This window comes from Ornithorhynchus anatinus, chromosome 20, assembly GCF_004115215.2.
Source record: "Ornithorhynchus anatinus isolate Pmale09 chromosome 20, mOrnAna1.pri.v4, whole genome shotgun sequence".
NCBI lineage: Eukaryota > Metazoa > Chordata > Mammalia > Monotremata > Ornithorhynchidae > Ornithorhynchus > Ornithorhynchus anatinus.
This window is the reverse complement of record NC_041747.1, coordinates 8,483,330-8,699,525: the sequence shown is the minus strand read 5'-3', so window position 1 is coordinate 8,699,525 and position 216,196 is coordinate 8,483,330. Positions and strand designations below refer to the sequence as shown.

The 216,196-nt window shown below is 41.6% G+C and overlaps 3 protein-coding genes across 5 annotated transcripts; all 3 read left to right on the top strand.

Moving 5' to 3' along the window:
• Positions 1-68,713: 68,713 nt before the first annotated feature.
• Positions 68,714-177,894, top strand: FNDC3A (fibronectin type III domain containing 3A). The gene is given in 28 exon segments (XM_016227645.3): positions 68,714-68,871; positions 89,936-90,072; positions 124,338-124,413; positions 142,558-142,634; positions 143,324-143,561; positions 146,515-146,784; positions 147,457-147,515; positions 148,780-148,937; positions 151,435-151,494; positions 152,059-152,197; positions 155,613-155,666; positions 157,882-157,897; positions 157,900-157,939; positions 157,941-158,003; positions 158,319-158,493; positions 159,197-159,283; positions 160,109-160,247; positions 161,583-161,651; positions 162,537-162,655; positions 163,682-163,787; positions 163,881-164,056; positions 165,126-165,239; positions 166,093-166,242; positions 166,334-166,617; positions 168,949-169,161; positions 169,430-169,596; positions 170,512-170,639; positions 175,422-177,894. Coding segments are annotated over 27 exon segments (3,591 nt in total). The 5' UTR covers positions 68,714-68,871; positions 89,936-89,973; the 3' UTR covers positions 175,737-177,894.
• A 2,030-nt stretch (positions 177,895-179,924) lies between these two features.
• MLNR (motilin receptor) lies at positions 179,925-182,694 on the top strand. Its single transcript, XM_001513929.4, has 3 exons — positions 179,925-180,793; positions 181,637-181,993; positions 182,655-182,694. The coding sequence occupies exons 1-3, from the start codon at positions 179,971-179,973 to the stop codon at positions 182,660-182,662; spliced, it is 1,188 nt and encodes a 395-aa protein (XP_001513979.3). The 5' UTR covers positions 179,925-179,970; the 3' UTR covers positions 182,663-182,694.
• Positions 182,695-187,484: 4,790 nt separating this feature from the next.
• On the top strand, positions 187,485-204,237 carry CDADC1 (cytidine and dCMP deaminase domain containing 1). Of its 3 annotated transcripts, none has more exons than XM_001513890.5 (10): positions 187,495-187,671; positions 189,103-189,197; positions 191,027-191,101; positions 193,066-193,243; positions 194,491-195,069; positions 197,903-197,952; positions 199,680-199,849; positions 201,741-201,930; positions 202,642-202,702; positions 203,887-204,237. In XM_001513890.5, exons 1-10 carry the CDS (start codon positions 187,590-187,592, stop codon positions 203,958-203,960), a joined length of 1,554 nt encoding a protein of 517 aa, XP_001513940.2. In that variant the 5' UTR covers positions 187,495-187,589; the 3' UTR covers positions 203,961-204,237. The 3 variants fall into 3 exon arrangements, with proteins under 3 accessions (XP_039770902.1, XP_001513940.2, XP_028904275.1); XM_029048442.2 differs by lacking the exon at positions 187,495-187,671 and adding an exon at positions 188,064-188,230; XM_039914968.1 differs by lacking the exons at positions 197,903-197,952; positions 199,680-199,849; positions 201,741-201,930; positions 202,642-202,702; positions 203,887-204,237 and adding an exon at positions 195,989-196,302 and having other exon boundaries at positions 187,485-187,671.
• The last annotated feature ends 11,959 nt before the right edge of the window (positions 204,238-216,196 follow it).

Here is a 216,196-nt window from a genome sequence, read left to right as displayed (position 1 = left end):
TAGTGCATACCATAAATAATTGTTATCATGATTACATTTCACATTCTCTTCCCTAAAACTGCATCCCTGCTTGCCAGCCTTACTAGGTGAAGTGAGGGGCTGAGTGCTTTATTCTTCAGGACAAAGATCAAAATGGAAGCTTCAATTACAAACCAACAGCTTTCTCCAAATTACAAGCTACACAAATGGGGAGATCTGATTATCCCACAGGAAGGAGCTTCAATGAAGCCAACTTGCTCCTGAGCACCGCGTGCTGGACTTTAATTCTACGTGGGTCTTGCCATGGCAGAATGGTTAGTTCCTCCTTAGAGCCGGTTCTTACATCAAGCAAATCCCTAGAGTCCAATCCCTCACTGGCTCCCCAGCTCCTCCTTTCCTGATTCTTTCCCAGTGGGAGGAAAGAAAGGTGACAATTGCTTCTTCTTTCACCCACAGTACACTGGGGCTGATCAATTTCAGCTCTCAGCTGCCACTCTTCCTAATCCCCCCCCCCATCGCTCATTCAAAGAGAACACCTAGGAAAAACAGGACTGGTCAGAAATATTTTCTTGGGCTCTTGCACCTTTAAACTGGATGCCAAAGGGAATTAAATGCTATCTGCGGCTGTCTACCAGGCCCTTAGACAAAGTGTTTGTCCTGATTCCCCTCAAGGAAAAGATGACTCATATTGCCACCTGGCTTGTCTCCTTAGTAACAGGTCTCCTAGGTTTCCTCTGCTGCATTTATCTGTTCCTAAGCGTGGTGAACTTTGGAAAAAAGGGGGGGTGGGGAGGAGTTTCATAGAATACACCAGGCAGCTGTCCTCTGGAAATCACCTAGAACACTGATTACCCACCAGCCTGGGCTCTATTTACTTACCTTTGTCACTGCCAAAGCCCCTGCACTGAAGTGGCAGTGGGCTGGAAGAGTGGGATTAAGCCTGGAAAATTACCAGCATCCTCTTTGGGGGGTTTGGTAGCCCTCGATCTGATTGATTGAGGACTAATCTCTGGATTGGATTCCTCTCTGAATGCTTCTCACTTTATTAACCTTGGTTTCAATGAATGATGAAGGGCATGGCAACCTGCCAAACAAGAACTGAGATAACGGGGTACCAAGAGAGCTTTCAGGCAGCGTATCATCACGGAAGCAGGGCCCCAGGACTTGGTCAGTGCACTGTGTCCTGCCTTTCACAATACAGGTACGGTTCCTCTTTCTGAGGAATTTGGATAAAATAGGGTGCAAGGGTTCTGTGAAATGGAGTTAATTAGCAGAGGGAAGAAAAGAGTAGCAGTCACTAGCATACCTTGCATATCTGCCATAGTTACACCAAGTTAAACGAGCTCTTTGTTCTGTTCACATCTCTGCCAATCTGGGTAACTGAACCCTGCAAAGACAGCAGTTTTACTTGATTTACTGGGGACCATTAAGCCAAATGTCATTGGGATGGGACTGTCCTCACTCCTCACAGACACATTTTCCTCCAGCCCTGTCTTCTGAAATCCAAAGGCCCCAGACGTTCCAATTTGACTCTGAGCATGAGATCTCGGCATGTAAAGAGATGGTATCTGTTGTTCCTCCTCCTCCTCTCCATCTTGGAGCTTATCCCCAATAATTAAGACATGTCTGTTTGACTAAAATGTAGGGAGGCTCTGGAGTTATTGATTTATGGCTCTCCTTTTCTCGTGATCTCTTAAATTTAGGAAAAATCACTCTTTCCTCATCAATTTGATGGCACTAGCTACATTACTTACTTTGCATCTAAATTGTGATCCAAATGCTTAATTATCTTAAAGATGGCATTATTCTAGGAAAACAACACTTGGGCAGTTTAAGTCATTTAGACCCTCAATTCCACCCCAACCAATCTGAGTTGGTTTAACACTCTTTGGTGTTAGAATCTAATGCTCCACAAAAATGCCAATAGCTCTCATTATAGACAAACACAATCTAATGTAACTGTCCAGGAATTGTTCACACTCGCTAATAAGTATCTCTCTCAGAGAACAAATGAACCCCAGTGGTTGACTTTAGAGTTACTGGCTAACTTCAATCCCAGCCTTTCCAGCCTTCTCTTCAATATGATGACTACTGCTTGGATTTTCTTAATCAATGCCTCAGTTTTGTTCCTCTTTACTAGATGTTATTTTAATTCTTGATGACTGCCTTGACCCACTGCTTGGGAGGCCAGCACCAATTTTTTACCTGGCATAACTATATCCACAGCAATGTAGCAGTTTGGGGTGCTTGCGTTTCTCTGCGGGAATGGGTTGGGTGTGGATTACTAATGGAAAACCAGTATGCACAGTTTCTCCCTATATCATAGAGGTGACATTCTTACAAAGCCCCATATTATGGAAAACTCACGCTGAAGTGCTCACCTGCACAGGCACACACACTCTTTTTCTCAACACCCTGGTGTGGAGTACCCAAACAAGCTCCTATCTGTAGTTATCTAACCCTTCTAACCAAAACATTCAGTGAAAATGGCAGAAGTGAGTAAACTAAATAGCAGTCCTCAATCCCCAGTCCTTTTTAACTGAACTAAAACAACAACAAAGCAGGGCATTGATTTCTATCTCCAAAGTAGGAGCTTTCAAACTGAGTGGCTTGGCTCAGGTCACACTAACATCATTGCATATGAGATTTTACTTTACGACCGAAGACAAATCACACCATTAGTAATCACAAGGAAGTACAAACTACAGCTGGGCTTTTGAAAATATAACTCTAAGAAATATTAGATTTATTGAGTGCTTCCCATGTGCCAGAGTGCTGTATTAAGTGCTGCGGTAGATACAAGAAAATCAAATCATATACGACCTGTCCCACAACCCATGAGTTGGGGATGGCAAGTTTCTAACCTCTATTTTACAGATGAGGAAACTGAGGCTCAGACTAGTTAAATGATTTACACAAGGTCACAAAGCATGCCGATTGCAGAGGCGAGATTAATATCTATATCTCCTTTCTCCCAGCTCCATGTTCTTCCTACTAGACCATGCTTTCTTACCGAAAGTCTGAAAAAGTTTTTAGCTTTCTAAGTTGATTTGGGACTCTAAAGTGCCACTGAAAATGCAGATTAGGTAAGTAGGCCTTGTACAGACGATAAGGGCAGTTAACAGATGATTATCTTCAGGGGAGGATCAGATTTGAACAAATATTACAGTACCCATGCAGGTCTCTACTCTGCTGGCTGAGTTATTCAGGATACAAATACACAAAGACGACTCCTTTTCTCTCACTTCCTTCCCCAAACCAAGCTGAAGATTCGAATTTGTGCATTTGTTCATGACATACGGGGTCTAGAAGTTGAAATCAATTTCCAAAGATTAAACTACTGACAGTGAGATGCTATCCATCGGAAATGACTGATGCATGCTGACATTCCCTTCCATGTTGCATGTGGATAAAGACAGTTCTTTGCTGTGCTAAAGCATTTATTCTCTGTGGAGCCTGTGTATGTTTTCAACCAAATTAGGCTCCCCTGAGAAATTTATCAAAATCCTTACGTTTCTTTGAAACTCGATCGCAACGAAGTAGTGGCTGGAGAAACCCCTCTCCCAGTTGCTGATCACCTACCTGGTCTGCCTTCTGGACTAGTCTCTTAATAATCTCTTTCTCTGTTGCATTGCTTGAGACTGCTGACGATTTAAAATTGGTTATTTTGTCCTCCTGGCTTGCATGTGTCTCCTTTCAATTGCCCTCAAAGCAGTAGCTTGTGGGTACTATCATCATCTGCTCTCCTCACTTGTTCTGCCCAGTGAAGTAGAGTTGCCCTGAGCACAGTTTCAATATTGATGAGCTGATTACTTCCTAAGGCCTTATTTTCAGTAATCTTAGCCTGCCGTTTGGCGCTCTGCCTGGTCATGGGACGCGCTGGTGAAACCTTTCAAGAAGTTGGACGAAACTTCCAAAGTAAATCCAGGCCTTGCAGGTACAAATCAATTAATCAATCTTATTTATTGAGCACTTACTCTGTTCAGAGCCATGAGGAAGACTGGGTCTCACCATCAATGGATAGTCCTTCAACTTGGAATGGAGTTTGATGCCCTGGTGCAGAGTAAGTGCTTAACAAATACCATTTAAAAAAAAAAAAGTCAAGGTCCAAGTGTCCTCACAGTGATGTTGGGCCATGCCAGGCTCCCAAGGGCTAAGCCAGAGAACATGCCAGGACTGTGTCAGTCACTAGAGAGCACGGGCAGTGGAGGGAAGAGCAGAAAATGGGGGACACTCAGGTTAGGAGCTGAGAATGATGGAGAGCTTAACTGTGGTATTTGTTAAGTGTTTACTATGTGCAAGGCACTATACTAAGCACTGGGGTGGATACAAGCACCACCTGCCACGGCAGTTGGCCCTGGGCTCTGACAGTTCACCCCCTGGAGGTCCCAGGTTAGGAGATCAAGATCTGTTCTCCTCTTGTGCTGTCCTCTCCCAAACACTTAGTACAGTGCTCTGCTCAGAGAAAGCACACACTAAATGCCAACGATGATGATGCCCCACGGTCACATTCTCTACCTGTCTAAATAGCCCAAAGTCCTGCTGGCTTTTTAAATTCTGTTTTGACTTTTCTAGCCATACATTGTTGAAGAGTGCTTTGCCTCGCCAGAAGACTTTGATGACAGCATCAAGTTGTGTATTGTCAATGAAAATCTTTGGTGGTTTGTTTTTCTGGTTTTTACAATGGTACAAAATGTTCTGTATTCCACCTTTTCAGTCCATACCACTGGGCTAAATCTGCAATGCAATTAATAATGATTTGCATGTCTTTTTTACGTGTGCCTCAAGTGGACAATCATCAGCAGAGAGCAGTTTTTGAATGACTGCCTTGAAGACTTTTGATGATGACTGGAGCCCATCGAATGGGAAGGGTTCCTTGATGGACTGGAAGTGTATTCTAACTCCAGATTTCTCATCTGAATCCTCAGTTAGTCAATCATATTTATTGAGCACTTACCGTGTGCACAGCACTATACTAAGTGCTCGGGAGAGTACAATATAACGATAAAAAGCCACATTCCCTGCCGACAACGAGCTTGGCCACGCTGAATAGGACTGTACTGATCTCCCAGTCTTCACTCTGACAATGGGTGGCAGGGGGTTGGGGGGAGGGTTAAACAGAACTCCTTAAGCAATCGTATTTCCCGAGTGGTTACTGTGTACAGGGCACTGTACTAAGCCCTTGGGAAAGTACACACAACAATATAACAGACACATTCCCTGCCCACAACGAAATCTCTGACTTGACCAACCTGGGTTCTGATTCCAGCTCTACTACTTATCTGGTGTGTGAGCCTGAGCAAATCATTTAACTTCTCAGGGCCTTAGCTACCTCATCTTCAAATGGAGATTAAGATAGAGGCTCATGTGGGACATGGACTGTGTCTAACCTGATTTGCTTGAATCTACCCCAGATCTTAGTCCAATGTCTGGCACATAGTAAGCACTTAAAAACAACCCCCTCCTAACCCTCTCAAACTGCCCCCCCGCAAAAAAAAAAACTGTGCCACTGGAAAGTATCCTAAGGATTTTGATAAGTTTCTCAGAAGAGTCTATGTGTTTAGCAACTGTCAGGGCTCTGGCTTGTTGACGGGGTCCAATTTTTTCTGAGGTCTATGAAAACTGTTTAGACATTTTGGTTATTGTTCTCTACACTTTTCCTGTATCGGTGATGCTGCAAAAATCATGATGGGCAGGGTTTCATTCTGATCTGAATCCATATTATAGTACAAGCACATTCTTAGTGGTTTGTCCAGTAGGATTTCAGAAAGACACTAGAACATAATGGAAATAATAAAGCAATCCTGGGCACCCCCATAAGTCCTGTCAGCAATTCAAAAATGGAACTGATCCCAGGAATCAGCGACTAAGAAGGCACGACTCCTCATCGAAATAATCTACTGCTTCCAAGAAAAAAAATTCAGTTCATTTCAGAGTGATGCTCAAGTACTCCAATTGAAATGGTTTAGAGTTTTGCAGAAGTGTTTTGATTATCTCTCAGTATTAGAAGAACATAGTGATATATACAAGATATACATACATATATCACATGTATATATATATATATATACACACATATATACATACATATACACATACATATATATATATATACACACATATATGAAAATGAAACATCAAATTATTCACATTCCTTATTTCTCTCAAGCCCAGTGCCTGATTTCATTTGAGTATGCTGGCTACTTCTGGGGGCTTATTACAATCTGGGACCCAAATGCAGGTTCTAATTTCCTGCTGTTATATACTGTTTACAGTATATGCAGCATATTCTAGTGTAAAAGACGAAGGGGCCCCAGGAGCTTGCCTTCCAACAGCCAAAAAAACAACTCACACAGGAATAAAAACCCATCCGGCCTATCAAGAGCAAGTTACCAGAGTACAACCATCAGGGGAACATTAAATAAGGACCGGATCATCGGACCACCAGCAGCTCATTCACTTTGGGCCTCTAGTATGGATGTACAAGTGTATAATCAATTGATCGATCAATGGTATTTACTGGGGACTTACCGTGCACAGAGCACTGTACAAAGTGCTTGGGAAAGGACAATACGACAGAGGTAAGAGACCTCTAGAGCGTAAGTTCCCTGTGAGCAGGAAATGTGTTACCAATTTCCAAGGGCTTAGTACACTGCTCTGCATACAGTACATGCCCAATAAATATGATTGATTCATTCATTAAAAAAGTATCACCAGTGATCTTCTTAACAGCTTTTTAAAAAAATAAAGTTAAGAAAGGATCTGAAAAAGGAACTGTATTCCAATTATCCTATCAGAAACCTCAGTCTCCCTCTCCTCCTCCCACTGCAGAACTACCTAGATCCCCAATAAGAATGGGAGTAAATTTATCCAGGAGTTTTTCGCATTGACAAGAGCAATACAATCCCTAGGTCCCCAGAAAATTCGACTGCATAGATGCAGCTGGAATTTAGTCATACTGTTATAAATACCTGCCAATTTCCTGTATGCACGAAGCAAAGTCCTATTAGAAGCCAGAAAACAGCTCACACAATACTTTCCTCTGCCTTTAGCAGTTCTTCGCCTCTCCCAGACGTAACCCTTCTCTGCATTTTTTTTTCTGGGTCCAAGGGAAAGAGCATACTTCCATTTGGTTAGTACAAAGACTGATACAATTAGATGTGTCTTTTGGGGTGAGTTTGCAAAGGTTTTAAGGTAATACTGAGGCACTTTGAAGAAAGTAAGGCCTAGATTTTTCCCTGATCATTAAAAGAGCCCAAGGTAGGTTATAAATAAAGCATATGCAGGACTCACAGGAAACCATTAAAACAGTCTTTTGAAAGTCTCATATATTTCCAGCTGGAAGAAAAGTTTAAAATATTCTTTAAACATGGACCAAGAAAGGACTTATGTGCTTCCCCTGACCCCCATTCCTTTCAAAGTATATGACAGATCCAACCGATTTCTTAATAGAAAGATCAAGGGTCAAATTACCTCAATGAAAACTACCCCACAAAAGAATTTCTTTCTCCTTTGATGGGCTGAACAATCTTTCTAGTCAGGACCCTGAGTAAATAAAACCTTTCTTAGTTTTCAGCTTTCGAATTCACAAGCAGTAATTACCAAAAAGAAAACCCTGGCATCCTGTGGAAAAGACCAATCCCCTCCAAATCAAATTTTTGGTCAAGCTGTGAAATGTAAAACAGCACAAGGTTAAATCACATTTTAGTTAAACTAAATCTCCTTGGTTAGACTGTGATTGGCTAAATAAACAACACAATATCAGATCTCAGGACTGTCAACTTCATGATCTGGAGCCTCTTTGTCTGGTTCATAGATGAACTATACCCCAGTTTTTTCCTTAACCAGGCCTGCTTCCTTCTGCAGGGGCATTATTCAGTATCACAATAGTTCTTATCAGTTCAGAGGGGATCACGGTAGAGGATTAGGTTTGGGTCCAAGAGTATGGAAGGAGGGGAGCTGAATTCAACAGCAGATCACAGAATTGAGGTTTTAAATTTCCAATGGCTTTGTTTTCTCCATGTTCACCCTCCTGTGCATTAAATATGACACCCATGAGCAACCATGTGTCCATTCAAATTTTCATCAGTACATTTAAATGTGAGTACATGATTGAGAGACATTGTTTTGGAATTGATGGAGCCAGGCTATCCTCCTATGCTTCTCTCATGTTCAAGACTAGTAGGCAGCAGGTTAAATGTTAACCTTAAAGGAGAGTCAAAAAAACCAAGGAATTCCTCAGTTCATTCTCAGATCAAAACTTCTCAAGGAGTTACTTGAATAAAAGCTAGAGAATTGAGTGTAATATAGCTTTAACTATTCGAGAAAAGAAACTCATTAAACTCAATGACCCTTAATAGACAGATAGAAGCAGAGCTCACTAAATCTGGCATATCAGAGCTCCTGAGAGACAGCACAATGTAGACATTAGGGAAATCAACCAAATTCAAATCAATGACGTTATTTGCTTGGGGCAAAATCCAAGCCAAAAGATAAATGTCTCCACCTGTCCTTATACATCATGATCTGGGTTGCTTATTTGCTATTGTTTTAATGAGATGTTCTTCCCCTTGATTCTATTTATTGCCATTGTTCTTGTCTGTCTCCCCCACTTAGACTGTAAGCCTGTCAGTGGGCAGGGACTGTCTCTGTTACCGATTTGTACATTCCAAGCGCTTAGTACAGTGCTCTGCACATAGTAAGCGCTCAATAAATACTATTGAATGAAATACTATTGAATGAATGGTTTGCACCCCAGGTAATAATATTCCTTCCATATAACTAGGGTTTACTCCAGAATTCAGCTCTATATTTTGGTAGTTTTCAGTACAGTTTCCTTTATTTTTCCTTTATTTCTAGTGGTTCAGAATGACTATCAAATTCCTGTTTTCAAGGAAACTGAGGCACAGAGAAGTTAAGTGACTTACTCAAGGTCACACAGCAGATTCAGTGGCCATGCTGGGGTTAGAATCTAGGTCCTCTGACTCCCAGGCCTGTGCTCTTTCCACTTGGCCTTGGTGCTTTCCCAACAACTGTCCCCACTATTCCTGAGTAGGATCAGCCAGATCTCCTGATTTCACCCCAGAACTCTAGCTAAAGCTTCCCAAAGCTCCTGAGTCCAGGTTTAACAGGGTTTCAAATACACTAGACCCTCACTAAGCTACCACTGTCTTGAAGTTTCTAACTGGAGACAAAGCAGAAGCTGATCTTCAGGGGGGTGACGGAGGAAAAAAAAACCATGGAGTAAATCCTGGTTCCGAATAAACACAGAATATGAACTTTGCCACCAGGACCCGAGAAAGTGGGGAGGGACAAGTTCACCATGAGATTCACCTTAATTCTCTGAAATAGCGGGTTTCTTTAGAAAGTGCTGTGATTATAGGGACAAAGTTTGGAATAAAAAGAAGTGAGTATTAAAGAGATACAAGATTCATTTAGAAGATTATGAGGCACAAAAATGAAAGGGCTCACTATGCAGGGTTGTCATGGTAACGGGGTTCTCTTATCAAACAGGGGATGAAGCAATGAAAGGAAACTTGGAAAAGGACAACAGGCAGGAAAGACTGCTCTAAATCAAGATCTTTTCACCAATATAGGGGTGGGAGATGGAAGAAGAAAGACATGGACAGGGATAGAAAAGACCAGAGAAAGAGGAACAGAAGGGATGGGAGGAAAAGAGATCACAAAGGTTATGGTCTCCTGAATCACCACAATCAGAAAATTGACTACCAGTGAGTACTTGAAGTTCTATTCCTAAAGCAGCTGGAAAATGTCCAATCACATGGTGTATTCTGTTTTGAGCCACTGTTTTCTAGTGGAACTAGTTTCCTGGGAGACTAATGTTGTATAGGGGAATTAATGTTGTGGAAAACTAGTGTTTTAAATTGCAAGAGTGTGAGGCATTATATTGTGAATGTAAAAGGTTACTCATTTAGGGATGTCACATAAAAGAGAAACCATAATTAAAGAACCCTCAAAAGGTGAGGTTTGTCTTGTCAACTTTCCCATAATTCTGCTCAGTCTCTGATCACCTTAACCCAAAATGACTTGATTTGTAGATAAAGTAAACAAATTTATTTCCACACTGAGAAACTGTGGGGCCTTTTTGGTCCAACTCTCCTCTCTAGTGCAGCGAAGGCAAATGAAGCCGATAGACAAAGTCACTGAATACGGAAGACATCAGAGCTCTTGGGAGATGTGTGTTTTCTACAAATTGGAGAATTTTGAAGACAAACTGCATGATGGAATAATCAACTGAATCCAGAGGTCTTGTGAGGTGGTAATTAATCATCAAAAAAATTTTTATTGGTGTATGATTACTCTGGACAAGAAGCTACAAAGCTACAAAAGTTGTACCTGGGCAAAAGATACAAAAGAGAAGCAGCGTGGCCCAGTGGCTAGAGTATGGGCCTGGGAGTCGGAAGGACCTGGGTTCTAATCCCAGGATTGTCTTTATCTGTTGCTGAATTGTATATTCCAAGCACTTAGTAGAGTGCTCTGCACATAGTAAGTGCTCAATAAATACTATTGAATGAATGAATCCCAGCTCCACCACTTGTCTGCTGTGTGACCCTGGGCAAGTCATTTAACTTCTCTGGGCCTCAGTTACCTCATCTGTAGAAAGGGGACTGTGAACCCGATATGGGACATGGACTGTACCCAAATTAACTGTATTTTATCTACCCCAGCATTTAGTACAGTGCCTGGCACATAGTAAGTACTCGACAAATACCATTTAAAAAATTACAGCTTAAAAAGGAAAGGATTGACATGTGAATTTGGTTATAAAGCAGAAATTCCATTCTGCGAATTTCAAAGTCACTTGTTGGAGCCTGCTGATCTAAAATATTCCTACTTTAGCTGTTGAGATAAAGCCACAGCAAGGCCAAGAGATGGTCACAATAGGCAATTAAATATGTTCTGTTTCATCCTCAAAATTCAGCCCCTCAAGCTGTGCCAAGACCACAGTACGCACTTAATGCCGCTTATTCTCCATTATCAGTAGTAGGACTAGGGATAATCTGGATAATTGAAATCCACAGAGAGCCCTCACAGTTCATTTTCATATGTCCTTGTCCTATCTGAGGCATAATAGCAAAACACTACAGAATGCACTGCCCACCTTTAAACAGTTAGTTACCTGGTAACTGCAGCCTAAAGGCTGCAATCCTAACAGAGTATCCTAATAATTCCCTGGAGAACAGCCACCACAGCAAAGAGGTAGTTGGCCCAACTGGCCTAGTTCTCAATGGTGACCCTCCCTACACAGTCCTTCCTCAGGGCAGACAGGCACTGCATTCCCAGTGCATCTGTCTTGGTTTTTGAATATCTGTTGTTAACACGTCTTCCTTAACAACTGTAGGGACTGAAAATCCTGGTGGCTGGCATAAAGAAAACCGACTTGGATAAAGACTTACTGGATAACCATTGTTGGGTAGGGATTGTCTCTCTGTTGCCGAACTGTACTTTCTAAGTGCTCAGTGCAGTGCTCTGCATACAGTAAGAGCTCAATAAATACGCTTGAATGAATGAATAAATAATCGTGACTGGCACATCAAGAATTGTAGAGATTTAAAGTGGTTCTGGAATTGATTCCTTTTGGGAAAATTCTTATTCAGTGTGCTTCCAATATAGTGAGGAGACTAGAAGCCAACTTCACACCTCAGAAAAGGTGTTTTTATTTTGCTCAAGATGCTAGATTTTGATGGGCAAAGAAGTAGACATTAAGAAAGAAGCAAGGAAAATTTACCCTTATGTTGTACTTTCATGAAAATTGCCCTGCAGAATCTTCTCTCCTTTTCCTAGTGTTACAAATGAATTAATTTTCAATACATAATTATTTTTGGCTGTGATCCACTTTTGCCCTCAGATTGGTGCCTCCAACTGCCTATACCTCTTTCATTAATGTTAAAGCTCAGCAACAAATATTGCCTCACACCATCAGCTGTGTCTATTGAGTCCCTGCTCTAGGCAGAGACCTCTACTAGGTGCTTGAGTAAACACATAAAAGCAAAAGATACAATCTTTTCCATGAGAGTTTATGATCTAATGGGGAAGACTAGGATACATAAATTGACAAAAACATAACAGAAAACATGAATCTAGGTCTAAATTAATCTGTAATCTAAATCTTAATTTAGATAACATGTAGGACAATTACTGATCTCTCAAAGGAGCTTTTTAAAACTTCTCACAGTGAAAGAGGAAGCTGAATGAACCAGGTTGTAGCAATGTATGGGCTATATTCAAACACTGCTCCAGGGCATAATTTTCAGTGAATTTAATAAGAATTCCTAGATCAAAGGCAGAGCCTGACCCTAAGGGTGTAAGTCTTATCTTAGATTTACTAGATAAATCTGAGAGAAAACAGTAAAAAGCAAGGAGAATCACTCTATTATATCACTGGAATCCTTTGGTCCTCAAAGAGGGGTTTGTCCATCCCACTCCTCCTTCCATATAAATGGATTTTCAAAAGTTCTTGTCCAAAAGGGGACAACTCTCTCTACTTTCTCCACCAGCTAGTCCTTCCACCCGGGCCCTCTTGGGCCTAAAGGCCAGCACAATCAACAAAAGCCATTTCACCCCAGGAGGGAGACTGACTGGTTCAAAGCTGCCTGGTCCTCTAATGTGAGGTTACCAGAGGGAAGGGCAGGGTTAGGTAACAAGCCCCAACAATCAGAAATAGGATGAGGATTTATAACCATCTTTGGAGGGTTTTAAATTCATAAAGATTTGCCCAGCAATCTGAAACAGACATAATTCTGTTTTCCCATATTTTCCTACATGCACACACCAAGAATGAATCCAACATAAAGTGACTCCTTTAACCCAGTTCTGTTAAACTTCAAAAAGATAAAATGGATGAGGCCCTTTTATCATTGAATTTCTTTGTTGGTGGCATTGTTGCCACTATTTTTCTCAGTTATTTCCCTCAAAGGTATTATTGTTACCTTAATTTAGAGAAAACTGAAGTATAAGGGGTCTAATGACTTTCCTACACCCTCCCTCAAAACCATAATAAGGACTGCTACATACATTAACACATATTTAGCATGGCCTTCAAATACCCAGCTGTGTAGAGCACATTATTCTGTGGAGAATATCTAAATTCTTTCCAGTCATCTTGATTTTTTCTGTTTTAATTCAAATTTCAAAGGAAACAGCATTTTACTCTTGCAATTCTTCTGTGAATGAATGGACGGTCCCTTGGGTTATAGTGAACACGGGTCAAAACTTGGCTTTACCTGTGAGAACTGGACTTGTAACCTCCGTTTTAAAATTATCCCAAAGAGCTCTTTCTTATGTAGATGAATAAGTGGAAGAGCATCATTACTGATTTGAATTATATGCTCCCATGGTAAGTATTCTAGTTCCTGACATCATGTACTGAGTATCATATTATGGGTCAGGATACATTGTAAAGTGAGCACTTACCTGATTAGATAATGTTTTCACATGCTGCCTTTTCCTTAGGTGTAACAATCAACAGGAGTTTGTCCACTGGGTTTTTATTCCTCATGTCGGACTAGTATATTCCTCTCGCTGATATTCTTCTTCCTAGGAAGTCAGATATATTGTACGTTTTTTGTTCCTATTTTCAGTCTTTCATAATACTATTCGAGTAAAATGTTAATCTGGATCAATTAACAGTATTATGTTCAGGGCACTGTGCTAAGCACTTGGGGGTGTACAATATAACAGAACTGGTAGACATTTCCTGCCCACGATGAGCTGATTTAGATTCTACAGGGAGTTCCACTCTCCGGATAAATTCAACCACATACCTTTCCCCCAGCATTCCTATAAAATCCCTTCTCTGGTGGACGGCTAAGGGTATGAACCTGTGAGCTCGCTGAGGGCAGGAATGTGCCTGTTATATTGCACTCTCTCAAGGGCTTAGTACAGTGCTTTGCACACAGTAAAGCGCTCAATAAATACCATTGAATATGTAGCAATAATAGTGTCAGTAACAAAAAAGTCATTATTTTGTGGTACTCATTTAACTTTCGCTCTGGGTCAATCACTCTGCTAAACACTGGGTAGACACTGTGCAATCAGACCAGACAGTTCCGGCCCCAAGTGGGGCTCAGGGTCTAAGTGGGAGGGAGAACAGAAATGTAATCCCCATTTTACAGATGAAGAAATTAAGTCACCAAGAAACGAAGTGATTTGCCCAGGGTCACAAAGCAGCCAGATTACTGAATGGGGATTAGAAACCAGGTCTCCTGCCACCCAGTCCCGTGCTCTTCCCGCTAGGTAGGTCAGCTCCTCAAGTGTTTGGTGGCCCTGAACTAAAAAGTTGCTTTTGCCACAATTGTGTTCCAGCGCACTGCTTGAGATCAGACCGAATCCTATTCTTGTCGGTAATATTTACCCGTCCTGACAGTTGCTTTTTCACCAGGCAAAGCTCCCCTTCGAAATGCGTTTTTTCTCCTGTGTAAATGGGCGATCCTTTTGGTTGTCGCCTCCAGTTTTGACTGGCCTGTGGCTGTTTAAAGCCTTATCTAGAGTAAAAGCTCCTTCACACAATAGCTTCTCGGGTGGTGCCCGGGCACTAATCCCAGATCATCTGACCCAGCCCTCCGGGGAATCGGCTCAGTTTTCGCAAGCCCTGCTATTACTCAGCTCTCCCGACGTCTGGCTCTCTCTCTCTTTTCCTCTCATGCCTTACTGTGGGGTACAACAGTCCTCAAATGTGTCCACATTCCTTTGAAAGCCATAGCAGCGTGGCTCAGTGGAAAGAACCCGGTCTTGGGAGTCAGCGGTCATGGGTTCGAATCCCGACTCTGCCACGTGTCAGCTGTGTGACTGTGGGCAAGTCACTTCACTTCTCTGTGCCTCAGTTACCTCATCTGTAAAATGGGGATTAACTGTGAGCCTCACGTGGGACAACCTGATTACCCTGTATCTACCCCAGCCCTTAGAACAGTGCTCTGCACATAGTAAGCGCTTAACAAATACCGACATTATTATTATTATAGCGTCACCTTCCTCCAATTTAACACTGGTGGTAAACTCCCGCGCCTCCTCCGCAATTTAACCCGCCAGAAAATGGAAGCTCTTGCTTTATTGACTAGCATCGAGATCTTCAACACCTACGGTTACTAAATGCAGGTCGGACCTCCGCTTCAATTTCCTCCGGTTCTCTGGCACCGCCCCAAATTACAGCCTCGAAGGGGGTCGAGTGGCCCTCATCTTTCCATTCTTATTCCCTTTCCGCTCTGCAGCTCCGTTTCACCACGGAGATACTTACAGAAGGCATTTTCTTCGGCCTGGGCGTCATGGGTTTCAATCCCCTGGGGTCTCTCGGCTTCACCCAGAGCTTCCAGTCGGCATTTCCGCCCGCCCTGAACTGGCCCCAGGGCTTTATTAACACCTCCACTTGTAAAAGAGAGAAAAGACTAATGTTACTCCCGAGACCACTCCCGCAGGGGATGTGCCCTCCACCACAGGAAGAAACTGGCCTTCTATTTAGGGATCATCTTCATTTCCCATTCTACTAACACAGTCCTAAGTAAGGGAGTGTCACCAAGCATTCACTTCACTGCATCAGGCCTGAGCATTTCCCCTAAGACGCATCATTTTTTAAAACATGGTATTTGGTGACCTCTTACTATCTGCCAGGCACTGTACTAAACGTTGGGGTAGATGCAAGTTAATCAGGTTGGACAGACCGGCTGAAAAGCAGCTGGTCAGAGAAGCAGCATGGTCTAGTGGACTGAACACAGGCCCGGGAGTCAGACGGTCATGGGTTCTAATCGGAACTGCTGTCTGCTGTGTGACCTTGGGCAAGTCACTTCACTTCTCTGTGCCTCAGTTCCCTCATCTGTAAAATGGGGATTGAGACTGTGAGCCCCATGTGGGACAGGGACTGTGTCCAACCCGATTTGCTTGTATCCACCCAGGGCTTTAGTGCAGTGCCTGGCACATAGCGCTTAACAGATATTATAACTTATAAATTATTATTAAAACCAGACTGTCCAATTTAAAACCAGAGGATTGGTTGTTCTACCTCTTTCCACTTTACTTGTATCTCCCTCAGGTTGCAACCTAATGTTTTCTTGAGACTAGCATTGGCCTTACTGCACCACTTCAAAGCTTAGAATTCCAGGGGGTTTCTGAGGGAGTGAGGTTCAAGGAATGTGTGGGCAGTGCACTGAAGAAACCCGTTTAGGAATGTAGCCATGAAAGAAAGGCCATATTAGATAAAATAAGTGATTCAGCTGATCATTATGGTGTCTCAGGCAGAAGAAGGAAAAGATGCTTAGATGAAAAGAGGACATCCAGCCTGCTTCTTAGGCATCTACTTCTATCAATCCAATTTATTGAATGCTTTACTGTGTGCAGAGAACTCCACTAAGCACTTGAGAGAGTACAATATGATAGAATTGCTACATATGTTCCCTGCCCACATTGGGTTTACAGTCTAGAGGGGTAGAAATACTACTACTGGCATTACTACTAATAATAATTGAGGTATTTGTTGACCACCAACTACTGTACTAGGCATTAAGGCAGACACAAGATAACAAGCTTGGATATAGCCCCTGTCACACATGGAGTTCACAATCTAAGTAGCAGGGAGAGGAGGTATTGAATCGCCATTTTACAGATGAGGAAACTGAGAAACAGAGAAGGTAAGTGACTTGTCCCAGGTCACACAGCAGGCAAATAGCAGAGCTTAGAACCCAAGTCCTCTGATCCTAAGCCTATGGTCTTTACACTAGGCTCTAATGCTTCTCAAGGATCTTCATGGAGCACTTGGCCACGAATCTACCAAAACCCTTCTTGAGCCTCACAGATTTTCTCTCGAACACTCCTTTTTCTTCATCTATCTCACGATAGCCCTCTTGCCCATGAATTTATGCAAACCACTCTTGAACCCATTTAATATTTTCAACCTGCATGATTTTTTGTGTTAACAAATTCCAAGTGCTTACCACTCTGGGAAAAGGTGTTTCTCTTCCTTTGTTTGAAAATATATCACCTTAAGCTTCATCGGTGTCTTCTCCCATTATCAATCACCAATTTTATGTCCACCTTGCCCACCGCCTTCACATCTCCACCTGTCTATGAAGAAGAGGACAGACTGGTTCTGTTTCTAACTTTTCCCTGCTCAGCCAAAACAGAAAGAAGCAGCACGGCCTACTGGAAAGAGCACAAGCCTGGGAGTCAGAAGCCCTGAGTTCTAATCAATGATTATTACTGCACAGTCAATAAATCAAGAGACTTTGTGAAACATGTACTCTATGCAGAGTATTGTACTAAGCAGTTGGAAGAGCACAGAGTTAGAAAATGTGATCTCAGACATCAAGGAGCTTAAAACCTAGCAGGGAACAGTCACTAAAGTGAATTACAGGTAGGAGAAACAACATAAATAAAGTTAGAGAAGTAGGGTATTAAGGGACCCCACCCCAGCAAGAAGCCGTCACTGATTACCATCCACTGCCCATCCAACCCAATTGAGAAGCAGCATTGGCCTAGTGGAAAAAGCCTGGATCTGGGAATCAAAGTTGTCAACTGTGTGACTTTGGGCAAGTCACTTTGCTTCTCTGGGCCTACCTTGCTCTAAAATGGAGATTCACACTGGGAGCCCCATATGGGACAGGGACTGTGCCCAACCTGATTAACTTGTATCTACCCCAGCACTTAGTAGGGTGCCGGGCACAAAGTAAGCGCTTAACAAATACCTTTTGAAAAATGCCCTGGATCACATCAACCCACCCCTTGCTTTCACATTATATTTTAACTCACCTTCACTATTTATGCATATATGTGAATTCAATTGTATATTCAATTTGAAAATAATTTATATCTCTCTCTGGCATTAGATTGTAATCCTTTACAGGGTAGGTTCATGCTAAATGCTTGGTACAGTGCTTTGCCCTCAGAATAAACTCAATAATTATTGTAAAGAATGATTGATAGGAATTAATTAAGACTCAGAAAGGATTTGAGAAGGCAAATCAGAGGAAGTTACACCCTGATGCTTTAATTTAATTATCTTCAGACCATTAAAATAGCACATATTGTATAATGCTTCATCATCATTTACAGAAATCACAGATTTACTTGCTTGAAATATGTTTATTGGATTCTGTCATATGCAACTATGCATTTTAATGGTACCATCTGAATATTATTTTGGATTTGATGCTGATTGCTAAGGGGAAATGTTTAGTTGGGTTAAACATATGCATCCTTATTTAGCTTTATTAGTTTACGGCTGTTTTGGTAAAATTATCATCCTGGCTGAACTAAAATGAGCAAGCGAAGTCAAGGGAACAGCTGTTAATCAGAGGCATGTCGCTTGCCCTTTGGGAGAGAATTCTGAAGAACACAATTTAAAGAATCTTGTGAGAACATATTACTGCTACTGCTGGGATGAAGTGCACCAGAGGAGTAGAGAGAAAACTTCCTTCTTAAAAGTGAAATAACAAAAATGTGAAAGAAGATGCAGCAAACATTGGGCAGAAGTCCCAGGATAGCTTTTTTTCAAGATGTCAGCAAGAAGTCACAAGGCTCGGAATTTGCATGCTACTAGGGCTCTGAGAGCAGGCCATGGGGGATGGACACCAGCTGCCTCTTCCTTCCTGCCCTTCCCCTTCCAAGGTGGAGGAAATGTCTTCTGTCCTTTTGGGGGAAGGCAATGTGGCTTATTGGCTAATGTGACTGGAAGCAAGGATACTCCCAGCTGCACCATTAGAGAGCTTACTGTTTAACCTTGAGTAAATCATTTTATCTCTCTGGGCCTAGTTTCCTCTTCTGTAAAATGGGGATATGACAGATTCTGAGCCCTGGGTGGGACAGGGACTGTACCCAATCCCTCAATCAATGGTATTTATTGAGCACTTACTGTTTGCAGAACACTATACTAAGAGCTTACCAGAGTATAATATAGTCAATACACGTGATCCCTGCTTTCAAGGAGCTTACAATCTAGCAGGGAAGACAGGCATTAAAATAAACTACTGACCCTTCCAAGAACTGTTTAGCTAAACTATTTTTGCAGCTGAAATGTGATTATTTTGTCTGCAGAGAATGTGGTTCTGATGTTGGATGAAATGGTTCTTGGTGTACATGTAGCATCAGTCAATCAATAATATTTGTTGAGTATTTAATATGGGCAGAGCACTGAATTAAGCACTTGGGAAAATACAAGACACAATAATAATGATACTTGTTAAGAACTTACTATGTGCTGAGCCCTTTACTAGGCAGTGGGATAGATGGTAGATACAATATAATCAGGGTGGATACAATTCCTATCCCATGAGGGGCTCTTAGTCTAAGGAGATGGGAGAATGGGTATTTAATCCTCATTTTACAGATGAGGCAAGTGATGCACAGATAATTTAAGTGACTCACCCTAAGTCACACAATAGGCTGGTGGCAGAGCCAGTATTAGAACCCAGGTCCTAAATAAGATTGAATGCAGGTCCTCTGACTCCCAGGCTTGGGATCTTTTCCAGGAGGCCACACTGCTTCCCCTTCTTGGGCCCACTAAAAAACTTCTTCCTTTGAATTAGGAGTTACTGCTTTTAAAACTAGATTGCTATTCAGAGTGGTGATCAATAGAAAACTTATTCCGATGAAGATTTTTGAGATGGAGTAATGGGTACTTCAGCAGGTGGCAATTTCCACTCAGAACTGGGAATGATTCATTTTTTTTGTTAACTTGTGTTATGTGGACTTCAGTAAAATGAGTTGGCATTTCTAAGAATATCGAACAGACGAGAACAAAAGTTTTTTTTTCCTCTCTTTCTTTCTCCTTCCCATTTAAAACTCTTAGATCACTAGCTGAGTGTTGTGCATGAGAGCTTAAAATATATCCTTCCACTGATGGTCTACTGAAGCACAGCTGGCTTTGGCTTTGTTTTCTCCTGCTGTTTAATTCTTCTTCTAATTTGTCTAAGATTTACCTTATAAAAAGAAGGCAGTGGGTAGGTAGTCCTTATCATTCCAAGGGTGAGCTATTAAAGATCCAAAATATATGTGGTGTTTCTCCTTCCCTTTGAAGTTCACCTCTCGATCCCTTGGATTGGGGTCAAGTAGAAGGAAAACAACAGCTGAGTGTAATCACATCCACACTTTTTTCTCTTCTCTGTACTGGCTTGGCATACACATGGGACAGGAGGCAGAAATAAAACAGATAGAAAAGTTTTTGTTTTTTAATCCATTCAATTTTAGTTATTTGAACTGAATAAATGAAACTATAATGGATTTTCTGCAAGATGCCCCATTAATGAAATTGGAGTGGAGGAAGATTCATTGGTGATAATACTCCCCAAGAAATTTGAGTTCAAAGCTTCTTCAAAACAACCATGATAATGTTGGCATTTGTTAAACCCTGGGGTAGATATAATGCCCAGTCCCTGTCTCACATGGGACTCACAATCTAAAGGAGAGGGAAAAAAGCATTTAATCCCCCTTTTACAGATGAGGACTCTAAGGCTCAGGTGAGTTAAATGACTTATCTAAGGTCACCCAGTAGGCAAATGCCACAGTAGGGATTAGAACCCAGATCCCCTGACTCCCAGGCCCCTGTTCTTTCCACGAGGTCACACTGCTTGTCCTTAATACTAAGAACATAACCTGGGAAAGTACTAAAAAGAAGAAACTTGAAATGCCAAGTTGTAAATTCCTTTTCTAGGCCCTCAACATTTACCCTTTAATAATCAATCAATGGGATTTCTTGAGTTTCTTGTGTGTAGAACATGGTACTAAGCACTTGGGAGAGTACAGAGTTAGTAAGGCATCTTCCCTGGCCACAGTGAGCTTACAGTCTAGAGGATCAACTAAAACTGTTCAAAATGTAAAACAGAGCAATGAATTCCCCAGCCAGGCCTCAGATCTGGTCCCATAAGGCAGCAAAGCACTGCTTCTGGAACACAGGTAGGGAGTAGTTGGGCATCAGTTCCCTGATCACATGATCACAAAACACAGTCTGCAGAACATTATGGAGGCCGCAACCTCAGTCAGAGATAAGTGGAACCAGGGCTTTCTGAAAGCCCATCAGACTATGTCTCTTCTACTCAACAACCAGAATTTAACACCACTGGGAAGTTTGAGGTCTGAGCTATGAGAACCACAACTTTTATTATCTTGTGAGGCATTAATTAATCTGTATGTGCATGGGTGGAGGTTGTATAACTGTGTTTGTTTAGAGGGACAAGGTGAGGATGATACTGGATGAAAGAAAGCAATATAATTATTGCCATAAAATGTTCAGGGATACTAGTTTGCACAAGTAAACCCTAAGCAGAATGGCCTAGGGGAGAGAACAGGGGTCCGGGAGTCCAAAGCCTTGGGTTCGAATCCAGCTCCATCACTTACCTGCTGTGAGAAGTCACTCAACTTCTTTGTGCCTCAGTTCTCTCACCTGCTAAATAGGGATTCGATACCCATTTTCTCCTCTACTTACACTGTGAGCCCCCAATTGGACCTGATTATCCTTTCTCTAGCCCAGTACTTAACTTAGTAAGCGCTTAACAAATACCATAACTATTACTATTGTTTATATCAATATACTCAGCTAAAGCTCAACCCAAAAATCGAAGGGAAGTAACTCAGCATTAGGCATTGGACAGCATATATGAAAAGATGTTTTCCCTATGTATCTCTACAAAAGAATAGCATTTGTAAAGCTGTTTTGTCTTCAAACAAAAGGATTTCCTTGGGGCTGCTACAAAATCCAAATGCTTCATTTGTTACCAAACAATCTTTTAGCACGGAACTAAAAATGTCACAATGTTAATGCAAACATCTTGCAAGCCAAATAAGAGGACCTGTGCCAGATACATCAGTGTTAGGCGGAAATTGTGTTAGATTTGTCTGCCTATAGGAACCCTTCTATTAGATCATCATTCGGTTGGGTCTTAGCATCTGCTGATGCAGACTAAAGACCATGAGTAATAATCAAGAGCTTTTATAGAATACATTTTTCTTCCGTGGTTAGCAGTGCATGACTCACTCGAACTCTCCAGATACAGAACTGCATGAATGACTCAAAATTCCACAGAGAACAGAGATACAATCAGTTCTCTCTTCTTTCTATGCCAGTATTCTCATTTAAATAATCACTGATGATGCTAGCTGACTTCAAAGGGGATAATCCTGGCCCATTTTCACCCCTCTGTTAAAACACTGCTGTTAATTGATATCAATATTTGACTGTCACAAACATTCCAAGATGGTAAATTAAACCTAAAAAAACCCAAAGGAATAATCATAAACTGCCTTCTCTAGGAAGAAGCAGAAGGTCTCTAGAAATCCTGAGATGGTATCAGAGGTCTAGGGTCCCATTGGTCTGGACCAAGGGGACCAGAACTTTGGTTCAGTTCATTTCCCATTGTATCTTTGGTCGAGCTGCTCGAATGTACAGGAAGTCTCAGGCTTACAACCCAATTGGTTCCTGACAACTGTGGCTCAAGTTGAAATGGTGTAAGTCAGAACTCATTTTCTTTTAAGAACCATGTTATAAACAGGGGATTGGTTCCTGAATCAAGGTCGGATACCCTATTTTTACCAACATGAGAGTGTAAGGTTCCTAAGGGCAAGAAACATGTCATTTACCTCAAATGTTCTCTCTCAAGTGCTTACTTGAGGAGCAGTGTCGTCTAGTAGCTAGAACATGGGCCTGAGAGTCAAAGGTTATGGGTTCTAATCCCAGCTCCATCACTCGTCTGCTGGGTGACCTTGGGCAAATCACTTAACTTCTCTGTGCCTCAGTTCCCTCATCTCTACAGTGAGAATTCAGACTGTGAGTCCATGTGGGACAGGGACTGTGCCCAATCCAATTATTTACCCCGAAGCTTAGAACAGTACCTGGCACAAGGTAAGTGCTTGTTAAGCTTAACAAAAATGATTATTAGTATTACTACAGTGCTCTGCACACACTAGGTGCTGAATAAATACTGATCTCAATAAATGAATTGTCTATAGCCCCTGCACCCTTTGGAAAAGCTTGCATTTACTTGGATAAATCCACATAGGTCTATTAAACTGCTTCTCATTTGGGCTGGACTCAAACGGATTCATTCCTGCAGTAATGAGATCTGCCCACAGAGAGTAAACACTGCCAGCTCTGCCCTCCTTTTATTTCTAGAACAAAACCGCTGATCACTCCCTATACCGGTAAACATTTCAGTGGAGGAGTCAGCTGAAGGCATCAATGTTATCTGCTGAGCTAGTGCGTCAAGCACTTCAGAATTTTGAGATTCAGCCGGCCATTTACCTAGTACCAAGTAAAAGTCTTGACCTTTGAGAATGCTGGATGGATTACATAAACTGGAGACTAACACTAGAAACAACTTAATTGTTCGATACCTACATTGACAGTTTAGAGTTAGCATTATTTCTTAAGACTAGAGGTGAAAAATTGGGGTTGGAGGCCACTACCTTTAATGGCCAACTAGCTCCAAAGGACAGATTCTTACGGATGCTGTGAGTAGCATTTAGCAAAGATAGTTATGTGGGTATACATATCACTTTAATTTTTCAGAAGGGCTTTCACATCACCTCACATTGCCCTCTGATTTTAAGAGAAGTAGTGGTTATCATCCTCATTTTACAATGAGGCAGATGAGGCATAGAGAAGTGAAGTGACTTGCCTAATGTCACACAGCAGCAGACAAGTAGAGGAACTGGGATTAGAACCCAGGTCTTCGGATTCCCTGCCCCGTGAGTAGGACAGTGCACTGCATATAGTAAGTCCTCAGTAAATACCATTGATTGATTCCAGCAGCAAATGTTTTCTTTTAGGTGAAAACAAGACTTTCAACAATTGTGCCATAAAAACAGTAATTGCAAATTCCATGAAAACCTCCATCGGCTCATCCAGTATGACACTCCAGGTTATAGAACACTGTCTGTCCCCTAGTTCTGATTTGAAGGGACTCATTTATTTTCTGTTTGATTAAAACAAAATTTTTGTAATGAGAAGGCCACTACAGTAAAAGCAGCAACATGTTGATTGAATATATTGAATAAGGCCCAATGGTTTTGATGTACAATTATTTTTAAGTTCTAAAAAAAAAATTAAAATCTTTCTGCAAAGATACATGTAATGCAAGTGTGTTCAAGCAAACCCTGGAACTGGATATAGTTTGGGATACCTCATCTTCTACTAACTTTTTTAAATGGTATTTGTTAAGCGCTTACTACATGTCAAGCACTGTTCTAAGCAGTGGAGGAGATACAAGTTTATCATCTTGGACTCAGTCCCTGCCCCACATGGGGCTCACAGTCCAAGTTTGAGGGAGGGATATTGAATCCCCATTTTACAGGTGAGGTAACCTTGGCACAGAGAATTTAAGTGAGTTGCCCAAGGTCACACCACAAGCAATTGGCAGACCCGGGATCAAATCCCAGGTCCTCTGATTTGCGGGCCTGTGCCCTAACCACTTGGCCACATTACTTCTCCAACTTGTTTCACCTTCTTGAAACATCTCTTCATTGTACACAGTGACTGCCAGTGTGACATGAATTGCTGGTCTACCTGCTGATTAAATGGCAAATATAATTTCCTTCCAACTTATGTAATTGTTTTGCGTAATGGAAACAATAGAGGTCTAAGCTCTGACTCAGGACTCTGTAAACTGTGGCCAGGAAGTGGCTATGATGAGCATACTGAGGTTTTCAGTGTCTTGATGGCCTTCGAAAATACTCCTATATCTTATTATGATGGCTAAAAGACCAAGTGTGTATATATTTGAGTTTCAGGCTTTTTCACACGCATGTTTGGAGAATTAAGTACTTTGCCATTTTCAGGTGCCATAGAGGACAAATTGAATCATGACAACAATTAGAAAAAACATATATAACAGATTAATCCTAATTCTCCCTTTCAAACCCTTATTTGGGCAGCCAAAGACAGCTTCTCTCCTCTGTGCAATAGCACCTTCCAGCATTACATGGGTCATTAAGCCCTCTCAAGGGTGTATCTAGACTGTAGGCTCCTTGTGGGCAGGAAATATGCCTACCAACTCTCTTGTACTGTACTCTACCAAGTACTTAGTACAGTGCTCTGCACACAGTAAACACTCCATAGATAACATTGATTGATTATCTAGAACAGGAAAGGGGAACTGGTTTTCCAAATTCAACTCACCTAACTCAGTTCACACCAATCTTTTCAACTAACTCTTAGCACTTATGTTTAGCTCTGAACATGATATATGTGTTTTTTTTTTGTTGTTGTTGCACGCATGCATGGGAATCATCTGGAAAGCAGATAAATTAAATTATCTCCTCACACCCAGCCCCGAGGCAAAAACTTCACACCAAAGAGAGTTGTAATAAGTTTTAGAAAATTGTACCTAGAGAGGGACAACTATAATATGATAATTAACTCATTTTATGATTACAGTGAACTAAAGGAATGATTTTTAAAAAACCCAACTTAAAGTAATTTCTGGACTCACTGTGACATCTAGAAAAGTTAAGTGCCTCATTAATGAACAGTAAAATCTGTCATAAAATGATGATCTTCTCTTACAGGTTCCTGTGAGCAGAGGTGCACCGTGGTGGGGGGCCTAAGTATGGCAGATTCTATACTTGTCATTCCTTTGAGTGGAAAAGGGTTTCTCCTTTCCTCCTGCTGTGTGCATGCGGTTGTGTCCTTGAAGCAGCGAGTGCACCACTAGTAATACCCTCTCTTCAAAAACTCGTCTACCCAACTGGGCAGTGACATTGGCGGGCAGTATAGAACCCCTTCCTTTGTTGCCGAGTAAACCATATGGATGGAGGTACAGGAGGAGTCAGGTACTGGGGCTCCACCCTAGGAACAAAATGACTCCATCCAGCCATTCTAGCAGGTCAGTTTTGAAAATACCCAGAAGGAGCTATAATCATCACAGGATGGCTCCAATCAGGTGAAAGAGAGAGACAAAATAAGCAATTCAGAGAATTAGCAACCGTAATGCTTGCTCGAGTTAGTCAAATTATTAGACCAGCCCTTGTCAGAAGTAACTAAATGTTGTTTCCTTCTCATGGCTCTTCAGGGGCTCATTAGAATATGAGTTAATAGTTTCAGTTCCATTTTAGGGGGCACTGTACTGTGATTATCATCTGCGCATGGTAGACCTGCCTAGGGAGGAATTTCACGATGTGACCTACATATCTGTGACACAGAGCTGGGAGTGCACGGATACTAATCTGCGATTTGAAGCAAATAACCAAACTTCAGATTTGTGCAGATTCAAAACTAATTTATTCACTCTGCCTGAATCACCCTGGAGACCAGACTAACAGTCAAATATCTTCATGACCTATAAATAATAGGGCAACTTGCTCAGACATCAAACTTAGTTACAGAGTTTGAAGGGGATCAATACGATGGCTATTGTTATATAAAAAAGGAACAGGCTAGGAATGGAACCTTAGGGAACTAAACCTGAGATGAGAAGAGAGTTTCAATGCATCATTCTTCACAAAGAATTATTTGACAACAATTTGATAAATAATCTCGTAGCAATGCTAAAGCTGAGCCAATTTAATTTTGAGCTCATTGTTTCTCTAAAATATTAGGAACAAATACAGAGTGAGTTTTTTTGGTGAAAGAAATGCTCCAAGTACGTTTCAGGGATGGTAAAACATCATCAGAAGCCTCACTGCATTGCTTTACCAGGGACTGTTCTCTTACTTTGGAAAACAGAACAGTTTCATTCTGAGGCGAGCAAATGTGATTTTCATTCTTATCCATCTGCCTAGAAATAATCAACTCTATTCCTTTGTACATGTTCCAGAGAACCCAATAACAAGTCCTCAGAACTACACAAGGGAATATCCCCTCTCTCTATTTTATCCTACATTTCTATGCCCACTATTCCCTCCCCTCCCCTCAGAACTCTGAGATGTGTGCCTTACATTGCTAAGAGTAGACAGCTACTGCCCCATTTCCACATCTAGGCCCACATTTTCCTCTAGGTGCTTAGCAGCAGAAGCCCAGTAAAATCCATCCAGGAGGGAGTGAAAGCACAATCTCACTGGGGAGAATCTTTGCCTTCAAGTATCAAACAAGCTAACAAAGGAGACAGAAAATAAAATAAGTTACAGAGAAGCAGAAAAAAGGAAAAAAAAAGATTTGCACATGACTTAGTTCTTAAGTGATGGGGTAGGTAAGATAAGTACCAAAAGGCTACAAGTGGTTGTGCATTCTTAATTCCTTCAGCACAATGGAGCAGAGGTTCCACAAGGCACCGTCTTGTGGGAGAAATGGGTTGGCGTTCTGGGGAAAGGACAAAACAAGGGTGGGGGACTGTTTGGATGGGAGTGAACTGAAGGGGTAGTAATGGACTTGGTCACTTCACTGTCACCGCACCATGTTTGCAGTCTGCCAAATGCCGTGTTGGCCCTTTTCATGTCGCTTCCTATCACTTTATCTTTTCAGGTATAATGTCTCGGTAGTATCATTGGGTGACCGCATTAACGTCTTTGTTGATGAAAATCTAGGGTTATAGATAGAGTTTCCAGTGTGTACATAAGTTCTGTTTTCAGCAGACTTATTATGAGTCCACAGAGCCAGAGCCAGGAAAGCAGTCTCAAACCAAGTGGAACAGATGGACCACCCGAGCACGCATCAATCGGGAGAAGAGAACGTTGTGGTCTGGAGGATAGAGCACGGGCTTGGGAGTTAGAAAGACCTGAGTTCTAATCTTGCCTCTGCCATTTGTCTGCAGGGTGACCTTGAACAAGGTCTCTGTGCCTCAGTTACCTCATCTGTAAAATGTAGATGAAGAATGTATGCCTCGTGTAGGATATGGACTGTCTCCAACCTGATTATCCTGTGCCTACCAGAGTGTTTAGTACAGTGCCTGGAACAAAGTAAGCACTTAATAAATACCATAAACAAGTAAGACTTGCTCACCCTGTGCAAATATTGAGATGCCAAGAGGCAGATTTAGGTTAAAAAGTCTCAGAACCAATCAATCAATGGTCTTTATTGCGTCTTCACTGTGTGAAAAGCACAGTACTAAGCACTTGCAAGAGTACCATAAAACAGAGTTGGTAGACACATTTCCTGCCCATAAGGAGTTTACAGCCTAGAGGGGCATGTACATAATGCACATGTGCCTTAAGGGACAAACCCATTAAAAAACAAGTGCAAACAATACCGGAGGTGGTTTTGGTCAGGACAAAATCTCACACATGGATAGTGCCCTAAAGTCCCTAATGTCAAGTTCCAAGTCAAGCACTATACTAAAAACTGGGAAATACAGGACAATCAGGTCGAACAGAGTCCCTCTCCCAGTGAGATTCAGAGTTTAAGTAAGAGGGAGAACAGGCAACAAATTCCCATTTTACAGATGAGGAAACTGAAGCACAGAGTAGTTAAGTGACTTGCCCGAAGTCATCCAGCCAGCAAGTGGCAAGGCCAAGATTAGGACCCAGGTCCTCAAATTCCCAGACCCATTTCCTTTCCACTACATTTTGGCTCTTCTCCCCTGTACAAAGAGTACCTTATATACCCATTGGGAAGAACTATATTTGGCAATTGGAGCAGAGAAGACATATTTAAGGTACCTAAGGTGGGAAAATACGTCTCAGCCAAATTTGATTTTTACACCCTGGATTTTGTCATTCATCTTTCTTGTTCCTTTATTACAAGCACCTGAACCAACAAAAGTGTCCTTTGAAAGAATGAATTTTTGTCTAAGAATATCTCCTGCTGATCCTAATTTTGGCTGATGTCAGCTTGTGTCTGGCAGTTAATCATTTTTATTCTTTACCTGTGATTTTCATGAATTCATTGATTAAGACTTCTGACTGACTACACATACAATAACAACAAAAACCTAACAGTCCAATTACTATTTTTTAATTTACTTGAAATTATCCATTTAAACCTGTGGTAGCAACATTTTTCCCTGCCAGCAGTGATACTTTATTTCCACACAGTGATGATCTTGTTAATTTAGTAAACTTTTTAAATAAACTTTTTTTTCAATCACTAGTTGAAAGATGTTTTCAGGTGTACTTTCATCCCTCTTGCACTGCACTCTAACAAGATGGCTTTCAGGGCTACCTAAAAATGAACTGCTATGGCATGCCCCATTAAAGGGCTTGGTCAACCGTGAAAGATATAGGAACCCATTTAGGTGTCTGCCTTTTCTTCTTAAAATGGAATCTTTTCATGAGTATGGACAGTATTTGAAACAGATTGATCAGGACTTGAATCCTGGGAGAACTTATTACTAATCATATTTATTGAGCTCTTACTGTGTGCAGAGCACTGTACTAAGCACTTGGGAGAATACAACATAACATCAGACACATTCCCTGCCCACAATGAGCTCACAGGTATTTACCAATAACGTCAATATACAATATCATTTCAAAAGACAGCGCAGGATAAGCCCCCACAGGAGAAACCATTATCTGGATCATCCAGGTACACAGTGGAAGATCCAGGAGCTGGACATCCAGAGGACCGGAAGAAGCAGCGTGGCCTAGTGGAAACAGCACGGGCCTGGGTGTCAGAGGACTTGGGTTCTGTAATATTCTGATGTGCTTTGAATTACTTAAGTAAAGGTTTAAACAAGAGTTTAGTGAATCTTATCATTACAGCATACAAAATGTAAAGGAATTTCATATTACTTTTTCCTAGGTCCTGGAACGGATCCTAATTTTTACCATTTAAGTCTAAGGAAAGACACACCTTACAATACACCCATTCACGATGTGGGCCTGGGAGTCAGAAGGACCTGGGTTCTAATCCCAGCTCCACCACTTGACTGCTGAGTGACCTTGGGCAAGTCACTTCACTTCTCTGGGCCTCAGTTACCTCATTTGTAAAATGGGGATGAAGAATGTGAGCCCCATGTGGGAGAGAGACTGTGTCCAGCCCAATTTTATTGTATCTACCCCGGCAGTTAGTATACTGCTGGGCACATAGTAAGTGCTTAACAAATACCACATTATTGCTACTTCACTATGCTTCAGTAGCCCCATCTGTAAAACAGGGATCATGACTGTGAGCCCCGTTGGGACATGGACCATGTCCAAGCTGATCAGTTTGTTTCTACCTCAGTGCTTAGTACAGTGCCTGGCAAATAGCTCTTAAGAAATACCATTTTTTTAAAAAACCTTTAAAAATCAAACATTTTCCAGGAACAAAAGTCCGCCGTAACATAGGGAACCATGTACTCTATTTGACTGTGAATGAGAGATCTGGCTAGACAAGAGGGTGAGAAACTCAGAGTCCTTCCCCAAACCCAAAGAGGCTGCACATCAAGGAGAGAGGACTAATTCTGTAGAAGAGCATGAGTCCACTGAGATCACTGTGACTTTAAAGGGGTTTAAGGAGGAAGACTGTCAGGAGGACAGGGCTCATGGATGGATCGGCCAATCAGCACCCAGGTGCTGCAGTTGCAGTGAGGTACTCTGTGACCTCCCACAGATGGTGCTGAGCTCTGGGCAGCTTGGACTTTCAAACAGCCTGGTGAAATACGCCGGAACAGGAGGCTTCAGTAGGGTTCATAGAATCTGTTCCAGCACTGTTATACTATTTGCAATTTGTTTGTTGGTTTCTCTGCAATTGTTCAGCCTAAGAAGGGGCGTTGTGTTGGGCAGGACCCAAAGAGAGAAGATCTAAATTTGTCCACTAATGGATTGTCACCAGCTAGAGGCTCCAAACTGTAATTAAAACTTCACAAAACATGTCACAGTTTATTCACACTGCAGAGCTCAGGCCTTCATCTCTAGCAAAAAGTGGCTTTCGAGAGAGGGTGCCAGCTTGAGTCTCCAGCTGGTGTACAACCCAGGAATAACAATTCTGCCATTGCCTCGTATTTATGTTGTGCTTTCTCCAAGGAGTTCTAAGTGGTTATTTAATATCGACGGCATCTTTCCGAGGCCCAGGGGGAGCATTTTACAGGCAGAGAAACTGAGGAGGAGTGAATAATGCAACCCACTTGAAGGCTGCTCTAGAAATAAGCCCAGACAGTGGGACCTCTTCACTCTAAGCTTCTTGTATTACACACCTGCCACCACTTAGAGCCAAAGTGCTTAGTGCAGGAGAAGTTTGAACCCCATAGTACTTCATGCAGGTTCTGAATATCAGTCAGAACAGTGATCCCCCCCAGTTGACCGGTAGATCTGAGGGCAACTGTAGCCTGACGGACTGCCCCAAGGAAAGGTGGGGACCAACTGAATCCTTGAGGAATTTGGCTGGCAAATTCCAGAAGGCTTTCGCTTGAGTCTGAGTGTTGAGATCTCACTGTTTGAGGGTTCGCTCGCTGTCTTCCGATCTGACATTCTCATCCTCGCAAAGAGTCCAGGACCATCCAGCAAGACCCACCCTTCAAGAAGCTGTTCCCGGGGCTTACCGACAGGCCCTACCAGGACACGAGTTTGAAAAGCGATGAGTAGTTGAAGAGTTACCGCTAGCCTTTCAGATGCTATGACCATCAAGATAAATGGCGATTAAATCTTTGAAAAAGTAAGACACGGGTCTGCTCTGCTCACAGTTAAGCACTCACTAAAGACCATTGATTGACTGACTGATCAATCACTCTTCCAGAATCAGTCACTGAGAAGAGCCAACCAGCAGCAATTACACCCATCAGCTTTTATAATGGGAGGTGCACCAGCTCTCTGAAGGAAGGGATTAGGGAAGTTGAACATCACTGATTTCTCGATCTTTCCCAGGTCTTTTCAGATTTGGAGCTGTAATGGGAGCTGCATGGGAAGTGTGGTGGACCACACTTTGTTCCTTGAAGATAGTCTCTCCCTTCCTCCAAAAGGCCATCCTAGACTACGTCCATTTCCCCCCTTATCCGCCCTCCCCTCTGCATCTACTATGCACTGGACTGTAAACCCCTTAAGCACTCTGATATATGCCCAGCCCCACAGTACTTCTGTAAATATTCTTATACTCTATTTTTCCTCTACCTCTAATCTATTTAAATATCCCTCTCCCGCAGCGTGGCTCAGTGGAAAGAGCACGGGCTTGGGAGTCAGAGGTCCTGGATTCTAATCCCGGCTCCATCACTTGTCAGCTGTGTGACTTTGGGCAAGTCACTTAACATCTCTGTGCCTCAGTTACCTCATCTGTAAAATGGGGATTAAGACTGTGAGCCCCATGTGGAACAACCTGATTACCTTGTATCCCCCCCCAGTGCTTAGTACAGTGCTTGGCACATAGTAAGTGCTTATTAAATGCCATTATCATTATTATTATTATTAAGCTCCTGCTGGGAGCTCTACCAACTCTGTGGTATTTTATTTTCCCAAGCCCACAGTAAAAGCTCAATAAATATGATTGACTGATTGCTCTGCACACAGTAAGTGCTTAATAAATACTACTGACTGAAACTGGAGCCTGAGTGTTTTGAATCAATAACTGTTGAATTTTAGGCACTAAGACTGCAACCCTGGTTTGCCGATTTATCCAGTAAACCACTTGGCAAGGGTGTCTCTGGATTTCTGAAGAGAAAGAGCAGCCCAGAAAGACCCTTAAAAGTGATGTCACCCTTATTCTCTGAATCACCGTGCTCATCTCAGTCGACTTTGTATTACCCCACTCTTCTTCCCAGCCCATGAGAAAAAACTTCTTTTTGTTCTTGTTTTTCTAAGCTGAGTTTAATGCCAAATGTTTTCTAACCAAAGATACTTTCCAGACAACACAAACAGTGCTGTTAAACTTGAATGTTTGCATGTGATTTATTTTGCAGCAGAGCAAATTGCATAACTTGTTTATACCATCCTCTGTCAGCAACCGAATAAACCATTTTACCAAAAAATATTTCATCCCACAATGACTCTGTGCTACAGTACTAAAATCAGACCGACAGATGCCACATTGCACCATCTGTGTTTTAATTTATGAAAATGCTAAACATGTCAATTGTTTAAGAAAAAGGGCTATCAGGCTTCTTGGAAAACAATGTATTCATGACTGGGGCTAAAATGGAGTTCTGCTAAGCACGGGATTACTGCAACAACTTTCTTAATTACATTTGTTCCAGAAATGGCCATAATGTACTGCAGTTTGGGGAGCAATTTTTTTTTAAAGTCATATTTGTTTAGAACAATGAGGACATATTAAATCATGGGAATGTTAGACTGCTCATCTTATTAAATCTAAAGCCAAAATTCAGAACAGTTAATTACAGAGACTTTCTGCAATTAGACCCTGTAGGAAACTTAGCCCTGACTAAAATGTTTCCATATTCTCTTCCTTAGTTTTAAGATGATTTCAAAACAAATGAGTCGCTGCGAAGCCCTGCTGGGAAAAATAGGTCTTTTTTAAGTGAAAAAAGAAATACGGAACCATCCAAGTTGATCAAAGGGATGGAGAAGATGGAGAGGTAAAAAGATTAGGATTCGTTCATCTAGAAAAGACAAGGTTGTAGAGTAGGCATGATTGAAGTTTACAGAACTGTGCTATAGCCTACTCTCCAAAGCACTCAGTACAGTGATCTGCACACAATAAACACTAAAAAAATACGTTTGAATGAATGAAGGGTGTGGATGGGTCACCAGGATAAGGGGGACTTCATTGAAACTCACAGGTGATAAGGTTACGACAAAAACACAGAAACACTCCCTCACATAGGAGGAGAGAAGCTTATAGGAACTAATGGAGATCTAGTTTGAAGGGGAAACTGAATATTAGAGAATACTTAGTCCAGCCAATGGAGTCATCCCTCTATTAAATGACGATGTTGTCAAAGGAGAAACTGCATCCATGAGTCTCACTGACTGAGAGAGAATCTCTTGGGCATATTTGCACACCTTCTGCCTCTCCTTACCTCACAGGGATGTTGTGGAAGCAAAAATGAGTTGTTTTGTAAAGGTGCTTTGAAAAATAAAAGTGCACAGAGGAATTCAAGAGATTTGAGTCTGGAGGAAAGATGGCTAATGGCTTCCCCCTCCCCTCCTAATCTTGGCACTGCTATCATGCTTACCCCTGCTACCATGACCACTCCTGCACTGTACTCTCCCTCTAGACGGTAACCTCGTTGTGGGCAGGGAATGTGTCTGTTATACAGTACTCTCCTAAGCGTTTAGTACAGTGCTCTGCATAGGGTAAGGGCTCAATAAATATGACTGACTGAACTGTACTTCCCAGAGGTTTCTGGGCCAGCCAGAATTACACTGGGCAGCCACTGCTAACTGCCTCCTTCCCGCCCTTGCTTGTTACTGCTGCTCTCAACAGATGGATGATTGTTTCTAGATCACTCAAGAATTGCTGGATGTAGATCACTGTGCCCTAGTGACACACACTCAAGTACCAAACAATCAATCAGGCCAACATACTGAGCACTACCTGTGTGCAGCTATGTAAAATATGTAAGTGCTGCAGGGTTGAGGGTGGGGTGAGTGAAGGTAGAAATCCAAGTGCAAGGGAGACGCAGAAGGGAGAGGGAGTGTGGGATACGAGGGCTTAGTTGGGGAAGGGCTCTTGGAGGAGATGTGCTTTTAAAAAGACTTTGAAGGTGGAGAGTGTGGTAGTCTGTCGGATATGAAAGGGAAGAGTGTTCCAGGCCAGAGGCACAACGAGGGCAAGGGGGTGGCGGCGAGGTAGAGGAGATTGAGGTACAGTGAATAGATTGGTGTTATGGAAGCCAAGAGAATGTGCTGGGTTGTTTTAGGAAATCAGCGAGGTAAGATTAAGGTGACTGAGGGCTTTAAAGCCCATGGTAAGGAGTTTCTGTTTGATGCGGTGGTGAATCATCATCTAAACTCCATTTCTGGTTTCCATCCACTTCCCTTCAGCACCACTTAAATACCTAAGTACCCTCAACTTCCCACAGCCACATATCCTATTACTTAAACATCATGTACACACCCCACCCATATTCTTATTCCTGCATATGTAATTTATTTTAATGTCTGACTCTCCTGCTAGATTGTAAATCCCGGGGGGCATAAGTCTATTGCACTTTCCCAAGCCTTGATATACTGCTCTGCACACAGTAGTTGCTCAATAAATACTTCTGCTTGGTAGTCCACCTTTGACTACCCTCTCTGGCTAAAAAGCTCTGGGGGGGGTCCCCAGTGTCTCCATAGAGTGTGGTCCCCCATGGAACTCTTATCCTTATCCATCTAACCAGAGGGCTCACTCTATCTGGCCCTGGTAGAAGGGCCTACTCTGGAGTCCGGTACCCCATTCTGTGGATCAATCAATCAGTGGTATTTATTGAACACTTACTGTGTGCAGAGCCCTTTACTAAGTGCTTGAGAGAGTACAATATAACAGAGTTGGTAGACGTGTTCTCTCCCCCAAAGGAACTTTAGAGTCCAGAGGGGGAGACAGACATTAAAATAAATTATGGATCATGTACCTAAGTGCTATGGTGCTGAGGGTGGGGTGAATAAAGGGTATGGATCCAAATGCAAGGGTGAAGCAGAAAGGGGAAGGAGAGTGGAAATGAGGGCTTAGTCAGGGAAGGCCTGCTGGAGGAGATGAGATTTTAACAAGACTTTAACTAAGGAGGGATGTGAGGAGGTTCTTAAAAAGGTGATCAAAGAGATGGAAAATGTAACATCTGAGGATAGGGTACAGAAACTGGAATCATTTAGCCTGGAGAAGAGAAAGCTGAGGGAACCTTTCTCTCTCGGGGTATTGTACAAAGGGTAGTGATCAGTTGTTCTTCATGTTTTTTGAAGAAATGGGCTTGGGCCAGGGATAATTACTAATATTGGATTAGATTACCAAGGAATCTTGTGGAATTTCCTTCTCTGGAGGCCTTAAATAAGCAGCGTGGCGCAGTGGAAAGAGCACGGGCTTTGGAGTCAGGGCTCATGAGTTCGAATCCCAGCTCTGCCACTTGTCAGCTGTGTGACTGTGGGCAAGTCACTTCACTTCTCTGGGCCTCAGTTCCCTCATCTGTAAAATGGGGATTAAGACTGTGAGCCCCACGTGGGACAACCTGATTCCCCTGTGTTTACCCCAGCGCTTAGAACAGTGCTCTGCACATAGTAAGCGCTTAACAAATACCAACATTATTAGGTCTGGTCTCATCTGCCTGGAGAATGTAAATGCATTGTGCCTGCAGTCAGAGATAAACTAGGTGATCTCCTAAGGCCACATTCAGGCATAAATGAATGTGATTCTGTAAATCTGTGTTTAATGAGCCTCATCCACAGACATTTTTTACAGCAAGAAGGCAAACTGTTAAATATCTACATACTCTGAAGTATGGAGCCATCCTTTTTCAGAAATGCAGAGCTGAAAATGACAGCCAACACTGACTTGAGTGGCATTTATTATAACCCATATGGCTCAAGTCTTTTAGTATGTAAATTTGGTGAAATGTTAACTGACCTGATTTCTTTAGCATTGGTGCTATCAAACACTATCATCTCTCTATAGCAGAACCTTAAACATTACTGTTCTTCCTGGTCTCTAGCTGCAATCCAGGAAAAGTATGGAAGCAGCATGGCTCAGTGGAAAGAGCATGGGCTTTGGAGTCAGAGGTCATGAGTTCAAATCCTGGCTCGGCCATTTGTCAGCTGTGTGACTTTGGGCAAGTCACTTAACTTCTCGGTGCCTCAATTACCTCATCTGTAAAATGGGGATTAAGACTGTGAGCCCCATGTGGGACAACCTGATTCCCTTGTGTCCAACCCAGCACTTAGAACAGTGCTCGGCACATAGTAAGCGCTTAACAAATACCAACATTATTATTATTATTATTTTATTATTTGCAGAGGGTACAATTGATTTTGATGAGATCAGGTGATAAAGAGCTCTGAAGAATTTAAAAAACACAGTGGTCCTTCTCCTTATCCAAACAACTTATGAAATCATTGTTGTGTACTTTCAAAGATGCTGCTGCTGACTCCTGCTGACATTACCTCAGGATACTGCATCGTCTATGAAAGCTATGTGCTTTGATAATTAGCTCAGCCTGTCTTCTTTCTAGGCTGTAGTCACCGCCTGCAGCCCAATAAAGCCCATGTTATTGATTTATGATAACTAGCATCGTCAGAGCTGAAAGCAGCTTCCAAACCAACTTTCTGCCCTCTTAGCACACTGCCATTTACCCAAAATGCCACAGAGATTTCTAGATTCCATGCCATCCCCATGAATGCTGGCAGAGTCCCACAGAAGAAAAGCCTTTACTAAAATCATTCAATAGATGCTATTTATTGAGCACTTATTATGTTCAGAAATGGAAGAAAATCAAATGTGACACAATTCTTTATGACACTGAGACAATATTTTACTGGAGATAGTTGTGCAATTCAGCAGTCTGTTTTTCTGACTCCTTCCCATCACCTACATCTCACCCTCTCGATTACAATGGTGCAGAGAGAAGAGGAGGAAGACACCTTAGCCGAGAAAGTCTGCGAGAAGCTGATAACAGGGTTGAACCTGGCAGAGGGGGTCTCACAGGGTCTAGGAAAGTGAGAAGGGAGCTCAGAGAGGCTTAGGGGGTCAGAAACTGAGAAGGAGGTTCCAAAGGCCAAGAAAGAAGCTTTTCCAGGGACCAAGAAGGCAGGGATGAGAAGTGCTGACTTCATCACCACTCGTATTTGTTGATCTTCAACTGTGTACACACAATAAAAGTAGAAGCCTTTCCTCTGCTCCTCCCGGCCTCCCTTCCCCTCCTCTCAGCACTGTGCTCATTTGTATATATTTTTATTACCCTATTTATTTTGTTAATGAGGTATACATTCCCTTGATTCTATTTATTGCAATTAAGTTGTCTTGTTTTTGTCCATCTGTCTCCCCCGATTAGACTGTAAGCCCGTCAAAGGGCAGGGATTGTCTCTATCTGTTGACGAATTGTCCATTCCAAGCGCTTAGTACAGAGCTCTGCATATAGTAAGCGCTCAATAAATACTATTGAATGAATGAATGAATTAATATTGACCCTTAAGAAGTTTATAATCTAGTGGGGGCTTGCAATCTATCTTTGAGATAATAAAATGGGGGCAGTTTCATTTGTAAAATTGAAGAAAAACAGCTGTGAAGAAAAGAGGCTTGTCTGGCCCATTGGTAGAGTTTAGAATTTGAGATAAGAAGTTGGGAGTTTCCCACCTTGAGCTCTTAAATTGGGCTACCTCTCTCCCTATCACAACCAGGCAACCTCCACCCTTCCTAAAATCCTATCCACTTTGTAACAGAAAAATGTGCATTTTTGAGATGAGTTTTCCTCTCTTCCATATCTTCTTCTGGGGCGATCCTTTTGAATTTAATGTGTTTCTGACTTTCATCCTGCCTCCCTCTTATCTTTCCTTTTCTCACAGTTGAAGATTTGAAATACCCTTCCACACAGGCAGACTAAACCATGTTCACTTATGTGAGAAAAGAAGAAAGGTGTATTTTAGAGGAATGGTCAGAGAGACAAAGAGAAGCAAAGACAGAATGGAAGACAGGCACTTCTCTCTCTCTCTCTCTCTCTCTCTCTCTCTCTCTCACACACACACACACACACACACAGTCTCTCTCTCTCTCTCTCTCTCTCTAATTCACTTACCAGCATAGGTTCCCTGGCATAGAGAAAGTAAGTGAAACAGCAGTGAATGCCGAGGTCTCTGCCATACCCAATGCCACAGGCTGACTGGGATTTCTGGCTCAGATATCATAGAAGCCAGCGGAAGTGGAAAATCTGGCAGTAGCAGCAGACAAGGAGGCCAGCCCATAAAAGAATCAAGTGAAGCAGCAGCAGAAGATAAGGAAAAAAATAGATGGGTACAGCTGTGACCACTGGCTGTCCAGATTTCCTACTTTCACCATTTCCTCCAGGAGCTAAGAGGGGAATTTTAAAGAGCTGAGGTGCCAATAGGACTGCATTTGGGGACAATTTCTCTTAATCTCCTGTCCCTGCTGCTCTAGTCTATTCTGCATCAAGTAAATCAATAATAGTAAATCTGGAAACAACTCCCAAAAGAATAAGTCTGTTTCTCCCTCCTACTTGAACTGTGAGCACCACGTGGGATAGGGAATTGTGTTTGACCTGACGATCTTCCAATTGCCTCAAGGCTTAGAACCTTGGTTAGTGCATATTAAGTGCTAAACACATGCCACAGTTATTATATATTATATGGCTGTTTGGCCCTGTGACTGATCCCAAAAAAGAGCATATTAGTGAACCTGAAGAGACTCAGTAGACTCTGTCCCATGCTGTTATCACTGTGAGAACAGCTGCTTGCCCGACCCTCAAGAGGTCTTCAAAGAAGACATTCACAAAGGAAAGACGGAACACCGTGGTGAAGGGAGCCCTAACTAGATAGACCTATTCCTAAATTCTTTTTTCTCTCTCTCTCTCCTCCTCTTTATTGAGTGGGTCTGATTTCTAACCTCCAATTAATTGCTGAAGCTAGAAAAGACATTAATTAAAAACAAATCCTCTGTTTCAAAGTGTGACTAGATTACGGTTACTGAAAGTCCTCATCCCCTTCGGCTAGGGAAAAGAAATAAGAGTTATATGGCTAAAGTGGCTGTTACGTGTTCAGCACTAATTAAATTCACCAAAGGTTCAGAATTTAGTACCTACTTAAATAATGAGTTTTTGTCACCAAACACCTTTTTAAAAGTCATTTAAAGACAACTCTTTGCTTCTAAAAGATTTTACAATAAATAAATTCCATCATTCATCAAGATGACATCCTTAAAAGTATAAATTCCAAAAACCACTTTTGCTGTCATTCAAAAAGCCTATAAATCTCCCCAAATTAGTTTAGAGAAATAAACTCCAAATATGTCAGCTCAGCCCCACACGATTTAGGATTCAAGTCAGCTACACCTGACAGCTACAAAATGTGATTTATAACCACTAATATAATGGGAAAAGGTTGTACCCCAAAGTTGTAGTAGAGGGAAAAAAAATCAAGCTCCCACACATAGTCCTTCATTTCATCACTAACCTTTCAGTTCTATTTCTCAAGGGAGCCTTGAGGAAAATGCAAGGATTTTCCAGAGTTATTTTACTAATTCATAATTCTCTTGGATCATAAAACAGTACACTCAAAAACCAATGCTGTGCCAGGACTCTATTACCAGGTAAAGAAAAAAATCCAAGTTATGCTACAACCTCTAACAAGTAAACCCCATACATAACATAAAATTTTCACTGGAAACACATTTAAAACTGCCACTGTATTCTCCCACATGGACGGTACACTATCCACTAACACACAGATAGGCCCAGGGTAAAAACAGAATACACAAAGCCAGCATGTTCTTTGGGATTTTTTTCTGTTGCATCTGTACTGATGCAATCCTCATCTGTTAAGGATATATTCAAATAATGGGGAAGATCTGGAAAGGGGAGGAAACTGGAAAAATCATTCAAGAGGAATGATAAAAGAGCAACTCAGGTGCCAAATTTTCATGTTTAGCGCAGGACAAAAATGTTGGTATTGTAAAGGGGGGAGACTTCAGAGACCTGTTAGGCCTGAAGGCCATTTTATGGGGTGCTTTCAACCCTGAATGGAAACTCTCAGGTCTTGTCGACACAGGATCAACACGTATGGAAATCCAGATAAAAAAGCTTTGGTGGTCACAGCCCCCACCATCCCCTTGGCATGGGCAATACTGTTTAATAGGTTGAGTCTTGAGTACCAGGTTCTAATCCCACCATTGTGGCCATGCCTATAGAGGCAAACAATGTACAATCAGTTCTCCTAAAATAGGTATTTTCACTGTGCTTTTTGGAATGAATGCTGTTGGAGAATAAGGTTATATTCTTCCAGTCAATACATAAATGGTATTTATTGAGCACTTACTTTGTGCAGAGCATTGTCCTAAATGCCCACAAAAACCTTACAGACCAACAACATGAGTCTGTCTGGATAGAATGTGAACATTATAGAACATCAAGATATAACATCATGGCACTGTGCATAATGTGTGGACCTGGACACACTATGCAAATTCAGCATGCATTTTCCTTAACATGTTATCAGTGAACTGATTGCACGGCAAGACATTGCAAAGCTAGATGCCAGGAAGACTCCTGACAGCACGCGTATTTTGGGGACAGAAACTCCTGCATTTTCCAAACAGCCAGAAGGTGGCAAAGTTTGGAAACATACATGCCTATCTTAACTGCCCCAAATTAAGCATTTTCGGCAATCTTAATGAAATGGGGGTTTTTTGCAACACAAAAATGTCCTCTTAAAAGAAAATGCTTTGCCTTTTGCCTTTCAAAACAGTGCTAAGCAAAACATTTTTATGTGTCAACCGAACACTTTATTTTGCAAAATCCTTGCCTCTGCAGGAGGGAATTATGTGAAAAGCCCTTGTTCCTTAACAACATCCTTTGTAGTGTAGGTTAGTGTCAAGACCTTCATTCTACAGTAAGACCACTGAGGTGTAAATAGGTTAACCAAGGATTAGAAAATGCCTAGAAATTGGAAAAAGCTATAGAAGTGCTGAATGTACAGGGATGACAAAGAGAACTACGATGATGGAGGTTCTAGTCAGAATTGACAGATGATTTTTGGTCCTGAGATTTCAGGGCAGAGAATGTGCACAGAAGAATGGGTTATGGGGCTAGTGGCTTGCACAGTACTCCTCACACTCTCTTACAGCTACCACTCATTTTCTCCCTGAGGCATGGAGTACAATGAGTAGGTGGATGGGTAGAGGGGTACCAGTACAATGGGCCACGGAATACGGATAACTGGCAGAGAAAGCTGGTGTTTTATTTCCAAAGGTTTTCACGGCCAGTGACAGGGACCATATTGTTTTCTTGAGTTGTGTACAATTTTGCTGGTCCTTTGTTTTGAAGAACCTAACACTTCGTTTCCCAGAGTTCAAGTATAGCACTTGTGTCAGCTGTCTTCCTCTGCACTGAGCAGGAAACTGGGAAAAGTTGCCTTTCAGCTGTGGTTTCCAAAGATTTTCACTGTGACGACACCTCTGGAATTAAAAGATCACACATGTGGCTACAACCCACTTCACCCTGCCAATAATAAAGAAAAAGGGGGCAGTATTTCCATACAGTGAAAGGCGGGGCAGAGTAGGGCATGGGGATGCTTTTCTTTTGCTTCATCCATTTCACTAACGGGGTGAATTTTTCAAGTTTATTTATTTTACTTTGGCTAGAAGTTTGGTATCAATTTTTTAAATTTCAAAGCTTGGGATTTATTTTAGTTTTCATTGTGATGATTCACATACCAAAACATCTGCACGGCAAATGTTTCTTCAGGGACACTAGTCCTTTCAGGCATTGTCATAGGACATAGATGGATAAGTGAGTTTTCCACAGCATAATTATCTGCTGGTACATCCTGCAGGGTGAAGGCAGTCTTGCTTCAATTAAGTAGCAGACTCCAGTGTCAATCTAGCACTGAGCAATGTCTCCCTAACTAGACTGTGAGTTCCTCGTGGACAGAGAACTTGTCACTTGTTATTGTTGTCACTTGTCACTTGAACTTATTTTGTACTTCCCAAGTGCCTAGTATAGTGTTCTGCCCCAAGCAGGTACTCAATAACTACAACTATTCCTTCTCCACCTCCTCTTCCTACTGCTACTTGGAAAGTTTGGTGAGGGCTCTATATTGATCAAGAAGAATGGTGACACACACAAGAAATAAAAAAGAACCAACTTCAGAAGCCAACTACCCAAGGAAACTCCAGACTCTTAACAGAGGGGGTTGAAAGGAAATCCTCAAGAATTCAAAAACAAATGCTGCATTTTAAAATGACCAAACTTTTCACACATCATTTTAAAACACAGGCACATTCTGTTTCTGAGAGCACTGACAATTTAGTCCATAAATACAATAAATTGACCTAAGTCTGCTTGGAAGAATTAGGATGGATTGGTAAATTCAGTCCATCCGGGTAGAGAAAATGTTAAGAAAAACGTAATCACATGTTAAAAAAATCAAGTTTGGGAGTAGTGGGTGTTTCACAATATTAAAAAAAAAATTGGGGAACACAAATTCAGTTAAATGAAACGCTACAAAATTCCCCCGCACATGTTAATGATCCTGAAGTTTCTGGGCTGAGGCTCATCTGTTACTCTTGATGGGTGACTCCATCACCTAAAGTTAGAGCTGGTAAAGTGGGAAGAGAGGTGAATAAGAAAAGGTTACGAGAGGGACAATGTAGATGTGGGGAGTGTTTTGGGGCACTTGTGTGGTACAGATATGACCAGGAAAAGAATATAGCCCAGTTGGCAGGGTGGTCACATCTGTAGCCGTAACATACACTGAAATTTTATTTTTGTCAAAACATGGGGTGGAAGACTGTGCTACCTGTTTTAGATTGGTAGAGTCCAATTGTCCAAAGCCTCTCCATGCACATCCAGATTTTGCTCCTCTGGATGGCAGCAGCACACAGTACCCACCTACTTGGACAGGACAGCACTGATGCAAGTAGAGCACTTGCCTGAAGCCTATGGCATGGGTAGGGTCCTGTGTAAGGACCCCATATAGGAGGAGTACAGAGGGCCTGGACCCCCTTTCTGAAGTGGTAAGAACCACAGAATTTGGAGGGCACCTGTAAACTCCTTTTTATATGATATTTTTAAAGTGCTTACTATGAGTCAGGCACTGTTCTAAACACTGGAGTAGATACAAGCTAATCAGGTTGGACACAGTCCATGTCCCACATGGGGCTCACAGATTTATTCCCCATTTTATAGATGAGGTAACTGAGGCACAGAGAAGTTAAGTCACTTGCCCAAGGTTGCACAGCAGACAGTGTCCTTATGACTCCCAGGCCCATGCTCTCTCCACTTGGCCATACTGCTTATCACTTATCTCCTTGTGGGTAGGGATTGCATCTACCAATTCTATTGCATTAATAATAATAATAATAATAATAATAATAATGTTGGTGTTTGTTAAGCACTATGTGCAGAGCACTGTTCTCAGCACTGGGGTAGATACAGGGTAATCAGGTTGTCCCACGTGAGGCTCACAGTTAATCCCCATTTTACAGATGAGGAAACTGAGGCACAGAGAAGTTAAGTGATTTGCCCACAGTCACACCGCTGACAAGTAGCAGAGCCGGGATTCAAACCCATGACCTCGGATTCCCAAGCCCGGGCTCTTTCCACTGAGCCATGCTGCTTCTCATTGTACTCTCCCAAGCACGTAGTACAGTGCTCTGCACACTGTAAGCACTCTGTAAATACGAATGATTGATTGATTCACAAGTGGGACACTGGAGGAACTTTGAGAGCCACTTTTAATGGGCTGAGTTAAAACTCCATGATTTATGGCAGAGAGAAGGGGAAGTGAGGGTTTCAGTGAGTTTCCTCAGTGCCAAGGGATGCACAAGGAGAGAGGATGCTGATGGAAGTTGCTGACACGATCACCAAACGCGACTCTCAGCACCAGAGCCCAGAACTTCAACCTAGTCACCAACTGAATTTCCTCTTGTTCCATTTAATAACAACAGATTAGGCTGCTAATAAACATCCCGAGGACTTGTTTGCAATTTCCAGCTTTTTAAAAATGCATTCAGTGGGTGAAAGTTAAACTGCAGAAGCAGCTTTCCCAGAGGACTGAGTTGGGACATGTCTGTTTAAATGGTTTTGTAGGTTCCTCGTTCCTTTTTTAATTCCCAGAGGGTTGGGGTTAAAAGGGCTGTCTCAGGAAGAGATTAGTTGTAGTTACTCAATAAAATAATATTTATTAAATACTTTATGCGCCCAGCCCTCTGCCAGGGCCCAAATTTGAGGTTTACATCGTGGTTGCTAAGCGATGTATTGTAGAACCAGATTCGATCAGTTCCTAAGCGACTCTTTTTCCTAGTTTCCCACACCTCCAGAGCAGTTTGGGGGTTATTATCTGGTCCCCAGTTGGTTTTTTGTTTCTTTTTTCCTGTAATCAATTAAGTCCAGTGACCCAGGATCAAGCAAGATGTGGGTAGAAAGTGGGACAAAACACTTTTCTCTTCATTTTGCTTGTGTCCTTCCCAAGGCTTAGCCCAGGAAAGGAGAGCATTAGAGGAAGCGTAGTCCATTTCACCACATGAAGTCCACACATTTTCATTTTATTGTTCTTTTCTCTCCATTTACTCTCTACAACCTGCACTTCCATTATTAAACTCCTTCTAATTGCCAATACGTTATACATTAGCAGTGAGTGTCCCTCAACCATAGTGAATGAACTGAATCCAGACAAGACAGCAGTAAATACAATCATTTATCCTTGAAGATTTTAAACCCATCTTTCCCTGAAATAGCTTTTCATAATCGGCAACGGAGAACACTCATCAAAAAGCAGGATGGTCTAGTGGACAGAACACAAGTCTGGGAGTCAAGAATCAGAGGGACTGGGTTGTAGTCCCGGCTACAGCACTTTTCTGCTGTGTGGCCCAGGGCAAGTCACTTCACTTCTCTGTGCCTCAGTTATCTCATCTGTAAAAGGGAGATGAAAACCGTGAGCCCCATGTGGGACATGGACTGTGTCGAACTTGATTAATTTATATCTACTTCAGCACTTAGTACAGTGGCTGGCACATAGCCAGCACTTAGAGACCATAAAAAAAATCAACCCAGTGCCACATTAGAATTGACAGGAAGAGATCCTTTAACAATACCCATAATGCTTCTGTGTTTACTGTTGCTGCACCACTGCCCAACATTTACATGCAAAAAGGGCTGAAAAATTGAAGCAGAAAATCTCTTGAATACAACATAATCAAATATGAAACCGCCTGGTGTGCCTGGAAACTTCACAGGACACACTCAATTCACCAACATGCAATCAGTTCAGGACCTGAACTGAGCTTTTATCAGACTGGAGAAAGAAAACTACCTGCCCTGACACATTTGCTTTCCTTCCTGAAAGGTCTGGCAAACTGTTGACAACAGCTGGCATTCGAAAGTTTGTACTAATCACAATATAATAATCCTATTCTGCCTTTCAATTGGCTACCTTGTTGCCAAGGTGGCTGTAACAAATTGGATGACATGAATAAATTTACAGCAAATTACATAAATAAAACAATATCATAACAGAAGCAGCAGTTTTGGTGAATTGTCTTTATTTACGTTTGCTGTCCATTCATTAAAAGAAATTGGTACTCAACCAGATAAAAACCTGCAGGTTTTCATACTTTTGAGATGGCATGCTCTTCGTTAGCAGTACAGACTCTGAATGTGGCATGTATGCTTTTCAATGGAGCTACTAGCTTTTAAAATATTTTTTTTAAAAGCACTTCCATTTGAAAACAGCATGAAAGGGTATATTTATTCATAGAAGTCTGAGGAGCTCTATTTAGCAAGGATTTAGGAGATTTTTACTGATGTCATACTCGGCAAATCATTTTCCTGTTTACTCAATGTTAAAGGTGAATAGTGCTCATAAATACTCTTGCTGCAGAGAGAACTGAGAGCGAGGCCTTGGATAAACCAGATGAAAAAACTGCTCTGAAAAATAAAGGGCCTTTTTTGGCTTAACTGTCCAGAATAGCAGCCCATTTTACTTAAAGTCACCCGATAACATCTTCATTTCACTTGGCCTATGGACACAAACTCAACTCTGATCCTTCTTTTCTCTTTCCCATATAAAGTTCTTTGAGATGAAATACTGGATCTGCAGATATCTATTAAACTTTACAATTCCTAACCCACCCAGTTCCCTCTTCCCTACCCCCGAGTCTCAACGGACACATCTATCCATAGAGGCAGTTATCAATTTACTGCTTACTCCCTGCTTCTCAAATCCATTTTTTTCACGAAACCTTACATCACTTGTCCACACTGAAGACTAAGTTTGGCCACCTGATTGACTTTCGGGTCTCAAAAAGTCATAGGTGTTATACATGATTTGAAAGAAACATACTCACCTACATGGGCAACTCTAAAATGGCATCTTAAGATTTTTGGAAAGAGAACATTTTCACTTAAGTAATTAAACTAAACAAGGCTAATAATTTCACCATTTTTTTTTTAATTAAGGCTTGAAAATTGGAGTAGAATAGTTACTCCATGAGCAGCATGGCCTAGTGGATAGAGAAGGGACCCAGGAGTCAGAAGGACCTAGGGTCTAGTCCTGGCTCTGAGATTTTTCTGCTTGTCTACCCCAGTGCTTAGAACACTGCCTGACATATAGTAGGTGCTTAAAAACACCATAAATAAATATCATTTACCAATCAATTGATCCATCAATAAATCATATTTACTGAGGACTTACTCTTTGCAGAGCATTGAATTAAGGGCTTAGGAGAGTACAGTAGATTTAGCAGAATTGATCTCTGCCCTCAAGGAGCTTAAAATCTGGCAGTGGAGACAGATACTAAAATGAATTACAGCTAGGGGAAGCAAGCCAGTATATAGAAGCAGCGTGGCGCAGTGGAAAGAGCATGGGCTTTGGAGTCAGGGCTCATGAGTTCAAATCCCAGCTCTGCCACTTGTCAGCTGTGTGACTGTGGGCAAGTCACTTAACTTCTCTGTGCCTCAGTTCCCTCATCTGTAAAATGGGGATTAAGTGTGAGCCCCACGTGGGACAACCTGATTCCCCTGTGTTTACCCCAGCGCTTAGAACAGTGCTTGGCACATAGTAAGCGCTTAACAAATACCAACATTATTATTATTAAAGACATGAATATGAATCATTTTAATAAAATGAGCAGCAAAGTCTCAGTTGTGAGCCCACTGTGGGCAGGAAAAGTGCCTAAGGTTGTATTGTACTCTCCCAGGTGCTTAGTACAGTGCTTTGCACACAGTAAGTGCTCAATAAATACAACTGAATGGCTGTAACTGGAAGGGCGAGTGAAGAGATCTGGGATCCTTTTCTGCACCTGACCTGCTATGTGACAAATGGCTTAACCTCTCTCTGTGCCTCAGTTTTCTCATTTGTAAAATGAGGATAAAATATCTGGTTTCCCTACCTTTTACGTTATGAGTCCTATGTAAGATAGATGGTGCCTGATCTGATTATTTTGTATCCACCTCAGGGCTTACCATGGTGCTTTGACATCTAAATAAATACAATGTATTTGCTTAATAAATACAACATATTTATTTAATAAATAAATACAACATATCTATTTAATAAATAAATACAACATATCTATTTAATAAATAAATACAACTAGCTTCAGTTTATCTGAGGATGTTAACCCCCTCCAAATACTATTATGAATTCATATCTCAAATGCTGATGTCTGGCATTATTTAGTTTGGTAGGATATCTGATGAGAAAAAATATTTATGCAGTTAGAAGGGCACTTTTGCTTTTGAGCAAAAATGCACTTAAAAGATTTTTAAAGACAAAAGACATATCCTTCATGATACAAGTCTTTGCTCTTTTCATGAAATCTAAAATCAACATCAATCTAGGAAGAATTTAGTCTTTCTAATCCAGCATAAAATAGATGAAACATCTGAATAAATAGCAACATTCCATTGATTTTCTTATTTGCAAAGACGCTTCTCTTTTGAAACTCCTTTTTAAGAGACATCTTTACTTCAGAACAATACCACCTCATCTCAAATATTCCCAGTCTATACTTCTTATTTAAAATAACAGAGGTTGTGTTAACAGCCTGTTTGCCACTGAGACAGAAATTATACCCTTTGAACATTATCTAACTCAAATCTGTGAGCCTTTGTAGGCTCTCTATTCTGTTGAAACTTGCTTTTTCTTGAATCACAATAGTTGTGACAGATGTTCATAGTCTTTCTGGACTCCCTCACATCATTTTGAAATTAAGTTTGTTCCCCTTAAACTGACAATTACAATCTTGCCAGGAGCTCTTATTCCAGTACACAAGCAATTAAGTTAGGGGCCGGATGGCTCTGGGTATGAGGTTCAGTAGATTAAAGAGCAACGGAGAAAGATCAGGATAGCTCCTGAGGGTCAGACTGGACACACAAATCAACTCTTTCCCAAATGATGAGATGATTCAATTACTTCCGGCAGGAATTTGCTCAAGATGACTGCTAATTACCAACCTGAGGAACAGTAATCCACTTCCTATAAACTAACAGCCAAACATCTATTTCATGAAGGGATCCAGAGACCTTTGTCTCCCTCCTCCCTCTTTAGGGGCTCCTTCTCACATAAAAGGACAAATCGATAAAGTACCAAGATGCAGTAATGGGAAGGGAATCGACAGTCTGGGAGATATGGAATCCAACATACACACCTGTCAGTGCCAGCTTGTGGGTTAGCTGGACTCCTTTCCAGTTGCTTCTGGCATCAGAGGTCTACTGTCTTTACTGGCTCTTGGTATAAACAAGGCCACAGACGGAAGCCATTGTAAGAGAACCTATCATTAGAGCTGAAAGAAATATGAGGTCTGGGTCCATGTCTCTTTCCAAGTCTTGGACTTGCCTGAAACTCTGTGGGAGGGGAAAGGATCTTTTCTAACACTGCTTACTTGAGAATACTAATGAGGAAAGGCTCTTTTGGCTTTACCTTTGAGTTTTCGCCAGTCTCCATACTTAAAGGGCACCTTCATCTTTAAAGGGCTTCAAAACATTAAATATTTTCTATAGTCCCTTCCCAAGGGTCAAGCTATATTAAAAAGAAGCAGATTCAAGGCCTCAGCATAAAGTCCACAGACTTGCATTCATTCTAGTGGAGCTCCCAGCAGGCAGTAAAAACAATGTGCTTTCAGGCAGTCAGAATCATCACATCACTAGTGTCTTTGATGTTGGAAACATCACCAATTGTGTAGACCGGAAGCTCTTTGTGGGCAGGGAACGGTTTTACCAACTCTGTTATATTTGATTCTCCCAAGTGCTTAGTCCTGACTCTGCACATGGTAGTCACTCAATAAATATGATTTATTGTTTGCCCAAACATATGCACTATTCAGCCTCTTTAGGTAAATGAGACCAGCCCCTTTAAAGTTACACTTGTCGGAGGGGTTACAAGCAGTGGTCTTCAATTGTTTTCAATTCTAAAACCCATTTATAAAAGAAGAAAACATAGGCAGGAAGCCCAGTTTCCTCATCTGTAAAATAGGGATTAAATACCCATTTTCCCTCCCTCTTTAATTTTGAGCCCCATGTGAGACAGGGATGGTGTCCAACCTGACAACCTTAGCACATAGTATAGTGCTTGGCATTTAGGAAGTACTTAGTACAGTGCTTGGCACACAGTATGTCCTTAATACCACATTTCTTCTTCTTCTTATATAATTCCCTCCTAGACTTCCTAAAGAGATGGGTATCTGCCCTAGTTCTAAGGGCATCCAATACCTCTTAAATTGTGAAGTGGTGAGGGGCAAGGACTGCATCTTACTTGACACTACCTTTATTGAATTATATCAAGTGCTTACTTAGTACAATGCTTTGTACACAGTAAGTGCTCAGTAAATGTCAATCATCATCATCATCAATAGTATTAGTGAGTGCTATTAAATGTTTAGGAGAGTACAATACAACATAGTTGGTAGACGCATTCTCTGCCCAAAGATTGATCTACTCCAGCATTCGGCATAGTATTTGCATATTAACAGGCACTTTATAAATACTGTATTTATTATCCAGTTCCCTTACTTCTTCAGTAACTCATTCCAGCATTTAACAACACTCACTGTCAGGAAAGACTTCCTTATAAAACCTAAATCCTTCATTTTGCAGTCTTAACCTATTTCTCCTTCTGTTTTGATTTGGTTTCGTTCACTGGTTTCGATCTTAGTCGTGCATGTTTGGGTTTTTCCTTCATTCTTGTTTGTCAGTTGCTGGAGACAGGGATTGTTCAGCAGCCTTGGTTAATCTTTGTATTTAGTCCCTGTAAGAAGAGTCATAAACTTTCAGGGGGAAAAGCGAGGTCACAAAAAAGCAAAATGGAAATAGTAAATAAATTCCAAATCATGTAATTTGTTTTTCCATTAGGATTAATGTACTAGGCACTAGACATAAATGTGGCTCTTTTAGCTATGCTCTGATGTAGCCATTAGGATGCAACCATGACATTTTCCATAAAGGCAAAAAACAACTGCAACGAAAAATACAGCTTAAAAATTAAATCCAAGCCAAAAGCCAAAACAGACATCTGAAAAGATAAGAAGTTTGGAGAGAGCCAGACCAATCTGCAACCATTTTGGGTTGCTGAAACAGACAAAGAAAACAGGGCTTTGGCTCAATCTTCATTACAGTTTGGGGAAGAAATTCACAAAGTCTCAAAAAACTCCTTGAAGTATGACTAGAAACAACTCAACAGAAGCAGATAAACAAAGCCTGCTATTCAAAATCTCTCTTGCAAAGCTGTTCATGCAGTAAGCAGTCAACTATGAAGAAAGCACTAGCTACTCCACAGCTTTATGGACTACTGCCCAACCCATGCTTTTTGAACTTCCTAAACTCATTGTTAATTGTATCTCACTTCTGACTCTCCTGTCTCACATGCTCCCAGCTCATAGCTCAAGGTGTTCCCCCTTACTGAAAATCCCTTCCTCAACTAATCATGATAATAATGACATTTGTTAATTATTAACAAATTGTTATAATTACAATTTATTAAGATTACATTATAAAATTTTAATTGTATATGTGATCATTATGTAATAATTAAAATGATAAAACTATAATTGCTAGTCATTTCCTAGCTATTTGTTAAGCGCTTACTACATTCCAGGGACTGTACTAAGCACTGGGATGCGCAGTACAGTGCTCTGCACACAGTAAGTGCTCAATAAATACAATTGAATGAATGAATGGGAGGGATACAAGCAAATCCGGTTGGATGCAGTCCCTGTCCCAGATGGGGCTCACAGTCTCAATCCCCATTTTACAGATGAGGTAACCGAGACCCAGAGAAATGAAGTGACTCGCCCAAGGTCACACAACAGACAAGTGGCAGAGCCGGCAGTAGAACCCATGACCTTCTGACTCCCAGGCCTGTGTTCTAGCCACTCCACCAAGCTGCTTCCACAAAGTGCCAGTCCACCACTCTTACCATCTGTGAAGTCCTTCTAAGAATTCCACCTCCTCTGGGAAGCCTTTCTTGATTAATTAACAACACAGCAAAAGCATCAGAGTAACACCCATTCTTAAGCACTTGTTTACTTTAAACCTACCATCAACATTTATGTACACACATATATTTTTAATTATCAAATATCATGTCTATAAGCATTTGTAGATTCAATTATTTGTTCGACTTTCTCCTTGAAGCGTCGGTGCTGCTTCTTGTTTTCTAATTGTTCTTCCTCCACCTTTCACTATGAGTAAATAATTTCTACCAGTCTTCCCCATTAGGTTATAAATTCCATGAGGGTAGGGAAAATGCATCTCGATACTTCTGAACTTTCTGAAGTGTTTAGTTGAGTGCCTAGTTTTCAGAAGGTACTCAGTAAGAGCCATGGATTGACTCCCCAAAAAGAAATAATAATTTTACAGCAATTTTGCAAGCACCTCTTTAAACAACAAAAACTTGACTTCTGACTTGGGGGCTTGCTAGATGGTGCTGGACCAATTCTTGTAGGGAGAATTTCTTCTACACTACACTTCAGTCCTCTTTGACTGTTCTTTCTCAAATGGTCTGAAACTTTTTTATAGTATTTTATTTGTAAACACTTACTATGTGGCGGGCACTGTAATAAGCGCTCGGGTAGATACAAGCTAATCAGATTGCACACAATCCAAGTCCCACATGGGGCTCTCAATCTTCACCCCCATTTTACAAATGGGGTTACTGAGGCGCAGAGAAGTTAAGCGACTTGCTCGAGGTCCAAGAAGACAAGTGGTGCAGCCAGGATTAGAACCCAGATCTTCTGACTCCAAAGCCCTTGCTCTTTCCACTAGGTCATGCTGCTTCCTTCATGTTCTTTTCATTTTCTTCTCAAAATAGTGACTGCCTAATGCACCCTCCTAGCAGTCTGATTTTCTAGGACAACCATCTACTGCTTCTTATTTTCAAATAGCTTTTTGAACTCTTAGTCATTGCCCAGGTGACTTTACAGACTTTATATATTTCCGATTTAACTTTCTGCTATTAATGGAGAGATTATTTTCTGAGCTTAAGTAATATGCATTATGCTCCCTTCCTTTCTTTACTTCCAACACATCTTATCTTGATGCTTGTGGTTAGCACTGGGGGAAATGGGACAAAATGATTTGACTTAGTACAGTACTATTGCAGGGTGAGCCCTCAATAAATGTTTTAGAATAACTTACTAGGCCCTTTCCACCTTAACAGTAGGCAAACCATTTAATAGGATCAAAAAAGCTAGTGGTACAGCCAGGGTTCCAAAAATAAAGATTTCCTATTTCTACTACTACTTTTTTTATCATTTCTTTCTTTCATATTTTCCTTCTATCTCATTCTCCTGAGTTTGAATTTTTACCTTTAAAAAGTATTTCAAAAATAGACTTGGAGAACAATAGACCTGAAAAGGACCTGGTGAGGTCTTCTGGTCCAAACTGCTTTAAACATATCTGCCTCTCTTCTCTAGACCCTGTTCTACTTTTATTTTAAAATGTGCTCACCAAAACTGTCTTTAGCTTTTTGGTAACAGTTTGACTCGGGGTGACAATTTTTTTTTTATGTGGAGCATGGGTGTGAGCTTGGGTCAGAGCATCTCAATGTCAATGCTATGGGGGCAAACCTTATGGTCCAACCAAGGCAAACTATTACCCCTTTTCATGTCACTGATTAATTAGTATCTGTTCATACATTCAATCGAATTTATCCAATGCTTACTGTGTGCAAAGCACTCTACTAAGTGCTTGGGAGAGTACAGTATAATAACAAACACATTCCCGGCCCACAGCGAGCTTAGTCTATTAAAGATTAACTGAGTTCAGAGCACTGTACTAGCTGCCTGCGAGAAAAGACCCCATGTCTGTCTTCAAAGAGCTTGCACTCTAATGGGGGAGACAGGTTGGGTACAGATTCTATAGCTCAGTGGGAACTGGAGATAGGACATAGGTCCAAGTCATTTCCAGTGAGCCACTGGACACTAGCTGTGTCAGCTGCAGAATAACAGCTGAAAGGAAGCTCACTAAGCTTGCATCCTCTAGAATGTGAGCTCCTTGTGGGCAGGGAATGTGTCTACCAACTCTGTTCCACTGTACTCTCCTAAGAGCTTGGTAACATGCTCTGCACAGAATAAATGCTCACTAAATGCCATTCATCAGCCCAGACTGCATATTTTGGTCATCTGTGGAACTGTAAAGGAGAAACTTCCTATTATTATTATTACTGTAATAACAATATATAATAATTGTGATATTTGTTAAGTGTTTACTATGTTCCAGGCACTGTTCTAAGCACTGGGGTAGATACATGGTCATTGGGTTGGGCAAAATCCCTGTCCCGCATAGGGCTCACAGTCTTCATCCCCATTTTACAGATGAGGTAACTGAGGCCTAAAGAAGTGAAGTCACTTGCATGGGTCACACAGCAGACAAGTGGCAGAGCTGCGATTAGAACCTATGTCCTTCTGACTCCCAGGCCCATGCTCTAGCCACTGGGCCATGCTGCTTCTCTTAAGGTTCAAACATACCAGCATCACAAGGCTCTCTCAACAAAAGGATTCCCCGCATAGTGCCTTCTGAAGAAGGAGGAACCAGGACAGCTTACGTCACTGGAAGGGGAATTCTGGAAAAGAGTTCCCCATCCTTTCATCAAAAGGAAGAATCAGTACTGTTTACATCACCAGAGAACTTTCCGGTTCCCACAATCACCGTCATCAAAAGAAAGGAGGAACTCGCTCATCATGTGGAACTCTTTGATAATAATAATAATAATAATTATGGTATCTGTTAAGTGCTTCCTCTGTGCAGAGCACTGTTCTAAGCACTGGGGTAGATACAGGGTAATCAGATTGTCCCACGTGGGGCTCACATTTTTTTAATCCCCATTTTGACAGATGAGGTAACTGAGGCCCAGAGAAGTTAAGTGACTTGCCCAAGGTCACACAGCAGACAAGTGGTGGAGCTGGGATTAGAACCCACGACCTCTGACTCCCAAGCCCGTGCTCTTTCCACTGAGTCACGCTGCTTCTCGATTTGATGAATTGGGAACCACGGGGAAGAGCTTGCTAAGCAATTGAGAGTTTGGATTTACCCAGCTACAAATGGCATAAATCTTTGCTGCGATGATATTAATAGTTGTGCTTGTGAAACACTTAACTATGGACCAAACACTCTACTAAGCTCTGGGGCTACACACACACAAGTAAATAATTAATCTGGTAAAACACAGTCACTGTCCCACCATGGGCTCACATTCTAAGTAGAAAGGAGGACAGATACTGACTCCCCCCTTTACAGATGAGGACACTGAGGCAGAGAAGTAAAGTGATATGCCCAAGGTCACACAGAAGGCAAGTGGCAGATCTGGGAACCCAGATGTGCTGATTCCTAGGCCTGGGTTCTCTCCACTAGGCAACGTGCATCTACCAGAGAATACTGGGATGGTGTACCCTGACATGCAGGGCCAGGGAGGTGCTTTAGTAAGAGGATCTGTTGTGAGCCACAGTCTTGGGGTGGGGTCCCTTGGGTAATGGTTACCTAGAGGGCATGTCCTGTTACCAGAGCATGTCACTGGTAACACAAGCATAGATAAACGGATATCAACCAATCGATGATATTTGTTGAGCCTTTACTGTGTGCAGACCACTATACTAGTGCTTGGGAGGGTACAATCCCACAGAGTTGGTAGGTACGTTCCCTGCTCATAAAGCACCTACAGTCTAGAGATGTCTGAATATACATATCTATGTATTACATATATATTTATATATTACTATATATATATGGTCATAGAGCACTTACAGTCTAGAGATCTCTGCATATATCTACTTTATATCTATTTTATACATACACACACATGCCATAAGGAATCATTTGAATGTAAGCTGGGGTGTACCATGTCATTTTCAGGTTAATATTTCCTGAGGCCCCTCTGGCTTTTAAAATAAATGTCAACTACAAAGCCCAGATTTTTTTTTCCATAGTTTCCTTTTGCTGTATTTGTGTTATTTACCCTTTTCTTTATGAGCACTACCTTGCCCTTGCCCCTGCTGATTTTCATCCTGTGCTTTGTAGGACCATTTTTTTCCATATTACTAAGTCATTTTGGATTCTATTCCTCTCTTGCAAAAGGTTAGCAAACTTGCCCAATTGAGAATCATCTGCAGATTTGATCCAGATGAACTTGCTCTGAAGACGAGAGAGACAGATGTAGCCTCAGTAGAGATGAACAAAGGAGAGAAGAGATGGAAACTTACAAAGAGGAAAGTACAGGAGGAGAAGAAAATATAAAGGACAGACAGAAGGAAGAGGAAAAATGCAACACTTAAACTAGGCAGAATCTGGGCATTTGTGCTAGTGTCTAATGTAAGCGAAGTTTTTTTAATGGTATTTGTTAAGCACTTATAATGTGTCATGCAGTGTTCTAAGCACTACGGTAGATACAAATGGGGATTAAGACTGTGAGCCCCATGTGGAACAGAGACTGTGTCCAACCTGATTATCTTGTATCTACCCCAGCGCTTAGAACAGTGCTGGCAAACAGTAAGTGCTTAATGAATACCACAGTTACTATTATTACAAGTTAATTAGGTCGGACACAGTCGCTGTCCCGCACAGGGATCACTGTCTAAGTAGGAGGGAGAACAGGTATTTAATCCCCATTTTACAATTGGGGGAACAGAGGCACTGAGAAGTTAAGTAACTTGCCCAATGTTGCACAGCAAACAATTGGCAGAGTTGGGATTAGAACCCAGGTTATCTGACTCCCAGGGCTGTGCTCTTTCCTCTAGGTCATGCATGCTGCTTCTCCAAATTGTGAGGGATGAGTCCCGTATGGGACAGGGACTGTCATATATTATTATCATTATTATTATTCTATCTAGTAGAAGCAGTAGCATTTGAGTGCCCACTCGATGTGGTGCACAGTACTAAGGACTTGTGAAGTACAGAATAGTGAAGTGGTCTGTTCCCTGCTTACGAGAAGAGAGTTCTGATGCAGATCTCCATGGTGATCTGTAACTGCTGAATTACTTTTCCAGCAGATATCTTGGTAGTTGAGCCCCTCTCGCTCTACCATCAGCAAGCAACCAATCAATCAGTGCTATTTACTGAGCCCTCACTGTGTGCAGAGCCCTTTGGAAAGTATGATACAACAGAGTTGGTAGACCCATTCCCTGCCCACAAACAGCGTACAGTCTAGAGACAGAGACAGACATTAATTTAAGAAAAATCAATTATGGATATGTGGGTGGGGTAAATATCAATTAAGTGTTTAAAGGGGGACACATCTAAGTGCATAGAAAGAAGATGGGGAAATAAGGGCTTAGTCAAGGAAGGCTTCTTGGAGGAGATGTGATTTTGAGGGTGGAGAGAGGGTGGTCCGTTGTAAATGAAGGGGGAGGGGGTTCCAGGCCAGAAAGACATCTACAGCTAAAGAAAGCCTTGCCCACTTTCTCTATTCTGGAGATTCTACAGAGCTAAACATGATTCCTGAGCTCCAACCAAAGTGCTAAAAATTATTCAGAGTCCTACAGATAAATAAAAAGTGGTTACTCCAACTGCGTAAGCTATTACGACCTTGATGAAAGGGCATTGCTACTGTCACCTAAGTAGCTACCTATCCTGTCAAAAATCACATGCTATTCTCAGCAACTGATGTAACTACGTTGATGAGAATGTTTTGTTTGTACTGTGTAGCACCCTATGTCACAAATCGCTACCATGACAGTGTCCCTGTACTTTGTACCTTTCACTTTAACACAGATACTCTCTATCCATGACTTCCTTCTGTTCCCTGGGATACTGAACATATACAAACACTGACTTTCTTTCTTCCCAGATCAACAGAAACGCTTCTAGCCTAGTACTTCAAATCATAAGTGCCATCCCAATATGATCTAGATATCCCAATTATATTCTAATATCAACTGAAACTTTCTGTTTCCCCTGTTCATGTCACATGCTTTTTGCATTTGTATTAAAACATCTCCCAGGGTTATGGGTTGTTCCTTTTATTTTCTTCCTCATTTCCTTGTTTCCCACTCTACAGTTTCCCATCTACTCTAGAATTCAGGCTTCTCCCATATGTGTGGAAATTTCAAATTTTCCTTTGGATTTAGTAATAGCCCCTCCCCTCAAAATAGGTTAAATCCCCCCTCATTACACTGCTCAACACAGTCCAAAGGGCCCAACTGAAATATGGCCCAGAATTCTAAGACTCTAAGTTCCTTGGGGGCAGGGATCATGTTTATCAACTCTATTGTATGTATTCTCATAGGTACTTAAGCACAGCAGATTGCACACAGTAAGTGCTCAGTAAATACCACTGATTGTTTGGCCAGTTCATTCACCATTAACTAAACCATAACATGGACAGAAGAAACATAAACTGGGACTTCCTCAGCTATTATTTCACTGGGGCGGCCAAGAGGAAGTGGAGAGAAGCAATCAATCAATGGTAGTTATTGAATGCTTACTTTGTGCAGAGTGCTGTACTAGGCAGCTGGGAAAGTACAATATAATGGAGTTGGTAGATACAATCTCTACCCCGAAGGAATTTGCAGTCTACAGGGAGACAGACACTAAATTAAGTTACAGATAGAGAAAATAGTAGAGTCTAAGGATATGTACACAACTTCTGAGGGGCTGGGGGCGGAGGGGGGAGAGAATCAAAATGCTTGGGGTACACAGCCAAGTATATAGTCAACGCAGAGAGGAAAGGAGATAGGAGAAATGAGAGCTTAGTCAGAGAAAGCCTCTGGGAGAAGATGTGATTTTAACAGGGTTTAGATTTTAGAGTGGTGAACAGTCAGATAAGAATGGGGAGAGAGTTCCAAGCCCGAGGGAGGATATGGGCAAGGGGTCGGAGGCTGGGTAGATGAGATTGAGGAGTGGCAGAGTAAGCAGGTGGGTGCTTCTTTTAGCCCTTACCTTTCTTTTGCTCCTCTATCCCTCTTTCTCCCTACTTTTCTCCTCTTTTTACTCTTCTTGCCAAGGACCCTGACCCTTTGACCCAACTTGCCAAAGGTAGATCATGTCTCTGTTCATTTGAATAAAATCCCAATATTCTTAGCATGGAGGAAATATAAAACATTTAAATAAGCCTAGGAAATGCCAATTTTGTAATACTAAGTAGACTTCAATTGTTGCCTTCTAATGAAAGATTTGCACTTATGAGATTCCACTTTATCCTAGGTGGGTCCATCGCCCACTGCTTTCTTGAATTTTCATGGGAGTTACTGGAGCATAGGAAAAAGAGAAGAGATCTTCCTGTTATTAATGGCATTCAACGTTTTTCATATTTGTAAATGAAAAGGGAACATAAGGGAGGAATAAAATCAATAAAACACTTCCTTAATCTAGAAAATCAGAAACCTGAAACAATTAATGATTGATTCTCGAATAAAATACTGTGGGGATGAATGAAAAGTGAATTTCCTCATCCATAAAATAGGGATAATAGTATTGGTCTCTCCCCAAAGGGTTGTTATAAGGAACAACTAATAAAAATAATTCTAAAGTAATTTGCAAAAATGAAGTTACAAAAAGAGAATATGCAGACTGTTGGGAGTAAGGCATCATGCAACAGTGCTAGGATTGAAGACATTTTTGTAGGGTTTTAAAGATTCTTTTTGCTCTAAGACCTAGATTGATTGGGAAGTAGCCTTTTCCCTACTCAGCCTGATTTCCCTGTGGCTGTAGAAACAGGATTAGAACCCAGATCCTTTGACATTTCACTGGGCCATGCTCCTTCCCTCTACAGGGAGTGCTTAGGAAGTGCTTAATAAATATCGCCGATTGATTAATTACCTTTTGGTTCTCTTTCTCTCTTCTGACCCCACCCGTAGTTTCACTTTAACTTCACCCCACTTTTCACCCTTCATCTTCACCTAGATCCCACAACTTTCATTTAGATCTTACTTTGTGGCCCAAAACCCAAAAAAGGCCAAATGGAAATCCCCCAGTAACAGTAGTAGAAGTCAGAGCTGGCTGTATTTGAGAACTGCTGGGTTAGAAGATTCTGATTAACTAAATAAATAAATTCCTGGGGAAAAAAAAAATCAAGTGAGCCATCACTAAGAACATCAACATTCATTAACCTTCCAGGCTAACAGAGGAGCAGGATTTCAGATAAGGATGTTGAGTACCTCCCAAACCCAATCATCTATGAATTTAATCAGCTTAAGCAGCAAAGTCTTCCATAAATCACAATTTGAGAAGGGAGAGCAGTTTTCCCTGTATTCCATTTCAAATTAATCACCAATTCAATGAGGTATTTTATAATTTTTCCTGATCAATGAGCACTTATGCTTTAAAATGTGGGATAAATAAAAAACGAAGTGTCAATACATACACTTTGGAACAACAGCACACTACTGCTTCACTGGGTGCAAGTCCCTCTCAGTTGTATGAGATTTTCTTCTGCTTTACTGTACACTGGACACATTTGGTTTCATTGCTGCCATTTAATCAGGGCCTCAGTGGTATTATTATTATGATTGCTGTTGTATTTAAGTGCTCACTATGTGTTAACCATGGTTCTAACCACTAGGGTCGATCCAAGTTAATCAGGTCAGACGCAGTCCCTGTCCCACAGTCCAAGTAGGAGGGAGAGCAGGCACTGTATCTCCATTTCACAGATGAGGAAACTGAGGCCCAGAGAAGTTAAATGACTTTTACAGGGTCACACAGCAGGCAAGTTGCTCTTCCCTTTAGATTTTACTGCTCTAGAGAGGTAATAAAAAATGATACAGGATCTCCCTTTCCCTGGCTTTGGCTGGACTGTATTCCCTAATATAGCTTTTCCGACAAGCTGCTGGACCTACAAGGAAAAGAATTATCTGAGAGATTCCATGAGATTCTCTTTAAGTCCTGCTCCCAACTCCTTCACACACGTTGCTTAGCAGAATCCCCATTTTTTAATTAGTGATGTTGTCCTTCATGCTCTCTCTACCTGATCTTCCTCCCTCTAACCCTTTACTTTTCTACTGTGGTTTATTCTACCTCTACTTCTCTGACCATGCCATCTCCCTGCGAGCCTAGGGTTGTCCTTTCTCTTAAGAATCTATACAATTTAATCAAATCATTGGCCCTCAGAGTCAAATATCCCACTTCTGACAGATTATCTTGGATTCCTTCTCTGTACCTTCTCCAATCTATTATGTCCTTCCTAAGAAATAGTGGCCATAATCTATTAACAGAATTTCAAGGGCGGTTTCACCTTGGTTTTATATAATGGCAGAGCCACGGTTTTTGCTTGGTTTTCTAGTCTGCTCTTTGGCTGCTGCTGCACACTGACATGATGATTTGAAAGAGCAGACAACAGTTACTCTGAGAAATTTTACTGAGTCATGACTGATAGGACAGAGCCCATCATTTTCTAGTTGCAACGTGAACGGGTTTTTTTTTTTCCCCTCAGCACATACTTTGCACTTGCTCACGTTGAAGCTCATCAGCCATTTTGCAGTAGGAGCCTTCAGTTTTTTGAACTCTTGCTGCTGTCTGGTTGCAACTGTCCAGTATTTCAACACCCTAAACAGTTTAAAGTCATTTACAAATCTGATGACTTAATGACATGATCCCTCTTTTGGATTAGTTTTTTAAAGTCTGTCAAGATTTCAAATAAAAACCAAGCCTTGCAGGGGGCCTTACTATTTATTCTTCTACTCCTAGATTAGTGACCTCTATTTCCTATTTTTTCCCCTATCTTTTTATCAATGATAGAACATTTCCTCCAATTCCCTTACAAACCCAGCAAAGTTACTACCCTACTATATGTCCTTGGGCAAGTGACTCTGCAATAGAGAGGAAAATAATACTTCCATCTCCCTATATTAGAGAGATATTCTTGGAATAAAGTGGCATAAGTCATTTGAAAATGCTTTGGAAAAAGGATGTGGAACCATGTCACAGGCCTTTTGAAATTGTCAGTATGTACCACCCACAGGTTCCCCTCTATACATATGCCTGTTGACTTCTTTTGAAGAATCCAGCAGATAAGTGAGGCATAATTTCCCCTAACAGAAAACATGTTCTCTTTTACCCAATGTGATGTGTTTTTCTAAGTCAGCAAGAGCAAGGGTCTGGGAGTCAGAGGATGTGAGTTCTAATCCCAGCTCTGCCACTTGTCTGCTATGTGATCTTGGGCAAGTCACTTTACTTCTTTGAGCCTCAGTTGCCTCATCGGTAAAATAGGGATGATGACTGTGAGCCCAATGTGGAAAAAGGACTGTGTCCAACCTGGTTACCATGAATCTACCCCAGTGCTTAGTGCAGTGCCTGACAAGTGCTTAGTATGGTGCTCTGCACGTGGTAAGTGCTCAATAAATACGATTGAAAGAATGAAATAGTAAGCACTTAGCAAATACCATTTAAAAAAATAAAGAGACCTGACTGTCTTGTACCTACCTACCCCATCGTTTAGTTCAGTGCCTGGAACACAGTAAGTACTTAACAAATACTATTAAAAAACACTCCTCAAAACCAAAAAAAATATGGTTTAGGAAGAAACTAACCTCTGCCAGGGCCAATCAGAATGAGCTTTATGAGCTGTCAATAAACCTGAAGAAAAAGCAAGGTAATGTACTAGCCTGGATCAGGGAAACCTACCACTATCCAAAGATATTCATCAGCATTAGGAAAGTGAATGCTATGAGGAAATTTTGCTACCAATGACATCCTGAAAGACAGGATGGCCTGGTGGAAAGAGCAGGGACCTGGACAATAAGAGAACCAAGTTCTAGTCCTGGCTCTGCCACTGGCCTCTAGACTGTAAGTTCCTTATGGGCAGAGAATGTCTACCAACTCTCCCAGCATTTAGTACACTCCTTGCACACAGTAAGCGCTCAATAAATGACTGATTGGCCTTCTGTGTGACCTTGGGCAAGTCACTTAACCACCCTGTGCCACAGTGTCCCACCTGTAAAATATGGATGAAGTCACCAGCTCCTCCTTTTAGATTCTGAGCCCTGGGTGGGGCAGAAACTGTCTGATCTGATTATCATGTATTTATTTCAGTGCTTAGCACACAGTAAGCAATTACCAAGTGCCATTATTGCTATAATAATTGTTGGCAAAGTATAAAATCAAATCAAGAGTCTGGGATGTTTTTATGATAGACTATGAGAATGGGGTGAGGTTGGGCATCATACTTCAGCTCCAACTTTAAGCCTACAGAGTTACAGAGCTGCCCTACCTTCTCTACAGTTCTGAGTCATGCGCCTATGTCAAGAATATCACTACTGACTTCATGTTTGTTATCTACCTTCTGGGACCTATTCTGATGACCAATTTCAATGAACAGCTGGGAACTGGGCAGGGGTTTCATCTTATTCCATGCCCTGCACAGCGCCCAGTGAACTGCCTTTGCTTATGAATAATCAATCAATGGTATTGATTGAGCACTTACTGCATGCAGAACACTGTACTAAGCTGTTGGGAAAATCCAATACAACAGAGTTGGTAGATATGTCCTCTACCCACAATGAACAAGTCTAGAGGGGATTGCTGTTATTACGCCTAATAATAATGACAATGCTAGACAAAATCTAATAGATCATTCATTACTATTCAAGTCCATCATCCGACACTTCAGATTTTTAAATTTTCTATTTTTTCTAGACTCTGCCGGTCCTTCCTTAAGAGCAACAGCTGTTTTGGTAAGGTCATCTTTCATTACTATCAACACAATCAAGTCTCTTTTCTTTCTATTTTGTCTCTGAGTTTTGGTTTGCCTTCTTTATCCACCCTGGAGATAACGGTACTTCATGTTTTGGCTTCAGGGAAATGAGAGTCCAGAGAAAACAGGGCCAAGTACTTTGATTATCTGCAATTCATTTTCAACTTTTGCAATTCTGAAAATTCTGTTCTATTTTTCCTGGCTCACCTCTGGCTAAGGCATCGCTATGAAATTCAGACTCCTACTCTTTGAGAGAGATTCAGGTGGCTTTGGCATAGTTTATTTCAACGTCTAAGCCATCTGCCATATCATTATCCTCACAGATGACTATCTTCTTGTCTTCTGTCCTTAAAATTGATTCACATGTCATCTGACTGTGCTGGATAATGATCCTGATGTGTTCTACTCCCACAGCTGCTATCATTGACTTCTAGAGCTATACAAAACATCAAAGAGAAGTTGACAGCCCGAAAGGCAGATTTGTGAACCTTATTTATCCAAGCCAGAGAACATTCAGATAATCTGTCAGCTATATGTTCTTTAAATTGTGTCATATCATAAAATAATTCTCATTAAGGAATACTTGGGCCAGTAGCTGGGGGGAAGGGGAGGGGGCGGGGGGGGGTCTCTCCCACCCCTAGGGTAAATGCTGTGTCTCTTTACAGCATTACTTTATTTGACAATTTCTGACTTTATTTGGAACATGAAGTTGTGACAAAAAGGGGAATTCCAAAAAAGATTTTTAAAAAAGTTAACAGTGTTAACAGTGTTCTGCATTCTGTGGGCTGTTTACAAACACTTGCGAAGTGCCTGACTATATCCTTTGAAAACCTTGATTATTAACTCTGTCCTCGTGCTTTGGACCAACATAATGTCTCTTTTTCCTTATATCAGAACTTAATTCATCTTTTTCAGAAAGTACAACAATGCAACATTTAGGATGGAATCATTATTTAACTTTAAATGAAGCAACTTTCATACAAAGAGATCAAAGTTCTTTAAAAATATCTTTTCACAAAGCACAATAGCCCTTTACAATAGGTGGATGGTAAGTAGAGCCAGTTCTGCTACAGACACGTGCTTATATTACGTGATTGATATACAACCAGAGGGAAGAATTACAAAATGTTCTTCCCACAACACAAACGCATGACTTCTGTTTTGGTATGACACAATCCAAAAGATGGTGTAAGTCCATTCAGGACAGGAAGAAACAGATGCGTACATGCGCAAGTTTTCGGACAAGTCATGACACTGTTTTGCTACCCAGGCTTCCTGTTACAATTTCCTAGTGCTTAATACGGTAAAATATCAATGAGTGAAAAGCACTTCAAACGCACTGCACCTAATATAAGAATTTGGTTAGAAAAATATCAGTCATGGAGGTATCTTTGTTAATTCTGATTAATTCAAGCAGGTCTTAATATGCATCTGTTAACTCTGCTATATTGCACTCTACCAAGCACAGTGTTCTCCAAATAGTTCGGTAAATACCACTGACTGATTGAGGTTCTACAATAATGCAATCCCCACAATTAGAGAGATCTCTGTGGCACAGCTCCTATTTAATAGGCTAGAACTCTGTGAGCTGTCTGTTCCCCCAAAACTGTTTTTTTCCGGTGTGGAAAAGGAAGTTATGAACAACAGGAGAAATATGGGGAGCAGGGAGATGGTAAATTTGGCATCCCACTTTTACTCCTATCCGTCCAACTCACCTTCACTACTCAGCTAACTCAACGGTTCCAAGGGACTTCACAAAGACAAACCCAGTGTTGGCCAATTTCACACTGCTGCCCCTCATTGGTGGAAATGATTAAGAGAGTAAGGAAAGTGAGTTAGGGAAGTTTGCAAAGGCTTTGTAAGACATGCTCAAGATGCATTGGAAAGCCTAGATTTTGTGGAGCCTGTTCAGATGGAATGCATGATAAATACAAACTTGTTGAGAGTTGAAGAAGTCAAACATAATAGGCTTATTATCACTGTCCCTTTGTTTTATCTTCCCTTATGTGTCTGTCACCAATGGGTCCCCATTTTACTGTGAGGTCCTTGGGGGCCAGGACCTTATCTAGATCTCACCTGCGTACTCTTTGGACTTAATACAGTGCTTTGCATGCAGGAGGCACTAAATAAATACTATTTCTCCTATTGAAAGCTCAGTAAATGAAACTGAGGAACACAGATGCAAAATAACTCATGTCACAAAGTAAGTCAGTGTCAGAGACCACCAAAGCTTTGCCTAATTTTAACAGAGCTGCATCTATCTCTTAAGCACTTTGAAACTCAACCCAGCCCACAGAACTTAAGTAAATATTATTATACTCCACTATTTCACTTATTCCAAATCTATTTTAATATCCATCTCCCCTTGCTGATTGTAAGCTCATTATGGGCAGGAATCACATTTACCATCTTTGTTGTGTTTGCACTTTCCCTAAGAGATCAGCACAATGTTGTGCACAAAGTAAGTGTTCAATAAGTATCATTAATTGCTATTCCCCAAAATGGCAGCATTGAATCAATCAGGCTGCAGGGGCATACTGTTGGGAATGGAGATTATCACCCTACCTTGAACATAGGATTAGATTGATTATTTTTCTGCCCCAGACACTAATCTTACTATCGTTACCTTTATTAGGTAACGATAGTAGTAATGGTAAAGAGTATGTGTTGAATGCTTACTGTACACAACACTACTAAGTGCTGGGATTTATATCACCATCAAAGGTATTTATTGCGTGCTTACTATGTGCAGAGCACTCTACTAAGCTCTTGGGAAAGTAAAGTATAATAGAGTTGGTAGACATGTAAATTGTATATCCATCTACACTGTGAACTTGTTTTGGTAGGGAACATGACTACCTATTCTGTTATAATGTACTCTCCCAAGTGCTTAGTACAGTGCTCAGCACACAGTAACTGTTCAATAAATATTACTGACTGGGAAACAATACACAGGTGGAAAGCAGTGTGGCTTAGTGGAAAGAGCATGGGTTTGGGAGTCAGAGGTGGTGGGTTCTTATCCTAGCTCTGTCACTTAGCTGTGTGACCTTGGGCAAGTCACTTAGCTTCTCTGTGCTCAGTTACCTTATCTGTAAACTGGGGATTAAGACTGTGAGAATCACATGGGACAATCTGGTTATCTTGTATGTACTCCAGCATTTAGAATAGTGCTTGGCACACAGTAAGAGCTTAACAAATAGCATCGTTATTATTCACTAAACACAGTTCCTGTCACATTGGGGGGGGGGAGCTAAAATCTAATAAAATGTTCAAAATTATGAAATTGTCGATTATTGTAATTTTAAAATATTTTTAGGACTTACTTTGAAATTCAGTATATCGCTGAGGTAGGGTTTAGTCCTCTGTCTTTCCGTGACTCGGGGCAGGGGTTCAAGGACTCAGACAAAGTTTTAATATTGTTTCAGAAACTCCTGCTCAATCTGCTTCTTCTGGACCAGGTTTTCACCCCACCATTAGCTGGTGGGGCAAGGAGGAGATGCTACCCCCCAACAAGTCCCTGAGTAAGGGAGTCTCGGATTTCACGCCTCCAGCCTTAGCTTCTGCAGGTACCATCTTGCCTTTGATTTTTCAAAATGCCATTCCCCAAACATATTTCCTGTTCTAGGTCAGTGCCTCGAGAAGAGGGGGTTGATAAACCCACTGGAGCCCAGGTTCCTCTTGGAGTGGTGGAGCAGCTAAAGATTTCACACCTCCAGTCTTAGCTCCTGCAGACACCATCTTGCCTCTGATTTTTCAAAATGCCATTCCCTAAACATATTTTCTGTTCTAGGTCGGTGTCTGGGTGGGGAGGGGTTTAAACCCACCAGAGCCCAGGTCCCTCTGGAGTGGTGGAGAAGCTAAGGAAGGGGGCTTTAAGACAATTCACACACCCCAACCTCCCCTTCACCAAAACACCAAACACCCCCCATCGGGGTGGGAAGGGTCTTAGTGTGGCCAAGTGCCCCACGCCATCCCTTGGGTCTGCTTCTTCTGTCACTTGGGAATCTTCGGGAGGCCACCTGCCATTTTTCCTTGGGTCGCGTTTGTTCTTTTCTGAGGCAGAAGGTAAAAGACAGAAACCCAAAACGAAGGGGGAGTTCAACTCAGGTAGGGATGATGGCAAATGCTTTTGAGGGCGGCGTAGGACCAGCCATTTGCAGGCCTGTGAGGGAGGGAGCCGCTTAGGCGCAGGTGGGAGGGCTGGTCGACCGGCGGGCCGGCGGCCCTGTCTCCGCGCAGGCGCACTGCGGCCCCGCCGCTGCCGGCCCCTCCTCCCTTCACGATTTCTAGTAAACATGGCGGTAGCGGGCGGCCCTCCAGTGAAACAGAAAGAGGGAGCGACCCGGCGACGGGGCGACGAGCGAGGCTGAGGCGGCGGCGGCGGCGTCACTGAGGGGAAGCGGCGGCGGAAACCCAGCAGGGCCTCCCGTCGCCATCAGAGGAGGGTGGGGGGGAAGAGGGGCTGAGGAGGAGACGAAGACGGAGCCAGGGCCGGTGGAGCCGCCGCCGCCTTCCTCTCCCCGAGGCGACGCGGGGTGGAAGGTGAGAGCGGCTGCGGGGCCCAGAGCGGGAACCCCCGGAGGCGGAGGCGCCCCGGTCGGTCCTGTCTGCCATCCGGACGGAGCGACAGGGGCTCGGCCCCGGGGGGAGGCCGGAGGCAGCGGTCAGGGAGTCCTCGCTCCCCGCCCGCCGCCCACACGCCGGCCCCGGGGCGGGGAAGGCAAGGGGCGAGGGCCGTTAACGTATTTTCTGCCGACACCCGGGGATCCAGGCCCCTTCTCCATCGCCCCCACCTCCTCTCCTCCATCTCTGCTCCTCCATCTCTCTTTCATTTCTTCTCCATCTCTCCTCCTTTTTCTTCTCCATCACTCCTCCCCTTTTCTTCCACCTTTTCCTTCTCCCCTTGCACCTCTTTTCCCCTTGCACCTCTTTTCCCCTTGCACCTCTTTTCCCCTTGCACCTCTTTTCTTTTCCCCTCCCACCAGTCCCTTCTCCCCCTCCCACCTGTCCCCTCTCCCCCTCCCACCTGTCCCCTCTCCCCCTCCCACCTGTCCCTTCCCCCATCTCTTGCCCCTTCCCCTTCCACCTTTCCTTCGCCCCCTTCCACCTTCTCCTCCCCCCCCTTCCACCTTCTCCTCCTCACTCACCTTTTCCCCTTCCCTGGCCGCCCCTCCCCGTCTCCCTACCCACCCAGACATTGTTTTCCAGCTCTGGAGGGAGGAGGGGAAGGAAGGGAGGACGGGGCAGTATTTGGTTCTGTTGGAAACTTGGCAGCAGGTCGAGCTCAAAGCCCTGCCGAAAGAAACTTCTAATTGCATCGTGGGGCCCGAAAAACGCATCCATCCATCCCTCCCTGTCTGCTCATCCCCATCAATCTCCGCCGGGCTCACTTGCCACCTGTTGGGACCAGAGGTCAGTTTCAGGGCGCCAACCCGCACCGTTGGACTGGGGACACTTATTTTAAAAGGTGGAGGAGGGTGAGTGAATGGCAAGTTGACAAACGATTTGGTCATAAAGATGAGAACCATGCCGTGGTGGTCCTTTGAAATACTAAGATAATGATCAAGATGTATGGATTGTCTTTCGGGTGTCTGCGTGTAAAGAGCATAATCCTTCTGGGTTCATCTACTCATTATGAGTTATGCCACCTTAATGGAAGAATTATATTTGGTTTAAAATATTTCCCCCAAGTATTATCTCAGTATAAAAATAGGTTGAATGGCACTTTTAAATATGAACGAGGTAAGTATTTTACTTGTCAACCCATTTCAGTTTTAACCATATTTTTATCTTTTATCCTTAATTTTGTCTGTTTCTTTGCAGCACTGTGTTATGACTTTCCATCCAACCACAGCAATTAAGTAATTAACTGATTAAAATATAGAACTCTGCTGGGCTTTTAAGATCAAGGTTTTACTGGTCAGTTATAAATATGAGTACAACATTTTACTACGTAAAGCATATATAACTCAGAACCCTGCTGTGGCTACTTTTTATAGAAACTGTAATTGGCCTTAGAAGCTAGGCTATTGTTTGGGGTAAATGTGTATTTTGAGACTTTTTCTGCAATGTATATCCAATTTCCATGAAATATTAATGGAAGCTTCATACCTACCTTTGGAGAACCTGGTAAATGAATGTGTTCTAATGGCACCAAAGTTATCCGAGTAATTAGCCAATTTACATTCTGGCAAATATATCAGTTCTTTTGTCCCCAACTCTGGCTGGTCTTGCTGAACAGTATTAGGTTGAGCTAGTTTAGTCAATTAGTGGTATTTACTGAGCACTTACTGTGTGCAGAGCACTGTACTAAGTGCTTGGGACAGTCCAACACAGCAATGTAACGGGCACATTTCCTGCCCACAATGAGCAAACAGCCTAGGGGGGAGACAGGTAGGTCAGGCAGGTGTTTTTTGAAGAAGTTGCCATCTTGCATGCCTGTTCATTCAGTCGTGTTTAATGAGCACTTACTGTGTGCAGAGAACTGTACTAAGTGCTTGGAAAGTACAATTTAGCAATAAAGAGAGGCAATACCTGCCCACACCAGGCTTACAGTCTAGAAGGGGGGGAGAAAGACATCAAAACAAGAAAACAGACTTCGATATAAATAAACAGAATTATAGATATATACACATCAAAGCAAGTAAACTGACACAGCTCCTGCCCAGTGGTGCTGACAGTCCTGGGCTTCTCTCCTACCATGTTCTCAGCTTGCTTCAGGATTACCTGATGCCCAAATAAGTACCGTGACGAGTAAAGAGAGACCACAGCAGTTGAAAAAAGGTAAAATTCAGTCTGAAACACCTGCTGATGTCAGGGTTTAGGGATGAGGGATGCGGAGGGAAAGGCTAATATTGGGGGTGAGTAGTAGGTGGCCACTTCCCCAGAATGTTAAATCAGTCTGCCTCGGACAGTCATCCCTAATGTTATACAGCTAATCAATCAATGGTATTTATTGAGCTCTTAGTGTAGCCCCTTGTGGGCAGGGACTGTGTCTAACGATACATTTTTGGGCATCAGACAATGGCACTTCAGCGGGTAATGGGATCCTGGCTGTCCATCTGCCTTGTAAGAGCTTGTTTTAAAATCAGAGTTTCTTGATTCGTGATGGTGGAGGTATAACCAGAGAAGTACCTAATGTAGGTGCTGCCCCTTAAACACACCAGTTGTGCGCCCATTAGGGATCACACCTATGTCAGAGACTCACCTTTTCTCACCTAGTTAGGATTTTGAGGGAAAAAAGCCGGATTTGGTGTGCCAAAATTCCAGGCAAATTGCCAGGATTGCACTCTTCGCCCCCTGCTGGTCGCCTGCTGAAATACTGCCAGATTGGTGTGCTCTGAAGTAGGTTTTGGGTAACGGATGATGCAGTAAAATCCCCCACTGGTACCTAGAGATTGGTTTTAAAGGATCTTGGCTATTTAGCTAATTCAGAATTTGAGAATTTGTATTTCAGTGAGAAATGAGAGTGCATTCTAACCCCTTACACCAAACTTCCTTTTTTTCTTTTTAAAAAAAGGGGTTCATAATTGTCATATTTGTTAAATGCTTACTATGTGTCAGCCACTGCCCTAAGTGCTGAGGGAGGTACAAAATAATGTGCTTGGACACAGTTCCTGTCCCATATAGGGCTCATAGTCTTAATCCCCATTTTTCAGATGAGGTAACTGAGGCACAGAGAAGTGAAGTGACTTGACCAAGGATCACAGGTGGTGGAGCCAGAATTAGAACCCAGGCTGTGACTCACAGGCCTGTGCTCTTTCCATTAGGTAGTGTTGCGTCTCATTAAACACAATATGTCAGGCACTGTACTAAGCCTTGGGGTAGATACAAGATAATCAGGTTGGACCCAATCCCTTTCCCACACAGGGTTTACAGTCAGAGTCCTATTGTTCCCCCATGCATATTTTTTTGGTGCCACCGTCCAATTTCTAATGGGTCTGCCTAACAAAATACAGTATTCTAAAACCAACACAAAACCCCTAAAAATGCATATAGAAGCTTGATTCAGTAAACACCATTTCTTGGTGAGTTTGGTTTTATGTGTGTACAAGCAGTTGGGCAATACAGAGGTTCCTCCTTTATAAAGTACAAGTATGTGGCCACAATACCACAAGTCCTGGGAACATCTTTTAGCTTTCTCACTCCTTTTTAAACATTAAGCCATTCATTTGCCAATCCTTGGTATTTGTGATTTTTGGTGATAAAAGATGAATTATTCAGGCTTGAAACCATTGATCTAGAGATCAGTTTTCATGAAGAACTAGTATTGTTTGATAACCATGAGGACGGAAATACTCAGTTATTTTCATAAGGCCTTTAAAACTTTCATTTTTGCCTTTCAAATTGAGAACTGTAATTAGTATGTGTAATTTCATTTAAAATTAATGGTTATGTTCTTTGTTTTTTCTTTTCCTTTGTTTGCTCTTACAACTGTTGGCTACTTAAAGATTAAGAAGATTTGTGGATTTCTCTACATGTTTTTGGTCCCTTTTTTCTGAAAGTACATTTTAACTTTGAGTTAAGCACAATGACAGATGTATTGTGTTTTATCAGACAATGGTCAATAACTGGAGGGTAATATTTTCAAATGTGTAAACATGTAGTATCTATTTGACTACTATTACTATTATCATTATTATGGTATTTAAGAGTTTACTGTATGTCCAGTACTGTTTTAAGCACTGGAGTAGATATAAGTTAAACAGGCTGGACACAGACCCTGTCCCACTTGGGATTCAAGAGGAAGAACAGATGAGGAAACAAGCACAGAGAAGTTAAGTGATTTTCCTATGGGTCACATAGCCAGCAATTAGCAGAGTCAGGATTAGAATCCAGGTCTACTAACTCCTGGGCTTTTTTTTCTTCCCACTAGACCACACTGCTCCTCAGAGGCCACACTTTATATTTGAATTTTTTTTTAATTCTGAAGCTTATGCAGCATTGCTCTAGAGAAAAGTTTATTAAGAGAAGTTAGGTCCTAATTCTGACTTCTTTTAACCTATCTATTACCATGGACAAGTCATGCAACATCTTTGTGTTGCAGTTTCTTCATGTTAAATGGAAATAGTTCTCATCCCTTCTCTTGGGGATATAAAGGGAAAATGCAATGTGTGTTCAGATTGTTGTGAACTCCTCTTGAAAAATGGGTTATACTTGTTCAAGTTTTGCTTCTTTGTTTTAAAACCATTAGAAAAACTAAACAGCTTGGGATGAGTAAATTTCTGGGTTCACATATGGATAAATGCAGGCATGTGTATCTTTTTTGCAGTATTGTTTGTATATAACAAACATATCTTGGCATTACAGTATGGTTGAGTGATTTATTGCAACCACTGGAAGTTGTGCACACAGAAAATATCAAGTAAGTTCAAGAAGGGTTTAAACCAGTTGATGGAGAAGATGTCGTAGGGGGTGACTAGAGGGAAGTTAGGGGTGCTAAAGGGAAATATTAGGGATAGTGATGGGGAATGTCCCAACTATGCCGTCAGGGCGACCATTATTAAACAGTTCTCCTAATAATAATAATGATGATGGTATTTGTTAAGTGCTTACTATGTGCCAAGCATTGTTCTAAACGCTGGGGTAGATGCACGGAAATCAGATTGTCCCACATGGGGCTCACAGTCTTAATCCCCATTTTACAGATGAGGTAACTGAGGCACAGAGAAGTGAAGTGACTTGCCCAAAGTCACGCAAATGTCAAGTCGTGGAGCCGGGATTAGAACCTATGACCTCTGACTCCTAAACCCGGGCCCTTTCCACTAAGCCACACTGCTTCCCAAGCATCCATTGCCTCTGTCATAAATGGCATTGATTGTCCTTTGAAAGTTTTGTCATCATTAAAGACCTGAAAACGCTTTGAGGAATATAGGAAATTCCATAACAGAACCGACTGAGATTCACTTAGGTACCCAGCCTCCTCTTAAAGCCAAAGTTCTTTTGATGAAAAGTTATGAGCCTTCCATTTATGGAGTTCAAAGCAGATATTCAAATAGACTTTTAAACCCTTCCAGGAACTTTTTTTGGCAATTAGCTGTACTAGATCACTCCAATTCCATGCTAATTGGGTGGTAGTTAGGCCTATCCTTGATCCTCACCTTACATGAATACCTCAGGTTGTAGCTCCAGGGAATATTCCTGATGCCTTGGAGCCACAGCAGTTTGCAGAAACCCTGACCCTTTGACAACTGAGGCCCAACCAAGGCTTGATCAGGCCCTCCTCCTACCCAGCAGATTTGAGACTAGGAAGCCCAGCTTCATACTTGGTCTCAAATCCCACCTTGGGAAGAGTTGCTGATAGGGCGATAAAGTTCTGTGCTTAGTTGTCTGTGTGGCTTTCTCCTCAATTTATAAACCACTGAAGAAATTTTAATAGAATTTCTAAAACTTCATTGTTAATGTCTTCAAAAGGAAAAGTAACACACTGATTTTTGAGAAGCATTCAGAAGTGCCTCACTGTTCTCCCCGGTTGGCTAACTTCCGAGCAACCTAATAGTAACTAATGAGAATATGCTGAAAGGACCGTCACTATTGAAAGACAAGGTAGCTTTTGGAGTTAGCAGCTTGATAGGCTAGTTATAAGCCTGACTGCATAGGTCACGGGTCAGTGAATCAGGCTCATATTACAGATCCGAGACTATTTTTCCTGGCAATACGGATCTAAAAGCTGAAATGGCATTTTGCTATCTAGGCAGTATGCAGATCAGTGTGTGGATCTCTAGATACGAAGTCGTATATCCTTAGAATCCAACAGTAGCATTTATCAAGTATCTACTGCATGGTAGGCACTGTACTAAGTAATTAGGAGAGTGCAACAGTAGTGAGATAAGGACATTCCCTGCCCTCAAGGGGCTTCCAATAAATTGGAATGATTAACAAGCTGGCTAAAGGAAAGTGTTATCTATATGGCTATGAGGGGAAGGTTTGCAAAGTGTTATGTAGCTGTGAGGTTTGAGCTTCTCAGCCTATAATGACTTCATGCACATATGTCACAATGGTCTAATAGCAAGGCAAAAATCACCAATGGCAAATTCTTGGAACTAAATCAGCTTTTCAGAATTGAAAATGTTTGCCACAACACAGCCATGTGACAGAATAGATGCAATTTAAAGACAAAATTTTGCCCATTGATATGTTTAAATCTGTTTTGGCAGAATTAGGATGGAGTAGGAAATTTATCCATTTTAGCAGTGAAAATGTTAAGGAAAACTTTTTTTAAAAATTTTTTTCGGTCATCACTGTGACCTAGTAGAAAGAGCATGGGCCTGGGAATCAGAGGACCTGAGTTCCAGTGCCTGTTCCACCACTTGTCTGCTGGGCAAGTCACTTCATTTCTCTGTTCTTCAGTTATCTCACCTATAAAATGGGCATTAGGACTGTGAGTCCTATTTAGGTGTACCCTTTCAAGTGCTTAGTACAGCACTCTGCATACAGTAAGTGCTCAATAAATACCATTGATTGATAGGGGCTGTGTCCAACCTGATTTATCTTGTGTCCATCCCTGGTGCTTAGTACAGTGCCTGGCACAAAGTAAGCACTAAACAGATACCATTTAAAACATTTAAAGAAATGAATTACTGGTGGAAATTGGTTGGTCAGATAAAACCTAAAAATTGATACTCTCCTAGTCAGCTGCTGAATAGACTGTTGACTGAGAAACACAATCTTCAGTAAGATGGGCAGAAGGGATGGACTGTTTCAAGCTGTGGAGAAAGGGGTGGAATACTTCAAGCTGTGGAATTCCAGGAAAGAATAGCAGCAAATAGTCCATCCTGCTGTGATCTCCATTTAGAGCAATGGCATTGTGAATCTGAGAAGTGAAGAGGCTAAGCTGCCTACAGTAACCAGTTCTACAAACCAAAAGACCATCTTTGTGAGTACAACAAGTGGAAATGACTGCTATATATCAGTTTCTTGGTCATACACAGATAACAGTACAACCAGCAGCATTACTGCTTAAATTGGAGGATAGCTAAATATTGGCAGAAAAAGTTAACTCTACAGATTTTTCTCCCTAGAAATGCCACAGTTGCATCTCTTATCGAGCCATTTTAAAGGCAGGAAGTTGTGTCCACAGACTCCTTCCTCCTATTTATTGAGCAACCAGCCCTTCTATTTGTATGAGGTGCAAAAACTTGCAGATTAAGCAGCAACAGAGAATGTAAACAGATGTCCAAAAAAAAAAAGTAAAGATACCAGATGGGGGAAAAGGTTTGAAAATAGGGGGCACATAGAAAATCGGAAGGCCAAGTAACAATACACAAGCTTTGGATAATTTGAGAAAAGACATAAATTTAGGGAACTGTCACTACAACTTGCAAAGTTTGAAACAATGTACATAACTCAAGAGGTTAACAATATAACTAGTCCTAGGTGTAAACTTGTTATGGGTAGGGAAAGTGTCTGCAAATTTTGTTGTATTGTACTCTTCCAAGTACAGTACTCTGCACATACTAAGTGCTCAGTAAATACCATTGATCAATGGCTTGTGGAAATAGAATGTTCTTGGAAATATTTGGGAAGTGAGGGATTGAGCACCCAAAAAGTAGGGCAAATGCATAACAATTTGATAGCCATTTTGAACGGGGTTTTCTCTTGTGTCTTATAATTACATAGTTATGGATCTTTCACTTTCAAAGGACCCTCAGGATCCATGTCTTATCAATGATGCATTTCAAAGGAACAAACATTTCAAATTTTAAAACAACCATATTTCTCTACCTGGGCTCCACTGAACGATGACCTCTCAGTCACTCAGAAGGCAGTTCTCAGCCACTAGGACTTACTCCCTACTCATGCGATACCAAAGCCACCTTCTTCATGAAGCTTTCATGCTCCTTCAGGAAAGAGCTAGAATCTAGTTTTCCATCTTCTGCTTACCAGTGCTCTTAGTGATTCTTTCAAATAATAATAACTGAAGCATGGCCTAGTAGAAAGACTGTGGGCCTGGGAGTCAGAGGGTCTGGGTTCTGTTTCCAGCTCTGGCACTTGTCTGCTTTGTGACCTTGGGTGAGTTACTTAACTTCTCTGTGCCTGTATTTCTTTATCTTTAAAATGGGGATTAAGTCCTACTCCCTCCTACTTAGATTGTGAGTCCCTTCTGGGACAGAGATTTTGTCTGCCGTGGTTATCTTGTATCTACCCCAGCAGTTAATACAGTGCTTGGAACATAGTAAGCACTTAAGTACTGTTCCTTTTGTTATTATTAATCTACCCTCCAGGTTCAAAACATTCTCATTTTTTATTTTTGGGCATTGCCTGATAACATAGCACAGTGCACTGGCCAGTGTGCTTAAATCAAAATGAATGTACCCCATCAGGAGCTCCCAAAAAGGCTGGGTGGAATCAGGACCTTAAAGGCCACAGGAAATCTTGTTTGCTTTTGCAAGGGAGGTGAGGAGCCAGGGAAAGATAGTGGTTATTCTGTGAAGGGAGGATTCTAAAAGTAGCACAGCTTGGTGGAAAAAATGCACAGGAGTGAGAATCAGAGGATTTGGATTCTAATTCTGGCTCTGCCACTTGCCTGCTGTGGAATCTCCAGCAAGTCACTTCTTTGTACCTCAGTTTCTTCATCTGTAAAATGGGGATTAAATACCTATTCTCCCTCCTACTTAACTGGACGTGAACTGTCAGACCTAATAACCTAGTTTCTCCAACGTAGACTCTAAGCCCTATGTGCAACAGGGACTGTGTCCAAACTGATGAGCTTGTATCTACCCCAGGGCATAGTACTCAATCAATCATATTTATTGAACACATGCCACGCATGCAGAATATTGTATTGAGCACTTGGAAGAGTTCAGTATAACATTTTGTAGACCTGTTCCCAGCCCACAGGGAGTTTACAGTCTAAAGGGAGACAGACATTAGAATAAATTATGGATTTTGTACCTAAGTGCTGTAGGGCTGAGGGTGGAGGGAATAAAGGGTACAAATGCAAGCACAAGGGCAATGCAAAAGGGAGAGGGGGTAGGGTAAATGAGGACTTAGGCCTCTTGGAGGAGATGTGATTTTAACAAGGCTTTGAAAGTGGAAAGAGTGTTTCTCAGATGTGAAGGAGGAAGGAGTTGCAGGATGTGGGTGAGGGGTTAGCAGCGAGACAGTCAAGATTGAGGTACAGTGAGTAGGTTGGTGTTAGAATAGTGAAGTGAGTTTGCTGGACTGTAGTAGGAAATCAGGAGGGGCAAGGTAAAGTAGGAGGGGCAAGGTGATAGAGTGCTTTAAAGCCAAAGTTGAGGAGTTTCTGTTTGATGTGGAGGTGGATGGGCAATCACTGGAGGTTCTGGAGATGTGGGGCAACATGGACTGCATGGTTTTCTAGAAAAATTATCTGGGCAGCGGAGTGAAGTGTGGACTGGAATGGGGAGAAACAGGAGGCGGGGAAGTCAGCGAGTAGGCTGATGCAGTACTCTAGGAGGGATAGGGTAAGTATTTGGATCAGTGTAGTAGCAGATTAGATGTAGATGAAAGGGTGGATTACTCACATAGAAAGTGCTTAACAAAAACCACAGTTCTTGTTCTTATTGGGTTAGGTTTGTTTCAGATCTGGGTGTGACTAGGCAGGGGGTTGGTTGTATGGAGAGAAGAGGATTAGGGGCCTGGCCAAAATGTTAAATATTGATGCTAGTGGGTGCCGCAATTTTTCTTTCTTTGTTGCTCATGATTAGGATCTGTCAAGCCCGGTACACCTTAGGTGACTTCAGTAAGCACTTATTGAGAGCTTGTGACTTACTGTTGATCTGTATAATGGCGTATTTAAAATTTCAGGCACTGAAAAATGCTGTCTGTCAATGACTTTGCCTAGATTTCAGGTACAAGACCCCCTTTTTATGGTATTTAAGTGCTTACTATGTGCCAGGCTATTCAAGCTAATCAGGCTGGACACAACCTGTGTTCCACTTGGGGCTCACAGTCTCTCCCCATTTTTCAGATGTGGTAACCGAGGTCCAGAAAAGTTAAGTGCTTACTCAAGGTCACACAGCAGACAAGTAGTGGATCTGGGTTTGGAACGCAAGTCCTTCAGTGTTAAACTTCTTCTAACTTCTTCTAACTTCTTTTCATTGTGAGCAAAGTGAGCGCCCAGCTACGCCACCGAAGGACTTTGCTGCTCCAGCTAGATTACCTGAGGTCACCAACAGGAGGTGGAGGCTCCCTCTTTGATCTCCAAATTCCACTCTTGGAAGAGACTTCAGTTCATCACTGGCAGCAGTGACCTGAGGTGACCTAGAAACAGGGAACACCTGGCAGGCTGAGACTAAGGAAATGGGAAGAGAGAAACATACAAGAAGAAGAAGGGACAAACATATTTAGGGGCTAAGTTCTTCAGAGCCTTTGAAGGTAAGAACAAAGAACTTAAAATTTAAGGGCAGTTAAAAGGAGAAAGAGTCTCCTTTTACGGACAGCCCAGTTGTAGCCTGTGCTCATTAACTGTTGTCATGGAGGGTAGAGTTCTGTCTCTCAAATGTACAAAATCTAAAACCCTTCATTTTAGCTAATAGTTTGAACCTCCTTGGGGAAGCAGCGTGGCTCAGTGGAAAGAGCCTGGGCTTTGGAGTCAGAGGTCATGAGTTCGACTCCCGGCTCTGCCACTTGTCAGCTGTGACTGTGGGCAAATCACTTCTCTGTGCCTGTTACCTCATCTGTAAAATGGGGATTAAGATTGTGAGCCTCACGTGGGACAACCTGATTACCCTGTACCTACCCCAGCGCTTAGAACAGTGCTCAGCACACAGTAAGCGCTTAACAAATACCAACATTATTATTATTAACTTGTTTACCAGAGCTGTAAATACATTGCAGATAGCAAAATCAAGTCACACCTCTCTCTTTGGCTCAGCATGTTAGGTACTGGTTCTAATGCTGAGAGAAATGGCATAATGGGCAGAAGAGGAAGTAGAGGGGCAGGAGTAGCAACAAATCTGGATAATTAGTTCCTGGGTAATTAAGTTGACTAGCACATAGAACAAAACTCAAACCTTCCCTCTCAAATGATGTTATGGAAGTGCCACTTCCCTTTTTTGCACTTGAATTGTTTAAGCAGTGGACTTCTCTTCTTTGCATGCATATATAGAAATGTAATACATTTTATTTTGTATCCATTATACTCAACTGGATAGCTCACTTTCCCCTTATGTATATAGAAATAGACATTTCAGGTAGAGAGAATGAAGTTCTGAATGCAGGTATTTTAATAGTTTATCAAATAAGCCATAGTTTAGCCAGTAGCTTCAACACCTCTTCCACCAAATCTTTTATCAGAGCTATTAATAAGAAGCAGAGTTAACTACTGTGAATTTCATTTTTTTTTAATTTCCCACTTTAGTTGCTAATGGGCAATGAAGGAAGAAGTGGAAAATTAAAGGGCTAAATTGTTTAATCAAACTTGATATAATAAACTTGTTACTCTCTTGTCTGTTGTCCCAAGGATAGTATTTTGTATCTTTATGGAAGTTGAAAATGGTGATAATTTTCCACAACCTGACATTTACATGTAGCTTTCTTGTGCAAGAAGAATAACTGATTTTATTTTTGATTACAGAAATGTCAGCTCAATATTGAACATTTTTGGTCCTCTAAAAGAAATTATGAAATACTCATGTGACACTTCTGCTTTCCTAAGACATAAAGTCTATGAAAGCACTTTTCTGAGGTTTCTCTGGAAAATGTCCTTCTGTAATCTATTCTTCTCTGGAGCTCCCCAGTATTAATGATTATTTTTTTCTCATCTGTTTAACTTGAGACCAAAATGAGAGAGACTGTTTTTGATTACCAGACTCCCTTTAAAATATGATAGAAAATGCCCCAGAGTATGTTTTAGAAAATAGTGTTAACCTGAATGAAAAATTAGTCAAAGTCAAGGTTCTGGAAGAATACTCTGTTTCCCTTGAAACTAGAATGTTTAGACTGATCAGAAGCAAGGCCAAAAGGAGGTACATTTTGGAATCGAATTCCTAAACAACCCTTGGGAGAGAACACTATATCAGAGCAAGGCCAGGGAAAAAGTATGTTTTTGGACCATCTTTCTAAATAACCCTTGAAGAGAACATTTTATCAGAAAATGGAAAATGAGGGCAGAGGTGAGCAGTGGAAAGCTACCAATATAGAGAATATGAGGACCTTGCCACTTCAGGTAATATAAGAACTGTGATAATTTTGGGATAGAAGCAAGATAGATGGGTGATATTGGAGATGACCAGTTACTCTTGGCAGAGAGCATTCTTCTTTTTGACTTACTTTGCTTTTAATCTGTCACACTGTATCTACCTGCTGAAGGTATTAGTAGACTTAGCTATTGTGCCACTATGGAATCTTGAAAGAAATCAGCTTGTTCTTTTATTCAGTTTTAGGTGCTAACAATTTCGTGAGCAGAGAGAAGAGAGATGCAGTAGTCAAAACGGGATAGGATAAGAGCTTGGATCAACAAGGTAGCAGTTTGGGGAGGAAAGGATGGATTCTAGCAATGTTGTGAAGGCTTAAATCTAAATCTGGTAGAAAAATTGCTTTAAATTTAAAAAATCCAAACACTCTAAGAGAAAGTTCAGTTTTGGGTTGTCCTCTTGTGCTTTATGTTACTTAGGGAACATATTGGCTATGAAGAAAAACATTAAGTAGTAATTTAATGTGCTAGTCTAGGGTATAAAAATATAGGTGTACCCCATGATACACTAAGATGTGTTCCTTGCAGACATGGCTGTATTATGAATTGTTGTAGGCTCTGTTTTTGCCTGAATTTAACATGCAGTTTATTAGGTATCATTCCAGAACCAGTCCTGACTTGATGACTGGACCCTACAGGAAAGTAGAAGTGGCACTATAGATCGCTTCCTATTGCCCCCTTCCTTGTTTCTGTAGGCTTTCTTTTTCCCCAGACCCCCAACTTGGCCCTTTTTCCCCTGTTTCTTCACCCCCATGCCCCAGTACAGCAAAACAGAACAAGCATGATATTTTTGTTCTGCCGTGTGCAACAGGTTACAGTTAGCCTAGAAAGGCTCAAGGAGCAGCAGCATAGCCTAGTGTAAAGAACCTGGGCTTGGAAGTCAGAGGACCTGGGTTCTAGTCCCGATTCTGCCAGCTGCTTGCTGTGTGACCTTGGGCAAGTCACTTAACGTCTCTGTGCCTGTATCCTCAACTCTAAAATGGGTTAGAGTTACTTAGACTGAGCTCCAAGTGGGGCAGGGACTGCCCAAACTGATTAGCTTGTATCTACCCAAGTGCTTAGAACAATGCTTGATGCATAGTAAACACTTAACAAAATACAGTAGTAATAATAATAAGGATGACATCCAAAGCAATTACAGTAGATGTTATTAATGGTTAATTTTGTATTTCAAACCTGGGATAGCATTTCCATCTAAGCCCTCCTAAATGTTTATAATCTCATAAGTGTGATTCCCATCCGTTTCCCTTTCCAGATTTTAAATATAAATGCATTTGGTTGCCCCAGCATACCCCTTAACTTGAAGCTTTGATTACTATTTTCCCAGTGGATTAGATTTGAGTGTAATCTACTTACTTTATATCTAAATATATATAGTCCTTGGACAGACCATATGCTGAAAGTCAAAGTAAGCACAGTAAAGGGGAGGCATGCATAAACAAAAGGGTGAATGCAAATGGATCCAAGAGGCTTTCTTGCTTGGGGAAAGGGCAGGATGATTTTTTCCTCACACACCCAGCTACACTAGAGGGAGGAGAGAGGACAAAGGGAAAAAAAAGGGGGGGGAGGGGAAAGGCATGATATAAATGAGCTATAAGGCCTTAAGAAACATCATTTGAAAAAAGAAGCAATAAGCCAGTGGACCTGCAGAGAAAGCAAGAATGCTGGAAGTTACAGGTGGAATGTAACTGGGTGTGACAGTAATGGGATCCATTTTCAGGTACTGATTTTTGAATTCCCTCATAATAGAGGTTATGGAGAATGGATATCTCTACCAGTATTTTAAAAATTTCATACAGTTCAGATTTAGTAATTTATGGGATTAATTCAATGGGAGGATTAGAAATCACTGAAATACACCAAAATGGACAGTTTTGGATCATGTTAACACTTCATTGGTAAATACTTTGATTTATAACGTAACGAGTGGTTTAAAAAGTCTTAATCTGGTTTTCCATTGACTTCCAGGTCAAAAAAAAAGAATCTTCTTGGGTAATTTTTTTTTAACCTACCCAGTTTGTTTTCCTCCACTGCCACCGTAACAAAAGTAATGCAATCTGAATTTGGTTGCTATAGTGAAATGGAAAGGATATCAGCATTAATTTGTTCTTCCACAGAAGCATTGGTCTTGCAAAATTGATAGGTTGTATGTCTTCTATGTTCAAACCACTGAACTAAGTGCCGGGAAAGAAAAACATGGGTGAGACATAGAAAAAGTCCCCAGCCTCCTAGGGACTCAATCTGAAAATAAGGAAAGGTGAGGGGGAAAAAAAACAGATGACAATTAGCAGAGGTGGTGAGGTAGGATGACAGGCAGCAAGCCAACTAAGAAGAAATAAGGAAGCTGTGGTATTCATTGAATAAAGTCACTCAACAACTTCTCTCATTCAGGTGTCAGTCAGTTGTATTTATTGAGCACTTACTGTGTGCAGAACACAGTACTGAGCGCTTGGGAGAGTACAGTACTACAATAAACAGACACATTTGAGAGTCATGCCTTTTGTGAGATGCATTGGCCTTCATCCCACCTCTTCCACAGGCCTGGGAATCAGAGGACCTGGGTTCTAATCCCTGCTCCCCCACTTGCCAGTTGGGTGACCTTGGGTAAGTCACTTAACTTCTCTGTGCCCCAGTTCCCTTATGTGTAAAATGGGGATTAAATATTATTTTCTCCAACTTAGACTCTAAGCCCTATGTGCAACAGGGACTGTGTCCAAACTGATAAGCTTGTATCTACCCCAGCACTTAGAACAGTGTTTGGCACATAATAAGCACTTAATAAATATCATAATTTTAATTCATTATTCCTCACATTTCCTGAACAGTTGGCTTAAGGACCTTATGATTTCAACTCCTTCATGCTATTGGCATCCACCATACTTCTCACAACTTTGTCAGGATCCTTCTTGCACAAAGCAAATTAAATCAATCATTGGTATTTATTCCGGTGCTTAGAACAGTGCTTGACACATTGAAAGCGTTTAACAAATGCCATCATTATTATCAAGTGCTTACTGTGAACAGAGTTTGGGAGAATATAATACAGTAGAGTGGGTAGACACATTCCCTGCCCACAGTGAGCTTACAGTCTAGATTCTTTGTCATCTTAGATTCTAAAGCAAAAGCAATATGGACAAAACTATAGAGAAGTTCATTATTACTAATCCTGAGCACTGTACTAATTGCTACAGTGATGACATGAAACTCAAGACAGTCCAGGGACTGTCCAAAGAAGACTCTTACTAAACAAAGCAAACACAGAGAACAGTGAGACTATTATAAAAAATAAAAAAATGGTTCAAAATTGAACAGTTCAAAATTACCAATAATGAAATGTACAACTTTCTGAAAATACCCAAACACTTTACCACCATAAACATCCAATTTAAAATAAGAATTGAAGTGTTCATGTTTTTATGAGTCCTTTTGAAGATTTAAAAGAAAGGAGAGAATAACAGTTCACTGTCTGTAAGAGTTTATTTTATTTTTAGTGGACAACAGAATAATTGGTATGCGGGGGTGGGGTCAGATGTTCTCTCAGTAGAGGAGTTCAAAAGAGGGAAAGAGGAATAGTAATAAGTCTCATTTGAGTGGAATGTCATGGGAGGGCAGGAGTGTAGGTTAAACAGGTTAATCTGGGGATTCCTGGTGAACAGTAAGAAATTTTGAATTTGATATAGTGAGGGCAGAGACAGTGTGCATTTTGCAAAACTTGCAGCGCACAAAATAAAGTGAGGAATGGTAGAACTCTTTCAGTGGAGAACTGTGCTTTCAAAGACAATGACACCATACTCTGGAATGATCCAAAAAGGATCTAGAGAATATGTTCCCTCTACATTGGAGGGGTTTTGATGGCGAAAATGATGAGAAGTAGAAGCCAACAGTATAAATGCCCCTTCCAGGTCTAGCAGTCTGGGCTGCAGAGCAGACCTGGCCCCGCTGCAAATGAGCTAGGTGGCTGTCAGCTGCAGCAGCAGCAGCAGCAGCCACTCGCAGCACTATCTTCTTGTGGTGAGCCTGTGTGTTTGAGGCTCTGGGTAGGGTGTCAAGGGCGTTTTGGGGAGGGGATGGTGGAAAGTAGGCCCTCCCTCCTCCCTCCAGCTGCAGTTCTTTTGGCTGGCAGGTTATGGCCTATTGGTCCATTCATTCAGTTGTATTCATTGAGTGCTTACTGTGTGCAGAGCACTGTATTAAGCGCTTGGGAGAGTACTATATTACAAACAGACACATTCCCTGCCCAGAACAAGCTTACAGACTAGAGCCTAGGGACCTGAAGGGTTCCCTTATCCTCACCAGCATGTAATGAGGAAAAACTGCTCACACAATTGTGGCAGTTTTAAGTATTTTGCCTCATCCACACAACACCCGTGCAACACCCTGTTTTCTCAGAACAGCCAGCCATTCAAAAGTGTCTTAACATCCTCCACTGCCTCTCCTCTTCCCTGTTGTGGTAAGAGTCAGTTTTACTTTCACTCCACTGTTTTGTAAGCTCCTTGAGGTCAAGGATCATGTCTACCAATTCTATTGTCAATCAGTCGCTGGTATTTGAGTACCTACTAGTGCTCCCAAGCCCTGGCTCAGCCCACAATACATGCGCAACAAATATTATTTGAGGGAGAAAGGCTTTTTCGGAGTGTTAATTCATTGTCCGTAGAGGATAGAAGAAAACGGCTTTGCTTGTCACGGTAAGAATTGAGAAGCAGCATAGCCTATGGGATGCAGTTATGGCCTAGTGGAAAGAGCACAGGCGTAGGGGTCAGAGGACTTGGGTTCTAATCCCAGTCTGCCACTTAGTTGCTGGATTTCCTTGAGCAAGTCACCTAACTTCTCTGTGCCTCAGTTCGCTCATCTGCATAATGGGGATTCAATACCAGTTCTCCCTGCTTCTTATATTGTGAGCCCCATGTGGGTCCTGATTATGTTGTATTTCCCCCAGAGCTTAGAAATAGAGCTTGGCACATCGTAAGAGCTTAACTACTATTAGTAGTATTGTTAGTCCTTGCTGCTTCTCCATGATCGCTCATACTTATCGATTTGTTATTTATGTTGATTTCTATGTTGCCCTTGCCTTTGGATTTGTATTTTTTAACCACTTACTTTTCACCCTACCCTCAGCCCCACAGCACTTACCAATGGATCCATAATTTATTTTAATGCCTGCTTTCCCCTCTAGACTGTAAGCTCCTTTTGGGCAGGGAACCTGTGTGTCATCTGTTATATTGTACTCTCCCAAGAGCTTAAAGTACAGCGCTCTGCATACTGTAAGCATGCAATAAGTACTTCTTATTGACAGATTAACAATTGACCCTTCTTGCATATTCACTTTCCTTGTATTCATGCCAATTATTTAAGACAAATGTGACTTATAAATTTAATTATATAGATACCGGCTTTCTTGGATCTCCTTGAAGTACACATTAGACCTTAACTATATTTGGATCGAAATGTTAATGAACCCCCTTAATTCTCACATGATGCCCTTTCTTGATAGGAGCAGAAGGATCTGTACTTTGGTGTGGGTGTGGGAGGGCAAAGAGATGTGTTTAAGAGGAACAGATAGGCCCAGACCCAGTCATGCCCTCCACAGTCACACCCCTCCTTTCCTCAAAGTCAATTTTAAAAAAAGGTCTGTCGGTGTGGAGGTTCAGCAGCACCAGGAGTAGATTAGTAGCTATTGTAGGGAGCCCAGACAGCCTGTGGTGGTGACAGCTGAACCTGGTTGGAGCTTTCCATAATTTCTCCTGTTATTACTGTTGCCGTTCTGCTGGGTGCTATACTCTCTGCCAAGGATCGCCTAACTAGAATGGAGCCTCTAAGAGCTGACGAAGTCTGGACAGTTGACTGCACCTTTTCCTGCTGAGGCTGCCTCACTCCATGCCTAATCTGTTAAATATTTGACTCTTAAGGATGCCTCTCTATTCATGTGGCCGTGCATGTGAGTGAGAGTGTCAGAGTGAATGGGAAGGGAAAGGTGTATGCTGCAGTGGCACTTTCCTGCCGGGCAGGAGGAAAAAATGTGATAATTTAATTGAGCCTCCCCCAAGCCCTGTTGTGTTTTTTTTTCTTTTCTGGGAGGCAGTACTTCAGCAAGTGGGAAGGGTTTGGGGAAAGGAATGCCAGACCTCCGAGTTCCCTCTTCCCTCCTAGCCCACCTAACCATTTGGATTGTCTCCAAGTGGATCAGAGCTCTTGGAGATGATGACCCTTTTTGGTGTTTTATATATATATTTGTATACATATACACACATACACACACACATATATGTGTATACACACACACACACACATACGTTATGCTGATCATGGGACAGCAGTTATTTGGGCTGGAGAGTCACTTAATGGGTTTTAGTAAGCTATAAAAGATAGCAAACAAAATGCGTGGTGTGTACAGTAGATGTTAGTTCTGGGTTATTTTATCAGGTGAACAGTAGGAAGCCTGGCAAAGGGCTTGAAATATTGAAATAAAAGAACACCAAAGATCACAGGAGGACTAAGGAGGGAGGCATGGCCCCAGATGGGGGTGTGTGGGGGTTGATACATTCTTTGGACTTTTTTAGCCCAGAATTGCAGATTTTTGCACCATGTGACACCAAGAATCCCTTTTAGGTAGGTGTGACTCTTAGTGTGCTCACAATTAGATATTGCTATAATTGTTGGCATTTACTTCATAAAGAAGCTTTTGTCACTGCCACACAAATTTAGATTGTTTATACACATGCCAATAAAACTTGATAAGGCTATTCTCATGTGTAGTGATAGTATGTGTGTGTGAATATATATTCATTTATTCATATATATTCATTAATCGATTGTATATATTCAGTATGCATATATAGTCTGACTTGACCCAATGGACTTGGTAGAATCAATAGATGGACTTGATGTGGTCCCTTGAGGCTATATCCCCCTCCCACTGGTGACATTTCAATAAAGTAGAGAATGTAAGCTCCTGGAGGGCATAGGTTCTGTTTACCAACTCTATTGTAATGCTTAGTACAGTGCTCTGCACACAGTAAGCACTCAAGGAATATTATTGTTCTATTGATGCCTACTTGAGATATTTGAGAATAAACTACTTGAATTTAGGTGGAAGATGACAGTATAAAAGAAAACCCCCTAAAAGTTTGAGGAATACTTACCTTTCAAAGCTGGTTCAGATGCTGATGTTTGAAATTCCCCATCCCTATGATATGGAGGGAAAAGAAAAACCCAGTTGTTAAATGGAATTACTTTTTCAGTGGCATCGTTTTTATTCCGGTGCATTACAGATAGGGTAATATGCTACCCTCACTTAGCCAGGACAGCTACAGATTTGGGAATTGACTCAGCCAATTGCTAAGAATATTAGGAAATAGTTCAGAATAAAATACTGGAATTATTTGATCCCCCTTCCCAGCTAGTCAGGGAGATTCCTCCAACCTCTTCCCTCCAACCAGTGGTTCTTGTTCCAGCAAGTTGAGGTTTCTTTTGTTTTCTCTCATCATTTTCCTCGGAGAGTCCCATCTCACCTCCAGGAATTTCCCACTTGCTCCTTTTAACCCTCTGGGAGATTCCCCTCCACCTGTTTGCTGACCCAATCTTGGGCTGGAGTTTTTCCCACTATCTCCCTTTTCCCGTACCTCTTCCTTTCACTCTCTTGTCCTCTTCAAAGTGGTTTACCATTTATCTAGGACCTGACCGCCCCCCTTCCCTCCTCCCCGCAGTAAAAGATTCCGTTAATTTGTTTGTTCAGAGTTTACATCATTAGGTTGACTGGGGAACATATAAGAAAAAAATTTCCAAATTATTGTTCCGAATTAAAGTATTTAATTTTTAAAGAGGTTTGAATTAAATGAGTACAAATAACTCCCTGTTAATTCCTCCAATAAACTCATTCTCTCTCTTTTAATTGGGCATTCTAATATAAAATGGCCTGGCAAAAAGTTTGCATGCAAAATATGCAATATTAATTCATGTCTCAGACATTTTATGTTATGCTTCAGTTCAGAGTGAATTTTAATGGCTATTTTAAGAAAAGACTTGTAATAGTTCTCGTTTTAAAGTGTTTAATATCTTCTATTACTCAATCACCAATTATTTTTTTCCCATTTTTTAGTTGTGTCTGGGTTATATACTACCATATTCTGGGTTAATATACTTGGTCTTCACCCAGAAGTTGTATATGGTAATATATCAGTAATAATATTGTTAAAAGGGATGTTCATTTTCCCTTGATGATTAAAGTATTTAGGTACTTAAAATTAGCACTCCATGAGAAAAATGAGTTATTACAAAATCTCTGATTTGAAGCTCAGATCTTTTTATCCTATGTGTATTTTAACAGAAGAATGGATTTCAGGTAAAATTAGCTTGTGCTTTTCTAAGAGAAGATTTTATAATAAATGAATAAGCATGAATTCACTTTCTTGCAAGGAGAAAACATCATGGCACACACTACTGAATAAGGCAAGGATGAATGAGAAGCAGGCATTTTAAAAATTATTATTTGCACTCTGATCTATAAAGAGAGAGAAATACACTTCCCACACAGATTGGGTAAAATTTTATGAATTAGCTCATCTTGACATTTAATTTGGCTGACATCCTACTTTTTGATGGGATAATACGCTAATTTAAAACCTTAAATATAAATTATTCCGTTATAAAATGACAATTTGACTGCAGCTTTCTGGGGTGTCATAGATTTTTGAATATTTCCATGATTTCATAACTTAACAGGTTTCATTCCAAGTAACATAAGTGCTAGGGAAGAAAAAAATGACCAGGATTTTGAAGCAGTCAGTAACAGATGAATTCAGAACCGCTTTCCAGGCCTGTGGTCCGGCAGCTCTGCCATTTTGTTTTATGTGAGCTGACTCAGTGAGAAGCCATGATTCAGCCACACAGTCACAATGTGTAGTCTCAAGAGACTAGGTGGCGACGTGAGTGTGGGTTTGAGCTTTTGTAATTACATCACTTTGTTGCACTGTTGAAAAATGTCTAGATTAATTTTCTTGAAGGTTTTAAAATGGAGGTGGAACAGAAGAGTATTTAGCCATGCTAAATTTAGTGCATGGTTGCTTAAATACTTAAATATGTATCTTCATTTCTTTAACTGTTTTTCCTCAAGGGCCCAGCTTATTAATGTTGTTTTGGGAATTTAAAACTGTATTTCCTTGATTTAAGACAGTGGTCTGGTAGCTAAGAAATGTATGGGGGAAATAATTCCTACAGTCATACTAAATGGGGTGCTGAGTATTAAGACGGGGTATTTGAATAAAATTTTATCGATGTTTTTAAGATGTCTACAAAGTAACTTCAGTTTTCATTTTCTTTCAGAGTTGCGAGTGATCCTGTATGTTAATGTTTTATCAATAATGGCAGAGCATCCACCATTACTGGATACAACTCAGATTATAAGTAATGACATTCCTCTTTTACCTGCCCCTATTGTGAGTGGGGATGGAGCACAACAGGTAAGAAAATCTTACTGTCCACTTTGTTTTGCTTCCTTTTTACATCTTGGTCTGAAGAGGAGAGACACATTTGAATGGACTGAAATGTCCTGATATTCTTTGATTAAGGTTCATATTTACTATCTACCACCATTACCACATTTACTATTTACCACCTTTAATTCTTACATATGTATGCTCTAAAATAATTGCGCATATAATTATTTGTTTTAAATGTGTTGGGGTTTAGTTGTCCATGAACGGTTCTTGTTTTGTATTAGGCTAACTTAGTGCTCTAAATACTTCCAGAACACAGCGTTTTCAGCACTTTGTAGTGTGTAAGTGTACAAATAATATGAGTACCTCCATTGAGTAAGTATAGAAGTTAACTCTAAATTTTCTCAAATACTCAGGATAGGGGATAAACTGTGAATATTGTTGAGTGTATCTGAATTGTTTTGGGACATAGGAGACAAATATTTAAGAACATTTGAACCTTGTGTTCTATTCGCAATTGGGCATTTGATTACAAGGTGCAAATATGAATTATAAGGTTCTGAGTAAAATAAATCAGGTCAAGTTCTGCGCATATTGGCAGTTTTTCTGAAAATCACAAAACGGTAGTATTTGGAAGGGTAATTTAGATCCTGTTGTTTATTTGGATAACATCTAAGTAATAATTGTTGTATTTAAATGCTTACAGTGTGCCAAGCACCTTACAAAGCACTGGGGTAGATACAAGATCTTAAGGTACCCCACGGAGCTCACAGTCTAAGTAGGAGGGAGAACAGGTATTGAATCCCTATTTTGCAGATAAGGGAACTGAGGCACACAAAAGTTGAACTAACTTGTCCAGTGTCCCACAATAGGTAAGTGGTGGTGCCACGATTAAAGACCAGGTCCTCTGCCTCCCAGACACATGATTCTTTCCACTAGGCCATGCTGCTTATTTTTCTCTTCTAAACTAACCAAGATAAACCATTGCTTATTCTTTTCTATATCTTTTTGGATAAGATGAGAATAAGAAATCTTCTTTGTCTTGACTTTTAGAACCATTACTATGGAGAAGTCCTTATGTCTATTACTCATTAAAAATTATTTAACCTATTAAGAAAGTTGATGAGGTAGTCATCATTCCAGTCACTGATTACTGGCAAGCTGGGGCTACTAGCCCAGTAGTCTCCTGGGAACACATTTTGTATATGCGTGTTAGAGGTGGGGGGAGGTGAAGGGTATCATCAGGCTTGTCCCTCCTACCCATTAATTTGAGGCAAGAGAAATGCTCCCACCCAAGGAGCAGAGGTGGTGATCCTCCGGTCAAATTCATCAGTAGGCAGGAGGGTAATTAGAGATATTAGTAATGTGCCAAAAGAGAAAAGCATCTCTCCTCACTTTCCCATTTCCTCCACTTTAGACCCTGCTCCACCCTAACCACTTCAGTCCCTTTAGGTTAGCCATGGCTAAATACCCAATCAAGATCCAATTCCCAGTTGCACTTATGTATTCCTTTCATACTCTGTTGTTTCCACCTGTCCTATTTATTTTAGTGTCTGTCTCCCACAACTAGATCGAAACCTCCTTGAGGGCAGGGGTAGTGTCTGCTAACTTTGTTGTCCACTCCTAAGTGCTTCGTGCTTTGCACAGAGAAATCACTTACATACTTTTGATGGATTAATGTCTGTTTTCCAAGTGGTAGGTTTTGGAGCAGATGTTATTGTTCTAGTATTCAATCTGATATCATTACTCTTTGGCCACCACTTGAATTTTACTTCTAGTGGGATTGCTACACAAGACTCTTGTTAATAGGATTTCATTGTATAAACTCATGTGTTTGCAAAGTTTTGGTGAAACCTTAATATAACAGTAGGGATATGGTGAAAATTCCCAGAGAGAAGAAACAAAGGGCCTATTGTAATATGGTTTAGTTTACCAGTCAAACCAAATTACCACTGTCAGATGTCCTCTACTATTGCCTGTGTTTGGCTATTCTATTTGCTTTCCTTTGTTTGATGTCTTCTTTCCATACCTCTCTCCTCCCCCTGCTGTGTTTGCTAATTACACAGACGATTAAAGGGGTAACCCAAGTGTATTTATTGAGTCTCCTAATACATGGATCTGTAATTATCTTTGGCTATGACTAGCATTTATTATAATAATGGTTTATTTTTTAAAATGTTCTCTTCATGCCAAGATGTCACCTGAAGTTCTAAATACCCAGTAAAAAAGTAAATTGTTAGTAAGAACTAAAATGAAATAGTGTTATTAATTAGGAAGCCTCAGTTTTTCCCCTAGCATTGTATACTGTTATTATTATTATTTTTTGCTGAATGTGAGTTCATTTCTCCAAAAAAGCACAATAGCAGACTTATAAAAGTCAAATAATTCAAGTTTGTGGAGAAAGGAGAGGTCAAGTTCCCACACCAATGGGAGTTATGCCAGTAACAAGATCCAAAACAAATTTGGACTTAGGGCTGCTTGTGGGAACTGGCGTGGATTGTACTTGTATGTGCAAGGGACTAACCATGTTTTTGGATCTGTATTGTATGGAAAAAGTAATTTGGTGATAGGCCAGAGCCGGGTTAAAACCTGCAGCTTTAGAAGACTAGTGTTTCTGCAGATTGGAATTCTGAGCTGTGCTGCAAACTGTGAGTTGATAATTCAAGGGGGGGGGGCAAGTAAAAGTACAACAAAGAATGAAATGCCAGCACATGATGACTGTACAGGTGAATCACGAAATGTAAAACACATTTAGGAACATGAGTAAAAGGATGGGGAAGCCAAGGCCAAAAAATTAGAGTCTGGGGACCTAAATCAAACAAGGACCTTCTAGGCATTGCTAAAGGGTCTATGGGCACACCACCACTCAAATACAGCCACAGCACCTCTGAAGAATGAAAATGGATTCATCCACATCACAAAGAAGAGAAGAATACTTTGGGAAACTCCGGTAACAAATAACCATTTTCTGTGTGGTTTTTTAGGTTTTTGGATTATTGACTGATTATAGCTTTTCATCCTGTTATGCTTTGAACTCCGTTGCTACAGTTAATTGATAGCTGTAGTATTTAGTTTATGATGCTATACCAGACAGCGTCCTGAAAACGCAAGCCATAAAAATGAACTTCCACAGTGGAAATAAATTGAAAATTTGTCTAGGTCATAGGTGAAAAGTCTGTTATGGTTCATATAACCAATACTATTACATAAACAGGTTGCTATATTCTGCATTAGTTTAAACTCCTGAGTATCTAAAATGTAGTCAGTCAATAGCATTTATTGAGAGCTTACTGTGTACAGAGCACTGTACTAAGCACTAGTGAGAGTACAACATAATAGACTTGGTAGACACTTTCCCTGCTCACAATGACTTTACAGTTTAGAAGGAAACTGTAGGCTGTAATTTCTAGTCTGTAATATACAATCTAGCCATAATCAGTGGTCAGACCTGCTTGGTCTCTGTTAGAAAGTGGAAACAAGTGAACTCAGCTAGAAAAGAGAATTGGCCCCTGGTTGTCATCAAAGATTTTTATGAATAGTTGACCTCCTAGAATATGAACTTTATAGGTAAATCACAACTTTCTCTCATTAGAAAGCAACAGTTACCACTCCCCATACTGTCTTGAGATGTTTTTCCTTACCTCCTAAATACCTCAAGCAACCAATATAATTTTCCATGTTTACTTTTGGAGAACCAAACTGTCCAGTACCTATCGTTAGGAATATATAGTATTGGCACAGTCACAGAAATAAGACAACCATTTCACCAGAGATCCCTAAGAATTAGGTGCAGACAAATAAAGGACTAGGTAGATCTGTGAGGGGGGTCATCTCAAGAGATGAGTTTGCTAAGGCTCTTAAATTTGAAGGCCAAGACCAGTGAGTTCTGACCCTGACTCTCAGCAGCTAGCCCAGCCATCGGAAATCCTGTGGGTATGGAGGGGACACAGAAAATAGAGCTGTTGGATAGATGCTTTGCATAGTAAGCGCTCAATAAATACTATTGATAGGTCAGCTTAGCTGTTCTTTACATAGAAGCCTCATTGATTTCCTCTCAGTTCTTGAAAACTCTCTTAAGTGATTCAGCCAAGGATCTTGATTAAAAGAGACTCAGTGCCTTCCTACTGATGCCTGCAGTAAGGCTCTTCTCCCGGCAATTCTTCCACATCACTGCCATCCCTGAGTTGACAAGTATTGTTATATTGTACTCTCCCAAGCCCTTAGTACAGTTCTTTGCCTACAGTTAAGCACTCAATAAAATGATTGAATGAATGAATGAATGAAAGTAGTTTTGGGGCAGGTTGAGTGTGGTTCTGGGAATGCAAAATGTTATGGTAATGTGCATAAGATTGGCTTGGGGCAAGAAAGACAAAGGATAATTATGGACACTTAAATGAGCAACTGAAAAAAGTCTCCATTTTTGAGTAGTGAAAAACCATTGCATCTATTGCATATGGGCTGGTCTGAAACTTGACACACCCATGAGAGGGTTTGCATGGTTATTGTCATTGAACATTGTCATGTGGCATATCAAATTGGTAAGTAGGGTTATAGGTTCCCGAGAAATTAATCATTGCAGCCAACAAACTCCTCATCAATTATCTGTCCTTGTTTGGTTACCACAGAAGACCTTGTCCTTATCTTTAAATTCTCACTCTCTCCATTGTCTAAGTGGTTTCCCTTGATTTCTCCTCTACTGATGTTCACTTAATCTCATCTTTCTCATATACTTCCCTTCCCTCATCACCAGTACAAAACGAAGCTGGTTTGCTGGGATCCAAATCAGTCAAGTTTTATTCCCTGGCCTTTTTTTTAGGTGAAGAGAGGCGGTTTATGTCCCCCCTTCTTTTAAAAGTAAGTTTTGAATAGGCAGCTTGAGAAACAGTCATGGAAAGTGGCAAGGAGAAGTGCACAAACAGCTTACCTAAAAAACGTTTCATAGCAATATCTTTTGAAGTGATACTTTGATTCTTGTCCAATTGCTTGTTCAGTAAATATGCAATTTAGTCTGCAAACATGACATTCTCCATTAATTGTCTAATTTGCCAGAGTATTTTCATAGCATTGCATTCCTAAATTAAAACGTATCATTTGGAACTTCAACCACAATCCAATATTTCGCAAATACTTGTTACCTCCTTTACTTCAGTTTGCCAATAGAAAATCCGTTATTAGATTGCAGTGAGTAAGTGCTGGCCTCTGAAGCTTGTGGCTCACATTCTCCTGTTCTCAGAGCATGCCTAAGGCTTCTCCACCTTCAGTGAAATGCAGAAACTGGCTGCTTTGGTATGCTCTCTTGGAAAGCAACGTCCCACAATAACCTCCCTTCTGTTAGCCTCATGGTGTGATGTCCTTTGAGACTCACAAGGCAGGAAAGGGCTCACCGAGAAGGGAGCAGTTTGATCTTTCTGTTGCAGAGAATGAAACCAGCTTTTGCGCTAGGGTTCAGGGAAGGAGAGACATGTTTCCCTCCCCTCTGTGGAGAACAGAAGGGACGTGACAGTATGGAGAGAGGAGATGCTGAAGAGTCCTGGGTGTTCTGCCGTACTTAACTTTTCTGGAAGAATTGGGGTGGAAGTTGCAGTTGTTTGTAACTTTTAGTGGCAGGGGCTGGCCTCATGCTGAGATGGACTGGGCTTGCCCCAGGAGTTCCTGAAATGAGGAACTTTGATACCAAGAATGAGAATTTGAAGTTTATGCATTCGTACCTTTGACAAAAAAAAGCATGAGACGGGAGGGGGAAGGAAGAGATTTAGAAAAGGGATACAGGTATTTGTGATGGTAGGTCAGGAAAGGGAAGAAGGAAGATACTCTGGTCTCCTGGTCTCCTGGAGCCTCCCTGGCTTAAACAGCACGTGAGTCCAAATAATTTTAACCTATCGGAAAAGTTTAAATAATCCTTCTCCAGAACTATAATCTTAGTTTTTTAAAGCTATAACTACTCCCATTAAAAAGATATCATCACCAAAATGTTGGGACAGCAGTGATAGACCTGAAATGTCAGTACTGAGCATCATCTATCCAACCCAATAGGAGATTCCGAGAACTTGGATGAAGGAATTGATTATGGCCTCGATGGTTGGTGCATGTGCACTCACTTGTCCCTGCCAGTCCTGTTCCCCATAGGGCACGGAATTCCAACAGCAAGCAGTCAGGCAGACATGCAGCACATTGGGAAGTACTGCAAAGGTGTTTTTTGTTGTTGCTGCAGGAGCTTTTTAGATCCAGAATGTACCTTAGGACCCTAACCAGCAAGCTGTTGTCTTGGGAGCCATTACAGTCTTCACTACTCACATTAGCCAATGGTTTTTTCAGAGTTCTTCTTGGTTGGCCTGCCATAGAGTCCATGGTGGTTCTTTGGTCAGATACTCCCATCACTGATGGCAGAGCTATAGCAGACATTCTCCTTCATGTAGAGCTGGAATTAGAGCCCTGTCCTTCTGATTCTCCAGATCAGTCCACTGGACTGACAACAGACTAATGGAAGCCACAGAAAAATTGTTTTTGAGGTCCACAGTCAGGTAATAACAGGCCACGAGATATCCTTGACATGAGGCAGTTGGTTAGGTAGACTAAACACTCCAGAAACACTATTTCTCAAGAGCTCTAGGGAACACTTCAGCTGTGTATTAACTGAACACATTTTGTGGGGGATGGGGCAGTGAAAAATCCCTGGAGCCCAGGAGGATTCATGAGAGAACTCAGTGTGAATTTCTCCCTTCTACTTCAGAAGTACAGAATCATGGTAAGAGTTGAAGATTCCTTACCATTTTCAGGAACAGCAGGGGCTAAAAAATCCTGGTTCTTCCTCCACTCCCCACCCCTTCCCCCACCAAGCAACAAAGCATCTCCACCCGATAGCCTCACTTCTGCAATTCTATATAACAGCAATAAAGAATGTCCTTGTAGATCCCTTAAAGGCAAGCCCAGATGGAGTCCAGAGCCTTCAGCATGGGGGGCAGATGTCATATTGCAATGGGAAAAGCAGCACACATCTTATCTGTGTAGCACCCTTTTCAGGTCCCACACTGCAGGGAATAAAGCCACAGCCAAGACCCAATATAGCTTAATTCCAGTACTGAGCACAGCACCTCACACACAGTAAGCACTTAACAAATACCACAGCTGTTATTTTTTGAAGTCGTATGAAATAAAAAAGAATAATGACCCATTTTATGGTTCTGTCTGACAAAGAGGTGAATTGAATGAAAATATTGTGCAGTTATTATTTAAAAATTAACCCCTTGCTGTAAAAAGTAGTTCCTTAGGCAAATCAATCCCTCTGCCTCAGGAGCAAAATAACTAGGTATTTGGGCTCTGGGGCTTTGAATCCTCTTTCCTTACTCATGTCATTAAGATTGAAGTTAGGGTGAAGTTGGAAAGGATACTAATACAAACAGTATTATGCAGTTTCTCTCTTCTGTTCTTCAGGCACTTGCTCTTCTCAGCTGACCTGCAACCCCCAAACTCCCCTTAGCCCAGAAACTAAGCTTTTTTAATGGGGCTCACTGTTTCAACTAATAAGAGACCTGGGTTTGAATCGCAATTCCACCGCTTGCTTGCTGAGGGTCCTAGGGGAAGTTATGTACCTACTGTGCCTCAGTTTCCCCATCTGTGAAGTACATCCTCTCTTGCTTACTGCGAGCCCACCATGTAGGACATAGACTGTGTCTGACCTGATTATTTTGTATTTACTTCAGCACTTAGTACAGTGCTTGGCATAAAGAAAGTACTTAATAAGTACTTCAATAGTTATTGACTACAGTTTGCAATTCTTAAAACCAAACACTCATATATCTGGAGCTCTGTTCCCACTCCTAGGGCTCTGGTTCTCTTTGCCACATCCTAGTTAATCCCTTTTGGAGCAATCTGTGCCTTGTGGGAGCTTTTATTTTGAAGATGCAATCTGCAAACACTCATTCCAAAATTTTGTAAATTTCATATTGTTCCTTTCAACTTCCAATTTCCCTGCCTGCAGAGGTTGCTTCCTCAGAAATCGGGGTTGAGGCCACATCTCACTATGCTTTTTGAGGGCCTGCTCTCCCACAGCTCCGATGCCTTATTCAAATAAGAACATTTCATTCGAAGCTTTTCTGGTTTCTTTATTTTCTGGGAGCTTGTTATTTAACCTTCGTGATAGTTTGGATGCCACTTTTCAGTGCACTGGTTGTACGGTCAAAGAGTGTCCTGTTAGGTCAGATCATTGAGTGAGGACTTGGGCAGAGGTGCAACGTACCGTAGGTACACATATAAGTCTTGTTTATGAAATCCATATACAGCCAAAGGGATCACTGCATACTGCCGATGCTGCAGCTGGTGATTGTCAGCTGAGCCGTCTTGGCATCTGCCTTGGTAGCAGCTGGTGTGTTCATAACTCAGGTTAATCTGCTATTTTTTCAGAATTCCTGCTGAGCTTGTCCACCATTTGAGGTGTCCCAAGTTGTTCTTTGTCAGAAACCTTCATTGCTGATGGGCATAGGCGGCATTCTACCCACTTTCCAAAGGGAGAGACTCAGCCCTGGAGTGCTAGAAAGGCTGGCCCAAAGGCAATCATTTTGACAAATCAAGGAGGTGTTAATAGCATAGGAATGCATAGAGGGTGCAGGACACTATAGTAGAAACTGTCCTATAATTTGATATTAAGCATTTAAAACAATTTAAAAAGTATTCATGGAATAAATGTACTTGGCCTATCTTCTATCAAAATTTTCAAGAAAGCCAAATTAAAAATATTGATGCTGGTTGGTCTTTGGTAATGTTAAGACGTTGCTTCCTTTTCACAAAAATAATTATCCTGTTCTTAAAACTTTTCTACCATTTATTTTTACAGTATAAGAAAATAACATTCAGCTGGCAATCGAGGAAACAGAATAGAGATGTAAAGTATTTTAATGTGTGCACGTAAAATATATTTGATTTAATATGTAATTTGACTTAATTCATAAATGTACAAATGTTGGGAATGAACAAGTGCAGTTAATTTGCTGATAGTTTAACTCTGAATTGTTACAAAGTAAATATTGGAGATACTTTAGTATTGCTAAATTCTAAATGGTAATGACTTGCAACCAAATCTAAAACTGGATATATCTCAATAGTATGAAATTGAAAATTTTGAATTTTTTTTTCATACTGCATCTTCAAAATAAAAGCTCTGTAGTATTTTCTGCTCACTTGAAAAGCCCCTCTGAGTAAAATATGTTTGTGTGTCTTACAGATAAAATTACATGGGAGAAATGAGATTAAATAGTTTAACAATGTTCACGTTCCTCTGGACTGTAAAATCACTAGAGTGTTTGATGCAGGATTTTGTCAATATGTAAACTGTTCGGTTTCCATGCCACTGGTTGAAACAAGAAACTGGAATTTGGTCTCTGCCATCCTAAAGGTTTTCATTGTGCATTCAAGGTTTTTAATTTGTGGCTCATTATCAATAGAACATTTGTCTTGCAAGTTTTGGTGAAGTAGCACTGTCTTGGGTATCCGTTAACTGTTTCTCTTCAGCTGGGTTCTAGGGGGAAGTTTGAATATCCTGATCATTTTGGTCTGTAAGCAGAAAGGTCTAATTAATAATATAGATAGAACACACAAACCGTAATTCAACTTTGACAAAGAGCATGGAAACCAAAAATAAAATTAATTCCCCCACTAGCTCACTTACCATTTAATAACTTCACTTTTCAAGTTCATTTTCAGAGCAGTTTAACTATCATATGCATTATCACATTGCTTTTAAAGTCCCCTTTGCCTTCAAGTGTAATGGGGGTGGCAGTCAATGAAGTTATGCACCTGAACTCTGAAATAGGAATATGTTGATTTCTAGAGCGGCAATCCTATAGACAATTTAAAACACTTTCACATGTTATCCTTTATCCTCACCACAGCTCTTTGAAATGGAGGTAAGGCAATATGCATTTTTTTCCTTATTTTATAAATGGAGAAGCAATGTCACAGGCATAGTGATATTCTGTAACCATGGTCACTAAATTAGTAATACTAGTGTTGTCCTTAATAGTAGCACTGGAATTTGGAATCCAAGGTTTCTGCATCCCTAATTCAGTATTTTTTACACTATGTCCCTTGATTAGATCAGCCTTCTTGGTATTCAAATGCTCAGTGATATTTTATACTGAGTTAATTAGTTTTGAAGTAGGTAGGATTTTTCATGCAGAATGGAGCTTAATTTTCACAACGGCCAGTCAGGGGAAAATGTGTTTTATTTTGGGGAAAATAACATCTGATGGGTTTTTTTTCTCTAATGTTTGTTAAAAGGAAATTATTTTGTATTTGGATATAAAATAGCTGTTGTTACTATTATTAAACACATTGAGAAATTTCACATAGAATAGTACCTGGGAAGGAGGGGTGTTCCTTGGATGATTCCTGCTCTAGGTCACCTGTCCTTGGTTGTGACCATAACAGCCTTCCCCGGTGCTCGTAATGTGGAGAAAGCAGACTCTGCACCCAAGATGTCAGAAGAGAGGATGCCCTGCTGCCAGGAGTCCCTCCTCTTCTGGGTTGCTGGTAGTCCATGAACAATCTGTAAAATTTTCATGACAGTAAAGCCTGTAACAACATTTAGATATCTCTAAATACGGGCAGCTGTCCCTCCCGGGTGAAGAGCAGGAAGAATCTCAGCGATAACATCACTGCCTCACTTAGAGCATCGGGTCCCTGAACGTGGAGTTGGCCATGAATCCGGCTGGCTTCTGCCACGTGAACAGCCATTTGTGGGTATTCCCCTGGGAAAACCTGCTCTCTACCACTTCGGTTTCATTAGGAACAAAGGTTTGAAAGACAGTCACTTTTTCCTGCTGGTTGTAAAAATTATTTCCCTGCAGTTGGCAACCCTGCCCTTCATGGGCCCTGAAGCTCACGATGGGAAAGATTACACAAGCCACATGCATCCCTGTTAGTTTGTTACTTCAATCTAGTGAAAATAGCTCTCTTTGTAGAAACTTTTAACCACTACTGCATACCTTTATAGATGAATACACAGAAAATGTGTGCCTTGATATTGTATATTTATACAGTCACCTGGGCAGTGCTTACCACCGTTTTTGAATCTGCTTTTTAGTACCATGCCTCGCTCCAGTTTCCCTACTCCACCTCATTGCTGTGTGCCCTTCTCCCTGCCTGGAACTCTCTCCTCTTTCAATTCCATAAAACCAAAGTTCTTTCAGAGTCATCCTAAATTCCCACCTCCTCTGGGAAACCTCCCAGATTAATTTTTCAATCCCCAAAGTAGAGTCAGCCCAACATCCACCCTGAGCACTTATTTATTTATACTCATCCTCAGCATTTATGCATATGTGTACCTTCAGTTAAGTTAAATGATCTATTCATCTACTTGTTATATCTTTAATATCTCATTGGTTGAAAGCTCCTTGAGAGCAGGGAATGTGGATTTAGTTCACGGGTTACCCTCCCTAGTTTTCAGTAGATGTTCAGTCAGAAGACCTTTAATAATTCATTAAATTTTTCTGCACGCACAATTTCCTGTGGACAAGAATTCCATAAGCTTATCACCTGCTGCATGAAGAGGTGTTTTCTTTTGTTCATTTTGAATCTGTTGCTCCCAAAGGACAGGGACCATAAGTAGTCTCCCCCAGTGCTTATTTACCACAGTGCTCTGCACACTGTAAGCACTTATTAAATGTTATTATTACTGTTGCTGTTTCCACTGCTCTTCGTTAGATGCCCCCTAGTGTCATGGAATTTGGTGAAAAAAATTCCATATTTTTCTCGTCCATTCTTTTCATGATTTTATGAAGTTCATTTCCCCTCTGACTTCGTTTCAGCTTGAAGAATCCTAACTTAAGCTGTCATCTCAAGGAACCTTTTCTGTTTCTGTGATCATCTTAATTGGCCTTTTTTTTTTTTTTTTTTTACCATTTCCAACTCTACTATGTACTGTGTCCTTCCAAGATGTGGCAATCAGAATGGTACATGGAGTATTCTAGGTGCAGGTGTACTGTGTACTGTGTTTTATGTAAATGTCAAAACTCTGCATCCTGTTTTTTGTCTTTAGTTCTGTAATCTTCTGGATGCCCAGCTTTCACCTGGCCTTTTCGGCTGCTTCTGCACATGGAACCAGTGATTTAAAAAAAAAAAAAAAAAAGCCAAGGATTTCAACATATTTTATTGAGGCATGATAGATAACTATCATGTAGTAATCACAGGGATTATTTTTCCCAGATGTCTTGCACTTGCTCACATTGAGGCTCATCTGTTTTCAACCTACTCAGCTTTATGAGATCTTTCTGGAGATTATCCCCTTCTTCATGGCATTTAACCACATGAAGAGTTAATATAATCTTGACCTTTTTTTTAAGATTTTACTGCACCTACTGTCTTTTGAATCACATATGAAATAGTTAAAAACTGATGGTAGCAAAAAGTCCTGGGGCTATCCCACCATTTATACCTCTCCATTCTGAACAGTTTATTCTTATTTGCTTGCTGTTTTGTACTCATTTTCTGTCAGGACAGAACATTACCTCTCATGCTATGATTGCTCCTCTTCTCCCCCCCCCCCCCCTTTTTTTTTTTAAGTCTTCAGTGTTCACGTTGTCAAGGACCTTTTGAAATCCAAATATATTATATTGATTGGTAAGCCCTCTATCAATATACCTGTTGACTTCTTCAAAGAACTCAGTAGATTAAAGAGGCAGGATTACCCTTACAAAGGCCACTCCCAAATTATGTTTATTAAGAACTCATTGATCCTAAACTTAATTGTTGTTTCTATTAATTTGCCACTTCAAAAGGTGAGATCTATTGATCTGTAATTCTCCAGGATCACCTCTGGAACTCTGCTTGTGAATGGGAATTAAATTGGCAGTTCACCAGTTTTCTTATTCAGTGGCTGTGGGAAGTTATAGGCCACATGGTTTCCCTGAAAGTTCTGCAACTTCCCCTCCAGTTCCATTCAGTCCTGGGAATTTATGTACATCTACATAGATGTCAGTTTGGTCTGAAGCATCTTACAGCAGCATGTTCTAATGGAAAGAACATGGTTAGAGGAGATAGGTTCTAATCCTGGCTCTGCCACTTGCTTGCTGTGTGACCTTGGGCAAGTCACTTAACTTCTCTTTGCCTCAGTTTCCTTAACTGTAATATGGGGATTCAAAACCTGTTCTCCTTCCTCCTTAGACTGTGAGCCCCATGTGGGCTGGGAACTGTGTATGATGTGATCAATTTGAATCTACCCCAGAGCTTAGAATAGGGCTTGGCAGATATAATAATAATAATGATTATAGTCCTGTGAGGTTACCATAATATGATCCAGATCCTCTGACTGCTACAAATAGTTTGAGTGTTAATCTGACATCTATCTCCATGAATATCAAGCTAAAAAAATTCACTGAATGTCATAGCTATTTCTCTTTCATCCCTCAGGACATCTTTTACCTCACCTTTGTTAAACAGGCCCACTGATTCTGGATTTTGATATAGTCGAAGAATGGTTTGTTATTAGCTTGCTGTGGGCAGGGGATTTGTCTGCCAACTTTGTAGTACTGTACTTTCCCGAGCGCTTAGTAAAGGGTTCTTTGCATAATCAGCACTCAAATACGATTGATTATTAGCTTTGGTATTCCTTGCAAGGTGCTCTCCAAATTCCTTTTTCCTTCATCTGATTTCCTGTTTACACATTTTCTTTGGACTATTCTGTTCTCATTTGCCTTGGCTGTCCATTATTTAAAGTTTGACACTTTAAAAAAAAATCCTCTTGGTGGCTTTCATCTTCCCAGCTAATCTTTAGTCATGCCAGTTTTCTGTTTTCTCACTTGTCTTTTTTGGTTTTTTTGTTTTTTTGTTCTGTGACATACTTCTTTTCCTGGGCCTCCATTTAGATACATTTTAATAGCCTCCAGGCTACTAGTTAGGTTAATAATAATAATAATAATAATAATGTTGGTATTTGTTAAGCGCTTACTATGTGCAGAGCACTGTTCTAAGCGCTGGGGTAGACACAGGGGAATCAGGTGGGGCTCACAGTCTTCATCCCCATTTTACAGATGAGGGAACTGAGGCACAGAGAAGTTAAGTGACTTGCCCACAGTCACACAGCTGACAAGTGGCAGAGCTGGGATTCGAACTCATGAGCCCTGACTCCAAAGCCCGTGCTCTTTCCACTGCGCCACGCTGCTTCTCATTACTTATTTATTTAAGGTTACTTATTTAAGGTAGTAAACTTGCTGATTTCTCCTCAAGAACAAGAACCATATTGTTTCTATACACTCCTGTTTATTAATAATTAAAATAACTTATTCAATTTCATTTAAAATCACACAAATAATTATCATTATGTGTTTTCAAAGCACTTCTAGTTGCAGGGCACTGTGCTAAGGGCTGGGGTAGAAACCGGGATCATCAGATTGGATACAGTCTCTGTCCCATACTGCCTTTAAATCCCGCTGGGACCAAAATGCCATATACCCAGAAGGTAATAAATACAAATTGAAGCTGATGGTAATTATTCTTTCCCTAGGACTGTTAGTGGCATATATGAATTCTGCCCTTTCCATCTTCTCCTTTATAGGCTGATGGGCACTAATCATTTTAGTTTTATTGGGGAAACTGCATCGTTTCTAATCATTTGGGTTAGCTTTCCCTGTGGATTTCTGATTGCTTTACAGGGCTCCCAGGTGGTGATTGGTTGGGAGAGTTAGAGCTCAGCAGGAACAGGAACCAGAGTGGAATAAGGAGGATAGCGTCATTTCTTAAGTACTGGAAAATAATCATTGTAGTATTTGTTTAAGCTCTTATGTGCTAGCTATTACTGTCTCCTGCTGAGAAAGATTTAAGATATATAGATACAAGACACAGGCCCTGTCCTAAACAGGGCTTACAATATAAGTAGTAGGGAGAACAGTTATTTAATCTGCATCTTGAAGACAACGAAATTGAGGACCTGAGAAGTTGTGACTTGCCCAAGATCATTCTGTAGACAAGTGGCAAAGTAGGGCTTAGAGCCCAGGTTTTCTAACTTTTCAGGCCTGTGCTCTTAATACTAGGCCACAAAAAAATCATTTTGTTGTTAGCATATATGAAACTTTGGATGGGGCTGAGAATGGGAATTCTTTGAGAAAATTGCTGAATCTACACAAAGATAGCAGTTTTGACAGTGGGACTAGAGAGGAAAGGATGAATCTGAGAAACAGTTGTGAAGAGGTGTTACCTGAAAAAGTTACCTTAAAAATCTTGTTGTTTATCCCTGTAGAAATGCCCCCCTGTAGAAATGCCCTTTCCCCTTATTCTCATCCATCTTATCCAAAAAAAAAAGCCCATTTCCCAAAGTAATAAGCTATTAGATCAGGTATGTCAGTATCACAATTAGAAGTATTTTTCCTCTGAAATTATTTTGGAGAATGTCTGGCTAAGTTTATCTTTGGCCAATTTTTTTTTTCAAACCATGTCCCAGAACTGGTATCTGGCTAAAGAGATTTCTGTGTGCTGTTCATGTTGTTTTTATCATCATAAAGATCAGAAGGGTTTTTTTTTTCCCCACCAAAGTACCATCACTTCCCACTTTCAAAGCCCTCCTAAAAAGTTACTGCTTTTAGGAGGTATCCCCTGATGTAATTCGCTTTCCATTACCTTCACCAATCTAATCAGCTATCTCAGCCCTCATTTACGATTTATTTATTCACTTGTCTTCTATTTATATCAGGTATCTCGCTCTGAATAATGGCAAATGTGTCAGTTTATATCTACTGTTGTCTCCATCAAATTGTAAACTCCTTGGTGACAAGGATTTCCTCTTACTACTTTTGGACATTACCTCAGTTCTTATTTCAGGGCCCTGCACATAGTAGTCACTCAATAACAATTGAAACAGAATGGAGAAATTTTCAGCAGTTCCCAGGTGATGTTAATTTAAATCACATTAAACAAGTTGAGTTACGAGTAAAAAGGAAATCACTGCCCTCCTCCCTATGCATAAATACAAATCTTACTTTCAGGACATAGTGTCTCAAATGGTTTTTACGTATTTGTGATAACTGAACACTTTTTCACATTAGTGAATAACTCAAGACTAAAATTATCAAGATTAGTTCAGAATTAGAATTCAGAGAATCGGAAACCAAGAAGAAAATAAAGGTGCTAATATGTGAGGTTGCATGTCGGTAAAAAGTGATGCAGGGATTAAAGAGTATGGTTTAAGTCTCATGGTTGCAACAGAAATTAAAGGGCTAATATTTGTTCCTCTGATAAGCGTATGCCATTTATCTGCTATTGTTTTGCACGTTGAAATCCACAGCTTACATTTATAAATGTAAGGTGAAAATTATTAGTGTCGTAGCATTAGGAAGCACAATAAAAAGATGTAGCTAAAATGGAATAGATTTGTAAGCGGTGTTCTCATAAATTCTAACCTTCTGTTGACTGACGTTAGATGATCTAAGTGGCAGATGCTGCTGCTGCAGCCCTTTGTTGATTTAGTTGCCATGGTGACCGGATACCTTCGTATACAGCAGGAAGCTCACTGTACATTGGCTAATTTGATAGGAAGCAAGGCTTGAAGTAGGTATTGATGACCGTACTGATAATTAATTGGTCATACCTGGAAGAGCCTGCCCCTGCATATATTAGCAGTGCCAAGCTATAGGAAGACATAAAATGTTCCCCAGGATGGAGTTGAAGTCTGGTTGACCGGGGAAATCGAAGAAGACTTAATGTCCTTCGCGTCAATGAAGATTACCTCAGCATTTAGTGAATGGAACATTTTGGAACATCTGTAGTGGTGACTGTTGAGTCTTCGGGCAGGCTTTGTCACTGGGGTAGCACCAGTTGAATGAGAGAAATAAAAGGATGCGAGCAACAGTAAGTGCAAGTGGTAAAACCTTTGGAAATGATTTGCTAGGTTAGGAATGTTTGTATTTAACATTTCCACTGAATTTGAAGATGCCGAGACACCATAATTTTTTCTTGTGTGTGTGTGTGTGTGTGTGTGTAGGTATTTGCGTACGCTTGGGGTGAGGGGGAGACTGGAGGGGAGGGACAGGGTTGTTTGCCCACGTTTTCTGATAAAGAATAAAAGCTACAAATTAGCCTGCTCCTGTGAAATTTAAATGAAATCAGCTGTTTTTCTATTCCGTAGTGAGCTGTAGTGTCTGTATTTAAAAAAAAAAAATCCATCAAAGAGAGGAGAATGAGCAAAATCTTGGCAGTTGAACCTACTAAGGTAGTCTCCCAAGGACCCTTCTAATTTGTAAATTGCATGGAAACAAATTTATATTTTATCACAGTTTGCATATTTTTTGTGCTGCTAAGCTATTATACCTAGCATCATTTTAAAGATAAATTGTCATAAAGATAACCTCTTGGCGGTGCTGCATTTCGCTAGTCAATTTCTATATAAAATCGAAGGAAGTATCTATGTTCAAGAACTGTATGTCAGTTGCCTAGCAGCAGTATTTGTGCAATACAATATATGGGTTTTCAGAAAACTGCCTGAAGAGAATCCTGTAGCCACTTTGACTCTAAAACCCTGCAAGTAATGTTTTTTTGTCATTTTTGATTGATCTTTAAAAATTGCCCTTTGATTTTTAGAGAATATTCTCAATAGGTATATTTATCCTTTGCATTCACAAAGTGTTTGCGGCTACAAAGATGTTTTGTTATGCTTTGTGGTTCCCACTGGTTGAGCTGTTACTGTTTCCTATAGCAAACCATACTTTAAAATGTCATTTATTTGGGTTTTTTTTTAATTCCACCTTATAGCATTTGCTTTATTTAAGTATTTTTGGTTTAGTAGAGGTCATCTCACCCAGAATGATATAGCAAAGACTAGAATTACTTGTAAATAGTGCCTCTATGGTTCCTTCAAAAGTTATTTTAAGTAAATAATTTTTTCATTTTTTTCTTCCAAATAATTGCACTCTGGATTTCTTATTCATTCTCAATATATTAACTTTAGTGTTTTAATTCTAATTCCAAAAAGTAATTTAAAAAAATTTCACTGGACTACTAATTGCATGGATGTGAGTTTTTTGGTTGTGGGTTTTTGCTGTAATGTCTTTGGAGGATTAATTGTGATGTAGGGAAACAACTTGTACCATCAGGAGCAAGGAAAGCCTGGAAATTCTTCAATTAAATTCTACTGGCTATTAACACTCAAGTAAATTATTGTCAAGATAAAATCATTAAAAATGAATTTGAGGTTAAAATGAGTAAAGATTAATTGTAAAATATATGATAATTGCCTATTTACCTTCAAAATCTTGTCTCTTGAACATAGAAATGATTAACTTTCAATTCTAAACAATTTTAGGAAATGTGGATTTTCTAGGCTAGGGACCAAAGTTATCGTGAATACTAATTTTCAGAGAGTAGGTTGAGGTGCAAGAATTATGCCCTTTGCACTGGTAAACTCAAATGATAATTTCTAGAAATCCAGAAAGGCAGTGGTGTTCCGAGCAGTGAAACAATAAAGCTTTGGCATATTTGTTTTGGATGCAAGGCTAATGGTCTTCATTCTAAGGGAGACTTTTGGAAAAGTCAAAATGGATTTTAGGGTTCAATAAATCCTTCACAGAACCTTAGAGCTAGAAGGGATTATATGAAGTCTTCTGTTCCCTATCATTTGCCTCCAGGAGAATGAATGCCTCAGTTATTCAAGAGAAATGGAGGTCCATCCATTTTTTTTAAAAAATCAGATTCCTCTAGTTAACTGCCCTTGCAGATAAGTTCTTCCTTAGCTATAAACAATCATTTATTGAGTGCTGAGCGCTGTACTAAATGCTTGGGAGAATACAATACAACAGAGTTGGTAGATGTGTTCCCTGCCCATAAGCCAAAATGTAATCTCATTTCTATGTCCTTCTTTAAGTTAGAATAAAGCCAGTTCTTTTGTGGGTGCTTCAGTCCAGTCATTTAGCTAAGACTTTTTGAACATTACAAACACCTATAGAGTACGACACAGAGGCAGAGATTTCCCTGATCTCCTGTAAACCTGAATCTGCTAGTAAGGTAAGAATGGGAATAAAAGTTTTCACCATTTTGTATGACGTCTCCTGAAAATAATGGTTGGAAGCTGGAGACTGTAATGTATCATTTATAGAAGAATACTCATGTTTATGTTGTACATAAACAGTGTTTTCATTGGTGTGGCAATAAGCCTGAACAGGGCACAGAGTGGGGCCATCTGCTCGTTCAACTTGGTTCTTCTGGGGTCCCAAGCCAAGGCTAGGGATACCTTACCTCATACCTCTCTCTCTCTCTCTGCTGTGCCTGTGAAATAGCAGTCCACATTTTTTTTCATCTGAGTCTGAGTGCATTTGAATCCTGATTATAATCATTGTCTTCATATTCTGCATTTATTGAATGCTTTATGCAGAGCATTGTACAAGGCACTGAAGGGACTTGCAAAAGAAGAAAAATGCTGTATTCCTATTCTGCAGTCTAATGGGTGAAGGCAAACACGAAAACAAGAATCTCTGATTAGATTTTTGAAAAAAGTGCAGGTGCCAGAGGCAGTAGAGTAAAAATAATTAAAATATATCCAGAAATTTACAGGCACATAAATGATGTAGTGTGGCCATGATTGGAGATTAATAATTATGGTATATATTAAATTTTACTAAGTACTAGGATATTTACAGTATAATCAGATTGGACACAGTTCCTGTTTGCCAATCAGTATTATTTTGGAACTCTTTGATTTCAGTGTACCAAATCTGAAGGCTCGTCAAAATCTATTTTAAACAACTTTTATTCCATAAAGAGAATTTAAAATAATAAAACATCAGAATTACTTAAAAATTCTTCTCAGTAATCTTTGTTGCACTGAGGATATATTGGCAAGGATCTTAATTTATCCTTTCAAGAGAATATGACTGCTGTTTGTCTTCCACCTCCTTCCAAAATGTGACATTGCTCTTTCTGCTGATTACTCTCCTGTTTCAAATAACTCATGTATAGGGATGATTATTGAGCACCTGCTCAAAATTAGCCCTGGTTATATATAGAATCTCTTCAAGCAGAAGACTGTAAGTACTGTCAGAACTGGGTCAGACTAGTCCATTTCCCTTTCTGGCTGTGGCCAGAGAATTTGTGGAGAAACTATTTGTGGTAATTGCCTTCCTGGACATCCATTCTAGTAGTTGGGTGGATATGCCTCCATAATGGACTACTTTGTCCCTCTTCCCTCTTGCTATTTTTGGCCTCTATAACTTCCTGTGGCAAAGAATCCCTTATACTTCATTCAATTGTATTTATTGAGCGTTTACAGTGTGCAGGGAGCTGTACTAAATGCTTGGAATGTACAATTTGACAACAGATGGAGACAATCCCTTCCCAACAACAGGCTCACTTCTCATCTGCTGCTTGAAGAAATGTATCTTTATGCTTGTTTTGGACTTAACTCCAGTGGATGCTTCTTCAAATCCTGTACTTGTGGAATTTGTTTAGCAGCAATTTTATATGCACCCTACCCACCTCTTCATAATGTTGTGGCCTTCAATCATGTCCCAAGTCAGCCTTTGTCACTCCAATTGATGTCCTCATGTTTTCAGCTTATCATTTCTATAAACTTCATCCTTCTGATCATTTATAGAGAGGATGGAAAATACTCAACCCAAACCTGCGTCCGCAGTAAGTGAAGTTTGTGCATATCCCAAAAGCAACAACCTTGGTTCCAGACTCGGGTTTTTGGACAGAAACTGTACTAGTTCTTAAATTGAGAGCTGCTCCAGAGAGGTAGACAAAAGGAAAATTTTAGTGGGTTCTTTGGGCAGCTGCAGTTGATCATGAGGTGGCATTAACATGTTTGGTGTTCTTTGACAAGCATGTCAAGTGGTGGTGTTTCAGACTGTCGGGGAGGACTCAGTAAGTGGCTTTGAAATTGTTCTTAGCTATCTGGAGGTCCCTTTACAGAGGTTTACAGAGCTTTATTTTATCACTTCTGTTGAACATGGAGCACACATTTTGGTCCACAAAATTATCACTAAATCAAAATTACTGAGCATTGTATCTAATATATTGATGGTAACAGAATGGGCTTAGATGAAAGAAACTCACTGAAGGCACATCTTTTCCCTCCGTAATATTACATTTCTTTTACATCCAGTTCCTCTCCTTACTTTCTGTTCTCGTAGCCAGAGCCTTCGAACAGGCCTCGTTCATCAATCTCCCATATTACTGTAATATCCTTCCTGCTGGCCTTCCCACCCATTTCCTCGTTTTCTCCTAAAAGCCAACTTATGTCCAGCTGCCAAAACTCTTTTCCTCAAGCAGTGCTGCTACTCCTTAAAATCTTGATTCTTTTGAGATGGAGTCAAAACTTGGGATCGAGCCTCATGATCCTCCTCCATCTGGCATGTTTTCATCTCCCACTGCATCAAGCCTTCACTCACGTCACCTCCTCACTGTCTCTTCCTTAAATTTCCCCCACTAGTTGCTGATGGAAAAGGATCATGTTTACCAGCTCTGTTGTACTCTCCTAAGCACTTAGTATACAGCATTGCACACTGTAAAGTGCCCGCTAAATAACCTTGATTGGATTGAGAAGCAGCATGGCTCAGTGGAAACAGCACGGGTTTTGGAGTCAGAGGTCATGAGTTTGAATCCTGGCTCTGCCACTTGTCAGCTGTGTGACTGTGGGCAAGTCACTTCACTTCTCTGTGCCTCAGTTACCTCATCTGTAAAATGGGGATTAAGACTGTGAGCCCCACGTGGGACAACCTGATTCCCCTGTGTCTACCCCAGCGCTTAGAACAGTGCTCTGCACATAGTAAGCGCTTAACAAATACCAACATTATTAGTCTTTACAAAGACCTTTCCACTTATTTGGAAAAGTGTCCATTTAGCTGAACACTGTCCTTTTACTTCTCTCTGTCTCCATGAAGACTTCAAGGTTGGACAAAATCAGATTGCCACTCATGAATATCCCCATTTGCTTTACTAATCTCCACAAAACATAGTCATGCTCCTATGCAGAAGCAGAAGCAGGATGACTTAGTGGATAGAGCCTGGGCCTGGGAGTCAGAAGGTCTTGGGTTCTGATCGTGACTCCACCACTTGTCTGCTTTGTGACCTTGGGCAAGTCACTTCACTTTTCTGGGCTTCAGTTCCCTCAGCTGTAAAATGGGGATTGAGACTGTGAGCCCCACATGAGACAGGGACTGTGTCCAGCTCAATTTGCTTGCACCAGTCCCAGCGCTCACTACAGTGCCAGGCACATAGTAAGCACTTAACAAATGCCATCATCATTATTGGAAGCAGCGTGGCTTAGTGGAAAGAGCAAGGGCTTGGAAGTCAGAGGTCGTGGGTTCTAATCCCGGCTCTGCCACTTGTCTGCTGTGAGACCTTGGGCAAGTCACCTCACTTCTCTGTGCCTCAGCTCATCTGTAAAATGGCGAGTAAGAGTGTGAGCCCCACGTGAGACAACCTGATTACCTTGTATCTACCCCAGTGCTTAAAACAGTGCTTGGCACATAGTAAGCGCTTAACAAATACCATTATTATTATGTCCTGTCAAGCAGGGAGCAGCACCTTAAATATTTTTTGGTGAAGATGCAGTACTCATTTTCATGCCTAATTTGTACTCCCAGTCTTTATGCACCCCTATATATTTAAATGTAGCTGTATGTATATTTTCAATATTTTCTCCCTCTCTCCTGTTTTCCACTTCACTTTTTCATCTTCTATTTCCCTTCTTCTACCCCTCCCTGAAACTTGTCTTTGACCCTTGTTTCTCTTTGTCTCCCCTCTTCTTTCCATTTCTCCTTTAATTCCCAGTTTTTTACTCTTTTTCCTCCTCTCCCCCACCATAACTTCCCCCTGGCCCCCTCCTTTATCTCTGTTCCCTTCCTGTTCCAAATCTGTGGTGGTATTTTTCTGCCTGACCTGAAATCTTCAGCACACTCCTCTAATGTAATGCCCTACAGATGCTTCCGAAACTTCAAATCTGGCCACAGAAAGACCTTGAGAGCATCTGGGCTCACTGGAAGATTGGCTTAGAGCACTCGCAGCCATGGCCTCTTGTAGGCTGGACCATAAAAAAAACTGTCTTCCCATAGTTGAGTGGCCTAGTAACTTATCGGGGCTTCCAACTCAGGGGTGGGAAAGGGCTATGCATTTTATTCTTTTTTAAATGGTATTTAAGTACTTACTATGTGCCGGGCACTGTACTGAACTCTGGGGTAGATAGGCTGGATGCAGTCCGTGTCCCAAATGGGGCTCAGTCTTAATCCAGATTTTACAAATGAGATAACTGAAGCACAGAGAAGTGAAGTGACTTGCCCACGGTCACACAGCAGACAAGTGGTGAAGCAGGGATTAGAACCCAGGTCCTTCTGACTCCTAAGCTCATGCTCTATTCACTAGGCCACGGTAATGGCACTTTGATTTGCAACACTGTGGACAGGATTGATTTAGCACCTATAATACCAAATGCTTGGATTTTTTACTCGGTTCTGAAGGTGGGAAACAAATCTGGTGATGGCAAACCCTGGAGCCCCAGTCTGAAAGGGTTGTCCAGACAGGCCCGTTTTCTTGTTGTGCAAGGATTGGGGAGTGTAGCAAGTGGTGTCTTGCAGTGCTGAGGGACAGGCTTTCCAGCATTCTAGAAGTTGTAAAGTTTACATATTGCTGCCTGGGTACTCCCACTGCCGGACTGGACAAGGGACTACTGCTGGGAGTTCAGTTCGTGTGTGAAGTGGGCAGTTTCACTCTGGGGGCAATAGGCCTTGGGACCCCCCTCCCAAATTAACAAATATAAATTTTAATTTATTTTTTCATTTGTATAAGTGGCAGGTGGAATGGCCTGACTAGTAGGTTGGGGAATTAAGTCAGAGAGTATTTTTTGGAGGAAGTGGGTTTTTTGTTTCTTTGTTGTTTTTTTGAAGGCTCTGGAGGATGGGAGGGATGAAGTTTAGGGGACCTGAGAGGTAAAGGAGTTCTATACTTCGATATAAGAAATGTACTGGGAGTTAATTTCCCTCACTAAAAGTAAACCCGAACACCATCTCAGATAAGGGGCATTACTGCAGCTGCTTCTCATTGTCAGGGTGAAAATGCTAGTGAAAGAAATGGAAATTTCAAGAGATGTGAGCTACCAGATTTTAAATCCATGTTTCCATGTTTAGGGAAGCCTAGTTGAACAGGTGTTATGGTTTCCAGGCTTTAAAGTAGCTCAGGGAGTATTTGGAACCTCCAGGGACATTGAACTTTGGGCCAGACAAGCAGGAGCCAGACTGGAACTGGAATGAACCTTAATTGATGATGGGGACCCTGGTTTGTGGTGATGGTTGGTGGCAGGAGAGGGTGTTAGAGATTATTTCTACATGTTGCAGGAGGAGGGAAGGAATTATTGCATGACATCAGCAAAAAATGGGGTTAAATAAAGCTTCTACTTTCTGCATTTCAGAAAAGAAAAGTTCCCTTCTCCTCCCCCAAAAGCTAGCAAGTGTACAGTGACTTTTTAGTTACTGACTTCTGCAGCTTTGAAAAAAAATAATTTAGGTTACATATTTAGAATAACCCTGAATTTTTTTTTAAAAGTGATGCTTTGAATGGCCAAACTATCTAAGACTTTCTTTCTGTTCCAAAAGGTTAATAGTTTTGGCTAATAGGCTAATAATTGAACCTGAAATAACCTATGTTGTAGCTCTTGTTTTTTAACTTTGAACGAAGGTGATTCAAATTCATTTTATTCCCCTAGCTCATCTAATTTAGAGGCATTTTCAGAAGCTCTAATTTTTGAGAATTAAACAGGATATGACTTTTTGAGGACTATTTTAGTAACTTTGCCGTGTGACTAATTGCGTTCAAATGGGTAGCTTTTACTATGGCATCTTACAGTATAAAATTACTGAAGCCCAGTCATCTAGCAAATTATGTTGAAGTTCAAGTGACATGTTCACTGTTCATGTCTATTGCATGGTTAAGTACAAATTCTCCATGTTCTGTTACAGCTCCTTTGAGAAACCCCTAAATTGGTTGAGAGAAAGAAATAACTTTGGTTTCTCTCCATTTCTGTCTTTCTCCGAGATTATAAATCTCCTCTATAATACCTCCCGACACATTCAGACATAAGGAGGTTACATTTTATCTGGCTGCTGTTCTGCTCTGCAAATGGAAAATTGTCTCCCCAATCCCTGCTAGTGGTTTGGAGAGGAAACCCTTTTCCATCATGTTCATGTAATTTGCTGCCTGAATAAATGTTTGTTCTCTCTCCCCTTCATCCTACTCTAGGCAGGGGCGAAAGAAAGAACAGAAGAAAGAACGAAGGAGGTGGTGGTTGAGAATCCAGAAACTTAGTGGGCAAGTTCAACTGAGGGTCTCCAAAGTCTACAAGATTTGATCATCCTGACTAACAAGGAGAGAGAATTATTAGGAATTATTATTCAGATGGAGAGTAGATGGGCAAGATGGAGGCCAGACCAGTTGAAGTAGCTGTTCTACTTGCAGTCCTGAGTGGCTGTTGGGTAAGGAATGGCTGCCTCCCCATCTAGAACAGACATCTGAACAGACATCTAGAGAGCTTGAAAGCCAGGGAGAGATAGTGAGGCAGAGCGGTATATTGTGTATACATACAGTATCCAAGTATAGGGGATTAGAAAGCAACCCTTTAGTTTCCACTATAGTAGTTCATAAATGCCAGTTTTGCTAAAATCGAGCTCCTTTTAGGGATGTGCTGTCGGCATTAGAGAAGGACCTCTGTACTTTAAGTGGCCTCCCTTGGAGGAAGGTTCTCCTCAGTGGTCTTCCAGTAACAGCATATTGTAACAGGCATTAGCATTTAGTTGCCTTAGCATTAAGAAGAATGATGGAAAACCATGGTAGGAGGGAGAGCTCTAAGCTTGTGGGGGAAGGTTGAGCTTTGACATGCCCTCAAAGTGAGAACCAATGAGATTCAATTTTGCATTGGCTCCATCATGACACTTTTCCCTTTCACCAATCTCAGGTATGCTGAGACACTTTCTTGAAAAGTGACAAAAAAGGAGGAAGAAAACCAAGACTTCACACTGCCCACTAATTACTATATTTGTAAAATGGACCTTTAAGAATGCCCCCCCCCCCCCATATTAAATCTGAAAATTGAGAGTAGGTTTAAATTGATGCTAAGAATGATGCTTGGAATCAAGGCATAAATCATGTAATAAACCTTATTTTAAAAGGTATTTCATTCAAAATTTGGGAACTATCTCCAAGTATATATGTCCTAACGAATATGATGAACTGTTTTGAAGTATTACTGTTTTAAGCCACCGAGTTAGAACTTAACACACAAACTCTTGACCTGGTAGCAGCTTTTGCTTAAACTCAAAATACTGAAATTAAACATGTGGCTCTAGTTAGAATTTTCTCAGCGTTCAAGACACTGATGATCTTTTTAAAACTGTCAGGTATTTAAGGTGCAAGTCAGTTACAAAATAGCCATTTCTGAGCTAATGAATTAAAATAAAGATCATTTCCCTGGTCAATCTAAGATGAAAACAAATTGTAGGACTGGAATTATACTGTTGGCAGTCAAAATAAGAAATCTGATTGTCCCTATGGACTGATGATAGTGTAACACTCTGCAATTGATCATCCATATTTCTGTTCTTCAGCAGTAGATGCACACTCTCAAATATTAATAATATACTTAGGTCAGGGACTCCAAGTCACTGACGTAGTATTTCTCTTTTATGGATGGCAACTGCAAAATTTTCACATCATTCCCATTGAGTCGATCTCAATGGTGAAAATAGCCTGGTTTTTCATGAACAGTTGGCACCTTCTTTTTTTATATTAGCACTCATAACTGAGCAGCGTAATTGCAAAGTGGTAGGCAGTTGGCTTCAAACTTCAAATGTCTTTCTGGTTTGAATACCTAAACCTCTCTCTTCTAGCCTTTTCTTAAATTACTCACTCTGTAGCTTGTACAGTCATCACAACCAGCTGGTCAAAAGCTTGTTTTTGTTTTTGATGTAGGAGTCTCTTAGTAGTTGGCATGACATCACTCCCTGGAGGGAGAAAGATTTTTCAATCTGAATTGACACATTGAAAATTTCAGATTTTTGTTTAAGGTGTGTTAGTGTCTTTGCTGTGTGTTGTGTTCTTTTAACAGAATGTGCTGCTTGAAATATCCTCTATTTTACTGAAGTCCCAGCATTGAGAAGTTTCTCTTGGTATTTTTCAGACTTCATTAGAGAAGCAGCATTGCCCAGTGAATAGAACACGGGTCTGGAAGTAAGAAGGACCTGGGTTCCAATCCCTGCTTTGCCACGTATCTGCTGTCAGACCTTGGGCAAGTCACTTCACTTCTCTGTGCCTCAGCTACCTCATCTGAAAAATGGGGATTAAGACTGTGAGCCCCATGTGGTATAGGGACCCATCCAACCCAATTTGCTTGAATCCACCCCAGTGCTTAGAACAGTGCCTAGCACATAATAAGTACTTAACAAATGCCACTGTTGTTATTATCCACAGGAACTATTTACTCCAATTGTTTCCTTACAGGTAGGAAAACTTGATGTCTGTCTCCAGTCCCTTCTCACTCATAATCTTAGATTTTTGAGCCCCCTGAAGGACAGGATTAATTTTCTTTCCTACCTGTGTATGCTGTCCCAGCACTTGGTACAGTGCTCTGTACACAGTAAGAGCTTAAGTTCAATTACTACTACTGTTTACAAGTAATATTCAAAGTTCAAGGTAGTGAAATTCTGTAATACTGAACATTAAATGGAAAAATAACTGATGTTCATGCCAGTATCTTAGAAATCTAGAGCATCTTGGATCTGAAAAACTCAATTTTATTTTTTTTATGTTCTCTTGTGCTCACATTTTCATAAGATAAAGAGGAATGGATGTTTTTAACCCTATGGAGAAACTGAGGTAACAAGAAGTGAAATCATTTATCAGCAGTCATTGCCAGATTTAGGAGTAGAATTCAGGTCTCCCGTTGAGCTGCTATGCGTTAGTTCTACTTGTGGTCACGGATGTGTCCACATTCAAGCACCATGCTTGCCTTCCAAAACACTAAACAACTGGGGGAGAGATTTTCCCAGCATCTTTGGCGCCATGAGGGTGGATGGAGGAGCAGTTAGCTCCAGGGAATTATCACTAAATGATCAAAACCATTAGCCTCACCCTACTGCGTTTAGGGGTAGGCAGCCATATCTGGCTGGATGACTGCCCTCCATGTCCTTGGAGTGGAAAAGGGACCAGTGGGGGATTTGAGCTATTGGCTCCACCTCTTGCCAAAGCAGTTGTCACTGCCTGTCCGGTCTTCACCAGGATCCAGAGCAGGACCCTCTCATCCTCTCTGTCCCACGAGCCCAACCTCATCCTCTCTGTCCTCTCCGACAGGGTACAGATATCCTAGGGGATGGATGAAGTGGGGGAGTTGATAATCACTGCAGTGACCTGTACCCCACAGGGCCCAGTTGCTTTCTAAGAAGTAACTTCTGTTTTTAGCCCATTGTTTGAAAAATTTACCAGGTCTACCTTCTAAATTGAATGATTTGGAACACCTGCAAGAGAAGATATTTCTAGGTTTTTCTTTGTATTTGTTAAATATGCATTAGAGATGGTGGGATTTCTGTCTTTGTCTCATCTGTAACAAAAATATATTTCAAGTAGCTTTTGAGATTTGCCTTCATAATTTTTTTGGAAAAGCAAAACTGAACCACATAGTTCAAGGGTTCAAGAGGTTATAACACTCTTTTTTCCCCCGGCTTCCTGTGTTGATCATTGCAGTTATCAAACAGTGTACAAAAAGCAGGCTGTCCCTATTACATGAGGATGGGAAACAACTTCCCGTGATTTAAAAAAAAAATATTGTTTGGAACTGCACATCTGGTGTTCTTACTCTGTAATTATTTTTAATCATATTTTTGGTTCATGAAAGTACAGATATGCTTGTACTGTCAAGGGAAGCAAATTGCACAACACTTCCACTGTTTATGGCAATATTTTTCAAGTAGTTGTGATTAATAGGTTAACATTTGAAACTATAGATTTCTATGAAACTTTAGTACTTCTGATTAATTTGTAAATATCCTTTTTGATTCTTTGCAGCAGCAGGCGAGAAAAATGCCTAATTGCATGGTATGTGAAAAGTCATGCGGCTTAGTGGAATGAGCATGGGCCAGGCCCTCAGAGGACCTGGTTTCTCTTCTCTGCTCCACCACTTGCCAGCTCCGCAATCTTAGGCAGGTCACTAACATTTTCTGTGCCTCAGTTTCATCATCAGTAAAATGTGGATGCAATACCTCTTCTCCCACCTAATTTATAATGCGAGTCCCTAGAGGGAAAGGGACTGCTTATTTTGTGTCTACCCCGGCACTTAGTACAGTGTTTGGCCTACAGTAAGTGCTTGACAAATATCACTATTATTATTACTGTCATCATCATCATCATTAAGCTCAAGGAAGATTGGTAAGTAGTAGGGATCACTGTCTCCTGCTGGTATTTGTAAATAGGAGGAATCCTCTATCTCTTCCAGTTGTCACAGCAGCACCACTATTAGGTTTGCCCATTTCTTGCTGTCAGTCCTTACTGGAAAGCAGTGCAGCTATCCCAGGAGTTAACTTATTTCAGGCAGAGTCGGAGGCAGCTGCCAGCACACCAATCTTGGCACACATTATCACATTAGTTCCAGTCTTAAAAGAGGAAAATGTATCATCATGGGGGTCGATGGGCGTCGGGGAGGACAAGTTTTCTACCCATTGTTGCCTCCAATTTAGGCTTGTAGCTTAGTTTCAGTGTGTATAAGAATCTCAGTTATAGGTTATGGCTGTTTTATGAAACAGCTAGACCCATAAACAAATATATTTGATGTAATTCTGAGTGGTAGACAGGGCATGGGGAAGGAAGACCCAAACACCTAATCTTAGAATATTTATTTTCAGAAAAGAGAACTATAGTAAAACCCAGTCCTTAGAAAGGAGGAAGCTGACTGCAGCAGGCAAAAAATAATTCAGGAAATCCAGACATTGTTTGATTCTTATGTGTTTTTACTAGGGATTTTGAAGAGAGCTCTGTTAAGAAATAGGGGAGCATTCTCACAGCAATGCATGATTGTGGTCAGAACTGCTTGTGTACATGTGTATTCGTTAATATAGAATTTGTCAGAAAAGTAACCCTATGTTTGTAAGAGAATTGACTGTTTCCTAATAAAGGCCAGGAAAATCTTATCAAAATATAGAACTCCACAGGATGTTCACATACCGAGGCTGGTTGGCATCCACCTGAGAGTTGTGAAGGAATCTCAGAGGGAGAGATGTGGAACTCCTGAGGAGAGTATGCAACCTACCCTTACTAGCAGGACTGTACTGGATGACCTGACAGCTGGCCAAAGTAACTCCAATAAGAAAATAGTTTCAAAATTGATCCTAAGAGGTTTGGCTCACACCTATACCTGATAAACTGTTAGAATCTAACATCAAGCTCAGGAACAGTGAGCACTTACTAAAGTATGGCCTATTTCAGAAAACAATATGGTTTAAAAAAAAAAAACCCAAAAACTCAGAGGGGGGGAAAAACTAGGTCTTTATGTTTTCTCCATAAACTTTAGAGTTGACCTCAAGGCAGAGATTGTACAGCCAGAGACAGGATCCTGAGCTGGGCTGAGTGTTCTAACCTAGTAACAGAGGCCTGCAGGAGGGTCATGCAGGTCATGACCAGTGCATGACCAACCAAAGACCTAAAAATGTGGCAATACTCCAAAACAAGAAAATTTCAACATATATTCATTCATTTTGTTATGGATCAAGTCAGGAGAATCATGCAGTTTAATCTCAGGTCAAACTGAGCTGAGCATGTCTTTCTCATGCTTTTGGGGGTACCCCTCGCCCCCTTGAAATTAAAACTGTGTTTTAGAAATATCGCTTGCTAAGATGGGATAAAATAGTTTAGAGTATGTCCAGCAACAGGGTAGGTGGAGAAGGTGTTGATAATCTGAGGGCAGGGTGAGTTTGGCATCCTGCAGTCTTCTGGCTGCTGTAAAACTGCTGGGAAGGGCTGAAGCGGGGTGTTAGTAATAGAGAGGATATGTAAGCCTTATTAAAAGCACATCTCCTCCAGGAGGCTTTCCCCAGTCGCTAGGCCCTAATCTCCTCTTCTCCCACTCCCTTCTTTGTCGCCTTTGCTCTTGGATTTGCACCCTTTTTCACCCCTTAGTCTTACAGCACTTATGTACATATCTGTGATTAATCTATATTAATGTCTCTATCCCCTTCTATATTGTCAGCTTATTTTGGACAAGGAACATATCTACCAACTCTGTTATTTTGTACTCTCCCAAACACTTACTACAGTGCTCTGCATAGAGTAAGTGCTTAATAAAAACGTTTGATTGAAATTAGGGAATGGACAACAATAGAAATATTGGCTGTTGTTCCTGGGATCCTCTTTTTGTTCCTTACTAATCTGTACTACGGGATAGTCCCTGCTATAGATTATATTTCTTGCAGGAAGCCGTGGCATGGACTGGCATGATGATATGGTGCTTTCCACAATCCCTTATTAAAAAAAAAAAAGTTAAGCGCTTCCTATTTCCCAGGCATGTGCTAAGTGCTGGGGTGGATACAAGCAAAGCAGGTTGGACAGTTCCCGTCCCATGTGGGGCTTACAGTCTCAATCCCCATTTTACAGATTAGGTAACTGAGGCCCAGTGAAGTGACTCGCCCAAGGTCACACATCAAACAAATGGCAGAACCAGGATTAAAATCCATGACCTTCTGACTCCCAGGCCTGTGCTCTATTCACTGTGCCATCCTGCTTCTCATAAAATACCCATACCCACTGACCAGCAACAGCAGCTTTTATATTTTGTGTTCATGAGTCACTTGTGCCCACAGAGGGTTCCTGAGATGCCACATCTCATTTCTTCCAACTGTACTTTCAGAGAAAGAACTGTCCATCTCTGTAAATGGAAAGAAATCTGTCTGCCCTGAAATATTTCAGGCTATTTACTTGTCAGTCTCTCCATTAGTTTTCAGTCTCTTGCCTCCCCCGACCTCCCGACTCTCATTTTAGTTTCAGGCCTTTGAAGTGAATGCTACATAGTGTATCTTCTTGCCCTCAAGGCAAGGGATTATTTCAGGAAAGAAAACCAATTACAATTAAGTTGCACGAACTTCAGGAAACTCTGATTTCCCTTTACCTCTAGCAAAAGAACTTAAAAATAAAAATTAGTGTTGTTCTAAGTGCCAAAGTCATCTCCGTAGATTGTTGTATTTGATGCTAATACTTAGTTTTATTGGAACATTTACACAAATGTAACAGTTTAGGAATGACATGTCAGATCGTTTTTGTTAGTTTGAAGAATAGATTATTGAAGAAAAATATCATTTGATCTTTTGAATTAGAGATAGGTGGCCCAAACTGATTTTGGGGGGACTGGGGGGCTGTTAACGGTAACGTGACTTGCTACATGCAGTATTACCAGGTCAAGCCACAGCACCCTTGGCTACTCTTTAGGGATGTCTGGCAGATCCAGGCCAGCCAGGTGCCCTGGCTACTGACTTGGTGTTGCTGAGAGCAAGAAGGAGAAAGCGAGATATGAGACTGCAAACAAAATGGACATTGGTGCCACCTTCTGGCCTACCTGCCAGAGGTTACCCATTCCTGGTTTAGTGTTTATCTAACAGTGATGTGAACTGCTGTAAAAAGAAGTTGAAGCATCCTCTACTGGGAAGATATTCTTTAAGCATTCAAAATGAACTTGGGGCTGTACAGCGGAACCTTCAGATTTTTCTACCGAATAGTGTAAATAGCCGTTTAAAATAATGTGGGCAGCGGGAAGAGAAAAAGGGCAGCCACCTCATTTCCTGCTCTTGTGTTTGGACTGCCAGCAGCAGCAGGAGGAGTTGTCTGTTCTAAATTGGGTTGGTAAATGTTTTGGGCAGCAACTATGAACTTCTCAGCCCTGTTCCACATGGATACCTACAGTAATGATAGAGTTATTTATTACCCGCTGGTACCTTCAGCCTCTGGAGGGCTACCTGTGCCCTATGCTTGTCCTTAGAGAGTACCACATAAAGCCTGTGGGGTAGCCTAAAAAGGATATCTGATCAACCTGCCCAGTTATATCAAGAAAGTATATGTACATAGTCTGGCAGAGTTGGAAATACTAGGTGTTGACCTAAAGTTCTTGCAGCAGTTGAAGAGCCAGAAGAATACAACCTAAAAGTCATGAGTCTTCAAGCATCAGTCAAGAGGTGCAGTCTTCCACTGCCGGTCTGAGAGAAATATGCGATCAGTCTTCCTCTTGGACCACTGAACCCATTCATTCTACCCTCCTCTAAGCTAGCTCAGTGTATTGTCCTTAACTGCCTCCAGACCAGCACCCTTTCACCTCACTTGAAAAGACATAGCCATCTAAAATAATTTTGATGATTCAAGTAACAAGTGCCCTGGACCCTAGGCCAATTACAGAGGCTCACTTAGCAGCTGGCCAGGAAGTTAAGGCTCAGCACTCATCAGGCATATACATGGGTTCCACAACTCTACACATACTTTCTCAGCACCCAAAACATTCACTTTGATCTTTACATTTCTCCTGATTCAGCAACAGTTGTGCCAGTGGTTGATATTCATGATAATACCAAAATTTAGTACTGGCTTGTGGATACGGCATTGGACCCTGTCTGAATCTCTTTAACATCACTGGCCAGTGTTAAGATTTTAGTCCTTAGTTGCAATGGCCAGCATGTTTTTAAAAACACTGTCCTTATCGTGTCAGTTATTTCCATTTAGCAGCCTCTTTAGTTGCCTAGCCCTGATAAAGTTTTCTGGTGTGTAGTGCTTTCTTTACATAATGCTGAAAAAAATGGTCATTAATTTGATAAAAAAATCTATTAAACATGCATTTAGTCCTCTACTGGGAACCATCCAAGTTGGTGCATTTTTTTGCCTTCTAAAACATCGGTGCTGAGCAGATTATGCAAGGACACACAGGCACATAGAAAAAGACTGAAAAAAGTGAAAGGTTTAAAAATGCTTGAGGCAAGAATTTGTTGCTAATTTAAAATTTCTATATTTTACTTGCTATGCTAGTGCAATGTAGTGATAGCACTTGAACACTCTTTACCCTAATTATCATATTTTTGGAACACCTGCTTACTCCAGAAAGCACCTATATGTGGTAATCTTCTTCATAGAAATACATTTAATCTAAACTTACAAAATAAGCAGCCTCAATTTCCTGCCCGGCCCATCAGGAGAGTCCATAGAGAGAAAGGGATCATTTTAAGCATTGAAAACTGATGTATATGTGGTTGGTTATTTGCTCTGCTATATTTTTGGCTAATATCTGGTGTGGGTTTTGTTTTTTCTTCCTCTTAAAGGTTATTCTGGTGCAAGTCAATCCAGGGGAAGCATTTACAATAAGAAGAGAAGATGGACAATTTCAGTGCATTACAGGTAGGGATGAAATTCTATTCACTTTTGAGAAGACAAGCTGTTCTGTAAAACAGAAGTGGATCTCTGACCCCAGAAAGTAGGCCAACAATATTCCCCTCCTTCTGGGGCTTTGTTTGTGATAAGATAAAAGGGATGGAACCCTTTCCCCACCCACAAGGCACTCAACTTCTTACTGCCAACATTCTTTACGTTACCAGAGTGAGCCTGATTATCCTCAGGGTAAGTCTGGAATTAATCCAGTAAGTGCCTACCCCTCTAACAAAGTCTTGGGGAGCAGCTCTGATATTTTAGGGGTGACTTCATTCCTGTTGTGTGTCATGTGTGATTGTAAATGTCTAAACTCATAGGCTAAAATGGTCCTCCCATCTCCAAACAACTCTCCTGCTACTCTTTGTCCACTTTATATAGAAAGGCCCTGTGTATTTGAGGGTATTGGGCTTTAGTTTCCTTTGTACAGGTAAAAGTAGTTGGCTGATTGTACCTTATTGCCGCTGGTGAAGCCAAAAGATCAAACACATGTAGTCACAAGTGATAACAACAACAACAACAAGAAAATTAAACTCTGAAAAAACCTGGAGAAAAACAATATGTGTGTAAGAGGAACTATTGCTGTTAAAAGGCCATCTGAATGCCAAGAGCCAGAGCCCCAGCTCTGGATAGTAGTGGCTGTGTTTATGTTGCCTACAAACAAGGGGGAAGCAGAAATCCATGACAAGCAGCATTCTGCTGTGTATAAGACATAGCTATTGTGACTGTAAGTTCCTGGTCCCTGGAGCATTTCCATGGCTGGATTCTACTGAATCCTATGTTTAATCAAATCTTTTAAATGGTTCTACAAATTAATATTAGTTGCTTTCATTTCCTTATTTTTCTGTGCCAAACACCACATTATGGTCTTTGTTTAAGTTTTGCAGCAGAGTACATTAGTGTTATAATAACCTGGGATTATCAAGAAGACTCTAAAGCAAAAGAAACATTTGCTGATTTTACTATTATTGAAAGCATGCCATATTGAGGAAATGCTCAATCTTCACCTAGGCAAGATAGATATCGTACTTCTCACTTTTTCTCCCAACCCTCTTCCTTTCCTTTCTTCGTATAGAACTATGACCCATGCTGATCTAACATCTTTCTATTTGTTTTTTTGTTGTTGTTTTTTTTACTTCAAGTTATTTCTACATGTTAACGTTTCCCTCATTTACCTTGAAAAAAAAACTTGGAAAAGTAGAATGCATTCTAAATAAGGAAATATTCAAATTGTACATTCTTAAGAATTTGAAGCCATGCTTCTAAAATAATCATAAGGATGATGTGAATCTCTCTGGAGATCCAAGTTTACTGCATTAAGTTGTTAAAATTGTTTTTCCATTAAACCTGTAGGCACTCTACAATGGATATTTATACTATAAAAATGTATATTTCTTTAATCCAGAAATAATTATAACATATTTAAGATGGTGAGAAGCTTTCACTCTGTCAACTATATAGATGAGGTATTAAAAATGAAATAGATCAAGCATAAACTGTTACTAATCAACATCTGAAACTTAAAACCCCAAGGCAGATATTTCCCTTTTTGATCAAAAGGAAGCATAAAATTGTCAACCTCTATTGCTTTTATTGAGCATCAGCGTACTGTTGGGTGAATGTACTGCTTTAACCTATCGCTTGCATAATAAGAACCTACTTAATCACAAATTCTCACAAAGCAGAGTGGTGTAGAAGATATGCATCTTTTCTACTTTACTATCTAGTCTGCCAGAATTCACACAATTGTCTTTTTTTTTAAATTGTCGTTATTTATTGAAAACCCAATAGTACAGTAGGCACTAAACATGAAGAGGTGTAGACAGTATTCCAACTATCCAGGAAGGTTGACAGCATTGAAATTCAGCTATAGAGTATCTGAAAAACTTGAGGTGTAAAGATTTTGAGTAACGTTCTTGTGCAATTGGAGGCTAGGAATGGCCCGTGTCTAATCTGTCTTTTTCATTCTTCAAATATCCTGACTCATGTCCTCTGATCCACTTATCTCCCCATCAAAGTTCTCAAACCCGCTTCCTCTAGGAAAGAGAATATTGAGAATGGTCTGGATCTACCCCATCTTCCCCTCCTTTGTATCAAGCTTCAGTTACGTATTTTATACACTTTCTTGGGTTATGGGGGGGAAGATCTCTTGATTTTGAGTTTGGGGTTAAAGTGTGGGTGTAGTTTGAAGTCAGAGGAGATAGAGGGGGATAAAAGGGAAAGAAGAAGGAGGGAAGAGAAAAATGGGGGAGGATGAGGGCGAGAATAAATTGAAGAGGGAGCTGAAGGGCAAGAAAGAGGAAGAGATGGAGGGGAAGAGGAGGAAAGGGAAGAAATGGGGACAAGAATGAAGGTAAAAATTCTTACTCTCCCTGTTTCACGATAGTAAGCCAGAAGACTGGACCTAGTCCGCAAAGACCATCCTCCAGGTGCAGACGGGGGTTCCGGATTTAAGTTGATGTGACAGAGTAGTTTGCCTCTGTGTGGTTCCTACTGACTCAGAGCTGATGTGGTTCTGCTGCCCTGTTCAGTGGCAGCCACTCTGGGCCAGGAAATAACTGACCCACATGGGACAAGCATAAAGAAGCAATAGGTATTATCCCTGTCCTCAAAAGAGTTTACAGTCTAGTGACAGGAAAGCTGAATCCATAATCCATTTTACTCCAGGAGCTTCTTTTATTGGCTACGTGGAAAAGGTAAAATCTGTTGAGAATTATCAATCAATCAGTGATATTTAAGGATTGCTTACTATGTGCAGAGTACTGTACTAAGCACTTGAGAGAGTAACAGTACAGCAATGTTGGCAGACAAATTTCCTGCCCACAGTATTATGAGACGCAATTCAAATAACTTTTGAAAAAGGTGCTTTTTGTACTTCCGTAGCTGTCATTTGGTGAGTATCTCCTTTCAGGCATATTGGGTATTCATTTTTATTGACCCACTTCCAGCATCTTTATTCATCAAATACCGGCAACCATATCTTTTTTGAGAACCCTTGAGTTTTTTGTCCACTCAGGTTCAGAATTAAGCCTGGAATTTTCTCATTAAAAATTTGTAATTTTTCAGTGAATCTTGACACCTAAAAAGCAATTAGAATTTGGAGAAGTAAAAGATTATGATTATGGCTAATTGTGGTTTATGCCTGTAGTTATGTAGTTTATTCATTTTAAAAAATGAATGCCCTAGATGGTTGTTACTTATGATATCTGGAGAGAATAGTCCAGCTGCTTGTTTAAAAGCATATTGTTCTATGAATTCATTTGTTTTGTGTACTTTTTTTATGTAAGGTAAAGTGTAGATAGAATTTGGTATAATATCACAGTGAAATTTCCATATGTAGTTTATAATGGGGATTTTGGTTTCACTTTTCAGCAGGGCTTTGTAATGTTCTGCAGGGTTCTTTGTGCATGCCATTTTTTGTGGGAAATTAATATTTAGCTGTCTTAGATGTATGGTGTTTAGGTTTTAATACAGTGAGTATATGGTCAGGTTAAACTGTGAGCTTATCACAGAATGACCTGTCCCTTCTGCTTCACACAAACATAATGACAGAAATGGAGAAATGACATGCCTTTCTTGCCGCTCTTCCACTTACTGTTTCTGGTTTTGATTTTTGTATCAAATGAAAGAAGTGTGGCCTAGTGCAGAGTTGTAGGCATGCGAGTCAGATGACCTGGATTCTAATGTCGACTCTGCCTCTTGCCTGTTAAGCAACCTTGAATAAGTTACTTAATTTATCTTTATCATTCTACTCCATGCTAGCCAGGAGGCCAAGGACAGGGGACTCTTCCATCTCCAGTAACCCTTCTTTCCACTGGGAAGCCATTAGAGGCTGAAGAAAACATACAAACATAAAGATAAAAAATGGTTTACTTTGCTTGCTCTCTGGTGCCTTGTTTATTGATGTATGTAGCTTTTTGTATCCCCATATTTTAAACTAGTTGGAAACAGTCAGCATTATTTGAACAATCGTTTCAGCAAAAGATGGGTCTGTTTTGATAGGTCTCTGGGCTTGTTCTCTGTCTTTGTGTGAGGAGAGCCCCTCCCAAGAAAGTTTTGGCTTGTCAGGGGTCAGGCCAAAAGGTGCTGGGAAGCAGATGTAAACCAGTAGCTAACACCTGTTAGTGGGAAGGGAAAGCACCATTTCTATGTGCCTATTTGAACATTAGGTCACTGAAAGAAGTTCTGCCTCATCCCTAAAAGGCCCATTAAAGGAGTGCAGCTGGGGAGGGCAAAAGAAGCAGGGAGTATGCAATACTAGGGAATGGGACAAGGGAGTGATAAAGAAGCATCGTGACCTCAGAAGCACCATGGACTAGTGGATAGAGCACGGGCCTGGAAGTCAGGAGTCAGAGGGACCTGGGTTCTAGTCCCAGCCACGGCGCGTGTCTGCTGTGTGACCTTGGACAAGTCACTTAACTCTCTGTGCCTCAGTTAACCTCATCTGTAAAATGGGGGTTAAGACTGTGTGCCCCCTTGTGGGACATGGACTGTGCCCATCCTGATTACCTTGTGTCTACCCCAGCACTTAGAATAGTGCCTAGCATATAGTAAGCACTTAACAAATACCATTAAAAAAAGGAGATAGTAACACCTGAGTCATTTCTGTAATACACCTTACTGTTGAGGATGAGACTTTATAGAGAGTAGTTAATCTGACAATGGGGACATTCATTCAATAATGACAGGTAATTCAAGTCATAGGCTTTGGGCTTTACAGACGGGAGAGCGAAGGGGCTGCTCTTGCTTGAGTTCTCAAGGTCCCAGGAAGTTACCGTCCAACAAAATGGTGCAAAAGGCATCGTAAGTCACGGGGACTGGCCAAGAGTTATGAACCGTCTGGTCTTGGGGACACTGGTGTTTACCGGCTCATCAAGAATGGGACCTGTTTAGGATTTCTCTGATTTGGTGGGCTTGGGAGCAGTAGATTCAAAGAAGATCCCTCCCCAGGTGGTTTGCCTTCCCACTGAACTGTAAGAGAGCCTCAGGCCCTGAGCAGTGCCTTCCTTTCTGGATCAGACTCACAGTTCATCCAGCCCAGGATTCTCTCTGTAACAACGGCTCCAAGGTACCCCAGTCACCCCTCATGGAAGGTTTCTGAACCAGGACCCGAAGAGCAAGGGCTCTTACAAGGAAGGGCTCTTGGGGTTCTATCGTAGAGACCCTATCCCTCCCTCTAAACTGTAAGCTCATTGGCAAGGAGTGTGTCTACCCACCCTGTTGTATTGTACTCTTAAGTGCTTAATATAGTGCTGTGCACTTGGTAAATGCTCAAGAAATACCATTAATTGCATGCTAATGCCCCTGGATCTGACGAGGTTCTGAGGGAGGTGATGCCTGCACAGACTTTCTCTGTCAATCAGTAATATTTACTGAGCACTCACTGTGTGCAGAGGATTGTACTAAGTGCTTTGGAGAGAATAATAGAAGAGTTGGTAGACATACTCCCTTCCCTCAAGGAGCTTACACATATGCAACAGAAGAAATGCAACAGGATTTTAAGATGCCACCATTATCACCAGTGGTACTTTGGTGCTCACGCCAATGTGTGGGCATTAGCGGACAATGTAGACATAGAGTCAGCTCCTTTCCAATTGTATAATTACTGTCTTGATGATTTAGGGAGTGAAAGAGAGAACCACTTAATATTCAAAGGTTGAAGTTAGAGTTCAGAAAAGAAACAAGTTGGAGACACTGAATACTTATAAAACATAGATAATAGGAATGAAATCCTTAAGACCTCAATCCTAAGGGGAAAGAACCGTAGAAAAGCAGCATGGCCTAGTGGAAAGAGTGTGGGCTTGGGAGTCAGAGGATGTGGGTTCTAATCCCGCCCCTGCCACTTGCCTTGGGCAAGTCACTTAACTTCTCTGTGCCTCAGTTACCTCATCTGTAAAGTGGGGATTAAAAATGTGAGCCCCGTGTGGGACAACCTGATTACTCTGTTTCTGCCCCGGTGTTTAGAACAGTGCTTGGCACATAGTAAGCACTCAACAGATACCACCGTTATTATTATTCACCTTTTACCACTTTTCGTTAGTTGAAGTTTAGCTTTGACAAGTACTTTCTAGCTCTATCCTTTGTGGAGAATGCTAATTATGTTGGGCTTTAAAGTTATTGAATATTGGCATTTCTAAGAATTCAATAAATCATTATAACCACCTCTTTGGCATAGGTCGCCAAACTGCTCTGCTCTAAAACAACTTTCACACCATTATTCTGATTACCTTGATTATTCCTTTTCTCTTCCACATGTCAATAAAAATTCCATTTCCCTTTTTTAAAAAAATACTTCATTACCTAAGTACTTCATGTGATTTTTGCTTCCTGAAGTTGGACTTCATTCTTCTGCTTCGTAGCTTGGCTTAGGAGGGTAAGTCCGTCCAGTCATTTCTTAGCAAGGCATAATGACCTAAAGCCAGGTTCCTCACACTTCTTCAAAGCTTTGGTGACATTATGTGAACACTTTCTCTTTTTCAGATCTTTCTGGCTAAAATGAAAACATCCAGCTATATTAGAGTGATTCAGAAAACTAGTTTTGATATGTATGAATGGGTCCTATTTGCAGAATTGAATTACATAAGATTGTCCATTCATGAATTCAGTCTATTATAGGTTAAGTGAATGAAGATGACTCATCCTTTGCACATTTTATAATAGACCCAGGTTGCAGCTAGAGGCTATTAAATCTTACTTTCCAAAGAGGGACCATGTTATGTGACTCTAAGAGAATGTTTTAGTGCACAAAATAAAGTGAGAATATGCATACCAATTAGTGAATCACAAATACTTCTAGCTTTGAAATGAATCAAAAGCAAAATCTATGGTTAGTCTCTAGAGATGTACAAACTTATCTTAATGAGTTCTTTTACTTTTAAAATAAAGTATGACCTACTTTATTAAGTAGATGAAAATGGGTGACTTACATAGACTTTTTGTACAGAAAATAAGGTTTTGATCTTCCTTGGTTTAGCCAGATAATTTGCTTTTCTTGTTGGATTTTAACCTTCATTTATTTGAATAGTGTTTGTTGTATTAGCTGTGATAAAAGTTTTAAATTATAGTCATATAAAGAGCCTTGGGGAATCCAAGGTTAATTCCTTTGGGAATTACATAATTTTTCACTCTAGGTTTAAGAGAAACATCAGTAGGGAATTAAGTTCAACCTTCTTATGAGCTAGCTCAGGCAAGTCCATCCCCCATCACTTTATTGTCTAGCCCTCAATGGGAATAACCACCTGAATTTTAGATTGTGCCCGAAAAAGTCAAGGCTGGCCTAAAAGTAAAACAGAAGGGGAGTCTAATGTAAACTTCTCCTCAACTCTGTCTGAAACAGAATTCTGGGAGATCATGCCTAGGATGTCCCCAGTTGTCCATGTAGTGATTGGGGGCTATATTTCCACTGTCCTCTGGAGACCAGTCAGAAGTTGTGGGGAAAGCCAGAAGGGGACCGGGATGACACCAGTAAATTTTGAGAGCCAGTGCAGTGTCAGGACTTGTCACATGATGTGTGGGCCTTACCAGTTTTGAAAACTTTTTGCAAAGTTTCCTGCTCCTACTCTTGCTATTAAATCCAGGTTACCTTTCATATTAATCCTTTTCATATTAATTTTGATTTTCTGTGAGGGGGGCGGTGTGTGTGTGCGTCTGAGAGTGTATTTTTGTCCTAAAATTAAGCTATATCAATGTGTCTAGGAAAGCAGAACTGTTTCATAGTAGTGTTTCTTACTAGTGGCAGATAGGTGCATTGGAATGGAAAAATTCATCAGAGATAAAATTTTGGGGGAAGATGAATGACTGTTTTTTGAAATAACTTGTTAGAGAGCCAGCAAAGAAGGATAATAGTATTCAAGTCCATCAAAACATGAAATATGTTGATGGGGCAAACACTGAATTGTTGTTCACCAAATTCAGTGATTGATTAAACTTGGAGGGCAGTAGACTCCAAACAAACAAAAGGAAACACGTTTTCAGACAGCATGAGGATTTCATAATGATGCAGAATATACTCTTGAGTTCCCAGAGGAGCAGGCTTTAGGGGGTAAAAATGTTGCCATCCTGGGGCACTCCCTCAACACTCAAATCAAGAAATTACATAATTCCCCTTTGCCCAGATACAGTTCAAACTCTTCTAACACTTTTTATTCTCTTTTCTCTAGCTAGCCAGAATAGGCAATTAGAAGGGTGTCATGTTACTGTAATAAGTTGCTGTAATAAACAGGGTGGCTTAATGGAAAGAACATGGGCCTGGGAGTCAGAGGCCCTGGGTTTTAATCCTGACTCAGCCTCTTACCTGCTGTGCGACCTTGGACAAATGACTTCTCTGTGCCCCAGTTCCTTCATCTGCAAAATGGGGATTCAATACCTATTCTCCTTCCTACTTGGATTGCGATCCCCATGTGGGCCTTGATCATCTTGTACCTACCCCAGCAATTAGTACAGTGCTTGGCAACTAGTAAGTACTTAACAAATGCTACTGTCATTGTTGTTATTATTGTTTTTCCAAAACATGGGTTTTGCCCTATTGCAAAATCCTGCTCTAAGAAAAGTTCACATTGTAGTACTGGTGCATTCCGATGATGTACACATGCACATAATAGTAATAATGACATTTATTAAGCTCTTAGTATGTGCTAAGCACAGTCGTTTCTTCCAGCACCCCCTCACACTCTATCAAAAAGAGCTTCATTTTGTCAGAGGAATGTTCCCTAATTCCCTAAATTTTGTGGTTGAAAACAGTTAAAACTTATACTATGAGAGAATTGAGTGTTTGCCTCTGGTTGCAAGTGAGTCTCTCACCATGGGCATGATGTTGTGGCTAAGACAATGTTTCCCTCTTTGATTTTCTGCCTCTGATCTTTTATGCTCAATTTTACTTTGAGAAAAATTATAGTGCAAAGAAAAGTGTCTATTGATGGAGATTAAAACTGACTTGTGGGGAAAATAAGCCAAGTAACGTAAAAATGACTCATTTGGTGATATAGGGTTTGGAGGCCAGGAGCTACCAGGGCTCTTGTCTGCTTTCTGATTGGGAACCCCACAAGAGTCAAGACTTGATCTGATTCCCTCTGTTACATTTTTTCCTAGTGCTTAGTCTAGGGCTCTGCCCACAGTAAGTGCTTAATCCACCGAGAGCCTACCCTGAATAAGCCATCTTCTTCCAGACTCCCTCTCCCTTCTGCATCATCTATGCACTTGGATCTATGACTTTTGGGCATTTAATAGTCACCTCACCCTTAACCCCACAGCACTTAAGTACATATCTTTAAATTATATATCATAAATTTATTTATATAAACGTCCCCCCTCCTCCTCTAAACTGAAAGCTCGTTGTAGGAAGGGAACACATCTGCCAACTCTGCTGTGTTGCACTCTCCCAAGTGCTTAGAACAGTGCGCTGCCTATAGTAAGTGCTCAGTAAATGTTATTGACTACTGATTGAATTAATAGTATTACTGCTGCTACTCTCCACTCTTGGGCTTCTTCCATGCAGAAATGACTGAGCAGCAAGGGGTGCCATAGCTTTCTCAGATTCCTCTGTTTGTGTTTCCTAGCACTTTCTCATGCCAAGGAGTCTTGAATTCGTAGGTCACATGTGTCCTGTGGATTGGGTTATCGCGTTTTTCCAGTCAAAACAGTTTAACTGACTGCCCTTCATTTGTTTTAATCTTCTAATAGCACCCATGATTTCTAAGAAAAAGCCCTTACAGACAATCAGCAAAGACAAATATAGGTTTGCTTGGCTTAAGTAATTACCATAGACTTGAAGCCTCAAATAAAACCCAGTAAGTCTTAGTTGTTTTGCAAAAACTTGTGGAAGGATTCTTGACTTCTGCTGGTGCTGTTGATTTGCTGCAGTCTGTCCATATTTGATCACTGTGCTGCTTATGTCAGTGAGGCACTCAACTGTTTCAAGTGCCCTGGCCTTTATATTTGATCGTGTTGAGGCTTGCGTCACCGAGACTTATCATTGCGTGTGTGATGTCAAAGTGTGGGTGATTCAGTTAGACATAGTTAAGCTAATGTACAGCAGTAAACCCCAAACACTGGGGGAATAATAAAGCAGGAATGAGTCATCATTGTTCACGTTCTACTAATGCTAAAAATAGAAGTGTTCATGACCTGCAGTATCCATACTGATTAATCTCATAGCCACTGCAGCTGCTAAACAAGGTGCTATAAATCCTTGTCTTAAAATAGGTGATTGGTAAATAAACCACTTAGCAATGAATAGGTCTGCCTAATGCCAAAGTTAAATTCTAACTTTTAAGTGAGTAAATTCATTCTTTAAAATTTTAATCTTGTTAAAAATTATTGTACATTGAGGCATCCAGATGACTGATGAAGGAGAGGCAGAGCACAGCTGGGGCGTCAGCCATGCAGTCCGGGGCTCCACTTCTCTCAAGGGCCCAATGGGCCGTCCCTCCGCCGTCCCTCCCTCTCCCATTTATCACAGCCTAGGGGAAAAACCCTTTCAGCACTAGCTGGGCAGGCAGAAACAAGCTTGGATGCTTTTATCATTTGGGGAAAATTCTAACAACTGGGACTAAGCAGTGTGGCTTAGTGGAAAAACCATAGGCCTGGGAGTTAGAAAACATGGGCTCTAATACTGGTTCTGCCACTTGCCTACTGTGTGATTTGAGGCAAATCACTTAACTTCTCTGGGCCTCAATTTCCTCAACTGCAATATGAGACTTAAATATTTCTTCTACCTTCCTTTAGACTGTGAGCCTCAGTTGAGACAGGGTCAGTGTCTGATCTGAATATCTATCCCAACGCTTAACATAGTACTTGGTACATAGTAATCAATCAGTTGTATTTCATCCTATTTGTTGAGCGTTTACTGTGTGCAGAGCACTAAGTGCTTGGAAGAATACAGTATAACAGTGTTGGTAGACATGTTCCCTGCCCACTGTGAACTTAAGATTTAGAGGAGGAGATAGATATTAATGTAAATAAATGAATTACAGATATATATGTAGATGCTGTGGAGCTGAGGAAGGAGTGAATAAAGGGTGCAAATCCATCTGTAAAGTGGGGATTCAGATTGTGAGTCCTAGGCGGGACAAGGACTGAGTCCAGTGTGGTGATCTTGTTTCTGCCCCAGTGCTTAGTACAGTGCCTGGCACATAGTAAGCTTGTAATTAATACAAATAAAAAAACTTGTGATATTTGTTAGTCTCCAAGCAGACCTCCCTCTATTTTGCTAAATCCATATAACTTGGGCACACTCTTCTCTCTGCCTCTGCCCCCTTCCTGGAGTCTGTGCTTTTTCCCTGAAACATTGCCTAATTCTTTGTGGTCATCTGAGTTTAAAGGAATGATTGAACTTTTTGGCCCAAGGCCTTGGTATTTGCACAACTACTGCACCATGTTTTTTAAAACCAATATGTAAAATGCTGAAAAGAGTGATTAGGACAACAAGCAAAGGACAATCTGTCATGACTCCTCAAGAGCTGCCTTTAGGATAATTTCATTTGTTTGTATCAGCAAAATGGGTATCTATTAGACTTTCCATTTCTGCTTTCAGCATTATTGATAAAGCCTTATTGATTAGAAACCCTCTGCTTATCTCCACATTTCTCCTTCCCACTCACTTTAGTTAAATCTACAATGCCTTCATCACCACCCCCAACTTGGAATTTTCTTCCTGGAGAATTTTGAAAGGCTGCAGCAGACTGATGCTTTTCATCCATCAGACCAGTTCTCTTGTTTTATTCAAAACTCTCCCCAAATTCCACCCCGAAAAGGGAGCCTTTGCTGATTAGGTGGTTTGTAAGGATTTTTTTTTCCCCATGGTATTTGTTAAACACTTACTATGTGCCAGGCACTGTACTACACACTGGGGAAAATACAAGGTAATCGAGTTGGATACAGTCACCATCCCACCTACGACTCACAATCTTAATCCCCATTTTCTAGATGAGGGAACTGAGGCAAAGAGAAGTTAAGTGAGTTAGCCAAGGCCACACAGCAGACAAGTAAATGGCAGAGCTGGGATTAGAACCCAGGTTCTCAGTTTCCCAAACCCATGCTTTTTGCACTAAGCCACGCTCCTTTTCACCTCTACCAATCACATGCACTGAGAAGTACTTTCCCAGTAAGTGCATATTAAATGTACCAACTAAAGCTCAACAGAAATGTAAAAACTGAAGAAAGGTTTTTGCTGCTGCTTTAGCCTGTCTTAAAAAGGACCTATTCATGTTCATGCACTTACTGTACACAAGTGCCAATTTTTCATTTCGAGCGTGGAGGCGAAAAGGGGCCAGATATTTTAGAAGATGATGACAAATGGAAGGGAACAGACTTCAAATAGCAGATCAGAAAGCCCACATTTTGGATCTTTTCAGCACTGGCTAGAAACTCAAAGATTGCCACAGACCTGGAATAAGCAAATCCTAGGGATCTTGCTCAGAGTGGGTCCCTATGGTTTGCATAATATATGGGGAGAAACGAACACCCTGCTATCTTAATAAGCCTTGAGAGGCCCTGGAGACCTATGAAGTGGATGATCATCACAATGCCTTACTTGTTTCAGGCGTTTGTTGTGCAGTAATGAGATGGAGGATTAATAGGAATCTGCATTCAAGTGTTTGGGACATTATTGAAAAACCCAGTTGAAAGATTGTGTAAAAAAAATAAAAAATGAAAGTAACAGTATTTGCCACCACCGAAATCCAGAGTAAATGATGCTTTAAAAAAAAAAAGCAAAACATGCTGACTTGCTGAACTGCAAATCGTAGGCGACAGCTACTGAGGTGTTGCCGTAGGAAAATGAACACAAAGAGAGGCAGTTTTTCTTTGGAAATCGCTATTTTTGCAGCTTGTTTTGACAAGGTTTTGGATTTGCTTATGTGGCAAACTTCAAAGTCAAAGCTCGTCGTGGCAGAATACAGGAGGATGACAGGCTGTTCGCACACTGGAAGATTGTGCCTTTCCGTTTCTGGGTTTGCACAGCAGGTCACGTGATGGTTATCATGTGGCTCGGTCAAAGGAGCTTTGGCTCAGCCAGCTTTGCAAAAAAGAAAGCATTCTCCAATTAAAGCTGATAACGTGTACTTCGGGCTTTCTTTGGATTTTAGCTTTTTCCGCCGCTCCTGTAAAAACAAAATGAGTGGTAAGAGATCCCGACTTCGGAGTAGCCATTCTGTTTTCATTTGAAAACGGGGAGCAGTTTATTCATGTGGAATGTTTCTGTGTTCTTGAGTAGATGGCAGGGTAGCCATAAGAATCCTTCTATTTCGTCCTTAAAATTGCCGGTGGTAATGTCGATGTCGGTTAGATTTAACTGCACTATCTTTAAAGACTTTTAAAATCCTGTTTTAGGAAGCAATTATCAGGTGCATTTGGAGGCCATTATGAAACTGTCTGATCAAGGGTATATAAATACTTGAGCTGGCCATGGTTTGGTTTTTTTTTTCCCAGTGTTAAAAATTCTTCGTTTTCACGTTAGCCTGCTTAATTATTAATCCTCTTAAATGTAAAGGATAAAGAGATATAAGAAAGTTAAGGAAAGTTTTGCTTCCAAATGAAACATTTAGTTAATGATTTAAGTCTTTTTAGGATCATTAACATTTTCCATGCTTATTGTTTAAGTATAAGGCAGTTGGGGGAATTGGTCTTTCCTGTTCCATGCAGAGTTTAATTTAAAAACATATTTGGGGATTAGTCGTCAGAAAACTGACAGCCATATGGCTTCAGGTGCAGCCAGGACCAAGCAAATAAACTGTAGAGTCGCTCCTTAGAAGTAGTCATACTTGTTCAGATTTAATTTTTTAGGCCAGGGTTGCATTGTAGACTCCCTCAAACCCCCAGGAATAGTTTGGGAAAACTTTGTTTTCACCCCTTAAGGACAAAATGTCACTCACTGAAGCATTCATCCTCATATTTAATGAAAAGAAATCTAAATCTACTGTTGAAACTGAGGGTGGGAGAGATCAAATACCATTTAAAAAGTTATTTCTTTGGCCTCCAAGAGGAATGATGCAATCAGAATTTAAACTACTGTTAATTTAATGCATTATATATAAACATATATACATATGTGTATGTATGTGTGCTGGTAGTAAGGATTGTAGACCTAGGTTCATTAGCGGTGGTAGGGGTGAGGGGTTTTTTTAGTATTTTTTTTAATCAGACACCATTTGAATTTCAAATCTTCTAGAAAGGATGTTAATAACAATACCTATTTTATAGTATGCCTCAGATATCTTATGGAGCAAGTAAATTTGACAAGATTATAATTAAACTAGTAATTAAAACGGAAAATTTAGTGTTTGGGTCGTTTGAATTCTGGGCTTAAGTAAAAGTTTTTTAAAAAATCAACTGAGGAACTACTTTTTAAAGGTTGTTCTTCGTTTCTATTTTGGTGGCAAAGCGGTGACGTCTATCTTAAATTTAAAAGGACACACAAAAATTCCTTTTTTTTTGCCAAGTCATGCAGTAAAATCTTTTATTATTTGATACTGTTCTTAGGAGATTGAGGTTTATGGTGATTTGAAATTTAAAGGAGAGGGCATTCTTTTATCCTCGGTGAGGAAAAGTTAAAGTTGTCTAGCTTTTGTTGATAGTATTTCTATAGGTAATGCTAGGTGTAGATTTTTTTTGTTATATTACTAAATTTGTTGCATCTATTAAGTCTTGGCTACTTTAGCAAACTTGCATGTTATGAACCTCGGTGAATTTTATATTTTTATTTATAATTTGAAAAATTTGTATCGTTTAAATTAGAAACAGATACAGAAGCACAGTATTGGTTGTCTTAAAAAATGAAAAATGAGAGGTTAAAACGACTGTACTGGCCTTGAATTCCTAATATGGAGGGTGTAGGTCTTTTGTCATTTTGGTTTTATAATACTTATAAAGGACATTTGTTTTAGTTTGATTTTATAAGATCTTCATAAAAATGAACCCACCTCAGTTTAGAAACATTGTCATTCTTGTTCCTGGGTCTACTAATTGAGAATTTCATTATCGAAGTGACTTATCTTGAGGTGAAATAGACACCTACTTGCTAAATTAAGAAGCAATTTTGGCACAGACTTTGGAAGAGAATGTTCTTCTTTTTTGCTCTGGCAGTCAAGGTAGTAAAGACAAAGACATTTATTGTCCTCAGAAGAACAATAAAATTGCAGCAGATGCTATCATCATATTGATAGAAAAAAGAGGACCCCCCCACACACACATATGCCTAGTCAAAAGAATGATTACAGCATAATGGTTCTTTTATAATGTGGGTTTTCATTGCACATTTTTCATAGAATGTGGTAAAGGAATTAGGCAGCATATGCTTGTCTGGATACATTGCAATGCAGTGTTGAAAGAAGTGGCTTAAAGCACGAGTCCTGTTGTGTGAGGTTTTGTGAAGGTGAGGTTCTTCAGGAATCCAGTTCCCAGGTTAGATAAGAACCTACTTTAACGGAATATGCTTAAAATGGGCCATACAATACTTTATTCAATTTGGAGACAATCGTATCATGTTTCTAACGCTTTTACCGTCTACTGAAAAGGGATCATGGAGCCAAATAGATTTTAGAGCTTGGTCTTGAGGTTCATAATGGGGATTGCTCAAGTGCTCAACCTGAAAATAAAAATCCTTGGATGGAACCAGGAGAGGCTAAAGGGGAGGGTGTCTTTCCTGGCTAATTTTCTGTCCTGTGCAAAAGGGAAATCCACTTACCGTCAAGCAAAACCCACAGCACCCAAAATGTCACTCACTGTCCAGCAGGAAGTCATCTCTGACTGCCTTTGAGTCTCTGTGCGGCACTGCTCTAGGAAAGTGTCACTAATTCCATAACTGGTTCAAAGTATTACCCAATTTTTAGCATCCTGTCACTAATATGTTGGCCTCTTTTTTTTTTTAACCATCATTGTTTCCCATGCATTCCTTATTTCTGTGCACCAACACCCTCCACCAGCCACTCTTTTACTTATCAGTCCACACACACTTTCCCAAATCTTTCTGTTCCCTTCTGTTTCTTGACTCTCTGATGCCTCCTTATTCTTTCTTTGCTTTTTTTCCCCCATTTTTTCTTTTGGCCATTTTTCTTTCTTGTTTGTGGCCCAATAGAAAGAGTACAGGCCTGGAAGTCAGGGGCCTGGGTTCCAGTCCCAGCTAAGCCCCATTCCTCTTGTGTGACACTGGATAACTCATTTACCTTCTTTGTGCCTCTGTTTCCTCATCTGTAAAATGGGGATTAGATACCTGCTCTCCTTTCCCCTTATAATGTGAACACCATGTGGGACAGAAACTGTGTCCAACCTGATTTTTCTTGTATTTACCCTGGTACTTAGTACAGTGCTTGGCACATAGTAAGCACTTAACCAAACTAGTATAATTATTAATATTAGTATTATTATTATCCTGTTCTTTTTCCTTTTATTTATTTATCCTTGTGGTGGTGTGGTGGTTTTTCTACTACTTTTGATTTTTTTTAACCTTGCTTCTGTTTCGCATTTTTCCCCTCTTCTTCCCCAACATATTAATTTTCTTCTTCCTTTTGGTTCTCTCCCCACCCACCCCCAACTTTTCTCTTCCTTTCTCTTTTCCTGAGGTTGTCTAATTTGTAACATCCACTTTCAGTGTAAACCTAGGATAGAGTAGTTGAGTTGGACCAGCTCTGCATGGAATGATTATATGAGACGTTATATAGCATATATTTTTTTTTCCTCTTTTAAGCTGTGCAGAATATTCCAGGCCAGGTGCCAGTGCCACAGCTGGGGCCTTGGTTTCACTGTCTGGCACTAGCTGAACATTGACACTGCTTCTGAGGTCCCAGGTGTACAGGGGCCTGAACCACAAGCTAGCATCTTGTAACTCCCTTCAGTCCCTCCTCCTCCTTTCCACTACCAGTTTCAGTTCAGCCTTTCAAGCAAATGTCTCACAATCTGAGAAGGAGATAGAGCAGGTAGTGAATCCCCATTTGCCATTTGAAGAAACTGGCGCTCAGAGAAGTTCAGTGACTTTCCCAAGACCACATAGCAGGCAAGTGGCTAAGCTGGAATTAGAACCTAGGACCCCTGATTCCCTGGCCCATGCTCTTTCCATTAGCCACCCTTGATTACTTGAGATTACTTGAGATTACTAGAGAAGCAGCGTGGCTCACTGGAAAGAGCACGGGCTTTGGAGTCAGAGGTCATGGGTTCGAACCCCGGCTCTGCCACTTGCCAGCTGTGTGACTTTGGGCAAGTCACTTAACTTCTCGGTGCCTCAGTTCCCTCATCTGTAAAATGGGGAGGAAGACTGTGAGCCCCACGTGGGACAACCTGACTCCCCTGTGTCTACCCCAGCGCTTAGAACAGTGCTCGGCACATAGTAAGTGCTTAACAAATACCAACATTGAGATCGGTGTGGTGGGTAGGGGGCGACCACTGGGGTTAATGCTTTGAATATGTAGGAAAACCTGGGAGGGGGAGGGTACTTCAGAGCAGGAAGGGGAAAGTAAAGCTCCCAGAGCATTACTCTGGGTAGAAAAGCCCCCACAGGCACATACCCTGCAACTGAGGTGGGATTTTCTTAGAGTACTATGGGTGACAAGAAGGTCACTTAGAGGATGGGAGGACTCTTCATATCAGAGTGCAGAGAGTCAGGATTTGTTTCAGTTCCCTTATTCTTCTTCTAGCAATCTTTTTAGCTTGAAGGAGGGAAAGAATTAAAAAGTTTGAAGAAATGACTTCCAGATGGTAGAGAGCCCTTCCCGAGCCCCCCATGCAGAGAGCCTAATCACATTCCACCATATTCATTAAGCCACATCCAAACTTCTTTGCTGAGGCTCTTTGTTTCACTCTCTTGGATTCTGTATTTTCCTAATATTTTGTCACTTTTTTTCCTTTCACAGGTATATGTATAATAGAGTTTTTTTGTGTAAAGCTTAAGCTAATTTCAGTTATAAGGAAGTCATTACAGAGAAAATCGTATTCCAAAGTCAGTGTGGTTCATGTTTGGCACATGTATCATTTGCGTCACTTTCCATTACATTATTAACCCAGGTCACTTTATCCAAGTTATCTGATGTTTCTTTGTAGGAATATTGTAGTTCAGAATGTACTTTATCTGTTCTAGATTTTTGGCTTGCTAAACAGTGATGTGTTGAAATATCTTTTCTGTAACTTCTTTAGGTCCTGCTCAGGTTCCAATGATGTCCCCCAATGGTTCAGTGCCTCCTATTTATGTGCCTCCTGGATATGCCCCACAGGTAGTGCTCTACATTGATTCTTTTTTTCTTCATGGTGGGATTGGAAAAATACTGTTTACTTAAACAGATTGGCCAAACATATTAAACTGGTGTAGTGAATCATGGAAGATGAATCAGCTGCAGTTTTATTGGCCCTAAAATGGATATTTTAAAAGTGCCCAGTAGTATGAATTTTCCCATCTCCTGCTTTCTAAAAGGATATATTATATATATATATATTTTTTAAAAGATGAATGTAATGCTGCATATGTGTGTTTCCATATGCACACAACTTTGCATGTGGTTATTGCCTGGTTGCACAGGTACTTTCATGGCTTGCTGGAAGCCTCCTTCAAGCATCCTTGAAGTTTTGTTGTTCTGCCAAAGCCTCTACCTCCCAAATTCCATCAGAAATTTGAAATATCCAGAACCTTCCATTCTTCCTCCTGCACATCAAACAACAATATGTTACTGTATTTGCTTGTTTGCAGGACCTGTACTGTAACAGGTTCAGAATATAAATTCTTAAAGGGTAGTTCAACATGGTTTACCTGAATTTGCAGCACCTTTAATGCTTTGAATAATGATGATTCCAAGGACTTTTATTTAGCTTTTCATTTTTCAAAAGTTTCTGCTCATTTGAGGGATAATTTTTGATGGCTGTGTATTAAATTTATGACTGCATCCCATTTCTTCATTGGTACATCCAGGTTATTGAAGATAATGGTGTTCGCAGGGTGGTAGTGGTTCCTCAGGCACCCGAGTTTCACCCTGGAAGTCATGCGGTGATTCATCGACCTCCTCATCCTCCTCTGCCTGGTTTCATTCCTCTTCCAGCTATGATGCCTCCTCCCCCACGCCATATATATCCACCGGTAACTGGAGCTGGGGATATGGCAACCCAGTATATACCACAGTATCATACTTCACAGGTATATGGAGACATGGGTAAGTAATTTGTTGACGTTCTGATGAACTTTTCCTAATGAAATTCCTAAAAACTCCCCAACATCATCATCATCATAATTGTATTTATCGAGCATTTAATTTGTGCTCTGCAGAACACTCTACTGAGAGCTAGGAGAGTGAAATACAAAAGTTGGCCATCACATTCCCTGCCCACAGTGAGCTTACATCTAGAGGAACATCATTGTAGAGCTTGAATAAGGCCTTTTCAAAAACCTGCCGGCTACCCTGGTACTCATCTTTTTAGATTTTAAATAATATCTAAGAGAATAGATATAACAGATCTAAATACCCATTATCAAAGCCTAGATCCAGTTAAAATAAATTTAGGTGGAAAACTGTGTTTTCCCTGAATCAATTCCATGTCACTCACCTCCTGTGTTATTATTAAGAACTCTAGTTTTTTAGGTTAGGACTATGGCAGGTGAGTGTATTGGAAAGTATGGCTGGCATTTTTATAAAGTTTGGGGGGATCATTTCAATAAAAAAGTATGTTACAATATATTTTAAAATTTGCTATTAACTTAAGATGTCTCACACGCATTGTGGTTGTAGTGCAGGAACCATAAACTCTACCCCCTGTGGCATCCAATCAGTTCAGGGAAGTCAGTTTCCTCCCCTCTCTTCCCTCTCCTTTGCCTCCGCCCTACTGCTTTCCATTCACTGACTTGTAGGCCAGGTTCTCTGCTTTGGCTCAGGGCCTCAGGAGGGAGGCAGCACAGATGAGGCTGGATGGAAGGAGCAGAGATCTTAGGCTGCCATAGTTTTCTCCTTCCATCCTGCCGTGATTCTGGGCTGCCTTCAGCCAAAACCAAAAAGCTGTTTCTCAGTTGTTCAGGCTGACCTCAGTACCTAAAAATTCCTCTGGGCTGAAAACACAACCAGTTTCTTGGGAATGAGAACAGACTGGCAACATACACTTAGGGCATGTGGCCTAGTGGAAAGGATACGGGCTTGGGCGTCAGAGACCTGGGTTTTAATCTTGGCTTTACTACTTTCCTGCTGTGTGATCTCGAGAATGTCATTTAATTTCTTTGTGCCTCAGTTATCTCAGCTGTAAAATGGGGATTAAATCCTCCTCCCTCCTGCTTAGACGCTCAGCCCCAGCTCTTAGTACAGTGCCTGGCACATAGTATGCTCTTACCAAGTACCATCTGAAAAAAAAGCAACAGCAGGAATAGAGGTTTGTACAGGAAAATTGGAGCTGACAGAAATCAGCTTGAGGGGACATGGGTGGATACAATAATAATAATTATGGTATTTGCTAAACACTTACTATGTGCCAAGCACTGTTCTAAGCACTAGTGTAGATACAGGGTAATCAGGTTGTCCCATGTGGGGCTAGTATTTTTAATCCCCATTTTACAGATGAGGTAAATGAGGCACAGAGAAGTTAAGTGACTTGCCCAAGGTCACACAGCAGACAATATATGTTGGTATTTGTTAAGCGCTTACTATGTGCAGAGCACTGTTATAAGCGCTGGGGTAGATACAGGGTAATCAGCTTGTCCCACGTGAGGCTCACAGTCGTAATCCCCATTTTACAGATGAGATAACTGAGGCACAGAGAAGTTAAGTGACTTGCCCACAGTCACACAGCTGACAAGTGGCAGAGCCAGGATCTGAACCCATGACCTCTGACTCCCAAGCCCGTGCTCTTTCCACTGAGCCACACTGCTTCTCTACAAGTGACGGAGGCAGAATTAGGACCCACATCCTCTAAATTGACTCTTTACCATTTGTGACATGGAGGCATCCAAGATTTAGGTATCTGGCCACCAGGGCCTCTGCTGCTAGTGACCAGGAGCACATGTCTTAAGTGAGGGCTGAGCGAGCCCTGATTTCAAAGGGCTGAGAGTATGCTGGGCATATAGAGTTGGAGGGTGCCAAGTTTAGGATACATGGGGATCAATGAAATCCCTAGGAATAGTGGAGCGTAAGAGGAATCTACAGTGTCACTTTGAATTACCTGAAGAACTTGGTCATTATGTAGAAGCTGGTTCTGGAATGGAACCTAAATAATTGTAGGTAAGCATGTGGGAAAGTAGACCCCATGATATAGCTGTTGATAATGCATCCAGATTTTAAGGGACATATTATGAAAATATCCTGGTCAGGGGTGCCTCGTATTGTGGTCCATTGAAGGGAGCCTAGAAGCATCAGATTGATTAGCTATGGTTATGCTTTACCAGCAATCTTTTTTCGCAGGACTTTGACCAGTGTACACAGATTTCTGGCAGTTGGCAGTAGACGGGGCAAAATCTGTGACTGTTCTACCTAAGCACAGGATATGTGATCACTTTGATTATACAGTGAACTTAAATCCTATTGAAATGTTCCTTATGTAGTTGTGTTTTTTCTTGTTTAGGTCTTTATTATGACCACCATATGAAAACCTCAAAAAACCTAAGATAATCTGAACGATATGTTGTGGCTTCTGGGCTGAAATATAGTGCAGTAGGTTATACAGGCATAGTCCCCAGAAAATCGAGAGTTGGTTTTCAAAAAAAAAAAAGAAAACTTTTTTCCTTTCATTCAATTCGAGAAATACCTAAAATGTCAGATATTAAGGTGTTTAAAGATACAATTTGTTCTTCTCATTAATACATTTTGTACTCAAATACAAAATTATGGGGACTGCCAAAGAAACTTAAATTTTTGGTGGGGATGCTAAAATAGTAAGTGCAAATCCTTTTATGTACACTTCAGGTAAAGACAGTGATTGATGCCTCTAGAATGCAAACTCCCCCTGGGCAGGAAACTTGGCTCCCAAATCTGTTGTGCTCCCAAGCATTTAGTAGAGTGTCCTGCACACAGTAACTGCTTGATAAATACCACTGATTGGTCCAATATCTCAGTGTATTGTGGCTCTATACAGTTTATACAATGGGATGCTTTTTTGAAGCTTTTGGGTTTTGTTTTGATTTTGTCGTAGATGCACTCTCTACACATGGAAGGTCCAATTTTAGAGATGAGAGATCTAGTAAAACATATGAACGTTTACAGAAAAAATTGAAAGACCGACAGGGAACGCAGAAAGATAAATTGAGCAGCCCACCACCATCTCCCCAGAAATGTCCATCACCTACAAGTGAGCCTAATGGACTTTTAAAAGGCCAGAATGCAAGTGGTGCGAGCACAGGATCGACTAAGAACAAGACAGGAAAAGGGAAAAGTGGCCAACAAATGGATGTAGAAACAGAAGGTAACTATTTATGAACCATTTTCCTATCAGCTGTTTCCTCAACTTGTCACAGCTATTTTGTACATTTTTTTTTTCATTTGTGCATTCTTGCAAGGTGAATTGTAACTGCCACTTCATTTGCAAGTGTGAAAATGTCCATCTTGCTCCTTCCTTTGTCTTAGTCTCCCCTGGCCAGGAAAGGTTTCTCTGAAGCAGAAAAAAAGCTCAAACAATTGTTAGTCCAAGCTCATTTTTGTTAATCTAAAACTACATGAGATCCCCTGGATTCATTAAACAAGGATTTGCTGTAGCAACATCCATCACCTCAACTTTAAATAAACTAAAGCAATGTGCATTCCGTGTCCCTTGTTTCATAAATTTATCAAATGTAGCAACACATACCATTTTTTTAAAACTGATCTCATTTTGCTAATATTGAATTGTGAATTTTTGTTCAGGGTTTTATTTGTGTTCTTATTGTAGAATTTATTTTTTGAAATGCATGGGTTGGTTCCAGATTCCATAGAGGAAAATTAAGATTAGAAAAAGAATCCTGACAATTTGTTGCCTATATTGCTTTGTTTTTAAAGAGATTGACTATGATAACTATGTCCTCCAAAATTTTCTAAGAAAAGTACATATGTGATTATGAAAGAATTATTGAGTAATATTTTTTCCTTTGTTCTTTTACAGAAAAGGATGAAGAAACAAAAGCACTTGAAGTACTTCTTTCTAACATTAGCAAACCAGTGGTGAGTATCTGATGTATTTCATTAGTGGAAACATGCTGTATGATTTTTCTCTTAGTCTTTGCTACAGCCTTTGATGAGAAATTAGGATTGCCAACTCTTAACAAACTGGTTTTGATTTAGGCCCAAAAGAACCATTTATTTCCTGGTTTGCACCTCACTAGGCTGGTCTCCCTACCACAGCTATATCCTGACATCGTTTGAGATTGGGTTTTCTACATCTTTATCGTCCCCTTATCAACCCCTCTTATTTTAGCCAACCCATTTCAGCTCATCAGTCAGAAACTATTTGAGCGTCCTTCTGCCAATCGATTCCTACATACGTGGTGATGTGGGATCATCTTAATTTTAGGGATCATCTTAAGGAATCTAGTACTCTGTCCAGAGGCTTCTCATGGCCTTCTGAACTGGAACCGGCTTGGCCTAGTGGATAAAGCACAGGCCTGGGAGTCTGAAGGAGCTAGGTTTTAATCCCGACTCTCCCACTTGTATTCTATGTGACTTTGGACAAATCACTCAATTTCTCTGTGCTTTTTACCTCATCAGTAAAATGGGGATTCAGCCTTTGAGCTCCATGTGGGACAGGAACTGTGTTGAACCCAATTTGCTTGTTTTCTCTTTAGCGCTCATCACACAGCTTGGCACATAGTAAGCACTTAACAAATACCACAATTATTATTATTATTATTAATTCAGTTGCCATGGGTCACATTAATTATCAAATTGTACTTTCCAAGTGCTTAGTTCAGTGCTCTGCACATAGTAAGCACTCCATAAATACAATTGAATGAATGAATGAATTATATCAGTTACCTCTGTATCTCGGAGTTGGGATTTTTTTTAAATATAGTAGACAAATTATCATTATTATAAATATTAAATCACTTATTTTATCCATTAAATTCAAACTGAACATACTTCTTGGAAATGGGGTACTGTCCACATCTCAAAAGCAAGTTCATAATGTCAGAGACAGCTGCATTTTACCACTAGGTGGTGTCCTTCTCTGAGCTAGCTATTAACTGTGAAGAAATAGTAATAATAATAATAATGAATGCTTTCTAATGCATCTGAGATCAATTTAAATAAATCTGCATTCAGGATACTTATATTTCCCTGCAGCAGAGGTGAAAGAGCAACTGATTGACATCTGAAAATGCAAGTTCCTCTTTGTTGTCATTCAGTCAGGCTTAGGTGAAATTGGCCGCTCTCGCAAATATCCGTATTTGAATCTACAACTCTTTTTTTTAACATTGTGTTTTTGCAGGTGTCCAATATCCAGGCAAGAACAGTTGTACTTACCTGGTCACCTCCTTCCAGTGACATTAATGGGGAAACGGATGGGCCAAAAGTGCCAGAGCTCTGTGCTTATGAAATCCTGATTTCAAGTGCAGGGAAGGATGGCAAATACAAAAGTGTTTATGCGTAGGTATTTGTTATACTTTGCTCCGTCTTGTTCTGTGAACTGATTTCTAACTAGAAACAGATTGTACACAATACAAATGAAGCATTCTCCATAGTAAGGAAAACAGTCCATTTTTTCATCAAACCCCATGGTTATAAGCTTAAAGTTGCTACTGATTTAATTACAAGTTAACCTAGGCTGCTTATGAAAAGCAACTCTACTTGCATGAGAGTTTCTAACCACTCAGACACCTATCAGTTGAGGGGACAAGGAGGAAGGTAGCCAGAGAGAGACTGAAGGAGGAGAGACAATTTCTACTTAAAATCTCTCCCCCGGGTCCCTGCTATTTCACCCTGAAACTTCCCTGAACTGGCATGTTCCAGCAGAGACCAACAACTCCACCAGCTCCTTCCCACCCCCACATCCTATCAGTCTGATAGAACCTTTTAGTTAGTTTATTGTGCTGGAAATTTCCAGGTTCATTAGAATTGGGGATTCCTAAATTTCAGTAGCTTTAACCCAAATTCATCACCTCTTTACTCTGAGATTCTTTTTTATGCTTTCCAAGTACACTTCCATTGGAGTAGATAAGTATTCTGCACCTCCATGTAAGCTCTCTTCCCTTAGCTTAGAAATTCCAAAATGTAGAAAAAGAGCTCATGTTAATCATTGACCCTTGAATTTTCCTACTCCTGGTGATAGTTTTGAACTCAGAACACTCATTAAGCAATTTCTGTATGTGTTAGTTGGTAGGATTTTTGTCTACCCAGATGTTATATATGGGGTATAGAGGCTAGGTGGAATTACTGCTCGGTGTCAAAGGTTAAGCTTTGAAGTTTCTCCTGGAAAGGTATTATAAACACAACCTGCAGCCAATTCCCAGAATTCTCTCCCTTTCCCTGTAGCCTTGGAAAGATAAATTGGCACAACTCCTGAACTCAAATCTGGGCCAGAGCTGTAATCCCTAAGTGGTAGGTCTCCGGGACTTTTTTTTTGGTTAAAGTCTCTCTAAAAGTGTGAGCAACATGTATCCCTCAATTAGTCCAAAGTATACTCTTCTGCCTACATGAGGGGGAGCGGAGGGTAGTCATCAAATAGGCACAGGCATCCAGCTCCTCTAAAAGCCACCTTCAAAATAGTATCAAAACACATCGGTTAGCAGCCCTCAGCTAGAAAACTTAGTTTTTCAAAATCTGCTTTTCCCGGAATTTACACCTGGGCCTAATTTAGACACACTCACATGTTTCCCACCCCAAACTTGTTCCTGTGTTTCCAACAAGTGATAGGAGTTCCTAACTCTGGAATACCTCTCTGGGACATACAGTCATCAGCCTGCTGGGCAAGCCAGCTGTAGTGATTTTACAGTGACTTAGAAAGGAAAGCCTCAAGGGTAATTTTAAAAATGGGAACCTAGATCCTCCTTCCTAGGAAAGCCTCTTACCCCTTGCCAAATTGCCAGTCATGAATGCCAGAAACTACTACAAACACTTCCCTGTAGCAAAAGTATAGGACCTTTCCTCACCACACCTTGTTACTTCAGGTGCCATACCTGTAGGTTTCCATCCCCTCCGTCGCCTTATCCCAGGAAGACTTATTGTTTGCTGGGAATGTGTACATCTTGGATGAATTTCCACTCTGTCATTTGGTCCCTTATTTACAGCCTTACTGGTGAGTGAACCAAAGAGACCACGTAAACACCTAATGAACCAGCAGGAGGCCCTCTCTAAGACAAGAGTTCCTGGATCTTTATTTTCCTGGAGGTTTTATAGCCCCCTTTTACTTTTTCAAGAGTTTGATGACAGCAATTTCAACTTACTAAATGGATGTCAACATATTATGACCTAGTTCTTTGGGGGGACATTTACAGGTCTTCCTCCCACTCAAGGTCTGATCCCAAACCCCTATTAAAATGTCTACTTGCTTTTCTGTCGGTTTCTTAATCCTTCAGCATATTACTGTGACTCAACCTCTTTTCCCCACTTTTCTTGCCAATTTCATCATGAATTCTGTAGTGTAAGTACTGTGTCTGGAGAGCTTGGCTTACTTGGTCCTTAGTTTAAGCCTTTATATTTCTCCATTATATTCTTTCCCAGGGTAACATCTGAGTACTACTTTCACCTAATTCTTGCCAATGCATACAGTGACTCATCAGTAGTAATTGTCATGGTGCATCAGCACCACCCAGAAAGATGAAGCTCAGGTTCTTGTATCCTAACACTAGTGAGTGTCCATCTCTGAAATGGGAAGAGGACCTGAGTGGTTCTGGATTAGAATGGATCTCCCAGTCCATTCTATGCATCCTTGGAGACAGAGCAATCTTGGGGCCCATAGGGGAGTGCTTCCCTCAGGCATTGATTAAAATTCATACCAGTTGCAACTAAAGGCCTGTCATATTTTTGACAGCAAATGCTGAAAGGAAAAACATCAGGGGTTTTTAGTGCCACTCCCCTAAGAATTCAGTTGTCTTCACAACATGTTGTATCATTTAGTACAAATGCAATTGTAACTTTTTTCTAGTGGAGAAGAAACTACTATCACTGTAAATGATCTCAGGCCAGCAACAGATTACCATGCAAAGTAAGTAACTTCTATTCCTTTTGTCTAGTGCAAAAGATAAATTTTACCAACGGACTTACCCCAAAGACTGTTGTTTTTTTTTTTTTCCACTTGGTAGCTATATATACTGACTTCATTTTGTTGCCTTATATTTTAAAATTTATCTTTTATTTCTTTGAAAATAAAAGTGATCGTTATTTAACTTTGGTGTTATGACAGTGAACTGAGCACTTTGAGAAATAGCAATATTAATGCAACTGTCCAGAGGTCATAGGAGTTAATTAAATTTAGAAACTTCATTAATATATGTGTTTCTTCAAAATAAAGACTCTAATCCTGATGACTTTTGCCTTTTTTGCTTTATTACTTTTGAAGTTCATCATGTAGTTGAAAAGCTGCTTTATTCTTTTGAAAATTAAATCATTTGAAGTTGTGTTCATATATGTAAATAGGTTGGGTAATGTTTCACTCTATATAAAACAGTCATGTCATCATTCATTGTAGCAGCTCAGCATTTGCAAAGTGTAATAAGTTCACGAATAGATCGTTCTGGTGGCTAATTCCTTGTTTCCTTTATTTCTATAGAGTTCAAGCAGAATGCAATTCCACGAAAGGAAGTCCTTCAGAGGCTGAAAGTTTTACCACTTTGAGCTGTGAACCTGATACACCCAACCCACCCAGGATTGCCAACCGGACCAAAAATTCACTCACCTTGCAGTGGAAGGTAGGCCATATCAAAAAATATTGAAGTCTACCTGATAACAACGTAAAGAATCACATTTTAAAATGTTTAGTTATTTGCAGTAGTTACCAAATGAATGATAAACAAATCTATTGGGAAAATATAGTCATTTTCTTACTCTTGCAGATTTTAACATTCTCCAGTAAGATAATTCCTGAAAGGAGTGAGATGTGTATTGAATTTTGCTTGGGTTGTCTAACCTTTCTCGCTGTAGTCCTCAGTTTATAAAGACCTGTCCTCTCCTTTTAAAAGAATAAAACACAAACATCCTTCAAAATGCAGAATTTTTATTAACACTAATAAGGTGTCTCCCTCTACCACTGAAAAAGAATACTTGGATTGTAATATGTGTTTGCAGGAAGTATAGTCAGACAGACCTTCTTAGAATCTAGCACAGGACATTATGTGTTCCTATTAAGTTAGTCCAGATTTTACCCAGGCAAACTGTGGCACTGAGACTTGCCCATACCATGCAGAATTTGAAAATGGAGAATTGCTTTTCCCAGTACTGCACGGGGCAGTAATTTCCTAAGGTAAATTTGGAGGGCAAGAAAGACCTACAGGACACCAGGACTTCCCTTTCCCCAGTGCCCAGATATGGTTGGAAAATATCCATCCTCTAGTCATCAACGTCTCCCCCATCCCCCAGTCTGTTTCCCTCAGCCCCGCTAGAGGAACAGCATGACTTAATGGATGGAGTGCAGACCTGGGAGTCAGAAGATCATGGGTTCTAACCCTGGCTCCAATATTTGTCTGCTATGTGATCTAGGGCAAGTCACTTCACTTCTCTGTGTCTCATCTGATTAGCTTGTGTCTACTCCAGTGTTTAGAACAGTGCTTGGCACTTTGTAAGTGCTTAACAAATACCATAATAATAATTATTATTAGTCTGAAGACAGTTTACTCTGAAGATGTGGGCCCTGTGGATTATGTCCTGTCAGAACCCTATTCGTCATCAGTGAGATGAAGCACTGTGACCTTGGGCAAGTCACTTTGCTCTCCGAACGTCAATTTTCCATGGGTGAAACAGAGGCTAAAACTTGAAAGAGCTGTTCAGAGGATTAATGTAAGTGCTTTTGAGCCCCTTAAATCCAATATGAGTCCAATATGAATCCAAAGGTTAGCCTAAACTTAAAGCAGTATGTAAAATAAGAAACATTTTTGAAATACAAACATGCTTATGATTTACAATGTCATATAGTGTTACCTTAACCAGTCATGCCATAATAATAATAGTAATAACTGCGGTATGCGTTAAGCACTTAGTATGTGCCAACACTGTTCTAAGAGCTGGGATAGATACAGGATGATCAGATGGGACACAGTCCCTGTCCCAGTTATGTCTCATGGTTCAAGGGGGAGGGAAAACAGGCATTTAATTTCCATTTTACCAATGAGGAAATAGAGGCACAGAGAAGTTAAGTGACTTTCCCAAGGCAAGTGGCAGAGCTGAGATTAGATCCCAGGTCCTTGGACTCCCAGGCCCGTGTTCTTCCCATTAGGTCATACAACCTGAGGGCTAGAAGAGAACCACTGAAAAACAATATGGGAGAAGCACTGGCATTTTAATCATATCAATCTTTTTCAAATTAACAGTTTAGAACTAAAAGGTATTTTTTTTTTTGCAAGGGATTGTATGTGTGTATAAATATTTATAGCAGAAGTTGCCTCCCTCTGGGCCATCACCTCCAAGCACTCTGGTTTAGAGACAGCTCCCTGAGGGTGATTACTTGGAAGGGCTGAATTGTAAGAGCGGTAAAAGCAGGATCATGGGGGGGGAGTAGAGGGAATGAGCTTTCTCTGTTGCTCCCCTCTCACTCCTGGGCAAAGCAGGAACACAGTTTCCCATGAGGAGAGATTAGGAGAGTGACTATTGCTGGAGGAATTTGGTCAAGGACAGAGATAGCAATGTTAAAAACTGGACAAGTTGGAGGACAAGGTAGGGACAGGGGCTGGAGTGGGAGCAGGAGCTACAGCTATGTGAATAGGAGGAGGGGCAGAGTAGAAGCTGCAGTATGGGAAAGGGCAGACTCTCTTTGACTTCATTTAGAACACAGACACTGACTGCCTTTACCCCTGCTCCTAATGCACGCCCTCTGTGATTGAACACCCTCTGTGGGTAAAACAGTATGCAGTATGCTTGGGGATCGACAGGAATAAAAGACACGATACTTGTCCTCAGACCTTATGGACTAGAAAGGAAAGTCGATACAAGTAAATGGGCTCATGTCATGTAATAGAAGTAAGACAAGTGAATGAATCAGTAACAAACCAACTGATTGATAGAGTGCTGAGAAAGGGAGCTAGTTCTGGTATTCTTCTCTCCTCCATATGTCCCAAGGGCTTCAGGACCTTTAGCTTCTCCAATTCCCATACCCCCTTCCCCTTCTGTCACCCACTCCTCCTCCCCGGCACAGTCACTTCGCACAGCTCCTGCCCCATATCCTCTAAGAGTAAAATGAGCAACAGTTGAAGGCTACTTCCTCCTTTCTCTTTCCCTCCCTTTTTCCTTCCTTTCTTACTTGGCACACTATGGGCTAACCCAATTGCTACAACAGCCCTGCCTCCAAGAGCTCTTCTATCTTCCCACTCAAGTTGGAAGGGCTTATTTTGGTACAAGGCAAACAGTGGAAACAGTTCCTCATCCAGACATTCTACAAGTAGATTGGAGCTCTAGTAAAAGCAGACTGTGTGTTAGGGAGCGGGGAGCACACATAGAAGCAGCATGGTGTAATGGAAAGAGCGCAGTACTGGTAGTCAGAGGACCTGGTTCTAATCCTGGCTCTACCAGTTGACTTCTGTGTGACGTTGGTCACTTTACTTCTCTGAACTTCAGTTTCTTCATCTATAAAATGGTGACTGAATGCCTGTCCTCCGTCTTAGAGAGGTGGGACAGGAACTGCGTCCAACGTGATTAACTAGTTTCTACCCCAGATTGTAGAACAGTGCTTGACAATAATAAGTACTTAACTAATATCATAATTGATTATGGGAATGCATTGGCATATAGGTGCATATGTGATCCTTCTCTTGGCTAAGTGAATGAGGGATGAGTGTACCTGTTTGTATATAGGCATAAGCAGTTCTGGGTCTGTGCGAATGCAAATGAAAAATAACAAAAAAAGTCTTAATCCGTAAAGAAAGGGCTAGAGAAGCTGTACATTACCCCAGTTTAGCTGGGTATTTCTACTAATCTTTTTTAAAACGAATGCTTTGCATAAACTGATTTAATGAGTGAATTATAATGGCGAACATATTGTATCTCTTCCTAAGTAGTTTTTTCTGTGTGTTCAGCATATGTTTTCCTTGAAGGTAAATGTGGATATGTCACTGTTAATACCGTAGAATAGTCCTTCTTATCACGGTTCTAATTTTCTTTTTTTTCTTCCTGTTTTAGGCATCTTGTGACAATGGTTCTAAAATCCATAATTATCTTTTAGAATGGGATGAGGTGAGCAACTTGTATCTACTATATTTTTATTCCACCAAATGTTCCTGATCATGTACCAGGCCTTAAGCAGAAATCCAGTTTTGTGGCGTTGAGGCCAGATAATATAAACTCCTCAGAAAAAATATGAAATGATTATGGTATTTCTTTAGCTTGTTTCCAAGGCCACTATATATACAAGGCAGCTTCCTGGGAATCCCAGCTCACTTTCAGTGTACCCTGTGTTCACTTGTACTTTGGTGGGTGGCATCTCATCCCTGGCAGAGTTCTAGTTTACACATTGCAGGTAGGATTGCAAGTTCTGCATCGTAAGGCAATTAATTGCCCCACAGTGTTTAAAACCAAGAAGTTCTTAGAGAGGTGCTGCTTTATTTTAGGAAAGCACCTGATTTTAAATTTTGGAGAAAGGTAGAAAACATAAAGAAGCATTTTGCCATAATATAAAACCGTGCTGTGGCCAGCACCTAAGACACAGCTAACAGTTCTCATTGCCCCATCATCTAGGATAGGTGCGATTAGCTGGTAAAGGTACAGAGAAAGATAAGCAAAATGACCAGGGAAATAGAGAAGATCCCACAGGAGAATAGATTGAAACAGTTTGGACTTCCAGCTGAAAAGGAGGACGTTGAAAGGGGATATGATTGAACCCTGCAAAATCTTGACAGATATGGACAGGGTGAAGGTGAATTTGTTGCTCACCACTGAAGCTTTAAATTGAGAGATACCACACGAGCAAAAGGAAACAGTTTTTCAACCCAGAAAGTGATAAGCATATGGAAGCTATATAGGCTGAAAATATAAAGAGATCTGTATATCTTTATTGAAGGGGAAGTTATTGGATGGTGCATATTGAACCATTAGGGTGGATGTCAAGGAGGGCAACCATCCCATCTCATTGTTATTCAAGCATCTCCTTACCTCTTTCAGAGACATTTCATGGCTGGATGGACCTTTCATTTGATGCAGTAATGGCATTATCTATGTACTTAGGAACCTATGTACTTAGGTTCCTAGTACCTATGTACTTTGACTTTCAAAAACTGGATAAACACTCATCTTTCCAGAATAAGCCTTCTGCATTATTGAAAGTTTTAATCCTGGTCTTATCTTACAGTCATTGTCCTTAAAGCCAAACAATGATAAGTCAGCATTTGACCGAGACTTAGCCTTTATGGTCAAGCAACCCAACCAACTGCTTAGGCCCCCAACCATGCTTCTTTCTAACAGTGAGTTATTTTGTTGCTGATAAAGTTAAGAAGATAGGCCAGGAAGAGTTTCACTGGCCAATTTCATTCTATAGATATGACATTTTCTTTTAGGGAGAAAGAGAAAGAAACTCAATCCATTCTTCCATTTCTTCAAAGACATTGCTAATCTTGGGACTTGCCAAGTTTGCTTAGCTGTTGACACTAAGGAATCTTTTTTTTAGTTTTTTTCCGTTCTTTTGCCTTAATCATATGTATTGAGTGCCTGTGTGCAGAGCACTGTACTGAGCGCTTGGGAGAGTAGGATATTCAGAGTTGGTAGGCATTTCCCTGCCCATAACAAGCTTACAGCCTAGAGGTATCACAATAACCTCCCAGCAAGGATACCACACAACTCAAATATCAAGTGGAAAAACAAATGGGGCTTGCCACTGCTTGGCTGCCATCACCCTCTCCCCCCACCAACAAGTACCCTTTTCTGCCAAGGCTGCCCAACTGGGTCGTGGCACAAAACCGTGCCCATCCCTCCTGCATCCCTCAGTAGCAGCAGGTGGCTAGTATTGTTGGTGATTGGGTGTGCAAGACAGTAGTAACTCTGTCTGCCACCTTACATGTACTTCCCCTCCTTTGCCCTATTTGAGTCAACACCCCTCTTCAGCAAATCGGTAACCCTTGCCTGACTACACCCATCACTTTTTTGGTCTGATCCTGAGACACAGCTTGTCAACCCGACCTTCAGTACCTTTTACCTAACCTTCCTGGCTGAAGTGCCCTTGAAGTACTAAGCTTAAATCTGACAAATCCTCATCTGGATTACTTTAAGCAATTAAATGAGAGACATTCTATCTCAATGATTATTTTGAGTTCACCAATTGTAAAAGTTCCTGGATGCTACCACCTTTTCTTGGTACTCATGTTTGTTTAGAATTTCAACTATAACACTGTGGGGAATATGAGTGATTTGCATTTTTAAAAATAATGTGCATAATATAAAATCAAATCATTCCTTTTAGGGAAAAGGAAAAGGTGAATTTGTCAGTGTTACAGTGGCCCACAGAAGCAATTTAGGATACAAACTATCACCAGCAATGGGTTGCAAATTTAGATTAGCAGCCAAAAATGACATGGGCATGAGGTAAGTAATATTCTTTTAAAATATTCAAAGATTTTAAATTATGACCATATATGTATATCACTTCGCAGTGGAGATTATAAATTGCAGGGGACCTTGAGGTAAATGTAACAGTAAAGTGTCACAAAATGACAGGTGGTAACACAATACTCTCTGAATTTGTAGGAGAAAAATAAGTATCTTTGTAAGGTTATTGATGTCATCAGCAGTATTCAGATTGCATTTTAGAGCACTCAGTGTTCATGATTATCGCATGTTGATATTTAGCTGGGAAAATATTGCTCCTGCTTTATCATATTCTTTTCCTATTTTTAACAGTGCCTTTAGTGAAGAAGTCCTATATTACACCTCAGGCAGTGCCCCTTCCATGCCAGCAAGTCCTACACTAATCAAAGCTGGAATTACTTGGTTATCCTTACAGTGGACTAAACCCTCAGGAACACCATCTGATGAAGGCATCTCTTATATTTTAGAGATGGAGGAAGAGACCTCAGTAAGTATGAAGACATGTCTTGAATAATGCATTGGATACCAGGATCCAATATTTTAAAGTATTATTCAAATGCAGTCAAAAAATGTGGTTGATTTGGTATAGGTCTTGCAGGAAATTTAAATAAAAACCTTGCCAAGATCATTCTCCTTCACCACACTCCTAAGCTCCTGGAAGATTGTTGCCATTCGGTTTTTGAAGGGGAAATTGGAGCTGAATCCCCAGTGACTGCAGGAGGGGAGAGCTCCACCTTTTAGGGCAGAAGGTGAAGTTCTACATAGCTGTCTTTAATTTTCAAAGACATTATTTCTGATGGGTGTGCAGTTTGGCCAAAAAGACTTATATGTGACATTCCACATAGAGACCATGTAAAAATAGTCTTTTGTTACGCTGCTGTGTTTGCTGCTCTTGGAAAATGATTCTTGATGTCCTTAAATCCTCAGTGCCTCTCCTCAAGGAGAACACTCCTTCTTCTGGCTGTAATATGCCAGACTGATCTGACTTGGCATTTGTCTCCTAAAGGTCTTCTGCTATACCACATGGTTTGATGCTGCACTTCTCTGTCAGAGTTACAGATTTCTGCTCCACAAGGCATCATTTGGTCAAGGTTTCTCATGTATGAGGGGTAGCCCTCCTGCCGGGTAGTAGAGGCTTCTAGTTGGTAAGGAACCAGATAACAGCTTTCCTGTAATTTTACTTTTTCCAGGGATATGGTTTCAAGCCCAGATATGATGGCGAGGATCTTGCCTATACCGTGAAAAATCTCAGACGAAGTACAAAGTATAAATTTAAGGTAAAATTTATGTTAAAAAAAAAAAAAGTTGTGTTCAGAGGTCCAGTAGAAGTGAATTCTGGGCCCACTAGAAACGAATGCTCCAGTTACTGCTTCTCTGGAAAGAATAAATAATTGGCTTTAGTAAAGATCTTGAGAAAGGAACTCTTAATTTTGCCTTTGAAATTGTACTCTTTTGGGAATAGCATGTCTTCCATGCTTGCCAAAATGGTCCCACAGCTTTCGTGTTTTACACCTCCTTGGTCTGTCACTGCCAACTGGGGATTTTGTAGTAATGTGCTTGCTCTCAGGATCATGACCTGCTGCGCTTTTCTCGCAGACTTTGGCTCATTTTGTGGTCCTCAGACCTTTGGCTTTCTGGTCTAACTTGGGCCAAAACTCTCAGTCCAACTTTGGGGCAAGTAGAAATGGGATTGCTCCAATTTTCGGCAGCCCCTCAGGACCTGGGCAAGAGTGAGATTGTATTAAAGCATCCCATGGTGTTTTGGCTGCTCCATCAGCCTTTGGCTGTTCCAAGAGGAACTGCATTTCATGGTCTGCAATGTGAGATCCCTGTCATAGATCCAGACCACCTCCACTGCACTTGATCCCTTCAGGGAGGGTTGCTCCGGGCAAGCTGGGATGATGGTGACACGGTTCTCTGGGGTTTGGAGCACCACAGCATCAACCAAGAGGAGGCAACAAAACCATTGAGCTGTAGCCACTACTCCCTCTGGAAGTAAGCTACAGTTCTGTCCAGCTTCGCTTTTGATTTCTGCTGCCTGCTGCAGTTTATTCTAGCAGATATTCAATTTGTAAAATTTTGGTTTTATTTCTTTTTAATAGGTCATTGCTTATAACTCAGAAGGCAAGAGCAATCCAAGTGAAGTAGTAGAATTTATGACATGTCCAGACAAACCTGGAGTACCTTTAAAGCCATCAGTTAAGGGAAAGATACATGCACAGAATTTTAAAGTTACTTGGGGTAAGGTGTTTTCATTCATTTTTGTTTGATGTTTTACTTTATGTTGACAGTTTCCTATTTTGAGCATGAACTGAATTTCTGAAAAACCGTTATGAAACAGCATCATTACGATAGTTGAAAAACAGCATGACCTAGTGGAGAATGTGGGACTGGAAATCAAGACCTGGGTTTTAATCCTGACCACACTACTTGCTTGCTATGTGACCTTGGGCAAGTCCCTTAACTTTTTTGTGCCTAAGTTGCCTCATTTGTAGAAGGGTGGCAGTTTAAATACCTGTTATCCCTCCGCCTTAGACTGTGAGCCCCATGTTGGGCAGGGAGTGTGGCTTGTATTTAACCCAGTGCTGAGTACATAGTAAGCATATTTAACCCAGTGCTGAGTACATAGTAAGCACTTAAGAAACCTCATAGTCATTATTATTATTACTTTTCGTAATGTTTGCAATGAAATAGTTGATCATCCTCTTGAGTACAATTAAAGAATTATGATGTTTAGGGTCTAACATTTCTCCACAGTCCTATTTAATCAGAAACAGGGAGAGATAAAAAAAGAAAAGTTAAACTTCTCAGAGCCTTAAGGATATTGGGTATTAGAGGAGAAGGGAAAAAATGTAAAAAAAAGTGGTGGGGGCTTATTGGTGTGGGGAGGACATATAATCATTTTGTTATATGTGCCACTGTGCCCAAGGGAAGAAGACAGGAATGTGGCATCAGCAGAAAAATTGTGAAAAAGGCAAATGTAAATCCTTTTAAAAGAAAGACAGACTCCTCATATACCCACACAGCAGAGAGTTACCCCGCGTGCCCTTTATCATGCTCATTTCCCCATTAAAAAACTGTGTTATCTTTAAGATAAAAATGTTAATTAAATTTCCTCTCTCTCCATCAAAGTAAAACCTATTAATGTCTGTATAAAAAATAAGTGACTGAATTATAATCAGGTAAATTTGAGACATTGATGATTGTACATGGAGCAGAATGAAGAGCATAAACCCGTATAATTACTTCATCTTCCTGAATTCGGTCAAAGGGTACGTAGATACTGGGGAGTGGGAGGAAGTATAGAAATCAAAGTGAGTAAGTACCTTCAGTCTGGAAAATGGACAATATGAATCACACTTCATTTGTCCAGTATCTTGTGACACTAAAGGCTTAGATGTGGAACCTTTCAAACAATCCTCATATAATTCCTGTATGATTATCCAACAAACTGATTTAATTGCATTGCCGTATTACCAGGCTTTTCCTTAGGACTTGATTGCTAAAATAAAATGTCTCTCCATTTTATTGTTACTTATAATGTATTGTGCCTAATACGACATCCTTTTCTGGTAGATCCACCAAAAGACAGTGGAGGGGCAGCCATAAATAAGTATGTTGTGGAAATGTCACATGGCTCAAATGGTAAGTATGATTTTTCAGAATGTGTGTGGTGATAGTAGGTAAATTTATGCTAATTTCCATTGCCACCTTTTAAATGGTCTTGTTTTTACTTATCTGTTTCACTACCTACATGATGCAAGGAGGAAGTCTTGGATTAGCAGTGAAGACTCTTTGCAAGTCAGTTTGTGGAGTTGAATTTTTCACCCAGTTATTTGGAAGGAAAATTTACCATTCAAAATTTAACTCCCAGGAAAACATTCAGGGAAACTCCTAAACATAAATAGTCATATGCTAAAATTACCCTGGTAGCTTTTTTTATTTTTTTACCAAACTAGTAAGGTATCAACTCTAAAATACAGCACAGGTGTCTTTGGCAGCCCCTAATTCCAGAAAATTACTTTTTTTCTGTGTACAAATAAGAATGGCTTTTAATTAATTATGGTGGACTCTTTACAGTTCTGTTTTTTTCCATTGCTTTAACCTTCATGTTATTACTGGACCAGCAAACCCATTTAAAGTGCCTAATTAAAAACAAATTGCACATCTTAAGCCAAGGCTGCCCACAGAAAGAGATTTCACTCCAGCACAATTTCAAAGCCTTGTCTAGGAAACTGGAAATGTAAAGAAAATTAGATCACTTCCAGGAAGCTCTAAATAAGCTTAGAATTGTTTTTGACAAATTACCCAAACACTGGTTTAGTGGAGCTAGGATACCTGCTGTGTCTGTGATACCTGAACATGAGATACTAGACTGTGGTTCACTGCACATCAATTCTTTCATTCATTCAGTAGTATTTTTTGAGCGCTTACTCTGTGCAGAGCACTGTACTAAGCATTTGGAATGTACAATTCGGCAACAGAGGCATTCCGGGCTCACAGTCTAAACGGGACTTCTTGACTTTACAGGCAACAAATGGGATGTAATATACAGTGGAGCTGCTAGGGAACATCTCTGTGACCGACTGAATCCAGGCTGCTCGTATCGCTTACGTGTATATTGTATCAGTGATGGAGGACAGAGTGCGGTAATGTTGCCTAACCCATATGTTCATTAAAGAGTACTCTAGTACAAAGTTTGTAACAACAGCAAATGAAGGACTGATATGATTGACTGTTTTGTGAAAATAGCAGAGGTTTGTCATCTTTTACCAGTTGGAATATTGAAACTAGCCACATCATTTTTCATTATTTTATCATTTTTCCACACAGAGAAAATTTAATAGTCTTAGATAACAGGGATTACTGTATTGACACTTTAGGAAAATGTGAAAAATCAATACAAAAGAACTTCAAAAAGTGTATTTAAGTTATATCTAAATCTCTTCTAACACCTGTAGATTCTGAAATAATAAACTTTTTCATAGAGACTTAGAATCGGATGTCTCATCCAGGGAATATTCAAGATGCTATGTTTGCCATTTTGTATTTCATTTTCTGGATGCCTATTTCAGTTCTGTCTTACTTTCAGAGAAGGTGGGCTATTTTATTAGCAGTTATCTACTTTTTCCCCCCATTCCTCTTCCTTTGAATCAGTATGTATTCAGTTCCTACATTATGCAAAGCACTGTTATAATACTAGGCACCTGCAGTTTGGGAAACAGGGAAGATGTTTCTTTAGGGGTGAACTTGAAACTTGTGTCCCTTTTAATAGACTTCTCTAGCATGAATGGAAGAAGAATTTCTCAAAGATTCATAATTTACTATGTCTCCAAAAAAGAACCTAATGCAATTAAAATACAAGTTTTGAAACTTTTAGAAGTGGTATTTAATGAATGCAAATAGCCTACAGAGCAAGTCACAGAACTGTGGAAGTGGATATTGGCTTAACCAAGTGGGCTTGTAAAAAATCTCTTGTTACCCAAACAGACAGTTTTGTTAAAATGAAGAGCATTATCCTCTTCAAATTATAATTCCATATTTAGCATTCTGACTTATACATGAAGGGAATGTGTGGAAACAAAATATAATCAGCAAACCTGGGCTGCATGACTCAACTCAGAACATAATCATAATCACTTGCTGAGTGTGTTGGGATTTGTTTGATTTTGCAGGTATCTGAATCTTTACTTGTGCAGACTCCAGCTGTATTTCCTGGTGTATGCCTGCCACCTAGACTACAGGGTAGACCAAAACCAAGGGAAATACAGTTACGATGGGGTAATTTCTCTTTTGGTTATAAATTACAGTAAAGTATGTTGGAAAATGTGTACCATTTTGAAATTCCACCGGCTTTTAACTTTTCTTTTTCAGGGCCACCTCAAGTTGATGGTGGAGCACCCATCACCTGTTATGGTGTGGAAATGTCTCCTCTAGAAGTGGATGAACCCCGAGAAGTGTACCAGGGTACTGAAGTGGAATGCACCGTGAGCAGCCTTCTCCCTGGAAGGACTTACAGTTTTCGATTACGGGCCGCTAACAAAACTGGGGTAATAAATCCAAGCCAATTTAGCTATTTTCTCTTTCTTTGTGTTTAACCATAAATGGTGCAGTAACATGCAGAACTTAGTTAAATGACTGCTGCCCTTAAGGATCAGGGAAGTGGCATGTCCTAGTCGCCAGAGCATGGGCCTGGGAGCCAGAGGGACCTGGGTTCTAATCCCGGTGCTGCCACTTGTCTGCTCTGTGACCTTAACTTCTCTGTGCTTTGGTTACCTCATCTGTAAAATGGGGATTAAGATCACGAGCCCTCTGTGGGACAGGGACTGTTCCAACCCGATTATCTTGTGTCTACCCCAGCACTTAGAACAGTGTCTGGCACATAGTAAGTGCTTAACAGATACCACAATTACTATTATCATCATCATTGTCAGGATTTATTGAGCACATGCTGTGAGCAGAGCATTGTGCTAAGAGCTTGGGAGAGTATATAATACAACAGAGTTGGTAGATACGTTTCCTGCCCACCAACTGTAGAGGACTGTAAGATGATGTCGGATTGATTTAATGACGGAAAAAGATCATTACTCAGAATATAACTAAAATTATCATGTATATTAAGCTTCCCAACTGATTTATTCTGCATCCACATCTTTATTTTTATTCCCAAAATCAGTTTGGTAGAAATCTAAATCTAGTAAATGTTTTGCATTAATTATCAACATTGTTTAAGATTAAATCTGTTATTTGATTGAAATACCAAAATCCTAAGGAAATATAGCAAAATAAGTGAAACTTTTAAGTCCTCCACCTTTACTCTAAAGTTTAGTAAACTCTTTATTGTATGGGTGTCCACATCACTTTAGTTGTCCATTTTAGACCTTTCATACAGGTTTTTAAAAATATATATTTAGATTAGCAGTTCCTTAAATTTAGGGAAACTTGACTTTAACCCTGTGGCATTATGACATACTGTTGCACATTCTTAAAGCTCTCAAGTATTAGTAGTCATATTTTTTTTTAATGAATTTGACCAATCTTTATTAAGATTAGTCTGAGGAAAAAAAAGATTTGTTTTTAAAAAAAGATTTAAGTTGTCTTATTTTGGTTTCTTTGAAGTTTGGACCATATTCAGAAAAATGTGAAATTTCTACAGCCCCTGGGCCACCAGATCATTGCAAACCCCCTCAAGTGACATGTCGATCTGCAACCTGTGCACAAGTGTTTTGGGAGGTATTATTACTTTCATATGCGTTAAATGTGTATTTCAGGCCTTTTTCTAACTACAAGAATGTCTGTATAAAAATTGTGTTGATATTGCTGATGGTTTTCCCAGTGTTTTTGTCCCTCAAAAATTCTTCATTTGGATTTGTGGGGAGGATGTTCCATCTGTTTCTGCTACAATATAAACACTCTAAAAAGACCATATTTTCTGGAATTCAAAGTTGGATAAGGGTAAAGGTCCAAGAAGGGGAGGTGAGAAAATTATAGGCAAGGGAAATAGAGATAAACAGAGAAAGCACAAGGCAGGCACAGTGAAAGAGAGAGGGCATAGCAGAGACATGAGGCAGTGTAAGATCAGGGACAGAGGAGATAACTCAGTTCATAGTGAGCATAGAGCAGTAAGGAAGCTGGGATTTTAGGGAAGATGTAGATTTGGGAGAAGAGTTTCTAAGAGATAAAACCCCAAGACCACCATTTTGGATGTTTTCAGCCCTGATTGGACACACTGAGAATCTGTCAGAGACCTAGAATAATTGAGACTAGGTACCTGTGGAGAGGGAGATGGGTCCAGGAATCCTCTCAAGTCTGTGACAACGATCATGTTAATACAGAATCTAAATATCTAACAGCAGGGATGGTTATTTTTTCTTTTAGAATTGTGTGTCTTGTCATTCTTATTGTTTCCTGTAAAAGGAATTGCATTGAAGTGTCTAGTATTTCATTTAAAGATATTTGTCATTCAACACATTTTGCCTTGATGCAAAATGATTTGTTTTGTTTACACTTAGTGTTTGTTTTTTTTAAATAACATTAACATAAGCAGTCCCAAGACTTTAATTCCTGTGTGTTTCCTATTTTTAAGGTCCCTGTTAGTAATGGAGCAGATGTCACTGAGTATCGTTTAGAATGGGGAGGAGTTGAAGGGAGCATGCAAATATGTTACTGTGGGCCGGGTCTCAGTTATGAAGTGAAAGGACTTTCACCAGCAACCATCTACTATTGCAGAGTCCAGGTAAATGGGTTCAGTTATTGCTGTAGTCTGCTCTCATGTCCTGTTAAGGGAATTGCCATATCTCACCGGTGTTTTCTTTGCCACTGTGCAGGCGGTGAGTGTTGCAGGAGCAGGCCCTTTCAGCGAAGTAGTTGTATACAAGACTCCAGCCTCTGTCCCTGCTGTTGTGGCCTGTGTTCAGGGGATAAATGAAGATGAAGTGGAGAGTCCACACTATTCACCTTCCACTTGCCTTGCCATAAGCTGGGAAAAGCCCTGTGATCACGGATCAGAAATCCTTGCCTACAGCATAGATTTTGGAGACAAACAGCCTATTACAGTCGGGAAGATTTCCAGCTATGTTATAGACAACTTACAACCAGACACCACGTACAGGTGCACTTTCAAAGCTCTGAATAATCCTTAACAGTTCACATGTCAAAAGAAATTATCAGTAAGGTTGATCTTTCTTACTCCTGGTTTAAAATGGCATTTTTCTTGGAAGAAAGAACACTGACCAGTATTCACCCAGAACTTCAAAGCTTGTTTTTCTTGTCATCAAACACGCAGGTTTAATTTCAATCCTAATATTTTGAGTCTGTTCTTTATTCAGCATCAAAAAATGCTCTTTTAAAAGTTTTAAAATGTCTGAAAAATTTTGATAAAGATATTCTTTTTGAGCCTACTTTCTTTTAGACATTTTTCTGCCCTAAGAATTTTCATTTTTTCCTCTCTGCTGTCTTCATTTGATGTCAGATCAGAAATCTCTGAAAAGAGCTGTGCGGTTTCCTCTAGACTTATTTCTTAACTGATTCCTCTCTTCCTGGAATGATTGTGGAAGAGGTGGGAAGGAAAGGGAATGGACAATATGCACTTTTCTTAGAGCCTCATTACCATTTTCCTGGTACTTGCCATCATAGAAATAGTTTCTCCAACTCTTTTATATATCGGGTCTTACCACTGAGGCCCGTTCCCGGGCAACTAGCCGGCTGGTCATACACATAGATGACTACTTAATTATAGCATGTCCGTCCATTCAGCAAGCATCTTTTCTTCCTAACGGTCATTTTCTCAGAATAGAGCTATTCCAGAGGATATGCATTCCTAAGCATCTCTCTGCCCCTCCTCCATGTTTCAACCTGTAGTAGGCCCCTATATTAAAGTGCTGCCATTAGAGAAGACAAATTTTGGAGAAAGTAGGTAGATAAGAGTGAGAGTGCTTTTTAGGGGTTTTTTGGGTTGTTTTTTTTTTTAGGGGTCTTTATTGATGTGCAATTGAAAAATACATTTTCATAAGGAAACAGTCTTTTTAAATGAGAAGGGTCCTGTCTCAAATTACAAATGTTAGCAGGGGAGTCATTGCAGAGAGCTGGGTTTGCGTACACCGTGCACTCTTAAGTTAAGGTCAAAGCACGTGTTTGTCATCTTAGTAAACTTAGTAGTGTTGATGACATACTTTGCTCATAAAACATTTTAATCTGATTTTACAAATCCAGGGTTTTTTTAATCTTAAAATTGGACTGCAGCATGCAGGTTCCTTAGGGTTGGTCAAGTCAACAATTTACCCAGGATGCAGAACATTGATTATTCTTATTACTAAGGTTAAAAGGGTACACTTTTGTTTGTACCCTGCTTCACAAAATGTGGGCTACCCAATAGTTATTTGTTTTATTTAAATTTATAGCTGAACTGATATCCTAAATCCTGTGCAGCCTTATTAAAACAGAGAGAGAATGGTGCTTTTGGTTCTGAGCTCATGAGACCTTTAAAATGTTTCTATATTTTCTTGCCTCCATAGTTGCAAGTATCAAAAACACATATTCTGGCAAGAGAAAGAACTCGATAATTCCTACTTTTAAAAACAGCTTACAAGTGTATCCATTAGCTAAATTTTGCCAGTTAAAAATAGGTGAAAAATCATGACCTATTTTAACAATTTTGGGGTTTATGGGATTAACTGTTAAAAAAAAAAACAACAAAAACTGGGCATATTGATTGAATGCCATCAATTAAATGACAGCTCAAAATTAGCCCTCTAAATGATCTTTTTCCCAAATACTTTGGATTCTGTAGCTAGTTGTCCTTCATGCTCAAAGATAACACTTAGTGAAATTCACTTCTAAGTGTACATGTGACTGCAGAGGACAGTGTAGTGCCCACAGTCCCAGCCACATTGTGCATACCCAAAAGCTGTCCCTGTTCTGAATTTGCTTTCTAATATTCAGGGACTGCTGCCTCATGCTGCCCAGTCCCAGTATTGGGGCACTCAGGTTGCACTTGGACTTCATCCACCATCGGAGTCACCCTCCCTTCTTTTTTTTCCTCTCTCCTCTCTTCTCCTCCCTGCCCCCTTCCCTTTATCCCCTTACTGTTCCACACATGCCAAGTGTATGTCATACATCTACCTCCCAGTCAGTTTACCCTTGCCCTCACCCTCTCATGGTCCTCCCAACACCTAACTCCTGCCCTATTCCCCCTTCGTGCTTTATCATTTAAGTTTCTACCTCCGGACTTGTTCTTCCTGCCTTCAAACTCCCTATTCCTGCTTGTGTTCCCCAGTTTATTTAGGGAAAATAGAGTGTTTGGAATCTCAGTATAAAGCTTTATCCCTTTCTTTACCAGGACATGCTGTGAAAGTGAAAATATTCTAAATGTCATAAATCAACCTCAATCATAATTTAAAATCTGAACCTTTTTTGGGGGGGTGGGGGTGCCTCTAATTCACAGAATACGAATTCAAGCCTTGAACAGCCTTGGAGCGGGTCCTTTCAGCCACACGATAAAATTGAAAACGAAACCCCTCCCCCCTGATCCACCTCGTCTGGAATGTGCAGTCTTCAGTCACCAGAACCTCAAACTCAGGTGGGGAGAGGGGACTCCAAAGGCACTGCCAACCGATTCCATTCAGTATCATCTTCAAATGGAGGATAAGAATGGACGGTAAGCGTTGACCACATAATAATAATGGTATTTAAGCACTTACTATGTGCCATAACTAAAAGAATATAAAAAGCTGTTCTCAGGGTATTTAAATGTTAATTTTTTTAAAATTTTAAACACTTTTTCCAAGCATACAATTATAAATACATACTAAATATTTCTAAGATAATGCTTTTTAAAGAACGTATCCCTGCAGTATGCAATCAAATGATGCCTTAAAGGCATCCCATTTAATAAAACTATGTACAAACTTCTTTTTTCATTCCAGGTTTGTTTCCTTGTACCGAGGACCATGTCATACATACAAAGTTCAAAGACTCAGTGAGTCAACATCCTATAAATTCTGTATTCAAGCTTGTAATGAAGCTGGGGAAGGTCCCCTTTCTCAAGAATACATTTTCACTACCACAAAATCTGTCCCAGCTGCCTTGAAAGGTGAGTGGCAAGATTTCCTCTGTACTTAAAAAAAACAAACAAAACAAACATGGTACCATTTTCTTCAGAAAAATTAATCCTACCAGGGCAGGATGGGAGCTAGATCCTAAGAGGTAAAGAAGTGGAAAGGCAATGTGTTTGAGAGGAGAATAGGAAGCAGAAGAGAGAGGCAGAGGAATAGAGAGCAAGAGGCAGAGGGGTTGTTGGGGAAGGGAAGAAGCAATGGGAGACAGGCTCAATTCTCCTCATCCCCATCAGTCAAGCCAGGTCTGGACCAAGCAGCAGCAGAAACACTGGTGGCGGTCACTCTGGCTGAACTAGCCCTTCCTGCACCATTTCTTGGCTGTTTCTAGCACAGGGAGAAACATCCCATTCCAGCCTCAACAGTAAGTCTAGGGTTTCCAGTATGGGGCCTAGACAGATGCCTTTCAACCCTGAAAAATAATGGAAACCCTATCTAAAGCAGGAAGTCGAATCTCTCCGGTTAAATCTCATTGTGCATTGCCAGAAATGGCAATTAAACACAACCCCATCCTCCAGCAGATTGTATTGTAAAATGATGTGTGCTTAGGTTGAGCTGAGTTGACTCTTTTGAAAGCACCCAAGAAATGCTGAAGCTGTGAACTGCTTGAGTTGGCATTAATTCAGTAGCAAATAGTTCAAGCAAGTTAAGTGGACAGTGCAAAGATTTTCATAGCATCTGAATCATACTGCCAACTGATTTAGGGTCTGGGCATAGTTTGCTGGACTGCAAATTGACCATTAACTGGATGCTTCTTATGTGGTTTCAGAATTCCTTTCAGTAGTGGCAAGGTAGTAAGTGGATTTTTTAAGCCCTGATTTTTAAAAATTAAAACAATTATATACCTATCAAATGCTTAAGCTAAAACAAGACATGTATGCTGTTGATTTCAGCTCCAAGAATAGACAGAGTAAATGATCACACCTGTGAAATAACATGGGAGCTTTTGCAACCAATGAAAGGAGATCCAATTATTTACAGTCTTCAAGTAATGGTGGGAAAAGACTCAGAATTCAAACAGGTATTTTTTCACTAAATGTTTATTTTGCAGGGAGAGTTTGTGGTGTTTACTGTTAGGTTGGAAGTAATATTTTATTCTCTCCAAGTAGCAAAATAAGTAATGTATTTGAAATTAAGCAGCACTTTTTAGGAATTTGATATGGTAGGAATTATGGAGAGGAGAAAGGCTGCTGGAATCAAATTTAAGACCAAGCAACAAACCATAAATGGTGGAAGATTGTTTTATCATTATTATTATTGTATTTACATGCTTACCATTTGCCAAGAGGAGGAAACTGAGGTATAAAGAAGTTGTGACTTGCCCCAAAACAGACAGGCAGGTGGTGGAACCAAGATTAGAACCAGTACCCTCTGACTCTCAGGCCCATCCTCTAAGCCAAGTTGTGTAGTTTTCAAAGTATGTTTGATTCCTTTGTCCTAAAAAGAGAGTACCCAATTAGGGGGTGAGCTGTGCCATGCATAAGGTGCGGTGATATTAAGAGGTTAGCATAGAATTTTCAGTTCACAAATGTGTGAATCCTTTAAATTGATTCATTCATTCAGTAGTATTTATTGAGCGCTTACTATGTGCAGAGCACTGTACTAAGCACTTGGAATGTATAAATCGGTAACAGAGACAGTCCCTGCCCTTTGATGGGCTTACAGTCTAATCGGGGGAGACAGACAATAACAATGGCTGCCTAACTGGATAAAATTCAAGGTGCCCCTGGAGCCCAGAAGAATTGTGGCATGGGACAAGTAAGGGAATATGCATACATACTCATTCTTCCCCCGCCCCCCCCCCCCCGCCCCCCCCCACCATTTGGTTCTGGGGATCATAGAGGATCCTGCTCCAAGCCACCGGTACTCAATCCACCCCTGGGGGTGTCAAAAACATACACAGTTCAAAATCTAGTCCAGAACAGACATAATTATCTAGGAGCATTTTCATTGACAGAAGATAAACAGTTATGCTGTAGTCTCCCCTTCATTCATTTTCAGGTGTTTCAAACTTCACTACATGCAGCTAGGAAGTGTATTCCTCCCTGCTTAATTTCCCTATCCTGCAATCTGTCACTTGACGGCAATTAATATCTTCATGAAACGCATGTTTTCTGGCAGATTTGAATATCTTCATTTGCCTTTTAGTAATCCTTACCTCTTTGGATATGGGTAGCTTTTTTTTTCCCTCTCATTTCTTCTCCATTGGGTTTTTAGCTCCGTTTGTTGCTCTCTTTGGTTCAAGAGTATCCTGTGTGCCCTTTTACCTTCCCCACAAGATATCATAGCTATGCAGTGATTTGCTAGCGTTGGAATCTTCCAACACCAATAGAAAAGTCTGAAAGTATTCCTGAATGTTTTAAAAATTCACATTTCAACTACCTTGTTTTGGAAGGGTGAATAAATTCAGATTTGTGGGATTGCCTGGAGCAAAGGTATTAATTAAAAATGCAAGCTGATCACCAGGTTCTATTGTATAACACCTTTGTTCCCTGAACCTAACATTCTTAAAAATAAGGGAGAATCCAGGTCCTTGGTTCTAGAAGGGAAGTCTGTAGAAATATAACGTCTTACTGTAGATGTCCAAAAATCTCCATTTTACTGAAGGTGGATATTAAGTTTAGCATCTGATTTTTTTCATAATAATCTGCAAATTGACAATTAAATTAGGACTGTATTTCATAAATAAGCAGGTTTCCTTCCGAAGAGGAAGCTGAATTAATATGAAAGATGTAATTCTATTATAGGCTCAAATTAAATAAGGCCTCAGGTTTTAGGAGATTATGTACTTTAATAATCTTATATGTCATTCCGGAAAGATCAGTGCTCCATTTTCTCCTTATACTCTTTAAACTCCAAGAAAAGGCTAAACTATGACTAAGTTCATGTACTTTACTTCATGACCTGATTCTGCCCTTGCATACAAGTGCTTTAAGTAGACATAGGGAAGCATAATCTTACTCAAACATGGACGGAGAAAGACCATAGTTTTATTCTCCCCTTTTCCATCCCCACTCTTTCTCCTCCCTTCCCCCAAGTCTCCCCAACATGAGGTTGCACCAGGCATGGTGCTTGATTCCCTTTGGGGAGATCAGGGATGCACTCCCTGTGGTTTTGCTGCCACAAGGGCCCACTACAACATCTCCAGGGACCTGCAAAAGTCACACTGAGGGTAGCCGGAAAAAAAACAGTGTAAGGAGCTGCTTCCTACTCTGGGATTCTTTGACATAATACTTTTCCAGCCATGCAATTCAAAGTTGTTTTCCTATATACCCATCATATGTGGTGATTTCAGGTTAGAAGTCAGTAGAGCATGCCAAACTATGAATCATGGGAAGAATAAGGAAGGAAAGTCACTGTCCTGTTTGTCGATCCTGGGAATGATTGTGGCATACTAGAGAGAAGTTCAGGGCCTCAAATTTAGTTCACTAATTCAAAAATATTATTTTCTTTTCCATCCTTATATGAAAAGGGTAAACTAAGCAGCAAACGTAATATTTTGATCCACTACTATTTTACCCTAAATTTTACTTTTTAGGTGTATATCACTGAGGTAACAGACTCTCAGTTCTGAAAGCAGGACTTGACCATTTGAATTTTAGTGTTGGAACTTGATCGTTTAAATTTTTTTAAAAAACAGAATGTTTGAATTAATTTTTTTCTCAGAAGGACCGGTGAAAGACTAGTTTCATTTTAACTAGAAGAAAGTGTTATTTTTTCTTAAGTTTTGTGTGTACCACTTCATTCACAAATCAGCTGAATTTACTGAGCACTTACTGTGTGCAGAGCACTGTATTAAGAGCTTCAGAGAGTACAGTATAACAGAGTTGACGGCCATGTTTCCTGCCTGTGGGAGCTTTACAATTTAGTCAGGAACCTCCTTAATTTTCTTATCAGAAAGATTTCCTAAAAAGATAGTCTTAGACACAATGTTTCTCAAAACTCAGCTAATTCTGACTTTTCATCTATTTCCCACAAGCTTAATATTCTTAGTATTCCACAATCTGAATATTTTACTTTTAAATGCAATGTAAAAATTTTATGCTGACATTTTTCTTTTCTACTGGAAAAGTTTGTAAACCCTAGGCTCTGCTTCCTGACATCAGTTTAAAAAGTTGTAATAGTAATGCTGTTTATTGAGGAGTTACTGAGTGCAATGCATTAAATTCTTGAGAAATACAAGATATGTCTCTACCGTCAGTTGCTCTAATTATGGAGAAATACTAAAAAACAATCTTATTTTTTCCTTCCCTGCTCTTCTCTCACCCTTATTCAGGTCTCATTCCTTATCCTCTTTCCCTGTTTTTCCTTCTCCCTTCTCGCTTAGGTTTCTGGTCAGCTCTGCCCCCTTTGACTCTCCCCCTACTCTCTCTCTCTCTCTTCCCTCCCCTTCTTTTGTACTTTTTCCACCCCAGTTTATCTAATTGTAGCCCCATTTCTGTAGCTTCCTGTGTTGTTTTTTTCAGCCCCACACCCATATTTTCTTGAAGTTCCCAAAAATCTCTTCAAGCAGCTAATAACCTGAATTTCAAGAGGAGGGAAATGCAAGGGTGAAAAATGTTTTAAAGTTTATTAGAATTGACCCTGGAGAGGAATTGCCAATTGGCTCTTAACATTTGCTATGACCAGACACACAGACTTGACGAAAGCCCTGATAAGTTTTTAGTGGTACCTTAGGCAATTAATGCAGTTAAATTTTGCTTAAGAAACTCTTTGTAGATATGACAGGACAGTTTGACAGCTAGAAAGGGGTTCAACTACCCATCAGTTCCTCCAAGTTAAAGCCTGCCCAGACTCTGAGTCCAGGCCAGGCAGTCTAGCCACCCGTGGAAGCACGGCCCATGAATGAACAGACTCTGTCTGTGGTAACCCTACCCCAGAAGGGAGGCTGAGACCCCCTTCCATGGCCACAGTCGAAATAGCAGAAGGATTGATGCTCAGCCCAAGCCCAAACTGGCCGGGACTTCATTTGACCCAACCTGACCCAGCTCGTGGGTGTGACACAGGGTTCTAACATCTCTGTGCTGTGACGTATCAAGCGTGGTACCTCATATGTTCTAGGAGGCGAGGGAAAAAAGAGAAATTGTGCATTTCAGGAGATTCATGCAAGGGACCTATTCCTCTTACTACCACCAGCCAAGCTCCACTCTGCTTGAGAAATGACAAATCTTCCTAAAGTTGCCTTCACCACCATACCAACTACAGTATTCTTATTGGTGTGGCTGCAAGAACTGGAGGATCTAGCCCAAGGTGAGGGCAGAGTAGTTTTGGGAGGTCCAAGAGACTACCCAGTGTATGCTGTTCCTTGCGCTAACTGTGTGCAGAGCACTGTACTCAGCAGTTGGGAGAGTACAATACACCAATAACAGACATGTTCCCTGCTCACAACCAGTTCCACCAAGAATTGGTCCTGTTCTGCTCATAAGCAGGAAAACCAGCGATCAGCCCCGATCCCTGGGCTTGACAGAAATCAGAAGCCATAAAGCATGAGGAGCAAAAAAGTAGATTTGCCACCGCTCTGGGTTTCTCCCATTCTCGATGTTTTCCTTCACTCAGTCCGGTCCGTAGGTCCCTGCTCCCCAAGCCCAGGTAACTTCTTGTAGTCTTTCCGCCCAAACACCATCCACAGTAGTAACATGTAAACTGTCTTAATGAAATGCAGAGCTAAGGATGTATGCCACTAAAGTATAGATTCTTTTTAATCAACAAGATGTCTTTGAGAAAGTGAAATGTAGTTAATAAAGGTTCTTGTTGGGGAGAAATGACCCAGCCGCATTGTAACGCCTGCTTCTTTTTCTGATAGATTTACAAAGGCCCTGACTTGTCCTTCCGGTATTCAGGGCTTCAACAGAACTGTGAATATCGTTTTCGTGTGTGTGCCATTCGACAGTGCCAAGACCCGGTAGGTCATCAGGACCTCGTAGGACCCTACAGTGGAACGGTAATATTCATCTCTCAGAGGACTGAACCACCAACCAGCACCAACAAAGACACTGTGGAAACCACAAGGACACAACGGTCACTAAGTGATGAGCAGTGTGCTGCTGTCATCCTTGTGCTCTTTGCTACCTTTTCCATTCTGATTGCCTTTATCATTCAGTACTTTGTAATCAAGTGAAAACATAACCTTACTTTAGAATGCTCTCATTTCATTTTAGTTGGTCACATTCTAAAAAAAAAAAATTCTGTTCTGCTTTTACAAAAAGAGTGGCGTTTAGCACCGGCATTGGGACTGTAGCATTCCATTTCTGCCACTTTAAAATGCTTATGTTGTTAGGTAGAGGCTGGCACTTTATTAGAATGCAAGCCACAGAAACGTCAAGTACTTTTTTTTTTTTTTTGAACATGCCTTCTAGTAATACAAACTTTATATGAGGCAACAATGTGTCATTGAGATTTTGGCCAGTCAGCCTAAGTGTAACAGTGGTAACCCAGGCCAGCTGAAGGATTATTAATTACCATGTGAAAAATACCTTTATGAATAGAAGTATTCAAAAGTTACACTTACACATGCGGAATAAAATGTTTAAAGTCTAATGCTGTGAAAGCAATTTAGAGCTGTATTTCTACCTCCTCATTTGTCTTAATAATTTGGGAAGTGGGAGTATGATGAATAATAGAGGGGATTTTCTCAGGCAGCAAAACAATAAACTGGATGGAAGCTTACGCATGAAAGAAGCCTCTTATCTGATAAATGCGGAGTTCTTCGCTGCAAGTAGGGACCTATAAGACTTAAAGATGGCCCAGGCGGTTTAATCTTGCCTAAAAACAATTTCCAGGTTCCTCAAAAAGTACCTCTCCTGTGTCTTGTCCACATGGAAAGCAAAGAGGGCTTTGAGGTAGTTACTTTTAAAAACCTAATTAAAATCAGTTTTGAACTTCACACCCATTGAATTAGGTTGCCGTTTATAGCGATGTGTGGAGGTGTGCATTCACCTATACACAGGCCAGATGTATATCTCTTGCAAACTGCTCTGTCCGAATCAATAAGCGCCAGCCCTCTGAAGTAAGTTGTGTACAGATTGTAGAACCTCCATAGACGTTGCTGCTTCCCCTACACCTACTGCCATCACAATCAGAATTTTGAATTTAGCATTGCCTTTTTTTGTTAGGGGCACCAAATCGGAAGACAAAATGTAATTTGCACCAGAAAACTTTGAGCTGCTTTCTTTCTTGAAAAACTAATGTTTAATGTAATGTCTGTTTGGATATGTACCGAATTGTTGATTGCATGTGGTTAATGTTGCATTAGAGCACTTTGCAATTGCATAACTCATCAATGTTTTGTGAGCTTGCATCTGTGAGTTCTTGGATGATCCGACTGAATTTTTGTCAAGTATCACATTGAACATCTTGCTAGATGTCAATGACTGCCAGTACCACACAGCTTGTAGTGAAACTATCTAAAATTCTTTGTCTCATCACACTTTCACTATCTGTTAAACTACTTGTAATTAGCTCTCTTAATTTATTATTTGAGTTGTAGGATAGTGAATCACTAATGATTTTTAGTTGCTGGGTTTAGCATTGTTAATGGTTATTAAGCACTTCTGTCAGTCTTTGAAAAAGGAACCTATGTTTTGTGCTTTGAAGATCTCTTATATTAGAATGGGCATGTATCGTAATTGTTTCACGTCCAATGATCTGTGCTGTAGAATAACATTTTTTGTCGGAAAAAAGAAACATAAACTTGGCCCTCCCAGGTGGTAAGAATGATGATTTGTCACTATAATGTACTGTATGTTTACATTTTACTTTAATTCTGTCACCTATGTAAAGGCTAATACCGTCCCATGAAGCATACCGATAGCAGATGTTTTCTAGAACCTTCTTAAAAGTGCCATGTTTGGCAGTACAAATGAGGTTGAGTGTAATAGCCCAGAGATTTCTATATGGTTGAATGTCTAAAATGGTAAGATTGGTCACTGTGGTCAATCTACGGTGGCTTATGTTTTTCATAGTAAAATTCAAATGAACTCCTATTTTTGATAATAAATGTCATTTAATAGCGTATTTGCCATTTGAACCTCACTGCAAATGAATGCAGAGGATAAAATTTTTAATGTAATCTTAATTTTACCTCATATACTGTACATTCCAAAAAAAACTCTAAACTTTTTAAAATGTAATAGATACACTACCAAACATATCACTTTAAAATTGTATAATGTTGGACTTCATACAGATGAAAAAGTATAATCTCATAGAAATATACATAAACAATGTAGCAAAAGTATCTTTAAAATCTGTGGAAAATAAAAGTTGTATAATTCTTTTTTGGGCTTCACTCATTGTTTTCATACATATCCATTGTACTTTTTTTTTTTAAAACTGAATGTGGTTTGTAGCTTTAGATACATTAAGACCAAGTAGCTAAGGACTTAGTCTTGGTGACTGCCGTCTCTTAAGGGGTGAAAGCGTTGTACTTAATTTTGTGCCCAGACTCGCCAAGATCAGCCTGGGCACCCCCAACTGCCACATGCTTGAAGTCATTACGGATTTTAAACGAAAAATAACATTTTGGTAGTGATAGTCAGTATTAATAGTAATTGCCTCCTCATGACCTATTTTTAGCACCTGTTTAGTGGGGAGTACCAACTCTTTTGTATTGCATGTTCTAAGCGCTGCCTGTGTACAGTGCCCTGCACATGGTAAGTATTCAATCCATGTTTGGGTGATGGCCCTGGGCACCTGTCCATACCCTGTCATCACTGTGCCCGGCCCAGCTATCTCCACACTGGGGCAACAAGCAGCAGTGAAGGGATCGAAGGGAGTGGAAAAGCTGAAATAATAATTGTGGTATTTCAGAGGCGCTTAGTAACTGCTAAGCACTGGAATCGTTAAAAATTTATCAGGACAGACAGGGACCCTGTCCCTCATGGGGCTCTCAGTCTAAAGGATGCAGCCTCTTCCACAATCTTACCTCAGAATTTCCACAGTGGACTTGAAAATTTTGCTGGGTGGCATAATACCTGCTAATATTAGGTTTGTTCAGATTCTACCAGAGGAAAATTATCTTCAGAAGACACATCTAGCCCAGGTAGCCCATCCAACCCTTCCTGAAGGGGAGACTCGAGGTGGTCCCTGCACTATTTCCACTCACCAGCCTTTTTCCCTCTAATACAGATATTGCGATGCCACAACCTTTTCTTTCAGAAGTAGTGCGCTGGTGTTGACGTGAAATCGGGTCTTGGCCCCGGGGGGAGGTGGTGGTGCAGGGATTGTCTCTGTGGCCGAAAGGTACATTCTGAGCACTTAATACAGTGCTCTGCACACAGTAAGCGCTCAATAAATTCGCTTGAATGAATGAATGCAAGAAAGGGAAAATGACGGGCTTACTTTGGCCTTGGAAACCGGGCTGACCTGCTCAATCCGACTCTCCTCCGGCCGGGCCCTTCTTGCCTTTCCTTCCTCCCGTCCTTTCTTCCTCCTCTTCTTCCTGCTGGGCCGGTAACTTCATCAGGAGGAGAAGCAACGTGGCTCGGTGGAGAGAGCCCTGGCTGGGGAGTCAGAGGTGGTGGGTTCTAATCCCGCCGCCTCCTCTTGTCAACTATGTGACCTCGGGCGAGTCGCTTCACTTCTCTGTGCCTCAGTTCCCTTGTCTGTAGAATGGGAATGAAGCCCGTGAGCCCTTCGTGGGGCAACCTGATTACCCTCTATCTCCCCCAGCGCTTAGAACAGTGCTTGGCACCTAGTAAGCGCTTAACAAAGACCAACATTAGTAGTAGTAGTAAGCGCATAACAAATACCATTATTCCAGTCAGCCGGACGCCGTGGGGGTCGGTCGCTTCGCTTCCCTGGGCCTCAGTCCCCTCATCCGTAAAATGGGGATGAAGTAAGCCCGTCAAAGGGCAGGGACCGTCTCTGGTGCCGCTTTGTCCATTCCAAGCGCTCAGTACAGTGCTCTGCACATAGTAAGCGCTCAATAAATACTATTGAAGAAGCCCGGGAGCCCCACGGGGGACAACCCGATGAGGGTGTACGTCCCCCAGCGCTTAGAACAGTGCTAGGCACCTAGGAAGCGCTTAACAAATACCACCAATATCATTCTGCAGATGACTGGGGGGGGGGGGGGGGGGGTCTGGTCACGTGGCCCCCGGCGAGAGGAGGGGGCGGGGCCGTTGACGAGCGCCTTTGTGATTGGCGGAGGGCGGCGGTGGGCGGGGCCAACGGGAGGGGAGAAGCCTCAGCCCCGACGGCCGGCGCGGCCTCATTCCCCGCGGCGGCGCCGCGGGGGCGGGAGGGGAGGGGCCGCGCTCGCCCGCCCGCTCGTCCGTCCGTCCGTCCGTCCTTGGGTCCTTCGTCCCTTCGTCGGGTCGGTCGTCGTCCCTCGGTCCGGCCGTCGGGGGGCCATGGGCGTCCCGTGGAACGGCAGCGCGGCCGGCACCTCGGAGCCGTCCGGGGCGGGCCCGGAGCGGTGGCCGTCGCTGCCCCCGTGCGACGCCTGGCGCTGCTCGGCCTTCCCGCTGGCGGCCCTGGTGCCGGTGACGGCCGTCTGCCTGGGCCTCTTCGCCGTGGGCGTGGGCGGCAACCTGCTGACGGTGCTGCTGCTCCGGCGCTCCCGGGGCCCGCCCACCACCACCGACCTCTACCTGGCCAGCGTGGCCGTGTCCGACCTGCTGGTCCTGCTCGGCCTGCCCTTCGACCTGTACCGCCTGTGGCGCTCCCGGCCCTGGGTCTTCGGCCCGCTGCTCTGCCGCCTGTCGCTCTACCTGGGCGAGGGCGGCACCTACGCCTCGCTGCTGCATGTGGCGGCGCTCAGCGGGGAGCGCTACCTGGCCGTCTGCTTCCCGCTGCGGGCCCGCCTGCTCGTCACCCGCCGCCGCGTCAAGGCGCTCATCGCGTTGCTGTGGGCCGTGGCGCTGCTCTCCGCCGGGCCCTTCTTCTTCCTCGTCGGCGTCGAGCAGGACGCGGGGCCCGGACCCCCGACCTCCTCGTCCTCCTCGTCCTCCTCGTCCTCCTCGTCCTCCCCCTCGGCCGCCCCGGCCTCGGCGCTCTTCAGCCGCGAGTGTCGCCCCAACGCTTCGCAGCTGGGCTGGCTGCGCACCATGCTGTGGGTGACCACGGCCTACTTCTTCCTGCCCCTGCTCTGCCTCGGCGTCCTCTACGGTCTCATCGGCCGCCGGCTGCGGAGGACGCCCCGCCCCGCCCACCGCCGCACCGTGCGCCTCCTCGGTCAGAGCCCCCCGCACCCTCCAAAAACGCTCTCTCTTACCCTCCGGCTAGGTGCCAACCCCTCTTCCAAGCGCTGGGCTCCGCTCCGAAGCAGCGTGGCGTAGTACCCGGAGCACGGGCCTGCGAGTCGCGGGTTCTAATCCCGCCGCCTCCACCGGGCAGCTCCGTGACCGTGGGCAAGTCACTCCTCCCGGCCTCGGTGACCTCATCTGGAAATTGGGGATGGAGACTGGTGCCTGATGACCTTCTGTCTTCCACGGTGGCTTAATAATAATAATGTTGGTATTTGTTAAGCGCTTACTATGTGCAGAGCCCTGTTCTGAGCAGAGCGCTGGGGGAGAGACAGGGTATGGTCCCTCGTGGGGCTCACGGTCTTCATCCCCATTTTCCACATGAGGGAACTGAGGCACAGAGAAGTGAAGTAACTTGCCCACCGACACACAGCTGACAGGTGGCAGAGCTGGGATTCGAACCCATGACCTCTGACTCCCGGGCTCTTTCCACTGAGCCACGCTGCTTAACGAACACCAACATTGTTGTTGTTATTCTAGGTCATCGGACTGTCCCACGGGGGGAGGGAATCACAGTCCTTATCCCCCCTGGATAGATGAGCTCACGGAGGCACGGAGAAGTGGAGTGACTTGCCCCAAGTCGCACAGCCGATCGTTCAGACTGTGAGCCCACCGACCGTGGGGCAGGGATTGTCTCCACCTGTTGCCAAATTGTGCTTTCCAAGCACTTAGTACAGCGCTCTGCACAGAGTAAGCGCGCAATAGACACGATTGAATGAAGGGATCCATTTCTAATGCCCTCACTAATTTCTGTGCCTCTCTTGTTTTGCAGTGGTGGTGGTTCTGGCTTTTGTAGTCTGCTGGTTGCCTTTCCATGTTGGCAGGATCATTTATATAAACACAGAAGATTCCAGGATGATGCACTTTTCCCAGTATTTTAATATCGTCGCTTTGCAACTTTTCTATCTGAGTGCATCCATCAACCCTATCCTCTACAATCTCATTTCAAAGAAGTACAGAACAGCAGTCTACAAGCTTCTGCAGGCCAAAAAATCTGGAGAGAGAGGTTTTTCGGTCACCAGAGACACTGGAGTGGATACCGGCGGCTATACTGAGACCACTTCCAGCATGAAAAATAGCTGTCTGACTAACTCTGCCGCTTTGCAAGTTAACAGTGGTGCACAAGCAAGTAAGAATTCTACTCAGAAATGAAAATGAACTTTACAATAGAGTCCCTCCAAGGATATGGCAGATGTGGCTACTATCACATCTGCCATGCCGTTAGGCAAGGGGGAGGAGCGGAAAAGATCTCATTTTCCCCTGCTGCTGGGTGTAGAAAAATGGTACCTTAGAGGAAAGGGAAGGGACTAGAGCAGGGTACAGACCCTCCTGACCCTCCTCGCTGCCATCAGCACCTCCCACGGACTGAGCTATCTACCACCTGGTGGGCAGAGGCTCAATCCAGCCCTGGAAGACGGGGCAGAGGGACGGGTTTGCAGCAGAGGGGAAGAGTAAAGACACTGTTTGCTGCAGCACATACCTTTCCAATCCAGGCTTACCCAAAGACCAGTAATGTAGGCACTGAAATACTGAGGGGTGGCCTTCTCTCCATTAGAGTATTTCTTCTTCACAATTACAAAAACTGGACACTGCCTAAATATTTAAAGTGATCTTTTGTTGGGGGGTGGGGATGGTGGTTGTCTTTTATTTTTATATCAGTGGCTTTTTTTTTCCCTCAATACATGAACTGACATCCAAAGATCAGTATAGTGAGGCACTTAACTGCTCTGTGCCTCAGTTCCTTCCTCTGCAAGATGGGGATTTTAATACCTGTTCTCCCTCCTACTTAGGACTGTGAACTCCTTGTGGGACCAGGACGTGGCCAACCGGATTCACTTGTATCTACCCCAGCACTTAGAACAATGCTTGACACACAGTAAGTGCTTAATAAATACCATAATTATTATTGTTCACTTTAAAAAGTGTCACCTCATGGCAACTCATCGTAGCCTTGATAAAACAGGGTTTATCAGATTGTTCTCTACTGAAGTTTTGTAAGTTTTGCATTGCAGTCTTTGGAAATGCAGTGGTTTTTTTTTTACTTAGATAATGCATAAGGTGCTTTCTAAAATCAGTCAGTGCCAAATGCAAGCATTCATACGTATCCATTTTTAACAGAGCCAAAGTCAAAGTTAATTATAAGCCTGAGTGGGTTTTACTATTATATTTCACTTGCCACTCCTTAGCCCACTTGCCACTCCTTAGCCCTAAATAAATACTCGTAATTCAGTTGAACGACCTGCTAATCCTATTAGCTTCTGGAGCTGTTACACAGAATTCTGTTTGATGAGCCTCTGTCTAAACAAGAAAAACGGAATTTACTACTGAGAATTTTGCCCAGGTGGAAGAATCGAGCAGGGCTTTAGTGGAATAACCCTTATCGTAATTTGATCCCTAACTTCCACATTTCTGAAAGTTTTATGGTTGTGTTGGAGCTTCTTTCACTGACTAACATCTGGGAGACCCTTTGCTCTTTGGGTATCAAAATTACTGTTGTTGTTTAAAAAAAAATTGATATCTAATGGAGTTGTCATGAGTATTAATTACGTTTGTTGCCCTATTTCTAAAGTGTGTGTATGAAATTGTGTTTAACTTGCCATGACCGAGTGCCGAGGCTGATTAAACTTGAGAGTTAATTGGGGATGTCATGTTTTTTGATGGAGCTACAGGAAATTATTAGTATTATCTTGAGGTGGACACATGTATCTCGCTTCTCTGTGAGATGTTTCGATTAGTGCAGTCAAAGAAGTTGTTGACCAAAATATTAAGGGCTTTAACTTGGCTCGATGTCAAAGGAGTGGGGCTGCCTGTCTTCTGAAAACTGTGAGTATTTCAACTCAGTTGGTTTTGCAGGTGTCCCCAAAACCTTTCTAATTATCTGGAAGCTTTTTTTGGGTACATCCTCTGGTCCTAACCTGCTGTACCTTCAAATATGTAAAGGTTTTTTCGGAAACATAAATAAGCAGGGATATTTTTTAAATTGGGATCTTTCTGAGAATTTAAACAATACCCCATAGGTTCCTAGCACATTTATAACCAACATTTATTTCCCTCCTAGTACAGAACAAAGTGTAGTGGACACTTGCAAATATTCAGGGCTGTTAGGGGAGCCTCTGGAGGATTAGGATAGTAATAATAATTATGGTATTTAAGCGCTTACTATGTGCCAAGCACTGTTCTAAGCACTGGGGTAAATAAAAAGTCATCAGATTGTCCCAGGTTGGGCTGACAGTCCCAAGCCCCATTTTACATATGAGGTTACTGAGGCGCGGAGAAGTAAAGTGGCTTGCCCAAGTACTACTTGCTATTTTATACCTTGGCAGAGCTAAGGGGGAATTATCTAGTAACGGAGTTTTTCCCCTCTTAATTGAATGAAGAGTTATTTTTGTTTAACATGGAGCGCTCCTTTATTTATTTGAAGAAATAAGATTTGTTACAAGATTTTTTATTTTTTTTTTACACTGATGACCAGGATTTTACTGGTAGTCTGGTGTAGAAAAATACCTCCATTTTAGAGATTTTTTTTTTTTTTTAAACCCGTGGCAAATGAGATGAGACAACAGCATGTTTCCTTGCAATGCTCTTGAGGATAAGAAAAACCAGTAAATGACCCCTGTAATTTGTGCGTGTTGTTTAAAAAAAAATTAAAAGTACACTTATGACTCAAGCCTATTTGCCTCCTTCTCACTGAGTAATTTCCAGTTGTTCTTTGTCCTGAAGAAGCAGAAGGCAACACGGGATGTCAGCAGTCTGGATCAGCAGGGGGTAAGAATACTTGCCACCCTGGGTCTTGGTTTAATAGAAAATGTGCCATAAAACTTCTCCCCTGCCTCCAGCCTCAGAACAAAAGGTGTTTGGGGATGCAAGTTCGGCAAAGGGATCAAGGAGCAAGTGGAAAGGGGAATTGGTAGATGGAGAGAGGTTCAAAGGCCTTGACAAAGCTCCAAAGCACAGGGTTGAATGATCATGGGATTGGAATATCAAGATGAGGAAATGAAGGGTTGAAATAAAACTAGGCCTGCAAACTGAGGTGTCAGTGGGAGTCATCACTCACACGGAATTGGGCCTGAGGGGAGATGCAGTAAGGTCTAGTGCAAAGAACTTAGGCCTGGCAGTCAAGGGACCTATGTTCTCATCCCACTCTGTCATGTCTCTGCTGTGTGTGTTTGTGTGTGACCTTGGGCGAGTCACTTAACATCTCTAGGCTTCAGTATCCTTATCTGTAAATGGGATTAAATTCTTATTCTCTTTCCCTTATTCATTCAATCGTATTTGCTTACTGTGTGTGGACCACTGTACTGTGCACTTGAGAGGCTATAATACAACAATAAACAGACACATGTGGGAGAGAGACTGAATCAGATCTTACTATCTATCCCAGGGCTTGGCACATACTGGGCACTTAACACCATTATTATTATTATTGAAGAGAAAATGGGGAGTGTCTCTGTGTGTGTGTTTTTAAGGCTTGAAGATGTTGCTCTCCTGAGTGCCTGGCATTCTTTTTTTTCTCCCTCCTGTGGCTGTGATCTTGTTGATGCCTCCTCTGCTCTAAAGATTCGCTCCATTTCTAATTGTTAAACAGTGCGTCTGGCTTCTGCCGCTGTCTCTTAGTCGTCCTCTGCTTAAGCACCATTGTCTGGGATTTTGCTTCATAAACCAATCCAACTGAAGGGTTTATCTTGTCTGCAAACACACAAATATGACTAAATACATGTATATCTATGAAGGCTTCCCATTCTGGGGCAAGTCAAGAACTGTTTGTGTTTTTTCTTAATATCAAATTAATGTTGTAGATGCATGTTAGCTGACTTAAGCCAAATGTTTCCCAGATGACTTTCTGGGGCAGCCCAGTTCTGCTGTTAAGAAAGCTCCAGTCAGTTCCTCTTTTGAAATGGGATGTTTCCACAGGCACTGACAGAGCCTTCAGGAAATACACGCAAGAAGGAAAGGGAGCAGAAATCAGAAATGTTAAATAAGAAATAAAAAATGTATTCTTTCCTTCTCTATGCCACCTCTCCGTATCCTTCCTTCTTTTCTGCTGGCGCTGCCACCTAGCTGATATTTTCACTAACGATCTAGGCTTCAGGTTCTCCCCCTTGGTCATGAGCGAGAGGACCTTGGGAGTCCGGATGATCCACGCTGCCCAAGTTAATTGAGGTGGAGGCACTTAAATGACTGCCGCTGCTGCTTCCTCCACCCACCGTCCCTTGGGGTTCTGACCATCTCCCCACCCGCTCTCCTGACAGCACTTATGTACCTATCTTTTGTGGTCAGGTCCTTCCCTTACCTGTAATTTTCGTGTCTATCTCTCCCACTAGGATTATAAACTCCTCAAGGGAAGGGATCATGTCTATTTAACTGTCTTGTACAGTTCCCTACACAGAGCAAAGACTCACATACTATTAATTGGCATCCCTTAACTAACATCCATCACATGTGATCACACCATTTTAGACGAGAAACAGAAGTCCTACCCACTATAGAGGAATATCAAGATTCCTAACTTCATATGGGCATTCTTAACTCTGACTTTCCAGAGCATATTAATCTATGTGGCACCGAGTTTATTTTTCTAGAAATGCTGTCAGGGACAGTAAATGGAAAGCATGGAAAACACATTTATTCACTCTGGCAGTCTTGCCATGCTCACAAAGCCACCTTTCCACTTAAGGGAATCTGGAGTTTGTCTCAGGCTTCCATTTCATTTTCCAAGGCCTTAACTGCTGCCAGTAAGTTGCCCTCTGAGCGGTTAGTTTGGAAAACCTTAACTTGGGGCCGTATTCACAGTTACGGTCTTTGCTTGCGAGGCCCAAAGAAGGGTTTACCTATGCAGGGTTCACCCTTGGGCAGAGGAAACACGACAGTCATTCAATCATTCAATAGTATTTATTGAGCACTTACTATGTGCAGAGCACTGTACTAAGTGCTTGGAATGTACAATTCAGCAACAGATAGAGACAATCCCTGCCCAATGACAGGCTCACAGTCTAATCACGGGAGACAGACAAAGACAAGACCACTTAATCACAATAAGTAGAATCAAGGGGATGTTCACCTCATTAACAAAATAAATAGGTTAATAAAAATATATACAAATGAGCACAGTCCTGAGGGGAGGGGGTTGGGGGAGGAGGAGAGGGAAAGGGGGCTCAGCTGAGGGGAGGGGAAGGGGGAATCAAAGCTGTAAACTGAAGCTGTAAGCTTCACTCAAGCCATCATCTTAGAACTGCCCACCCCTACTCACTTATCTGCTGCATGGCAGATGGTGCCACACGTCAGCCATGTCATCTGCTAGAATGGCCACTCGGTCCTTCACATCACCCACAAGCACCATTCGGTCCACTTCATTGGCCTTCTTCCGCTCCTTATGTATCAGTGCAAAGTCCACATTTAACCGGTCAGCAATAGAGGTGATCCTTTTAGCTCCACCAGCATCAGGTTGTTGCATACATGTGAAGCGCTCCGTGGTAGCGAGACACGGTGGGATCCTGTTCTGGGCAGCAGCGGCTTGGGAGAGAGTTGAGGGTGGAGGCCTCGTCACCTTATTCCGAGGAGGCGGCCGCCGCGCAAGCGCGGTGGGGGCGGGTGACGTCATCCCCCCGCGACGCCGCGGCGGTGGCGGTGGCGGCCAGGGGGCCGGGGCTGAGGAGAAGCGGTGGCGGGGCCGGGACGATGTCCGTGTGCAGGGCATTGCCGGGGCGGCGGAGGCCTCGGGGGGCGGGATGAAAGAAGCGGCGCAGATGCAAGGGCGGGAGGGTGCGGGGGCCTGGCGCTCGGTCGGCACCCAGACGGGCAGCGTCACCGGTGAGGGGGCCCCGCGGCCTACTCCTCCTCTTTCTTCTCTCCTCCTCCCCCTCTCCTTCCCCTCCTTCTCTTCACCTGCGGCTCCGCACTCCCCCCCTTTTGCTCCCCTAAACGCTTCTGCCTCTGTTGCCCCGCTTCATTCCTCTGCCTCTCGCCCGGCCCCTCCGTCCTGTCCTTCCCTCAGCCCGTCCTTCAGCCCTTCCCTCAGCCCGTCCCTCAATCCTTCCTTCAGTCCTTCCCTCAGTCCTTCTCTCAGCCCGTCCTTCAGTCCTTCCCTCAGCCTGTCCCTCAATCCTTCCCTCAGCCCGTCCTTCAGCCCTTCCCTCAGCCCGTCCCTCAATCCTTCCTTCAGTCCTTCCCTCAGTCCTTCCCTCAGTCCTTCTCTCAGCCCGTCCTTCAGCCCGTCTCGCAGTCCTTCCCTGAGCCCGTCCTTCAGTCCTTCCCTCAGCCCGTCCCTCAGTCCTTCTCTCAGCCCGTCCCCATCCCCGACTCCGACGGGTCGCCAAACTTCACTCTCTGTGAGGAAATCATCGAGAAGAACCTCATCTCGTCCCAACCGGTGGGCTAGATAGACCTTTTTTTTCCCCCCAAGTTAATTCTGCGGGGCACATAGTGATTATAAGCCCCGTGAAGCAGCGTGGCTCAGTGGAAAGAGCCCGGGCTTGGGAGTCAGAGGTCATGGGTTCGACTCCCGGCTCTGCCACTTGTCAGCTGTGTGACTGTGGGCAAGTCACTTCACTTCTCTGGGCCTCAGTTACCTCATCTGTCAAATGGGGATTAACTGTGAGCCTCACGTTGGACAACCCGATTACCCTAGATCTACCCCAGTGCTTAGAACAGTGCTGTGCCCGTCGTAAGCGCTTAACAAATACCAACATATAAGCAAATGCCGCAGTATTGGTATATTACTGTTGTTATAGAGAAGCAACGTGGCTCAGTGGAAGGAGCCCGGGCTTGGGAGTCAGAGGTCATGGGTTCGAATCCCGACTCCACCCCTCGTCAGCTGTGTGACGGTGGGCAAGTCACTTCACTGGGCCTCAGTGACCTCATCTGTAAAATGGGGATGAAGACTGTGAGCTTCATGTGGGACAACCTGATTCCCCTGTGTCTACCCCAGCGCTTAGAACAGTGATCTGCACATAGAAAGCACTTAACAAATACCAACATTATTATTATCACATATTATGTCAGTTATCTTCCTATGTAGTTCAGTTTTGAAATTTTAGTTCCTGTTAGTCACCACAGTCCTCTTAATTCCCTGCCCATTCCCTTCTCCTAACTGCAGAATAAGATAGTGAAGCAGAACAACTGATGCAACTGCTTATATGTATGTATGTATATATTCATATATATACACCTATACCTATATAGCATCCGTATATGTTCTGTATGTATTTTAATCAGCAGTACAATGGGCGTTCCTGTTTTCAGGTCAAATTCCAAGACTTTCGAAAGTCAACCTTTTCACTCTGCTCAGCCTCTGGATGGAACTCTTTCCAACTCCTGGACAGAATCAAGAGTCACAGGTATAATTTGTCGATTCCTCATTGGTTTCCCCTAATTGTACGAAGTCCATTTGCATCAATTTTCCCAAACCCTAAAGTGCCCTTACATAGTTTTTCATTTAAAAATTAACCTTGCAGCAGGTTTAAGAAGTGTTTGGCCGTGGGTTGGCAGTTTTACACTTGTGACTCCGCGATATGGTTATAGGTTATAAATGTTATCAAAATATGGAACTTTAATTTTCACTCTGATCATGATGCGCATATTTTATGGGAATTATTTTCCTCAGATAACTGTGCTGTTCATGTGTCTATATGCCTTGGCCATTGAGTCAGAGACCTTGTTCTGAATTTAGGTTGATTGAGCCCCAATCTAATAGAAATATCAAGATGTGAAATAATAATGTTGGTATTTGTTAAGTGCTTACTATGTGCCGAGCACTGTTCTAAGCGCTGGTGTGTACAGGCAAAAATGTGCCTGAAGATATACCCCCGCCACACACCCCTATGATCATCTTTCTAACTCTAAAAAGTGTGCATTTAGAAAGATTCCTTGTTTGAATTCAGTCTAGTGAGAGAGGGTGCAGGGTGAAGACTGTATTCAAGAGGTTTTGTTTGTTCACTAGGGTGAGCTCAGTTGGTTATAGAACATCCATGAGGATGAAGGTTTCAGTGACTGGGAGATCTTGAAGTCTAACGATAGCTGTTGACATTAGGGGGAAGGAGGGCCTGTCCCTTGGGAGGGCAGGTGGCTGGCTGGCTGGTTCTGCAGCCCCTGGGGCCTCACTTGCCTACTGCTAGGACTAGAGTTAGGAACCAAAATGACATCTTGTAAGCAGAAGTTGGAAGAGTAAAGAAAATAAAACAAACGCTTTGATAAAGAGGAAAGTGTTGGTAATCAATGCCCTTTGGTAGGACAGAGACTGTCGCCCTGGCAAGTATGCTGTCCGCCAGAAGCCTGAATTTGAAATTAATAAGTGGTATTTATTAAACACTGCAGAGCACCATACTAAGCACCTGGGAGAGTACAGTACACAGAGTTGATAGAGGCAATCCCTGCCCATAAGAATCTCACAGACTGGGGGGAAGACAGATATTAAAATAAATTACAGGTGGGTATGTACGCAAGTACTCTGGAGCTGGGAGGAGGTGATTATTCATTTAGTTGTATTAAGTGCTTACTGTGTGCAGAGCACTGTACTTATCAAAGTGCTTATTACAGTGGTTAATCAAAGTGATTATCAAAGTGTTTAAAGGGGAACGGATCCAGATGCTTAGGAGACATCAGAGAAGTGAGAGCTTAGAGCTTAAGCGCTTAGTACAGTGCTCTGCACATAATAAGCACTCAATACTATTGAATAGTTAGGGAAGGCCCCTTGGAGGAGATGTGGTTTTAGTAGGACTTTGAAGCTAAGGAGAGAGGTGGTGTGTTGGATAAGAACGGAGAAGGGAGTTCCAGGCCAGAGGGAGAACATGGGCAAGGGACTAGTGGTGAGAAAGACAAGACACAGTGAGAAAGTTGGTGTTAGGGAGTTCCAGGTGTGAGGCAGGATGTGAGTGACGGCTCAAGAGAGAGAGATGAGATCAAGGTTGTTGAAGCCATGGAAGCAAATGAGTTGTCCAAGGGAGTGTGGGTGGATTGGGAATAGAAGGGGACCCAGAACTGACCTTGAGAGACTCCCATAGGGTGGGGAAGCAGAGGAGGAGCCCATAAAAGAGAGTGAGAATCAGCAGCCACAGAGATAGGAGAACGGGGAGAGGGCAGTTAGTGAGATCAAGGTTAGATAATACATGACAGAATGTTATATATGACATAATCTTGTGTAACATAGACTTTTAAAAACTCTGTCCAGAAAAAGGAAGCAGAAAGCTGTGGACACTTAGAAAAGAATGAAGACACTGCAAAAATATTGGCTGATAAAAAGCAGGTTAGTGGATTGTTCTTTTTTCCAAATTGATCATATCCATTATAACTACTTTGGGTGACATTTTGTAGGATTTTAAAAACATTATTCAAGCAAGGCAAGAAAGGATTTGGGGGGAATTAACAGGTCATAAATATAATAGCTGATGCTTAGTGAAGGGTTAGGTTAACTAGTAAGAGATTGTAAATTTTAAAAGGATAATCGAGTCCTGAGCATGAAGCAGTCTTATAAAAAAAAAACTCAAGGGTTTACACTCGAGAGTCCTCATAAATTGAAAACTACCTGTAGGTTGAATTTATGGACCCCCTAAAATTGCACTTCTTTTTCAGATTTTTCTTAGTGCTTCATCTCCAAATTCTACATGGAGAAAGGATCGAGTAATCTCCACTTAGCTCAGTACAGCTAGAAATCTTACTAGGCTGTATAGTCATCTAGTGTTTTAATGAAGTAGTTGGGGGATTTTTATAATATATGAGGTCTGTACTCTGGGAGAAATGATGTAGAACCAAGGACATTTCTAATTTGGTACCAACATATTGTAGATCTCTTAAAACTTTTCAACAGGTTCTGCCTTTCATATTCTTGAATTTTCTCTAATTGCTTAAAGAGATCAAGAATATTTCACGTTTTCAGTTTGTTCATTCAATTCATCTGACCGTATTTGAGCACTTACTGTGTGTGTGTGTGTGTGCACAGCACTGTATTACACCCTTGGAAGAGTACAATACAACAATAAATAGGCACATTCCATGCCCAAAATGAGCTTACAGTCTGGAAGGTGTAGTTTTCTGTGGCTAAGTTCTATAAAGTTGGTTTTGTTAGCTCCAGTGACCCAGGAATCAAATTTTCCACCCCAGATTTTTTATTGAGAATGCCACTTTTGGAAACCTTAGGTATTTGGTCCTCAGAGTACATTTAATACTGGAGAAAGTGCTGCTCTGATGATGACTTCACAGTGAAAACCTCCTTTTCTCCCCGGACTGTCCCCTTAGAGTAGCACAAGTTGGCCATACATTGTGTGCAGAGGTGCTTGGGAGAGTACACTGTAACAGAGTTGGTAGAGACATTCCCTGCCCACAATCTAAAGGGAATGCTGGTGGGTAAGACAGGAACCCCTCCTCCCCCACCCAACCCCCACCCATCCTCCCTTTTTCAGATGTTTAGAAAGAGATCCATTCACTGCAGTTAATTATTGCATTCCTCTGGGGACAGAGCAGCACTTAGACATTATCGATAATGTTAAAAAGAAAGTAAAGCAAAACTCCAGTCTTGCCTAGAACTCTTAGCTGTCCTTACTCTTTGACAAGATTTCATGAAACTTGGTTTTACATACAATGGTATGTTCATCTCTCTTGTTACTTGAGCTAAACGCAGTACTATGCATCGTTTGAGAAACAGCAACAATGCATACTTATGTGGCAACATCTTCAAAATATGTATTTTTTTTCAGTGAAGTACATCTTTGTAAATAGAGGCCGCATACCCAGGTTTTGTGAAGTATCCTGGACTTAAACTCTCTTAATGATCAAGTTAGCAAGGAGAGGGTCATTGAGCCTCTGAATAGATGGTGAGATATTTATATAGATTAGCTCCATTTCGCCTTTAAAAGCCATTAAGACCTTTTTGAAATATCATTTAATGTTTTAATCTCTTCAAACCACATGATATGGGGCTTTCAGCTACTGAGTTACTGATTAAATAGATTACTCCTAACCAGAAACGTTAACAATAGGCGCAAATTTTTTTAAATTAAATTGTAGGTGAGTAAAAATTTAGGAAGTTATTACAAGAAAGTGTACACAAACCTCCTTTGGTCTGTTTGCAATAAAATCAATAAGTGTGCTTGTGCCATTTTTATCATAAGTTAAAGAACTAAGTGCAAGTTTTAATTTTCAGAGAAAACCTATTAAGTATGACTGTTATATGTGTACCAGATCAAAATAACTCATCTTTGTATTTTGATCTAGGTGAAAAAAACTGGCCTTGTGGTGGTGAAAAACATGAAAATTGTTGGTCTTCATTGTTCAAGTGAAGATTTACATGCTGGCCAAATTGCTGTTATTAAGCGTGGATCAAGGCTGAAAAATTGTGATCTTTATTTTTCCAGAAAACCCTGTTCAGCATGTTTGAAAATGATTGTAAACGGTAAGTTAAAAATTGCAACCTCAGATCCCAAAAAGAAATGCTCTGGATCATTGAGGTTGAATTTGTTAATCTGAGCAGTCTGTTGTGACTAGCGACCTGAATGCTTTGGAGAGAGATAGAGATCCACATAGAGTCGTATCTTGCCATTTGTCAGGGTAATGTCAAAGTACCTTGCCGGGAATTGCAAAACTGCAAACGAAGACTTAAGCCAGGTTTCTGTGGCATCCCTCAATCCCTGCTGCCACCTGTTGATAGCCCCATGAAGGAAAGCCCTAGTCTGGCAAGAACAAGGAAACCAGGACTTGGGTGGCGGCAGGAATCTAACCCAATTTTTACATTTTGGTGGCTACCACTGTTTGCAACCCATTCATGTGGCAGCCAGAAAAGAGACAGCTAGAAGAGGTCACTGTGAGACAGAGGAGCAGCAAAGCTGTGGACTGCAAGATGTTAGCATACGGCAGCACTTTAAGAATTAGGTCATCTTTCCTGGATTGGGCCAGTTGCTGTTGATTTCATCACTTCCCTTTTGTGTGACTTGCATCAACTTCAGTAAGGCGTAGCATTAAGAGAGAATTGGATTTTTCATTTGTACGTGAAGGGGAAGATTTCTTAAAAAGCCCTCCTAATGTGGCCAAATGAAATTTAGGGAGAGTGAAAGTTTAAAAAAAAAAAATGCCAGCAGCTCTGAAGGCAAAGGAAGCTTTCTAGTGCAGTTTTGGGCATTCATAAGACCTAGCCACAGTATAGAAAGCTTTTGCTCTAGGATCACCCATTTGGCAGAGGTGAATGAAGGATAGGTAGCCAGTGGATATGAGCTTCTCTCTCTATTACTGACTTAAACTGCAACCCTGCTGTTTCACTGTTTTCTGAGCAGTGGGGAAAAAAGATAAAAAAAATGGCCACCCATTTCTTCAGAGAAGCAGGAAGATGCTGCTAAAAGTGGAAGTTTATTGTGCTTTGAAGAGAACTGTATAATCCAAGAACACTTTAACACTTTAAGGCTTGGAAAGGTCATTTAGAGGCAGGGGGTACCTCCTGGAAATTGGGTGAAGAGGAGGGGTGCAAACCCGCGTACTTCCTTTGTAGTCAAGATAATGTGACAGAGAAGTAGAGATTGGTATATTACCACTCGTCTCTTTTGGGTCTCAGAGTGAAATGTTGCACATTGTCCCAGGATTGGAAACACCGTAGAACATCTTGATTTCAGCATCTTTCAGGTGGATAATTGCCCACTCTTTGTGTTTCAGCTGGAGTGAACAGAATTTCTTACTGGCCCGCTGATCCAGAAATAAGCCTTCATCCAGAGGTTTCAAATCCTACAAGTACTGAAGACGCAAAGCTAGATGCCAAAGCAGTGGAAAGACTGAAATCAAACAGTCGGGCCCATGTCTGTGTGTTACTTCAACCCCTGGTGTATAATATGGTGTCATTTGCAGAGGAAACATCCTACAAGTGTGATTTCATTCAAAAAATTGCAAAAGCACAGCCTGACTTGAATAGCGACTTTTATTCTGAATGTAAACAAGAAAGAATAAAGGAATTTGAAATATTATTTCTGGTTTCAAATGAAGAGATGCATAAGCAAATACTGATGACTATCGGCTTGGAGAATCTATGTGAAAATCCATACTTTAGCAGCCTAAGACAAAATATGAAAGACTTCATCCTTCTTTTGGCCACAGTGGCTTCCAGTGTGCCCAACTTTAAACACTTTGGATTTTATTGTAGTGATGCCCAGCAGCTTCAAGCACTGCACAATGAAAGCTTGTCCCAAGAAATTGCGAGGCACTGTATGGTTCAGGCCAGGTTATTGGCATATCGGACTGGTGAGTACATGTGCTCTGTACATTCTGGTTGGCTTTACCACGACAATGTTATAATGGTGTCAGAAATTAAAATTTGGATTTACTTCTTAATATTTTGCAGCCCTTAAAACTAGAAAAGTTAATGAAAGTAAACAGTATTGTGATTCCTTGTATAACTCATTGAACAGTATTCCTTTTTTTGTATTTAAGTGCTTACTATATGTCAAACGGTGTTGTAAGCACTGGGTTAGGTAAGAGTTAATTAGGTTGGATATAGTCCCTGTTTTGCATGGGGCTCACAGTCTAAATAGGAGGGGAATAGAAAAACTGAAGCACAGAGAAATGAAGTGACCTGTCTAAGGTCACATAGCAAGCATTTGGCAGAGCCGGGCTAAGACCCAGGTCCTCTGACTTCCAAGTTTGTGCTACGTCCATTACATATCTACAGTTGATGTTCAGTTAGTGTGAGGTTGATTATCCAGGAACCCATCTTCTTTTCCTCCTCCCCTTCCTCTTTCTCATCTTCTTCCCCCTCCTCTTCCTCCTTTCTGCTGGCCATTCTTGACTCTAAATAGTAAGTTCCTTTAAGCAGCCCCCAAAGAGGGACAGAGACCATGTCTAATTAACACCTGTGTATTCTCTCCTAGCACTTAGTACAGTCCACTGCCCATAGTAAGCTTTAATAAATATGATTACTACTATTAATACCAACTCTGTTGTACTCACCCAAGCACTTAATACAGTGCTGTGCACACAGTAAGTGCCCAATAAATACCACTGATGAATTGAACTGAAACAGTGCTGTGTTTCCTAGTGACAGGCAGGACTCGGAAAGGAGATAAAGTTCTTTCTAAACAGGGGAATTTAGTCACTGTGTAATAAGTCTGAAGATAAGTTTTTGGTGGCAGGGAGTTTGAAACTGTTCCATTTCTTACACCAGAACCCTGGCTCAGCCACAGGAATGGTAGTAGCTGGATTGGATTGGTGTATGGGCATCTGCTTTGGACCATCTCCAACTTTCCTGGGAGAAGAAAAGGGAAAGTCCTCAGCTACCAAGGAGCCTGTGGCAGTGCTGCACAACCATGGTACAGCCACCCAAGTCACGGAGCCTCACTCCTAGGAGGGGGCAAGACCATGCCTTTACTATGTATTTTTAGTCAATCGTATTTATTGAGCACCTGCTTTGTGCAGAGCACTGTACTAAGCACTTGGGAGAGTACAATACAAGAGAGTTGGTAGACATGTTTCTTGCCCAAAAGGAGCTTATAGCCAGTGAGTCCAGGCTCTGTCTGGGCTTCAAACTGGTGAAATGTGGTGAAGTGAGATCACTACACACTAGGGGCTCAGTTTGGTTCAGGCCCAATTTGAGGCCTTCAGTGTGGGTAGAATCAGATCTCAATTCCCCTAAACTCTCCTAGTCCCCACTCCTCATTACCTCAGGTAATTGAGAACTGACTGAATTCCATAATAGTCTTATCTGTCTCCAGATAATCAGTAGAAGAAAATACTAAAATGTAGTTTAAAGGAATTGGAAGACTGAATTAGTTCTTCCAAGTTTGAGGATAGAAAATATAGAAGCTCAGTGCAGAAGTCTTCATGAATGATGAAATTCACTGTGAGCCAAAGATATAAAACAGATGTGATTATTTTAAGATCACCACAACACCCCCGCAAAAAAAACCACATTTATTTTGTTCGCCTCTATAGAAGCCATGATTACTTTGTAGATGGCAGAGGCTGTCAAACAATGGCCGATTTTGTATACCCCTAGAAACTAGAGGTAGAACTAGAAAATGAACCAACAGGAAAGCAAGTTCTGTGGCAGGCACTTTAGTACGTCCAAACTTTGAAAAATGTTCTTTTAGTTTATAATAGCCCTGGAAGCTTGAAACTAAGTCTGGGTACCAACCCAATTCCATTTAGAATAAATCATTGCATCAACACTGGAGGCACAGGTTTAAAAAATACTTCAGATTTAATGGATGTCAGTTTATGAATTCAGTTTTTATTATTTCCACAAAATGCACATCTCCCACTGTATTTTTAGAGCTCTTTGCATTTGACCTGCATAATGAAAGCTATAGAATATTCCACAGCACTTGGCTTTTCAGAGCAAGAAAGGTATGAACACAATATTGGGCATTTCATTTCCCATTATGTTACTTATCCTTCTGATTTTCGGTTTTATTCTGAATCAAATTGTCAGTTTTCTTCCACCATAGAGAGCTTCCCAAGCCAAGATACATCAAGGTTTTGTATATAAGATATCAAAATGAATCTAAGAAACTGATGCCACCAACTTTAGAAACTAATGTTTGATTCTACAGGTCGCCATCCCAGAAATTCAAGTCGTCTATTCCTTTTTTTTTTCCTTTGGTGTTGGAGGCCATAAATTAACTTCCCCTGAGTTGGCAGCAAATAGTGAGCAAATATGAAAAAAAGATTCCACTGCAATTCAAAAACTTAGGACTTGCTAAAAGGATATAAAATTTACTTTTTTCTTTCAGTAAGTTAAGGACCCTGTGAACCACTAGAATGTGAAAAGTAATTTTACAGAAAGTTTTATTTCTAGGTGAAGCTCATTTGGTCTACCCTCCATCCTTCAGTCAGGCTTACAAACAGCCAAACAATCCTACTTTAACAAGCTTATGGTGAAGGAGATAGTCTCATTCTGCATTCCAGTGCTTCCAGCTGATCTTATTGTCCTTGTCAGTGGTGAGGACAATAATTGCTTGTTATAGAACAGTCCGAGTCTGGTTTCACTGAGGCACAGTTTCTCAAAATTAGAAAATATTTCACTATGCTCTACCCTGATAAAGAAACATACCAAGTCAGTATATCTTATGTGTTTCAGAGGATCATAAAACAGGAGTTGGAGCAGTAATTTGGGCAGAAGGGAAATCTGTAAGTATTAACATTCCTTTTCATATATTTGAATGTATAGTTTTTAATTTGATGATTAGGACTGAGTAGTATAGCCTTTACTGAGAACCAGCTGGACGCAATGCTTGGGAGGAACAAGAGAGCAAACTGGAGTAGTGGTTAAAGACAGCTGATATGTAAAATGGAAAAAGATGGTGGAGAACCTTGAAGCCAATCATGAGGACTCTCCATGGTGAGAGAAATGGAGAGCTAGTGGAGGTTTTTGAGGAGAAGGAGATGTAGCTTCAACAATGCACTTCGCCCAGCCCCTCTGTTTTAAAATAGCAGTAAATCAGTAAGGACGGCAGGCATTCTGTCTACAGGGCCGTACTGGGAATAATGATCCAGCCCTGTGACCCAGCATTAGTCTACTGTAAGCTTACTGTGGGCAGGGAACTGCTCTGCCAACTCTGTCGTATTGTGCTCTCCCAAGCTCTTAGTACAGTGCTCTGCACGTCCTAATCCCTCAAGGACCGCTGATGGTGATGAGATTGTGCGTGGTTGTTTAGATCTTCTATTTTTGCTAGCTGCATCACGTGTGCTCACATTCCCAGGGATCTGTAAGTACTTTTACTGCCTTGCCTGCTTGTAGTCCACCCTAAAGCAGAGCATAATCCATTGCAAAGCAGCGACGACTTAATTGAGCAGCAGGTCAGTTTAGTGGCATTTTATCAGGCGACCAGCAGGGGGCGACAAGTATCCCCTTGCCAAGGTGCCTGGAATATTGAACCAATGAAACATCATGAACATATCTATAAATTACTTATATCAATGTCTGTCTTCCCATTTAAGACTCTAAGATCCTTGTGGCAGGGAGTATATTTTTTTAGGGTACTTGTTAAGCGCCTACTATGTGCAAGGCACTGTTCTGAGCGATAGGAAGGATACAAGCTAATAAGGTTGGACACAGCCTATGTCCCTCATGGGCCTTAATCTCCTTTTTACAGATGAGGTAACCGAGGCCCGGAGAAGTGAGGTAGCTTGCCCAAGGTCACACAGCAGACAAGTGACGGAGCCAGGGTTAGAACCCAGGACCTTCTGACCCCCAGACCTGTGCTCTAGTCACTAGACCATGCTGCAACTCTATTGTATTCTTCCAAGCGCTTAGTACAATGCTCTGGACACAGTAAGCATTAATATTTATCACTGATAGATTGATAAGTCCTTTTGCCTGTAGCTGCCCACGGTATGACCAGCTAGGGACAACCACTGGGGTCCAGGGACCCTCGATGCCAGATATGTTCCTGAAACATCCTGTAGTCCCAGGGCATTTTGAACCTCTTAAGGAAAGTCTGAACCAAACAGGGACTCTCTTGGAGAAGATGGGAACCCTGAAGACTCAAAAGCCCAACCAGAATCCACCCACTTGGGAGCTGGGTTCACTGAAGTCATCACCACCTCAGGCCCACCACCCCAGGTGGTAGTCCCTGCTTGTTTTAGCATTCCTCGGAAGCCTTTGGGCTGCCTCAGGGTTTGGGGAGTAGATGTGGGAACCCCAGTAATCCAGAGGGCACTAAGCACTGGGCTGTGATTGGTGCCAGAACTTCTGGCTGCTACTTCCCAGGAAAGCATTTCACAGTGATGAATGATCCTCCTTATTGTCGGTTCACAGTTTAACGGTTCCTGGAGTTCTGGTGCGCGGCCCAGTTTTTCCCAACTTTTCAAAACAATAAACATGTCTGCTATTGGCGACTTACTTATTTTTGCAGAAAAATTGTGATGGAACAGGAGCTATGTATTTCATAGGCTGTGGATACAATGCCTTTCCCGTTGGATCCGAGTATGCTGACTTCCCACATATGGATGACAAACAGAAAGACCGCGAGATAAGAAAATTCAGATACATTATTCATGCTGAGCAGAACGCCTTGACATTTAGGTAGGGCACTTCTTTTCAGAATAAGTATGTTTCTTTAAAACAGGGCGGAAAGTAGTTTTCTTAAATTTAAGACATGATTACACAGTCTTACTGAAATGCCAAGCAATTTTCGTTTTGGGCAACGGAGGAGTAAGTGTAGCCTCTGTTTGCATGCATTCTGATGTATTTCTCCACCTAAGGCTGTTCCCTTAGGTGCAGTGCTCTTGTTCTTGTCTGAATGCTGAACACAATCCACGTGAATGACAATTTCCCAACTTGTAAGGTGGACTTTTCTTTTTGTTCCCGAGGCAAAATCCATCTATGATTACCTTTAGGCCCTCCTCAGATGGTACTATTTCATTGTGTAAAATCCTCCATTGTGCTCCAATTGGGCACTTATCACATAATTTTGATCTTGGCAGGGTGTTTGCTTAGCCAATTTGCCAATTATATTTGGCAATGTCTTAAGCTTTTTTAAAATGTGTTACTCTAGTACTCAGCTAGCCCTTGATAGCCCTCCTCTCCTCTGTCACCTCTTTAGGCAGCAGGGTCTTTGGGAATGAAGGAGGCAGTGGAATGGAGAGAGGCCTAGACGGGCAGCACAGCTCCTCAGGTTCCAGAGCTTCCTGCTGCCTTCTGGGGACTGAAACAATAGTGAGCATGAATGAGAAGCAGCGTGGCATAGTGGAAAGAACATGGGCCTGAGAGTCAGAGGAAATCCTGGCTCTGCCACTTGTCTGCTGTATGACCTTGGGCAAGTCTCTTAACTTCTCTATGCTTCAGTTCCTTCATCTTTAAAATTGAGATTAAGACTGTGAGCCCCACATGAGCTAGGGATTATGTCCAATCTGATACGTATGTATCTCCCCCAGGATTTAGCACAGTGTTTGTCACCTAGTTTGCACTTACCAAATAGATAAAAAAAAGCCCTGATTGTCATATATCTACACTGGTGCTTAGTGCTTGGTACATAGTCCATTGCTTGGCAAAAATAGCATAATAGTAATAATTTTCCTATGGTGATGCAGGTGCAAAAAGAAACAGGAACCAGGGCCATGGGAGCCTACTGACTGACTTTCTTCCTAAATCCATAGTGTGTCTGTTAGAAGCCTGTTGCTTCCCCCGATCCCTGGCCGGGGCCCCTGCTGCCCGAGGGAGTGAAGTGGGTGGGAGAGGCTGGGGAAAGTGCTGTGCAGGGAGTCGAGAACCATTCCTGGAAACCTGAGAAATAGAATGATTCCTGCCCTCTCACTGTGCCTCGTTTTCACCTGGCCCGCCATCCACCTCCGGCCTAGTACGCCCTCCCTCCTCAAATCCGCCAAACAATCACACTAACCCCCCTTCAAAGCCCTATTGAAGGCTCACCACCTCCAGGAGGCCTTCCCAGAGTAACCCCCTTTTCCTCCCCTCCCCATCACCCAACTTGCTCCCTTTGCACTATTCCCCACCCAGCACTTGTGTATATGTGTACACAAGTAATTATATTAATGATGGGTATATATTTATAATTCTATTTATATTGATCCTATTGATGTCTGTTTACTTGTTTTGATGCCTTTCTTCCACCTTCTAGACTGTGAGCCCCTTGGGGCAGGGATTGCCTATACTTGTTGCTTAATTTTACTTTCCAAGCTCCTAGTACAGTGCTCTGCACACAGTACAGTGCTCTGCACAATAAATACGACTGAATGAATGAATACCCCCTCCCCCTTCCTCCCAGTAGTTTCACCTGATGTGGGGTCTCTGGATTTCAGACCCATTGGCAATTCTCCCCTTGAGATCCCATGGTGCAGTGGGGGCAGAAGTGAACCAGAGTTCATTCTGTGAAAACCCCAGCCACCCATATTATTTCAGGGGCCTTTCTGATCATCCTCCTAAAACACTGACTTTTTTTTTTTTACATTCTTTATAGATGCCAAGAAATAAAACCCGAAGAGAGAAGCATGATTTTTGTAACTAAGTGCCCATGTGATGAGTGTGTACCTTTAATTAAAGGTGCTGGCATCAAGCAGATCTATGCAGGCGATGTAGACATTGGAAGAAAAAAGGCAGACATCTCTTACATGCGGTTTGGAGAACTTGAGGGTGTTAACAAATTTACAGTAAGTGGTTGAAAAATACTAGTCAGAAACTTAGTCGTCCCCATTTCCCTGCCCTCCCCTTCCCACTAATTAGTTAGCCACACTTCCACACGTTTTAGTAGAGCACAGTAATTCGATGTAGCCATTTCTTAGTTTATTTTTAATGTGTCCATTGGGATCTAACTTCATAAAAATGCTCCATTAGAATTCTCATGGGAAAATCAAACCATTTCAGTTAAGTTGGAGAAAAGCCTACTCCATTTCTCCCCCGACCGAGAGAAGTATGATGGGATAGCTTTCCTGTGATATTGTAAGAGAATTTAGGATTCATTCATTCATTCATTCAATAGTATTTATTGAGCGCTTACTATGTGCAGAGCACTGTACTAAGCGCTTGGGATGAACAAGTCGGCAACAGATAGAGACAGTCCCTGCCGTTTGACGGGCTTACAGTCTGATCGACGGGCTTACAGTCTAATCGGATAGAAAGGGATATCGAGAGGTCACTTGGCCCATTGCCCGGAAGCCCCAGGCAGTACTGCATCTGGGCCATCCTAGATCAATGAGTGTCTTTTCCAGTTCTCGGGCGAAATGCCGAATTAGTTCCTGCCAGTGTGCTTTTTTTGGAGCAAAATCTTAGAAGTTGCATTTGCAGCCATTTCACTGAATGGTATGTCCAGTAAGCCATATTGAGCTTTTCTGGGTTAAATGAAACATCTGTCCCTTTTACAGTGGCAGTGGAATCCTTCAGAGGCTCATATTCCTAATCAAGCTGATCCTGAAAGCAGAGAGAGTAAGTATATATAATTGCTTGTAAATCGCCAAGCGGGGAACACAGAAATGTAAAAATCAGGCCATTTTTTTCTGGTGAATTTTTTGTTCTGGTTAACAACAGTAATAATGATGGTAGTTAAGTATACACTATGTGCCAAACACTGTTTTAAGTGCATGGGTTGATACAAGGTAATAACATTAGATTGGATATTGTCCCTGTCCCACATTAGTCATGCCTTCCTGAGCTAAAACCCCAAAATCTCACAGATTCAGCTTGTTCGTTAACTCATTTAATGGTGTCAGATTTGTTAGCCAGCTAAAGACGGGAGCATTTCCTTCAACTACTTTTTGCCCCAGTTCAGGATTGTTTGACAGAAAAAAAAACAATTAGGTTGGGCTCAGGCAAGTGGCATTTTTCACATGAGATTGCAAACTTGGGAGTGATTCCTAACTGACTGACAACTGCTGCCCAGACATGATGGTGGCTCACACCTTATCTCCAGCCTGCCTATACTTTGCAGACTGCTCAGTTGTTACTCAAGGTGGCAGCCGGGTAGTTGGGACCAGGCCAGAGAACAGAGGAGTCGTGCCAACTGTCAGTCGTTTTAGCCAGCGCCCTTAGGATGCAGCGGTGGGACAGTAGTAAGTGGTGTTCAGGTGGTTAATTTGCACCACACAATCCCCACTAGTGTAAAGTGTTGACCTATTAGGTTTGCCTCATGCAGCTTTGGGCCCAGAGTAGATTTTTCTACTGAAAAATGACTTTCCTTAAACTCATTCGCCCCATTCAATTCCTACCATTTTGTAATACGTGTGGAATACCTACTGAATGTACATCATCTAAGCCTGATTCTTTCCCGCCCCTGCCCAAACCCCAGACCTACTTAAGGATACTAAAGCTTAAAAGCAAGATAACGTAGTAAGCAATAGATCTTTAAGTGGAATTGGTGTTACAACCAGTATTTGAGTGCTTGACTGATCCAACTCAGAGAAGATAAACCTGAGGCGTGTTTATCACATAGGCAGATGAGGCCAATAAGTTTCTTCCTAACATTAATCCAAGAGTGAGTTTTTGCCGTGCCTCCTAAATGTTACGATCGTAATAAAAAAAAATTGTAATTCTTTGAATCCTGGTAATGTCTTTGAATCGATCCATGCTGATTTAAAGTACTGTGTGCATCATGTGAATCTTCTGTACTTCAGATGGCGTTTTGAAAACCAAGTTACTGGAGGAAGACCACCACCAAAAGAAGAAGTTATGTCTTGGAGATGGTTAAAAGCAGCCCTTCCTGAATGAGAGTGAGAGTGAAGGTGTTGATTATTTTGATAGCACTTTTATATTCCAGCCAATAAGGATGGATCTTAATGAATGACTACAATGTATTTTTAAATATGCTAATTTATTATTTGAATGTGAATAATGTTAACAAGAATATTTTTGTTTAGATTTGGTGACTGTTTTAGAGACTTCAATAGTGTGTGTTATCATTACACTAAATGAGATGGTAATGGTGAATACAGAATGATGTATGGTTGCCTTTTGGTTTTCCCAAATTCAGTTAGTCAATTGGAAATTTGTTCATTACTACTAAATCGGGTTCTTACTGGGCAAGAGTCACGTGGCTCAGTGGAAAAAAGCCTGGGCTTCGGAGTCAGAGGTCATGAGTTCGACTCCCGGCTCTGCCACTCGTCAGCTGTGTGACTTTGGGCAAATCACTTAACTTCTCTGTGCCTCAGTTACCTCATCTGTAAAATGGGGATTAACTGAGCCTCACGTGGGGCAACCTGATTACCCAGTATCTACCCCAGTGCTTAGAACAGTGCTCTGCACATAGTAAGCGCTTAACAAATACCAACATTATTATTATTATTATTAGGTCTTTTGGGCTTCTAATTTTCCATTTAATGAAATCCGATCCCAGGGATAGAGTTAAATCTAATGGCCTAAAGAGTTTATATACTTCCAGAAGGGCCCAGTTGATCACATACCAGCAGGATCTGGTGTATTAGCATTAGTTCATAGAGAATTGTTGTTAAGATGCTATCTGACAGACTAATGGGCTGTATCCCAGGAATGCTAGAATATTTTTCAAATGGTCTGCAGGCTTCCAATTTAAAAATTCAGCAGTGACTGAGATACGATGTCATCACTGGATTTGAGTGGTATCAGATCATTGTTTTCTTAAAACTTCCTTGTCCATTAGAATGACTCCTAAAACCGTACTAGAATCTGGCCCTCAAAACTGGGGGCAGTTAATCTTTATTAGAGTACAGATTTCATCTAGAAAACCAAAACTAGCTCGAGGTTTCCTGGGGAATCAGTAGTCTTTGAAACTTAAAGATAGTATAACCTTTTCTCTAACCCCCACAGCACAATTGACATAAATATTAAGATAATATCAACTCTATCATTGACTTTCCTTCCCCTTTGCATTTTTATTTCCGGATCATTTTCTTCAAATTTCTTTTTGGGGATTGAACTGTCTTCTTATCCCAAATATAGTTTGTGTATTTGGGGAGGAGAATTTGAATTCATCTAATCAAATGGTCTATAAATGTAAGGATTAGAAATGTTTTACCTTTTGGCCTGTTTACAGACATTTAAATTTAGTTGATGTAATGAACGAAATTTTCACAATTTGGGATTGTAATCCTGGTTCAAAGACCACTAGAAAACCTGCTAAAATTAAGCAGTTAGGATCTCCTGTTCAAGGCTCCTGAGGCTGGATTCAGCAATACCCCCTTGGGATCTTCAAAAGAGAAAACAAACCTTAGCCCCCTCAAAAAAAATCCCTGTCATCACCGAGAGTATTTATTGAGCATTTACTGGGTGCAGAGCACTGTGTTAAATGCTGGGAGAAGACCATATAAAAGACACAGTGCCTACTCCCAAGAATCTTACAGCCTAGGAAGCAGACTGTGCAGTTTTCATCAGATTTGCTAGTATCATTAGATGAATGGGAGTCGAGTGCTCTAGAAGAGAAATAATTAATTTGGAGTTACCTGACATATAAGACTAATTCTAAAATTAAGGCTGAAGCAATCTTTAGACCTGGGGACTTCAGTAAACATGGACAGATTGAGCCCGGAAACTGACTTTGTCTGCTTTGAACTAGTGACAGTACCGTAGGTATAATAGTATATCATTTCAATTCAACACGTCAGCTTTTTCCAGTTCGCGTTCTTTTCCTGTTAGTCTTCTGCGGATGCGGGAGTATTGTGAGGATGTACTCTACCCCTACCTCTCTACCCAGTTTCATGGCCCATAGGCATCTTTAAATTAGAGATCTTTGGAAGACAGGAGGTCTTCACTGTGATACGGGCCATTAAGCTCACATTTTTAAAATAGCCTATATTTTTCTATAATGATCTTAGCTTTCAGCTGGTCCACTGTTACAGCCTGCTCGGGATAAGAAGGCCCAGTTAGCTCCTTTAATATACCAAGGAGTGATTCAGGAGTCTTATTTTTTCACTTTCCTAGAGTCAGTACAGGACGTGACCATGCGCCTTTCTCAGACTGTGCATGCACTCTCTGGGATCTGTAATTCAAGCCTCTCTCTTGCATCTCCTTATTAGAGACTTTGCATATTGCTTCCAAAGCTCCAGCTCTTCAGAACATGATCCCCTGGAGGGACTGAGAATCCTTGCTAGAGAACAGAGGTGAGGCTGCTGTGGGAATAGTGTAGGTGCTGGGGCTGCTTCTTCCCTACATGGCCGTTTGCCCCCCCCCCACATCTCTGAGGTACCCTGGGCTTGAGTGGGAGTAGACGTTGCATATCCTCTACATTTAATCAGAGTTTTTTCCATCAGGTGGTCCTGCAATAGTATCTTCCAATTTCTTAAGAAAGCTAGGATTTAACTCTCTAGGTATTTTAGATGGTTTTTCACTGGATTTTCCTCTAATCTATTTTGAGATTAGACCTTCCGTCATAAAAGGAGGGTGGTGGAAGGAGGGTTTATTCTGATCAGTTATTTGTTTTTGTTATCTTTCTTGTTAAAGGCGGAAGCTAAGCCTATTAAAAGCAGTGTTGCCCTAGTGGATAGAGCACTGGTCCAAGAGTCAGAAACACGTGGGTTCTAATCCCAGCTCAGCCTTTTGTCTGTTGTGTGTGACTTTGGGCAAGCCACTTCACTTCTCTGGGCCTCAGTTACCTCATCTGTAAAATGGGGATTAATATTGTGAGCCCCACGTGGGATGGGAACTGTGTCTAATCTGCTTAGCTTGTCTCTACTCCAGCATTTAGTGCAGTGTCTGGCAAAAAGTAATTAACAAATACCGTTAAGTGGGGGAAAAAAACCTTCACCTTTTCTTCAGGATTGTTTACAGGGTTGCAGTTTCCATGATTCTACTCTTCTAAAATGTAATGGAAAGTTGTTTTACTACTTCTGGTATCCAGTACTCCTTCCCAGCGGTATCGTTTGTGAACCTTTACTCCTGGGGCTTTTTTTCATCCTTACTGGGTCCTTCTGAAAAATGCTTTCGGCCTATTGAAATGTACTTACCTGTAGTTCATTTTCTCCATTTCTGTAACTATTTCTCTGCTTTAGGACTTCAACTAGTCAACTTGTGGTCATGCCTAAGATACCTTTGCATCTTTAGAACTTTGAGTAATTCTTCACTCTTAATAAGGATAAAATGAAAGATAGCTGCCCTTTTTACTAAACATTCTTTCTGTATTCAAAATTGTTCCCCATTCAATCTAAAAACATGTAACACCATTTGAGGTCTTCTGAATCGCTTTTTCAACAGATGTGTAAGTAGAGATTTTTCAAACAGTGGATCCTGTCCTGAAACATCTTTGAATTGAAAACCTCATCCTTCAACTCGATTATGTTCTCTCTGGGGTTTGAAACTCTGGTAGGTTACCTTCAGTCTCTCCCCATTTTCTTTTAACCCAGACACTACTTAAAATCCTCCTTCTGTTTCCTCCTACTCCCACAATATAGAGTGGCCCTGTCGTACAAAGTGACACGACTTCCCTTTTTCCCCTGCCCACCCTTCCTAAATTATCATCACCCTTCTAGTGTTTCCTGACTGTGGATCAAGGATGGAGCAATTCACTCCTTTCCCTTGGGCAATTTCTCTTCCTTTTTTATCTCATGGCCAAGGGGCCATAATTAAAACACTACTTCATGGCCACATGGATAACTTCTTCCATTTGCACACCAGCGCTCACTGGAGATCCAGTGAATCCATCTTCATCCGTGAGAGGGCTAAGTCTACATAATTATTTTGCTCTTCAATCTTTTGTCCAGAAGGAGTAAATCAAAGACAGATAGCCAATTTCTATTCCTTGTGTGGAATGAAACAAAAAGAATACTGGGAACTGTTACTGGGTTTATGATTTTTAAAAAATCCTTTTTATTATAGGGTCATGTCTTGTACCTTCATTTTTTTTCCTGTTTCTGAAAGTGCCCTTTAAAACTGAAGTGAGAAAGCAGCTGTCTTCAGTTTACATGTATGTGCTCAAAGTGATGTGTGTCCGTCCCCCCCACCCCCCGACCCTGGCTCCAGGGCTGAAGGAGGTCTAAATGTTCAATTGGCTTCCCAACCATGATCTTTACTTTCCTTAAATGTTTTAAATCCATGTCAGCACTTGGCACGCCCCCTACAAGGATAAGTCTGGTTAGGCCGCTGCCAGGGACCGGAACCCTTGGGCCTACTTAAAGACAGGCACGTCTCCCTTGGACTTGTGACCCAGCCGCTTGCTGAAAACTCCACCTTGTCCAACCAAAAGTAAGTCAGAACTTTTCAGAGGATTGGTGTTAAAAATGGGGGGTCGCTTCCTGAGTTACCAAAACTATTGAGGATTGTGTGCTCTCTATTCTGTGTGAGTAATATAAGTGCACTGATGTGTTCATGTTGAGTCAGAAAGATGTGACAATAGGGTAGCCAACTTTTACCTCATTGGAAGTAAAATGAACGCATCTACCCTTCCTGGGGACTATACCGAGTGAGTAACCCCACCTTCCCCCGTCCCCCCTCAGAGGAAGAACTGACGTATGGTCTAAGTCCCTGCAGAGCTTGAAGATTGAGCTTTGAACGATCAGCTTCAGGAGCTTGACCCTTCTTCATGGCTCTGACCACAGGGGTGACTTCATCAGGTGTTGGAGTGAAGGCCGTGTCTTCATAAATGTCAGGTAGACTAATCTGTATAGCGTGACCTGCCATAGGGAAGGTGTTAAGGGCAGTTCCTCAGGTCCCACCTCCCCAGAAACCCTTAGCCTGAGCTTGTCCAGGTCCCCACTTTCTTTCTGCCTTCCCAACCCATGGAAACCTGGCCTGACCATGGGTGGGTTTTTCTACAGGCAGGTTAGCTGGGCTTTGGGTCTCAAGGGAAAACTACTGGCTTTTCTAGTTGGACCGTGAATTAGAAATATCTACCTGCCTTCTCCCCCAGGCTCTGTTTTCTAGATTTGGGTTTCCTCCTTTCAGCTGGCTGCTCCAAACAAAAGGTGAAAAGCTCTTGGTTACACCCATGGAAAAAGTTGCCCTTTGCCTTTCAGCATGCTGGCTCCCCAAGCCCACAGGAGGCTCCCGCAAAAAATGCCAACAAAAAGGCTGCGGTGAAGACTGGATGGAGAAGGTCAGTGCTTAATGCATGCAACACTTGAGCCTCTTGCTGTGGGTGCTGCAGGTTTTTCCAGGAGGACACAAGCCAGGTACTTACTGGAAGTACTGGCTCACTCCCAGCCCCATTGGCAATGAAGGCCATAAAAGACTGGTTGGCAAGGCAGACGCACAGATGCATAGTGCTTTTTATGCAATAAAAAGGTCCTGTGGTGAGAATGGACAAAGAAAAGGAACAACATGTTCAGTGCAGCAGATTCCCCCCCGCCATGAGGTTACTCACCAGGAAAGCGGTAGGGGAGGTGGCAGTGGTGCTGACTCCCTGTCCGCACCCCCTCCAATGCATCTGTTCCTAGTGGCAAGAGACTGTGCCATTCTCAGGGAAGACCTGGGTTCTAATCCCCGCTCCTCCACTTATCTGCTGTGTGACCTTTTGAGCACACACCCCCCTCTCCATCCATCACCTGGTCCATTTCAGTCCCCCTCCACCTTCTCATGCTTGGACCAGTGTGGCCCCACCTAAGCCCTATTTGAACAGGAGAAATTTTAGAAGCAGGACTAGTTTCTGTTTCTAGGAAGGAAATAGTTCTCTCTCCCTTTCTTCCCTATAGCGTCCTCACGGTCCCTACTTTTTAGTAACAAGCCCAAACGGAAAGGCAGCTGCCGGTCTTACGGCCGCCGTTTCCATGTACCAAAGGTGGCTGCTACCACGGTGGCCTTGGCCCCTTCGATCAGGCCCAGGGGTCTCAGAAATGGGGCAGGGAGGAGAGAGTGTGCTGATACTGCTGAGGCTGCAAGCCAGGCCCGCCTTGTCATCATCAAACCATGCCCTCTCAGCTTGGCGGGGTGTGTGGGCTCTTCGGGGGGAGGCTGCTGCAGAACTAGAGCACAGCACCAGCCTCCCTGAGAACCAGGCAGCTGAGGCCGAGGAGCCCAGGGGTCTCGGTTGACAGCCATCTCTCCCCCTCTCCCACCGCGTTTCAGTCCGGGCTCTGCGGAGAGAGCCGGGCCATGGAAACTTGAGGCCATCTTCACAGGGGAGGGGGATGGACTCAGGGCACTCTGGTTGCTAGTTCTGTGCTCGCCGTGCTGTAAAGGACAATTGTCCCATGGGGGAATCCCACACTCACTTGCTCCAAGGAAGATCCTTGTTTTGCAGCCAGAAAACAGAGCCCTAGAGAGGATTGGGGCTAAGGCTGGAACCCGTGGGCCATTCAGAAACAGCTCGATCAACATTTCTCAAGCACTGCCTGTGTGCGGGGCACTAGCCCAAGTAGGCTGGAGCATGTAATAGAAATCCTAACACACTGATCCCTGTTACTTATCAGGGACCGTGACAGCTGAGGAAAAGCAAGCATTGCCAGTTTCCAGCAGACCCTGGAACACCTGTCCCACCTCCCCAAGGGATGGCACCTTCAGCCTGTTCAGGGGAGGGGCGTGAGCAGGTGTCTGCACACCCCCAACATTACCTGGAAAGAGATGAGTAATCTCTGTTGCCTTCCGGTGTAGGCTGTGGCTTGAATTCAAGTAGGCCAAGACCGGTGTCAAAATATATATGCAGATAGATATGTTTTTATATCTCTGTACACATACAATGTTCCATTGACAATATATTCAGATATATTGTCTATGAAACACTGCCTTTTAGGCTAGAAGATGCCACCAGTGCTGGAGAGTGTTTTATCACTGTGAAAATGAGGCCGCTAAGACTGATGCATGACCCACCCAGCCGCTGCTCTGATTGCAGATTCCCTATCTGATTGATAGGGAAGCAGAGTGGCTCACTGGAAAGAGCACGGGCTTTGGAGTCAGAGGTCATGGGTTCGAACCCCAGCTCTACCACTTGTCAGCTGTGTGACTTTGGGCAAGTCACTTAACTTCTCGGTGCCTCAGTTACCTCATCTGTAAAATGGGGATTAAGACCGTGAGCCCCACGTGGGACAACCTGATTCCCCTGTGTCTACCCCAGCGCTTAGAACAGTGCTCGGCACATAGTAAGCGCTTAACAAATACCAACATTATTATTATTATTGCTGCTGCAGGTCAGAACTAAGAAGAATAAAGAGTGAGGAGGTGAGAAATTTAAAAAGGGAAAGAAGCTTCCTGGAGGAGCTGGGATTTCCCAAGGCCTTTGAAGAGAGGGAGGGAGTTCCAGGATGGAAGGGAGGATGTGAGGGTGGTGAAGAAATGAGAACAAGGCCCAGTGAATTGGTTGGCTTGAAGGGAACAGTGTGAGGTGGGGTGTAGTGGAAGGAGAGAGAACTGATTACCTTAAAGCCAAGGGTCCGGATTTTTTGCATGATATATAGAGGAATGGGCAGCCAGCGGAGGTCTTTGAGGAACGAGATGTGGGCAGAACATTGAAAGATTGTTTTAGAAGTATTGTTGGGGAAGCAGAGTGGATTGGACTTAGAGGAGGGAGAGACTGGACACAGGGAGGTCAGTAAAAAGGTTGATGTACTAGGCAAACCAGGATGTGACAAGTGAAGCATCACACTGCACCTTCCCGCTTTAGTGGGGCATGCTGGAGATGGTCTCTGCTGCATGTCGGGTGCGGAAAGACACGTCAGAGATAAGTATTCACAGACTCAGGCAAGCATCGACACCAGCCCTAGCCCTGAGCCCTAGTGAATAGAATTCCTCTCTTTTAAAAAGACCATATTGGTGTTGGGCACAGGGGGGCAGCATTAGGAGATAATCTCACCCCAGCTCCGGCCGTTGGCTTCGTTGGCTTCAAACGAAGAGGACAGAATGAGCTGCAGCACTTCGGGCTCTGAGTCTTGTCCCTTGGCCCACGTTTCCCCGGAAGGATTAGCTGTGACAGACAAACCCCAGATTTACAAATTCCTGGTGCTCTGCATTTGCCATAGCCAAGAGATGGGCCCAGAAAAGTAACTTAGCAAGTGCTTGACAAATACCATAGTTGTTATTATCTACGTGTTAAGCACTGGGATGGACACAAGATAATTAGGTCCCACATAGGGCTCAAAATCTAAGTAGCGGGGAGTACAGGGAGTCCCCATTTTGCAGACGAGGGAGCTGAGCCACAGAGAAGTTAAGGGACTCACCCGAGGACAGATAGCTGACAAGGGCCTGTGCTCTTTCCAATAGGCCACGCTGTTTCTTAGCGGGAGAACAGATGCTATGGCAAGGGAGAAATATGTAAATCTGATCCCAGGCTGGCAACAGTAATACCTATGATTCTAGGCAGGGAAATGGAAGACTGATGCCATTTCCTTCATTAGTTCATGGTAACCTGTCAGTCTCTGAGCTTTAATTGCCTCATCTTTAGGAAGGTAAGATGGTGGCCACAGGGTCAGCTCTCTGCTTCATATTAACTTTCCCCTACTTTTAATGATTCCACTCTCTTCCTGTCCCCTATTTGAGTATATACAGTCAATGAGTTTCTTTGTTACATCTCAACTAGAGCCCTCCTGCTGTAAGTCCAGCTCTAAGTCTAAGTCCTGGAGCTTGACTCCAGGCTCCGCTGGCCTGACTGAAAGGAAGTGAAGCAGCTGGGAGTGGAGGGAAATAGTAATGACAGTGGTATTTGTCAAGTATTTACATTGTGCAAAACACCACAGTAAGTACTAGGGGTATGTCGGACCCAGTCCCTGGCCCAGGAAGATGTGGCCCTGGCCCATGAGGGCTGAGGAGAAAAAGGGTAAGGTGGGGCCTCGGTAGGGCTGAAAACCACCACATCACCTCTGCCACAGGCTCTAGAGCTGGGTAGGAAGGGCTGGACGTGATGCCTGCTGGCCTGCTGCAATGTGAGGAAAACACAAAAAAACAAGAGGCCAATTCAAGGATGGCAATTGGCAGATTAGTCTGAATTTCATTTGAAAGTGGGGTAGAATTGACTGCACAGTTCATGGGGTGCTACGCAGTGATACAGCAGTGCCCCGGTTGGCTCTGCCTGGCCAGGGGCCCCAAGAGTAGTTGAGCACCATAACCCGCTCCCTGACAGAGGCCCATTGGCAGCCAGGTATAGGTTAGCTAGCCCTTGAACAGTTAACCTCAAGCTCCTGCCCTGGCCTTGCGCCCCCCTCACCTCCCCAACTTCCTTTCCTTCAGAAAAGGGACCAGTTGAGGTCCAAACTCACAGCCGGCCGAGGGCCCGATTTGATCTTCTCGAGCACCACTGTCTGATCGGCATTCTCACGGGCTCCTCGCCTGGGAGCTTGGCTCGGTTGCCGCTGAGGAAAGCAGGACCCCTGGCTCTGCTATCAAGGAGAAGGTGAGAGATCCTATCAGTCCATCCCCGCCTGCTCCGGCCCGGGGGTGCCCTTGGCTCGTCCGGGGGCCGGCCTGCTGGCTGCCCAGCTGTCAGTTCCGCTGGGCTCCAGGCCCGGGGGCTGATTTGCCAGTGAGAAAAGAATGGCCAGCAGTCAGCTCTGGCCTGGCTGCTGCTATTGCTGCTGCCAAGTCCCAGGAAGAGGGGAGGGCAAGGCCCAGGCTGTCTAGGCCCATTCTGAGCCTCAGAGAAGCCACCCCCGCTGCCCGTCTCCCGCCCCCTCAGCTCGGCAGCACAGAGTGCTATTGATAAAAGCAGAGGAAGGTCACCCTCTGGGCAAAACAGCCTCTTTCCCCAGAGTGACGCCGTACCGCCCTGCCTGCCTCCCTCCCCAGATGGAGGGAATTGGCTCTGGTTCATTTTGGTCTGTCACGGATTTGGTGGCCCCTGCCCCCCAGGGACAAACCCAGTCACAGGGCACCTAGTCGAATCAATTCAATCGGCTGCTGGCTTGGGGTTGAATCCCCATTCTAAGGCAGTGCTGGTAAGGGAGGGTTTCACATTTGGTAATGTTGACTGGATAGACATTTGGGCTCAACCAAGGACTTTAGCAGCCCAGAAATCAGATTTTGAGATGCCTCCAACTAATGATTTAGGTGAGTGGAGAAATGGTCAGGTCACTGCTGCGCATTTGGGCACCAGTGAGAGATCCCAGCTGTGCTATATCCTCTCTTTCCCCATCCCAGTCACTAAATCCCACTGATTTCTTGGGGCTGCACTTTCCTGCATCTCCAGGAGCTTTGAAATGACAAGAGAAATTTAAGCATAGGAAGGGGAGAGGCAGCAGGCTTGGCAGTAGACCCGGAAGCCCTCAGAGTCAGGACGGAGAAAGGGGACGCACACTCCTTCCCTTTACTGTTGTGTGGGAGGGTGCTGGGACTTTTCCTGTGGGAAATGGAGGTAAACACTAGCTGCTGGGTTGCACAGAGATATCATTTCTGTCCGGAAACAGAAGCAAAAAGCCAAAGCAATGAATGAGTATGAGATGCAGACTTAATGCACTCAAAAGGGCAGTGGCATTTCAAGCTTACCTCATTATAACCTTTCAACATGTGATGAGTTGAACGAGGCTTCTCTGCTGTCCTTCACAGGAGAAATCTGGGTTTTTAGATCATCTGGCATTATCCAGCTCAATCTTCTAGGGGCAAAGGGAGTTGAGAGAACCAATGGGGGGGGGGGTCTTGGGCGGGGCAGCCTGCTCCAGTGGGTCGAGCCCCAGGTTAGTATCAGCTCTGCCTCTAGCCTGCTGGGGGACCTCTAGGCAACTCATCCTTTCTGGGCCTCAGTTTCCTCATATGCAAATTAGGGGTAACCCCCCCTCACAGAGATGAGAGAATAAAATGAAATAATGGAGGTGAAAGCACTCTGGAAAGATTAAAATGTGCTCTATGGCATTAAGTGCCTATCACCAGAAATTCAGAATCACTTTGGCATAGCCTCAGGCACAGTGTTCCCATTTAGAACAGGAAAAAAACCCCAAACTCTTAAGTATTAACATTCAGTTGAAATCACCTCCAATTGTCATTTTTTTCTTCCCCATTCCATATTTGTAGTATTTTTTGACTACCATCCCACTTTATTTTTTAAAAATGTCTAGATCATTTTGGATGCTAAATCAGATTTCTGTGCCTCTGATCACTTCAGAGAGGAACTGGGTTATACCGGCAGATCCATTAAACTTAATTGTTGCCTTTCAGAAGGGAATGAGTATTGGCTTTTAATCGTCTCACAAAGGCCGTGTTACACTGAAGGGAGAGAAATCAGAAATTCCTATGAGGCTGTAACTTCTGGAAGGGTAGGCTCTGAGGAAAACTAGCATCAGAAGATGGGTGTGGAATTTTCTCTCAACTAGAGTGCTACTAAGACTCACACTTAGATCTCAGGTTGGAGCTGAGGGCCATGAGCCAGAACCTTCTTCCCCGTCCCATGTTAAGGTCACACTGGAGGCGTAAGCTTCCTGAACTGTCCAGAATACCAAGTGCTGCCAGGAGCCAGGTGATTCTCATCCCTCCGGATCTTCTGCCATCCAGCACCTCCACTAGGGAACGGGTGAAGAAGGTGAAAATGAGGGTAGCTCGCTCTCCCCACCACTTGAACTCTGTGTAACCTGTACACCATACTGTATCCCACCATTTACACCAGTCAGACCAGTCTTTCCAGTGCAACCCGGCTTCTACCTGAAGTTGTGAAACACACAGTCCCACTGGTACAGTGGTAAAGGGAAGAAATGAATGCTTATGGGACACCTTTTCTTTTGCCTTTACGTAAAGTATCTTTACTTACAAAATAGCCTATAAGTGTCAACTCTTCTATAATTAAGAACCTAACAAGATTTATGAACTGTTTGCAGTGGAACCTCTACACATTGTCTTACCCGGGGCTCACTGGGCTAGGACCTGACCCGGGAAGGCTAATACTGCAAGGCCTCACGGAAAACGGAAAATGTGCTCTTTACCCAAAGACTACTTATAATAAAATTTCTGTTGTCACTGGAAACACACTCTGTTGGGTTGTGAAATAGCATCTAATGGATTCCCAAAGCTTATTCTAAGTTGGTCTTTTTTCAGTTTTACTAGTAAAACCAGGGAAGCAGGATTTGGAGGACACCAAGTGTTTCAGAGCCAGAGAAATGCTCCCCCCAGAACCAG

Excerpts from the sequence above, each read along its gene's own strand:
- MLNR (XM_001513929.4), top strand. The coding sequence starts at position 179,971 with ATGGGCGTCCCGTGGAACGGCAGCGCGGCCGGCACCTCGGAGCCGTCC. Across the intron at positions 180,794-181,636 it reads CCGCACCGTGCGCCTCCTCG|TGGTGGTGGTTCTGGCTTTT; the intron begins GTCAGAGCCCCC and ends CTTGTTTTGCAG.
- CDADC1 (XM_001513890.5), top strand. The coding sequence starts at position 187,590 with ATGAAAGAAGCGGCGCAGATGCAAGGGCGGGAGGGTGCGGGGGCCTGG. Across the intron at positions 191,102-193,065 it reads TATTGGCTGATAAAAAGCAG|GTGAAAAAAACTGGCCTTGT; the intron begins GTTAGTGGATTG and ends ATTTTGATCTAG. Across the intron at positions 202,703-203,886 it reads TGATCCTGAAAGCAGAGAGA|ATGGCGTTTTGAAAACCAAG; the intron begins GTAAGTATATAT and ends TCTGTACTTCAG.